General features: G+C 37.1%; 1 protein-coding gene across 1 annotated transcript; it reads left to right on the plus strand.

Annotated features, from left to right (window-relative positions):
- The first annotated feature begins 100616 nt into the window (after nucleotides 1-100616).
- Nucleotides 100617-220093, plus strand: LOC104655534 (adhesion G-protein coupled receptor G6). Its single transcript, XM_030928968.1, is given in 22 exon segments — nucleotides 100617-101272; nucleotides 108757-108857; nucleotides 165647-165988; nucleotides 168253-168876; nucleotides 181216-181284; nucleotides 189547-189632; nucleotides 192214-192266; nucleotides 193185-193247; nucleotides 197298-197440; nucleotides 200169-200280; nucleotides 201673-201737; nucleotides 202287-202494; nucleotides 203457-203628; nucleotides 205345-205485; nucleotides 207806-207925; nucleotides 209498-209543; nucleotides 210916-211022; nucleotides 214602-214729; nucleotides 215427-215695; nucleotides 216910-217006; nucleotides 219789-219849; nucleotides 219851-220093. Coding segments are annotated over 22 exon segments (3252 nt in total). The 5' UTR covers nucleotides 100617-101270.
- The last annotated feature ends 2920 nt before the right edge of the window (nucleotides 220094-223013 follow it).

Below are 223013 nucleotides of genomic sequence, written 5' to 3' on the forward strand. Positions count from 1 at the left end.
AGGAAGAGCATTCCCAACAGGTAAGACAGAAATCAGGTCAGAGGGTAAAAGTGGGAGAAAAGCTGGTGAGGGAGCTAAAAGCTTAGGATCATACAGCTTTTTTGTTAGGGACTTGACTGGGAGCTATATGGAAAGGTTTTCAGCAGAGCGTAGCCTGATGTGACTTGACTTTTGAAATAATCATATTGGCTCCTATGTTGAGAATAGACCATAAGGAGGGTGGTAAGGAAGGAAGCTGGGAGACCAGTTAAAAGAGTATTAACAATAGGCCTGGAGCGGTGGTTAGCACCTGCAATCCTAGCACTTTGGGAGCCGAGGCAGGTGAATCACCTGAGGGCAGGAGTTTGAGACCAGCATGGCCAACCTGGGGAAACCCTGTCTCTAGTAAATATATATGAATATATATATATTTATTAATATATAAATGTATGTATATAAAAATCATATATATTAGCCTGGCATGGTGGCATGCACCTGCAATCCCAGCTACTCAAGAGGCTGAGGCGGAAGAATCGCTTGAACCCAGGAGGCGGAGGTTGCAGTGAGCAGAGATGGCGCCACTGCACTCCAGCCTGGACGATAGAGCGAGACTCCTCAGAAAAAAAAATTACAATAATCAAGGTGAGATGTTACGATGTCTTAGTCCAGGAGTAGCCTTGGGGGTAATAAAATGGGATTGGTTTCTGGCAGCTTTTTTTTTAAGTAGAGCCACAGGATTTCTGTAAACTGGATATGAGGTATGAACATAAAAGAAGGAGTAAAGGTTGACTCCAGATTCACCTGAATGCCTGCAAGGAATAAGTAATCACGTACTGCAGTAGGGAAAGTTGCAGAATTCCTCTCACACTTAGATTGAAGTGCAATGTTTCCAAGTTGTTGTGACCATTCCAAGTGAAATTGATAACAGTGTTTTGTCAATGCGGCAGAGGGAGAAGAAAAAATAAGTTTCTGTTGACAATGATGGCCACAGATATCTCACCAAATCACTGCTGAATGAAGCCACAAGCCAAGAATAGTTCCCATGGTTCACATGGCCGAGGAAGTTTACTGACATCAGGACTACACCAAGAAAAAGACTCCAGTTATGGGTCTTGAAAATTAATATCCTCAGATGTTTGTAGAATTTATATATGACTTGTAATTCTAGAAATCTGAGAATTCTATGTATACATTAAAAGGTTATATGCTGTCTTTTCTAAAGAAACGCCCTAATAGCAGCATTGTACAAATATTTTCAACTCTCAAAGAATAATAGCTAATGGAGTTGATGGGTTTTGGTTATCAGCACTGCTTCCTCTCTTCACCCATTTCTTTCTTTCTTCTTTCTTTTTTTTTTTTTTTTTTTTCTTTAACTTGACTCATTTTGGAACATTTGGATCAGATCTTCTATTTTGGCCCATAAACAAAGCTTCATCAGTAGAAAAGTTAAGACATACAACAACAACAAGAACAAAAAAAAAAAAAAAAAAAAAAAAAAAAAAAAAAAAAAAAAGCAGCAGAAACCTCTGCAGACGCAAACGACTCTGTTTGACAGCTTTGAAGAGAGCAGGGGATCTCCCAACATGGAGGTTGAGATCTGAGAACGGACAGACTGTCTGCTCAAGTGGGTCCCTGACCCCTGAGTAGCCTAACTGGAAGACATCCCCCGCTAGGGGCAAACCGACACCCCACACCTCACACGGTGGAGTACACCCCTGAGAGGAAGCTTCCAAAGTAAGAATCAGACAGGTACACTCGCTGTTCAGCAATATTCTATCTTCTGCAGCCTCTGCTGCTGATACCCAGGCAAACAGGGTCTGGAGTGGACCTCAAGCAATCTCCAACACACCTACAGTTGAGGGTCCTGACTGTTAGAAGGAAAACTGTCAAACAGGAAGGACACCTACACCAAAACCCCATCAGTACGTCACCATCATCAAAGACCAGAGGCAGATAAAACCACAAAGATGGGGAAAAAGCAGGGCAGAAAAGCTGGAAATTCAAAAAATAAGAGCGCATCTCCCCCTGCAAAGGAGCGCAGCTCATCGCCAGCAATGGATCACAGCTGGACAGAGAATGACTTTGACGAGATGAGAGAAGAAGGCTTCAGTCCATCAAACTTCTCAGAGCTAAAGGAGGAATTACGTACTCAGCGCAAAGAAACTAAAACTCTTGAAAAAAGAGTGGAAGAATTGACAGCTAGAATAATTAATGCAGAGAAGGTCATAAACGAACTGACAGAGATGAAAACCACAACACGAGAAATACGTGACAAATGCACAAGCTTCAGTAACCAACTCGATCAACTGGAAGAAAGAGTATCAGTGATTGAGGATCAAATGAATGAAATGAAGCGAGAAGAGAAACCAAAAGAGAAAAGAAAAAAAAGAAATGAACAAACCCTGCAAGAAGTATGGGATTATGTAAAAAGTCCAAATCTACATCTGATTGGGGTGCCTGAAAGTGAGGGGGAAAATGGAACCAAGTTGGAAAACACTCTTCAGGATATAATCCAGGAGAACTTCCCCACCTAGTAGGGCAGGCCAACATTCAAATTCAAGAAATACAGAAAACACCACAAAGATACTCCTCGAGAAGAGCAACTCCAAGACACATAATTGCCAGATTCACCAAAGTTGAAATGAAGGAAAAAAATCTTAAGGGCAGCCAGAGAGAAAGGTGGGTTACCCACAAAGGGAAGCCCATCAGACTAACAGCAGATCTCTTGGCAGAAACTCTACAAGCCAGAAGAGAGTGGGGGCCAATATTCAACATTCTTAAAGAAAAGAATTTTAAACCCAGAATTTCATATCCAGCCAAACTAAGTTTCATCAGTGAAGGAGAAATAAAATCCTTTACAGATAAGCAAATGCTTAGAGATATTGTCACCACCAGGCCTGCCTTACAAGAGACCATGAAGGAAGCACTAAACATAGAAAGGAACAACCGGTCCCAGCCATTGCAAAAACATGCCAAAATGTAAAGACCATTGAGGCTAGGAAGAAACTGCATCAACTAACGAGCAAAATAACCAGTTCATATCATAATGACAGGATCAAGTTAACACATAACAATATTAACCTTAAATGTAAATGGACTAAATGCTCCAATTAAAAGACACAGACTGGAAAACTGGATAAAGAGTCAAGACCCATCAGTCTGCTGTATTCAGGAGACCATCTCATGTGCAGAGACATAGATAGGCTCAAAATAAAGGGATGGAGGAAGATCTACCAAGCAAATGGAGAACAAAAAAAACAGGGGTTGCAATACTAGCCTCTGATAAAACAGACTTTAAACCATCAAAGATCAAAAGAGACAAAGAAGGCCATTACATAATGGTAAAGGGATCAATTCATCAGGAAGAGCTAACTATCCTAAATATATATGCACCCAATACAGGAGCACCCAAATTCATAAAGCAAGTCCTTAGAGACTTACAAAGAGACTTAGACTCCCATACAATAATAATGGGAGACTTCAACACCCCACTGTCAACATTAGACAGATCAACGAGACAGAAAGTTAACAAGGATATCCAGGAATTGAACTCATCTCTGCAGCAAGCAGACCTAATAGACATCTATAGAACTCTCCACCCCAAATCAACAGAATATACATTCTTCTCAGCACCACATCGCACTTATTCCAAAATTGACCACATAATTGGAAGTAAACCACTCCTCAGCAAATGTACAAGAACAGAAATTATAACAAACTGTCTCTCAGACCACAGTGCAATCAAATTAGAACTCAGGGGGGGCGGAGCAAGATGGCCGAATAGGAACAACTCCAGTCTCCAACTCCCAGCGCGAGCGACACAGAAGACCGGTGATTTCTGCATTTTCAACTGAGGTACTGGGGTCATCTCACTAGGGAGTGCCGGACAATCGGTGCTGGTCAGCTGCTGCAGCCTGACCAGCGAGAGCTGAAGCAGGGCGAGGCATCGCCTCACCTGGAAGCGCAAGGGGGAAGGGGATCCGTTTTCCTAGCCAGGGGAACTGAGACACACAACACCTGGAAAATCGGGTAACTCCCACCCCAATACTGCGCTGTAAGCATACAGGCATTCCAGGAGAATATATCCCACACCTGGCCGGGAGGGTCCCACGCCCACGAAGCCTCCCTCACTGCTAACACAGCAGTCTGCCGCGATCTATCCGCAAGGCAGCAGCGAGGCTGGGGGAGGGGCGCCCGCCATTGCTGAGGCTTAAGTAGGTAAACAAAGCCGCTGGGAAGCTCGAACTGGGTGGAGCTCACAGCAGCTCAAGGAAGCCTGCCTGTCTCTGTAGTCTCCACCTCTGGGGACAGCGCACAGCTGAAGACCAACAGGGGAAGTAGCGGGAGCCGGTGCAGACGCGAACGACTCTGTCTGACAGCTTTGGGGAGAGCCGCGGATCTCCCAACGCGGAGGTTGAGATCTGAGAACGGACAGACTGCCTGCTCAGGTGTGTCCCTGACCCCTGAGTAGCCTAGCTGGGAGAAATCCCCCACTAGGGGCAGTCTGACACCCCACACCTCACAGGGTGGAGTACACCCCTGAGAGGACACTTCCAAAGGAAGAATCAGACAGGTACACTCGCTGTTCAGCAATATTCTATCTTCGGCAACCTCTGCTGCTGATACCCAGGCAAACAGGGTCTGGAGTGGACCTCAAGCAATCTCCAACAGACCAACAGAGAGTCCTTCTGACTGTCAGAAGGAAAACTATCAAACAGGAAGGACACCTATACCAAAACCCCATCAGTTCGTCACCACCATCAAAGACCAGAGACAGATAAAACCACAAAGATGGGGAAGAAGCAGGGCAGAAAAGCTGGAAATTCAAAAAATAAGAGCGCATCTCCCCCTGCAAAGGAGCGCAGCCCATCACCAGCAACGGATCAAAGCTGGTCAGAGAATGACTTGGACGAGAGGAGAGAAGAAGGCTTCAGTCCATCAAACTTATCAGAGCTAAAGGAGGAATTACGTACCCAGCGCAAAGAAACTAAAAATCTTGAAAAAAGAGTGGAAGAATTGACAGCTAGACTCATTAATGCAGAGAAGATCATAAACGAAATGACAGAGATGAAAACCATGACACGAGAAATACGTGACAAATGCACAAGCTTCAGTAACCGACTCGATCAACTGGAAGAAAGAGTATCAGCGATTGAAGATCAAATGAATGAAATGAAGCGAGAAGAGAAACCAAAAGAAAAAAGAAGAAAAAGAAATGAGCAAAGCCTGCAAGAAGTATGGGATTACGTAAAAAGACCAAATCTACGTCTGATTGGGGTGCCTGAAAGTGAGGGGGAAAATGGAACCAAGTTGGAAAACACTCTTCAGGATATCATCCAGGAGAACTTCCCCAACCTAGTAGGGCAGGCCAACATTCAAATTCAGGAAATACAGAGAACGCCACAAAGATACTCCTCCAGAAGAGCAACTCCAAGACACATAATTGCCAGATTCACCAAAGTTGAAATGAAGGAAAAAATCTTAAGGGCAGCCAGAGAGAAAGGTCGGGTCACCCACAAAGGGAAGCCCATCAGACTAACAGCAGATCTCTCGGCAGAAACTCTACAAGCCAGAAGAGAGTGGGGGCCAATATTCAACGTTCTTAAAGAAAAGAATTTTAAACCCAGAATTTCATATCCAGCCAAACTAAGTTTCATAAGTGAAGGAGAAATAAAATCCTTTACAGATAAGCAAATGCTTAGAGATTTTGTCACCACCAGGCCTGCCTTACAAGAGACCCTGAAGGAAGCCCTAAACATGGAAAGGAACAACCGGTACCAGCCATCGCAAAAACTTGGCAAAATGTAAAGACCATCGAGGCTAGGAAGAAACTGCATCAACTAACGAGCAAAATAACCAGTTAATATAATGGCAGGATCAAGTTCACACATAACAATATTAACCTTAAATGTTAATGGACTAAATGCTCCAATTAAAAGACACAGACTGGCAAACTGGATAAAGAGTCAAGACCCATCAGTCTGCTGTATTCAGGAGACCCATCTCACATGCAGAGACACACATAGGCTCAAAATAAAGGGATGGAGGAAGATCTACCAAGCAAATGGAGAACAAAAAAAAGCAGGGGTTGCAATCCTAGTCTCTGATAAAACAGACTTTAAACCATCAAAGATCAAAAGAGACAAAGAAGGCCATTACATAATGGTAAAGGGATCAATTCAACAGGAAGAGCTAACTCTCCTAAATATATATGCACCCAATACAGGAGCACCCAGATTCATAAAGCAAGTCCTTAGAGACTTACAAAGAGACTTAGACTCCCATACAATAATAATGGGAGACTTCAACACTCCGCTGTCAACATTAGACAGATCAACGAGACAGAAAGTTAACAAGGATATCCAGGAATTGAACTCATCTCTGCACCAAGCGGACCTAATAGACATCTATAGAACTCTCCACCCCAAATCAACAGAATATACATTCTTCTCAGCACCACATCGCACTTATTCCAAAATTGACCACATAATTGGAAGTAAAGTACTCCTCAGCAAATGTAAAAGAACAGAAATTATAACAAACTGTCTCTCAGACCACAGTGCAATCAAACTAGAACTCAGGACTAAGAAACTCAATCAAAACCGCTCGACTACATGGAAACTGAACAACCTGCTCCTGAATGACTACTGGGTACATAACGAAATGAAAGCGGAAATAAAGATGTTCTTTGAAACCAATGAGAACAAAGATACAACATACCAGAATCTCTGGGACACATTTAAAGCAGTGTGTAGAGGGAAATTTATAGCACTAAATGCCCACAAGAGAAAGCAGGAAAGATCTAAAATTGACACTCTAACATCACAATTAAAAGAACTAGAGAGGCAAGAGCAATCACATTCAAAAGCTAGCAGAAGGCAAGAAATAACAAAGATCAGAGCCGAACTGAAGGAGATAGAGACACAAAAAACCCTCCAAAAAATCAATGAATCCAGGAGTTGGTTTTTTGAAAAGATCAACAAAATTGACAGACCGCTAGCAAGGCTAATAAAGAAAAAAAGAGAGAGGAATCAAATAGATGCAATAAAAAATGATAAAGGGGATATCACCACTGACCCCACAGAAATACAAACTACCATCAGAGAATACTATAAACGCCTCTACGCAAATCAACTAGAAAATCTAGAAGAAATGGATAATTTCCTGGACACTTACACTCTCCCAAGGCTAAACCAGGAAGAAGTTGAATCCCTGAATAGACCAATAGCAGGCTCTGAAATTGAGGCAACAATTAATAGCCTACCCACCAAAAAAAGTCCAGGACCAGATGGATTCACAGCTGAATTCTACCAGAGGTACAAGGAGGAGCTGGTACCATTCCTTCTGAAACTATTCCAATCAATAGAAAAAGAGGGAATCCTCCCTAACTCATTTTATGAGGCCAACATCATCCTGATACCAAAGCCTGGCAGAGACACAACAAAAAAAGAGAATTTTAGACCAATATCCCTGATGAACATTGATGCAAAAATCCTCAATAAAATACTGGCAAACCGGATTCAGCAGCACATCAAAAGCTTATCCACCATGATCAAGTGGGCTTCATCCCTGGGATGCAAGGCTGGTTCAACATTCGCAAATCAATAAACGTAATCCAGCATATAAACAGAACCAAAGACAAGAACCACATGATTGTCTCAATAGATGCAGAAAAGGCTTTTGACAAAATTCAACAGCCCTTCATGCTAAAAACGCTCAATAAATTCGGTATTGATGGAACATACCTCAAAATAATAAGAGCTATTTATGACAAACCCACAGCTAATATCATACTGAATGGGCAAAAACTGGAAAAATTCCCTTTGAAAACTGGCACAAGACAGGGATGCCCTCTCTCACCACTCCTATTCAACATAGTGTTGGAAGTTCTGGCTAGAGCAGTCAGGCAAGAGAAAGAAATCAAGGGTATCCAGTTAGGAAAAGAAGAAGTCAAATTGTCCCTGTTTGCAGATGACATGATTGTATATTTAGAAAACCCCATCGTCTCAGCCCAAAATCTCCTTAAGCTGATAAGCAACTTCAGCAAAGTCTCAGGATACAAAATCAATGTGCAAAAATCACAAGCATTCTTATACACCAGTAACAGACAAGCAGAGAGCCAAATCAGGAATGAACTTCCATTCACAATTGCTTCAAAGAGAATAAAATACCTAGGAATCCAGCTTACAAGGGATGTAAAGGACCTCTTCAAGGAGAACTACAAACCACTGCTCAGTGAAATCAAAGAGGACACAAACAAATGGAAGAACATACCATGCTCATGGATAGGAAGAATCAATATCGTGAAAATGGCCATACTGCCCAAGGTTATTTATAGATTCAATGCCATCCCCATCAAGCTACCAATGACTTTCTTCACAGAATTGGAAAAAACTGCTTTAAAGTTCATATGGAACCAAAAAAGAGCCCGCATTGCCAAGACAATCCTAAGTCAAAAGGACAAAGCTGGAGGCGTCACGCTACCTGACTTCAAACTATACTACAAGGCTACAGTAACCAAAACAGCATGGTACTGGTACCAAAACAGAGATATAGACCAATGGAACAGAACAGAGTCCTCAGAAATAATACCGCACATCTACAGCCATCTGATCTTTGACAAACCTGAGAGAAACAAGAAATGGGGAAAGGATTCCCTATTTAATAAATGGTGCTGGGAAAATTGGCTAGCCATAAGTAGAAAGCTGAAACTGGATCCTTTCCTTACCCCTTATACGAAGATTAATTCAAGATGGATTAGAGACTTAAATGTTAGACCTAATACCATAAAAACCCTAGAAGAAAATCTACGTAGTACCATTCAGGACATAGGCATGGGCAAGGACTTCATGTCTAAAACACCAAAAGCAACGGCAGCAAAAGCCAAAATTGACAAATGGGATCTAATTAAACTAAAGAGCTTTTGCACAGCAAAAGAAACTACCATCAGAGTGAACAGGCAACCTACAGAATGGGAGAAAATTTTTGCAACCTACTCATCTGACAAAGGGCTAATATCCAGAATCTACAAAGAACTCAAACAAATATACGAGAAAAAAACAAACAACCCCATCAAAAAGTGGGGAAAGGATATGAACAGACATTTCTCAAAAGAAGATATTCATACAGCCAACAGACACATGAAAAAATGCTCATCATCACTGGCCATCAGAGAAATGCAAATCAAAACCACAATGAGATACCATCTCACACCAGTTAGAATGGCAATCATTAAGAAGTCAGGAAACAACAGGTGTTGGAGAGGATGTGGAGAAATAGGAACACTTTTACACTGTTGGTGGGATTGTAAACTAGTTCAACCATTATGGAAAACAGTATGGCAATTCCTCAAGGATCTAGAACTAGATGTACCATATGACCCAGCCATCCCACTACTGGGTATATACCCAAAGGATTATAAATTAGTCTACTACAAAGACACATGTACACGTATGTTTATTGCGGCACTATTCACAATAGCAAAGACTTGGAATCAACCCAAATGTCCATCTGTGACAGACTGGATTAAGAAAATGTGGCACATATACACCATGGAATACTATGCAGCCATAAAAAAGGATGAGTTTGCGTCCTTTGTAGGGACATGGATGCAGCTGGAAACCATCATTCTTAGCAAACTATCACAAGAAGAGAAAACCAAACACCGCATGTTCTCACTCATAGGTGGGAACTGAACAATGAGATCACTTGGACTCGGGAAGGGGAACATCACACACTGGGGTCTATCATGGGGAGGGGGGAGGGGGGAGGAGGGAGGGATTGCATTGGGGAGTTATACATGATATAAATGATGAATTGATGGGTGCTGACGAGTTGATGGGTGCAGCACACCAACATGGCATAAGTATACATATGTAACAAACCTGCACGTTATGCACATGTACCCTAGAACTTAAAGTATAATAAAAAAAAAAAAAAAAAAAAAAAAAAAAAAAAAAAAAATTAGAACTCAGGACGAAGAAACTCAGTCAAAACTGCTCAACTACATGGAAACTGAACAACCTGCTCCTGAATGACTACTGGGTACATAAGGAAATGAAGGCAGAAATAAAGATGTTCTTTGAAACCAATGAGAACAAAGATACAACATACCAGAATCTCTGGGACACATTTAAAGCAGTGTGTAGAAGGAAATTTATAGCACTAAATGCCCACAAGAGAAAGCAGGAAAGATCTAAAATGGACACTCTAACATCACAATTAAAAGAACTAGAGAAGCAAGAGCAAACACATTCAAAAGCTAGCAGAAGGCAAGAAATAACTAAGATCAGAGCAGAACTGAAGGAGATAGAGACACAAAAAACCCTCCAAAAAATCAATGAATCCAGGAGTTGGTTTTTTGAAAAGATCAACAAAATTGACAGACTGCTAGCAAGACTAATAAAGAAGAAAAGAGAGAGGAATCAAATAGATGCAATAAAAAATGATAAAGGGGGTATCACCACCGACCCCACAGAATACAAACTACCATCAGAGAATACTATAAACATCTCTATACAAATCAACTAGAAAATCTAGAAGAAATGGATAATTTCCTGGACACTTACACTCTCCCAAGACTAAACCAGGAAGAAGTTGAATCTCTGAATAGACCAATAGCAGGCTCTGAAATTGAGGCAATAATTAATAGCCTACCAACCAAAAACAGTCCAGGACCAGATGGATTCACAGCTGAATTCTACCAGAGGTACAAGGAGGAGCTGGTACCATTCCTTCTGTAACTATTCCAATCAATAGAAAAAGAGGGAATCCTCCCTAACTCATTTTATGAGGCCAACATCGTCCTGATACCAAAGCCTGGCAGAGACACAACAAAAAAAGAGAATTTTAGACCAATATCCCTGGTGAACATCGATGCAAAAATCCTCAATAAAATACTGGCAAACCGGATTCAGCAGCACATCAAAAAGTTTATCCACCATGATCAAGTGGGCTTCATCCCTGGGATGCAAGGCTGGTTCCACATTCGCAAATCAATAAACGTAATCCAGCATATAAACAGAACCACAGTCAAGAACCACATGATTATCTCAATAGATGCAGAAAAGGCTTTTGACAAAATTCAACAGCCCTTCATGCTAAAAACGCTCAATAAATTCGGTATTGATGGAACGTACTTCAAAATAATAAGAGCTATTTATGACAAACCCACAGCCAATATCATACTGAATGGGCAAAACCTGGAAAAATTCCCTTTGAAAACTGGCACAAGACAGGGATGCCCTCTCTCACCACTCCTGTTCAACATAGTGTTGGAAGTTCTGGCTACGGCAATCAGGCAAGAGAAAGAAATCAAGGGTATCCAGTTAGAAAAAGAAGAAATCAAATTGTCCCTGTTTGCAGATGACATGATTGTATATTTAGAAAACCCAATTGTCTCAGCCCAAAACCTCCTTAAGCTGATAAGCAACTTCAGCAAAGTCTCAGGATACAAAATTAATGTGCAAAAATCACAAGCATTCTTATACACCAGTAACAGACAAACAGAGAGCCAAATCATGAATGAACTTCCATTCACAATTGCTTCAAAGAGAATAAAATACCTAGGAATCCAACTTACAAGGGATGTCAAGGACCTCTTCAAGGAGAACTACAAACCACTGCTCAGTGAAATCAAAGAGGACACAAACAAATGGAAGAACATACCATGCTCATGGGTAGGAAGAATCAATATCGTGAAAATGGCCATACTGCCCAAGGTTATTTATAGATTCAATGCCATCCCCATCAAGCTACCAATGAGTTTCTTCACAGAATTGGAAAAAACTGCTTTAAAGTTCATATGGAACCAAAAAAGAGCCTGCATTGCCAAGACAATCCTAAGTCAAAAGGACAAAGCTGGAGGCATCACGCTACCTGACTTCAAACTATACTACAAGGCTACAGTAATCAAAACAGCATGGTACTGGTACCAAAACAGAGATATAGACCAATGGAACAGAACAGTGTCCTCAGAAATAATACCACACACCTACAGCCATCTGATCTTTGACAAACCTGACAAAAACAAGAAATGGGAAAAGGATTCCCTATTTAATAAATGGTGCTGGGAAAATTGGCTAGCCATAAGTAGAAAGCTGAAACTGGATCCTTTCCTTACTCCTTATATGAAAATTAATTCCAGATGGATTAGAGACTTAAATATTAGACCTAATACCATAATAACCCTAGAAGAAATCCTAGGCAATACCATTCAGGACATAGGCATGGGCAAGGACTTCACGTCTAAAACACCAAAAGCATTGGCAGCAAAAGCAAAAATTGACAAATGGGATATGATTAAACTAAAGAGCTTCTGTCCAGCAAAAGAAACTACCATCAGAGTGAACAGGCAACCTACAGAATGGGAGAACATTTTTGCAATCTACTCATCTGACAAAGGGCTAATGTCCAGAACCTACAAAGAACTCAAACAAATTTACAAGAAAAAGCAAACAACCCCATCAAAAAGTGGGCAAAGGATGTGAACAGACATTTCTCAAAAGAAGACATTCATACAGCCAACAGACACATGAAAAAATGCTCATCATCACTGGCCATCAGAGAAATGCAAATCAAAACCACAATGAGATACCATCTCACACCAGTTAGAATGGCAATCATTAAAAAGTCAGGAAACAACAGGTGCTGGAGAGGATGTGGAGAAATAGGAACACTTTTACACTGTTTGTGGGACTGTAAACTAGTTCAACCATTATGGAAAACAGTATGGCGATTCCTGAAGGATCTAGAACTAGAAGTACCATATGACCCAGCCATCCCATTACTGGGTATATACCCAAAGGATTATATATCATGCTGCTATAAAGACACATGCACACGTATGTTTATTGCGGCACTATTCACAATAGCAAAGACTTGGAATCAACCCAAATGTCCATCAGTGATAGACTGGATTAAGAAAATGTGGCACATATACACCATGGAATACTATGCAGCCATAAAAAAGGATGAGTTTGTGTCCTTTGTAGGGACATGGATGCAGCTGGAAACCATCATTCTTAGCAAACTATCGCAAGAACAGAAAACCAAACACCACATGTTCTCACTCATAGGTGGGAACTGAACAATGAGATCACTTGGACTCAGGAAGGGGAACATCACACACCGCAGCCTACCATGGCGGGGGGAGGGGGAGGGATTGCATTCGGAGTTAATACCTGATGTAAATGATGAGTTGATTGGTGCTGACGAGTTGATGGGTGCAGCACACCATCATGGCACAAGTATACGTATGTAACAAACCTGCACGTTATGCATATGTACCCTAGAACTTAAAGTATAATAATAAAAATAAATAAATAAAAATAAAAAAAAGTTAAGACATCCTTCATATGAGAAGTATCCTTCCCTGGTTGGTTTTAGTCTTTGAAGTCTATGTGGAATTCTAAGACTGCAGGCTTGTTCATTGGAGTATACTTAAGTAGGACCAATTCTAAGTAAGCACTAATTCAATAATAATCATAATAGCTAACATTTCAGTGTTTACTAAATGTCAGATACTATTCTAAGTATTTTGCATATATTAATTCATTTAATATTGTCAGTGGTCCTGAGAGGTAGGCTTTATTTCTGTTTCAAGATGAGGAAAGTGAGCCACAGAGTAACAAATTTGCCTAAGGTAACACAGCTAATATTTACTTCTAAGCTCAGACTGCCTGTTTCAGATCATAAGAAGTATCCTCCATATAAGTAAGTCACCTGTTACATTATGAGTACAATGAGACGTTATGAGTTCCACATTATCAAGGTCATTGGACAGTTCCTTTTATTAGTGAGAGGTGTTAGCAGCTAAATTTTTCTATTATCTGGGCCATATGTTCCAAATGACAGTGAGTGCTAGGCAGTGAACAGTGTGTGAACCTGAAAATCTGATTGCACCCTCAATATCTGGAATATACACTGGTTTATGACCTGAAATTGTCTAGACTGCAGCAATCCAAGGGAATAATAAGTAGGATTTGAGTAATGCTACAATGGCGTCATAGGTTATTTTGGAGAAGCTGTTCCACATCATTAGGGAGTCTGGGTTTCCCAGATGTGCCTGTTTTATCCTTTTTATTTTAAATAACATCACTGTCTTTCCTAACTAAAATTCCTTCATCTTCAGGAAATAAGATTAAGGTACGGACTGAAAATATAAAATTAGCAATAATGTTTATTATTAGATATTTCCTCAATTAAATTTCTTCCTGAAAGTCTTAGGCAAAAGCCCCTGTCTCTTACTTCATATATCAAGTTTGGAGGGAAAGACATAATTGCATAGCAGTATTCCATGAATATAACTTAATGGAGATCTGGCTTCAGAATTCCGCAACCTTGGGAAGTCTTGTCAAATATTAAGTCATTCATATGTTCAAAAATATTCATATTTATTGAGCATCTACCATCAAATGTTTAATATGATAATGCCATACTGGAGATTATATATGAGATACAATAATTCTTCCTAAAGAAAGTCAGGGAAAGCTTCACAGATAAGGTTGAGCTGAAGGTTTGGCAGGCAGGGAAACAAGGAGAAGTAAGCAGAGAGAAAAGCACAAGCAATGCCATGGAGGAAAAAAATGTGGGCAATTCAGGGAACTCAAGTAATTTAGTGTTGCTATGCATATGGCCTATGGGGGCCAGAAGTGTAAATGTGTTATGGGTGGGGTGGGGGCGGGGCGGGGAATGTGTTATGACCAAATTGTATCTCTTCAAAATTCACATTTTGAAGCACTGATCTCCAGTGTGACTGTGTTCAGAGATAGGTCCTAAAGGGAGTCAATTAAGGTTACAAGAGATCATAAAGGTGAGGACCTAATCCTAAAGGTCTGCTGTCCTTATAGGAAGAGGAAGAGCCACCGGAGCTGGCTCATTCTGTATGTGTACAGAGAAGAGGCCATGTGAGGACATGGAGAGGCTCGAATATGCTCTTAATCCTATCAGTTTCCTGCTTTAATTCATCCCGTGGAATTGTTTTGTCTTTTCGACCCCTCAGCTATATTATTTATATTGTGATATAGGGGATAATCAGAGTCCCCTGAGAAGGAACAAGGACATTGGATTGTGTATTGTGCTATGCTTATATACTTTCTGTATATAATGCTTTCTGTATAAAACCAGTAATACCCGCAGAAACAACAGTAACTTAGCAAAATTACTATTTACCACTTCACTTTTTATATCACGTAAGTTAAACTTTATTTATTTACATGTGTCTCCCTCATTAGATGCTAAGTTCCTTGATATTTTATACATTTGTGAATTCTTGGTAATTCACATGAAGCCTGATGCATTATAAGTATTCTGAACTGGTGAAATAAATATATGAATGGGCAAAAAATACATATACTAAAATGATCAAATAAAGGTTATGTTCAGAAACCTCTGTTCTGTTATATGGTAGTGTGATTTAAGATTATAATAATTGCATCAGAACGCTCTGAAATCACTTGTTAATCTTACTTATCAAAAACATCCAGTCCATGCCACCCAGCAAGTCTCGATTCTTAATTCAAATGCGTGGTTCTTTTTCTTTTGACACCATGAAGCATGACGTCAGGTATGCTCAGGACATTCTTAGAATCTACACTAGCCAGACGCGGTGGCTCAAGCCTGTAATCCCAGCACTTTGGGAGGCCGAGACGGGCGGATCACGAGGTCAGGAGATCGAGACCATCCTGGCTAACACGGTGAAACCCCGTCTCTACTAAAAAGAACAAAAAGCTAGCCGGGTGAGGTGGCGGCGCCTGTAGTCCCAGCTACTCGGGAGACTGAGGCAGGAGAATGGCGTAAACCCGGGAGGCGGAGCTTGCAGTGAGCTGAGATCAGGCCACTGCACTCCAGCCTGGGCGACAGAGGGAGACTCCGTCTCAAAAAAAAAAAAAAAAAAAAAAAAAGAATCTACACTAATAACATCCTAGTCACAGACATACATGACATTTGTTAGCAGCTTATGTGTTCTTGGTCTGTCTATACTCTGACAGAGATTAACATATTCAAGCTCAATGGAGTGAAGAAGTAGCAAGGTGTATCTTAAAAACAGGGAAAAAATATTTAGACCACAGTGAAAATGGAAAATATTTACAATGTCTGAGGAAATTGTAAGTGGAAAGTTATTTCTCCAGATGAAGGGGAAGTGGAAATTTAAAACGAAAGCCACCGTTGACATATGAACATTTTGGGAAAGTCAGAACTCATTTGATTTTTTTCCCTCAATATTTAATCTTTTCTTCTGCCTACTGGTTCAAAGATAAAAAACTGAAACAAAGGTGTGAAGATGATAAAACCATAGGCACAGGACGCTGCCATTCAGAGGGGTCTGTTCTGAATCAGGAAGCTGGTGTTCTGGTACACTCATTGTGGCAATCTGTTATTTCTACCAGAAAATCGGCCCTTCTGAACCTCCTGTGAGCTTTAGTTTTCCCACAAAAACCATAAGCAGGCAAAACTAGATTTCTATCTTGTGTTGAAGATCTGAAATTCAAGTCTCTGAATAATACTTAGACTTCTGCAAACAAAATTTGGGATGAGGTCTGTGGCCCTTGAAACGCCCACATTTTAACTAGACATAACACGTTTTTAAAACTTAAATCTTGACATTCATCCTATTCTGTGAGTAAATATCCCCTGAACATCTTCTGTTAATATACCAAGAATTCAGTAAATAAATCCCTTTGATCTAAGTTAAATCAAAGATCATAGTAGCAAAAGAACTGCTGTTCCTTTGGGCAGGTAATATTCTTCTGCCAGTGTAAAGATTGTCAATGAGCACAAACCTGAAGAAGGTTTAAGAGCAAAGAGCATTACCAAGGATAAACAGAGTCATTTCATAATGACAAAGTGGCTCAGTCAAGAGAATATAACAATCTTAAAGGTTTATGCGCCTACCCACAGAGGTTTAAAATAGGTGAAGCAAAAGCTAATACAACTTCAAAGAGAAAAATAGATTTTGACACCCTCTCAATAATTGCTGGAACCATTAAAAAATATGACTAGTGCCTTGGATCCAAAATAAATTATCCCTTATGACCCTGAATGACACGGTGTTTTTTTTTTTCTCTTCAGTGAACTCTCTTTGGGGGTGACTCCTATATAGAATGGTATAAAAATGATTCACTCCTGAATGGAGATTTTATTTCTACGCTGATGAAGATTGTAAACAACATGCCTGCCTTTTTTGGTCCTGAATTTAAAGGGAAACACAAGATGTGTTTAGTTATTTACAAACGAGTATATATTCTTGTTGATCCTTTTTTCAATACTGTCTTGAGATACTGTTTGTAAGTATCCCCCATAAGTATTTCCAAAAGTCTGCCAACCAAGCAGTTTAGAAGAATTTATTCCAAGTTCCTATAGCAAAAACTCTGAGATGAATTTATTATTTTCTGGGACCATTTATGAGAAAAATTTCAGCTTTGAAGGTAGAATAGCATACAGAATCCTGTTAAATAGTACATTTGTATATGTCTCTGTATGATATATATCAGATATACACATATGTATCACTAACCCCTCTGAAAATATTGTTTTAATTGTGTGAACAAAAAGCAAAGTAAATCAGAAAATAACTTATTTTCTAATCTCATCTGCCAATGTTGGAGATGACTTTTTGTTCCTGTCATACGAGGTAGTTATGTCTCCACAAAATCACTGCAAATGATTGAACCATTTCTGATGAATGATCTTTGACCTACTGCTTAGACACAGTAGATATTCAATTAATATCAATTCAACACACTTTGGTTAAGTGCAAAGCACTGAGAACATAAAGTTTTCATTGGAGGTGTCTGCCACTCAGGAGCTTAACGTCTATTTAGGGTCACAGATGTGCACAAACATAATTGAAGGCATAGTTTAAATGCCAAAAAGAAGACACATTAATGCATTGCTATTGAAACTTAAATTTTTTTTTTCAAACTGTGGTAACTGCGTCACTACATTTCACTGGGATGACAGCATTTGAGTTGCACGTTACAGAATGAGTAGAATTTCAATAGGTAAAGTGAGATGGGTAATTAAGGTAAAAGGAGGCATAAGAGGAAAAATATGATTGTGGGGAAACAAGTAACTTGTGTCAATAGCAGCAAAATGGCCCTGTTAGTCCTAAGGAGAGGCTGTTTAGTTTATATATCTATTCAATATATCAATGAATGTATTTTTGAAACAAATTACTCCTTGTTTGCATGTTTTACTAATTTGAATTTTAAAGTTTAGCCTACTGCCTTGTCTTAGTCCATTCAGGCTACAACAAAATACCTTAGACTGGGTAATTTATAAACAATACAAATGTACTACTTACAGTTCTGGAGGCTAGGAAGTACAAAATCAAGGCACCAGCAGATTCAGTATCTGGTGAGTGCTCTCTGCTTTATAGACAGTGCCTTCTTGCTGTGTCCCCACATGGCAGAAGGGGTAAACAAGCTCACTCTGGCTTCTTTTATAAGGGCACTAATCCCATTCACGAAGGCTCTGCCCTCATGACTTAAGCACTTCCCAAAAGCCCCTGCCTCTTTTTTTCTTCTTCAACTGTTACTTTAAGTTCAGGGGTACATGAACAAGATGTTCAGATTTGTTACATAGGTGAAAATGTGCCATGGTGGTTTGCTGCCCAAATCATCCCATCATGTAGGTATTAAGCCCAGCATCCATTAGCTATTCTTCCTCATGCACTCTCTATCCCCAGCCTTCCACCATCAGCAGGCCCTAGTGTGTGTTGTCCCCTGCCCCCAATACGTCCATGTGTTCTCATCATTTGGTTCCCACTTATAAGTGAGAACATGTGGTGTTTGGTTTTCTGTTCCTGCATTAGTTTGCTCAGGATAACAGCTTCCAGCTCCATCCATGTCCCTACAAAGGACATGATAGTGTTCTTTTTATGGCTGCATAGTATTCCATGGTGTACATGTAGTATGCTTTCTTTATTCAGTCTATCATTGATGGGCATTTGAGTTGATTCCATGTATTTGCTGTTGTGAATAGTGCTGCAGTGAACATATGCATCCATGTATCTTTATAATAGAATGATTTATATTACTTTTGATATAGACCCAGTAATGGGATTCCTGGGTCAAATGGTATTTCTGGTTCTAGGTCTTTGAGGAATCAACATACTGTCTTCCACAATGGTTGAACTAATTTACACTCCCACTAACAGTGTAAAAGTGTTCCTTTTTCTCCACAGCCTTGTCAGAATCTATTATTTGTTGACTTTATAATAATTGCCATTCTGACTGGCATTAGATGGTATCTCACTATGGCTTTGCATTGCATTTCTCTAATGATCAGTGGTGTTGACCTTTTTTTCATATGTTTGTTGGCAACATGTATGTCTTATTTTGAGAAGTGTCCTGTTCATGTCCTTTGCCCACTTTTAAAGGAGGTTGTCTGGTTTTTCTTGGAAATCTGTTTAAGTTCCTTGTAAACTCTGGATATTAGACCTTTGTCCGATAGATAGAGTGCAAAAATTTTCTCCTATTCTGTAGGTTGTCTGTTCACTCTTTTACTGTGCAGAAACTCTTTAGTTTACTTAGATACCATTTGTCAATTTTTCCTTTTGTTGCAATTGCTTTTGGTGTTTTTGTCATGAAATCTTTGCCTGCAGTTATGTCCTGAATGGTATTTCCTGGGTTTTCTTCTAGGGTTTTTATAGTTTTGGGTTTTATCTTTAAGTCTTTAATCCATCTTGAGTTGATTTTTGTATATGGTGTAACAAAGGAGTCCAGTTTCAATTTTCTGCATGTGACTAGCCAGCACTTCCAGCATCATTTAGTAAAAAGGGAATCCTCTCTCCATTGCTTGTTTTTGTCAACTTTATTGAAGATCAGATGGTTGTAGGAGTGTGGTCTTATTTCTCAGTTCTCTATCCCATTCCATTCGTCTCTGTGTCTGTTCTTGTACCAGTACCATGCTGTTTTGGTCCTGTACCCTTGTAGTAGAGTTTGAAGTCATGTACTATGATGCCTCCAGCTTTGTTCTTTTTGCTTAAGATTGTCTTGGCTATTTAGACTCTTTTTTTGTTTCCATATAATTTTAAAATAGTTTTTTCTAATTCTGCAAAGAATGTCAATGGCAGCTTAACGCGAATAGCATTGAATCTATGAGTTACTTTGGGCAGTATGGCCATTTTCACTATATTGATTCTTCCTATGCATGAGCTAAAAAACATTTCTCCATTTGTTTTTGTCTGTTAGAAGGAAAACTAACAAATAGAAAGGAATAGCATTAACATCAACAAAATGACATCCACACCAAAACCCCATCTGTAGGTCACCAACATCAAAGACCAAAGCTAGATAAAACCACAAAGATGGAGAGAAACCAGAGCAGAAAAGCTGAAAATTCCAAAAAACAGACTGCCTCTTCTCCTCTAAAGGATTGCATCTCCTTACAAACAAGGGAACAAAACTGGATGGAGAATGAGTTTAATGAGTTGACAGAAGTAAGATTCAGAAGGTTGGTAATAACAAACTTCTCTGTGCTAAAGGAGCATGTTATAACCCATCTCAAGGAAGCTAACAACCTTGAAAAAAGGTTAGATGAATAGCTAACTAGAATAAATAGTGTAGAGGAGGCCTCAAACGACCTTATGGAGCTGAAATCACAAGAGCTTTGTGATGCACACACAAGCTTCAATAGCCAATTTGATCAAGTGGAAGAAAGAGGATCGGTGATTGAAGATCAAATTAATGAAATAAAGGGAGAAGACAAGATTAGAGAAAGAAGAGTGAAAGAAAATAACAAAGCCTCCAAGAAATATGGGACTATGTGAAAAGACCAAATACATGTTTGATTGGTGTACTGGAAAGTGATGGAGAGAATGGTACCAAGTTAGAAAACACTCTTCAGGATATTATCCAGGAGAACTTCCCTAACCTAGCAAGGCAGGCTAACATTCAAATTCAAGAAATAAAGAGAACAGATTTTGTCACCACCAGGCCTGCCTTACAAGAGCTCCTGAAGGAAGCACTAAACGTGGAAAGGAACAACTAGTACTAGCAACTGCAAAAACATGACAAATGGTAAAGACCATCGATCCTACGAAGAAACTGCATCAATTAACAGGCAAAATAACCAGCTAACATCATAATGACAGGATCAAATTCAAACATAACAATATTAACCTTAAATGTAAATGGGTTAAATGCCCCCAATTAAAAGACATAGACTGGCAAATTGGATAAAGAGTCAAGACCCATCAATGTGCTGTATTCAGGAGACTCATCTCATGTGCAAAGACGCACATAGGCTCGAAATAAAGGAATGGAGGAAGATCTACCAAGCAAATGGAAAGCAAAAAAAAAACAGGGGTTGCAAACCTAGTCTCCGATAAAACAGACTTTAAACCAACAAAGATCAAAAGAGACAAAGAAGGCCACTACATAATGGTAAAGGAATCAACTCACCAAGAAGAGCTAAGTATCCTAAATATATACGTACCCAATACAGCAGCACCCAGATTCATAAAGCAAGTCCTTAGAGACTTACAAAGAGACTTAGACTCCCACACAACAATAATGGGAGACTTTAACACCCCACGGTCAATATTAGACATATCAATGAGGCAGAAGGTTATTGAGGATATCCAGGACACGAACTCAGCTCTGGACCAAGCAGACCTAATAGACATCTACAGAACTCTACACCCCAAATCAACAGAATATACATTCTTCTCAGTATCACATGACACTTATTCTAAAACTGACCACATAATTGGTAGCAAAACACTCCTCAGCAAATGTAAAAGAACAGAAATCACAAGAAACTGTCTCTCAGACCACAGTACAATCAAATTAGAACTCAGGATTAAGAAACTCACTCAAAACCACACAACTACATGGAAAATGAACAACCTGCTCCTGAATGACTACTGGGTACATAACTTAATGAAGACAGAAATAAAGGTGTTCTTTGAAATCAATGAGAATAAAGACAGAACATACCTGAATCTCTGGGACACATGTAAAGCAGTGTGTAGAGGGAAATTTATAGCACTAAGTGCCCACAGAGGAGGCAGAAAAGATCTAAAATTGACACCCTGACATCACAATGAAAAGAACTAGAGAAGCAAGAGCAAACAAATTCAAAAGCTAGACAAAGGCAAGAAATAACTAAGATCAGACAGAACCGAAGCAGACAGAGATACAGAAAATCCTTCAAAAATCAATGAATCCAGAAGCTGGTTTTTTGAAACAATCAACAAAATAGATAGACTGCTAGTAAGACTAGCAAAGATCAAAAGAGAGAAGAATCAAATAGACACAATACAAAATGATAAAGGGGATATCACCACTGATCCCACAGAAATACAAACTACCATCAGAGAATATTATAAACAACTCTATGAAAACAAACTAGAAAATCAAGAAGAAATGGATAAATTCCTGGACACATACACCCTCCTAAGACTAACCCAGGAAGAAGTTGAATCTCTGAGTAGATCAATAACAGGACCTGAAATTGAGGCAATAATTAAGAGCCTAACAACCAAAAAAAGTACAGGACCAGACGGATTCACAACCAAATTCTACCACAAGTACAAAGAGGGCTGGTACCGTTTCTCCTGAAACTATTCCAATCAATAGAAAAAGACAGAATCCTCCGTATCTCATTTTATGAGGCTAGCATCATCCTGATACCAAAGCCTGGTAGAGACACACACAGAAAAGAGAATTTTAGGCGAATATCCCTGATGAATATTGGTGCAAAAGCTCTCAACAAAATTTTGCCAAACCAAATCCAGCAGCAAATCAAAAAGCTGATCCATCGTGATCAAGTCGGCTTCATCACTGGGGTGCAAGTCTGGTTCAACGTATGCAAATCAATCAATGTAATCCATCACATAAATAGAACCAAAGACAAAAACCACATGATTATCTCAATAGATGCAGAAAAAGCCTTTGACAAAATTCAACAGCCCTTCATGCTAAAAATGCTCAATAAAGTAGGTATTGATGGAACGTACCTCAAAATAATAAGAACTATTTATGACAAACCCACAGGCACTATCATACTGACTGGGCAAAAACTGGAAGCATTATTCCCTCTGAAAACCAGCACAAGACAAGGATGCCCTCTCTCACCACTCCTATTCAACATAGTGTTAGAAGTTCTGGCCAGGGCAATCAGGCACGAGAAAGAAATAAAGGTATTCAATTAGGAAAATAAGAAGTCAAATTGTCCCTGTTTGCAGATGACACGATTGTATATTTAGAAAACCCCATCGTCTCAGCCCAAAATCTACTTAAGCTGATAAGCAGAGTCAGCAAAGTCTCGGGATACAAAATCAATGTGCAAAAATTACAAACATTCCCATATACCAATAATATACAACCAGAGAGCCAAATCATGAGTGAGCTCCCATTCACAATTACTACAAAGAGAATAAAATACCTAGGAATCCAACTTACAAGGGATGTGAAGGACCTCTTCAAGGAGAGCTACAAACCACTGCTCAATGAAATAAACGAGGACACAAACAAACGGAAGAACATTTCACGCTCATGGATAGGAAGAATCAATATCGTGAAAATGGCCATACTGTCCAAGGTAATTTATACATTCAACGCTAACTCCATCAAGCTACCACTGACTTCCTTCACAGAATAGGAAAAAACAACTTTAAAGTTCATAGGGAACCAAAAAGGAACCCGCATAGCCAACACAATTCTAAGCAAAAAGAACAAAGCTGGAGGCATCACACTACCTGACTTCAAACTGTACTACAAGGCTACAGTAACCAAAATACCATGGTACTGGTATCAAAACAGATATATAGACCAATGGAACAGAACAGAGGCCTCAGAAATGACACCACACATCTACAACCATCTGATCTTTGACCATCCTGACAAAAACAAATGGGGAAATGATTCCCTATTTAGTACATGGCGCTGGGAAAACTGGCTAGCCATATGGAGAAAGCTGAAACTGGGTCCCTTCCTTACACCTTATACAAAAATTAACTCAAGATGGATTAAAGACTTAAATGTAAGACCTAACACCAGAAAAACCCTAGAAGAAATCCTAGGCAATACCATTCAGGACATAGGCATGGGCAAAAACTTCATGACTAAAACACCAAAAGCAATGGCAACAAAAGTTGAAATAGACAAATGGGATCTAATTAAACTAAAGAGCTTCTGTACAGCAAACGAAACTATCATCAGAGTGAACAGGCAACCTACAGAATGGGAGAAAATCTTTGCAATCTACCCATCTGACAAAGGGCTAATATCCAGAATCTACAAAGAACTGAAACAAATTTATAAGAAAAAAAAAAAACAAATAACCCCATCAAAAGGTGGGCAAAGGACATAAACAGACACTTCTCAAAAGAAGACATCCGTGCAACCAACAGACATATGAAAAAATGCTCACTATCACTTGTCATCAGAGAAATGCCAATAAAAACCACAATGAGATATCATCTCACACCAGTTAGAATGGTGATCATTAAAAAGTCAGGAAACATCAGATGCTGGAGAGAATGTGGAGAAATGGGAACACTTTTACACTGTTGGTGGGAGTATAAGTTAGTTCAACCATTGTGGAAGACAGTGTGGTGATTCTTCAAGGATATAGAACTAGAAATACCATTTGACCCAGCAATCTCATTACTGGGTATATACCCAAAGGATTATAAATCATGCTACTATAGAGACACATGCACACGTATGTTTATTGCGGCACTATTCACAATAGCAAAAGACTTGGAACTAACCCAAATGTCCATCAATGATAGACTGGATTAAGAAAATGTGGCACATATACACCATGGAACACTATGCAGCTATTTAAAGTATGATTTCATGTCCTTTGCAGGGACATGGATGAAGCTGGAAACCATCATTCTAAGCAAAGTATCACAAGGACAGAAAACCAACCACCATATGTTCTCACTCATAGGTGGGAGGTGAACAACGAGAACACACGGACACAGGGCAGGGAACATCGCACACCGGGGCCTGTCAGGGGGTTGGAGAGTGGGGGAGGGATATCATTAGGAAAAATACTTAATGTAAGTGATGAGTTGATGGGTGCAGCAAACCAACGTGGCACATCATGTATACCTATGTAACAAACCTGCACGTTGTGCACGTGTACCCTAGAACTTAAAGTAAAAAAAAAAAAAAAAAAAAAAAAAAAGAAGAAGAAGCTTTTGGGCTAAGACAATGGGGTTTTCTAGATATAGGACCATGTCATCTGCAAACAAAGATAATTTGACTTCCTCACTTTCTATTTGAATATGCTTTCTTTCTTTCTCTTGCCTAATTGTCCTGACCAGAACTTTCATTATTTTGTTGAATAGGAGTGGTGACAGAGGACATCCTTGTCTTAAGCCAGTTTTCAAGGGGAATAGTTTCAGCTTTTTCCCATTCAGTATGATATTGGCTGTGGGTTTGTCATATATGGCTCTTATTATTTTGAGGTGTTTTCCTTCAATACCTACTTTATTGAGAGTTTTAACATGAAGGGATGCTGGATTTTATTGAAGGCTTTTTCTGCATCTATCAAGATTGTCATGTAGTTTTTGTCTTCACTTCTGTTTATGTGATGAATTACATTTATTGGTTTGTGTACATTGAACCAACTTGCGTCCCAGGGATAAGGCCAACTTGATTGTGGCAAACAAACTTTTAGATGTGCTGCTAGACTCAGCTTGACAGTATTTGGACAAGGATTTTTGCATTGATGTTCATCAAAGATATTGGCCCAAAGTTTTCTTTTTTTGTCATATTTCTGCCAGGTTTTGGTATCAGGATGATGCTGGCATCATAGAATGAGTTATGAAAAAGTCCCTCCTTTTCAATTTTTTGCTCAGAGGATCACTGGTGATTATTGCTGCCATGGTCTGTGCTGTGAATGTTTAGGGTATATCATGAAAATGCTACAGTGCTTGTTAGAAACTTGTGGAAAATTTCACAATATGCTTTCATTTAAAAAGTTTCCAAGGACTTCACCACCTAATCCTGCTTTGATCTAGATGTAAAACTGTTTAACTAGGACTGGAGACAGAGTATCACTCCAAATGAGTCTCTGACAAGAAGGAGCACATATTATTGGAGGCGTGTTTAATTTAGTCACAATTTACCTTCTCAGGAAAGTCTTAGTGTTTAGGCATTTAAATTCTTATACTACTTGGGGAATGTATTAGTCAGGGTTCTCTAGATGGACAAAACTAATAGGATAGATAGATAGATATAAAGGGGAGTTCATTAAGTATTAACTCACATGATCACAAGTTTCCACAATAGGCCATCTGCAAGCTTAAGGAGCAAGGAGAGCCAGTCCGAGTCTCAAAAGTAAAGAACTTGGACTCCCATGTTCGAGGGCAGGAAGCATCCAGCATGGGAGAAAGATGTAGCCTGGGAGGCTAGGCCAGTCTCTCCTTTTCCCTTTTTTCTGCCTACTTTATATTCACTGGCAGCAGATTAGATGGTGCCCACTCAATTAAGGGTGGGTCTGCCTTTCCCAGACCACTGATTCAAATGTTAATCTCCTTTGGCAATGCCCTCACAGACACCCCCAGGACCAATACTTTGTATCCTTCAATCCAATCAAATTGACAGTCAGTATTAACCATCACAGGGAAGATGAATAATCCTGGAAACTTGAATTCAGTACTAATGAAGTATAAAAAGCTTTAGTAATGTTGATGAAGGTGATCTAAACTCTTTGATTCACAAACTCTTAAAGAAGGAAGGAACCTTAAAGATGGTATTATCCAGTCCTTCCATTTTACAAAGGATGGACTTGAGACCCAGGAGAGATGCAGTTATTTACTCAGGATCACACAGCTGGTTGGTGAAAGAGAAAAAAACAAAATACCTCTGACTCTTTTCTTATATCACATTCTGAAGACTATTTCAAAGTGACTCAGCTAGCTAAGCACATTTTGAAATTTGACGTTTTCCCCAAAATATATGTGTAAGTCCAGTGGGGATCATTAATTGATTAGTCAATTCCTTCATAAATATTCACTAATTATTACTCTAAAATGCCCTCAAAACTCCACAAAAGTACAAAGATGTATATCACTTCTGCTCACAGAGCTTCCAATCTCCCTAGAGCAGTAAGAAACAGACAGTAAAATGATACCTAATGTCCCAAGATAAAATGTCAAATTGAGATGTTGTGTAATAACATGTTAAATTGAGACATTGTGTAATAACATGTCAAATCATAGGATAAAATGTCAAATTGAGAAAGAAAACAACAAGGGTGTAGGCTATCACTGTCCTTAAAAATGTCCAAGAAGGCTTTGTAGAGTAAGCAGAGCTTGAAGATATTTGGATTTTCCTGGCATTATGGAAACTCTCACCCTTGCTGTTCAAGATAATTTGCATGACCTGTAGAACAGGGTCTGTACTCTTTTTGCCATTCCCAGGGCAACATCAGTGTTTTAATTCTTGAGGTCTCCTTAGAACAAGAGGTTCTTAACTTGGAAAAGGGTCGATGATCTTGGATAGGATAGGAGAAAAAACCTTATCTTTACTTTTTTATATCTAGCTGAAATTTAGCATTATCTTTCTCTTTCTCTCTCCCTTCCCTTCCCTCTCTTCCCCTCCCCTCCCCATCCTTCCCCTCCCCTCCCCTTCCCTTCCCCCCTTCCCTTCTTTTGAGTTTCACTCTTGTAGCCCAGGCTGGAGTGCAATGGCACGATCTCCGCTCACCACAACTTCCGTCTACCAGGTTCAAGCGATTCTCCCACTTCAGCCTCCCGAGTGGCTGGGATTACAGGCATGCATCACCACACCCACCTAATTTTGTATTTTTAGTAGAGACGGGGTTTCTCCATGTTAGTCAGGCTGGTCTCGAACTCAAACTTCCGATCTCAGGTGATCCGCCCGCCTAGGCCTCCCAAAGTGCTGGGATTATAGGCATGAGCCACCGTGCCTGGCCAAAATATAGCATTTTCTACAATTACGAATATAAACAACAAACCACAGTAATATTAGCAATTTCTGTGACCATCACCAATAGAAATTAATTACAGATATTTTCAAACCTCATTACAGTCATTGCAGAAAAATAATTTATGTTCATCACTGTTTTGAACATATGGACATTGTTAGATCTGTTCTAGATCTTGTTATTTAACGTGATAATAAAGATGAACATTTATTATTATATCAAACATTTGGCTTTTAATATAGTTTTATTACTGATTTCCACATAATTATTTTATCTATAGTTCTACTAGGTAAAACAATGGCCACCAAAGAAGGCTAAACCCTAATCCCCAGTACCTGTGAATATGATCTTATAAATGGCAAAAGAGACTGTACAAATATAATTAAGGTTAAGGAAACCGCTGGGGAGATTCCACCAGGTGGGGAGATTCTACCAGGTGGGGAGATTATACTGAATCACCCAGATGGGCTCATCTAATGTGTTTATAGAAGCAAAGAACCTTTCCAAGCTGTGATCAAAGACGGCTATGGAAATGACTTGATCACCTTTGCAGCCTTTGAAGATGAAAAAAGGGAACCATGAACCAAGGAATGTTGGTGGCCTCGAGAAGCTTAGACAGGCAAGGAAACACAGCCTCCCTTAGATCTTCCAAAAAGGAATGCAGCCTTCTCAACACCTTAATTTTAGTCCAGTGAGACCTCTATCAGACTTCTGACCTCTAGAACTGTAAAACAAATTTGTATTCATTCCCCAAATTTGTGGTATTTTGGTATAGCAGCAGTAGAAAATGAATACTCATTTTTACTTTATTTTACTTTATCCATTTCAAAATATTATTCTAAGAAACTTCACCAGACAAAGCTGCTCAGGCACAAAAAATATATATATAGTTTAAAAAAAAAAAAAAAAAACCCTCCCTAAGTAGTGTATGCAGCTGCCCTTACAAGGAAAACCTTATGTAATTTGACACTGACACCAGTCAATGTCTAGTGGGACCTAAAAGGAAAAACTCTATTTGTTTTCACAATTATGCAGATGCTCCAGTAAAAATTTTTGTAGCAAAATCACAAGTTAAATTCTCACTCAAGCTTGGCTTTTCCCTTGACTTTCTTTTTCAGTGTTTCTTATTTTTTCTGGCTTCCACCATTTCCAAATTTGGATTACATTCATACAGGCAATTCATTCATGCAGGAATGACAGCCAAGGGAAGAGTGTTTTTAATCCTTTTGATTGACATTATTACTTTATGAGCCTTCAAATGAACCCAGCAGTTACTAAAATATCATGCTAGGGAATTGTAGGAAAATGATAACCCAATAAAGAGGGCAAATGGGAAAGGAACCGTGTTTCCCCTTCCCGAGGGTGATTGGGTCTCTGGAGATTTCTTGATTGGAATTCTCAGGATCAATTACTAATCCTGTTATAAAATGTTAATGACAAAACAATTTTTACAATAGTTTTAATTTCCTATCTGTTAAATGTAAATAACACTTTTTGAAGTATCTGACTGACTAAAATTGCTAGTGATATTTAAGTTTTGTCAAGTTCTGGGGAAAGGCCTTATATAATTTAAAAGTGCATTCTTTTTTTTTTTTTTTTTTTTTTGAGACGGAGTCTCGCGCTATCGCCCAGGCTGGAGTGCAGTGGCCGGATCTCAGCTCACTGCAAGCTCCGCCTCCCGGGTTTACGCCATTCTCCTGCCTCAGCCTCCCGAATAGCTGGGACTATAGGCACCCGCCACCTCGCCCGGCTAGTTTTAAAAGTGCATTCTTAACTGTTATTTTAGAGTCTGTCAGTCAGTTAAAAAAAAAAAAAAAAATTATTTGTAATCCAAAAGAATTTTCTTTCCTTGTGAACAACCACAACCATGAAATAACCAAACCTGAGTCTAAGAATTGTTTCTTTCCTTATGAACAATCACAACCATGAAATAACCAAACCTGAGTCTGTCTTTGTCAACAGCAGCCCCGTCTGTCTGCTATTAGGCATAATTTGCAGTATACTTCCCAGAAAAACGTCCACATCTTCTGGTAGCAAGCAGTTTTCTTTAAAGCATGCACTCAGATCTTAAGAGAATAAAAAATTAAAACTGTCGATGCAAACAATGTAAAATTCCAATTTTTTGATCAATTTGCTTTTGAAAATATGCATGAAGGAATATAATCATTCTTTCCCAGGACTAGCTCCTTTGAGTAATCAAAGACAGATGTGCTAAAGATGTCTGTCTCTAGTCTAGGTAGAGAATTACATATAGTGTATAATAAAGTATGATATCTGGATCTTAGACAAAACACAATGCCAAAACTAGAATGTTGCCAGCTTTCCACTGTGCAAGGTCTAATTTAGTTGATAAATCTGCTTTCTATCCTTCATGGATCTCAATGTGTTTTCAGGAATTCAAAAGTAATATTTCTCAGTATTTAGGATATGTAGTCATTGTGGCCTCAAGTACATGAAGTTGTATTAAATGACAACTATTTTAACATGGGAGATTTTAGAATATCTTTTCTTTTTTTTTTTTTTTTTTTTTTTTTTTTTGAGACGGAGTCTCGCTCTGCCGCCCAGGCTGGAGTGCAGTGGCCGGATCTCAGCTCACTGCAAGCTCCGCCTCCCGGGTTTAGGCCATTCTCCTGCCTCAGCCTCCCCAGTAGCTGGGACTACAGGCGGCCGCCACGTCGCCCGGCTAGTTTTTTTGTATTTTTTAGTAGAGTTTTCTCGTATGTGAAAAAAAAGTCGTGACGTTAAAATTCAGTTGAAAAATTCTAAAAATTTAAATTGTGCATCATAGAGTTTTCAATTACTTTTTCATTGAAGCAATTGCATTTCCCCACACCTGAAAAACACACCTCTAACAGTAACCCTCAGCTGAGACCAGCATTTTATTGGTGTTTTCATAAACTAAACAAATCATAAATGCCTGTGCATTGTAGTGATAATTTTTTTTTTTTTTTTTTTTTTTTTTTTTTTTTTTTTTTTTTTTTGAGACAGGGTCTTGCTCTGTCACCCAGACTGGAGTGCAGTAGTGCAATCTCTGCTCACTGCAACCTCCATCTCCCGGGTTCAAGCAATTCTCCTGCCTCAGCCTCCGGAGTAGCTGAGATTACAGCCACCAACCACCATGCCTGGCTAATTTTTGTATTTATAGTAGAGACGGGGTTTCACCATGTTGGCCAGTCTGTTCTCAAACTCCTGACCTCAGATGATCCTCCCGCCTCGGCTTCCCAAAGTGCTGGGATTACAGGTGTGACCCACTGCGCCTGGCCAACAGATAGGTTTTTTAAAAGGCAGAAAATATTTGCTGGTGATGCAAATGGTTTGCAGTTAGTAGATCTGAGTTTTTAAAATTAATTTTAATCTAATAGAGAATGTCTACAATTTCATGCTACTAAAGAAAACCTGTAGAGGTTCACAATACCCAAAGTGGATTATACTACTATAACATATGTACTCCAAAATGCATAATAGCAAAAACACAATATAAGTTTGTTTTTCACTATTATGAAAGTCCCAGGAAGGTATATCTGGTCAGAGGGTGGCTCTCTTGCAGGTGGTGATCAATGAAGCCGGGTTCCTTCTCTCTTGCGGCTCCATCATCACCCAAAGCTGTTTCATCATCCACATCCAGTGGGAGGAATGGGAAAGAGCCCTTGGAGGTGGTATGCTATCTCCTTAAGGCCTTTCCCCGGAGATTGTACTCATCACTTCTACTTCAATTTCATTGGAAAGACAGTCATATGGCTACATCTGGCAGCAGAGGAGGTTGAGAAATGGAGCACAGCCATCTGCCCAGAAATAAAGGGGAGCAGATTGTGAGAAGCTTTGCATGGGGTAATTTCTAATATCCAAATCATTTTAGGTTAATTTTCATGGATATGAATGAGATACACAGCTTCTTAGAAAAACAATTCATTCTCAGGGGAAAAAGAATCCAAAAACCATAGGAAAAAAAGCAAAAAAGTAAAAAATCCCCTCAAGCCCAGAGACAATCACTGTAAACACTTTGTATTATGTATAGAAAACATGGGTATATTTGGATCTATGCAAAAGAGTCAAACTACGCATACCCATTAACCTATGTTTACATTCTCAGGAAGATAGTCTTCCCTCTTTTAATTATGAGATGCAATTAAAATCAAACAAGAAACAAGTAAATTTTAATGGGACATATCTCAAAATAATAAGAGCTATTTGTGACAAACCCACAGCCAATATCATACTAAATGGGCAAAAACTGGAAGCATTTCCTTTGAAAACTGGCACAAGACAGGGATGCCCTTTCTCACCACTCCTATTCAACATAGTGTTAGAAGTTCTGGCCAGGGCAATCAGGCATGAGAAAGAAATAAAGGGTATTCAATCAGGAAAAGAGGAAGTCAAATTGTCCCTGTTTGCAGATGACATGATTGTATATTTAGAAAACCCCATCGTCTCAGCCCAAAATCTCTTAAGCTGATAAGCAACATCAGCAAAGTCTCAGGATAAAAAATCAGTGTGCAAAAATCACAAGCATTCTTATACACCAATAACAGACAAACAGAGAGCCAAATCATGAATGAACTCCCATTCACAATTGCTTCAATGGGAATAAAATACCTAGAAATCTAACTTACAAGGGATGTGCAGGACCTCTTCAAGGAGAACTATAAACCACTGCTCAACGAAATAAAAGAGGACACAAACAAATGGAAGAACATTTCATGGTCATGGATAGGAAGAATCAATATCGTGAAAATGGCCATACTGTCCAAGGTAATTCATAGTTTCAATGAAATCCCCATCAAGCTACCAATGACTTTCTTCACAGAATTGGAAAAAACTACTTTAAAGTTCATATGGAACCAAAAAAGAGCAAACATTGCCAAGACAATCTTAAGCAAAAAGAACAAAGCCGGAGGCACCACGCTACCTGACTTCAAACTATACTGCAAGGCTACAGTAAACAAAATACCATGGTACTGGCACCAAAACAGATATATAGACCAGTGGAACAGAACAGAGCCCACAGAAATAATACCATACATCTACAACCATCTGATCTTTGACAAACCTGACAAAAGCAAGAAATGGGGAAAGGATTCCCTATTTAATAAATGGTGCTGGGAAAACTGGCTAGCCATATGGAGAAAGCTGAAACTGGATCCCTTCCTTACACCTTATACAAAAACTAATTCAAGATGGACTAAAGACTTAAATGTTAGACCTAAAACCATAAAAACCCTAGAAGAAAACCTAGGGAATACCATTCAGGATGTAGGCATGGGCAAGGACTTCATGTCTAAAACATCAAAAGCCATGGCAACAAAAATCAAAACTGACAAATGGGATCTAATTAAACTAAAGATCTTCTGCACAGCAAAATAAACTACAATCAGAGTGAACAGGCAGCCTACAGAATGGGAGAAAATTTTTGCAATCTACTCATCTGACAAAGAGCTAATATCCAGAATCTACAAAGAACTGAAACAAATTTACAAGAAAAAAACAAACAACCCCATCAAAAAGTGGGCAAAGGATATGAACAGACACTTCTCAAAAGGAGACATTATGCAGCCAACAGGCACATGAAGAAATGTTCATCATCACTCGCCATCAGAGAAATGCAAATCAAAACCACAATGAGATACCATCTCACACCAGTTAGAATGGCGATCTTTAAAAAGTCAGGAAACAACAGATATGGAGAAAGGATATGGAGAAATAGAAACACTTTTACACTGTTGGTGGGACTGTAAACTAGTTCAACCATTGTGGAAGACAGTGTGGTCATTCCTCAAGGATCTAGAACTAGAAATACCATTTGACCCAGCCACCCCATTACTGGGTATATACCCAAAGGATTATAAATCATGCTGCTATAAAGACATGTGCACATGTATGTTTATTGCGGCACCATTCACAACAGCAAGGACTTGGAACCAACCCAAATGTCCATCAATGATAGACTGGATTAAGAAAATGTGGCACATATACACCAAGGAATACTATGCAGCCATAAAAAAAGGATGAGTTAATGTCCTTTGTAGGGACATGGATGAAGCTGGAAACCATCATTCTCAGCAAACTATCAAAGGAACAGAAAACCAAACATCGCGTGTTCTCACTCATAGGTGGGAATTGAACAATGAGGACACTTGGACACCAGAAGGGGAACATCGCGCACTGGGGCCTGTTGTGGAGTGGGGGGCTGGGGGACGTATAGCATTAGGAGATATACCTAATGTAAATGATGAGTTAATGGGTGCAGCACACCAACATGGCACATGTATACATATGTAACAAACCTGCACATTGTGCACAAGTACCCTAGGATTTAAAGTATAGTAATTTTAAAAAAGTAAAAAAAAAAAAAAAAAAAAACCCACATATTTTAAAAAGGACATCTTTGTTAAAATAGTATCCATGATGGTATTATTTGGCTAATTTTAATTGGCTATTCTGGACTTTAATGGCTAAAATAATTCAAAGAGTTGTAGGAATCTTGCTCTCTGAATATACTAAATAAAAATAAGGCATCACCTTGCCCCCAAAGGCGTTGGCCTAAAGGGCACTGGGCTTCATGATCAAGGCTCTGTCATCATGAGTCACATGATATTAGCCTCCTGTCTTTCGGTTTTCTTGAGACCCACATCCAGTTAGATCTCTTGTTTTTCTAAAACATTACAACATATTTGTGAAATAAGTCTTCCTCTCTCCCTCTTCAGCTTTCAGTACTAAGTATCCTGGAACAAAGAACTACAGGATGATAACATTGCTTTCAGCCGTATCTATTACATGTGATGCCCTGATTCTGGGACAGGCCCTCTACAAAATGCATGATGTGTTCTTTCATAATCTTATAATAACGCTGGAAGGTAACTGGTTTCTGTTTCCATCAAAGGACATAAAGCCGAAGAAGGTGATTAACTTACCAAGTCCATACACCTAACAAGGTTTAAATCATATCACTGTGACTGCAAAGCCTGAACTTCACTGTTAGGCATCCCTGTGTTCTTGTCACTTGGTGCCATCGATATTTCCTGGGCAGTAAGAGTGTGTCATAGTCCCAGAAACAACTCTGGTTCTTCTAAGATGTAAGATTTAAATTTCTCTAAAAAGTTGCTGTAGCTTAACTATTTAGTTGTTTTGATATGTATGTGTGATGTGCCTTGGGTTAATTTTTTCGAAAAGTTTTTTTTTCTGATTATAGAAATACATTTTTTCATTTTAGAAAGTTAAGAAAGGAGTCGGGTGCAGTGGCTTATGCCTGTAATCCCAGCACTTTGAGAGGCCGAGGCGGGTGGATCCCCTGAGGTCAGGAGTTCGAAACCAGCCTGGCCAACATGGCAAAACCTTGTCTCTACTAAAAATACAAAAATTAGCCAGACCTGGTGGCAGGTGCCTGTAATCCCAGCTACTCGGAAGGCTGAGACAGGAGAGTCGCTTGAATCTGGGAGGCGGAGGTTGTGGTGAAGCAAGATTATGTCATTGCATGCCAGCCTGGGTGACCAGAGCAAAACTCCGTCTCAAAAAAAAAAAAAAAAAAAAAAAAAAAAAAAAAAAAAAAAAGCGAAGAAAGTTAATGAAGGGTAGAAAAAGCTATATAACAAACAGTAAGTATCACTCATAATCTCACTACTCAGAGAGATTCCTTGATGACATCAATGTCCACTCCTCAGACCTAGGGAGGAAGGGCAGGTTAGCCTAACTAATACAGTTCCTGCCTGGTCCTTTACAGAAAATGATTTGTGACATATATCATAAAACATTATGGCAAATACTTTAGCCCAGAGAGTTCAATACTGGGTAGTACTAGTAATCTGAGAGATGTTCAATATCTCTCATTCATATATTCACAATTCTTTAGAATATCTGGCTTAAACTGCACTCTAGTTTGATGGATCTGCCAGGAGTTAGCTGAAAAATTTACCAAACTAGCAGAATCAATTGATTTATCTGAAGAGTGACTTGGAATTGTACATTCGAACATTAGAAAATGTCTACCAAATTTGTGTCTGTGTGTGTGTTTATAGAAGTTAATGGTATGACGTTGAGCTGTTCTTTCAGCGAGTAATTAGTAATCAGGCCCTATTCTTAAGAACATCACGGTTTATGATAGAAAAATTGCATCGCCATTGAAGAAAATAAAGCTTTTTTTTTTTTTTTTTTTTTTTTTTTGAGACGGAGTCTTGCTCTGTCGCCCAGGCTGGAGTGCAGTGGCCTGATCTCAGCTCACTGCAAGCTCCGCCTCCCGGGTTCCCGCCATTCTCCTGCCTCAGCCTCCTGAGTAGCTGGGACTACAGGCGCCCGCCACCACGCCAGGCTAGTACTTTTTAGTAGAGACGGGGTTTCACCGTGTTAGCTAGGATGGTCTCGATCTCCTGACCTCATGATCCGCCCGTCTCGGCCTCCCAAAGTGCTGGGATTACAGGCTTGAGCCACCGCACCCAGCCGAAAATAAAGCTTTTTTATTGCATTGACAAGTTGGCATGTGTCCAACTTATCTAAAAATGGAATCATTTAGATATGTTAGAGGAGAGGTACGCAGGGCTTGTCCAACCTCTTTTCTATGCTTAACATTGAATTTTGATCTGCCAAAAGACTATTTCTTTAATTTCCAGGGCTTTTCTATGCTTAACATTGAATTTTGATCTGCCAAAAGACTATTTCTTTAATTTCCAGGGACAGCAGTAGCATTTTGATACTTTCTGTGAAACATGGTTGTTAAAAGTATGTCTTCTTCCTCTCTCCCAGTGTTAAGTATAACCAGTAATTGCATGCTTGTGTGCATAAACCAATTTCTAATTATGTATTTTAGAGGTTTGACAAATGTTAGTAATGATTCTTTGTGGGAAAAAATAAACAAATGATAAAAATACAGTTCCTGATAGTCCATCACCATAATAAAATCGGGCTCTACAACTTGCTAACCATGTTGTCATTGACAAGTTACTTGGAACCCACACAACTTCCTTGTCCTTACCCACAAAATGGGGGAAATAAGATTACTTGAATAACAAACTGAATACTTGTGAAGCACTTATATGATGTCTAGTGTGGAGTAAAACATAAATGGAAGTGTTTCTGCTTATACTTACAATGATTGATGCATGTGTCCTTATAAGCCTTTTCCATCTCTGGACATTAAAGTTGGTGATAGATCAATAAATGGTGCAAAATATCTTAATCAGTGATTGCGGGAAAAAGTACTGCATCTTCTGAATTTCCTCAACAAGAAGAAAAAGCACAGCAATAATCACTTGTGGAAAAGCGACACCTAAAGTCTGCTTCCTCCTTATTCAAGGTCCCCAGAACTGTAGCATCTTAAGAAAAGGAAGTTAAAATATGAAAGAATGTCTAAAGTGGAAGCATAATTTGTAAAACACAGAGGATTACTTTTTTTGAAAATAGGGAAGGCAAATGCTTCAAACATGTTCCTCTCAAGAAGTCAAAAGAGAATGAATGGATGCCTGCCAAGTGTTCTAGAATAAAGGAGATACACAGGACATGTCTCTGAAATCATGAGATGTATCTTATGATTCATGCTAATGTTATATTCCCGATCTTATTTTTATGTTTGTTACCTTCAAATGTTCTTAAAAATCTCAATGAAAGGGCACTGTGTGTGTTTGAAGGCTTTTTGCCACACTACTGTTTATCAGATGGGAAGCACAAGGGCACAGGAGTTTGTCTACAGTCTACAGACATTATCACTAAGGAATACATTAACATAGGAGAGAAAAGAACCTGTCACCTTGAACAGCAATCAAACAGTCATAATGATAATTTATGGAGTTAATGTGATACTGACAAGTCACTATTAAAATAATCCTTTGGGAAAATTGTTAGATATCTGCTGTAAGGTTTTATTTCAAGGGAACCAGTGACAACCTTCATCTTAGGAAACTAGTTATGTAATGAAAAGAATGAGGATTTTGCAGTTAATGTATTCTAAACCTAGGTCTGCCGTTTACTAGTTAAAGGAAAGTTATATAACTTCTCTGAGTCTCTTCATCTACAAATGGGAGTACCAATAAAGAATTATTTAAAGGATCAGAAATAATGAGTATAAAATGCTTAGCTTGAAGTGGGGTGTGGTGACTCACACCCGTAATCCAAGCACTTTGGGAGACTGAGGCGGGTGTATCACTTGAGGCCAAGAGTTCCAGAGCAGCCTGGCTAACATGGTGAAACCCCGTCTCTACTAAAAACACAAAAATTAGCTGGGCGTGGTGGTGCACACCTGTAGTCCTGGCTACTCGGGAGGCCAAGGCAACAGCATTGCTTGAACCTGGGAGGTGGAGGTTGCAGTGAGCCGAGATCGTGCCACTGCACTCCAGTCTGGGCAACAGAGCTAGACTCCGTATCCAAAATATAAAAGAGTAAAAGAAATGCCTAGCTTGGTTACTGCATATACTGGATGCTCAATATAATATAATTATACTTTATAAGGTTTTAATCATTCATTCATATATTCACTTACTCATTTTGGCAGAATTGTGTGTTGCTGAGACAAGGTGAAAAGTATAGTCTGAATTCCATTCTTGACACACATTGTATTGATATCTACACACAGAAGTTTCTTCAGATGATCAGTAAAGATCCCAGTGTTCACTGGCCACTAAATAACCCAGAGCAGTTTGAGGAATTTATTTTCTACAAAGCAATGAGGTTAGAATTCCAGTAGGTTGTGTGTGCATATAGGTCTATCTCAAACTAGTTATTGAGCTTTCAGTATGAAAAAAAAAAAAAAAAAAGCATCATACTAGCTTACAGAATGAACAGGGCTGGCACAAAATGGAATAAAATTGCTGCTTCTACTGTATAAGGGGCTCACCTCTAAAGGGGATAAAACAGTGAGTATGCAGGAATGCTAGTGTATTTGTTTTTGAAAAATAGAATGAATGTAGGCTCTAGGAATAGATATTCTCAAAGCTTATGAATAAAATGTCAACATAAATGGAACACTTGCTAGAAACATGAAGCCTCCAAATAAAACTCTGCAGTGTCAGCTCCAAAATTGCTATGTGGGGGGAGTCTAAGACCATCTGGGAGGAAGGAGGCCAAACAGACTGCCCTTGAAGCTTTGTTTACCTGTACACAGATTTTACTTGCGGTGGTTGTGGTGGTGAAGGAGATTTGGAGAATGTTTAACCACAAACACTATCCACCACTCCCACCCAGTGTCCCCTTAAAATGTGGATTTTAGAATTGGTTTTATCCTTATATTTGGAAGCTGAAGTTTGTTATTTTAATATATGCTGAGCACCTTATAAGTAAGGCGCCAGGCGAAGACACAGTATCTTTTCCCGGGGGGCATGGGTTCCAGTCTATGGGATAGAGACCTGAAAACAAGAAAGTACAGGATGTCATAAGCGTCTGTCTGGACTTGTTTCTTTCTAACACTCGATAAACTGGGTAGAAATCAAGTTTCTATCCAGAACAGGCAAGGTAGTTTTCACAGAATTGGGGGTGTTGAAATCAACTTTGAAGGAAATCTTTCTCCACAGTACAATTTCTGTAAAAGAAAGCTAAATTTCAAAGCACATGTTCCCTATAAATATTATCTTCACTAGTAAATTTTAAAAATGACTCAAAATTACAAAAACTTTGCACATAACTCTCCTGAAAACCCACAGATTGAAAAAAAATCACTGGTGCTGTTTAACAGTCCACTGAAAGTAAAAGAAAAATACTTTTGCTGATCATAGCTAATTTAGTTAATAAGGGCCCAATGAAAGCTAAACCGTATTTTGTAAAATGCTGAGAATACTGAGTGATTACCATAAGCCAAGATAGCAGTGGGTGATTTACACACATTACATTTATCAGAATTCTACAGAATGCTTCTTATACAAATTTATATGTTAAAGCCCTAAATTATTCTTCCCAATGACAGTTTTCATTTCCAGGATTGCCCTTCCCTTCAGCTACCAACTATCAATCCAAGAGCAGGCCTTAGAAAACAAGGCCCTAAAACATTTAATTTCCTTTTGGTTTTGGTTTTATGTGTGATCACAAATATTTGGCTTAGAATTCATAGCTTCTACTGTGCCTTAAAAGAGTCAAATTCTAATGTGAGTCTCTGTGAAATGTTTTCCAAAGACTTGAAGCTCTCAGTATAATATTGACTAGATAAAGAAAGAAACTTTACAGAAGTATAAATGTGCTTTTCTCCTTTTGCTAAAAAGTAGTTAGTTCAATGGTATTGGGCTGCTAGTAAATAAAAATCAAAGAAAAGGAAAATAAGGAAGAAGTATTTAGTTCAAGAAGAAAATGCTTAATGATATATTGAATAGAACATTTACATCTCGGGTTTAACCAATACCAAATCAAATACATTTCAGATTTCAAGAGATCAAGATCATCCTGGCCAACATGGTGAAACCCCCACTCTACTAAAAATACAAAAATTAGCTGGGTGCGGTGGTGGGCACCAGTAGTCCCAGCTACTGGGGAGGCTGAGGCAGGAGAATCGCTTGAACCCGGGAGGTGGAGCTTGCAGTGAGCCAAGATTGCGCCACTACACTCCAGCCTCGTGACAGAGCAAGACTCCGTCTCAAAAACAAACAAACAAATAAAACAACAACAACAACAACAGCAAAATAAACACCTCAGATCATGTACTGTAATGAACAGAACCATAGGGACTGGGTATCCCAGTCTGCTCACTTTATGGATGAGGCAGCAAATCCAAAGAAGAGAAGAGTCTCCACAGACTGTGCAGCGCGAAGACAAATGCGGGTAGGGCTAGAGTACATTCCACACTCCATTCCATTGCCTTTTCCACTGCACTTGTTTTTCTTTTTGCTGGTGTATGTGGTATTTGTATGCAGAGTTCCCAAGGACCACTCTCAAAATGTATGATGCTGGCTACACCTCTGCATTTTCCTCATTCTATTGTTTTTCTCAAGTATCTCTAAACTTCAATAAAGGTCACTCAAGATTGCAAAAACATGCTGTCATTTCTCTACAGCAGGAATGCCCCTATTCCACTGGATACCAGAAAATTCCGATTTGTAATGACAATAACAAATAATTCATTGTAAAGCCAGGATAAAACATGACCAGAGTTTAGTGGGGGGATGGGCATGCCAACCTTGGGAATGGCTAAGAGTTGATAATGGCATAAGCTCAAAAGAGTATGCTCCCGTTTTTATTAATTGATAGGGGCACACAACTAATAAATAATAAAAGACGACGATTGACCTATTAGTTGCCAAATGCATAAATTCATTTAGTTTTCTGGGTTTTACTTTTTTATTTATAACATTTTGTATAACTAGCTGTCCTCCCCTTTTGAGTTTGTTTTCCCTTGGCTTCCTGGATACTTCATTACCCGTTGTCCCATTTTCCCCACAGATTTCTCCCTTCATCTCTCTCCTTCAGGTGCCTCATCTAGGAACTGCTGAATATTATATTTCCCGGATGCTCTTGTTTTCTACTCTCTCTCTCTCTCTCCTTCTCTGTCCTGATTTCTCTGTGGAACAATAATTTTGCATATTAAACACCCACAGAGAGCTTCCACTATGTATTTCCAAGACTTCTCAAACTTTGTGTGTCAAAAATGAACTCATTTCATGTACAAACGTCACCCTCAAGGAATTGGTGCATAATTCCCCATTTCTTAAGTGCAGGCTGTGCGTAGAGACTTCCTTCCAAAGAGCACAGTAGAATAAAGTTGGGGGGAGTGTAACTTTATGTGGAGAAACCTGACAAACCCTGCCACAGCCTGGTGACCAAGATCAACACCAACAGTGATAAGTCATGATAAGTCATATTGACATATATACCCTTACTATTCTGTGATGAACATGGTACCCTTACTGCCCTGTGATCTCCAGAAACCCTTACCCAGACAAATCATGAGAAAAATGTGAGACAAATTCCAATTGAAGTACTTTCTACAAAATACCTGACCAGTACTCCTCAACACTGACAAGGTCATTGAAAACAAGGAGAGTCTGAAAAACTGTCACAGCTGAGAGGAAACTAAGAAGACATGACAATTAAACATAACCCACTATCTTAGGTGGGATTCTGGAGCAGAAAAAAAGGGATGCTAAATGAAAATTAAGACAATATGAGTAAAGTATGAACTTCAGCCAATTACAATGTATTAATATTGGTTCATTAATTTTATAAGAAATGCACCACACTAATATAAGACTTTAAAAACAAAGGAACTGGGTGTAGGGTATAAGAAAGCTTTCTGTGCTACTATTACTATTTTTCTGTAACTCAAAAACTATTCTAAATTTAAAATTTTATTTTGTTTTTATTATTTATTTATTTATTTATTTATTTATTTATTTATTTATTTATTTATTTTTGAGACGGAGTCTTGCTCTGTCACCCAGGCTGGAGTGCTGTGGCCGGATCTCAGCTCACTGCAAGCTCCGCCTCCCGGCTTCACGCCATTCTCCTGCCTCAGCCTCCCGGGTAGCTGGGACTACAGGCGCTGCCACCTCGCCCAGCTAGTTTTTTTTTTTTTTTTGTAGTTTTTAGTAGAGACGGGGTTTCACCTTGTTAGCCAGGATGGTCTCGATCTCCTGACCTCGTGATCCGCCCGTCTCGGCCTCCCAAAGTGCTGGGATTACAGGCTTGAGCCACGGCGCCCGGCCTTTTTAAAAAATTTATCAGGTTGCCTTCCCAGCCTTTTTTCTCATTTTATGTTCCCTATTTCTGCCCATGTAATTAGGATGGAGCAAGTGGGGCTTTGCCCCAAGGATCCACGTTTATAAGGCACACAGGTGTTAGTGAATGAAGTTTTATTAATTATGGAACTTAACATCTAAGTTAAATTACACATCAATTAAAAAACAGTTAAAATAGGAAACTTCCAGATAGTCCCTATTTTTAACAACAAAAATCTGGGTACCACACCATTAAATACAGAGTTGATTTGAGGCAATCTAGAGTGGAGAGGTCAAAGTGGACCCACTGTGATTCTGATTCAGAAAACTGTAAATTTGTTTCTCTATAACTTAACTGGACTGGCTCATTAGGACCACCTCACAGGGCCTTCTGCCTCTTTTGCTTACCATTTTACATTTATTAGTTTTTCCAATTAAATTCTATACTCATCTCCCTGGTTAAATAAGTGCCTATTGAATACATACACAGTCTTCACCTTTTTCTTCTTTCTACTTGTCTTCTCAGATTTAACGTCTCAAGCAGGCTCAGTGACCAGGCATGAAGTAGCACCTGGTCTGCCACCCTCCCCTGTCCTGGTGGCCTCTGCTGTGGTCTGGATGGACCCATTTGGTCACAAACATGCTGAGCCTGTGTTCATACCATGAGGCACTGCTGAGTTCATCTATTCTCTCAGGTTCTATACTTCTCCTCTGCTGAGCTCCCAGCTGTGGCCTCTAGTGCTGGTGTTCTGCTCACTTTTCAGCCTCTGCTTCCTGATCTCTGGTCTCTTCCAGTTCTCTTACCACATCCACATTACTTCCAGGGCATGCAGAAGCTTCCAGAACTCTTGCACTCCAAATAAAGGCCCTGGAAATCAAGAATAGTATCTCAGGCCCATATACTTAAACCCCTTCTTTAACATTGGCTTAATGTTTAATCATCCACTGCTATATTTCCAGGTTGCTGTGTTGCTCTAGAATGATGCTAAATGCAAGCATTCCTGAAGGGGCCATGCCATAGGAAAGAAGGAGCAAATCCTCTGGCTTTGGGGTTATTCCAAAGCTATTGAGGTTCTTCTACCACTGTGACTGTCATCAATAAGTCCCTCTTCACCTTTGTAAGACAGCAGCAGAGCATGGACTAGACTCCCCAAATTGGTCAGCTTTTGTTCTTGTCTTCATGCTTCATCATGCTCACATGCTTTCTCTGTCCTTGTTCTCATTGTCCTCTCCCACCAGACTCAACTCCTCCCCTTAGACATAGAAAGGACTTTTATTTCCTTTACTTCCCTCATAGGAATTGCTCTCACTTATGTCATAGCCATATCCTTCCCTAATGTGTAGTTATATTAAATCTTCATGCCTTTGGGGAGGCCTAGGAGGGAGAATCATTTGAACCAAGGAATTCAAGACCAGCCTGGGCATCATGGTGAAACCTCACCTTTACAAAAAGTACAAAACTTAGCCAGTTGTGGTGACAGGCACCTGTAAGTGCCAGCTACTTGGGAGGCTAAGGTGGGAAGACTGCTTGAGCAACCTCCACAATAGCAACCTCTGTTGTGGAGGCTGTGCTTTAGTCCTCTGTATATGACTTAATATTCAAAGCCTAGATTTGGAAATTCTGGAAAAACCCATTTAGTGATTATTAAGCCAGAAGCTTAAAATAATAAAAAAAAGAACTTCTTTTGAGATTATCATCTCACCATAGACTTCAAAAATACCTATTTTGAAATTCAAAGCAGAACATTGATTTCTTTGGTCTCGGCAGTGTCTGCCCTCTGCTGCCCTTAGAAATAAGATCAGGCTTAGATCTGAATCTTCATGGCAGAAGGGCTGCCAGAGACAAACCTCCATTACTCAGAGGAATAATGCCATAGGTTATACTTAAGCTATTATTTCAAAATAAATATCTGTATTCTCCTTGGCTCAGATTCCAGCAATGAAGGTGATGGCTTTGGACAGAACTCCCATTGTCCTAGTTACCAAGGCAAGTAACAACGGCGTTTTGTTTAACTGCTTTCTCTGATTTCATATTCAACTAAATATCAAGTATTGTCAATTCCATCACTATACTTTTTCTACCACTTTTCCCTCCTCCCAATTTCCGTTAATTCTCCCCTTACTTCTCACCTAAAAGTCTTTACACCTTCAGTTTATTTCAGAGATTCTTTCTTTAGGTTTGGAACATGCAACTTGGGGTTCTGTAAACCTTAGATCCAATTCTACTTCTACATTTGCTAGTTTGGGAATTTGAGCAAGTTTTTAAACCTATATTTCCTCGCCCTTATAAGGCTATCAGGAGGACAAAATAAGATAATGCATCATGGTGTCTAGTGCAGAGCAAGGCAAATGGTTGCCATTATTATTATTAACTATTATTCTGCTCAAATGTCAAAATGTTTCATACAATCCAAGAAAGAGATCAATGTTAAAGGCAAGGTAGGCTTCAGAAGAGTGTAGCAGTGGGAAAGATCATGCACATGGGTGTCACCGGAAGTACAGAGTGGTAAGAAAACAATTAAATGGAAGCAGACAGGGTCAGGGAGGAAGGCAGAGAAATGTTGAAGAGGTGGACTCAGAATTGGTATTTTATTTCACAGGCATTGAAGAGATGTTTCCTTTATACAACAATGTTGTGCATGTGTAGTGTAAGTGTGTGTGTGTGTGTGTGTGACTCTAAAATTAAAAATAAAAGCCAGAGGTTTGAAAGATAGCAAAAATGAATGGCTCTAACAATTAAACATGCTTATATTTTCTAAATCTGAAGCAAACTTCAGATTTTCTAAAAGAGATAAATCCTTACAGGTGAAAGTTAACTATCAAAATCTCCCCACCCCATTCTATCAACAAAATATTTCATTTAGTTTGTACGTAATGTCTGTTAAATATTTTAATTTTTTAACCTTAATTTTAGCTTTGCAATTAGGCCCTCCTGCCTTCAAATATGTTTACTGTTAATAACAAAAAGGGAGAAAGAGAGACATACGTCAAAACCCAAGAGAAAGAGAGAAAGAAATTACCAGCAGAATGAGATTTGGAAAAAGCCAACGATAAAATCTTAAGGATGAGAGGCATGAAAAGAAAGTATGCTTACGCAGAATGGCAGTAAATGAACGCACATACTTAGAATAAACATTCGATAACTGCCCCACCCTCAGACAACAAATAACCCAAAAAGAGGAATAAGACATACAATTAGTCAAGTAAGAAACTGCATCTCTTTCACATTCAGAAGCAAAAGGCTCCAAGTGAACATGGTTCATTGACAGTCACGTTGGGAAGAATTCAAGACTCAGCTCGTCAGGTGATCAATTGCCAAGCTCTTAGCAGAAAGGAACTGTATCTTATTTACTGTATCAGCTCTGGTTATCAACACATAATTGGCCTTCAGTAAATTTATTGAACTAAACGAAACACCTGAGGGTTAGAGAATATGAACTCTAACCATGGGACTGAGGTGGCTTTGACTCACCAACCTTTGAAAACAGGTCTATATTATCCTCCCTCAGCTAAACGATGCCGTAGAACTGGTTGAGGCGAGTCTTGCATCACTTTACATTCTGTCTGAGGAAAGTTTATGGGCTTTTTCTTTTGTTGGCCCTCCATTGTAAAGAGAATTTATCACAACTTTATTTATTTATTTTTATTATACTTTAAGTTCTAGGGTACATGTGCACAACGTGCAGGTTTGTGACATGTGTATACATGTGCCATGTTGGTGTGCTGCACCCATTAACTCATGGGTTCCAGTTGTTTCCTTCTGCTCAGGTTATCAGGAGTTGCACAAAATGGGCTGGTACTTGGGACACTTTATTGTCCCAAAAGGGTGATATTCAAAGTCTGGTTCTACTAACTCCACTCTCCTTCCTGTAAGACCCTTCCTAAGAGACTGTCAGCTGTTCCGTAAGGAGTTCAGAATTACTAATTATGAGTGACTGAAGAAAATGAGAAAGGTTGAGAATGCTAGGATGGGCAGACTAATAAAAATTTAAAATTTCAAATAATGTTTTGTATCTTTTACCCCATGTCCTCCAGGCTATTAATTAATTACCTGTTTCAGTGTACAAGAAAAATAGGACCTAACTCCTGGTGGATAAGCATCCTTTAAACCTTTATGATGCACTTGAATTACAGCTATTAATAGCAAGCTCATGGAAGAATGAGTAAGACATTCCTACTCATTAAAGTTCTCCCAAATGATACATTCAAAATTTTAAGTTCCTTAAGTGGCTGTAACTTTCCATTAATAGTGAAGAAAGTTTCCTTTTTAAAAATTTTATAGGAAATGGGGTCATCTTCTCTAAAAAAATGGTCAGTTCCTTTGTGACTAATTGTCTAAGGTACTTTTCTCTTTTCTTTTCTTCTCTCCCATTATTGGAGTGGAAGAAGGAGTGTGAGTAGCGTCCTATCCTTTATTTCTAGGCTTCTCCAGGAGATTATGTGGATCGGTGAAGACTAGTAAGGATTCAAAAAATGTGAAGACATAAAAAGTGTTGAAATCATTGTTATTTATATCTTTTTTGCTACTGCTGTTACCTCGCTAATTTCCATTTCACATGTTAACTTTCCATTTTCAGTCAGTGGTTTTCACCTGCTCAAAAGTCTTACTTTCTATCAATGCTCACTGTTAAATATCAGATAAATAACAAAAGTTCTTACATTTACATGGAGGTAAAAATAAAATAGTAAAGAAGGGCCAGGTGCCGTCGCTCACACCTGAATCTCAGCACTTTGGGAGGCCGAGGCAGGCGGATTGCTTGAGGCCAGGAGTTTGAGACCAGCCTGGCCAACATGGTGAAACCCCGTCTCTACTAAAATTATAAAAATTAGCTGGGCATGCCAGTAGTCCCAGCTACGTCAGGAGGCTGAAGCATGAGAATTGTTTGAACCCAGGAGGCAGAGGTTGCAATGAGCCACGATCACAGCACTGTACACCAGCCTGAGCAACAGAGTAATACTCTGTCTCAAAAAATATAATATAATATAATATAATATAATATAATATAATATAATATAATATAATGTAATGTAATGTAATGTAATGTAATATAATATAGAAGGAGGGGGAGAGATCTGCTCCTTGAAGAACTATCAAACACATTTTGGGGATGTCTTCATCCAAGGACAACTCTGATTACCTGAATCTTTCACCAGAAAGATCTAAAGAGAAAACCAAATTTTATTATTTATTTTTTGCAAGTTCTATTTTGGATTCAGGTTTGTGCAGGTTTGTTACATGAGTGTATTGCATGATGCAGAGATTTGGGGTAAAAATGATCCTGTGACCCAGGTAGTGAGCATAATGCCCAATAGTTTTTCAGCCCATGTCCTCCCCCGAGTAATCCTCAGTATCTGTTCTTCCCATCTTTATTTCCATGTGTAATCAACGTTTAGTTCCCACTCATAAGTGAAACATGTAGTATTTGCCTTTCTGTTTTTGCATTAATTTGCTTAGGATAATGGGCTCCAGCTGCATCTATGTCAATGCAAAGGACATAATTTCTTTCTTTTTATGGCTGTTTAGTATTCCATGGTGTATATATACCACCTTTTCTTTACCCAGTCCAGTGTTACTGGGCACCTAGGTTGATTCCATGTCTTTCCTATTGTGAATAGTGCTATGATGAACATGTGAGTGCATGTGTCTTTTGATAGAACTATTTATTTTACTTTGGGTATATACTCAATAATGGGATTGCTGGGGCAAACAGTAGCTCAATTTTAGGGTCTGCAAACCTAGTTTTCTTAGTTTGAAAAGCAGTCATATAATTTTATTATTATTCAGTTTGTAAATCTGGAATCATTTCTCAATAGGATGATAGTGTGTTAAAAAAAAAAGACAAAGAAAATCAGAACATTTAAATTCTAATCTGCTGGGCTCTTAAAAGAGCCTAGTTCAATTTGTTTTGTTTTGCTTTCTCACACAGCTGAGATACCACAGCTTTGTAGCATCTACAAAAGATTATTAAGGTGAACTGCAGAAGTTGTTGATTGGAAAGGAGGACTTTCCAGTTTTATTTTTATTCAGATTCCTGATTGATTAGACTGCAGCACAACCTGGTTGGTCACTGTGTAGGTTGAAGGAATCCTGCAGAGAAAATGAGTAAAAATCAGAGCCCAAACCAAATCCACATGTTTTCTATACACTAATCCCCAGGAGCTTTAAATATATAAAACGTGGAAAAACATAATCAAGTAGCTACAAATTCCATCATAAAAGTTTTCCAGTGGAACTGGGCAATAAGTCCGTTCAAAACAAACCACAACAGGGATTCTTGATGGTGGAAAACATTACAAATAACTTGCAAGCTGGCAAGAAATTACAGCCAATAAGTGTGCTCTAAGAATAGTAGATACCTATAATAAATGATTTCCAAAGGAAATTCCAGCTATTAGAAGAAAGCCAGCAAAAGATTTGGAGATGACTTTAGTTCCAGCATGCTCTGTTTCTCTCCACTGGCTTGTGTTAAAGGGAAGAACTGTTTTTTAATTCCCCATTTCAAGTAGTTGCCATGCTTTAATATAGTCAGAAACCGTACATGTTTCCCCATAATGTAAAAGACAGCCTCATTCTTTAAGAAAAGAATTGCAAACAATTATTACCATTAGCATGTCTAGAGAGGATCATATTTATATATATTGAAAGACACATCCACGGAGTTTATAGATGAAGCCAGGTGGTAGAAATAAGGACTAGTCCTTTAAGAAATATAGGCATTTGGCCGGGTGTGTTGGCTCATGCCTACAATTCCAGCACTTTGGGAGGATGAGGCAGATGGATCACCTGGGGTCAGGAGTTTGAGAGCAGTGTGACCAACATGGCAAAACCTCATCTCTACTAAAAATACAAAAAATTAGCCAGGCGTGGTGGCGGGCACCTGTAATTCCAGCTTCTTGGGAGGCTGAAGCAGGAAAATCGCTTGAACCTGGGAGGTGGAGGCTGTAGTGAGCTGAGATCTCACCACTGCACTCCAGCCTGGGCAACAAGAGTGAAATTCCATCTCAAAAAAAAAAAAAAAAAAAAAAAAAAAAAAAAAAAAAAAGAAAAAGAAAGAAAGAAAGAAAAGAAAAGAAAAAAAAAGAAATATAGGCATACAAGGCATAAACTTGCTTTGATTGCCCACTAACAGGCCCTAGGGATTTGAAGTCAGACAAGACCCTGGCCTTTCCATCAGTGATTATGCCTGAGTGGAGGATGAGGAGAAATACATACATTGTCATGTTACCATATCATTTGTACAATAAAAGAAGTAAGCAAAAAAGCTCCAAGGAGAGAAATCTAAAACATACTGGGAGGCAAATTGCTTAAACTCCTGTGACCTGGATTTTCTCATCTGAAAAACAGAAACAAGGATAACCAAACTGTGGAAATATTGAAAGGATCAGATGAGTCATATTATAATGAAGAATGCTATACAAATGTGATCTATTGTTAATATACTTCTAAAACAGGGGTGTCCAATCTTTTGGCTTCTCTGGTCCACATTGGAAGAATTGTCTTGAACCACACATGAAATACACCAACACTAACAACAGCTGATGAGCTAAAAAAAACAAAAAACAAAAAATCACAAAAAAAACTCTTAATTTAAGAAAGTTTACAAATTTGGCCAGGCATGGTGGCTCATGCCTGTAATCCCAGCATTTTGGGAGGCCGACATGGCAGGATCACAAGGTCAGGAGATCGAGACCATCCTGGCTAACACGGTGAAACCCCTCTCTACTAAAAATACAAAAAATTAGCCGGGGGTGGTGGCAGGCATCTGTAGTCCCAGCTACTAGGGAGGCTGAGGCAGGAGAATGATGTGAACCTGGGAGGCGGAGCTTGCAGTGAGCCGAGATGGCGCCACCTCACTCCAGCCTGGGTGACAGAGTGAGACTCAGTCTCAGAAAAAAGAAAAGGTTTACAAATTTATGTTGGGCAGCATTCAAATCCATCCTGGACTGCATGCAGCCTTTGAGATGTGAGTTGGAGAAGCTTGTTCTAAAATAAAAAGCCTTTAATATGTGCTAAGCACTGTTATTGCTATTTTCATATATAAATCAATCCTCTCAACCACCCTATGAGGTAGATACTATTGTTAATATTTCACAAATGAGGAAACTAAGGCCCAGAAAGATTAGGTAACTTCTGCACAGTTACACAGCTAAGTTTCAAACCCAGGCATCTGGCTCCAAGCAGAGGATTTACATCGAAGCTATTGATGCGTAAGCTTTGGGACTTCTCCTTTGCATGTGCCACACCAAGACTCTAGGTGGGGTCCCAGTAGTGTCTTCATGTGGTCATATGTACTTGTAAAATTTGCAAAAGTAAGACATTTTATCCAATTAGTTCAGAATATTCTCCTTTTTGATTCTAACTTCAGATGCCTCATGTTTCCCCCCTTGCCAGGTAGAGTTAGAGTAAACATGTCATTTTTGAAATACAGCTAAGGGCTAGTTGAGTTGATGTTGATGACACATTCACTTTGGGTTTAGTGAGGTCTCTTTATGCAGCTTGCAGTCACTCCCATTACTGGTTGTTGGGGAGGCCTCACATGCCAGTCAGGGTAGAGACGGAATCCAGAGGGTTTGTCTGACTCTATTGAAAATTCTCCTGACCCTACACTCCTTTCATGTGTTCAGTAATCCATAAACAGTTTTCTTAATTCTTTAACTGAGACATGATAGTCTATCCTCAGCCATCAACAGCATTTGGTACTACAACTCGTCTCCAACCTGGCTTTAACACAGCTTTTTAGTTTATGTCCCCTCTAGATCTCCCTTTACACCATGCTCCAGCCAAAGGGCACTTCTTCCTTTGGTAGGCCATACTCTTTGCTCTTGTTTAGGCTTTTATTAATTTCTTGCTGACATGGCATGAAATCTGACATCAGCAAAGATAACATACACTCCTAATTCACCATAAAAAATATCAGTGTCACATTGGTTAGTGGGCATTAGTATTTAAAATAAGTCACTACACAAGAAAACTTGAAATGGCAGAAAACTTACAGCTTATATATAAAAAAGGAACTACAGTGTTTTTAGATTCAATGAGAATTCTAAAAATACATATGTCATTACTAGTAATGGAGTTTGAAGCTGAAAGTTTTCTAAACTACCAGTAACTATAAATATTGGCTAATAATATTTCCCTCACAATGGTGGAAAGACTGAATTTGCACACTATTCTTGCCAAAATAGTGATATATAAGTTGTTAAAGTTCAGCCACAGTAACTCACACCTGTAATTTCTTTGGGAGGCTGAGGTAAGAAGATTGCTTGAGGTCAGGAGTTCAAGACCAGCCTGGGCAACATAGTGAGACCCTCCCCCCCATCTCTACAAAAAAGAATGTTATGTGCAGCAAAAATTACAGTAGAAGTAGTATAAGGTGTATCAGAGGTTAATAAATGAAATATTTTTTCTGGACTTTCTGATTTGCAGAAAGTCTTTCAAAACTGTTCTTTTGTAACCTTTAATAAATATTTGTTTCATATCTAATTTTTTTCTATCCTTAAAGAGAGTTCCACAAAATGTATAAGATTTAGGCCTGACCAGGTATGGTGGCTCACACCTGTAATCCCAGCACCTTGGGAAGCTAAGTCATGAGGATTGCTTGAACCCTGTGTTCGAGTCCAACCTGGACAGCATAGCAAGACCTCATCTCTACAAAAAATAATTTTAAAAACGAGCTGGGTGTGGTGAACATGTGCCTGTAGTCCCGGTTATTCAGGAGGCTGAGGTGGGAGGATCACTTGAGCCCAGGAAGTCAAAGCTGCAGTGAACCATGACTGCACTACTGCAACATAGCAAGACCCTGTCTCAAAAAAAAAAAAAAAAAAAAAAAAAAATTAGGGCCCAAAAAATATTTGTCTCGTGTTTTTTCCCCTAACCCGTTTCCCCAATCCATTTTCTGTAACCCATTTTTTTCTAACTCAATAGCTTTTGGTTTAAGCTGTTCTGTTAGTTACATACCACTTTGAATGAACATATTGCTTTGTTATATGAATTTTGAGTGGTTGCATTAATGCTTTAAATGAACCAGAGGGTGACAGGAGCACAGACTGGATAGAGTTCTGCTGGGAGTGACCAGGTTTATAGTCCTACCTCTAGCTGTGTGTGTCTTGAATCCTAGTGCCTCTTTCCACTAGGTAAGTAAAGTAGTGCCTTCCACTACATGGTCTGCAGTGATTGTTCTGTGGCTCTGGGTTCTGTGGGCCTCTGATAACTATATGAAAAATATTATCTCTCTTTACTCTGTTATTTTTAGTTTGGCTAATAGGAAATGAATGTGGTTATTGGAACAGCAGAAAGCAAATAACCAATGACTTCTTGCCTTACTGCTTAAATTTGCTTATCACTCTATTACCTGCATCATTGAGGCTTCCTTATCAGTATTGTTAAGTATTAAATATATTGGTAGGAACTCTAACAAAATCAATTGCTGTGAGTTAAAGAAAAGCAAAGGAAGTTTCTGGGGCCAAAGGAGCCCAAGCAAAAATCAGGATGCAATAGTAAACGTGGTTCTGGGAAGTAACAAGTCAGGTTGATGGATTACATTACACCGAAAGCAAAATTATCATCGTCAGAGACCTAGCCATCCCAAGTAACAGCTTAGGTCTGTGGTTCACAATGCCAACTGAATATTAGAATCACCTGGACTTTAAAAATTAAGTGTCCTGCCCTGCTCCCTTCTGAGAGTCTGATTGCGTTTCCCAGGTGATCCTATGTGCAATTAGATCTGACCACCTCTGATCTAGGTGTTATGCTTTCTGGGGCAGTGGAGATGCTGGATGCTTATAAACCTTCTCTTAAACAAAGGCTAATATCAGAGCTGGGTCCATTTAGTAAAAGAATTCAGTTAAATATAGCTCTCCCAGAAGGAAAAGTATTTTAAGCTATTATTAGTCATTTATACTTCAGTGCAACTCTGTTCAATAAATAGAAGTTTCTGTGATGATGAAAATGTTTTATATTTGTGCTGTCTACTTTCTTAGTCCACTAGCCTCACGTGTCCATTGAACACTTGAAATGGGGCTAGAACAACCGAGTGACTGAATTTTAAAATTCGTTTTAACTCATTTAAATTTAAATTGTTGCATGTGGCTAGTGGCTACCATGTTGGTCAGTGCAGTTCCCATGTGAATGGGTAATGAGTAAAGCAATAAAGTAGGGGTTACTGTATGCCTGGGGAGAGGAGTTAGAAGGATGCCTGAGGATGGAAAAAAAAGGGAGTAAATGAGGTCAGGTTCACTGTAAAAACTCCATAGGGCGAGCAGAGGAGAAGCTATAGCAAAATGTGGCTTTGGGAATGCCTATCACTCTTGGTACCACCCCAAAATAATGTTGAACAGGAATTTCTGAGCTGGGGACTTTGGCTCTGATCTGCCCCACCTCTCTTCTACAGACCAGTGACTGACCAAATAGTAAAGCTCACAGAAGCCTTTGCTGCTGGGAACTGTTACTAGGAAAGCAGCAAAGAGAAGTGGAAAGAGTAAGGCGCTGGTGCTTACAAGCCAATAAAAAGTCACCTAGTATCTCGGAATCACTGTTGCTTCATAGCACAAGTGGTAAGATATAAGTGTCTACTCAGTGCCATTCAACACATATTATGTTGCCAGATTGTATCAGGCTATAGATGGAAGCCTCTTGGACCCTAAGAGAACCACTGAAATTATTGGTTATTCCTGTGGAAAGAGCTGATCCCACTTAAATACGACCCCTTCCAGAGGTATTGTGAAAGAACTTCCATAGATTCATGGGTGGTTCAGTGGTAGCATTTTCACCTGCCATGCGGGAGGTCCAGGTTCGTTTCCTGGCCCATCCAACATGTCATCCCATTTTGGCTAGGTGCGGTGGCTCATGCCTATAATCCCAGCACTTTGGGAGGTCAAGGCAAGCAGATCACTTGAGGCCAGGTGTTTGAGATCAGCCTGGACAACATGGTGAAACCCTCTGTCTACTAAAAATTAGCCAGGCCTGGAGGTGCACTCCTGTAGTCCCAGCTACTCATGAGGCTGAAGCATAAGAATCGCTTGAACCTGGGAGGCAGAGGTTGCAGTGAGCCGAGATTGCACCACTGCACTCCAGCCTGGAGGACAGAGTGAGGCTCTGTCTCCAAAAAACAGAGAAAATAGAAGAACTTCCAGGCCGGGCGCGGTGGCTCCTGCCTGTAATCCTAGCACTTTGGGAGGGAGGCCGAGGCGGGTGGATCACGAGGTCAGGAGATCTAGACCATCCTGGCTAACACGGTGAAACCCATTTCTACTAAAAATACAAAAAATTAGCCAGGCGTGGGGGCGGGCCCCTGTAGTCCCAGCTACTCAGGAGGCTGAGGCAGGAGAATGGCGTGAACTCGGGAGGTGGAGCTTGCAGTGAGCAGAGATGGCACCACTGCACTCCAGCCTGGGCGACAGCAGGAGACTCTGTCTCAAAAACAAAACAAAACAAACAAAAAAAAAAAAAACAAAGAATTTCCAGAGACATGAAGAACATGATGTCTGTAGATGTCAAGACTGGAAGGAATTTTCTAAGCATAAATCTTGGTCCTATGATGTTACAGGCCAAAAGAATGAGGCTCATGATCAACTCAGTATACCACTGGAGGCTATATGAGTAAGCAACAAAACTGTTTCTCATAAATGCAGAATGTTGGCAAACTGACAAAACTGCGTCTGCCACCCAAAAGGAATGCTGAGGGCAGTCATGCCCCAAGTGCAGTGTTTCTTGTGATTAGGTACATCTGAAGCCTGTTAGTAACAATACGAACCTGTGATCAATTAAGCAGCTGACCAGCCCTTACCGCTTCCTCCTTGCTCTTGTTACCCAATAAATAGGAGGGGCTGTGGAAGCTCAGGGACTGCCTTTGCTCACTAGAAGTGGGGAGTACTCTTTTTCTTCCCTGGCTCCCCTTCCTTTAAAAGTTTCTTTTGTTTTTTGTTATAATTTCTACGTTTGTCCCTTGGTTCAGTTTGTAATGACAGTCTCAGGCAGTAACAACAGTAACTGCTATAATGATGGTCTCAAGTAGTAACCATGGCAGTCGGCTACACTATGACACAGCCTATGGCAGGCCAGTCAGTAACACTTTGTAGATGGCTACCTACGCTATTAATTCTCATGAACTGTTCTTTGCCTCTAGTCTTTACCCTATTCCATGACTAGGGAGTTGATTGCATCAGTCTCTGCAAAACATTTTTTAAAACTTGACAATAGGCATTGACAATGAGTTTATCTGGTTAAATCATTCCTATTTAAATACCTGGTTAATGATATTTGGGTCTTATATCTACCCCCAAATCAATTTTATATTTTTAATGACACTACAGGTCAATTCCTTTTAAGAAAAATTGGCAAAGAAAATATTCTCATATTTTATTTGGATAATGGTCCCAGAGCACACACATTTTGACAGAGTGAAAAAAGTTCAGAAAAAAACCCACAAGCATAATCAAAACAGAAGGAAAGGTAAAATAAACAATAAGTCTTGGATAGAAGTGAAAGTGTGACCATCTGCAATAGCAAAGAGTATACCTGGCCGTCTTTCACAATTCACCTAAGGAGTTGCTAACAGATCTTGCATGGTGGCTTGAACTCTAGCATACTCCTTCTGATCTTGACCATGCAGCAGTCCTCCTCAGTCTCAATAGCCTCACATTACATGTGTGAGGCCCAGTCCCAAACCAAGGATCTAGAGTCCTTAGGTGCAGCACCCTTCCTACTTACTCTTTCTGATTCCAGAACTCTGACCTCTTCTTCCTCAGCTGAGTAGGGCCACAGTTTTCTTTCTGGTTGCATTCTACCTCTTTGTGCTCTGCTCAGAAAATTTTCTCCAGGCACAGAGCTAGCATGAAGTGGGAGTCATCTCATGAGATTATCTTCTGTTAGGGTGTGAAGGCTTGCACTGTCAATGTCCAAAGTCCACTGTTTGGAAATCATTGCTTCACATATTTTGTCCAGTCTTTTAGCTTTATGTTTCGTACGGGTAAAAGTGAAAGTCATTACTGTTTGATAAGATTTTTAACAAACCATTGCAATGTTTATAAGAGACATCAAAATACAGTGAATACAATAAAGAGATAGAAAATGATAGATTAAAAAAAAGACTACCAAGCAAAGCTATTGAAGCCTTATTAATAAAATATACATTCCAGCAGCATAATGATAAGCAAAAGGATTACTTATATATTGCTAATGGGAAAAGTTTATAGGAAAATATAACAAAGATGAACTTGTATGAGCTTAAAAACATAGCCTCGCTCAGAAAACAAAATATTTAAACACATAGAGAAATTCCATCAGAGTTGGACATTTTAGCCCACCTCTTCTCATAATTAATTGATAAAGTAGATGAATAATTAATTGATATGAACATATATTGTTTGAAAAATATGATTTATAAGCTTTATCTAACGAACAGATGCACAACTCTGCACCCAGCAATTGAGGGTACACATTCTTTAAAAACACACATGGAATATATATAAATATTGAACACTTAATAATTAATAGTAAGTTTTATCAAACAATATAATCATTTATATATATTAATTTAATATATATCAGAATCAAAACCCTCTTCTAGATTATTTTGACTCTAAGAAAAAATTATAATGTACATTAGAAACTAGAGCAAAACAATGATGACCATATTATATTAAAAAATGTAACCTGCAGCTATAAAAGTGTCCATAGAAAAAGGTATAATGTTAAATACTAGCATGAAAAGAAAGGCTGAAAACAATGAGTAATCAAAACTCATAGTTTAGAATCAAAACAACCCCAAATGTAGGAGAAAGAAAATATGACAAGAGAAAAAGAAAGTAAACAAAACAAAATAGATAGAACCAACCAACAAATACAAACCCCAAACATTGTCTACGAAGATGAACAAACCTCTGTTCATTCACATCAAAAGTGATTGATGAAAAGGGGGCATTATATTTAAAACAGAGATTTTTTTAAACACAGAAGACTACATGAATAATTTTATCTTTGATAAATTTTAATACTTAGCACTTAGATAAACCATTTCTTGGAAAAATATTAATTTAACTTTAAAAAACTAAACTTGTATTTTTAAATCCATTTATCGTTAACAAAAGAGAAAGAAAAAGTCCTGAAAAACACCACACAACAATGTTTTTCTTGGCAAATTATATGTAATCTTCAGGTAACATATAATACCTGTCTGAAAAAACTGTTACAGAGGATAAAAATATGGCATAACTCCCTAACTTATATCAAGAAGTTAGGGTGGAGTGGACAAAGAGAATATGAAGTAAAACATTCTAAAGTTCTCATAGGGGTAGGAAGAAAAGTTATAGGAAGAGGATGGTGAAAGTTTTCTAACATTTTTATGATATTGGGATGGCAGAAAAATAAGGAAAAATGAGCATATTAAATGGTAAACTGAAATTTAGGGGGACATGGCTGGGTTATTTTTGATTGATAATGTGAGCAAAGAAAGAAAAGTCAGCCATTGATGAAATGTAAAATTACATCAGAAATTCTAAAACAAGGTAATTAAAAAATATTTTAAAAATACAAATACAAATTTGATCAACCCACAGCAATAATAAGCAATAAAGATATGAGAAAATAATACAAGTAATAAACCTGAAGAAAGAAGGAATACATTAAGAATAATCCAAATCTCATGTTGAAATGTAATCTCTAGTGTTAGAGATGGGGCCCGGTGGGAGGTGTTTGGGTCAAGAGAGTGGATTCTTCATGAATGGCTTGGTGCCATCCGCACAGTAACGAGTTCACCCAAGAGCCAGTTGTTGCTGTTGCTCCCTCTCTCACTCCCGCTCTTGCCATGTGAATGTGTCTGCTCCTCCTTTGCCTTCTGTCATGAGTAAAAGCTCCCTGAGGCCCTTACCAGAAGCAGATGCTGGTGCCACACTTCTTGTACAGCCTGCAGACCTGAGAGCCAATTCAACCTCTTTTCTTTATAAATTACCCCATCTTGAGTATTCTTTTATAGCAATGCTAGAATGGCCTGACACAACCATGTATAAAATATGCATGTCATGTATAAAATGTAATTATAAGCAAAAGGATTACTTATATACTGCTAACAAAAAATTCATAGGAAAAGATAACAAAGCTGAACTTGTGTGTGTTTAAAAACACAGCCCCCAAATGCAAAAAAACAAAATATTTAATTAAACACATAGAGAATTTATAAATAGTGCATTCCATCAGAATTTATCACATGAACAGACATTTCTCAAGAGAAGACATACAAGTGGACAAAAAACATAAAATCAACATCACTAATCATCAGAGAAATGCAAATTAAAACCACAATGAGATATCATCTCACACTGGTCAGAATGGCTATTACTAAAAAGTCAAAAAATAATAGATACTGGTAAGGCTGTGTAGAAAAGGTAATACTTATACACTGCTGGTGGGAAAGCAAACCAGTTCAGCTACTGAGGAAAGCAGTTCAGAGATTTCTCAAAAAACTTGGAACTATTAGGTTGGTGCAAAAGTAATTGAGGGTTTTGCTATGATTTTCAATGGCAAAACATGCAATTACTTTTGCACCAATTTATACTATTCAACCCAGCAATCCCATTACTGAGTGTATATCCAAAAGAAAAGGAATTGTTCTACCAAAAAGACACCTGCACTCACATTTTCATCACAGCACTATTCACAATAGCAAAGACATGGAATCAACATACATACCCATCAGAGGTGGACTGGGTAAAGAAAATGTGCTGTATCTACATCATGGAATACTATACAGCAATAAAAAAGAATAAAATCATATCCTTTGCAACAACATTGATGCAGCTGGAGACCATCATCCTAGGCAAATTAACTCAGGAAGAGAAAACTAAATACCATATATTCTTATTTACAAGTGGGTGCTAAACATTGGGTACTCATGGACAAAGAAGGCAACAATAGATTCTGGGGAATATTAGAGGTGGGAGAAGGAGGCAGACAAGGGTTGACAAACTTCTGGGTACTATAGTCACTTCCTGGGTGATGAGATCAATTGTACTCCAAACCTCAGCATCACACACTATCCATGTAGCAAACCGGCATATGTATCCCCTGAATCTAAAATAAAGGTTGAAATTACAAAAACAAACAAACAAAAAACCAACAAACAACAAACAGGAATACCTGTCATCACACTAAAATTAAATGGACCACATTCAATTCTTCTGTTAGAGAGAGTATTTCAGGTTACATCTTACAGGAAGTCCGCAGAGTTAGGAAACACAGAATCAGCTTATTTTTAAGCAGTATATTAGTTGTATTGTTTTAAGCAGTATATTAGTAAGTTTTTTTTTTTACATAAAAAAAAAAACCTTCCAACACATTTTCAAATGATGCATGTTTGGATTAAAAGTGCTGGCTTTAATTTTGAATATGAACTGTTCAAAAGTTTAGAAACGCAACAAAAGTAATGTATTTATTGTACCTTTTTCAGATTAACAATTAAAATTTGGATGTAAAATTTTAATGAGAATACTTTTGTAAGAAAATCTAGGAGTAGAGAAAATTTTCTTAACCAACACTGAAAATTCAGAATTATATAACAATTTTAAAATTAAAAGCTTCTGCTAGGCACAGTGGCTCAGTGCCTGCAATGAGACTCTTTGAGAGACCAAAGCAGGTGGATCACTTGAGTCCCGAAGTTCCAGACCAGCCTGGGCAATATGGCAAAATCCCATTTTTACAAAAAATTAGCTGGGCATGGTGGCACACACCTGTGGTCACAGCTACTCAGGAGGCTGAGATGGGATCATGCCACTGTACTCTTGTCTGGGTGACATAGCCAGATCCTGTCTCAAAAAAAAAAAAAAAATTAAAAGCGTTTATATAACAAAACTGTTACAAATAAAATCAAGAGGTGATTATAAGGATGGAGAATGTTTGTAATGTGGATGTTAAAGCATTAATGTATACTCATACAAAGAGCTATTAAAATTGACAAGAAAATGACAGCTCAATAGAATATCCAATAGCATAACCTAGGAGTGCATAAACCACAGAGGAGTTAATCTAAATGGGCAAGAAACACTTAAAAGAAATGCTTATTTGAAAAAAAAAAAAAAAAAAAAAAAAAAAAACAGAAAGAACACTTTGTACCCATCAGGCTAGTAAAATTTAACAATGAGCTACAACATCCCATTGTTGTCAAAATGAATATAAAGATTACTTTCATACTTTCAATGTTAACGTGATGTGTTACAACTTCTTGGAAAGCAATCTGGCAAGATACACTAAAATTAAAAATAAGTGTATTCTTGACCTAGCCATCTCTCTTGTGGGACTCTCTTCTAATAAAATATAAGCACTAACATGTAGGAACAGATGTATAAAACTATGGCAACCATGTTTTAGTGGCAAGAAAACAAGCAAAATGTTAATATCCCCTAACAGGGGAGTGGATGAAGAAATTATAGAACACTTACTCTTGTAAACCCTTGTTTATAAAATATTATTCAACCATTAAAAATTATTGCTATATTACTTTAGTTGAAAGTATTTTCATGAGCTACTATTGAGTAGAAAAAAAAGATGCAGAAAATACGTATAACAATATGATCTCATTCTTGTAAAATGATGTTTTTAAAAAATCTTTCTGGCCGGGCGCGGTGCTCAAGCCTGTAATCCCAGCACTTTGGGAGGCCGAGACGGGTGGATCACGAGGTCAGGTGATCGAGACCATGCTGGCTAACACGATGAAACCCTGTCTCTACTAAAAAATACAAAAAAACTAGCTGGGCGTGGTGGCGGGCGCCTGTAGTCCCAGCTACTCGGGAGGCTGAGGCAGGAGAATGGCGTGAACCCGGGAGGCGGAGCTTGCAGTGAGCTGAGATCCGGCCACTGCACTCCAGTCTGGGCGACAGAGCGAGACTCCGTCTAAAAAAAAAAAAAAAAAAAAATCTTTCAGCACATATGTTTATACTATATATATAGAGAGAAAAGAAAGGTTAGTGTCTCAGCTCATGCTTCTAGTCCAAGAGTCTAGTATAGTGACAGCTTGATGTATTACAGATCAGAAGGGTATTACAGCAAAGCATTAGAGATCAGTAGAGAAACGATGAATGTTTAAGAAATCGTTCTGGAATAATTAACTGGGGGAGGTGGAAAAATAAAACTAGATGTGTAGTGCACATCAAATAGACATAAAAATTCTGGAAAAAAAATCAAGACCAAAACTTTAAAACTAAAAGGTGTGGGATTTTTGCACGAACATGGAAAAATTGTTATGCTATTAGGCAAAATATTTGCTTTTAAAAAACAATGACAAAAAGCACAATCCATAAAGGAAAATATTAATTAAAATGGCAATTTTAATTAAAAAGTATGCTTCACAGTGGGGGAAAGGTGCTCCAGATTTGGAGAAGGTATTTGAAAACTTTATACATCCACATTTTTTTTAAAAAGCTACTAAACGTTAATACAAAAATAATTCAACAGAATAATAGGTAAAGGATTTGTATTAGCTAAGGCAATGCTGCCAGCTTCTGTAATAAATAAACCTCCAAATTTGATAATTTAAACTACAGGAACATGAATAAATAAAATGAAATAAGTATTGCCATATATTAATAAAATGATTCATATGTATACTTACATTTTCATCTCTAAATGTATTTGACAAAACCTATAGTTTTAGCCTTAGTGCGAGGTAGCAGTTCTTATTCTGTCAATGAAATATTTACATCACTAACTAAAGGACTTAAGTAACAACTAAGAAATGGTAAATTTGATATCTGAATCCCAGTTTATCTTGCTTCCAATTCTTATTATTAAACACTAAGTAATACTCTCTTAATTTCCTTACCTTTAACATACAAAGGATTAAATAAGAAAGTCACTGGACCGATACATTGCAATTTCTCAAAGTGGGTGATTGTCTTTGTTCTCAGTGGCCAACTTATAGCGATTGTTCTTGCCCAAGGTCTTGATAAAAATGTATAGTGATGGGCTCACTTCTATCTAATATTGTGCTATTAAACAGGAATGACAAGTATGTATATTCAAAGACACCAGTGTGCTATCAAAAATTGTGCTGAAGCTATTTTGTGTGTGTGTCGAGTTCTCAAGTTAATTTTCCTTCCTGAATACTAATAAAAACGTAATATGTGTTTAAAAAGAATTATCATAACATACTAGATGAAAACACTTTCTCTTGTGACTTTAAATGATGGCTGTAAACTCTCCTGTTTAATTGACTGAGAAGACCCATCCCCCATCTTGGTATTCTTCTAACACAAATGTAATCTTGCAAATAATACCCTGTTCTTTTACAAAACACATCTGTAAGTGAGAATAGTTAATAGGGACAAATTAAGATTTTTTAAAAACGATGATCAATAAAATATGACAGAGCAGTCAGAGTCTGATCATTATGAGAAATTTGAAGATTAATAGCACTATTGTCAGTAATAAAAGCCATTTTATTCCTGAAAATTACCATATCAAAAAAGAGACCACCACTCACTGCCTCCTTATAAATTCATAGTTCCATGTAAATAGGAATACAGTAAACTTTGCAAAATTTCAGACTAAGTGAATTTAAATTTTTTAATACAGGACTTCTCAGAGCCTTTATTTTGTTATTCTGATTTATGATTCTTCAAGAGAGGGGTTTACTGCACATGACTATGTGACTCCCCCATTTTATTCAGATTCTCTTATTAGATAAATGTTTCTAGGAATATTGAGGACTTCTGCCCCTGAAAGCTATGTATTTTAATGTCCTGTATTGCCTTCAATTTAGTATATATTTGTTTCTTTATTGAGTTTCTGCTGTGTACCTTGTACTATGTTGAAGGCTGGAGATGTAGTGAAGTTCAAAGTCCGGTTGGAAAGGCAGATATGCAAACAAAGTGTTATATGATAGGCTTAGTTCAAGTTTGGCTCTGGGTTAGGACAGTGGAAGATGAGAAGGAAGAACAAACTATTGTCTCTATAGTGGAGAGTAAAGTTCTTCAATTGCAGGTAGTCAGAGGAGAAGTAAAATTTAGAACTGGTCCCACACCAGACTGAGAGGTAGAGTTTACTTTTAGTGTCTATAATGAGACTGAAACTCTACCTGAGACAAACCTTGATTTCCTTTTCTTTTCTGCAATATCTCTCAAGTGCCTCCCACCTTAGGCCCAAATCCCTACCAGGAACTCATCTAGAACACTCTTCTCTGGAACTCATAAGTCTAACTCTTTGTTTTCAAACTCACTCCTTCAGGGCTGGACATCTCCTGAAACTCTGTTCTTACCCATAGTTGAAGATCTCTTTCCTGAACCCATTAAAAGATGACTTCCTTTAGCTTCTCCAGCAATTTGTTTTCTTATCCCATCTCTCAAAGTCAGACTTTTTCTATCACCAAGAAAACTGTTACTATATCTGATATTCTGATTCTTACTAATGTGTTGATGGGGGTGTGTCAGTTTTAGACCTCAGAGAATCAGATGCCAAAACAGGATTAGAAGTGCAAGAGAGATATTGGGGGAAATGCTTACAAAAGGTTAAGGGAAGACAATAGAAGAGGAGGGGAGTTGGGTCTGCAGTGCAGTTCTGATGCCTGTGGAGGAAAAGGACTGGGTAGGAAGACATGCAGTCAGCAGCACAGCTCTAAGAAGACATCCTCTCATGACAAGTATTAAGTGGTGGTTGTTATTTTCAAAATTACTAGAACTCATGAATATGAGCATAAATGATATGCTTTCATCTATTGTATTTTTTTTTCATAGATGTCGCATCTTTGGTTGGTAGGACCATGTTAGATTGGATCCTGATTCATTCTGATGCAATTATAGTCTTTGATAAATTCATTGCCATCTGATATGATAACAGATTCCAAACTCATTTCATACAATTCCTACCCCAGACCTCAGAATTATACATATCTCTAAGATATGTTTCTTTTAGTGGGAAATATGATTCAGGAACTGGAATCTATTCCTTAAGGATATTGTGGTTATTCCTGATCATTTCTAGGCCTTTTCAGTGGACAGAGCTATAAAATATACATTAATTTTGATACATTCAATGCAAATTCAGAACTGTATTGTTTCTGCTTACCCTAAACTGTCTTACAATTACAGAAGTTTTTCTTTTAACCAATGCCAAGTGTCCTGGTTTTCAAAGACAATGGTGACACTAAAATGTGAGTATTACATAACTGTTCATTTGATTTAGTACACTTGAGTCACAGAACACTCTAGAATAATTACATTAGTACCACTAATAACATAATCGCTGAAAGAACTAAATATTTAGTAGCTCTTTTGTTCTCTGTATACCCCACTGAAACTATACAAATTTCTGTGTTTTAAAATCATAGGAAATAATTCTACTTAGTGTGGTTGTGCCACCAATTGGTACAAAATTGGTTCATTTAAAAATTTATTTTTAATATTTAGAAATTTTTAAAATTTTAAAGTTTTTAAATAATTATGTTAAATAACATGTATGTTTCAAAAAACAAATCTACAAGTAGAAGATATAGTCAAAGAACTGTAGCTCCCGTCCCTGTCCCTTCTACCTGAGTTCCCTTCTTCACGTATTGTTAACTAAAATAAGTAAGATTTATCATTCCTTTGTTCTTTTGGTAATATAATACATTATATTACAAAATATAATAAGATATTATATTACAAAATATACATATTTTATATTACCAAAAGAACAAAGGAAGGATAAACCTTACTTGGTTTACATGCATTTTCTTTTTGATAAATAATAGCATTCTAAACACATTTTATCTTGCTTTTTGGACTTAAATCTTGGAGACCGTCCCATAGTAGTATATATAGATATTCCCCATTCCTTTTTTACATGTCCGTAATATTCTATTGTGGTTTATGTTTTATTCAACCAGCCTCTTGATGACAATTTGAGGTGTTTTCAGTCTTTTACTGTAACAATAGCCCAACCATCTAGATTGTCATACTTGTACAATTTTTCCCAGGGTAATAGGTGAGAAATTGTATCTCAGTAGAGTTTTAATGTGCATGTCTCTTGTGAGAGAGTTCGTGTGTCTTTTTCTATATAAGTAAGAACCATATCCCTTTCTTTTTGTGTGAGCTGTTCATTTTGCTAGCCTATTTTCCTACAGTATCAGTCTTCTCTGTTGCATAAATGAAGCAGGAAAGGGATTGAGAGATACGGAGAAATAAAAAATAAATTGTAATTTGGCTGATGATGATGAATGAATCCCAGAACAGCTTTCTTACTGTGGCTGTAGACATCTATTAGACCACAATTCAAACTTTCAACAACCACAAGAACACTGAATTGTTAGCATGGGTAATTCTCTGAGTCCTAGTGAGGCCTCCAATGCTTCAGTTAAGTGATCTAAGATACAGAGTACCTAAGATTTTGTTCTTACACATATTCCTCTTATTATCTGCTGGCTGAAAGTAGTACTCTATAAGGAATTACTTCCCATCCTTTTTTCAAATAATGGCAAAATAGACAATTAATAGTGTTTATATAGTACACCGAGATAAGCTACTAGTAGTTTGGGGATGTTTATATGAGACTTTCTGAAATTATCTTTACATTACTTAACTATCATAAAAGCCCAAATTATTACAGATGATATTAAAATTTGAATTTGTCTATAACCTCAAAATTACATTTTTTGAATTGGTTAATGAGAAACTTAAGTTTGATTTTGTGAATACATCTTTTTAAAGTTAGTCTGAAATAGCGACATGAAATTCTTAATTTTCCACGAAGAGATACTTTGTTAACAAAATGAAGTGACGAAAATATTGCAACCTCATGTTTTAACCATTCCCAAATTTATAACTTTTGAAACTGTATTCAAAAAATGAATGCCTCTTGCTCTTCTTTCAATAGTAAATGTCATATGAAAATTTCCTAAGATCTGTGGAAACTTAAGTTTGGAGCTACCCCCTGGTGCTGCTACTGCCAGTGCACCTGGCCAAGCTTCCTTAGACCAGCTTACCTCGGTCTATGGGCCTTTTCCTCGGCCATGAACTCTTCCCGTGGCTCCCCTAATGTAGAAACATGATGGGTAAAATGGCATTCTCTGAGACCAGTTGCCCAAGAGGTTGTCCAGGTGGTGGATCATCAATTTGGCTTCCCCAGTCACTTCACTGAAGAGAGGTAGTATTAGATGCGGCTCACAATGCTTATCACCTGCAGCAGTAGCAAGACACACCATTAGACCTTGTGCCACCAGTTACCATCTGAGGAGCTCCAAACATGCCTTCTTTGGTCAGAAATGACCATCCCTAGGGCTCCATCTACCTGACAGCTGAAGGGTCAGGATCTCCTGGCACACAGGTGACCCACACAAGTTGAGAAGAGCTGCTACCGTGCAGTATGAATAAAATGCATTGGTTAGAAATAGCCATTTCTAAATTATTTCCTTACCACTCCTTAGTGGGTTACATAAGGGAAACAAAGGTTTCAAAGGGTTGTTTTTAAATGGAATGTTTGCTAAATTAAAAACAAATTGAGAAGCGACTCTGCTGAAGATTGTATCTTACTCATTTGGGTGGAAATGAGAGTTTTTAGGTAGAAAAAAATTATATATGTGTAAGAACTGTGTTTCCTGGCTTACTTCTCACATTGTCAGAAAACTGTACTTAAGCGACAGGCTATCCCAAAGCACCCTCAGATTCCAAAACTCACCATGGCTTTGCCTAACATTCAATTCACTGCAAACACCTTAGACAAGTGTACAAGTTATAGAGGAAGAACAGGAAACATCATTGATATGGGTTGGCTGTGTCCCTTGAATTCTAGCTCCATAATTCCCATGTGTTGTGGGAGGGACCCGGTGGGAGATAACTGAATCATGAGGGTGATTTCCCCCATACTGTTCTCATGGTAGTGAATAAGACTCACAAGATCTGATGGTTTTATAAAGTTTTTGCTTGGCTCTCATTCTCTCTTGTCTGCTGCCATGCAAGACTTGTCTTTCGCCTTCCACCATGATAGTGAGACCTCCCCAGTCATGGGGAACTGTGAGTCCACTAAACTTTTTTTTCTTTATAAATTACCCAGTCTCAGGCATGTCTTTATTGGCAGCATGAAAATGAACTAATATAATCATCTTACCAAACTTGACTTTCTCTGGCTTATAATAGATATGTTTGCCCATAATGTTATACTCTTTCAAGAAGATATTCTAAATCAACTGGCCTATAGACATCCAAATTCTGTGGTTAAGGACAGCATGACTTATATTTCTTATGTGTTCAGCAGATGTAAAGAATATTGTCAAGATATCTCTCTCTCTCTCTCTCTCTCTCTCTCTCTCTCTGTGTGTGTGTGTGTGTGTGTGTGTGTGTGTGTGTGTGTGTGTGTGTGTGATGAGGAGTCCAATAACATGAGGGAATGATGGGAAGAGAGAAAAAGTAAAGACAGGGAAGAAGCACGGAGAGGGAAAGGATTGGATGACCAGGATAGAGGAATAAATAGAGATAGGTGGTTAAAGATAGAGATTGTTATAGCACAGAAACACCCAAGTTATAAATTATTACCTACTTAACTCCACAAAAATTTAAGTGCCTACTGTATCAGGAGCTGGGATACAATAGTGGACAAAACCAGATAAAACTCCTACCATTTGTAGTTTACATTCTGGCTGATTCTGTGCAGCTGCCAAGACTAGTAAATAACTTTCTTAAAATACATTCAGGAAACATCTCTATTCATAGATAGTACATCTTGAGGGTTTGAAAAGGAACATTCAATTTTTTTTTGTCTTTTTAAAATCTTATTTTCAATTGACAAATTATAATTGCATATATTTGTGGAGTACAATGTAATATTTTGATATAGGTATACATTGTAGATGATAACATCTAGCTAATTAACAAATGCGCTGCCTCACATACTTTATCACTTTTTGAGATGCAAACATTTAAAATCTACTCTCTTAGCAATTTTCAATATAATGCATTATTATTAACTATATCCATTATGCTGTGCAATAGGCCTCAAAAACGTATTCCTTTTATCTAACTACAGCCGTCCCCTGTGACCAACATCCTCCCCTTCCCCGCTCCAGCACCACACCACTTCAGTCTCTGCCATTCTACTCCATTTCTCTGAGCTGAACATTTCTAGATTCTATATATAAATAAGATAATGTAGTATTTGTCTTTCCGTATCTGGCTTATTTCACTTAGCATAATGTCAGCCAGGTTTATTCCTGTTGTTGGAAATGACAGAATTTCCTTTTTAAGGCTGAATAGTATTACATTGTGTACATATAACACATTTACCCATTGATGGACATCTACACTGATTCCATATCTCAGCTACTGTGAAAAACACTTCAATAAACATGGGAGTGCTGACACCTCTTTAACATACTGATTTTAATTCCGTTGGATATATACCCAGGAGTAGGACTGCTGGATTATATGGCAGTTCTATTTTTAGCTTTCTGAGGAACTTCCATACTGTTTTCCATAATGGCTGTACTAATTTACATTCCCACCAACAATGTACTAGGGTTCCCTTCAGTCCACATCCTCACCAACATTTATCTTTGTTTTTAATAACAGTCATTCAAACTGGTGTGTGGCAATACTTACTGTGGTTTTAACTTGCATTTATCTGATGATTAGTCAAAGATATATACAATTTTTATTTTCAATTTTGAGAAATGTAGCAGATAACCAAGTAGTATACAACTGTCTTAATTTCATGATATATAATGATTTTTTAAATGCATAAAACAACACAAGTGGTTTAATGAAAAGTTATAAAAACAAAGTTGTACATTTTGTTACCACTATCTATTTCCATTTATCTATTTTCAATAGGAATTTTGTGAGGTCTGTGTTTTCAGGGAATTCATTTTCAGATTGTAAAATTCCTTCATAGACTATAAAATTATATACAAATGAGTGGTGACAAATTGTATTTTCTATTCCTCATATTTCAGGGAGTTTCTCTACCCTCTTCCTGAGGCCCTGACCCACACCAAGCCAGATCAAACAAAGATGACCATCTTGTCACTCTTTAATAAGTGGAATAATAGACCTGGGGGTCTTGTTGACATAATGAAGTATCAGGGATTATAGGCATGAACCACTGTAACCGGCCCTACTCCCTTTTCTTTCTGCTTCCTAGTGGTGTGCTGCTGCTTCTAGGTCACGAGGCTGGGAGATCAAGACCATCCTGGCCAACATGGTGAAACCCTGTCTCTACTAAAAATACAAAACTTAGCTGGGTGTGGTGGCATGTGCCTGTAGTCCCAACTACTCAGGAGGCTAAGGCACAATAATCGCTTGAACCCAGGAGGCGAAGGTTGCAGTGAGTCAAGATTGCACCACTGCACTCCAGCCTGGCAACAGAGTAAGACTCCATCTTAAAAAAAAAAAAAAAAAAAAAAAGAAAAGGGAGTGGAGTCAGAAACAGATGAGGAGGACACTGTGATGCCCACACAAATGTACTGATTTGCCCCATGCTCTAAACTACAAAAACAAGATTTCTTTCCTGTCCTGGAAGCCATTAAGCACATGCGTGAGGGGCTTCACAAAGATTTATTAACCATTATTATTATTATTATTATTATTATTATTGCTGCTGCTGCTGTTGTTGATATGGTGACAGACTGTAAACATGCCTGTCTTTCACACACCTCCAATGCTAGTAATGCCTGCCATTAGAATTCAGAGCTACTGCTTTCATGTTTCATTATAAAATAACAGTGAGGCCAGCATGGATATCGTATGCAAGTCCACTTTCCCATGCTCATGGGAAGCAGGAGGCAGCAAACCTGTGCCTGTCCAAGGACCATATCCTGGTCTTTTTCTTCCTCCATGGATTCCCAGCAGGTCCCTCGGCTTCCCACTTTCAGATTAGAATAAAACTGTAAGCTGCTGTCTGTTTTAAAATAAGAACTACTCAAGGGCAGTGAACAAAACCATTGAATAAGTGCTATATGCCAGAAGTTTTACTACTCTCATTTAATCCTACCAACAAAACTATATGTTGTTGTTGTTATTATTGAGACAGGGTCTCTCTCGTTCACCTAGACTGCAGCAATCACGGCCCACTGCAATCTCCGCCTCCCAGCCTCAGGCAAGCCTCCCACCTCAGCCTCCCAAGTAGCTGGGACTATAGGCACGAGCCACCACTCCTGGGTAACTTTTTGTATTTTTAGTAGAGACAGGGTTTCGCCATATTACCCAGGCTGTTCTCAAACTCCAGGACTCTGGCAATCTGCCCCCCTAGGCCTCCCAAAGTGCTGGGATTATAGGCATGAGCCACTGTGCCCAGCCCATGTTATTTTTTAGTTACCGTTAGTTTACAGATGAGCAAACAGAGGCTTGGGAAAGTTAAGTAGATTGTACCATATCATATTTGCTAATAAGTAGTAAAAACAGAATCCAGATCTAAATCTACCTAATGTCAGACTATATATTTTGCACTGTATATCATTTCTAGAGCCTGCTGTTATTTCTGTTGGGTGTGGTAGCAAGGCATATGGATTAAAATGCTCCCTTATGAGTCAGACAAGATCTAGGTTTAAAAGCTAGTTTCATCACTTTCCATTAGCGTGATTTTAGCCTACTCACCTGTACAATGGGGATAAGAGCAATATCTACTCATGGAGTAACTCTGAGGATTAAATAATGTCCCTAAAAACTTGGTTCAGTGTGTTATGTAGTAAGCACGATAGCTGAATGAGTCTACTTGGAACAGCATATAACAGCATTTAACTTTCACTGCCAACGGCACTCATCCTGACTTTTTTAAAAAAAGCTCTTTTTTGCTCCTCTCTCTGTTTATAATGTCATAATTTCCCTTGGATGACTCTTTCTCTTCTGGAAAAGATAATTTCCTCATGAATAATAGTCCTGCAAGAACTTGGTGTCTTTCTAATTTTAGCTGTAAGGAAAGGGCATATTTATAGACAGTGATGATAACTCTCCATCTTAATTTTCCGTGGTGAAATTGTATGACCCTTTTCTTCAGACAGACCACCAAAAACATAAAGGCTGTTAGCTATAGGTGTTAATTAAATATGTGTCAGACATCTTTAAAATGTGTATTTCTCTAAAAAACATGGCTCCATCCTGAAAGCAAGGCATGGAAAGAACTCAATTTTTAAATTAGGAACGTGCTTTGGGTGATACCTTTAATTGGCCAAATTCTTCTTTTCTAAATAATTTGGTAATCTTGAATGGATTTGTATGTAATTTCACCTAATCCAGAGATTTTCAATTAGAAATTTCAAAGTTCAGCCCCAAAAATGCCCTGTGGGGGGAACTGATACCCAGACATCATTATTCCCAGTGATACATGGAGATCTGGGGAAGGGAGAAGGTGGCAGCCACATGTTCAGATGATGTGGGAGACAAATAGGTCAAAAGGCTACCTGCAATTCTTTTGCTCTAAAGAGCCGGGACATCTCATTTAAGAAGCTTGTGAGACTTGTATGTTATATTCTAAAGAGCATGTCCTTCCTCCCCGCTGTAAGTGGCAGATCTAAGTCCATAATGTGTATGCTGAACAGATGTTTTATTTGTGTCCCACATGTTCCTAGTAGGCTGCTGGGTGAGTAAGAGGCGAAGAAGAAAGATAAGTGAAAGGCATAAACTCTGCCTTTGGAATTTATACTCCCATTGAATTGAATTAGAATGACCTATCCTTATGCTGAGCTTGTAAGAATTATCCCTCAAGAACAAAAAGTTGGTAGCACTTACTATAAAGTCAAATGCATTTAGACTCTTGGATGATGAAGTGTGGCCATGAGAAATGAATGGGAAATTCATTCACATGGATTTGAAGTCAGTTACCTGGACTTTTAGTGCCAGTTTGTCTCTAATTTTGTAGGTCTTATATTCAATCACTATTAAATCTAACTTTTAATTTCTTTGTTGATAAAGCCTACATTAAATCACCTTTAAGTCTCTTTCAGAAATATGTTTCTACAATTTTAAGTGGAGGTTATAAGAATCAAGGCAACAAAACTGTCTTCAGGAACCACTAAGTGCTCTGCACTATGTCCGCTGGTGTGGAGGAGTGAATGAGGAGTGAGTCATGGATCCTAAGGACAAGGGATTACTTTCTATGGAGGAAACTAAATATGCATCCAGCATGGATATGTGACTATGCAACAAATGAGTTAATGCTCAAACAGGTCCAAGAAAGGTAAGATACACGTGCCTGGGTATATTTATTAATTTTACTCTCTAAGGCACTGGAAAAAAGGCAAAAGACCTGCCAGACCAGACTGACAACTTCTTCTTCCTGATCTGAACCCTTATTTGTTATTATTTTAATCTGTATATAGGTATCTCACATACACACACATTGTGTTTTATGTAATGCGCTTAGTTTGTTACATTAATTTACATTCTAGATGCACTAGGAGAACTAATGCATTCATCAAGGTTCTTCAGTTTCAAGCAATGTAAACAGACTCCGGATAATGTAAGTGAAAAGGGAGTTTTCTGTGAGTTGCTGAGTGAGATCACAGAGTGAAGGGAAAGCACTAGAACCAGCATAAGAAAGTTCAGGAAGCAGCTAGCTCCAAGGATTTCAGTGGCAACAGAACTCTGTTGCTTTTATCAGTCAGTGAGCCATCAGAAGTAGAAGACATTCATTCCAACCATCTTTTCTAACTTTAGGCTCAAGATTCAAAATCCTGGGAGAGAAAAAATCTGATTCGCTTAGCTTTGGCTTTATGCTTACCTTTTAGCCAGTTGAGGGAAGATTCCTCGTTTTTCGGTACTCTAAGACTGCACACAACGGGAGGCGGTAGGAAACTGGGAGATGTAAATTAGATGCTCAAAAGGACAGACAGTATGGATGCTGAATAGTTAACACCAAAAACACCCATTATAGCTAGCTATTGTCAAAAAGCCTGAATTTTTCTTAAAGAGCAATTAATTATCATTGAAGTCTTCTTAAAGGCTGAGTTTGGGTTAATTTCTAATTTATTTTTAAAATTGATATTTTAAAAATATATCTGTGATTTTTAAAAGATTATTTTGGGGGATAAAATAGATGTTCCAGGAATATATAGCATGTTTATTCTTTGGCTATAAGTAACCTTTGACACATCTTTTGAAACTCCAGGAAACAATTATAGCTGTCTAGAGGAAGGCAAAGTTGGAAAGAGCTGTTGATAGTGTCAAGGAGACCAGATTTGTATCTTCATTATGTACTATATGCACAATTTTAGACAAACCCTTTGACTTCTCGGTATCTCAAATTCCTAAATCATAAAGTGGAAATAATCTGTGACGAGTGCACAGTGAGTGGAAAACAACTTAGAACAGTGCCTGGAACACAGAGAATGTTAATTGTGGTGTTGCTGTGATTGAATAGATATGCTATGCGGGTCACAGGACATCTGTAAAATAGAATGTTTTACTTTCTAAGGGACTCAGAAATACTTCTCAGACCAGATGAATAACTTATCTGTTTTAAAATGCTCCATAAAAATCAGGTATTATCATTATTTCCTATTCTTCTTAGGTTGAATTTGCCACTTGAGCCAGGAAATTGTCTCATGATTCCTGATTATTTCTGCTAAAAAAAAAACTTTCTTAATGATAGCACCTTTGCCTATAAATTTATATTTCCTTCCCCCTTTTTTATATGTATTCAATTCCTGTCTTCAATTAATGCCCATCTCATTCCCCTTCTTCTCCATGATGCTTTTCTCAGCCCTGAATAAGGGTTTCTCTTTTCTCAGAATTCCTGCATTATCTTTGCACAGATCACTCATTTTGTCACCTACTTATCCACTATTTTGAAATGTTATTGTTACTTGTTGCTTTATGCATCTGGGACTTGGCTATATTTGGTACCTAATATGTGCCCGGCCCAGTGCCAGATCTTTCAGAGATTTCAAGGATGAGTAACATAGGTCCAGACCTCAAGAAATTTGTAGTCAGGTAGGAAAATGAAGATGAGCACAGCAGAAAGAGAAGGCTTTTGAATGTCTGAATCAGTTTGGGTTGCTCTGACAAAGTGCCATAGACGGTGGCTTATAAAAAACAGAATTCGTTTCTCAGAGTTCTGGAGACTGGAATCCAAAATGAGGGTGCCTGCATGGTTGGGTTCTGGTGAGGATCCTCTTCCAAGTTGCAGATGGCTGTCTTCTGGTTGTATCCTCACATGGCAGAAAGAGGGTGACAGAGCTCTCTGGGGTCTGTTTCATAAGGGCACTAATCTCATTCACCAGCTCTGCACGCTTATGAACTAATTATCTCCCAAAGGCCCAACCTCATAATACCATCACGTTGAGGGTTAAGATTTCAACTTATGAATTTGGGGACAGAACACAAACATTAATTCATTGTGGATAAATTAGGATTTGAGAATTATTTTCCTCATCAAGAAATAATGGTGAAGGCTGGGTAAGGACCAGGCAAGCAGGAAGGACTTTCCAGTCAGAAGGAAGAAAGCACACGAGAACCACATCATTCATCTCTTTCTAGCCTTCCACAGAACGTGGCCTGTGCTACGTACATTGGTGGAGCTTTAATAACTAGCAGTTACATTTCACAGAAAGAAAGAAAGAGATTGAGAAAGAACTATGCTAAAGGAGTCTGAAAACTCAATATTGTTCTGAGTCTTTTTTTTTGGAAAGTAAATCAAGCTTGAATTTGTCTCCAACTGTTTTAGCCAGAGTGTTCATGGAACAGAGATGAGAGTGACCATGGAGATGGTCATTACTTATAATTTATATCCTGCTTCAGAAACTTGGGGACCTCCCTGAGCTAGTCCGTGTAAATTACCAATATGCTATCAACAGCTCTGATGAAAGGCTGTGTTAGTTTGTTCTCATCCTGTTAATGAAGACATACTTAAGACTGGTAATTTACAAAGGCAAGAGGTTTAATGGATTCACTCACAGTTCCACATGACTGGGGAGGCCTCAGAATCATGGCAGAAGGTGAAGGAAGGGTAAAGGGACATCTTACATGGTGGTAGGCAAGACAGCATATGCAGAGAAACTCCCCTTTATAGAACCATCAGATCTGATGAGACTTACTCACTATCAAGAGAACAGAATGGGACCCCCCACCCACCATGATTCAATTACCTGCCATCTGGTCTCTCCCACGACACGTGGGAATTATGGGAGCTACAATTCAAGATGAGATTTGGGTGGGGATACAGCCAAACCATATCAGAGGTTGTATCTTCAGTGGCTCTGGAGTAATTCACAACTTTGATTTCTCTCAGGAACTTCAGAGGTAAGGGGAATCAGAGCTGAGATTTCTTTAACTCAGCAGTGAACACAAGAGACTCAATCCCAGAGAAACAACCATGTCAACAGGGGGCTGTGGATTTCATGTCTTTGTATTTGGGTAGAATTATGCTTGGATGATTATCTTTACCCACGTCATCATTCTTGTTTTTAAAAACAAGTACATTATTCTACTTCCTTTCCTGATTTACAAATTTAGCTCAATGACAATTTATGCTTTCTTCTACCAATTTTTGTTGCTGTTGCTTACATTTCAAGCCAAAGCACTAAAAACTCGTTTTGAGGCTACCTTAAGTTTACTTATTTTTGACGTAGAAGCTCACTGCCCCAAAGGAGTCTTTACATAGTTTTTCCTCTACACATACACAAAGTGTTTTCCACAAGGATCTTTTCAAATTGTTCTGGTTTCCATTGTGACTACTACATTGTACTGTACACCCAAGAGTTCCTTGTTTTTCATGCATAATAAAATTTAAAACCACATATTTCAGCCAATATTTCTCATAGAAACTCCTACCTCAACAGGAGGAAATTAGGTATTCTTTTTGATTTATTAATTGACCATTAGGCATAGGCATTTACATGCATGCAGAGAAACAAGGGCTGTAATGAAGTGCAAGTGTTCAAAGAATAAAGTTTCCTGTAAACAAAATGAAGTGAAACAAAATGCTATTCCAAGAGAAACCCTATTCAGGGAGATTCCAGAGAGCATATCTTTTCAGCCTCAGGCAGAGAAACAGTACAAACATTTCTAGAGAAATTCTGGGCACTTATCAAAATATTCACCTCACTAAAGCAAGAGGGCATTTCAAGGAAAAATTGAATAATGATTTGTACTGCAGGGCTTCCAATTTAATATTCAGGTTTCTCAACAGTCCAAATATCAAGTGTTCCTGACTCACATTTCTATATATCTCTAAGGTATGTAAGTGATATTTTTCTTTGACCAGCATTCACTCAAGACACAATAAGGAGAGCTCTCTCTAGTCATTTTTTTCACATCCTCTTAAAAATTCTTTGGATTCTGTCCTGACATTGGCATGTTGCACAATAATAAAATGCTACTCTCTTCTGATCTTTTTAAAGATGAACAAAAAAGGGGTCATGTTTCAGTTGCCATTCTGTTATTTTTTCTGATTCATACTTTTGGAATGTAGCTATAGATTATGGGTCATTTAAAATCGATAGGCGGAGCTGATTTCCCAGGTGCTGACATGGGCCTTATCCTGAAAATTACCTTTACTACTATTGTAAATTCCTGAAATTCTACCCCGGGTATGTATTAATTGTGTTCCCTACATGTTAAACTACAAATATCCAGGAAAGAAGGTAACTATAATAGCTCTAGTTCTAATGTTTATTTACAACTTTCTCAACTTTTTAGTTGGCAGCCCATTTTGATGAGGGTTAGAGAGAGAACACAAAGCCCATAAGGGAGCCTGTACCTGAGGGAACAGAAAGCCCATGAGATGCCATAAATGAAAGGAGAGAAAAAAAGGAGGGGACTTTCAAGGGAGGTTAAGCATGAAGGGTCACATGTTTACTAGCCAACTTAATGTCACTTTCACCCTAAAGTCTTCCCTGTGTGCTCTAGTAGAAAGCAAGAATGTTTCCTCGTTCCTATTAACCGTGGTAAGATTCAGCACTAATATCAGGATATCCCCACATACTACCTTGCATTGTGGTAGTTTTTACAAATGCTTAATCTCCTGTTTTGTGTAAAAATATATTTTATAAACTTCTCTAATTTTTTTTCCCCTACTTACTCTTAAGCTGGTTTGCCTAAACCTGAAGCAAGTCATTTTATACAGCAGCTAAATCTGGAGTGAAAGGTGAGAGAGGAAAACAAGGACTGACTAGGACTGACTTCCTTCCTGGGACAAATGATGCCCCCCTGAACTATGACCACAGAACACCTTGAGACACACAGAGCCTGCCTTTGGTTACAGGAAAAACATGCTCTAAAAAAAGATAGCAGTACAGCTTAAGCAAATATTCTATGTGGATAGAGTATGTGTTATTTGAATAATAACAGAGCTATTTATATTTGCATAGGTGAGGTCTTTATCCTTACTGCAATATAGCAACATTATGATAATGTTATGATGTCAGGCTTTTGGTTAATTTCACACACACACACACACACACACACACACACACACACACACACACACTCTCTTTTTCTGTCTCAAATAGAAATGTCATCTAAAGCTAATAGAAGTTAAATGATTTCCTTAAAGAACAGAAAGTCCCCTGTGGGAGGCCAAGGTGGGTGGATCACGAGGTCAGGCGTTCGAGACCAGTCTGGCCAACATAGTGAAACCTCGTCTCTACTAAAAATACAAAAAATTAGCCAGGTGTGGTGGTGGGCACCTGTAATCCCAGCTACTCAGGAGGCTGAGGCAGGAGAATCTCTTGAACCCAGAAGGCAGAGGTTGCAGTGAGCCAAGATCATGCCCTGCACTTCAGCTTGGGTGACAGTGTGAGACTCAGTCTCAAAAACAAAAACAAAACAACAACAACAACAACAACAAAAGAACAGAAAGTCCCGGTGGGTGCTGAGAATACTATATCAAGAAAGGAAGAGTTCGGTCACTACACTTTAGTATCATAAATGCCTTACTGATCCTTTTCTAGAAAAGAATGCCTACACTTTGTTCCCAATCTCATTTTGGAATTATTATCCTTCTGTTCATTCAGATACAAACCCCAGAACCACTTAATAGCCTCCTTTATTCCCAGAATCCAAATACCCTCAATTCTACTTTGGCAATGTTAAAAACATTCATTTTCACTGAAAATACCTTAATTCCAGTTTTCTATTCTACACACAAATATTTTAAATATCCAACCATTTCTACAATGTCAGAATTATTTCTCCTTTCAGTTTTGTCAGTTTTGGAAGGTTTGCTATTAGGTGCATATACATTTATAACTGCTGTATCTTCTTGTTGTATTGACCCTTTTAACTTTATGATATGTTTGATGTCTCCTGTAGAAATATTCCTTTGCTGGATGCCCTCTCTCACTACTCCTATTCAACATAGTGTTGGAAGTTCTGGCTAGGGCAATCAGGAAAGGCAAAGAAATAAAGGTATTCAATTAGGAAAAGAGGAACTCAAACTATCTCAGCCCAAAATCTCCTTAAGCTTATAAGCAATTTCAGAAAAGTCTCAGGACACAAAATCAATGTGCAAAAATCACAAGCATTCCTATACACCAATAATAGACAAAGAGTCAAATCATGAGTGAACTCCCATTCACAATTACTACAAAGAGAATAAAATACCTAGGAATCCAACTTACAAGGGATATGAAGATCCTCTTCGAGGAGAACTACAAACCACTGCTCAACAAAATAAAAGAGGACAAAAACAAATGGAAGAACATTCCATGCTCATGGATAGGAACAATCACTATCGTGTGATTCACTAAATGGCCATAGTGCCCAAGGTAACTTATACATTCAATGCCTCCCCATCAAGCTACCACGGACTTTCTTCACAGAATTGGAAAAAATGACTTTAAAGTTCATATGGAACCAAAAAAAAAAAAAAAAAGCATGCATTACCAAGACAATTCTAAGCAAAAAGAACAAAGCTGGAGGCATCATGCTACCTGACTTCAAACTATACTACAAGGCTACAGTAACCAAAACTGCATGGTACTGATACCAAAACAGATATATACACCAATGGAACAGAATATTGGCATTAGAAATAACACCACACATCTACAACCATCTGATCTTTGACCATCCTGACAAAAACAAACAATGGGGAAAGGATTCCCATTTAATAAATGGTGCTGGGAAAACTGGCTAGCCATATGTAGAAAGCTGAAACTGGATCCCTTCCTTACACCATATACAAAAATTAACTTAAGATGGATTAAAGGCTTAAATGTAAGACCTAACACCATAAAAATCCTAGAAGAAAACCTAGGCAATACCATTCAGGACATAGGCATTGGCAAAGACTTCATGACTAAAACACCAAAAGCAACGGCAACAAAAGCCAAAATAGACAAATGGGATCTAACTAACCTAAAGAGCTTCTGCACAGCCAAATAAACCATCATCAGAGTGAACAGGCAACCTACAGAATGGGAGAAAATCTTTGTAATCTACCCATCTGACAAAGGGCTAATATCCAGAATCTACAAAGAACTTAAATTTACAAGTAAAAAACTAACAATTCCATCAAAAAGTGGGCAAAAGATATGAACAGACACTTCTCAAGAGAAGACATTTATGCAGCCAACAGTCATATGAAAGAATGCTCATCATCACTCATCATCAGAGAAATGCAAGTCAAAACCACAATGAAATAGCATCTCATGCCAGTTAGAATGGCAATCATTAAAAAGTCAGGAAACAACAGATGCTGGCAAGGATGTGGAGAAATAGGAACGCTTTTATGCTGTTGGTGGGTGTGTAAATTAGTTCAACCATTGTGGAAGACAATGTGGTGATTTCTCAAGGATCTAGAACTAGAAATACCATTTGATCCAGCAATCTCATTACTGGGAATATACCCAAAGGATTAGAAATCATGCTACTATAAAGACACATGCACATGTTTGTTTATTGTGGCACTATTCACAACAGCAAAGACTTGGAACCAACCCAAATGTCCATCAATGATAGACTGGATTAAGAAAATGTGGCACATATACACCATGGAATACTACGGAATAAAAAAGGGTGAGTTGATGTGTTCGTGTCCTTTGCAGGGACATGGATGAAACTGGAAACCATCATTCTAAGCAAACTATCACAAGGTCAGAAAACCAAACACCACTTGTTCTCACTTATAGGTGGGAGCTGAACAACAAGAACACATGGACACAGGTCAGGGAACATCACACACCAGGGCCTGTCGGGGGTGGGGGGCTGGGGGAGGGATAGCATTAGGAGAAATACCTAATGTAAATGACAAGTTGATGGGTGCAGCAAACCAACATGGGACATGTATACCTATGTAACAAACCTGCACGTTGTGCACATGTACCCTAGAACTTAAAGTATAATAAAAAAAAGAAATATTCCTTTGCTAAAAATTTTGGTCTTACGTTAACATAACAACTCTAGCTTTCTTATGCTTACTTCTAAATTTACGCTGTTTTCTATCCTTTTTCTTTCAACTTTCTAGTGTTTCTGTATTTCATGTGTGTCTCTTTTAGACAGCAGTAGAGTTCTGCTTTTAAATCCAGTTTGGCATTCTTCTGACTTTTATTTTGTGTGTTTAGTCAATTCACATTTAATAAAATTATTTATAGTGTGGGTTTCAAGTCTATCATTTTGCTGTGTTTTTAAATTGGTTTCATTTCAGTTTTGTTCTTCTTCCCTTTCTTTCCTGCTTTCTTTTGTGCTAACCAAATATTTTGCATTATACCATTACAAATCTTGTATTGACATTCTAACATGTCTTTTTGTTTCACTAGTGGTTGCTCTGGGTATTAAACATGCAACTTTAACTTACCAAAATCTACGTAATTACTATTTAACTGCTTCCAGTTCAATATGGAAAATTTTCAACAGTCTAGTTCTGTTTCTCCCTCTTTTCTTTGGAATGTTTTCATCTATATACAATATAATCCCAAGAGTATAGTAGTATAAATTTCACTTTAAATATGCGTATATTTTGTAAGAAGTCAATAAAAAAGGATGTGTCTGTACATATAAAATAACTCATATAGCACACATATCCTTTCTGTTGTTCTTTATTATTTCCTGTATGTCTGAATTATCATATGATGCAGTTTTCCTTAGTTGGAAGAACTATCTATAGCATTTTACATAGTGCAATTCTACACTATTTAATAGCAATTATTTTAATCAAAAATAATTTTAGCATTTTAAGTATTTTAGCTTTAGTTTAGAATAATTTCTCTGACTATAGGTATCTTGAATTATAGGCTTTTTTCTTTCAGTGTTTTAAATATATCATTCCAATATCTTCTATCCTGATGCTAATCATATTATTTGTCATATGTCATATATGCCATATGTAATACGTCATTTTCTGTTGCTGCTTTCTAATTTTCTGATTATTTCTAGTTTTCATTAGTTTGAATTTGATGTGCCTGAGTATGATTTTCTGTTTTCCTTCTACCTGAGTTTCACAAAGATTCTTGTATTTGTAAGTTTATGTTTGTCAACAAATTTAGAAACATCTATTTAATTATTTATTTAATTGTTTTTTTCTCTCATTTATTTCAGTCCTCTCCTTCTCGGACTCTAATTACATGTGTGCTGTACCAGTTGATATTGTTGCAAATCATTTTCATTTTCTTCTATATTTGCTTCCTTTCTATGTATCAGAGGGAATAATTTTTATAGATCTATTTGCAAGCACACTAATTTTTTATATGCCACTTAAAATCTGCAGTTGAATTTATCATCAGGTTTTTCTTTTAGTTATAATTTTTAGATATAGACTTTTCAGTTTTTTATTTTCATTTATTTATTGATATCACTATATGTTTACTCATTAATATGATGTTTATTCTTTAATTATTTGAACAAGGTTTAATTTTTTGAAAATATTTGTAGTACTATTTTGAATTTTATAACTGTTTTTTATTTTTATTTTCTTTTATATTATTTTTTTCTTTTTTTATTATTATTATACTTTAAGTTCTAGGGTACATGTGCATAATGTGCAGGTTTGTTACATATGTATACTTGTGCCATGTTGGTGTGCTGCACCCATCAACTCGTCAGCACCCATCAACTCGTCATCTACATCAGGTATAACTCCCAATGCAATCCCTCCCCCCTACCCCTTCCCCATAATTGGCCCTGGTGTGTGATGTTCCCCTTCCCGATTCCAAGTGATCTCATTGTTCAGTTCCCACCTATGAGTGAGAAGAGAACATGCGGTGTTTGGCTTTCTGTTCTTGAGATAGTTTGCTAAGAATGATGGTTTCCAGCTGCATCCATGTCCCTACAAAGGACACAAACTCATCCTTTTTTATGGCTGCATAGTATTCCATGGTGTATATGTGCCACATTTTCTTAATCCAGTCTATCACTGATGGACATTTGGGTTGATTCCAAGTCTTTGCTATTGTGAATAGTGCCGCAATAAACATACGTGTGCATGTGTCTTTATAGCAGCATGATTTATGATCCTTTGGGTATATACCCAGTGATGGGATGGATGGGTCATATGGTACTTCTAGTTCTAGATCCTTGAGGAATCGCCATACTGTTTTCCATAATGGTTGAACTAGTTTACAGTCCCACCAACAGTGTAAAAGTGTTCCTATTTCTCCACATCCTCTCCAGCACCTATTGTTTCCTGATTTTTAATGATTGCCATTCTAACTGGTGTGAGATGGTATCTCATTGTGGTTTTGATTTGCATTTCTCTGATGGGCAGTGATGATGAGCATTTTTTCATGTGTCTGTTGGCTGTATGAATGTCTTCTTTTGAGAAATGTCTATTCATATCCTTTGCCCACTTTTGGATGAGGTTGTTTGTTTTTTTCTTGTAAATTTGTTTGAGTTCTTTGTAGGTTCTGGATATTAGCCCTTTGTCAGATGAGTAGATTGCAAAAATGTTCTCCCATTCTGTAGGTTGCCTGTTCACTCTGATGGTAGTTTCTTTTGCTGTGCAAAAGCTCTTTAGTTTAATTAGATCCCATTTGTCAATTTTGGCTTTTGCTGCCATTGCTTTTGGTGTTTTAGACGTGAAGTCCTTGCCCATGCCTATGTCCTGAATGGTACTACCTAGGTTTTCTTCTAGGGTTTTTATGGTATTAGGTCTAACATTTAAGTCTCTAATCCATCTTGAATTAATTTTCATATAAGGAGTAAGGAAAGGATCCAGTTTCAGCTTTCTACTTATGGCTAGCCAATTTTCCCAGCACCATTTATTAAATAGGGAATCCTTTCCCCATTTCTTGTTTCTCTCAGGTTTGTCAAAGATCAGATGGCTGTAGATGTGTGGTATTATTTCTGAGGACTCTGTTCTATTCTATTGGTCTATATCTCTGTTTTGGTACCAGTACCATGCTGTTTTGGTTACTGTAGCCTTGTAGTATAGTTTGAAGTCAGGTAGCGTGATGCCTCCAGCTTTGTTCTTTTGACTTAGGATTGTCTTGGCAATGCGGGCTCTTTTTTGGTTCCATATGAACTTTAAAGCAGTTTTTTCCAATTCTGTGAAGAAACTCATTGGTAGCTTGATGGGGATGGCATTGAATCTATAAATAACCTTGGGCAGTATGGCCATTTTCATGATATTGATTCTTCCTATCCATGAGCATGGTATGTTCTTCCATTTGTTTGTGTCCTCTTTGATTTCACTGAGCAGTGGTTTGTAGTTCTCCTTGAAGAGGTCCTTTACATCCCTTGTAAGTTGGATTCTTAGGTATTTAATTCTCTTTGAAGCAATTGTGAATGGAAGTTCATTCATGATTTGGCTCTCTGTCTGTTACTGGTGTATAAGAATGCTTGTGATTTTTGCACATTAATTTTGTATCCTGAGACTTTGCTGAAGTTGCTTATCAACTTAAGGAGATTTGGGGCTGAGACAATGGGGTTTTCTAAATATATAATCATGTCATCTGCAAACAGCGACAATTTGACTTCTTCTTTTCCTAACTGAATACGCTTGATTTCTTTCTCTTGCCTGATTGCCGTAGCCAGAACTTCCAACACTATGTTGAATAGGAGTGGTGAGAGAGGGCATCCCTGTCTTGTGCCAGTTTTCAAAGGGAATTTTTCCAGTTTTTGCCCATTCAGTATGATATTGGCTGTGGGTTTGTCATAAATAGCTCTTATTATTTTGAGGTACGTTCCATTAATACCGAATTTATTGAGCGTTTTTAGCATGAAGGGCTGTTGAATTTTGTCAAAGACCTTTTCTGCATCTATTGAGATAATCATGTGGTTCTTGTCTTTGGTTCTGTTTTTATGCTGGATTATGTTTACTGATTTGCGAATGTTGAACCAGCCTTGCATCCCAGGGATGAAGCCCACTTGATCATGGTGGATAAGCTTTTTGATGTGCTGCTGAATCCGGTTTTCCAGTATTTTATTGAGGATTTTTGCATCGATGTTCATCAGGGATATTGGTCTAAAATTCTCTTTTTTTTGTTGTGTCTCTGCCAGGCTTTGGTATCAGGATGATGTTGGCCTCATAAAATGAGTTAGGGAGGATTCCCTCTTTTTCTATTGATTGGAATAGTTTCAGAAGGAATGGTACCAGCTCCTCCTTGTACCTCTGGTAGAATTCAGCTGTGAATCCATCTGGTCCTGCACTGTTTTTGGTTGGTAGGCTATTAATTATTGCCTCAATTTCAGAGCCTGCTATTGGTCTATTCAGGGATTCAACTTCTTCCTGGTTTAGTCTTGGGAGAGTGTAACTGTCCAGGAAATTATCCATTTCTTCTAGATTTTCTAGTTGATTTGCGTAGAGGTGTTTATAGTATTCTCTGATGGTACTTTGTATTTCTGTGGGATCAGTGGTGATATCCCCTTTATCATTTTTTATTGCGTCTATTTGATTCTTCTCTCTTTTCTTCTTTATTAGTCTTGGTAGCGTTCTGTCAATTTTGTTGATCTTTTCAAAAAACCAACTCCTGGATTCACTGATTTTTGGAGGGTTTTTTGTGTCTCTATCTCCTTCAGGTCTGCTCTGATCTTAGTTATTTCTTGCCTTCTGCTAGCTTTTGAATGTGTTTGCTCTTCCTTCTCTAGTTCTTTCAATTGTGATGTTAGAGTGTCCATTTTAGATCTTTCCAGCTTTCTCTTGTGGGCATTTACTGCTATAAATTTCCTTCTACACACTGCTTTAAATGTGTCCCAGAGAATCTGGTATGTTGTATCTTTGTTCTCATTGGTTTCAAAGAACATCTTTATTTCTGCCTTCATTTTGTTATGTACCCAGTAGTCATTCAGGAGCAGGTTATTCAGTTTCCATGTAGTTGAGCAGTTTTGATTGAGTTTCTTAATCCTGAGTTCTAGTTTGATTGCACTGTCGTCTGAGAGACAGTTTGTTATAATTTCTGTTCTTGTACATTTGCTGAGGAGTGGTTTACTTCCAATTATGTGGTCAATTTTGGAATAAGTGCGATGTGGTGCTGAGAAGAATGTATATTCTGTTGATTTGGGGTGGAGAGTTCTATAGATGTCTATTAGGTCTGCTTGCTGCAGAGATGAGTTCAATTCCTGGATATCCTTGTTAACTTTGTGTGTCGTTGATCTGTCTAATGTTGACAGTGGGGTGTTGAAGTCTCCCATTATTATTGTATGGGAGTCTAAGTCTCTTTGTATGTCTCTAAGGACTTGCTTTATGAATCTGGGTGCTCCTGTATTGGGTGCATATATATTTAGGATAGTTAGCTCTTCCTGTTGCATTGATCCCTTTACCATTATGTAATGGCCTTGTCTCTTTTGATCTTTGATGGTTTAAAGTCTGTTTTATCAGAGACTAGGATTGCAACACCTGCTTTTTTTTTGTTCTCCATTTGCTTGGTAGATCTTCCTCCATCCCTTTTTTTTGAGCTTTTGTATGTCTCTGCATGTGAGATTGGTCTCCTGAATACAGCAGACTGATGGGTCTTGACTCTTTATCCAGTTTGCCAGTCTGTGTCTTTTAATTGGACCATTTAGTCCGTTTACATTTAAGGTTAATATTGTTATGTGTGAACTTGATCCTGCCATTATGATATTAACTGGTTATTTTGCTCGTTAGTTGATGCAGTTTCTTCCTAGCCTCGATGGTCTTTACATTTTGGCATGTTTTTGCAATGGCTGGTAACGGTTGTTCCTTTCCATGTTTAGGGCTTCCTTCATGGTCTCTTGTAAGGCAGGCCTGGTGGTGACAAAATCTCTAAGCATTTGTTTATCTGTAAAGGATTTTATTTCTCCTTCACTGATGAAACTTAGTTTGGCTGGATATGAAATTCTGGGTTGAAAATTCTTTTCTTTAAGAATGTTGAATATTGGCCCCCACTCTCTTCTGGCTTGTAGAGTTTCTGCCGAGAGATCTGCTGTTAGTCTGATGGGCTTCCCTTTGTGGGTAACCCGACCTTTCTCTCTGGCTGCCCTTAAGATTTTTTCCTTCATTTCAACTTTGATGAATCTGGCAATTATGTTGCTTGGAGTTGCTCTTCTCAAGGAGTATCTTTGTGGCGTTCTCTGTATTTCCTGAATTTGAATGTTGGCCTGCCCTACTAGGTTGGGGAAGTTCTCCTGGATGATATCCTGAAGAGTATTTTCCAACTTGGTTCCATTTTCCCCCTCACTTTCAGGCACCCCAGTCAGACGTAGATTTGGTCTTTTTACATAATCCCATACTTCTTGCAGGGTTTGTTCATTTCTTTTTCTTGTTTTTTCTTTTGGTTTCTCTTCTAACTTCATTTAATTCATTTGATCCTCAATCGCTGATACTCTTTCTTCCAGTTGATTGAGTCGGTTACTGAAGCTGGTGCATTTGTCACGTATTTCTCTTGTCATGGTTTTCATCTCTGTCATTTCGTTTATGACCTTCTCTGCATTAAGTATTCTAGCTATCAATTCTTCCACTCTTTTTTCAAGATTTTTAGTTTCTTTGCGCTGGGTACATAATTCCTCCTTTAGCTCTGAGAAGTTTGATGGACTGAAGCCTTCTTCTCTCATCTCGTCAAAGTCATTCTCCATCCAGCTGTGATCCATTGCTGGCAATGAGCTGCGCTCCTTTGCAAGGGGAGATGCGCTCTTATTTTTTGAATTTCCAGCTTTTCTGCCCTGCTTTTTCCCCATCTTTGTGGTTTTATCTGCCTCTGGTCTTTGATGATGGTGACGTACTGATGGGCTTTTGGTGTAGGTGTCCTTCCTGTTTGATAGTTTTCCTTCTAACAGTCAGGACCCTCAGCTGTAGGTCTGTTGGAGATTGCTTGAGGCCCACTCCAGACCCTGTTTGCCTGGGTATCAGCAGCAGAGGCTGCAGAAGATAGAATATTGCTGAACAGCGAGTGTACCTGTCTGATTCTTACTTTGGAAGCTTCCTCTCAGGGGTGTATTCCACCGTGTGAGGTGTGGGGTGTCAGTCTGCCCCTAGTGGGGGATGTCTCCCAGTTAGGCTACTCAGGGGTCAGGGACCCACTTGAGCAGGCCGTCTCTCCCTTCTCAGATCTCAACCTCCGTGTTGGGAGACCCACTGCTCTCTTCAAAGCTGTCAGACAGAGTCGTTTGCAGCTGCAGAGGTTTCTGCTGCTTTTGTTGTTGTTGTTGTTGTTTAGCTGTGCCCTGTCCCCAGAGGTGGAGACTACAGAGACAGGCAGGCTTCCTTGAGCTGCTGTGAGCTCCACCCAGTTCGAGCTTCCCAGTGGCTTTGTTTACCTACTTAAGCCTCAGCAATGGCGGGTGCCCCTCCCCCAGCCTCGCTGCTGCTTTGGTGTTAGATGGCAGACTGCTGTGCTAGCAATGAGGGAGGCTCTGTTGGCATGGGACCCTCCCGGCCAGGTGTGGGATATAATCTCCTGGTGTGCCCATTTGCTTAAAGTGCAGTATTGGGGTGGGAGTTATCCGATTTTCCAGGTGTTGTGTGTCTCAGTTTCCCTGGCTAGGAAAAGGGATTCCCTTCCCCCTTGTGCTTCCCAGGTGAGGCGATTCCTCACCCTGCTTCAGCTCTTGCTGGTTGGGCTGCAGCAGCTGACCAACACCGATTGTCCGGCACTCCCTAGTGAGATGAACCCAGTACCTCAGTTGAAAATGCAGAAATCACTGGTCTTCTGTGTCGCTCGCGCTGGGAGTTGCAGACTGGAGCTGTTCTTATTCGGCCATCTTGCTCTGCCTGAATTTTATAACTGTTATATTTAACTCCCAGTCCCACTTCAAATGAATTTCTCTTGACAGCTTTAATCTTTTTGTAAATTTTTTTGTATGACTTATAAACTTTAGTTGAATCTTAGACACTGTAACCATACTGCAATGTGTTTTCCTCTTCTGGGATTTGTTGAATTTTTGCTAATAGTCTCTAACTTGCCTGAACTCAAACTGTGACACCTATCTCCATGTAGTACATGGTACATATATCTCTGCTCAGTGTTTTGGCTTTTAGTAGCTGGGATTTTATTTCAACTGGCATCTTGTAAGTCTCCATGGCTCACGATAAAAAAAAAATCAATATGACAAAAGGGGTGTGTGTGTGTGTGTGTGCACTCGCACATGCACATGCACATATATCTTTATTTTGCTGGATGAAAATGGACAGTTTTAGAACCATCATACACTGAGAGTTCCTCCACCACACTGACAGGCCAAAGGATTATTTCTGGAAAAGATGCCATGTTGTTACATTTCCTCATTCAGTCCTGCCTCCTCTTCTAAAACACAATGAAGTGGAAGCTCAGGAGCTTCAGATACACCCAGCCTATCCATTCTATTTGATTTAAGCAATAGGTTATTGATTTTGACTTTGGAAGTTTATATTTACTTTCAAGAACTCTGTGTCCTGCCAACTCTGCCTGAGATTTTCTCTCTGTCTTCTCTCTTATAGTTGTCAGGATTTTACTGTACTTGGGGGCCCTTTTAAAATTATGGCTTAACACTTCAACGTTGTATTTCATACTGTCATCAAAGATAGATGACTTAAAAAAAACAACAGAAATCTGAAAACAATTTAAATTACATGGAAGAGTTTCAAATAATGATCAACATTCGCCCAACACTTTGCAATTTTTAAGGCACTGCCCATCTATTATCTAATGTGATCCACACAATAAGTAGAATAGGTGTCACTATAATTGTAATTTTACCAAAATTAAGCTAAATGTTCAAAGTCTTTTAGCAGTTATAACGTTTATTCACAGGATGCGTAAGACAATTCTGCTTTTATGTCCCCAGGGCCCATGTCATACTCCACTCAGCTTAGATTCTTTGGAAATATGGCAAGGGTCCATACTCACTTTGACTTCAAAACCAATGTTTCTTTCATTTATGCTATGCTTCCATAGCTATACTACTGTAGGACTACTAGGGATTACGTCAAAAATGTTAGTTTTAGAAATGTATTTAACAATTCCATCTGAAAGTCCAATCATGAAAATAATGTTTATACTTTTAGATTAAATTCAAATCAGATACAGTTACATATAATTAAATGTCCATAACTCACATTTATATTTATATAGTGTGTAGTTCACCAATTTAAGCAAAAATATTAATTTTAGCATATCATTATTTGGCATATGAACAAGGAAAATATATAGTGTAAATAATTTGAAATTCATAATATAGGGCCAAACAAGAAAACATGCTGTGACTATATTAATACATTGTCTATAAGGTTAGGCAGAAATTCAGGGTTAAGTCTGTTTTGTAGGAAACAAGCTTACCTTATTAGGAAGAAATGTAGACACATAAAAGAATAAGAAATTTGTGGAAACATCATAGTCAAATCTTTATTTTAGTTATAGGCACTAATAACTGTTTTGAAGACAAAAGAATATGACAAAATTAGCTGTAATACTTTTGTTAATATTAATAATTACTATAATTTATTTTATTCCTATTTTTGCCAGGCTGCATAATGGTGGGTGTTTTATGTAGAGTGCCCTTTACTGCTAAGTCTAAAAAGGAGACTTTACTACATTGTTAAAAAACTGCTTAATACATTGAATATTGTCTTTAGATATGAGCACACACAACAAAAATGGATTTTCATTTAGGGATTACCATTTTACTTTCTATGAAATATTAGATAATACCTCTAATTGAGCTCTCTATGTATTAGAACTCAATAAATGTTGAATTGCTAATAATTAAAGAAATTCTAAATTTCTTTATTAATCTAGCTCTGAGTATTTAAAACAAAGAAGTACAGCAAATAATTTTCTATTTTCTTCCAATTTTTACAATGATTTGCTGAAAGGGAAATGTCTCTTTTAAGAGGCAGTAGCCATTTCAAGTATGTTTCATGAATAAATCTACTCTTTATACAACATAACTTTGTATTATGTTAACTGTGTCAGCATGATGAAGAACCCTGAAGACCAGTGTCCAGCAAGAATAGAATAATAATTCTCTTAAACTGTGCTGAATTCAGTTCTCATCCAGAGAGATGGCCTAGGCCTTGAAAACAAGAGGAAAAGTTTATTGTGACTAGATAATCTGGAAAAGTAAGATATTGATTCTGGGGAAACCATAAAAATAATCACGTGCCCGCGGACAGGAGTCTTGTTAAATTTGGCAGAGAATTTCATTTAAATCAATGATCATATATAAAAATAGAAATATGTAAACTAAGAGTGCAACTCCATAGTGGCATTTGGCATTTAAACATTAAGCAATATTAAACTTAACATACTCATGTAGATTGTGATAAAGTAAAACAAAAATCAATTTGTGACATGACAGATGATTTCTTTGATATTGACCATTATTTCTATAATGGGTAATGAGAAGCTGATTATAAAATGTATTAATATAGTACAGAAATAAGAAAAAATATTACAGATAACTTTAAAATACTGATTTAAAATCTTTTAAATGATATTGTTTTAAAAAATATTTCACTGGTTGAATCAGTTTGGATTCTAGGCATCGTTGCCCATGCCCAAAGCACTGCCATTTTCCATGTCAAAATATTTTTTTTCCTGAAACTACCTAACTATTAGCAGCTGTCTGTGTGAGAATAGAGGGAGGATTGTTTTTACTTCACTCAAAGATTAATGATATTTTATAACTTCAAAAGAAGTTTTCAATTCTGGCTTTCATGGCAGGGACCTCCTTCTCGTCTCTTTTTATTTTATTGCCATGTTTTAAAAATAATTATTCATCTTGTGGCATATTAAAATCGTCTACAAAGGTTTTTTTTTTTTTTTTTTGTTAAAAACAAGATTTTGCTTGCTATTAAGTCTGCAGAATTTCACTATTTTCTCTTTCATTTACCAGGTAAGCATTATAATCATTCCAATCTTTTTTTTGCTCAAATATTTAATGCTGGCTAATGGAGATAAGAAAAAGGGTGGGATAGGGGAGGTTGAATTTGTTCTTATTTTTCTTCACCTTGTATTTTTTAGGTTCTCAAAAGAAGATGTAGCAACATTTCAATGATATAAATTAAGTCAGGTAGTAAAATTATTATCCACATCCACAATTCCCTGACTTGCTACCAGAGTTGTAACTAGGCAACAGAACAGTCATAAGCCTACACTTGAAATAAGCATGGCTTCCACCAGTCTGTCCTCTTCCTGATTGCCCCCTTTCACTTCATGTCAAAAGCCTTAGGCTTACTGGTCACTTTTTAATCTTGTGTGTGATTCTTCCAGCAGGACACCCTCAAATTATGAGAATTAAACTTTTTTTTTTTTTTTTTTTTTTTGAGACAGAGTTGCCCAGGCTGGAATGCAATGGCGCGATCTTGGCTCTCTGCAACCTCCACCCCCGGGGTTCAAGCAATTCTCCGGCCTCAGTCTCCTGAGTAGTTGGGATTACAGGTACCCACCAACATGCCTGACTACTTTTTGTATTTCTGTAAAGACGAGGTTTCGCCATGTTGACCAGCTGGTCTTGAACTCCTGACCTCAGGTAATCCACCCTACTTGGCCTCCCAAAGTGCTGGTATTACAGGCATGAGCCAACGCGCCCAGCCGAATTAAACTTACCAAGGATTTCCAACGAATTGTGTAACCACCTGTCCATCCTGCCATGAGGTCACTTTCTTGCTTTATGATTGTATTAGTCCATTTTCACACTGCTATAAAGATACTACCTGAGACTGGGTAGTTAATAAAGAAAGGAGGTTTAATTGACTCACAGTTCCACATGGCTGGGGAGGCATCAGGAAACTTACTAGTCACGGCAGAAGGCGAAGGAGAAGCAAGCATCTTCTTCACAAAGTGGCAGGAGAGAAAAAGCATGCAGGAGAAACTGCCACTTTTAAACCATCAAGGTCTCGTGAGAACTGCCCCACCATCACAAGAACAGCATGGGGGAGACCACCCCATGATATAATCACCTCCCACCAGCTTCCTCCCTCCAAATGTGGGGATTACAATTCAAGATTGGATTTGGGCGGGGACACAGAGCCAAACCATATCAATGATAGATAATCACCATCTTTCAAAGGCCATTCTAGAATAGTATAGTGGGACGCAGCTACTCAGGAGACTGAGGCAGCAGAATCACTTGAACCTGGGAAGCAGAGGTTGCAGTGAGCCGAGAGAGTGCCACTACACTGCACTGCACTGCACAGGCTGAGGTGGGAGGATCTCTTGAGCCCTGGAGGTTGAGGCTGCAGTGAGCCATGATGACGCCACTGTACTCCAGTCTCCGAGGGGACAGAGTGAGACCTGTCTCAAAATAAATAAAATAAAATTCCTTAATAGCATATCATATCACTAAAAATAAAATTCCTTTCTGCACCTTGACTTATAAGACTGCATTATCTGATCCTGTTTGTATGTCTGCTTTCCTATTTTCTCCCCTTTACCCATTATATTTTACCCATACCTACCTTCGTTTCTGCCTCTCAAGCTTATTTTATGTTTTCCTGCCTTAGATTTTTGTAGTAAGTAAATCCCTCTGCCTTGAATGTTTTTCTCCTAAATTTAGGCATAGCTGGCTCCATTTCGTCAACCAGATCTCATCTTAAGATTTTAAGTGTCACCTTCTTGGAGGTACTTTCTATGGGTACTCAACCTAAATTAGCACACTCCATTCTCAGAGTTATTTTTTCCATTATTTTAAATACTTGCCTCTTAGTTTAGATAATAGCTTCACAAATTGCCATTGTATTTCCTTTTCAAGAAAATCAAAATGTGCTCTAATACATCCAAAATCTAAAGTCTACTGTCTCTTCATCTCTATAAATAAATTATTGGTTGCATAGTTCTAAATAAAATAGTGTGCCTACCCTTTTAAATAAATCAATCTTTTCTCCAATTGTAAAAAAAAAAAAAAAAAAAACTCTGATACTAAATTCTGCATCAAGAGCCCTCATATAAAGGATAATTGATTTGGTTTCACAACGTGTTTACTTCTATTCCAGTTTATCATTCTCCCATGGGGAATTTGATTTTGCTTTCTGTCATGCACACATACACACACACATACAATTTCCATTTTCTGCCAAATCCCTGGAAAACTACTTCACTTTGATATTTTAAAAACAGATCACAGAAAACTTGTACAGAATCAACTCAATAAAGCAAAACTATTACTTTCTGTTTGTGCTTGTCTCTTTCTGGCCAGACTTTTCATTGTATATCAACAGTATGTCTGTTGTTCAGCAGTTTTGAAATAATGAAAAGATAAAGTTTCCCACATAAAGTAGATCCTTTTAATTATTTAACTATATTTGACAATTGATTATATATTGCTTTATTTATTCCTTAGATAATAAATATCGTATCAATCAGGATCAGCTAGATTACAGTTAGTAACAACTACATATCTTAGTGGCTTATAGTACTGAAAGCTTATTTGGGGCTCACGCTATATTTCCCCTGTCGGCTGGCTGGAGCAGCCACTCCACATCCTCCTCACTCTGGAATCCAGGCTGGTGAAATCTCCACCACTTATAATATGGCAGGTGGCTGTGTCAGGAGGAAGAAAAGATGACCAATTGTGCACTACCTCCTAACAACTCCTGCCTCAAAATGACACACATCATTTATACTCGTATCTCTTTTGCCAGACCAACTCATTACCATGCCTAACATTCAAAGGAAAGTGAAGAACAATCCTATATGTCCTGAGAAGAAGAATCACCCCAGTGGCAAGCAGCTCCAATAATTCCCACAGCTATATCATGTAGTAATACAAAAAAAAATCATGCATAATTGTATAAATTAACAAGAATCCAGCCAATCGTACTTTGCACAACGTCAGTCATCAAACAGTTTAGATATCTGTTATGAAAGATTGGACTAGATAGAATCAGGTCTCTTCGACTTCATATTTCCACCTCATCATATTTCCATTCTCCTTGAATTAATATTTTTATTGATGCTGCAGTATTCATTATCTCACCCAGTGCTACTGTAATGACTTCCTAACTTCTCTCTTTGCAGAAGTCTTCTTTATTATAGGTCCATTCTGATTAGTTTTCTACAACACTGTTTTAATTCTGTGGCTTCCTTGCCAAAAAGATAAACAAAAACAAAAGACAAACAGCAAAAAGTAAGCTTAACTGGTTCTGCATGTCCTGTAGGATCAAGTCAAGTACCTTAGCCTGACTCTCCAAACCTTCCACAATTTACCATCAATCAGCCATTCTCTCCTCATTGGCCTCTAGAATTCTACCACTGTAGCCAGGGTGTTTGTTCACATTACCACATTTTAAAAAATTTTTCATATTTTCCTAGATTGTTGCTAAAATAGTTCCACTGGTTCAAACTGTCAGTGTAAGTCCAACCTATTCTTCAGAATTAATTAGAATTCCATCTTACCATGAAAGTTCATTCTGCAATCACCAGGAAGTTTGACACTGACTTCAGACAAAATCTTAGAATGTAACGCTTAATTAACAACTTGTATTGTTATATTGTGAGTTGGCTGCATGTGTTAGAATATCTCAGACTTACCAAGTCCAAAACTGAACTCTTGAGTTTTCTCTCCAAAACTGTTTCCCTCCCCGTCTCCTCCAACTCTGTGATTAAAAACTCCACTCAGTTGCCTAAGTGAAATATTTCAGGGTATTCTTTGTTTCTGCTTTTTCTTATACTCAATATCTAATTATAAGCAAATCACCTTCAAAATATCCCATACTCAATTACTTCTCATCACTTCCTTTTTCACCACTATAGTTGATATGATACATTATTCTCTCTTACCTGGATTATGCAACAGCCAGCTAAATAGTCTCCTTGTTCTTACTTTTAAACTACCTAGAGTCTATCTTCCACATATGTCAGATCATGGTCTCATCTACTCAGAAACTTCCAGTGACTTCTGTAGGGAGAGAGATTAAAACCTTTTTTTTTTTTTTTTTAACCTTCTTAGGTTCAGTGGCTTGGGCCTGTGAATTACACTTCAAAAAGACAGATCAACAGGAAAAAAGAACCCCAGAATTTATTTATGCATGCAATATACATATATATAGAAGAACTCAATGATGGGTAACTCAAAGGTGTGATTAGAATTTGGAACTTATATACCATCTTAACAAAGAAAGATAAGTTTGTGGAGAACTGACAAAACAAAGGAAAAGGAAACTAGGCTTCCAGGGACAGTAAATTGAGGGAAGGTAAATATATAAAGGGAAACTAATGGAAGATAAGGGTTATTTTAGTAAGGTTTGTTTGTGCAGACCAATGTTGGTGCTGACATTCCAACTCCAGTAACAATGGTTGTTTTCCTCTTCGTGGTATGAGAGAAGGAAGGAAGAACACCTTCACAAAGTGACATTCACGTCCTGCTTTTAGGCAAATCAGGGGAGGACAAAGAGCCTTTTCTGTGTTTGTTGCTTCCTAATTGCCTTCAGCTCAAAATAATCATTATGCCAATGTAACATATCATGGGGTGGCATATTTTGATCCCCTTCACTAGTTTATCTTACAAAGCCTGTTCTATTGCTCACAAGGTACATAACTTGGTCTACTACATTCTCTTACAAAGAGAAAATGAGAAGCTATCTCTCTTCTATCATGTTAGAAAAGAGGTTGGGTGGGGGAGGGGCAGTTTGTGAGATCAGGGAGTTGAGTGGTTTCCAAGAGAAGCTGTGTACCCTGACCCTCAGACAGAGGCCCAGGAAGCAGGCAAGGCCACAAAGAGAGAAGGGCTGCTTGGAGGCGGCCAGGCTGATGAAGACTGATAGGCCATTAAGAGAATGAAGAAAGAGCCTGAAAGAGACTCACTTACCAGACTGACATCCTATGTGGACCAATGGCCAGCGACCAAAAAGGTTGATATTTACTGATACAAGTAAGTCAAAGACCACATTTTTTCTACCCTCTCTGCTGAAGAAAGCAAGAAACTTGATGAAACAGGAGGACATGGACTGATTAAGGCAGAATGAAACATAAACACGGAAATTTCCAAGTGGGTTGAATTATTTACAAATATATATTAATCTACTTGATTTGTAGAATAAAATTTATATACTCCCTGGCACACAGAAGGTCAATTTATTATAGTTACTATTCCTGCTATATTTTATTTTATGTGTATGTCCATCTCTTTTTGGTTAATCTGATGCTTAACTGTATGTGTCAACTTTGCTTGGCCATGGTGTTCAGATATTTGGTCAAACATTATTTTGCATATGTCTGTGAAGGTGTTTCTTGGATGAGATTAACATCTGAATCACTGGACTTTGCATAATGTCCTCTAGGTTCATTCATGTTGTCATAAATGACAGACTTTGTGTTGCTGAAACAATTTTTTGCTGATCAAAAAGTCAACACCAACTTTTATTTACATAAGAGTAATATCCAGTTCAAGAATGGTAAGGATCTCACTGTCATCAGGGCTGAGGTTTGAAATCCACTTTGAGTACACTGCAAAGAGGGCTGATGTTGACTCACATACAGATAGGAAAGGGCGAGTCACATGTGTGGTGAGGAGCCAGACACTGAATGGTTAAAATAACTAGGGCTGTCAAAACTGAATGAAGGAAGGCTCAACAGAGAGATGACAGCTGTTTTCAGATATTTGAAAGGCTTATTGTGGATGACAGAATGTGCTTGTTCTGAATGGGAGCTGAAAGCATGAATGTTTGATTCAATCCACAGAAAGAGGAAGCTTCTCACAGTTGAGTGTGCATCAATGTTAAGGGATTCAAACAGATGTTCAATATTCATTTTGTCTGGAATGTTGTCAGAAGATTCCTGTATGTAGAGGAATGTGGTCTTGGCACTTTTCAGTTTAGGATAATGATAATAGGGTGGGCAGAGACAACTAATATTAGCAAACTTCAGGAAATATGCTGAGTGCTTCATGTCATTAGAATGTCTAATGACATCAGAATGTCTCACTGAATCTGCCTAACAGCTGTATGAGTTAAACATTATAAGTATTATTATTCTTATTTTACAAATCAAGCTTACTTTACATAGCAAACTGCCAGAGTTCACAATGCTGAGAAATTGTAGGGGCAAGTTGAGAATCCACATCTATTGCATTAAAAGACTACATACTTTCCACCATACACTCCATTTCCCTAACATGCTTTTTCAAAAGAAAGGAACAAATTCTTAGTTTGAGGACTAAACTGCCAAAATATACAGATTTTATTAACAAACTGACCGATGACAGGCACTGATTCATTGAAATATTTTAGCTATGATTCTGATAATGTATTCATTTCAATGCATAAAATTATGAACATTTTAACATATAATAATATCACATGTGAAAACTACTGTCTTCTTGATGTATGTCCATCTTTTTTTGGTTAATGTGATGGTTAATTTTTTTATGTGTTAACTTGGCTTGGCCACGGTGTCCAGATTTGGCCAAGCGTTATTCTGTATGTGTCTGTGATGGTGTTTCTTGGATGAGATTAACATTTGAATCAGTGGGCCTTGTATAAAGTCCTCTAGGTCCATCCACGTGTCACAAACAACAGAATTTCTATCTTAAAGGTCGAACGGCATTCTGTTGTGTATATATTCCATGTTTTCTTTATCCATTCATCCACTGATGGACAGAAAGAGAAAAAGCAAATGATCCCACTTATATGTGGAATTTGAAACAAACTCATAAGAGTAGAGAATACAATCGTGGTTACCAGAGGCGAGAGGGTGAGGTGGGGTGGAATGGTGAAATGTTGGTCAAAGGATACAAAGTTTTTCAGTTAGAAGGAATAAGTTTTTGAAATCTATTTCACAGCATTGTGAATATAGATAATAATGCCTTGCATATTTCAAAATTGATAAATTTCAAATGTTCTTATCACAAAAATGATAGACATGTTAATTAGCTTGATATAATCATTCCACATGGAATGTCAAAATATAAAAATATCACATTGTATCCCACAAATATATACAATTATAATCTATCAAAGACAAAAATAATTGTCAAAAAGAAAATCAGAATAAAAACTATTTAAAAAAATCAGGGGACTATGTACAAAGAAGATTATCCTCCTTTCTGTAGGTAAGCCTCATCCAAGCGGTTGAAGGCCTTAATAGAACAAAGACTGATCAACCCTAAGCAAGAAGGAATTTTGCCAGACTGCATTTGGATTTGGACTATAACTCTTCCCTGAATCTCCAGGCTGCCTGACTGTAAATTTTGCACTTGTACCTCCACAATACCTTAAAACTAAAATATGTCAATCTATGTACATACACACATCTAACTGGCTCTGTTTTTCTGGAGAACACTGAATAATGCAGTTATTTATATTTCTTTTCTTTTTTTGAGACAGAGTCTAGTTCTTTTGCCCAGGCTGGAGTTCAGTGGTGCAACCTCAGCTCACTGCAACCTCCACCTTCCAGGTTCAAGTGATTCTTCTGCCTCAGCAAAAGTAGCTGGGATTACAGGTGTGTGCCACCATGGCTAATTTTTTTTTTTTTTTTCAGTAGAGATGAGGTTGCACCATGTTGGCCAAACTGGTCTTAAACTCCTGACTTCAACTGATCCACCTCAGCTTCCCAAAGTGCTGGGATTACAGGCATGAGTCACCATGCCTGGCAGTTATTTATATTTATTTGCTCTTATATTTCCAGGTTTCTTCTATCTTTAAAATTCTATGACTGGAATAAATACATATGTGAACTTGGAAGTAGATCTTTCCCTGTCAAGCCTTCAGATTGGACCACAGCCTTAGTCACCACTCTAATTGTAGCCTCCTGAGAGATATTGAGCTAAGGCACATCCACGTTCTTGACCCACAAAACTGAAATACATGTTGCTTTTAAAAAATTCCATGAGTGGCACTTAAATTTCTTTGGGACTATATCATTTAATAGAGACTGACTCAAAAGGGGAGTCTGGGAACCTGATCTTAGCCCCTGGTCACCTCTAGCTGGTGTGCACAGACCTCAGATCTTGTCAGTCTTATTTCCCTATCTGTTAATGTGAGAGAGTTGGGCAGAAGAACTTAACTTCCCTTAAATGCTACAACTCAACGTCTCTATTAATCATACTGTTTATTCATCAAAATGAATACTGATAAAAATGACAAGTAGAACACACCCTAGATGTTCAGGCCTCTGGAATTGGTGGCAGCGTTCCAGCTTCCTTTCTGCCTGTAACTGTGAGTAAGTCCTGCTTTACCTCTTCCCCACCCCCGCACCCACCAACAGTTCTCTATCATAAGCTAATCAGCGTTAAATAATTGTTAGGGCACTTCTGTGCGTGGCCCGTGCATGTGCCAGTGTGTACACCGTGCAAGCTGGGCTGTTAGGGTTCTGGATGTGCATACAGTCCTGGCACCGGAAGGTTTGCCTCTAGCATTTTGTGGACTAACTCTGGCAGTACACAATGGGAAGAAAACCTCTTTCCAAGTGTAAGCCCTTCTCGTTTCTCATTCCCAAGGAGGTGTGTCCAGATCCCTTTGCCAGACAGCTACTAAATTTACAGGAGCACTGGAGAGCAGGCAGCTAACTTTCCCCAACGAGCAGCTAGATTTACATTGGCAAATCAATCCCTCTCAATAGAATGTTATGTGACCATCTTCCCAGCCCCCTGTTAACATTCCTTCATTTTTTCGAGCAAGCGAACTAGTGAGAAAACACAGAAAAGTAAAGAAAGTGGCAGAAAAGTGAAGCAAAGCAACCACCCGGGAGCGTGGCGGGGGGCCCGCGCGGGGACTCGGGTGGACTGCAAACGCTGGGGAGATGCCACAGGAGCGCCTGCCTTCCTAGTTTCTCCTTTCTCTCCTTGAGGGTCTCCCCGGTTCAGCGCTCCCAGCCTTCTGGCGACCTCCAGGTCCGCCCTGTCCCCTCCCCGCTCAGCCGGCTCTGCGTCCATCGCCCACCCCACGCCTACCCGCCGCCACTCTCCCTTCGCCACTCGCTTCGAGAGCGCCTGTCCCGCCCCGCGGGGCGACTTCTCCCTTTCGGCCCTGAGGTTCAGGATCCTGGGTGGGGCAGCTGCGTCTCCGAGACAGCCCCAGCCGCAGAGCGCCCAGACCCCGGCCGCCGGAGTCGAGTCAGAAGTCCACGCCGCCAGCTCCGCCGCCGCACCTGAGCCCCGGCTCCGGTCACGCCGCTGCGCCGGAAGCGCGGGCGGAGCGCACGGGCCGGGGGAGAGTAGCCTGCGCCCACGAGGGGGACCCAAGTCCCCAAGGTGGTGACCGAGTCCCGCCTCCCGCTAGCAGGGGCGAGGACCTCCGACGCGCACCCCTCCGCCCACGCACCCTGCCCGGCCGGATCTCCTCAGCACCAGCCCCACGCACACCCGACTTCCTCAGCTTCTAGCCCTCACCCTGCCAACTTCCCTGCGAGGAGGAACCTGCCGCCAGCCTGCTTTCTCGCCCACAGGCCCTGCGCTGAACGCCGCTGCGCCCAGGGTTCACCTTACGCCGTCTGGAAAGCCCATGAACTCTCCAGAAACAGCATAAAGGAGGGTCCCGCCGCGGGTTCCCTCTGGGTGGAGCAGCGGCAGCAGAGCTGGGGAAGTGGTGGAGGATGATCTTGCGACCGAAGGGGACCTCGGCGCAGTAATGTCAACATGTAAGTCCCACCTTTCAGCTCGGAATTCCTTCACTCTTTTATCTCTGTCCACCCTCTGACGCCCCCTCCCCGACCACTCCACCCGCAAGAGAAATGATTTTGTAAAGACTTCAACTGCACGGAGGGAATAAACTAGTTTTGGCTTCAGTTTGTCCCTCGAGGCACTGAGGAGTAGGACTATTGCCAAGTGGAGTTGTGACACGTGTGTGTGGCTTCCCCCTCCCAGCGAGGTAAACCTCACATTTGGGCGGTGTAAAGCCTAATAAAAAGGGCAGGGCTTCAAGAATGGGGAAAGCGTGTTTTCAATTCAAATTAAACAAGGAGTAACAGGCACCGCTCCTCGGTCCAGGGGCCTGGCCCTGCCAAGAAGGCGCTCTCCGGGATCAACACCTGGGGTCTTGGAAGGTACTGGTATGCCGAGAGAATGTTGACTTTACACATTGTCACCATTGACTGTAGAAGTTATTCTTGGATCTTTGGGGTGTTTGAATTTTTTTTAAGGTGCGCAGAAAATGTTTTCAGTGTGCTTTGGAGATTAAGAAGTAATTAAGGGTTATGCCACGTTACGTGATAGGATCTGAGGGGACTTCCATAGACTTATGGGGGCGGGGAAAATTGGGGCATTGAAACAGAAACTTGAAAGGTTTTGCTTCCATAGAATTGTCATCCTAATGGTGAGGTGGCTCAGAGCGACCCCATAAAAGGGTCGCCAGGCACCGTCTGGCCTTCCAGAATGGGAAAAGGAAGATTGTACTCAAAAGGGCCAAGCTTATTTTTGTGGCCAAATAAGAAGTTTCTTTTTCTTGTAATAGGTAATTTTCCTTCTGGCGTTTTACTTAATCTTGGGCGGACACCGTGACAGACGTTTTATCCCCTTCCACTAACTCTCGTACAACAATTTCTAGAACTTGGTACTTAACCCTCCTTCCCCCAGCTCCTGGAACTTACATGAATTTACTCTTTCAGTTCAGTACATAGGGAAAGACCTGCCCCCTAGGTCCTATTTTTCCAGACTTTCCTGCACTTTCCATTACCTACTTCCCCACTCCCCAAACACACATTTTTAAAATAGGAGAAAGGATAGTGCCCACAAGCATAGCATTCAGTAACTCTGTTTCTAGTACTGTGAGATGTAATCAGAAATGAACCACGTATTTTTACTAAAACAGCATGTGAAATAATTCCATACCTGGGAGTTTTAAAGTTTCCTTTATGCCAGTGGAATCGGCAAGGTATAACTTGAAAAAAATTATTTTGGGATACAGCCAGCATTTTCATATAAGACTTGTTCTCATATACAGGCTACACATTTTGAAGTAATATGAGCTTGTTTTCAGCTTCAGTTTTTCTTGAAAATATACTCGGGATTTTGACAGCAGATATTTGCCCAGGTTTTTTCAGCTTTCCTAAGTATTTAGATCTTATGAGATAAAAAGCATATTACACATAAAAGTATAAATACCTGTTTTTAAAATAAAAGATGTTAAGCTTATCAACAGGTTATGTAAAAATTTCCTGATCATGAAATTAAGTTATATAGTCCACTTGAATTCTTCGTGATTAAAAAATCATGTCATTATTGGCCCCATTTGTTTAATCATTCCCGTTCCTCCTTACCTGCCTCCCCACCAGCCCCTTCTGTACACAAACACACACACACACACACACACACAATTCTTTTCTGAACCATATGAGAACAAGTTGTATACATAAGGGCTTAAGAGTTTAATTTTTCAATGGAAATTTTAAAGATATTTCTAACTTCAAATATAGTTGCCAAAAAGTACGGAGATCCAGTATACCTTTGACCCAGTTCCCCCAGGGTCATTATAGGGTAAAAACGTGAATATGAAATCACATAGAAAATAGGGCTTGATACCTGGATTTGAGATTCTTTATTGAGCTATTTTGACTGAAAGTTTCCATTTTTTACCAGATGGTAAGTATGTTTTTTTCCATTTTGCTGTTTACGATTCATATGGAGTGGTTTAGGATGGTCTGATTCTTTTTAGGTATTGGTTTGTTAGAATATATGGAAAGAATTACCAATCTTTCCAAGATTGATATTCTTACTATCTTGTTGAGAAATGTTAAAATGGGGAACATAAGCTATATTATGCTTTAAATTTTAATAGATTCAAGTACAGAAACTACTTAACGTGTGTTTTCTGCCTCCTCCTTGTGGAGAAAGTGTATTTGTATATTGTTACAGTCAAGTTCTTAAATTATAGACTTTACGAATATATTTGGGAGTTGTAGAGACTGCATATTTTTCATACCCTAAGAAATTTAGTAGATGTAGCAAGACTTGCGTTAATTCGTCTCAAGCTGCATGAAGCTACTGTTCCATTTATGGCTTATATAAATTATATGACATTGTGCTTTTTCAATATGAATGGTGAATAAAGCTATTGTCTCTTGGTTTATGGGAAATATTAGAAGCCTGTAGTTTTGTAGCCTAACTGGACACATGACTCTGATGTCTGGAAATAATGATTTGAAAGAAAGTTAGTTTACATATTAAAAATAAACTAATGACCGCTTTTTAAAATGTGACCATTTTTCTAACGGCCTATATATCTTACAGAGTTTACATTTCTGATGGGATGATTAAAAGTTTCTACAGTCTATTTAGAATTTAGACTAAATAGAAAAGACTTTGTTCAATGTTTGTGGTATGCATGGGCAAAAACTGTTATCTTTCAATTTTCATTTCTAATTGGATGAGATTATTATCTACATTGGATGATGTTAAGATGCAATCTAGTTGACTGGGGTGGTACTGTATCAAGGATATATTGATTAAAAAATGTGGCTACCTGAGTGTCATCTTACTTTCCTTTATAAGCATTACTTGAAATGGAATTATCTGTAATGCCTTAAAAAAAGCTTCAAGATTAATTTATTTAGAGCAGAGCAAATATGACAAAAGTTGAACATATTTAAAATAAGAGTGGTTAAAAAATCACAAATCAATGAGGAAAATATTTACATTTGTAATAGAAAACTATACAAATGACTTGAACGTGACAATCCAAACGAAATTCAAATGAGACACAACTTCTTCTATCAAAGTGACAATGATTAAAGCAATAATACTCAATAGTGAAGAGAGAGCCGTGACATGAAAACAGTGATATGTTTCAATGTAAATGTGTATGTATTTAACTCTTGTAGAAATCATTTTAAATCTACAGGAAGTTTTCAAGAATAAAAGTAATGCGAAGAAAGAACACACCTCTATACCTTTTACCCAGAATCACCTATTCTAATTATTGGCCCCATTTGTTTAATCATTCCCGTTCCTCCTTACCTGCCTCCCCACCAGCCCCTCCTGTACACACACACACACACACACACACACACACACACACACAAAATTTTTTTCTGAACCATCTGAGAACAAGTTGTATACATAAGGGCTTAAGAGTTAATTTTTCAATTGAAATTTTAAAGGTATTTCTAACTTCAAATATAGTTGCCAAAAAGTATGGAGATCCAGTATACATTTGACCCAGTTTCCCCAGTGGTAGCATTTGGAAAACCTATAGTACAATGTTAAAACCAGTATATTGATACAATTTACTTCTCTTTTTCAGATTTCCCAAGTTTCACGTGTGCTCATTCTTGTGTACCTATGTGTGTAATTCTTAGGGCTGAGTTTTACTCTCACCTCTGGTATAAGCCAGTTATACATGTTACTGTTCAAATAAAGTTTAAGATTTGTGCAGGGTTGAAGAATAAATCAGCCTTTTTGAAGTGGAGGTACACCCAACTTAATAAAGGGACTTAAATCGAGTTAATAGAATAGCACTTTTTTTTTTTTTTAATACATTACTTTGGCTCAGGAACATGATCTTTAACTAAAAAAAGAAATACGATTATGAGCAGACTTGAATAAACCAAATTACTGTTCTTTTCACTCTGGAAGAATTAAGGTATTTTCTCTGCCACTCCCCAGTCCCTTTTATGAAAAGATTTGCCATAGAAACAGGGATGGGATATGGCGAAAGCAGTTAATTCTGACAATTGCCGTTATTGGTTGCATTAGTGTCATATCAATTTCTCCGCTAATATCAAAATTTCTTCACTAATTTCTCTTTAAATTGTGACTTTTGGGGAAACCAGTAGGAGTAGAGAGATGGAAAATGGTAGGTTTTTAAGATTATTTCGGTGATCCATTTGGATAAAATAATGCGTACAAGGAATCATATCCACATTTAAAGCAATTCTGTAGAAGGGTTACATTCTAAAGCTTCCTGAAACAGGACTCAAGCAAATTGTATTTTGTAGCTTATGTAGATTGAAAAGGGGAACAAGTTTGCAACAGAGGTAGTGTGGTTCTCAAGAAGGATGCTAGGTTGGAAGCCAAGTGGCAAAAATGATGTTTTAACTCTGACACCACTGATCATATGATCTTGGGCAAGTAATTTAGTATCTTAGTTTTTCACCTGTAAGATGATAGATTTTTTTGCATAATCTTTAGATTCTTCCAGATATAGGAGTCTATGACTCTGTCTTTTACTTAAAAAATGTTCCTGCTGTCTTCAATAGAACTTTAAGACCACAATCAAAATGATATGAGTGTACTTGTGTGTGTGTGTGTGTGTGTGTGTGTTTTTCCTCATAGTTCATATTTAGAACCTTAGTAACCCTGTTCAGGATTTTCCATTCTTGGGAGATAGTTATTTAAATCTCAGGGGTGTATCTTTGCTAAGTGATCCCCTGAGAAAACACATAGTACTTTCCTTCCTCTGTTCTATTCTTAATTTATTTGTTTATCTTCTTCAGTAAACTGTAAAGTGGATGAAAGTTTGCCTGTCCTATGGTTTGTTTAGTTACAAGTGCTTGCCTTGTTGGGTTTCTTTTCTGTCTGAAGTGATAGAATCTGGACACATGGAATGCCTTAAGCCGTGGTCATCATTTGCAACTGATAGGATTGCAGGCAGCTTGGATAAGACAGCTTCAGAATTGAATACGGAATCCCTAAATGCTGAAACCTTTTATAGCGAAGAAGTTGCCTGAGCGCATAAATAATGTTTTGTGGCGAAACTAATGAGCAGGAGTCTATGAGTATTATTTAGAGATTATATGAATCTAAGAGCCATTATTTACATGTTGATAAAAGATAATTGTCATATATCAAAAAGTGTAAGAAGATGGGAATTCTCTTGAGCTGATACATCCTTCTGTTAATATCGGTAAGGGTGACAGCCAGGTTTGACTGGTCTGTCTCTTTATTTTTCTGGACCCAAGTTTCCTTTTTCTTGTGAAATGAGAAGATTCAGTTAGACTTCAGCATTGGTCCTTCTAGCTCTAAATTTCTTTGAATATATAATTGTACTTTTGTTTTAAAAGCATACTCATTCATCCAGCATCAGTAGGAAACAGGCCTATTCTTCCAAATAAGTGAACTTTCTATGGGACGGAAGTTTGTCACCTACTGTTTTAAAAGCCCTTACAGATTACCCTGTACTGTTATTTCAAGTTCTTTTTGGTGGGTAATATCCTATTTACAGAAGAAAAGACTAAGGGTTTAAGTACTTGCCCTACAAACCACACAATTTATAGAGGCACCAGGAGGTAAGTTGGTGCTGTTCGAGAGTCTACATCCGTTATTATAATTACTAATTTCTTACTTACTAAAACATACTTCTCATTAGCAGTGCTTCTTTTAATCTCAAATATTTTGGATGGATGGATTTGAAAACATACTTGCGAACAACAGATACTCTTCAAATCTTAACCTTTTCCTAGTTTCAAATTTTCCTAGTTTAGAATTTCCATCAGGAGACCTGCATGATTCTAGAACTTCTAGTTTGGTGAATAATAAAACGTGGCATGAGTTTCAGACACTACTTAACATTTCTGTATTCATTAGCAGACATGAATAACCAATTTCATTTCAGTCCCCAGGTGATCTCAGAAGTGACCATAAAGTCAATTGATTGGTCTTGGCATATGAGATTAATCTTGTTTATTCTTGATTGAATCTTTTCCTTTGATTTCACTATGGACAGAATAACAGCACTTGAAGGAGAATATCTGGAATGATAGGAATAATAATAATAATAATAATAATAATAATAATAATAGCTGATATTTATTGAGTACTTGCTGAGTGTCATGAACTGTTCTTGCAAGGTGTCGTGTTATGTAATCATCTCAGTAACACTGTGGACTAGGTTTATTGCTGTTCCTTATTTTACAGGTGAGAAATAGGAGGCACAAGGCATCAAGCAATTTCCCAAGGGTTGCAGCATAGTTCATAAGTAGCAAACCAGATCTGTCTCACTCTAAGCTTGTTCTCTTGGCCATGAGATGGAGATGGCCTCTTAAAGATTAAAAAATGCAGGCTTGAGGCAAGTGCAGGAGTCCTTTGATGTCTAATTTTGCTCATTTGAGTATTTCTCTTTCTGCTTTTCTGTTTAGTATTACACATTTTACCCAGGTAAGCAAACTTTAGGCTTTAGATATTACTGTGACCCTAAAGTATCTTTTTAGTTGCTCCTCGATAAAATGAGTCTCAGTTATTACTTACAGGCAAAGTAACTCTCCCTCAGGGGATTTTCAGGTCTCCTGGAGATTTCTGGCTACTGCTTGCTTACCTTTCTGCCTCCCAACTCTTCTGCTCACCAGTCTGCTTATGGTCCCTTTTGATGACTAACATTTTTAATTTCTTCCTTCTTTGCTGTTTTTTTTTTTTTTGATGGTGCTGATTCAATGAACTGTATTATACCATTTTTTTTGAGACAATATAATATGAATGTTCCTTTCTAAATCATTATTAAATGTAATTTTCAGAATTAAATGAGTCTGTTGTGCAGAAGGATTGTTGAGTTTTCAAAGCACCACCTCTCCATCTAATGTCATTTACTACTTTCTATAATACCTGGTGTTTAATAGCCATTTAAAAACATTGATAGCTATTTTATATATAAAGACTTTACCTTTTTTGGAATACTAATGCTTCAATGTATCACTTTAGGGGATAGAACAGAGCTTAGGCAATTTGATTTTATGTTAAATATTTCCATTTGTAAAGCAGCAGACATTAAGGAAAACACACCCTTACAGTCTAAATTTCTGGGAGATTATAAGGAAGGTTAATAGAAACATCCTTCTTCTACCCAGATGAGCATGAGTCTGGTGAGGCTGAAGCTAAAATTGCTTTACTTTTTAATAAGTAATTTTTTTGAATTGTCTGACTACCCATCCTTATGCAGAAATCACCTATTATGTATATTTTGATAAGGAAAGTGCTGCCATGTGGCAAATAAAATGCATGGATTTATTTTCTTTTGCTAATTAGCTTGAAGGAAGTCATTAGGTCATCGTCATCTTTTAAGTTGCTCCACTATTTGGAAGCAAGGCTGAAAAAGGTTTATTTTCCAGTCCATGCTGGAAACCTATACTATTACTTTATTTGTCGTAATGCTTTACTGAATGTTGAATGTCCTAATTGCCATTTTCTTTCTTTGCAGGATGTTTCGCTCAGATCGAATGTGGAGCTGCCATTGGAAATGGAAGCCCAGTCTTCTCCTGTTTTTATTTGCTTTATATATCATGTGTCTTCCTCACTCAGGTAAGACTCTTTCTCTTTCACACCTCGAGTTTAATCATGATGACATTGTCTGCAGCATAAGCATGCTACTTATTTACATTGCCTTACTTTTACTTGCTGCCTTTTTTTTTTTTTCCTGTTTCTATCCTTATAGGGCAGTTTTTTTTCTGTTTATGATTTGTCTATCCTCTTTGAAATTTGTGTGAATACTATTTCTTTGATCATTGTTTTATTTTCTAATGAGTTTATTTCTTTAATCTTTGCTGTCTTTTATTTATTTACTTAGCCCATATTGAGTGATGAGATAACTACATAAATGGCATTTAAAAAGTGCTAGCTGTTTCTTCTACTGTTGAGTAAATATACTGTACTTCTCTTTTCAAGTTTTCATATAGTTATTTATGGAAAGTACAGACTTTGCTAGTTTCATTCATCCTCATTTTATTAGCATGTTGCAATATGAATTAGGAATTGGAACTTAAGTTTTTAGACTATGCAGTTTAATTTACTTGATATGAAAAAGTTAATTTTAATTACAGCATTTCTGGAATTAAAGTGTCTATTTTTTCTAATTACATTTTTTTGAACTTTGAAATAAGATCTTGTTGACTGCTGAAAAAACTAAATTTTCTGTAAACAGCACATTTTATGAATAAGCCAATTAGAGGCTGAGGAATGTGAATGATGTTTCTTCATTTTCTGGTTTTGTCACTGAACTGAGCAAATTTATTTAAGTCCATTCTATTTTACTCTTTGTATTCTCCTGGTGTATGTATTAGGCTTATTATGTTTTCCTTTAGAATAAAGCTAAAATGTCAATTAAGAAAATCATAATTCTTGAAGTCTTATGTATTTATTACTTGGAATTTAATCAAGATTTATTAATTTCATATTTATAATGTATCTATATTATCATAAATAATACATTTTAAACATCATGGAAATAGATTATCTGCTAAAATTGCTTATTCATTCATCAATAAATTAAACTTGTATTGAGATGTGAAAACTTTTTTTTCTAAGCCTCCATGTGTTTTAAGAGTTTCAGTTACTTACTTGGAAAATTCCTGGCACGCACTTAATGGCTTCAAAACAGAACAGCTCTTTCAGTGAATTTTGTGTGTATTTGTTAGAATTTTATTGTAAAGCCATCCTTTTCCTTATTACTGTCATTATTAGAGGAAACACACTTGTAAACAGATTGAAAAATTAAAGATATATTAGATGTTATGATGTACAGTGTTGAACTACTTTCAAAAGTGATTAAGAACAAATTACATGATATGAGATAAATTATGAGATTAACATTATTGGTTGAAGTCTGTTTACTTTCATTTATGTTAGGTCACGTATTTGTATAATTTTAAGGCTTCTTGAGACCACAGCACCTCCAATTTGGACTTTTAGATGTCAACATTTTAATTAATATATGCCCATTCTTGAATTTTAATCATTCGAGTAAATGAAGCATGTCTCTTTAGGGTAAAGAAAGGGAATCAACTTGTCTGGGACCAGGCTGAGGGAGGAGAATCACCTGGGGTACAAAATTTAAGGAGACACTCATTCCCAAGGTCACCAGAATCAAAGTACTTACACTTGTTAAGTTACTCTCTCACATGAGCTTTTCTTATTTATTTGTTATTTCCTGCATTATTAAACTTTTTTTGTGTATCAGATAAGGTTTTGTGACAGATAGTTTTCTGTGTTCACTTTTGAGGCCAGAACATTTTGTATTAATACCTATATCACTCTAATAATGACTCACTTAAAATGCTGCCACTTCACAGGTAAGTGTCTGAATTCACAAACACTCTTTAGAGGATATTATTGGCATTTTAATAGAAAATTTTTGCCTCATAAGATGACTGAGCATGGGTGCCTTATAATGAATTCCCAAGCCATTTAAAATAATGCAAATTACAACTTTGGATATATCTGATATTTAAAATCTTTTTTTGCATAAATCAAAGTGTAATACTGCTATGTTTTTGAAGACTAGTGCTCAACTGACGTTATATCCTTGTTTACACCTTCGTTGACTAATTTTTGCTTCTCTGGATAACCCCTAGATGATCTCAAGTGGCTTTAAGTGACATCTTGACGCCAGCGTCCGCTAAATCTGTATTGTCCATCCTGGCCCCTTCCTGGCCCCTAGAGCCATCTCTTGAGGTGCTGATCCTCATCTACCCTTGGATTTATAATAGGCCTTAAACTTCAAATGTGCGAACAGGACTCCTAGTTCCTATCTCCTATCCTCAAATCTACTTCTCTTTTAATCTTTAAAATTCCTCCTTCTATCCTCCTATTCTCTACCACTCTCACTATTTTGTAGACACACTGGCCTTTCTATTCCTTGTCTATGCCTTCCTAGTCTCCTCTTCTCCCTCACCTCGTTCTTTTTGACACTCAGATCTCAGTTTAATTATTACCACCTCACATAATCCTTCCCTATCCCTCAATTCAAAGGAGCTCCACTGGATCATATCATATTCTTAGTGATAATCTGCATAGATTTTGGTTGTTGTCTTGTTTGTTAATTTTTTGTTAATTTGACTGTGATAGCTAGGTTAGGAGATTGGCAGATCTCTTTTGGTTGTTACGATTGACACTTAGATCAGATGATTAAAATTGGAATCTTATGGTTTGATTCCAATAACACCCATAGTTTAATTCTTATAATAGAATTGCAGTATGAAGTTTGCTAGTAGGTAAGTTAACATTTGTATTTCATGGGACACTTAAAAAAGAAATATGTGAATTTTGTACACTTCTGGATTTTCAAAAGTAGTGTGGAAAAATGGCTCACTGTGTCTTGACAAGTGATGATTATAACCTTTAATAAGAACTACAATAAAATAACAATTTAGAATACTTACACTCGTGCCATAGAAGTATGCCTTAAAACAATAAAATGTGATTTATTTTTACCCACTATCTTGACACCATTTAGAAAAGCTGACAACATCCAATTTAATCAAAATTGTTGGGAAAAGAGTGTACACTGACACTGTTGACTCTTTTGGGAGAGTAGGTAACACATAAAAATATTAAGAATGTGTACATTGGTATGTCACTCTCACATGTAGGCATATACCCTATAAAATAAAAAACATAAATATGTAGAGAAATCTGTATCACTATGTTAACTAGTATTGTAATAGCAAACCAGAAAAGACATTGTTCACCAAAAGGGGGATGGTTATGTGCATTATTTTACATTTGTTCCGTCGAATACTGTGCAGTGCCTCAAAACAATGTGGTCATACTGCCTATTGGCTTGGAAGGCTATTCATGATAATAATGTTAAGTTTAAAAGCAAATTATAATCAGGCACTGTGGCTCACACCTGTAATCCTAGTACTTAAGGAGGCAGAAGTGGGAAGATGGCTTGAGCCCAGAAGTTTATGTTGTAGAATAATGTAAAATTATCTTAGATTTGTAATAGCTTGCATTACAAACCTGGATGTATTATGTATCTATGTTTATATAAGACTTTGTAAACATGTTAACAAAACATGGAATGATACTTATCAGGCTTCAAAAATGGGTTATCTCAGAGGCACAGTTTGGAGAAACAGGAGGGATGACGATGGAACTTCATACACCTCTGAATTTTTTTGCATTCTTACAATGATCAGGTATTTAGTAATCTGAAAAAAAAGATGAATTTTTTTAAAAGGCACATAAAAATGATCAGAGAGGCGTAGAAGTGTATGAATATTTAAATTTTGTTAGTTACTTAACTGTTTCTCTGGCTCTTTCTTCACGTAATAGGAATCTCTAAAAGGAGTTCCAGATAATAACTTGTTTTTTGTGACCTAACACTCCGTGACTCTGAAGATAAATGATGATATTTCAAGCAGACAGAGGGTCATGGATTCAGGTAGAGTGGGAAACAGCCAAGAGCCAATACATTTCGAAGCAACCAGGAGCCTGTTTCCACACAGATCATCTTAGTCATGAGCAGTGTGGGAGGAGCCTCCCTTCTCTCCTGAAAATCAATGATATCAGCAGATCATTTCAAAGCACAGGTTATTCTGATATCTATGAGACATCAACAGCTGCAAGGGGAAATGTTTCTGAAAGTAAAATCTGGCCTGAATTGTGTATGTTCTAGCCCAGGGCACAACATAGTTCTGGAAGGCAGGTGATGGTGTAAAAAGAATCTTGTGCTTTTTTGTTTGTTTATGTGTTAATTTTTCTTATGATCATAAATGAACAATTATTATTTAGTATCAATTACATTGCAGTCTGTATTTAAGAGTTAAACCAAAGTTTGGTCAAAGGACTTTCAGATGTCTAGAAAAATAATCCTTTTATGAATGTGCATTTTTAAAAAAAAATTAGTATTGTGTATTGAAAATTACTAAGTAATTACTAAGTGTATCTTAAAGATCAAAAATAAGGCTCTAATTGTACAGACCATTTTGCATATAATGATAAATGTGTGTATGTGTGTTTCACTCAGAATCAAAATGCTCCAAATTACTGTCTGAAGACCTCAGATTAGAGTCAATGTGAGTGAATAAAGTCTAGAAAGTTTTATACAGATATTTCCTTAAGGCAACTTTCTAGATAATTTTCTTCATACACCTTTGGATGGCCTGAATTCGATGTTGTTAGATATGAAATCATACATTGAGGGGCCATAAAGCCAATTACATAAATGTAGAATGGAAAGGACCTGCCTTGTCACCACAGTGACAATTTCAAGCGACCCAGCAGTGTGATGGGACCATTAATGAAACTGACACCACTTAAGTGATATTAGGAAGAGGGAATGTCAAGAGTCCTACTTTTTATTGGTTAGATCACGCTTATCTCCAGGCATGGTTGTCATAATGTAGAGAGGGTTGGTGAACAGAGAATATTTAGACCAGGCATACCAGCATACTGATGAGTCTCAAGCTATCTGAGGAATTTTTGGAGCAGTCCCTGTCAATACTGAGTGAGTGAAACCTCTTTAGAGGTGGGCTGGGACTGTGGACTCCTTTTGTGTCAGCCACAACATTCTTGCTTTCATGTATCAATTTGTTTACTTTTTAAGTACAAATTTTGTTGCATTGTTGCATTAAAAATGGATGTAGAGAAATGGCACATTTACTTTAATAAAGTCAGTAGGAATAAGATACCGGCCTTTAGATATCTGGAGAGTGGTCATCTGGAAGCGATAACAGACTTCTACGTATCTCAAAGAGGAACTAGGACCAGTGTGTTAATGCTGTAAGAACCAAATGACTCTCTTAGTAATTAATTGTCCAAAGATAAACCTAGCTGTCCTTCAGATTCCCCTATCACTAGTAATTGGGACATGAAGGAATCTCAGGATTGAGGAATTTGTACTAGAAACCTTGAAGACCTCACTAGCCTACAGTCCAATCATGGAGTGTGTGTGTGTGTATGTGTGTGTGTGTGGTGTGTTATACAGTCTGTTTTGTTCTGTGCACATAGTTGTAATTGTTTTACCTGTAAAGTTTCTTCTGTGTGCTTCCAATTTTAGCAGGTACTTTTAATAATGAACTAGACCTAGAGCTTGGGCAGGTAACTTTCTTCGACAAGATAAACCTGGGGAGCTCTAGACTTTAATAGGGACATACCAACTCTGAGACTTTGGCAGGCACAAAATTGTCTACCACTTTTAAATTCTTTTTAATTCTCTAAGGAGTTTTCTTTTTATTTTCAGCAAGTAGAATATGTGCTTTTTGGCACTGTTCTTACTATTCTTTCTTCTTTGGCATTGTTCGTACTTGCAATATCATAGTATTCAGTAAGTAAAGAAGATGAAAAAAAAAAATAAAACAGAGTGGAGGAGAATCAAAGACAAACCCCAATATATTCCAGATATGAGCAAACATACTTTATAGGGTGGGGCAGCATGGGGAAGAAGGTTTTGAGGTTAGATGAGAAAAATGTATTAATCCCACAATGAGCATCAAGTCACATAAACATCCTTTCCCCTCCATTGAACTAAGATGATTAAACACCTGAAGAGAAAGCAGGGTTCCTTTGGGAGGCTGAGGCGGTGGGCGGATCACGAGGTCAGAAGTTCAAAACCAGCCTGGCCAACACAGTGAAACCTCGACTCTACTAAAAACACAAATATTAGCCTGGTGTGGTGGTGCGTGCCTGTAATCCCAGCTACTCGGGAGGCTGAGGCAGGAGAATCACTTGAACCTAGGAGGCGAAGGTTGCAGTGAGCCGAGATCATGCCCTGGGCAACTACGTCAATAAATAAATAAATAAATAAATAAATAAATAAATAAATAAATAAATAAAGCAAGCAAGGTTCTTGGGCAGCACATGGATGGTGGCTATCACCAGTTCAGGTTAACCTTCTTAACCATCTCCTACAGAAAAAACTCTCAGAGGGGAATAGAGTATCCCAGTGGGGAATATGTGGTTATCATATTTCTACGGTTACGACTATTATCTTGATTTCTTAAAATCATTAAAAATATTAGTAATCTTTTGAATGAGATTTTTCTCCGCAAAATGGTTTGAATTATTAGATATTTCATGTCAACGTATCTTGATTTTTAGTCATTCCTAGATTAACTTCATCTTAAACTTGTGGTTTAGAAATGATATGCTTTTGTAAAACAATTACATAATTTTCTGCAATAAATTATTATGAGTCAAAAAAGATGCCTTCCTCTACTACATTCTCCTCCAAGTTTGGTGCTGCTAGTTTAGATAAAAGAGAAAAAGTTCTTGTACTAGAGCTCAGAAGATGGATTGTGTCAACCCATTTAAAAATCAGGATCTTTCCTATAATAACTGCAAAATTACACTAGTCACTATTATTGGTTTGGTCAAAACTACAAGAATGAGAAAATGCTCATAATTTTGCAAAGAGAAGGATCTTTTTAGAAGAATCCTTACCTGGCCAAAACTTTATCAAACAGTATTATTGAAGTAAAATACAGATCTGGAGAAAAAAATACTCTGGCAATATTAATCACTGCTTTTATACACATTCACAGTTCCTTTCTTCTGTCCTTCATTTATTTGTTTTATGCCTTAAATACATGTCCAGAAATATGACATTATGTACAATTGATACTGTTCCCTATGAGTATAAGGAACAGTTTAGCTGTATCACTGGCCTTATTGAATAGAGTTTTAAGGCAGAGTTTCTGATCACAGTGATTTCAGTGGCTGCAGTAACAGTGCTCTAAGGAGGAAAAGCTAGACTTTTAGAGATAATTTACCTCACATTGGTTTTAATTTTAGAGAAAATGAGCTCCAAGTATGCACTGAGGTTGTGGAAATGTAGCTTCTCACCTTTTCCAGAATTCCCCTAATCAGATTGTGTACACCAGTTGTCTCCTGGTTGGCTCATCAGAGGTCAATATTAGTATTTTATTTGGACTGCTAATCTCATCTCTCTTTAGAATGGTAACCTGAAAATCTATTACTTGTAGGCAGCTCAAGACCACAAACATTTTTGTTTCAATACTGCTGATAACCTAATGTTTCACCAACAATAGGGTTTGTGGTTTTTCTCAGAGACTTTGCTAAGTTGATACAGGACGTTTCCTTCCAGTTTGGCAAGCATCCTTGATGCTTTAGTTGGTGTTTGGTTAGGACTCTTATTACTTCTCATCATCTGACTGGCTTCCATGTCCCACACACATGAGTTAGAGAGGTCTGCCTCTTTTATTGACCTTTTGGAAGAAAGTTCTCTTCTAATTTTAAGCCATTTCTGATATTTAAGGTAGTGTCTACTTGCAAACATGATACTACTGATTGTGACACCATGGAAGACGGATTCAGTAAATGTGTAGCTAATGAATTGAATTGCTTTCCAAGCTCTCTTGCCAGAGCTTGGATTTCCCTTAGCTAGTTGTGTCTAACTTATCAGAGAGTTAGGTATTCTTAATCAGAGTCTCCTCATTTCTCCACCGTTATTAAAGTATGTTCAACATTTGTGAGAGCATTATAGTACTTAAAGAAGTTACAGAGAACATAGAGTTAATATTGCTGTTCTTAGACTCATTTAAACACTAAAGGCTATGTCATAGTACTATATATGAGCGGTGTGTGTGTATTTGGGTGTGTGTGTGTGTATATATATATACTCATATATATACATATATATATTTAGGCTCATTTCAAAGTCCTAGTTATGCAAAGCAAAATCATTGCCTTTAATGTTAAGCAGTTTTAGTGTTATTGGGGAGACTAACATGAGAAAAAAAAAATAGGATGCAGTGTGATGTGCGATTTAGTAGAATTATAGTCATAATATCAAGAGATAACAGAAGAGGTCTCAGAAAAGTTCTCATGGATAGATAATGTTAAAACTGTCTTCTGATAACAACAGAAAGGGAGAAGATGGAGAATGGGTCTGAAAATGGAGAAGGGGGATCTAGGCAGAGAAAGGAGCAGGGACAAGGACAAATGCACAAATGCATTATAAATGACTTTGTAGAAGCACACGTATTTCTCATTACTAGAATAAAGGGTCTCTGCAGAAGAAGGTAGGGAATGAGGCTAGATGGGGAAGTGGGAGACCAGACGAGGATGTCAAGTGAGGGCCAATGCTGACAAAGCTGAATGAGGACTTGCAGCCCAGCAGGGGAGATAGACATGTCCCCACTAGCTACAGTTCTGTAAGTAAAATGTGTGCATTTGCAGATGAAGATGAATGCTGAAGGGCACAGAGGTTGAGAGCTTTCCTAGGGTGGTAGTTAGGGTACTCAATGAAAAAATTGTTTTTTGTTTGTTGAATCTGCAGTTTTATGATTTTTCTCAGTCATACTGTTGTGCCTTAGAAATGGCAGCCTTAGTTTCCTCATTGGTGAACAGCCCTGACACACATATTGAAAACCTGGAGATGGTAATAGCACTTCAGGCACCCTGGATGCCTTCTGCTTCTTGCTCAAATGCATATTTAGTTGTGACCGAGGGTTGGTGAATCTAGATAAGAAATACCTTCTTTGTCTTTATAACTATTGCCTTTGAGGCTTTCATCTCCACTGGGTATATTGTAAGAACTCCTAAGTAAACTCCCTAGGTCCAAAGTAAATTGGACAAAAATCTCCTTTTTCATAGTAAGTCTGGCTTAGGGTGAAATTGCATGACAGAATGAGATGACTGATGATTTAAAATTTAGTCTATTTTTTTTTTTTTTTTTTTTTTTTTTTTTGAGACGGAGTCTCGCTCTGTCTCCCAGGCTGGAGTGCAGTGGCCGGATCTCAGCTCACGGCAAGCTCCGCCTCCCGGGTTTACGCCATTCTCCTGCCTCAGCCTCCCAAGTAGCTGGGATTACAGGCGCCCGCCACCTCGCCCGGCTAGTTTTTTTTTTTGTATTTTTTAGTAGAGACGGGCAACCTACTCATCTGACAAAGGGCTAATATCCAGAATCTACAAAGAACTCAAACAAATATACGAGAAAAAAACAAACAACCCCATCAAAAAGTGGGGAAAGGATATGAACAGACATTTCTCAAAAGAAGATATTCATATAGCCAACAGACACATGAAAAAATGCTCATCATCACTCGCCATCAGAGAAATGCAAATCAAAACCACAATGAGATACCATCTCACACCAGTTAGAATGGCAATCATTAAGAAGTCAGGAAACAACAGGTGTTGGAGAGGATGTGGAGAAATAGGAACACTTTTACACTGTTGGTGGGATTGTAAACTAGTTCAACCATTATGGAAAACAGTATGGCAATTCCTCAAGGATCTAGAACTAGATGTACCATATGACCCAGCCATCCCACTACTGGGTATATACCCAAAGGATTATAAATTAGTCTACTACAAAGACACATGTACACGTATGTTTATTGCGGCACTATTCACAATAGCAAAGACTTGGAATCAACCCAAATGTCCATCTGTGACAGACTGGATTAAGAAAATGTGGCACATATACACCATGGAATACTATGCAGCCATAAAAAAGGATGAGTTTGCGTCCTTTGTAGGGACATGGATGCAGCTGGAAACCATCATTCTTAGCAAACTATCACAAGAACAGAAAACCAAACACCGCATGTTCTCACTCATAGGTGGGAACTGAACAATGAGATCACTTGGACTCGGGAAGGGGAACATCACGCACTGGGGCCTATCATGGGGAGGGGGGAGGGGGGAGGAGGGAGGGATTGCATTGGGGAGTTATACATGATATAAATGATGAATTGATGGGTGCTGACGAGTTGATGGGTGCAGCACACCAACATGGCATAAGTATACATATGTAACAAACCTGCACGTTATGCACATGTACCCTAGAACTTAAAGTATAATAAAAAAAAAAAAATTTAGTCTAATGACATTCAACTTTTGAGAGCCCATCTTTTTTACATGAAGCTTTTCATATTCTTCAAATTGTTCCTTTAGGTGCCTCTGACTTCTGGGCAACTAATATGACTTTTTTTGTCATTTAAATCAGATTTACCACCTGATTTGCCTAGTTCATTTCCCATTCCTATTTCTTTCTTTTGAATACGTTTCAATTTTCCCATCATAACTTAAATTTTTCCATAAGACAGTTATTAGGATATTTACTTTAAAGCAGTTGGTTCAAGTGAAACAGAGAGAAAGACTTATCTTTATTCTCTGTCCATTATGTGTGCCTGACATTACTTTACCACAGCCTTTATCTTTATCATAATTATGTTTGAAAGCATCTTGAATTGGGAACTTTGGGCTAATTTAAGTTTCAAACTCCCAACTGTGGGAAGTAGAGATTTTGTATAAAATATAAACATTTAGTGCTGTAAGTAACAACTTATTTTTTTGGTCAGAAAAAGATGTAGTTCATTAGACTTTGTTAAAATAGGTTAAAAGTATATTTTACCTTTTAGGGCAGAATACATAAACTAAACCAGTTCGTTCATGTGGAAGTAAAAAAAGTAGATTTGAAATATAATAATAAAAATGAACATATGTAATTTTCTTTTCCCCATACTTAAAGGAGAGCTTTTCATATTTTAAAAGTAAGACTACAGTCTTACTTTTTAAGACTATGCCTTGTAAGCATCAGTAGTACTTTCCACATGGTACCTTAGAAGTATTTTAATTTTTAGTAATCTTAGAAATAAAATCAGAAAATATATTGTGGGTTATTTCAGGTTAAAAATAAAGTATTATTTGAGAGAAAAATGTGCCTTTGAGAAAATACATTACAAATTTATGTTGGATTTGATTTAAACTCGAACAGCACACACCAAGCATTAAAGCCCTTTTTGATGCAACTAATTATGGGAGTGAAAATAGTTGCTTTTGCTATCAATAGCACTGCTAACTTGACTCTGAGTAACTTAATCAGTAACATGAATTAAAATGCTGACTCTGAAATGAAATTTTGCAAAAATGTTCCTTTACAGTCAGAGATATCTTTTCAATGTGTAGTGAGGCTTTGTTCCTTGTGAGCTGTAGTAGGAAGATACAGTTAGTACACATGGTGAAAACTGCATGCCTAAACTTTTAGCTTGTGTTTCTTTATTTTTTTTTTATTTTTATTTTTTTTTGAGACGGAGTCTTGCTCTGCCACCCAGGCTGGAGTGCAGTGGCCGGATCTCAGCTCACTGCAAGCTCCGCCTCCCAGGTTTACGCCATTCTCCTGCCTCAGCCTCCCAAGTAGCTGGGACTACAGGCGCCCGCCTCGTCGCCCGGCTAGTTTTTTGTATTTTTAAGTAGAGACAGGGTTTCACCGTATTAGCCAGGATGGTCTCGATCTCCTGACCTCGTGATCCGCCTGTCTCGGCCTCCCAAAGTGCTGGGATTACAGGCTTGAGCCACCGCGCCCGGCCGCTTGTGTTTCTATTAATAGCAAAATCAGGCAGAGGATGGTCAACAGACATTAAATTGGATGGTTGGTTTCTATTTTTCTGGTTTCATAGCCCAGATATAACTTGATGAAAAATTAGCTTCAGTACTTGCATATTCAATGCATAAGTGTGGTACAGCTTTATTTGAAATATACCATTAAGTTGAAAAAGGATACTGTGAATTAATTTCTTATTTTGTAGTCATCCCTTTCTATAAATATATATTAGAGCAGTAAGACATTTCCAAAAGCTGATAAATTCTGTATCTATCACACTTTTTAAACCATTTGACCAGTAGATGCCTATGTGTAACAACACATAGAGATTCTCATCAAAAAAATAGTTATAATAATTAAATATCAAAGACAAATATCCACCAAAAAAGAATTAGATAATTATGGAACATTTACATTATGAAAGGTCTGCATAACCATAACTTAATTTTTTGAAATGTTTAGTGAAATGGGATAAAGATAAAAATGTAATTGAGAAAAGCAGGGCATAAAACTGAGTAGTGTTTTTCAAACAATAGTCTGAACTAAATAAAAAAAAGGCAAGATAGCAATCTCCATGCTTTTAAGATTCACATATTTCCTTTTTCATTATATCCTTATGTTTCCAAAAATGAGCATGCATATATATATATATATACACACACACACACATATATATATATACACTATGATTTAATAATTGTATTATTGGGTATTTATCCAAAAGAAATGAAAATATCCACAAAAAGATTTACACAGGAATTTTATAACACTATTATTTATAATAGCCATAAAGTGGAAAAGAAAAATCCAAATGTCTATCAACATGTAAATACATAAACAGATTTTGGTATATTCTTAATATAGAATATTACTCAGCAAAAAAGGAATGAACTACCAGTGTATGCAAAAATATTAATAGGAATCTCTAAAACATGTTGAACAAAGAGGGACATAGAGTACGTACTCTATGATTTTGTTTATGTGGAATTATGGAATAGGCACAACTAAGTTATAATGATAAAAACCAGAACACTGGTGGCCTCTAGGGAGCAACAGACTGGAAGGAGATATGGTAAGATTCTCTGTGTTGATGGAAGTTTCAAATTTTGATTTGAATATAATTACACAGAGGTATACGTTTATCAAAACTCATTGAACAGCTTAGTTAAATCTGTGCATTTTTTTTCTACGTAAATTATACCTCTATTAGAACAGCGTCATCCAATTAAAATATACAGGTAATAGTTTTAGGACAGAATTAACATAATTTCACTGGCCCCAAAACGATCAGGATTTTACTATCTATATCGAGAATTAAGTGCCAGCTTTCTAAAACACAACTTTTAGTGGTTTGTCCTCATTTCACAAATGCCTGCTCTTGGTGAAAAACTCCACAAATCTTTATAAATTTCATTTCCCAGCAAATATAAAGCATGAACCAGAAAGTACATTTCAATCAAACACTTGAAAATACTGACCTAGAGTAGCTCCGCACCTGGTGAATGGCCTCTGAGAGGGTTATTTGTTCTGCCCTGGTTACTGACTTGAGAGGTTACATGAGTGAGTAGTGAGTTGAAAGCATCAGTCAAGACAGTCTCATTTCTGAAGAAGCACCTGCTATATCTGTACCCTTGGATAAATGTCATTTTTTTTTTTTTTTTTTTTGCCTGTGAAGCGTGTAATGAGAATGGGGCTATTGATGGAAGCAAAATAATAGGACCCATAATCATCAACTGTTAATGTTAAGATCCCAGATGACTTGTGGGTTATACAAACACATCTTATGAAAGTGAGAATATATCCTTATTAGATGGGATAATTTGAAGAAGTACGATATATAATTCAGTAAATCCAAAGGGTGAAAAGTGGTATAATTTTGAACTTCAGTACGCATTACAGAAAGGTGAGGCTCAATCTTTATGTCTTAAAATCTGTTCTCATTCCTTAGTTTATATGTTTAAATTAGAGCTGATTTAGCAGATATTTTGCTATGCAGGACCTGTGTTAACCGTTACATAGCCCTGTGCCACAAAACAATTGAGGTCGATGACAGTCCACATAGATGACAGTGGTCTCATAAGATTAGTTATGCATTGCTTAGCGACAAAGGTATGTTTTCAGAAATGCATCATTAGGTGATTTCATCACTGTGCAAACATCATAGAGTGTACTTACACAGACCTAAATGTTATGGCCTTCTACACAGATGGTATAGCCTGTTGCTTCTAGGCTATAAACCTGTTTAACAGGTACTGAATACTGTAGGGAATTGTAACATAATAGTAAGTATTTGTGTATCTGAATGTGCCTGGGAAAGGTACAATAAAAATGCAGAATTATATTATTATGGGCCCACCATCATATATATGGTCTGTCATTGACTGAAATGTTGTTATGCAGTACATGGCTGTATAATGGAGCAGCCCTATACAGGTGTACCATATTTTATCTTTTATATCACCGTATTTTTTATTGCTGGCTGATTATGAGAGCTTCTCATGGACCTCTGTAGCGATCTGAGCTCTTCTTCAACCTAACTGCTTTTTCCTGTCTTCAGTGTGTTAATATCACTACTTGTCTTCCTCCAGACTTCTTTGAGATCTAATTCATTACTAAATATGAGAACATCTCTTGTCTAACTGTATTTTTTTGAATGTCCTTTATTCTAATGCAGACCTTATTGCCTCTTGCCTCAGCTTCTGTAAAACAGAAAAACTGATTTTGTTGCCTTCTGTCTTCCTCTGCAATCTAGCAATAAAGCACTTTCCTATAAACATTTCTTTAAGTGTAATTTTAATTTGCACAGGGACTTAGGAGAGCTTTCAGTTGCTGATGTCAGCATTGCCTTTGTTGATTGGCATTGAAGTTCCTTCACCATGTATCCTCAACCAATATTTTCTAAACTATTTCCACTACTTCCTTACACATAATCTAAGAAATAAACAAGCTGAAAACATTGTTTCCTCTGACATTCCACAAACTTCCCTACCTCCACACCATTTATTCAACCTAAATCTCCATTCTCCTTCATTGCTACCTAATAAAGTGCTTTGCCATCTCATGACCTGTCTCAAATGCCTCTTCATGTAGGCAGCATTTAAAATAGGGATAGAATGATAGGTAGTTTTGTGGTCTTAATTATCATGTGTGTGTATACCCAAGTGACAACTTGTTGGATAGCATTTTAATGGTGGAAATGGAGTAGCAAAGCATTTTCTAAATCTCCAAGTTTCCTCCATCTCTCATTTGGATTTCTGTAACCATTCATACTTATTCTATGTCTTGTTGCCGTATTGTGTTTTATGATTATTAATATGTTTCTATTTTTCCGTTATTAGTGCCTACAGGTAGGGAGTATATCTTCTTTATTTTTGTATTCTGCACAAAACTAAGAGAGTATAGGTACTGCAATAGGAATGAAGTAAAGCCCATTATTTGAAGGAAGACATTTGTAATTAAGGCAGTACGTCCACTCTACAGTTTGATGTGAAGGGCAGAGAAACTATGTTGTAAACAAACAGAACGAGGCACAACCATGCATTTTTAGTTACATTGGGAGCATGTTTACTTGGATTATTTACAGTGCTAGAAATACTTGTAGATCATTCTGCATTCCAGGCATTTTGTCTCTTGCTGTTTACCTAAAAAGTACAGGATTTAAGAAAACCTTCCCAAGCAGTTGGTAACATAAGAACTTTGGACTGACAGACAATATGTCTAAAAGACCATGAAGTTTACTTCTTCCTGTCTTTTCTTGACCCAATAATCCCTGTGATAGGTTTGTGCTCCAGCATAGCCCTCCACTGTAATCACCTTCCTCTCGGTTCCCATAGGAGAGAAGTGCTAGAGCTTCCACCCAGCTCCACCTTCCTATTCTTTACATCTCCCACGAGGCTTGTAGCTTAGAAGAATCTTGGGCTGAGGCACCACGGTATTAACTGGATTTAGGATTAATTTTGTTTTAGCTATGTTATGAGTTGGCCTGAGATTTTAACTGAATTTGATAATGTTATTTCCGTGGGAAAAAGAATTCTAAAATCCAAACAACCAATTTGGAGCTTATTTTTTGCAACATAATGAATTGTATGTTTTGGATTTTTGACATTTGGAAGACCAAATATTTCTACATTTATTGTATCTGTGCCCTGTTTTTAAAATCAAAATACCTGTAACCATAGCTGTATTCAATGAATTATTTAGAAACATGATATAGTTTCAAACTTTTCCTAATTTATCTGATATGCTTCTCATTTAAGTGAATATTTGTAGACTTTTTTAAAAAAGGAGTTATCTTATAATTAGTGGATTTATTATACTAAAATTAAATGTAGGTGTTTAATTTTTAAAAATAGTCCCTGCTGTAATCATCCAGGAAGATAATGTACTTTTGATTAATTACTAAGAGGTTTACCTAAGAATATAATTTAGTAGCAAATGCTTGACACATGAAGATATTCATTTAAAACTATGTAAGGTAGAAAAAACAAAAACCCTAAAATCTCAATAATACAGAATAATTTTATGAATTATGGCAAAATGACTATAATTATAATGTAGAAATACATATAGATTTAGTATAACAAAATATTAATACTAAATACTATGTTTGCAAAATATGCATGCATATAAAAAACTAGTAGATAGTATGCAGATACTAACATAGGGATAAGAGAGTTAATAATAGTTTTATTTTTTTCAAAATATGTCTTCAAAATAATTCTACTTGACTTTAAACAGGTTGTTTCTAGAATAATTAATGTACACAGATTTAAAGTGGGATACATCAAAACAAATTCAAAACTTTATTGTTTCTCTGCATGTCCTCCCAGCAAAAAAAAAAAAAGAGAGAGATTTTTCTTAGTAAGTGATTTCCAGTTGTGTTTCCCTTTCCTTTCTGCAAAATTGTGAATTTTCAAAACTCCCATACAAAAAGAAATGGTAACAAAAAATGAACTTTAGAAAGATATTTGGCATATCTCGTTGGACCTAATTATTTACAGTATACAATGTGATCATGAGTTTTCGGATCCACTTGACTTTTTTTGTTTCTGTTTTTGGTCTTGAATATGGTTCAAGATGAGTGTCACACTGAATACCAACTCCTTGTACAGAACAGAGTTTTGTTCTTATGTACCCCTTGACTATTCACTGTTCTTTTAAAAATTAATAGTGTGAGAACAAACTCATTCTATGAGACTGAGATCATTTGTTATCAAAACTCTATTATTAGGTGGAGACAGATAAATCATGGCTGAGGAGATCACAGAAGCATCTGTGGAAAGAGTCATGCAGTCATGTTAAGTGAAGGTTAAGGGGGTGTATATGTGTGTGTAGGGGCGTGAGTGATTAGTTGGCTGTGAACCCCTTTTGTAGACTTGTGGGATTTATATTTGCATACATTTGCTTTTTATTTGAAAATCTTTTTAAGAATCCCTTTTAGATTAATTGACACAGATCATTCTTTCAGAAACTGATGACATCCAGAAAAAGTTTAGTACATTATTTAATGATTTAGTACCAAACCGTGGGTATTGTGAAAGTACCTGAGATAATTTCTCATCTTGGTCTGATTATAAAAGACTAGTATCCCATCTTACTCCAGTACTTTGTTTGGATATGTATGCTTTATTAATTAAGTTGTTTTTAAATGTAATGCAGTTGTCAATGGGGTAATATGACTTTTCTAAAAATATTTCAATTTTTAAAGCCTCATAAAGAATGAGGCAAATGAACCATAGATTTAACTTAGTAATAGGCAAAAAGATAAAAAGAAGAATTCATTTAAAAAAATAAGTCTGTAGCTCTCCTTGAAGAGGTCCTTTACATCCCTTGTAAGTTGGATTCCTAGGTATTTTATTCTCTTTGAAGCAATTGTGAATGGAAGTTCATTCATGATTTGGCTCTCTGTTTGTCTGTTACTGGTGTATAAGAATGCTTGTGATTTTTGCACATTAATTTTGTATCCTGAGACTTTGCTGAAGTTGCTTATCAGCTTAAGGAGATTTTGGGCTGAGACAATGGGGTTTTCTAAATATACAATCATGTCATCTGCAAACAGGGACAATTTGACTTCTTCTTTTCCTAACTGAATACCCTTGATTTCTTTCTCTTGCCTGATTGCCCTAGCCAGAACTTCCAACACTACGTTGAATAGGAGTGGTGAGAGAGGGCATCCCTGTCTTGTGCCAGTTTTCAAAGGGAATTTTTCCAGTTTTTGCCCATTCAGTATGATATTCAGTGAAATAAAAGAGGACACAAACAAATGGAAGAACATACCATGCTCATGGGTAGGAAGAATCAATATCATGAAAATGGCCATACTGCCCAAGGTTATTTATAGATTCAGTGCCATCCCCATCAAGCTACCAATGAGTTTCTTCACAGAATTGGAAAAAACTGCTTTAAAGTTCATGTGGAACCAAAAAAGAGCCCACATTGCCAAGACAATCCTAAGTCAAAAGGACAAAGCTGGAGGTGTTACGCTACCTGACTTCAAACTATACTACAAGGCTACAGTAACCAAAACAGCGTGGTACTGATACCAAAACAGAGATCTAGACCAATGGAACAGAACAGAGTCCTCAGAAATAATACCACACATCTACAGCCATCTGATCTTTGACAAACCTGAGAGAAACAAGAAATGGGGAAAGGATTCCCTATTTAATAAATGGTGCTGGGAAAATTGGCTAGCCATAAGTAGAAAGCTGAAACTGGATCCTTTCCTTACTCCTTATACGAAGATTAATTCAAGATGGATTAGAGACTTAAATGCTAGACCTAATACCATAAAAAACCTAGAAGAAAACCTAGGTAATGCCATTCAGAACATGGGCATGGGCAAGGACTTCATGTCTAAAACACCAAAAGCAATGGCAGCAAAAGCAAAAATTGACAAATGGGATCTAATTAAACTAAAGAGCTTCTGCACAGCAAAAGAAACTACCATCAGAGTGAACAGGCAACCTACAGAATGGGAGAACATTTTTGCAATCTACTCATCTGACAAAGGGCTAATATCCAGAATCTACAAAGAACTCAAACAAATATACAAGAAAAAAAACAAACAACCCCATCAAAAAGTGGGCAAAGGATATGAATAGACATTTCTCAAAAGAAGACATTCATACAGCCAACAGACACATGAAAAAATGCTCATCATCACTGGCCATCAGAGAAATGCAAATCAAAACCACAATGAGATACCATCTCACACCAGTTAGAATGGCAATCATTAAAAAGTCAGGAAACAACAGGTGCTGGAGAGGATGTGGAGAAATAAGAACACTTTTACACTGTTGGTGGGATTGTAAACTAGTTCAACCATTATGGAAAACAGTATGGCGATTCCTCAAGGATCTAGAACTAGATGTACCATGTGACCCAGCCATCCCACTGCTGGGTATATACCCAAAGGATTATAAATCATGCTGCTATAAAGACACATGCACACGTATGTTTATTGCGGCACTATTCACAATAGCAAAGACTTGGAATCAACCCAAATGTCCATCAGTGACAGACTGGATTAAGAAAATGTGGCACATATACACCATGGAATACTATGCAGCCATAAAAAAGGATGAGTTTGCGTCCTTTGTAGGGACATGGATGCAGCTGGAAACCATCATTCTTAGCAAACTATCACAAGAACAGAAAACCAAACACCGCATGTTCTCACTCATAGGTGGGAACTGAACAATGAGATCACTTGGACTCGGGAAGGGGAACATCACACACCGGGGCCTATCATGGGGAGCGGGGAGGGGGGAGGGATTGCATTGAGAGTTTTACATGATATAAATGATGAATTGATGGGTGCTGATGAGTTGATGGGTGCAGCACACCAACATGGCACAAGTATACATATGTAACAAACCTGCACGTTATGCACATGTACCCTAGAACTTAAAGTATAATAAAAAAATTTAAAAAATAAAATAAAATAAAATAAAATAAAATAAATAAGTATTTGGGAACTAGGAGGAACTGGAAGTACCATAACAGCAACTTTCTGTGTAAACTGGAAAATCCTGTCATTCAAATTTAACACATGGAGTTCACCATTTATATTAGGAAATGTTTCGGAACACAGTGTGAAAATCAGCTGTAGCAAGAAACAGATCTTAATTAATACAGACATAGAGTAAACCTCTGAGGCTGTTATTCAATACAGTTAGAGGATAAGCTATATAAGCTACTAGATATTTAAAGGAAATGTGTATTTTCATTTCCACAATTGTGTAACACCAGAACTCTTCCTCCTGCACCTGTTGACTTCTTACCCATCATCATTCTATTTCCCTTTCTCTGCAGGAGTATTATATAACCAATCTTTATTCATCCTATTTGGGAATTCAGTTATTTCTATAAAGGATAAGCTCTTTATCAGTTTTTTTCACTGAATTTCCTTCCATTTACTCCTCTACTTTTTTTCAAATCTTTTGAGTTAAAATATGCCTCCATGACTCATTGTAATGATCAGTAATCATAAACTAGTGTTAACGCTTAATTTTCTTGAAAGAAAACAATCCTACATTTTGAGGTTAAATCAAATTTGATCAAAATCTCAATAATGTTACTTTATTTTGCATATTGTTTCTTTGTGTATAATTTTTTTTCAGTTCATTAGATTCTTACAATTTCTCAAAAGGCAAAAGAATTATTTTTCCTGTGTTACAGATATGGAGACAAAAGTTAGGAATACTTAAGTGCCAGCCCTATAGGAAAACAGAAACAAAACAAAACAGAATGCAGTTCTTCGGACTCTTAGTCCTTAGTCATAGTTTTTTCCATTATGTTCGAGGTAAACCTCCAAAGGACCCACCAATATCAAGCAAAGGCTATGGAAGTTTATACCTCCTTACGTGCTTATCCTTTTGTTTTGTTTAGTTTTGTTTTTTTGAGACAAAGTCTTGCTATGTTATGCAGGCTGAAATGCAGTGGCATGATTTCAGCTCGCTGCAACCTCTGCCCACTGGGCTTAAGCCCTCCTCCCACCTTCAGCCTCCTGAGTAGCTGGAACTATAGGTACACATCTCCGTGCCCAGCTAATTTTTGTGTACTTTGTAGAGATGGTGTTTCACCATGTTGCTCAGGCTTGTTTGGATCCCCTGAGCTCAAGTGATCCTCCCATGTTGGCTTCCCAAAGTGCTGGAATTACAGGCATGAGCCCCTGGACTGACCTGCTTATCCTTTTCTGATTACATTTTTTTCATCTTGATAGCCAGGAGTGAGGTTGTGTTTTTTAAATCTAATTACAGTTCAGTAATTGTACTCAACAAAATTTCTTCTGTTATGTTTCAATTATAAGTATTGCCAGAGAGTTTTATACCAGTGGTTTTTCAAGTGAAGTCTGGTCTTGGGACCAACAGTAGAGTATCACCAGGAAATGCCATAGAAATGCAAATTCTTGGGCATCATTACAGACCTACTGAGTCAGAAAGTCTGGGGTAGCACTCCTTGACTTTTGTTTGCCCAAGCGCTCCAGGTGATTTTGATGTTAGCTAAAATTGGAGAACCACTGTTTTAAACTCTTAATTGATGAAACTGACATTGAGGTTAATTGTAGTTTAATTTTTGTCCTGAGCTACCTAAAAAGCCTGTCCAGCATTTATAATACTTTTCTTACTTATGTCCACATCCCCACATTTGCTCCCTGAAATGGTAGCAGAGTATAATGGTTCAGTGTGTGGGCTCTGAAGATGAACTGTAAGTTGGAATACTGGTGTTATTACTTACACTTCATATGGGCCCTGGAAAAGTTACTTCTTTGTGAAATGCAGTCATGGACTTCCTACCTCCTAAGGTCTTTGTGATAATTAAACAAGTAAAATGTTAGCTGTAGTTGTTATTATTCAGCACAGTTATTTGCACAGTGAATCATGAATTATTGTTTTGAAAAATAATATTTTGAGTTTCAACCAAGGACTTTAAAAATGAACTTTTGGGGAGACAATCAATTTGGAAGAGTTTCCAGGGTAATATATAATCTTCATGGCTCATTAGCCATATTTTTTCCTTTCTGAGTGTTGTTTGCAATTTCATTTTAATAATTTATTAATAACTAAAAGTAGCTATAAAGAAGACATTTATGCCAAAATATTTGAAGGTTTTTTTCATTTTTTTCTAATATTTTCACTTTTGAAAGGGAAGAAAATAATTGTATAAGCATCAGCCATCTTCTGCAGCCTTTTGCATTTACTTTACTTTATGAGATCATCACAGTCCGTACTAAAACAAAAATTGTCACAACGTGAATTTAATATAAACTAGCATTTCCTCCTTCCCTTAATGAATAATCATTGAATGTAGAAAAAGCTCCCATCATTGAATCATGTTTGTGATCAACACAAAGGATAAATGAAAGGACCTTAGAGTGGTGAATAGGTGTTCCTGCCCTGAGGGTTTCTTTTTCGTTTAAACATTGATGTACAAATACTTCAGTAGCTAATTCATTCTTGGTTACTCCTTAAGATATCTTATTCCTCTCTAAGTTTTTCTAATTGCAGTGCAATGACAACAGTCACATATCTGCCACTTATCATAGGAAGGGAGTAGAAAAGGAGACTGGGAAAAGACAGTTGTGTAAAGGTGAGATACGTGAGCACTGATGAACTTCACTCTCCACTGCAGCCCATACGTAGCTTGCAGCTGTGTGCTTCTTTATTTTAGTTTCTACTAAGCTCTGGCAAGGAAAACAACATGTTCTGCTGGAAGAAATTTTTCATTTGCCCCTGCAAATTTTTGTAAAGGGGGAAGTTAAGAATTAGGTGGTATTTGGTTTTCTGTTCCTGTGTTAGTTTACTAAGGATAATGGCCTCCAGTTTCATCCATGTCCCTCCAAAGGACATGATCTCATTCTTTTTAATGGCTGCATCAGATCAGGAAAAATAACTAATGGGCTTAATGCCTGGGTGATGAAATAATCTGTACAACAAACCCCCGTGACCCAAATTTACCTGTGTAACAAACCTGCACATGTACTCCTGAACTTAAAAGTTAAAAAAAAAAAAAGTGGAAAAAAAATTAAGTGGTGAAAACATTTTTTTCTTGATGATATTCTCAGCCAAACAGGATTATGCAAGCCAGAAAGATGTGGGAGTAAATATGGCAATGCCATTCATTAATCATGAAAACCATATTAAGGAAAGGGCTTCCCCTAACCCTCAATGTAATATACTAGGTCACCAAATCCATTTTTAGATTCAGAGATTTCTGCTCTCTGTTCAGAATCAAGAAACAGATGATGTATTACAGTTTTGATACTTTGCCTTTCCCTTCAGGAAAAGGAATAAAATATGCTTGAGAAGAAGATGGATTTGATTTACTATCACCTTGTAGTATGGAATGCATTTAGTGGGCTGAAAGTTGCAAATACTTTATATATCTTTTCTCCTGGGAGGAGGAATTTACAACTTACTCTTTCCATTTTCAAAACCAGAGTATAAAAACATGCTCTTTCTACCTTGAAAAACCAATTTTCAATTTATTATCCATCAGAGGAACTATAGCCAATATTTTTAGCATATATAATTCTTGCCCATGTAAAAAAATTCAGAACTGTTTCTTTAAAAAAAAGCTTTTTAAGCTTCATTTATATAACTGGACTTGATGAACAGTTTTTCTGTGGGAGCTCAGAAGCAAAACTTGTGTTTGCCTGAAGTCACTGATGGGGCCCAGGGAAGGCAAAACTCCTTTGGAGTTGAGGTCAGACATGGCTGTATGTGACAGGGACAGTCTATAGAATACAGCAGGGTATTTAGTGGAAAAGAGTTAAAAAAAAACAAACAAACAAACAAAAAAAAACTATCAAACAAGTGTTTTTCAGTTGTCCTGGACTTTTTAGTGTTTCCCCACTAAGATCTAACCTTTGCCATCTGTATGCTTTTAGTTCTGAGAAGATATACTGCCTCTTTTTCTTCACTGCCCCTCCCCACTGAATCTTATGGCTCCTTTAAAGTGTGTAGTTCAAAGAAAAGCCACAGTGAAAAGAACTGTGTCTTTTTAGGCCTAGTGAGACATGTCCTGCAGCCTATGGGCTTTGTGTGAGGCTTTCTGTGATCTCATCTTGCAGAGTCAGAAATGAAAAGAGATTCTTCTGTTCTGTGTCTGTTGGTATAATCATCGTGCTGTATGACGAAAATGCAGTGGAAATCCAGCAATGACATGACCCTCTGAAAAGGATGCTTTAAAAAGCTTTTTAGAAATGTTGTTAACTTGATCTCATTTTGCTTTCCTTGATGAAAATAGTCCTGAAATGCAGTGTTTTTACAGAATGTAGATCTAGATTGTTACATTTTTTTAAAGCAAAAATATTGATTACTATTGGCAGGGTTAATGGAATAGAATAGTTAATGAAAACTATTGCCTTCTGTGTTTTCTTCTTTTTTTTTTTTTTTTTTTTTGTAAATGGTCTTTTTTTTTTTTTTTTTTTTTAGTGTACTTGGACTAAGTAGGAAAATATGTGTCACTGGCACCCTGTCACTCCCCTCATTAACTAATCATTTTCATTCACAGCTTTTGGAATTTGGCATGTTTTCATGTTAACATTTTGTCTAGTCATTAGGCCATCTTTTACTGAGATGCAAATAAATGTTATCTGTATTTTTATTAATTTGGTACCATATTGGTATTTTGCAGTAGTAATAGCTTTATAATGGGACAATTAAATAAATATCTTTAGGTTTTTAGTGTAATATACTGTTACATCTAAAATACATATCATTGATACTTCAGAAAAAGAGAAACCATATATAAATGTAGGAATGGCTCACAATTCTTCTTAAACTTGATGGAATGGGATTTAAGATCACAATATGGGTGGCTGCCCCTTGTCGATTACTGTGAAACAACTATACATATGTAATATATAATAGGTTCTCTTTGTTGTGAAATATTTGGATACTGAATGTTTGCAGCAGAGAGACTGACTGACCACATAGTGATGAGTAGGTAGAAAGTCCTAGCATATTAGTGACACCTCTTCTAATTTAATTCACAAAGAAACTTAAGCATATTTATGTATTAGGTGTCTTTACATAGACATTGTAATTTTTATTTTTAATTATTAAAGTAAATTTTGTAAATTTCTGGCTTGAGACCTCAGTTGACTCTCTGTTCTCCACTAAATTAGAATTTTTTAACTAGCATGTTTTTTGCTTTTTTTTGAATGTGTGAAGGAAGTCTGGGTTAAGCAGAGTTGACATTCTGCTGGCTTAGATAATGAGCCACCTCATTTCAAGGCAGTTTCTCTAGGAAATTATTTCCTTTTCTTATGAATCTTGCATGGAGCTTGGATGTCATGTGGACATAAAACATTATTACTTACCATGTCAAAAATGATAGCTTTTGCAAGAGAGACAAAATATAGTAGATTGTGTTTATCTTTTAGACATCTATTGTTTATCTTTGGGATTTTAATTTAGTGAGAATAGCCTTCAGCCTTCATCCTCCCAAGCAACAAGTAAAGGACCATAATATGGGCTGAAGGATCATGGCAGTAAGAACGAGCCAATAGGAGTTCTTGAATCTTACGGGTAAGGGCTTCTGTCAGATGCCTGGAAAGTTAAGCACATGGAAGTGCTAGTGTGCAGTTTAGTTATCATCCTAGCCTAAGTACGCTAGGAAATATACTGAGTATAAAAATAGCTTGGCAATTACTGACTGAGAATTATTTGAACTGTTGCAAAAGCTAGAGTGGAGATGGTCACAGGTTTCCATTATTCAAATGGTAATGAGTGTGGAAAAGTATAATCCTGTCATGTGCCTTACATTTCAGAGCAAAGAGAATATATGATGCAAGTCTTGACTGAGACAGTGTTAAATTATTTTCTTGCTTGAATTTGTCGGTCAGTGAGTCAGTTTGATTTGTCAATCAAACTACGCTAGGATACAGAATGGTGGACCCAGATGGTTAGAAAAAGAGCACTGTCTGTATGATGACTCCTTTGTTTTAACTCATCACCAAGCATATTTGTTGGTTTTTCAGGGTTATATCCCCTCTGACCCTTTGTACTATTTCCCTAAGAGTTTACATATAACATTAGGATCACAAGGTATGGAAGACCTGGACTATCAGCTTGTTTGTCTTCTTGATATTAGTGTGTGGTATAGTGAAGACTGAATGTTGCAGTCAGGCAGACTGGAGATGTAATCTCACCTTCATCAGTTAAAAAACTTTTTATTATTATTTTAGTAGATATGAGGTCTCACTGTGTTGTCCATGCTAGGCTGCAACTCCTGGGCTCGAGCAGTCCTTCTGCCTTGGCCACCCAAAATGGTGGGATTACAGGCATGAGTCACCATGCCCGGCCACCTTCGTCACTTTTGAGCTTCAAGCTCTGGGAATTTGGAAATATTACTTAGTGTTCTTATCTTTTCAAGATGGGATCAATAATACCTATGTCACACTTTGGTGAGGCTGAAACAATACAATAGATATCCATGTCCCTGGTACATTGTAGTTTATTATTGTTGAGAGATGAGGAAATTGAATCACAGAGAAGTTAATTGATTTGTCCATCATCACATTAGCACTAAGTGGTGGGGAAGGACTTCAATTCCAGCCTTCTGTCTCTAATCCTATGGCTTGTCCACACTGTCATTGCTCTTAATTTAAATATATTTTGACAAATAAAATCTTTTATCTTTTAGGGTTGGTATGTGGTGTAAATTGCCACTAATAAATGGTATCAGATTTTTGTCTGAAGGAAGAAAGTGAGTTTTCCAACAAATGAATGGATATGGCATCTGTTCTATGATAGTTTCAAGATGTTCCCAAGGTTTACCCCAAGATATGAATGTTCAACTTGAAATTCTAGAAATATGATCATTAAAGGAAATACAAAGGCCTTAGACAAAAGATGGAAGAAATAATTCAGGAAGGAAGCTAAAAAGGATAACATTTCACATAAAAGGGAATCAAAACAGTGTTTGGCTAAAGGAAAAGGTGGTGAGGAGAAGAGACGGAAAAACAAAACTACTCCACATTGCCAGATATATTACACTTGTTAACACTAGGGAATCCAGTCTGTCTATACCATTCTATGCCCCCTAAAACCATGAAGTGGATTTGCAAACAGTAACAGATCGTAGAAGTGCAGTTACCTAACTCTCCACAAATAGCAGAAGCCCAAGCGCCTGTAGAGTTAGAGCTGGGAGTTATGCGTAAAAGCTACAGGAAGTATGTGTTGGCCCAGAATAAGGAAGAACTTTCTGACAATAAGAGTTGCCAACAATGGAATGGCCTATTCCCCAAAGCAATGAGCTTCCTCTCACTGGAGAGTCAGGTAGCTGCTAGAAGATTGGCAGGGGTGCAATCAAGGGACTCTAGCATGAGGTCAGAGTTTGAATCAGGTGAACCTGAAGGTCCCTTACCAAGATTTTGTGATTCTACGACTGTTTTGGTTACACCTTTTTTTTCTTTCACACTCAGTTTTACTGTGTTTCATAAGTGTCTTTTAATAAACAGAAGATAGTACTTAGGCTTATGAAATAAGATGAACTGTGACAATCCTTTTAAAACAGTAATCAAATGAAATTGAATTATAATTAACATCATTTGATTTATAATTTTGTAATCCCATAATAATCTAAAAGAAGTATAATTCCTACTTTCATCTGATATGTAACTGAAACATTTTAATTATTTTTTTCTGAGTCAAATAGTAATGCCTGTACGTCTTCTAGTCATTCATTTACCACCATCAAGCCCCTCATCTGCCCCACACACGTACTTGGAAACAACCAAAATGTAAATTGACTTTTCTTTCAATAGCTAACTCATTATTCCAAAAATTTATCAAATTTCCTTACCTACACAAACACATTCCACATTTTTCTGGATGCGATTATGCTGTATTAATTATCTAAATTAATGTAAGAATTTTTAAATCTTTATACTCTTAAAACTTCATATCCAGGATAGTTATCAATTTTTAACCTGTCTTTCACAGTAGTTGTACAGATCTCAGGTGTTAACTTAAATATTTATATACATTAATAATCATCTTTAATTTTTGAGTCAGGGATCCTATGGAGAATCTGATGTTAGCTATGCACAAGAATTCATAATCAGTTCTCACGGGTCAATATACTGCTTAGAGCAGTTGCAAGAACAAGCCAGGAGGAGAATCCCTTCTTTACTGTCAAATATCCACTGGCGCATAACAAAAATATGAATGCCTTCAGAAAAGCTGCAGACCAGCAAATAGTAGAAATTGGCATGTAGCACTGGAATTAAAGATTTGATTTAGGAAATATCAAACGTACTTCCATCAGGGCTAATGTCAGAGCTTTCTGGAAACTACACTAAAATTTGAACCCTCCTTCCCCTCCCAAATGTCAAGAATGAGTACTGATGTAAACTTAGGCCATTTCTTTTTCATTCCTTCTGCTTTGCTTGAGTATCTGGATTTGACATTATATGTTGTTACTAGCATTGTCTTATTTTAAAAAGCATGATCCTTTTGTATCAAAGACTGGGTTCATGCAGTGCTCTGTTACACTTGACAATGATGAGCAGGACTTCTTTAAGACTAGCCGTACTCATAGGACGTTTTGACCTCAAGGATTATTATATGCTTTACTAAAAGTACAGAATAAAAAACACTCTGAAATTACCTTCTAAGGCTTTTCATTGCAACTCTTTATACTTAATGGCAGATAATTGGTTTTGGATTGCCTTACATCATGGAAACTTCAAAAAACAGGTGATTTTTTTCTTTTATTCTAGTGTTTTGCTCTTTAACGTAATAGGATAAGTATTTTTTTCTGTGTTCCATTATCATACATGTGTATTGCAGGTGTGGTTGGCATTGGAAATTTTGGCTGCTGATAGGCAAAAAAACCTTCAAATATTAGATGCAGAAATTAGACAGTGCTAAGCCACCCCCTGTTTAATAAAGTTAACTTCTCTTTTGTCATATTACTGACAAATGTTGCACATTAACAGTAGCTTATATGCACAGTGAAACCAGACTCTCTCTCCTGAGAGTAATTCTACATCTGTGGAAAGGGGAGCATTGGAAGTGGGAGTTAGTTGTACAAGTGTTGCTATGCTGACTTAACAACTGCTGCAAGTTATTTTGCAAGAAAGACAAGGTGAAATGCACATGTATTAAGAATAAATGTCCGTTTATAGCAATTTTTACATTACCAAATATTTATCGTTTATCTAATAGGTACAAGTCTTGAATAACATTATTCAAGACTTGTTATTCAAGGTTATTTGTGGTCATGAATAAACTTACTCAATTCCCAGTGTGTGAATTTAGCTCACTATATAAGGTTGTAATGGTAATAAGGTTACTTGTAAGAATTTAGAAGGGCTCATATGTACACATAGCTATATAAGGTTACACTGCATGTAATCATAAGTATATACATATACATTGTTGTAAATCCATGTAGCAAAAACTTGGCTGTGCTAAGAAAAAAATTCAAAGGAGTATGTCCTTTTACTTTAAGAATCAAATGAAGAGATAAAGAGATTTCCATTCTCTGCCTATTCTGAAGCCTTTGAATAGTACATTTTTCTGAGAGCGACATTCTTGTCCCCCCACATCATTCCAAGTATAAGCAGAGAAATCTTTAACTCTTAATCATTGAAGTTGCCGAGTCTAATAAGGGGGCGGCTTTTACAAACTTAGAAAATGTATTTGAAGTCTGTATAGTATATGTTTTTGTTGTTAAGATGTTTGAGGATACTATCATAGTTAAATGTGTAGAGTACTGCCCTGTTACATCATTTTCTCTGGTTGTGTTGGACTTCAAATTACAGGATTTCTTAGGTTGTGGCATTTTTCATGTGTATAGAAAATAATAGTCTCAAAATGCAGGAGTAGGAATTGGTTCAGGAAGCCATGTGGGAAGATGTCTTTTTTTTTTTTCTTTTTAATTAAAAGGATTGTCATATGAGAGTAAGCATCTTGTTAGTGGATATTTATGAATGAAAGTGATCTTCAGAATCGAAAATTACATAGCCTAGAGTTGATTTCTGAATTTCAGAGTAATTAATGATGTCTCTAGGGTGTGATGGGTATCAGTAAATGAAGTTGTTAAGAGAAGAGGTTCTGGAGCTGGACTCCTTCAGTTTGAATCCTGTTCTACCACCTCCAAGCTTTGTGACTTTTGGCAGTTACTTAATTCTCTTTAAGCCTCGGCTTTATTAACTGTTCACTTGGGTTATTAGTAACTTCTGCTTCACTGGGATTCCTAGCATATTGTAAGTATATATATGAATGGAGACCTCATTGGAGAGCAAGATTCTAATGATAGTTGTGCCTTTGAGTCACTAACTATGCAGACTTGGACAGGTTGTACCCCATTTTTACCTCTCCTTCTAAATTGTAAAATTAGACAGTCTATATGCTCTCTAATTCTGTACCAATTAAAATTCCATAATTCTATGAGTATTTTACCAATGAGTACCAATTTTGTTTTTTAAAAAACTTGGATCATTCTGAAACTTGAGTGATTGAAATGCCTCCCAAACTGTTTTATTTTCTGAATGTAAAAAGCAGACCCTTAAGTCAGTCTCATGCCTAGAAGGCTTGCCACTTAGGGTTAATCTAGAAGACAGTTTTTTGGTGAAGTTTACCTCTTAAGATGCCCATCGTTTCAGCATTAGCAACTGAACTGGTTAGAAGAGCCTGCTGCTACAAGGATCTGTGTGCACAGAGGGAATAAAACGGAGTGGACAGCTAGCAAGGGAGCGGGATTATTGGAGAGATACAGCAAATGGAAAGAGGCAAGTGTAACTGAGTGGAAAAAAAATTATACAGAGAGAGTGGAGAAAATTGTTGAAAGGAAAACATAGGAAACTTTATCTCAGTGATTTATTCCAAGAATTAAATTCCAGAGAAGATGCATTTCCACAATGCTTTCTCAGTCCATACTTAGGCTGTGCTGCGGTGATGATGATTATTAAAAATGAGAAAATTGTAATATCCTGAAGAATCAAACAAAAGTTAAATGGTTTTTATTGTTCCATGGAATACAGTATATTCTTTGAAATGAATTTTAGGAGATAAGATTCCTACCATTAACTTAAAGAAAAGATTACGAAATCCCTAATTTCCTGAGCATTCTTATTGATACTTTACTGTCTAAATAAAGCATGTGGAAGTTTTCATAGTTAACTGGTTGTTTCAGTTGTGTTTTACCCAGATCAAAATTTGTAAGCCACGAGGCTAACAGTAGCATTCCAATGCTCTCTTGTGACCTTTTTAAAATTTTGCTAACCTTATAAGACATTTAAAAAATTATCAAAAGCACATAACGAAGCCAATCACACAGTTGAAAAATGACTGAAATCCATTTCATTTGTAATCATCTGGCATAGATTATTACTTCTGTAGGTAGATATGTATTTAGCTACTTAGAGGAGGAAAACTGATGGAAAATATTTTATTTTATATATTTTTAAATATATTTTAATAAGTAAAATGCTAAGAATAGAGATGAAATTTTGACCTCTGATTTACTCATGTTATTATTACTTTTGTATAAATTTCAACATGACTTGCAGATATACACGAATGGATTCTTAATATAAAACTGGGTAAAAGTTTTGTAAAACTTTTATATAGGGTAAAAATTTTTAATAAAAGTTTTATGAAACTATATGGGGTATATAAATATAAGCTTATAAAAATGTATTCTCTGCATTCTCTGCAAAATCAGATATGTGCTTTTGACAATATATAAAATATATTTCCTGCTTTTCCTGTTTTTTGTTTAATAATTTTCATGTTACCTAAGTAAGTGCCTATGCATTTTTCATATTCATGACAAACTTAAACAGTATTTACTTGGTTAGGACAAAGAGACTACTTGGAAATAAGAAAATAACATATCTTAAAAAAAATTCAATAACCAAAGATGACAAAGCATCAGTAAGCAAATAAATAATAAATTCTACTTTTTACAGTAATATTCAGAAAAAAATTATATATATTTTTAATAATAATGAGCAGGGATATCAACATCTTTCACTAAAGACCTATCTTTACTCTTTTAAAAAAACATGTATTTTTCTCAGATCTCATTTAGTGAAATTGTTCTAAGAAACATAAAACAATAAACAGTATTTAGGGATACATCTTTTTATTAAATCTACATTCAGGTTTTTCTTGAGATAAAATATAGTTTTACAGTTATACATTTTAAATTACATATTTTAACATTAGGACAATAAATAGGTAATAGTAATATTTTAATTACCATCGCAAAAAAGAGCAAGAGTCAAATTGAAAAATAGATTAGTTTCCAAGAATAACACTAAATCGTCCATGATTTTAGATTAACCAAATCCAAAGCCAATTCAATAACTTATTTCAACGTGGTACAAAAAGTCAAGTGTGTGAATTCTCTAGCAAAAGAAAAAAATTCAAAAGTGGGAATTCCTCAATTTATATTCTCCTGGATTGAAACATTAAGACTTAGAATACTCCATAGTATCTCATTTGGTGTACTTCACTAGTGCTTGAAGTTCACAACACTGAATTCCTGTTTCTTAAGCTTATCTAAATGCTAAATGAAATGTATGAAATATCTTCCTGTTAAACAATAGTTACAGTTCCTACTGGATTTTCTTTTGGTTGGAAGACCGAAATATAGTGCTCAGAGAGAAGTCAGAAAGATCCAGTTCACGTACTAATACATGACTTATTATTCCTGATTTATTACTCTGTGAAATGTGAAAAAAATCCTTCCCTAGATGGTGTCACTGATTCTTTTGTTTCCAAAATATTAGCGATAAGAAAAATATTACATGAGCTCAAAATTGTAAAACAAATACTTACTTGAGAAAACAATGTCTAACAATGTGATGTTCAATATAAACAAGCTTTTCTTTATGCTATAATTGTGTAGTAAAAAGGTTTTTGAAATGATTTGTTAATGCAGTCTGAGTATTTGACATGAGTCGTAGCACATCACACAGAGCTGTTCTAGATCACGTCTACTTTTTTGTAAATGTTCATAAGAAAATGTCTAGCCTTAAAGAGTGTGCAAATTAACTTGGCATTTCCTTGCAAACATATTTTAAAGAAAAGAGTGTGGATGAACATTTAAAGGCTTTTGATTTCTAGGATTTAAGGGAGGGAAATTCCTAAGACCAGGCAATATAACTTTTATAATTATCTCATTAAATGATGTTTTTTCTTAAGAAATCTGATATCAGGTGATACAATAATATGTACTTCTTTCTCCAAAAATTTTTCATAAAATAGCAGGCTTCCTTAAAACTGTAGGGAGAAAGCTTCTGCTTCTATTCTATTTGAGGCAATAATTGGTAGGTAAGAGTTTATGGAAAGGATATGCAGAGGAGATACAAGACACAGCTTTTAACATTTCTAACATACTCATATTCAGTATGAGTCTACAATTGTGGCTATCAAGTTGTTTTGTGATAAAGTAGATGACCACAGGGAAGTTTGAAAAATCTCCTCAGATGTTGGGAATATTAGGAAATAAACTGAGTCTACTGCCACTTCAAATACAGAGTAATTCCAAATACCTGAGGCTACAACATAGGATGAGAGGAATGGAACATAAGGGAATTAAGATTCCAACCAGCCCAATAAAAGTCAGAGTTGTCGGTCATTCAATAATTGGATTGTAAAATATTGCTGCCTGTGAAAGTCAAAAGAGATATGAGGAATATTTATTTTGTATTTTCAAGTTTTACATGACTAAAACATTTTCTACAGAGTGGTAAAAGGGTAAAGAAATATGTGCTACAGATTCATTGATGAATTAATAACATTTTTGATACAAACATGTAATTGTCTCTAATCTTTTTTAGTTTTCAATTAGGAAATAGCCTAGGGGAAAGTATAAGTAACTTGAAAACATATCGTAATATCTTTGGCAGTCGTAGTCAAGGCTATTCTGCTTATACTTGTTGGCTGATCACTATAAACATTGTCTACATGATGAAAATACTAACCCAAAGTTTGTAAATGTAAAATTAAACACTATATTAAACCTCTTATTTTTTGTTCAGAAGTTCTTTTCACATCATGATCAATTGTGTTTGAATTCAAAATAGTCTTTCTGGTTTACATGTCAGTGAAACACATGAATTTTTAGTGGGTGTTCCTGACATCCAAAAGGGAAAGGAACAGAATATCATAAATATTGGGTTCCTCCTCCCCCTAACAGCATGTAATGAATATACCCTGCAAGATGTTTTTTATGATTCATGTAAATTTATGATCAAATAATTCAGTCAACTAAAAATATATTTTTCCAGTGACAGCATGGCTATTTGTCTGAGGCAAAAGTATAACCAGTTGAAAAGGAAAGTTTTGTTTCCTTTATTACATGGTTAAATTTGACTATTTCAGTAATCAAACTTTTAACCACTAGCTAGACTTTAATTTGTGGCAAAATCGGTTTCTAGTAATCTATTAAATTAGTTTGTTGTTATACTTTAGATTTGTATTAACACAAAGAATGTAAAGTTATTTTAAGGAAAAGACATTAGTGGATGACTTTGATTTGAAAGTTTGCATTTTTAAGGGTTGTTTGAGGTCTCTTCCTTATGTTCACTTTAGTAATCTCACTTTAATTCCTGTGAAGGAAAATCCCTGCTGTGTCTTCAGGGATGGGTTAGGATAGTGGGCTGCCTTTAGGAAGGCTGATAAATCCTTCCTGAGACACCTTACTGAAGGTATTCCTAACCTCCTGAATTGGTCTAAGCATCAGTCTTGGAAGCTCAGAAGCTTGACTTTGAACCCACTGTAAGAGTAGATCCATCTCTTAAAAATAGATTCATCCATAATGGTTGAACTAATTTACACCAACAGTGTAAAAGCATTCCTATTTCTCCACATCCTCTCCAGCATCTGTCATTTCCTAACTTTTTAATGATTGCCCTTCTAACTGGCATGAGATGGTATCTCATTGTGGTTTTGATTTGCATTCTCTAATGACCAGTCATGATGAGCTTTTTTTCATACGTTTTTTGGTAGCATAAATGTCTTCTTTTGAGAAGTATCTGTTCATATCTTTTGCCCACTTTTTGATGGAGTTGTTTGTTTTTTTCTTGTAAATTTTTCTGGGTATATACCCGAAAGATTATAAATCATTCTACTCTAAAGACACATGCACATGTATGTTCATTGCAGTACTGTTCACAATAGCAAAGATATGGAACCAACCCAAATGCCCATCAATGATAGAATGGATAAAGGAAACATGGCACATGTACACCGTGGAATACTATGCAGTCATATAAAAGAACGAGTCCATGTCCTTTGCAGGGACATGGATGAAGCTGGAAACCGTCATTCTCAGCAAACTAACACAGGAACAGAAAACCAAACATCCCATGCTCTCTCATAAGTGGGACTTGAACAATGAGAACACATGGACATAGGGGAACATCACACACTGGGGCCTGTTGGGGATGGGAGGCTAGGGGAGGGATACTATTAGGAGAAATACCTAATGTGGTTAATGGGTGCAGCAAACAACCATGGCACATGTATACCTATGTAACAAACTTGCACCTTCTGCACATGTATCCTAGAACTTAAAGTATATATTTTTTAAAAAGCCATTTTTTAGTCAAGTAAAAAAAAGATTCATCTAAATTAATATAATGTATTTGTTTGTTTATATATGTATGGATGTATTTATGAATTCTTAGGGCTAGGGACAGGCACTATACTAGGCTTTGAAGATACAGTAGTAAGTCATTGTCACTATCCAAGAGGGAACAGAGATGTTGAACAAGTGAAAGTTTACTTACAGTCGGAGCTGATATTCAGTTGTTTTTAGTTGTTTGCCATCCACATCAGCATCTACTCTGATCGATCAGAGCCCTAAATATTACCATAGTTTTTATATCACTGTATTGGGATTATCTCTCTACTTGGGAAACCAAATTTTAATGTCAATTTGTTGATATATAATGAGTAATATTTCAGAGGAACCAGAAGAGTAGATAATCCACCTATGTAGAAAACCAAACAATGATCTGAGTGTGAATTAGAAGACTGAGATCAATCCAGTGTTTAATCTTATCAAACCAAATGAGGTTTATGTATCTATCTGATGAGAGGCTTGATCTTATCAGTGGCACAAGGATTCTGAGTCATTTGCTGGGATTTTTCTAGTTGGCCCAGTACGGTACTTGGGTGGATATTACTATTGAGCTCTTCTTAGACTTCCCTTTTACTATACTTGGTGAATGTCTCTACATTCAGTCTGATAGCAGTCAAGTCTTACTCTTCTCAGATTGTTTGTCTAAGATGACTATGTCTTTTGGTCTCAATGCAAAAGAGTTAGCATTTAACACTTTAAAGAACAATCTGATTTCTAAGTTCTTAAGAAATAATTCATCATAGCTCCCCAGGACTGACAAGAGTTTCTATTTGAATAAAATAACTAAATATTCTTTGGATTTCTATGTTAGTTATTTTTTATATTCTGGATGAAACTACTATGTTTATTCTGGCCAACAGATTTAAAATCTAAACATAAAGGTTTATTTTTCATAAATATGTTTTGAATTTGACCTTCACAGGGAACATTTTAAGTATCGTAATCAATGAGGTTTCAGGTACCTCTTTACAGAGAGCTACTGTGATTATGTTTTTGTGGTTGGATTTTTCTGAACCCATTAGCTGCATGGTAATGGGGTGGTGGAATTAAGGTTTTGAGAATCATCATGCCACCCGTTTACCAGAAGTCAATAAAAAACAAACATGAGTGATAGGTTTATGTTCCAGTACAGTATATTTCTAAAATGGTGTTTGTTAATCCCTCCAGAGAATACATCAAAGGGAATATGAAACTCCAACTTTGATCAACTGAGCCTTCTTAAAATTAGACTCAGCATCAAATGTTAAAAGATCAGATGGAAGAGGCAAGATTTAGATATAAGCATGAGATAGGTCATTTATCCAGAGGGAATAATGTGTATATTTATATTGGTAAAACTAGGATATCAGAAAAATGTTGTTTTCTAATTTCCTACATTTTTCAAAAGTACCCCTCCTCTGTTCATTCCTGATGTCATTTGTAAATATCTGCTGCTTCAATGTGAATACAGAGTGGACTTCAGTAACCAACTTCTTCCATGTGCTTCAAAAATATTCATGGATCATGAGCAAAGCAATATTTGAACATGAGGGGTGGTTTTTAAAATATATTTAGACTTCATAGAAAAGAAAAAAGTGGTTTACTAAAATGTATGTTAAGTCTTGAGAATGTAGGAAATTTCGTTTGTCAGCAATCTACTTTGATTTGTATTCTACAATGAATTAATGAATTTCTACTTGATTAGGTTTATCTGGAAAGTTCTGCATTCCAAATATGTTAAGAAAACATGGTGATCTTTAGTCATCTTTGGCTTTTTGAATTGATTGGTATTTGATAAAAATGTAATTATTAATTTCTTTCAATACAAACTTTTTTTATTGGTCTTATGGGAATACAAGCACAGTTGGGCCTGAAGCAGGTTCTAAACTGAAGGAAGCTAAACCTTGTTTCGAAGTTACAATGCCATCGCATTTTAAAGTATTAATGCTGAGATATTAAGTAAGTGATCCAATCTAGTTAGGTGGTGAGTGGAACCAGAACTTACATCTTTTTCTCACTTCAGTGCTGTTTTCACCATATCACTGCAGTTTGAATAGACATTTCTTTATGAGCATCCTCAATGTCTCTTGTTTCAATCAAACATAAGACAATGAAATAACCAGATGTTGCAGATCAGGTTCATGGAACACCAGATTCTGAGATAGAGATTAGAATGCAGGGGGTTGATCAGCGACTAATCTTGGACCAACACCTCTGTGGAAAGTGAAGGAAGAATGGAGCAGAGGAAGAAGTTGGCCTGTAGCACAGTCCCAACAGCAGCCTCAGCAGATACTACAGTCCCCCATGTAGCTGAAATGTCCCACATAGTTGCTTAGACTGGCACAAGGAGACTGGGCCTTATCCCCTACTTTGAGCAATCACTGGATGGAAGCTACCTGGGAAGGAGTCGTAACTAGGTGAGGTATCTCTCTTCAGTCTTCCAGTAGTCTGAGGGAAACTCAGCAGAGTACTGTCACTGGCTGTCAGTCTCAGCAGCAGAGAGAATGAGTACAGTCTCTAAAAGGGACCTGGCCAGAGCTCGACAGCATCTACTACAACACCATTATTGAATGACTACATGATGTTGGCTATTGCATAAGTCACTCTATATAGGGTTTCACTAATCCATACAGTAACCACACACACACACACAAAGGTGCATGATATCTAAGAATAAATGATTTAGAGAGGTCGAATAACTTGTCCAAGGTTACATAAAAATGGCAAGTCTGTCTGACTAAAAAGCTCATGTTCTTTGGGAGGCCAAGATGGGCGGATCACGAGGTCAGGAGATCGAGACCATCCTGGCTAACACGGTGAAACCCCATCTCTACTAAAAAATACAAAAAAAAAAAGCTAGTCGGGCGAGGTGGCGGGCGTCTGTAGTCCCAGCTACTCGGGAGGCTGAGGCAGGAGAATGGCGTAAACCTGGGAGGCGGAGCTTGCAGTGAGCTGAGATCCGGCCACTGCACTCCAGCCCCGGCGACAGAGCGAGACTCCGTCTCAAAAAAAAAAAAAAAAAAAAAAAATGTTCTTTTCATAAAGCTGTCCTTTAGGTAGCATAAATGGTAGAGGGTGGATTATCTGAACTCTGTGGTTCCTCAAAATCCTTTGATTCTAGAGAAAATTTAAATATTGTGTTAATAAATACTGTTACCACCAGTACTACCAGCACTAGGGATAGATTTACCATTAAATGATTATTAAACCAAGTTAGATAGCATCCCTGACTTTTGAGAAGCTTACAGACTAGATTGCATAAGCAAGGTAATTTTTAAAAATGATACACAGAAATCTGAGTTTTTTCATCAATAACGTAATACCACCTACTTTGTAAGATGGTTATAAGAATTTATATGTGGAACGATAATAGCACATGGTTTGAGACATCTTCAGCACTTGAAAACTTACTTTCTATGTTTATATTCAGTACAAGCATAGAGATATTAAAGAATATTTGTATTTATCATAGTTGGGAAAAATAATTTTCATTTTGATTTTAATTAACGGTGTCCTCTTGGGCAAGTCAATTGGTATCTCTGGCCCTTGCCTTTTACATTTTATTTTATTTTTTATTTTTTATTTTTTTTTGAGACAGAGTCTCGCTCTGTTGCACAGGCTGGAGTGCAGTGGCTGGATCTCAGCTCACTGCAAGCTCCGCCTCCCGGGTTTACGCCATTCTCCTGCCTCAGCCTCCCGAGTAGCTGGGACTACAGGTGCCCACCACCACGCCCAGCTAGTTTTTCTGTGTTGTTTTAGTAGAGTCGGGGTTTCACCGTGTTAGCCAGGATGTTCTGGATCTCCTGACCTCGTGATCCACCCGTCTCTGCCTCCCAAAGTGCTGGGATTACAGGCTTGAGCCACCGCGCCCGGCCGGCTTTTACATTTTAAAAATGAAGTGCACAAGGTGGATGAATTATAAGGTTTATACCAGCAGTAATATTCTACTAAGTGCTATTGACAATAGAGATCCAGGTGGTTCAAGATGAAACAACTCACAAACTCAGCAACTGGTCTTAGTACATGATGCACCTGTGTGAGGAAGTTTATAGCACTCCGCTGTGGCTTCCTGTCTTTCCTAAAGAAATCCATTTCCTCTTTAATATTTATAATGTGTGCCTTATGCAAAGTATGTGCTGAATAAATATAAAGTGACTAGAGTGAGACAAGGGTATTATATGAAATAAAATATATTCTCATCCTCAAGTGGAATTCAGTTTAACTTTTATCATGATCAGTGGGAAGAGGGAGAAAGCAAATTGATCAGTTCTTCTACCATAGAAAAATCTTGATTATTAAAAAACAGGTATCACTTATGGTCATACTGACCAAAAGCAATTTATAGATTCAAAGCTATTCCTATCAAATAACCAACATCATTTTTTCACAAAATTTAAAAAAAATTCTAAAATCCATACAGAACCAAATAAGAGCCTGCATCACTAAAGCAATCCTAAGCAAAAAGAACAAAGTGGGGGCATCACACTACCAGACTATCAAACTATACTACAAGGCTACAGTAACCAAACCAGCATGGTACTGCACTAAAACAGACTAATAGAACAGGACAGAGAACCCTGAAATAAAGCCACACACCTACAACCACCTGATCTTCGACAAAGTTGACAATAATAAGCAATGGAGAAAAGACTCCCCGTTCAATAAATGGTGCTGGGATAACTGGCTGACCATACGCAGTAGATTGAAATTGAACCTCTTCATTACACCATATACAAAAATCAACATAAGGTAGATTAAATATTAAATGTAAAACCCAAAATTATAAAAACCCTGCAAGACAACCTAGGACATTCCATTCTGGTCATTGGCCTTTGCAGAGACTTTATGACCAAGTCCCAAAAACAACTGTAGTGAAAACAAAAATTCAGAAGTAGGACCTGATTAGTGAGCTTCTGCACAGCAAATGAAACTATCAGCAGAATAAACAGCCTACAGGAAGAAGAAAATATCCACTGTGCATCCAACAAAGGTCAAATATCCAGGATCTCTAAGGAACTTGAACAGATCGGCAAGCAAAAAACAACCCCATTAATACTCATCACTAATCATTAGAGAAATGCAAATCAAAACTACAGTGAAATACCATCTCACACCAGTCATAATGGCCATTATTAAAAAGTCAAAAAACAACAGATGCTAGTGAGTTTGCAGAGAAAGGTGAACACTTGTACGCTGCTGTCAGAAATGTCACGCACTGGGGCCTATCATGGGGAGGGGGGAGTGGGGAGGAGGGAGGGATTGCATTGGGGAGTTATACATGATATAAAAGATGAATTGATGGGTGCTGACGAGTTGATGGGTGCAGCACACCAACATGGCATAAGTATACATATGTAACAAACCTGCACGTTATGCACATGTACCCTAGAACTTAAAGTATAATAAAAAAAAAAAAAAAAAAAAGAAATGTAAATTAGGTTAGCCACTGTGGAAAACAGTGTGGAGATTTTTTAGTGAACTTAAAACAGAACTACCATTCGACCCACCAATCCCACTATTGAGTATATACCCAAAGGTAAATAAATCATTCTACCAAAAAGACACTTGCACATGTATGTTCATTGCAGCACTATTCATGATAGCAAAGACATGGCGTCAACCACGATGCCCATCAGTGGTGGACTAGATAAAGAAAATGTGGTCCATGTACACTATGGAATACTACGCAGCCATAGAAAGAATAAAATCATTTCCTTTGCAGCAACATGGTTGTAGCTGGAGACCATTATCCTAAGTGAACTAATGTAGATACAGAAAACCAAAAATAACACATGTTCTCACTTATAAGTGGGAGCTTGAATCGAATACACATGGACATAAAGATGGCAACAGTGGACACTGGGAACTGCTTAAGTGGGGAGGATGGAAGGAGGGCGTGGGTCCGAAGGCTACCTCTTGGGTACTATGCTCCCTATGTTGGTGACTATTTGTACCCCAAGCCTTAGCAGCACACAATTTTTCACTGTAACAAACCATGGGGACCCTCTGAACTTAAAAGTGGAAAAAATTATCTTGTAACATTAACAGATACATTTGTATAAGTATATATGTTGGATATTGTATGTATTTTGAAATATACATGTCAAGTAGACATGCTGCCTGACCCCAGGGAAATTGTGTGAACATATATGTGCATCCAAAAAGCATATACATTATGTATATGCATGTAATAGTTCTCCCCTTTTTTCACTTTCTAAAAAACTTATCTCTTATGAATTCGTAGTGCTTAAGAAAAAAAATATCTGACAAGGAAAATAAGCAATAAAATTAGATGAAGAGTGCCAAGGAAAGCAGTCCTAAATTTCAGAGGGCATGCCACAAGGTATTCAGATCTCCTCCCTCTCCTTTCTCTCTCTCCACCAAAAACAAACCCAAGCCTTTCCCCGATGTGAGATGAAGGAAATCTATAACTTTGTGTATTGGCATTATACAGTGTCACAGTATGAACTCAAGATAAGTGGGTCATCTTGGAGATACACACTTGCTGTTTTTTCTTTTCTCTCTACTTCCATTTTTATTGGATAATCCCCAAAGAATCAAAGAGGAAACAGATAGCTAAAGGCTCCCACCCAAGTTGTGGGCCCCCACCCAAGCTAAAGGCTCCCACCCAGACTATTTATTTTATTTAAAATAAAATAAATTTTATTTTACTTCTTTGCATTCTTTATCACCAATTGCTACAGGACATCTAGAGGAAAAGGTGACAGTTTAATCTCCCATGATGTTATTCTAATTATGTTTAACAAGATGCCAATCATCTTGCAATGGTTTAATCATGATTTATATCAAACATTCTTAGTGTAAGATGTCTCCCTCCCAGTCTTTCCCTAAAATCTTGCATCAAATCAATTGAGACTTGACATTATCTTTTCTTTTTTAAAAAGTTTCTTTTTTGTTTTTTTTTTTTTTTTAAATCCAACAAAGACAGCAAAAGGATTACTATATTAATATTATTTGGATGTTGTATAAAGTGGGTTAGAATTTGATGTACTTTTTAAATTAAAATTTGCCATTAAAATTTGCCTCAATTAATAGTTTTGTTTAAAAAGTTGATCTAACTTAATGAGATTTTATGTTTGTTTTTATATTTCTGAAAAGAGTATGCCCCAATAGGAGGATTTCCACATCTTCTTACATAGCTTTTACATCACTAAAAGCTGTATAAAAGCATCAAACTTTGAATTGAAAGGCTGCACCTAAAAATGATGTCATGAAGCAAATGGGTAGAACTAGATAGGATATAGTGCTGTCTTTGTCTTTTGCTTCAGCAGCCCAAATCTAATTGTTGAATAATGTGCTTTAGAGGACAGTAGTCTCTTTCAAACTGAAACATTACAGAAAGTTCCACCCAGGCAATGTGCTATTTCTAGTCAAGTATACGGAGACTTTACATGCAGAGAGCAGCTATAAAGATGTTGGGATAGGAGCAACTTAGATACCAGTTCAAATAGAAACTTAGACTTGTGTCCAAAATAGCTTTATATGAATTATAGATGTTTAGTGTTCAGCCCTCCTATAAGCAGATATTTAAATATAATAAACATAAATGATTTTTAGATTTTGCTCTTCTCATTTTCTTCTATTAAAAAAACCTTGGTGAAACCCCATCTCTACTAAAAATATAAAATTAGCTGGGCATGGTGGCGCGTGCCTGTAATCTCGGCTACTCAGGAGGCTGAGGCAGGAGAATCACTTGAACGAACTTGGGAGGCAGAGGTTGCAGTGAGCCAAGATCGTGCCATTGTGCTCTAGCCTGGGTGACAGAGCGGGTCTCCATCTCAAAACAAAACAAAACAAAACAAAAAACAAAAAACTTTGCTTTGTCTGAGTTGATAATGGCCAAATATGATCCTCAGTTTGTCAGTTATACATTAATAAGTCTTACATGAAATCACTTCATACATTCTCTTTTGTGTTTTGGCCAGGAGTTTAGCCTGAATTTTAAATTCAGTGTGATACCTATATTTCTTACTGGTTATTTGTATAAGACAAATAGTAATCAAGGAAGTTCATCTGCATTGTTTGCTTTTGAATTATGACGTAGCTTTATAGAAAAGAAATCTGTGAAACGTCGTAAAATGATATCCCTAAAAGGGCCATATTAGAGAAAAAATGTTTTTGACAATTTAAAAGCTATTCCTTTCAGATAAAGTTGCATATATGTAAACTATTAACATTAATTTACAAGCAAATATTAAGTTTTATTAAAATTTTTTGGCTCATTTTGCATAGTGGAACTAACAGTTCATCTACTTAGAAGCTGTACCACATTGACTAGATGGCCCTTCAGTAAAATGCCTGATGCCTTTTTCACCCTAAAACCTAAAAGTCTGGTGATTATATTATAGGGAGAAGACAGTCATTTTGATTTCTTTGAATAGAGATTCAACTCGAATTGTCTCAGTGAATAACTTGTAGAATGATCTATTATCCAAACATCTCCTATTTATTTTAATTATTAACCAAAAACCTGGGGTTTCTCATCTTTTCCTGGTTAAGATTTGATGGCAAAATGGCACATAGTCTTCCCATTAGATTCTCTTCTCTGGAGGAGAAATATATTTGTATCTAAAACTTTGTATTTATATTGAATTTCTAAATTGGCTTTTTTTTTTTTTAATTTCCCTTTCAATTTTTCTGCAAGATGGACCTCCCTATGTAATTTCAGTAATCACCAGGACTCAGTCTTCCCAGCCATCAGTGTTATTTTCATGGAGAGTGGGAATACTATACTGTGTTATAGTTTAGGGTTATAATAATAATATACCTATTATTATTTCAAAATGACTTTCCATAGAACATTCCTACTTGATATTCTAAATGGAATCATGGAAGGAATCTATGTGTTAAAATAATATTTCTCTTTCTCTCAAATACCACTACAAAGCTAAATGGTAATCAGGATCATAGAAGCAATTTTGCAGAGATTTTGAATGATCATTCAACTCCCCCACGATAGTGAGTGGAACAGACAAATGCAGCTGAGCGTGCCTCTGCTCTCCAGCGACAGGGAGTGAGGTTTGCCACCATGCAAATCTCTGGGGGCACTGACAAGCTTCTATTTTTAGGTCTGTGTCTCCTATTGGAAACATGCTGCACTGTGTGCTCTGTAGACCACCCAACCCACCCACTTTTTGTGGTTTGGCCTTCTGTAAGGCTTGCCTGCAGGTGTGACCTTACTCACCCACCTAGAACAAGCTACTCTGCCATTTTTCTGAAGTTTAAAAATATGACTGGCTAAAAGAAGACGGTAAGCAAGTCGATTTTTATACTGTCCTGGAAAGTTATAATTATAAAGTTTGGTGAACTTCGTGAACTTTTTGAAGCATGTTTTTGCTGCAAACTTGTGATTGATGTGGAGGCCCCTTGGGGCATAGGTAAAGCAGTTGAAATATAGGAAGTTGAGTGAGCTGTCTCTTGTACATAACCTACCAGAGGCTTTATGAGGTTAGTGTGTACATTGCCTCACCCCCAGTCCAGTGCAATTTGAAATTAGATAAACATTTTGGCAATGGTGTGGCAAACCGAAATTCAACCTTGCTTTTCAATAGTTCTATTAACTTTATAAAAGTAATAAGCTATTTTTTGTAAAGTAAGCTGTTAGGCATCAAGAGCACACTAAAGCAGCTATATTAAGTAGAAAGGAGGTGATTTTTTTTCCTGATGTAACCACACTCTAAATCTTCACAATCTGTCAAAACTTGCTCTATAATTCTAAGCCAGCAATATTCAAAATAGCACAATAAGTACTGTTAGCAAGATGTGGAAATTTTCTTGAGCAGTAGGAATGTACCCCAGAAGTCAGGATGTTTGCTCACCATTAGCTCTACTTGCATGCAACCTGTATTGGCTGTCCCTTAGGGACTCAGACTTATGGCTCCAAAGCGGACAAATGAACACAAAGTCTCATGAACACTCAAAAAGAGCTTCTTGCTTCATAACCCTGTTAACTATACAGGGTACTCCCTTCCTTAGTGAAGCATCATATGTCTTCATAACTTCCTTGGAAACTTCTTTGTAGTAAAGGGAAAAATTGAGGCTCTGTTATGTGTCAGAACCTGAATCCGCCACCCATAGTAGAACTTTAGAGCCAAAAGAGATTTTTTTTTCTTTTTTTTCAGATCATGTGGAATTTAGAACCTTAGGGGCTAGTGACTAGCTCAAGGTCACATGGTTTGTTAAATGGAGGAGCCAAGACCAGAAGCCACTGTGATCTCACTTCTAACATAGCCAGATAACCACATAAGCATGAATTACTTCCAGAGGAAGGTGATTTAGTCTGTCTTCTCTTATCTGGCACAAAGTAATCACTATCTAGATGTTAGTTGTTGTTAGAGTTATTTTTATTATTTTTATTTCCCTCCCTCTCCAGATGTTACTGTGTTTCACAAGAATATATATATATATTTTTTTTTCTTTTTCTTTTTTTGAGACGGAGTCTCGCTCTGTCGCCCAGGCTGGAGTGCAGTGGCCGGTTCTCAGCTCACTGCAAGCTCCGCCTCCCGGGTTTATGCCATTCTCCTGCCTCAGCCTCTGAGTAGCTGGGACTACAGGCGCCTGCCACCTCGCCCGGGTAGTTTTTTGTATTTTTTAGTAGAGATGGGGTTTCACCGTGTTAGCCAGGATGGTCTCGATCTCCTGACCTCGTGATCCGCCCGTCTCGGCCTCCCAAAGTGCTGGGATTACAGGCTTGAGCCACCGCGCCCGGCCACAACAATATGTTTTAAGGGTTTATGTGGCTTGTATTCAAATTTTAAAGTAAAGATCTTGTGTAAGTTTAGGTCTGGGGAAGATCTCGAGAGAGCTTCTAGTTTAGCTTCATAATAACATTGTCCTTCCCACAATGATTTTTTCCACAATAATAAAAAATCTTTTTTTAGCTAGGTCTTGTGATTTTAGCTAGAAGATAGTTTGAACAGAAGAAAACTTTTTAAAGTTCATTTTCAGAGTTTGCTGAAAAATTATCTGCTTCTCTTTCCCTCTCTCTCTCTCATTCAAGCAGACATAATCCCCTGACACATTATACTTGAGATCTATATAAAAAGTTAACATTTTATAAATACTTTGAAAACTAATTCCAGTGATGAATTAATTTGAAGCCTTAGATAGATCATATTTAAACAAGCTGTTCATGTAAAAATGGAAATTTTTTGAAAAAAAATTATTTAAAAAGATCTGTATTATGGAATTTTTACATCAGCTCTTATTACTAAGATGTTTACATAAAAGTGTTCCATAAAGGGGGAAAATTATGCCGGTTGCACCTATAATTTGCTTTGCTCCAAACCTTGGCTGTTTAAACTGCTTCCATTTATGTGCACAAACCCGAATGAGTTTTTTTTATGCCCTCAAATTAAAGGCCCATTTGGAAAACTTGAGCTAACAAGCACACTTATCCTGCCACTAACCATCTTTTTCCCAATATATTCTTCCAACTATTGGGAAGGTAAGTTCATAAACCCAAAATGTGCTCTAGCTACTAATTTCAGGTCCTTCACCTGCACCACATAACATGGAATAAATAGGAAGCAATAACCCTCTGGTGACCATATGTAAAGATATCTAAAAGAAAACTGAACATGAAAGGAAGTAGGGGCTCAGTAAGTTAGACTAATGAATGAACAAACCAAAGTATGGCTAAACGTGCTTTGCCATTTAATAACCACAGTCACAACAACACTGAAAACTAATATTATTTGAGCATCTTACTGTGAGTCATGTATGGTCCCAGTACTTTATATAGATATCTCATTGGCTACATTCATGTGCTCAAGAAGTTAATTATGTGCTGTTTAACCAGTAATGACATCATTGCCTTCATGGGTATTAGAACTATAATTAGCTTTTATGAGGCTAAGACAATCTCTACTTATGTTGGTAGTATTTAGCAATATTTTTCTGATTAATGCCAACATAAACCTGTTCCACCCTGCAATACTGCCTAGGTAATCCATATGGAAAGATTTTCTGTAACAGTCTCAAGTGAGGTGAACATTAAGTGAATGTGTGTCTTTTAAGTTTCCCTAGTCTTTCTTTAGGTGTAATAGGTAAGATCAAAATGAGACAAATCTTTGATGAACATTAGAATAGTCACTTTGCTGCTTTTCTGTCTTATCATCAGCAGTTAGGCTCACTTCAATGAATTCCTTCCTTATAGAATAAATCTGCCTTGCCACTGTGACTGCTGTGTTCTTTCCACAAACTGTCAGTATAGCTTGCTAGCTTTTGTCTTTCTTCTTGTCATTTGTAGGTTCTTGGAATTGGGCTACAGTGATTCTTACAAGGATCTTTGTTCACTGGTAGTTTTGTGTTGTTTATGTGTAAAGGAGCAAGTCTTTAAAAAGAATCTGTGACTGGACCTGGTGGCTCACGCCTGTAGTCCCAGCACTTTGGGAGGCCGAGGAGGGCGGATCATGAGGTCAGAAGTTTGAGACCAGCCTGACCAACATGGTGAAACCCCATCTCTGCTAAAAATACAAAAATTAGCTGGGCGTGGTGGCATATGCCTGTAGTCCTAACTACTCGGGAGGCTGAGGCAGGAGAATCGTTTGAACCCAGAAGGCAGAGATTGCAGCAGTGAGCCGAGATCCCATAAGCCTGGGTGACAGAGTGAGACTCTGTCTCAAAAAAAAAAAAAAAAAGTGTCTGTGCTGGCCTGTGCAGTGGCTCATGCCTGCATACCTGTAATCCCAGCACTTTGGGAGGCTGAGGTGGGAGCATCACTTGAGTCCAAGAGTTTGAGAGCAACCTGGGCAGCATTATGAGATCCCATCTCTACAATTAAAAAAAAAAAAAAAAAAAGCTGGGCATGGTGGTGCATGCATGTGGTCCTAGCTACTTAGGAGACTGAGGTGGGAGGACTGCTTGAGCCCAGAAGGTTGAGGCTTCAGTGAGCCATGATTGCACCAGTGCACTCCAGCCTGGGAGACAGAGCAAGACCATATATATATATATATATATATATATGTGCTAAACACAAATCCAGTTATTTTACTTTTGCCACATTAAAACCTTTTTAGTTTTCCTATTGCTGTTAGTATAATTTTTCATTTTCTCTAGCATGGCTTGCAAAATCCTGCAAAATCTTATCTCTGCCTACTTTGTCTTTATCTCTTATTTCTCTCCACTTTACACACAATGCTCCAGCTGAACTAAATCTTAAGTTACTTGAACCATCTATGCTCTCTTGTACCTGATGACCTCACTGCCTGGAACACTCTTTTCTATTTTGTCTCTATCTTCCCCCTTCACTTGGCTCACTCCCAAGCTGCATATTTATGTCTCAGTGTCTTGCTGATTTGGTTAGAAATGGTACTGTTTCCATGAAGCCTAATCCCAGACTATAGTATGGCACTCGTCTGCTCTATCAGAGCACCTGTTCTATCAAGAACACCTGTTCTATCAGAGCAGTTATCACATTGTATTATCACGATCTACTTATTTATCTGCATTTCCAATAATCCATAAATTCTGTAAAGTCAGAGATTATATGTTGTGCATGACTGTATTCCCAGAACCTAGCACAGTCCAGGCACATAAATGTTTTATAAGTATTAAGTGCAGGGATGTGGGGAGATGAGAAGAGATAAGTTAGGAAGAGTGAGCAGGGCTAATAAGGAGTGAGTGCTGTGTATGTCAGTCAAGGGGCTTGTCTTGTTGGATCCCAGAGAAGATTTGGAGTTAGAGAAAACTTACCTTCATACTTGGATATTGATAGATCTTTCTGGTAGTGATGTGAAGGATGAGTTAATTGCAGGTGACAAGAGTATTGACAAGGAGACCAAACTTTTATCCAAGAGAGAAAGGATGAGAACCTTAAACAACAAGACCTTAAACTATTGGAATGAGATGAGGAGATTTAACAACTGTGAATAAAACAAATGTCATAGCCTTTGGCAAATTATTTGAGACGGTGTGGGAGAAGGAAGAGAGAAGGGATGTTCAGAGCCCTAGTTTGGATGATGTTCATGCTGCTAACAGTTATGAGGAGGATACAAACATTATTTGAGGAATGATGTTTGGACTGATGGCTCTGTGGGATATCCAAGTGGAGATATTGAGTAGGTATTTGCAAAGCTAGGATATGGTGCTCAGTAGCACATGTATGGGATCAACATTTAGGTATAATAAGGCTTTTGTTCAGATGAGATTAGCCAGAAGGAATGAGCATATATAAAGAAAAGCTGAACATAGAGGAGAGCTCTATTAGAGTACTGGCTTGAGGCACACTTGGTTGCAATGAACAGAAATCAACTAAAATTAAGTAAAGTAGTAGGGTAGTAGGTGTAATAAGAATTATTGTCATATAATTCAAGGACAGGCCACAAGAAACAGCTCCTACCCTTCATTACCGGATGTGGAATGGCTGGAATTAAAGCCCCTCTGTTTCTCAAAGGTCTGGTGTTCTCTCATCTCTGTGCTCTACATTTTCTTTTCATTTATTTATTTATTTAATTTTTATTGAGACACAGTGTGATCTCAGCTCACTGAAACCTCCACCTCCTGGGTTCAAGCAATTCTTCTGCTTCAGCCTCCTGAGTAGTTGGGGTTATAGGAGTGTGCCACCAGGCCTGGCTAATTTTTGTATTTTTAGTAGAGATGGAGTTTCACCATGTTAACCAGGCTGGTCTTGAACTGATCCCGTGATTCACCTCAGCCTCCCAAAGTGTCGGGATTACAGGCGTGAGTCTCCACACCCAGCCTCTACATTTTCTCTCTTACCCTTTCCTCTGTCAGCCCCTCAGCTTCCTATATTTCCAAGTGGTCAAGGCAGCTGCTACCTTTGAATTTCTATAATGTCATCGTTCTTTTTTTTGTCATTCTCTGGATAAATTGTGTGTGTCTCTAACTTGAAATTCTCAGAGAAAGACAGCATTGGGGTGATTAGCAAAGCCCATAGTTTGGTTCCCTTCAGGTCAGGGGTTTACTCCTTGGACCAAGTAGTACGAAGATGACAGCAAGAACTGTGAGAGGAGACAGATCCTCTTGGGAGAAGTTGTACCTATGAAGATTGAGTAGCTTCTGTAGTAAACTGTTATTTAAAGCAATACTTCTCAGAGTTTAACATGCTTATTAATTATCTGAGAATTTTGTTTAAATGCATATTTTTTTTTAGTAGGTCTGGGTGATTCTGCATGTCAACAAGCTCTCAGGTGATGCCGACGCTGCTTGTCTGAGGTCCTCTGGCCAAACAGAAAGGATTGTAAAGCCAAAGGTAGCAGAGGCAGTGCTTGGAGAGGGCTGAGAGGGCAGGAGAGAAATGAGGAGAATGGAGAATTTGTGGGTAAGAGACTGTCCAGAAGCAGCGTGTGCTCGGAGGCATCCAATGCTGGAGAGGGTGAGCAAAATAAAAATGGAAGCTGCTTTAGTATAAACACTGTGTGAAATTTTGTAAGTTCTTATCAGCTGAGTCCAAAGGCCTATGAATTCACCAGCAAGAAGGTCCACACCTGGATTAATCCAAAGTTGGGAGTTTGCAGGAAGAGAATAAGGAACTTGAATGGATATGTTAACCAGGAGGTAGATTTGGTGATAGACCATGCAGTTTATGTTGTTTCAAATTATTCAGTGCCTTTAGATTTTTTTTTTTTTAAAGCTGGAAAAGACTCAACCATTGCTTGAGAGAGAATAGTTACCCATGAAAATATGTGTGGGTGTGTGTACATATGCATACCCATGTGCTTGTGTGTCTAATCCTCTTGCAAGTGATGTATATCTACATAACAGGCTGACTCTGGAATGATTTACAACAGTTCACTTGTTTGGATCTTCAGAAAGTATTATCTTTTGTAGTCAGACATGGAATGTTCTCTTGCCAACGTGATTATGGAAAGACAGAACTCAAAGTTTAAACATTAACAGGATTACAGAAGAAAGAGATGTGTTTGAGTGTGTGGTGCATGTGGGTATCTTCGGAAATTCAAAAAATTGCCAGTCTTAATGGTGCCTCATCAAGGAAACTTCAGTTCAACATCTTGTTAATTTTCTAGTAATGTCAAACTTAATTGAACTGATTCAAGTAAGCCGGTACCCTTTGGAACTCATGCTTAAAGTCGTTGAAGTAGCTTCTTATTCAGGGTGTTTCCAAAGAACGTTTTGGGGTTGACCCATTACAGAGGGAAATGGAACAATTATCTGGTTGACTCAGGAAACCATTGTTTTAGGAGGAGTGGGTGAATGAACTGGTATTCTGGCATGGCTGTCAGAAGTTCTGGTAGGGGACTGGAATGACCAATGTAACCGTGCTTTAAGAAAGACCCTCCTCAAGTGTGGAAATGCTATTTTTGAATGCAGAGCTTGAGGAGGAGTGGTGAGGGTGGTGGGGATGCTTGCCAAGTCTGTCACATTAACAGAATCACAGATGTCACAGCCAGATTGCCTTGGATTCCATGCCATCTTAAAAAATATGGATAGTGGTCTGAAATCACTTAAAATAGCTAACTTTGATGAAGTCATCCATTTCTGCATATTATCAATCATGTAATACATGCCAGCATCTAAAATGTTACTGATGTTTTACATTTCAGTGGTGTTACATCTGATAGCAATTTACTTAGATCTGGAGAAATGGTATGTGGCTATCCTGGCTCTTTACTGACTTAGGTATTAGAACTGATTCTAGAATTGTTAGTTGCTGGCCCTTAGGTTTAATCTTTAGAAGCCACCAAGACTGCTAAATATTTTAAATGTTTTTAATCAACAAATGAGCTTTTCATGTGTGAGAACTCAGTATATCCTCATGGATAATTCAAATAATGACTGAATAAATGCAGAACAAGCAGGCGACTTAAGCTAAATTTTCTGGAGATAATTTTCACTGGCCAGGTTTTTCTACAGGCTCATTAGCTGCAGTTTTATGTATGTTCAAATAAAGATCAAGGTTTACTTAAATGAATTAATTTTGTTCACCATTTAACGCAGTCTAGAAAAAGCAATTATTCAGTACCATCAACATATTTGTGTTGAAAGAAGCTAAAATTAATCTCCATTTTGATTTGTCTCTTGGGATCTAAAATTCTTGTTTTAAAGAGATTTTAAAGAATTGGCATTTGGATTTTATAAAGAAGTACTTGTGGCAAAGGTAGTATAAGAATCCAAGTCTGAGATATTTAAAATAACCTCACAAGGTAACGGTTATTAAATCTATGTCAAAATGTTATATATCAATTGAATTAGGCTTTGACATGACTGGAAGATTTTTCATTATAGATTAGAGTTTCATTGAAAAATAAACTTTTGTAAATATACACACAAGTAAATTACTGCTAAATACTTGTAAGCATAGGCAAGAACTGAGGGTGGAATTTGGTTTGTTGTTTGTTTGGATTACTTGAAAACCTTGCTTTTATAAATTATCTGTAAGAATATGTTACCATATCTGTCTTTGGATTTGGATTCTTATACTACCTTTGCCACAAGTACTTCTTTATAAAATCCAAATGCCTATTCTTTAAAATCTCTTTAAAACAAGAATTTTAGATTGAGCCAGATGCTTTGAACTGGGTAGCTTTTAGCGTATGTGTTAATCCTGATTTTACCAATACCTCATTTAGTGGCTACTTCAGTAACCATCTAATTAGGTAGCCCTGACTCTTACGAGAGAGCAAAGTAATTACTTACTAAGCTAGCTCATAGTGTAGGAATCAGTTAGCAGTGATATTTGACTACTACAAATTGGAAAATTCAAAGCACTATATTTCATACTTCCTAATACTTTTTATTAAAATGTTTCCAAATGAGTTTCTTAAAATATGTTTATTTTAGGGCTATGAAACTATTAAGAAATTGTCCGTTTAAAAAATGTCTTTTAAAGAAGTACTTGAGCTCACCATTTTGGTCTGTGTTTTTTGTTTAAGTGTGGCAACTTTTTTTTTTCCTAGAAAGACACTAGGCTTACATTCAGAAGGGCTGGTTTGAATTTTGGTGCTGCTATCTATTAGATATGTGACTTTGTGCAAGTTATCCAATCTATATTAGCCTCATTTGTTTCCTCTAAAGATAGAGGTGGTAATAGTTCTCAGGGTTATTATAATGTTAAATGAGTTATATGTGAAAGCTTGTTATTGTGAATTGCTCTATGAGTATAATGAAGAGGATGATATTGTGTCTAGTTTAATTGATATTTCATCTATTTAAGACAATTATTATTTAGTAGCACTATCTCTAAATGCTGTCTAGGCACTGAAGGTAAGAATCATATAGAAGAATGTATCAAACGTTCTTCTGAATTCATGTTATGAGTGTCATCTTTATCTTGTTTCTATCCCTCTGAGTGCCTAAGGAAAAAAGAGATTCTACTAAGGTGGTGTCCTATTTTACCTCTCTTAAATTTTTAATGCACTGATTTTGTGTTATAGTAATTATTAATAATAGCCGACACTTAACTAGTGCTAACTATGTCCCAGGTACAGCTTCCAGGACTTTCTAATATTAATCCATGTTATCCTCCTGGTAACTCTGGGAAGTGGTTGCTATTATCACCACCAGTGTAAAGGTGGAGAAACTGAGGCACAGATAAATTAACTTGTTAAAGATTACACAGTCAGTGTTGTCAGTCAAATTTAACTTTCTTATACCCTTGGGCAGGCATGGTGGCTCAGGCCTGTAATTTCAGTACTTCCAGAAGCCAAGGTGGGAGGACTGCTTGAGCCCAGTATTTTGAGGCTGCAGCGAGGGCCACTACAATCCAGCCTGGCTGACAGAGAGATACCCCATGTCTAAAAGATAATAATGATAATAAATTTTCTTAAACCCTTTCTTCAGCTTGTAGGGAAGAATTTGGCAAAGATAATATATACGATAAAGGAAGTCATGCACATTACTTGGGTCTTGGATATAAAAGATGGCATCTTATCTTGGAAAAATGATGCTGCCTATCTGCATGTTGAGATGACAGAGATTGTTGCTTATTTTCCTTTATATTTTTATTTTTAATCTCCAATGTCTATAACTGGATAAATTATTGTTGATTTACTAGGGTTACTTCCCTCTCCTGAGCCCAAGGCAAAATAACAGTCCTAGCCATCTCAGTCCTGTGTTGTGAGTGATGTAATTGGAAGAAACAGCCCAACACCCCACCTGAAGAGATGTTCCAGAGCACATGTACTCTATTTTCTTTTCAGACTTAGAATTTGACTTGGTTATACTGCATGGAGTCTTTCTTTAATTTAGACATGGTTCCCTTCATTTAAGCTACTCATTTGTTCATAAATTTAGCAAATTTTATTGAAGAACTCCTATGTGCCAGGGGTGCTGTGCAGTGCTGGAGAGTAGAATGGCAAATATGACAGTCACACACCCTCTGCTTGTTGAGTTTACAAAGTAGTGAAAGAAGATTGACAATAAGAAAATCATATCACAAATGGAAGTAACAGAAGTCCTCTGAATAGCGCTACAAAGCAGAGGAACATGATGCTCCAGGGATGGATAAGAGAAGGCATTTGGCAGACACTTGAGGATCATCGTTTGTTTTCCATAGTCTGTCTTTGGTCTCGTACAAGATGTCAGAGACTTAAGGAGGAAGAGCAGGAGGAGGGCAAGTTAAAAAGAATGGATGGGGATAGAGTTGGCATATTGAAACATTGAGTAATACAAAGTGGCCACAGAGAAAAAGAAAAACCTCACTTGAGCTGTGTAAAACATCGAATTAGTCCTTGAATATATCACTTTGTCATAGAAGAATAGTAATATTTGTAGTAACTACCATTTTTCAAGAAGTGTTACTGCATATGCATTCTAGTCAACTCAGTAAAAGAGGGAGGGATATAATAAATTTAGTTATTTTCATTAGTATGTTTAAAGTATTTTATTGTTTGAAAGTTTATATTTCCATTTAATGGCAGTTTATCCAGTATTTTGGATAAATGAGATCACTGCCTTCATTTATATAAATATGTCAAAGCAATGTGCATATTAGTTGCAAAAGCATCTCTGGACAGGAAGATGGTAGACCTTGGTTTCTGATTCCAACTGGTGGATAAATAATAATTGAGAACAACCTAACTGTTCACATTAGTGAAAATGGGATAATAGCATTTCCCCTGTCTACCTCAGAAGGGGTTTTCTTTACATATTTCATTCAATTAATATTTTTTGTGAACCTTATACTGAGAACAAATAGTGATGAGCAAAGGAGACATGATCTTAGATCTTATAGGACTTACATTCCACGGGAAAAACCAATATTTATTTACAATGGGTCTTAATTTTTCCATTCCTGTGACCTGCGGTGCTATTCTCTAGTGTGCTCATGGCATGCTCCCTCACTTCATTCAGTTGGGTCTCTCCTCAAATGTCACCTCTTTGGAGAACCACCATCTCTAATATTCATTTCAGTCTCTCCTTATCCTTTGCTTTACTTTTCTTCCCCACCTTTATCTCTCATTATACTTGTAGTTACCTTTAGGTCCAACACTGAAGTATAATAATCCTTTATCCAACCGGGCATAGTGGTGCACACCTGTAATCTCAGCTACTCGGGAGGCTGAGGCACTAGAATTGCTTGAACCTGGGAGAGAGAGGTTGCAGTGAGCCAGAATCATGCCACTTCCCTCCAGTCTGGGCAACAGAGCAAGACTGTCTCAAAAACAAACAAAAAGATTCCTTTATAGAGAGACTTTGTCTTTCCTGCTCATTGATATTGATATATATTATTTAGAATAGTGCATGGCACATAATAGACTCACAATAAATATTTACCAAATGAATGAGTAAATGAGATGAGCCCACAAGCATATAATTACCAACTGTGACAAACAAATGGGGTAAGTGAATGTATTTTCAAAACTATCAGTAATCCATGTTTGCAAGGTGATGCTATTTATTTGAATTTCAGAAAAAAAAATACAGTCTGCCAGAAGATAGCTTATTTTTTTTTGTATTTGTAGCTTTCTATTAAATTATTTATTTTCTAAGAGTTTCTCTTCCTTTATATCCATGATTTGTAATACTGAACACTATCTTTATGGTTCTGTAACCCCCGCCATCCCAGTTCAATTACTGTATGGAGTAGAGATTCTTAATCTGGGTCAGTGAACCTTTGTGAAAGTCACTGTTGCCTTCTGAGGCCTCATTGTACTCCTTGAAATTGTGTGTAACATGTGTGACCCCTGCTCATTTTACTGGAGAGAGTTCCTATAACTGTCAGATTCTCAGATTGTATAACCTCCCAAGTTTAAGAATCATTGCATTAAAATTTTTTATTTCCCTTTTACTTTTTGTTGCTCTATTGATGGTTCTTTTCCTCCTCAAGAAGGTTTCATTTTCCATTTATATTTTATGATTGTATGGTGGTATTTTTAAATATTTACTGCTCGATTGTCCCCAGTGTGTGGTATTCTCAGTTTATTATATGCATCTGAACCCAGACCTTCTCTCTGTCTTTCTTTTGTCTGGCCAGCAGTGTGGGGATGTGCCAACTGCCGAGTGGTTTTGTCCAACCCTTCTGGGACCTTTACTTCTCCATGCTACCCTAACGACTACCCGAACAGCCAGGCTTGCATGTGGACGCTCCGAGCCCCCACCGGTTATATCATTCAGATAACATTTAACGACTTCGATATTGAAGAAGCTCCCAATTGCATTTATGACTCATTATCCCTTGATAATGGAGAGAGCCAGACTAAATTTTGTGGAGCAACTGCCAAAGGCCTATCATTTAACTCAAGTGCGAATGAGATGCATGTGTCCTTTTCAAGTGACTTTAGCATCCAGAAGAAAGGTTTCAATGCCAGCTACATCAGAGGTATGTAAACCAAAGGCAACGCCAACCTTCTGCTTTTGTTTAACATGTTCTGCAGTAAACACAAGGACCAGGAGACAGAGTTATGCTCTTTTATGTGAATGTGAATGATTAGGATTGGGATTTAAGAGCAAGAAGTTGTTAATATTCTCTGAGCATTCTTGTTAGCAAAATATAATTACCAGATCCAAAATCTAGTTACAGGAGAGTTTAATTCTTTTATATTGTTTATATGCAGAACATTTAAAGGCTGCTTGGAAGACACTGTAGATATTCCACTGCTAATAATTAAAACCTGTAATTCTAACATCTCTCCACTGAAAATTTAAAACATCCCTTTTAGAAATCATTTCATTTTGGGTTTTATGATGTTGTCCTTTTAAGGAACTATGGTATGGAACAAATACAGAAAATGAACAGTAAATTTTTAACAAGCTAGTAACAGTTTAAGCTAATAAATAACACAGCTTGAGGAAAGCCCCCTGAAAATGGCTAACTGAAGGAAATAAGGCATATTTTTATTAAATATGTTTTCTATATTCTGGCACAACATGACATTTAAATAATCTTTCTCTCTAAAACCTGTGTTTCCCTAAAGAAACTCAAGCTTCGATATGATGAGACTTATACTGTTTTTTCTGTGCTTTCTAAGTAAAAACAAACAGAAAGGTACAACTATAAAAATGACTATTATGATTTATACTTTTTTTTCTTCTGAACTTTCTAAGTAAAAACAGAAAGGTACAACTATGAAAATGACTGACCCTCACTATTATAAGTTGTGTTTTCTGATTGTGGAGTTATTTATTTATGTTTGCCATGGTTAAAACACACATGCTTAAATTTTTCAAAATGTTTTAAATTTTTCAAAATAATATTTTAAAAATGATAAAATATAGGACATTGGAAAACAAAAAAAAGAAGCAAAGTAGAATTATCTGTACAAATGCCACCCAGCCATAACCACTAATAAAATGTTGATGGAGACATTTATTTCTAGGCTTTTAATTTTAACAATGCATGTAGAATAGTGGTTCATATTGTTTAAGTGTCTCTTTGCATAAGTGGACCTATAAACTTCTTTATATTTAAAAAGTAGACTAAAGTCCATGATTCCTTTAAATTCTATCATAGATTTTTACTAGAATAGTTATACTAAAATGATGTTTTATTACAGAACTATTCTTGATGTACTGAATATTAAAATATATTCAAACTGTTATTCATATGAAACCAGTATTAAAAAGTATTTTTGAGGAGAAATACTTCTTTCTCAAATTAGTCTCACAATGGCTATGATATTAGCATAGGGCTACATCTATTGGTATTATTTAGTAATTTTGCATGTATCATAGAAGGATTAGGTGAATACATTTTTATTTTGAATTTATTGCACCTCTATTATAATAATAGTACTCGCCACTTATTGCTGTGGTACTGGCACTGCTCTATGCTTTGGACATATTAACTTATTTAATTCTTATTGACCATATATGTAGTAGGTGCCGTTGTTGCCCATTTTACAAATAAGACAAAGGTAGAGAGAGATGAAGTAACGTACCCAGGGTCACATGGCCAGTACGCAGAAGAGCTGGAGTAGGAAACTCCATGGTCTACCCTTTACTACTCAAAAACTAGCTTATATGTCTGGATACCTTAAATTTCCACTTTGTTTGACTTTTCACTTAGACTCCCTCTCCTTAATAGAATTAGTTTTGTATTTGTTCCTAAAACATCCTGATGATGGCAGAAAAAATAGGAGGATATAGAGTATCTGAAAGGGAGATGGCAGTACAGGAATGTTTGGGAAGAGTGAAAAGTAATCATTAATGAAAATAAGAACTATTATTTGTGTTTAGAAATCATTTGAAAAATAGTTTTTTTGAAAATCTTAATGTATAAACAAAGCCTTCCTGAAACCAGTTATTTCCTTAATTAGGTAGTTGGGGTTTTTAAATTGTTAATTTCTCAGTTTCAGGATTAAAAAATACTTATCAACTTTGCTGGCTGTAACTCAAAAGTTTAGGTGTGAGAGATCCAATCATGACTAGACATGAAATGAGTAGAATTTCTTACTACTATTGCTGATATCAGACAACTGGTAATGGGTTGGTGACAGAAGATGGATGAGTAAGAGGGGAGGGATGGGGCAAATGGTAGGTAAAAAGCTAACTAGTAGGAAGCAGTGGAGGGCTTGATGTTTTGCATCACATTAGTCTGTGCTCTGAAGTTAACAGGTTTATCTTTCCTATTATGTTTTGTCCTAGTTGCTGTGTCCTTAAGGAATCAAAAGGTCATTTTACCCCAGACATCAGATGCTTACCAGGTATCTGTTGCAAAAAGTGTCTCCATTCCAGAGCTCAGTGCTTTCACACTCTGCTTTGAGGCAACCAAAGTTGGCCATGAAGACAATGATTGGACAGCTTTCTCCTACTCAAATGCATCCTTCACACAATTGCTCAGTTTTGGAAAGGCCAAGAGTGGTTACTTTCTATCCATTTCTGATTCAAAATGTTTGCTGAACAATGCATTACCTGTCAAGGAAAAAGAAGACATTTTTGCAGAAAGCTTTGAGCAGCTCTGCCTTGTTTGGAATAATTCTTTGGGCTCTATTGGTGTAAATTTCAAAAGAAACTATGAAACAGTTCCATGTGATTCTACCATTAGTAAAGTTATTCCTGGGAATGGGAAATTGTTGTTGGGCTCCAATCAAAATGAAATTGTCTCTCTAAAAGGGGACATTTATAACTTTCGACTTTGGAATTTTACCATGAATGCCAAAATCCTCTCCAATCTCAGCTGTAACATGAAAGGGAATGTAGTCGACTGGCAAAATGACTTCTGGAATATCCCAAACCTAGCTCTGAAAGCTGAAAGCAACCTAAGCTGTGGTGAGTTTGTACCTTATTCCCTTTTTTTTTTCTTTTTTTAGGATTATTCTATGAATATGATTGTCAATAAGGAATTATACATACACACATGTACGTGTATATATATTCCCACATATAGATACATATGTTGTCATTAAAAAACTCTTTTAAGTTTTAAAATGTCTCCTGCTCAGCTCTTATAGCACCCATTTGATTATAAGCCATGCATGATCCATCAAGACATTTGGTTTAACCATTCTTAAGTTTTCCCCATGTCATAAAATATCACAGAGTTTATCACTAATATAACAGTTATAATTGTAGAGTCTCAAATAGAAATGTTAACACTAGGCTTGAAACAAAAGAAATTAATAAGTAAGTTATTGTTATTTTTTTTTGAGACAGCATCTCACTGTGTTGCCCAGGCTGGAGTGCGGTGGGGTGATCTTGGCTCACTGCAAACTCTACCTCCTGGGTTCAAGCAATTCTCATGCCTCAGCTTCCCAGGTCTCTGGGACCACAGGTGTGCGCCACCATGCCCGGCTAATTTTTGTATTTATTTTTAGTAGAGAGGGGGTTTCATCATGTTGGCTCGGCTGGTCTTGAACTCCTAACTTCAAGTGGTCCACCCACCTCAGTCTCCCAGAATGCTGGGATTACAGGTGTGAGCCACCCTGCCTGGCCAGTTACTGTTTTTTGTTTGTTTGTTTGTTTTGTTTTGTTTGAGACAGAGTCTCACTATGCTGCCCAGGCTGGAGTGCAGTGGTGTGAGATCTCAGCTCACTGCAAGCTCCACCTCCCAGGTTCACACCATTCTCCTGCCTCACACCATTCTCCTGCCTCAGCCTCCCAAGTAGCTGGGACTACAGGTGCCCACCACCACGCCTGGCTAATTTTTTGTATTTTTAGTAGAGATCAGATTTCACTGTGTTAGCCAGGATGGTCTCGAATCTCCTGACCTCATGATCCACCCGCCTTGGCCTCCCAAAGTGTTGGGATTACAGGCGTGAGCCACCAAGTCTGGCCCAGTTACTGTTTTTAATCACAAAGGTGATACAGTAATAAACTGATCTTTATCATCCTGGAATTAAATTTCAATTGGATGACTTAAATAAACAACCATCACCTAAGAATACTATTTACTCAGCCAGTATTAAATATCAAAACTGTCCATTTTATAGAAAATCTTAATAATCAGAAATTATCCATTTTTTCTTTGAACATTTTTCTCCATTTTTTAAAAATGAGGATTTATAGTTTGTTGCAAATACTGTGTTGTCTCTAGTTCTTCATGAGACTGTAAATGTGCTATTATTAGAAGTAGCTAAATGCAGAATATTTTGAGAAATAATTCTGTGTGATAAAAATTGTATTAAAATAGATCTGCACCTAATATTCTCCATTGACATAAGCTAATTCTGGAAGCTCTTATTTTATTATAGGACTGATTCAAACACAAAAAGTAGAAGTTTCATTATCAACTTTAAATATCATATGACTAAAACTAAGACAGTGATAATGTATACATTTTAGTCACAGACATAACTCTCAATTAAAAAGGAGAAGAAGGAGCCTAGTATTCAAAAGTAATTTATGTGTGACTTTGTTCTTGTAAAAAAATTTCATTGGAACACAGCCATGCTCATTAGTTTATATATTGTCTTTGTCTGCCTCTGTGCTACAATGGCTGTGTTAATTGATTGTGATCAATATAGTATAGCCTGCCCTCCCCTCCTAATTTCCCCTCCTAAAATGTTTACAATCTAGCCCTTTAGGAGAACATTTGCCAACCCCTGAAACTAGTCTAAAGAACTATGAGAGTCCACTTTGCTGAACCACATACTTTGGACAGCACTAGAAAATACCTGCTAGATCTCCTCAGCCAGGGAAAACAAACCAATCGCCCACAGGCTAGTTTAGCCCTAAGACATGGGTGATGGTGGTAGCATTTATTTGTTCCTATACATTTACATTTGTTTCACATAGTGCTTTTAATTGATGAATTATTTCCAATATTAAAAAATTAGATTTCACATAAAAATGAAGTTTTGGATTTTTCTGGTAAATATAATACACTAGGCTACTATATCTGCATTGCCAACACAGCTGGAGCCAGATGGTGGCTGCTGCTTTCCAAGGGGCTTCCCAGTTTACTTCAGCCCTTAGCAAACCCTTATTCTTCCCACTCCAGCCCCTTTTTGTCTTTAGATTGCATTCTGGCCCTGATAGGCATTTAAGTGGGAATGCTGATTTATGCCACTCCCTTTATACGGGCCAGGAAACTGAAGCTTAGAGAAAATAAGTGGCAGAGGCAGTGGTGGGCTCCAACACGTGTCTTCTATCTCCATGTCTAGTATTTATGTCTGGGAATACTCATTTAAAAAATTATTTTAAATTATTTTAATTGATAAAAACTATATGTGTTTATGGTGTACAACATATTTTAATATAGGTATATATTGTGGAATGGCTAATTTGAGCTAATTAACTTTCATTATTATCTCATGTACTTATTTGTAGACAGAACATGTAAAATCTCTCAGCAAGTTTTAAATATACAATCATTGTTATTAACAGTAGTCATCATGTTGTACAATAGATTTCTTGAATGTATTTCTCCAGGCTAACTGAAATTTTCCATCCTTTGACCCATACATTCTCAACTCCTGTGCCCTGTCCACCCCCTGTGCCCCTGGAAACCACTCTTCTATTCTTTGCTTTTATGAGTTCAACCTTTTTAGATTCCACATTTAAGTAAGATCATGCATTTCTCATAATTTCTTAAACTCTGTCTTCGAGACGCCTTTCCCAAGCCTTAAGATTATCAGAGTGCATCAAGTACATACTCATGTACCTTAGTCATCTATAAGTTTTCAAAGTAATTTTGTCAAAAGGGTAGCGTGAACTTACAGAGTCAATATATTTGAGTCTTTTTAACTTTTATAGTGATCTTCTTGCCATTCCAAGATGACGTTAAGCACTCACATTCCAGACATTCAGATGTCCTGGACTGTGTTTCAGGAGAAATGATGGGAGAGGGAATTTCCTGCTGCTTAATCATCAGCTTTGGGAGTTGAAGAACCCAAGTCACTCATTAACTGACAGGAAATACCTGTAACAGAGATTATATCAAGGCTTGTTAGCTAAGCAAATCTTTCATAAGTGTACCCTGTTAACATTTTAACCTTTCATTTTTTTTTCCAGAAAATGAAAGCATCTTGCTGTTTGTGGTTATAATTTCCAACAAGCTAATGATCAGTACAGTAACCAATGGGAGAATAGAAATTTATTTCTAGCATTCCATTGAATAGACAATGTCTGCTCAATATGAGTTTTTATTTCAGGATTAATTTGTGATGGAAAAATAAATAGATTTTGCAAAGGTATATTGCTAAATAAATTTTAATTTGAAAGTAACATAGTAGAATTGAACTGACTCAATTCAACATTAAAATGTCCTGTCATTTGTTTCACATATTAAACATCCTACCCTTAATAAAATTGATATATTAGTAAATATTCTAACAATTTTAGAATATGACTTTGTTTTCCTATACTTTTCTAAAAAATATTTGGGAAATGTACCTTAATTAGGAAAGTTTCAGCAGATTTTTAAAAACATGGTTAAACCTGTCAATCCTTTTAAAAACAAAATGCTTTATTTTGCAATAAATCTTCTTCTTTTTATAGCATCTTCATTTTTCTTAGAATAATTTTATTAAACCCATTCAGTTTTATGACTCTCATGGATAGGTAAATTTTTAGTGGACTCTTTAATTATAGGTGCAATTATTTATTTACCTGTGTGATGATTCAAGTTTAGATACTGGCTAATGTCTGTCAATTTTCACAAAGAACAGACAGTGCCTTCTCTACTAGTTTTATTTATTTTACTGATTACTACTCTTTCCTGAGGGAGTGGTACAGTATAATGCAATGAATAGTCTAAGTTCAAACAAATTACATTTATTTTAACAAGCATTTATTAGGCACTTCCATGGATTAGCTACTGTGGATGTAGAGATAAGACACACTTTATAAGTACTTTATTGTTATTCTTTTCTGAAGTTTCTGGATTTGTACTTACTTTTGTTTCCCTCTCTAGGATTTTTTACAGAGTTTACTAAGGTTTCATCAACTCTTGGATTTTTACCCTTTCATAATCATTACAGTTCTGTTCTTCATAGCCTTAAATTCATAGCCTTCACAGCCTTCAATTCATTATTGGTTCTTCCCTTGCACTTCTAACGAATGATTGAATGTGATATTTTTGGATAACTAAATCATTTTTAAATAATAAAATTAAGATAAATCACTTTATCTTTACAAAGGACTTTATACTTTGAGGATGCCCAAACTCTTTATGAACATAGATGACTAAATTTCACTTTAAATATATTTATTCATGGACAGTTGAGAAATTCATCTTAGTTAACAACTGCCAAGAAAAAAATGAAAAGAATTACTGTTTTTTTTTTTTTTTTTTTTTTTTTTTTCCTGTTATTGCAACTTATTGTGAGGGTTTGCTCTTCGGTTATTTGGAGTATTATTAAGTAGATATGAGAGGAGCAGTGGACTATACATCAGTCTTTTTTACCACAACTTGTGTAAATATTAATATATAGTGACTCCTTTCAGTAGCATAATTTGGAAAGAACAACAGATAGAGAAGAAGGATTAACAGCTTTAGAGCTTTTCCTCAACTACCTGTTTTCAGTGATTACATTTTTTTTCAAAAAAATTTGGCTCTAAATTTTGCTGTTAATGTTATAGAACTTGGCTTCTTAGCTCAGCTAAAACCCAGGTTCTTGTCACATAACCAGGAAAATTTAGGCACGCGTACACATTGAGGGGTGAGTAGAGCAGGACTTCATTGGGCAAAAAGGAAAAACAAAACAAAAAACCACAACAACAAAAAGCTCAGCAAAGTGAGACGGAGGCCTACTAATAGGCCCTCCACCTCACTGATTGATTGCCAGGTCCTCACAGGAGCTGGAGAGAGCAGGCTCCTCCCCTGCATAAGGCACAAATTCTCCGTGGCTCCACCTACCTCCCACAGTGCGCAAGTCGGGCCCTAGTCCGCTGTGGGCAGGTTCAGGCAAGGCCTCGGCAGGTTTCCTCATCTGCACAAAAGTATCTGATGTAAACACTTGTGGGGTGGGTGGGAGATTCTCTGGGGACCCCTTTTTATCTGCCTAGGCATTTGGCTGTCTCATTAATATTAAGTAAATATCTGAAAACACCTTTCTGGTAGCCTCAAAAATCAGGAAACACATACAGATCATATTCTAAAACCAATTTGTTGATGATAAACATATCACTATCCAGGAGAGTGGATTGTTTGTTCTTCCTTAACAACCTCCTGATGCATAAATCCATCAGCCAAAGAAAATTGATTGTGATATTGACTTTTTATGCAGATGTGCTGAAAATAGAACTGGGTAGAAATAAAGTTTGTGCATACTTTTGATATTTCATGTTTTTGTTTATTTTGGTGTGTTTGTAATGCAAGTTTTCATTTATCAATTTAATTTCCTTTTAATTAAATTAGTCACATGTATTTATACCATTTTTACTTAAAAACATTCCAGTTTGATTTTTATTGTCATTTTGGGTCATATTAAAATAGTGTTTATTGAGTATTTAAAGCAGTCAATTTGCTAAACTAGAAGTTCCCCAGAAGGAACAGCTAACTAAAATATTGAGAAGTAAATGTTGCAGTTTCCCATAAAAGAATGCTGCATATTGAAATTTATACTTGTTACTGTGCAATGAAACTGAGGAAATGTTCAAGAAAATTGTTAAATATCTTGCTCTAAATCATAGCTCTTCTGATATTCTTTTCTTATTTTTACCTCTAAGCTCTTTAACCTACTAGTGGGAATGTAGTTTGCCTAAAAACTGCTTTCCCACAACACTGAGCCCTTATCTCCCTTTGTCTTCCAGAGATATTGTATCAGTGCCAGAAGTGGCCTAAGGAGCCCTTGACTGCCAACATTGTGTGTAATATGAGAACTACAGGAACTCCCTCCAGGGTCTCCTCTGTTGCATGCTACAGAGGCTGAGATTTCATTAGGCTCTGAACTTTAAAGGCTTTTTAGTTTGCGGAAGTCCCTTACAAAATATAAGTACCTACAAAAGGGAGGTCCTACAAAAATTGGGCTTATAGTAAATGTGATGCAAGGGAATAATGGGCAAAAAGCATTCAAGACAAAATTCCACCTCAGTCCTGCCTTAACTTCTGCCTCCTCAAATATTCTTTTTCCATGGTGCATTTGCTTAAGTTTTCAGTCTTTAAAACACCCCCTTCCTCTCTCTGCTTCCTTTCACAGCCAAGCTTCCTCTTCTTGCATTCACTCGTCAGACCTTGGCAGTCTAGATTTCATCATTCCCACACAACTCAAACTATTTTCTATAGAGGTACTACCAAAATCCAATGCAAAGTTAAAGTTCTTCTCATTCTTTATCACTCTTGGCCTTTCTGGTATTCTCGATATTGCCACACCCTGCATTAAACTTTCTTCTCTTAAATTCTGTAAAACCACCTCTCTAAAAGTTTTACCTTTTTAAGTCTATAGCTCTTTTTCTTATATCTGATGCTTAAATATAGAAATATCTGTGGTTCCATCCTGTTTCCTTCTCCAATCTGCAATCTATCTCCAGTGATCCCAAACACTCTATAGCTTTTGATGAGTATTTCCTGGCTACACCTCTTACAAAAACACGTTTGCATCTAGGTGTCACACAGGCACCTCAGTTTCCGTTACTGTACTTGGTGTTTACCCCACCTAAGTCTGCTCTTCTTCTATTATTTCCCATCTCCTTTTATTAGATAGACATGTACCAGTTTCTCAAGTTGGAAATTAGCAAAACGTCCTCTATTCTTCCTTTTTTCCCGTCTTTAATTAGTTCTACATGTTATGCATTCTGTCTTTAAATTTCTTGTATCTGTATCTATCTCTGTCAATCCTTTTTACTCATGATATCAAGGCTGAATTATTAGTAGTATTCCTGCTTCTATTTCCCTTCTTTTGGTTGTAGAACCTAAATGACTGATTTGTTTTTCTAAGACCAGCCGAGCGGGCACAAAAGAACCAGCGACCAGGCAAGAGTAGGAGCAAAACTGCAAATTTATTTTTGATCACCTAGCTTCAGGGGAAGAAGGTGGGTAGGGAGAGGTCTGTCGGCCTCCGGCAAAGGAGGCCGACAGAGTCCCCCGGTGGGGCTCTCGGGCGGGGTTCCTGATGCAGTCCCGACATCCCGACAGGAGTGGGGCTGGGAAGTCCACGTGTGGCATCCGTCCAGAGCGGCTTTTCTAGGAGTGGGAGGGCAATAGGCGGGGCACGGGCGTGTCGGGGGTGTTCCGCAGGTGCGACCAGGTAAATCTTAGTCTCTTCGGATTGACGTCACCTGGCGCATGCCCAGTTGGTCTGTACCTTCCTGGGCGCCAGCTGCATTTTTGCACGTGCGGGAAAAGTTGGTGATGAAGAACCCGGAAGTGCGCCATCTTGCCTCCGTTCGTCCAAACAGTCCAACCTTTTATTGATAATAGTGATAAGGGGGCGCCATGGTCTGTCTGGCTACTTCCTGCTGTTAAGGGGCGTTGTTAAGGTCGGGGCCTATAGTTGGTATTTGGACGTACGGATGAAGAATAAAATAAGGCACAGTATTAGTATAGGAATGAGGAATGGAAGCATTTGTTGGAATATGGGCAAAACTCAGAAGGATAGTCCTGGCAAGGCTGGGGAGTATGAGATAGTTAAGAAAATTTAGTAAGTGTGAGGCGAGTGGGGGAAAGTTGAACTGATTTCTCGGCCTAGTAAGGGGGTAGGGCATGAGGGTATAATGAGGAACAAATGTGCAAAGTAGTTGTTGGCCAGGCAGCAATTAAGGAGTGGAGTTTTTGTGGAGTGGATGGCTTTCTGCTTACTCCTACTACGGAGATATTGGATGGAAGGCTAGGTCCAGAGAAGGATGGCAAAACAGAATAGGTAGCCTCGCTGTTGATTAAAAAAAAAATTAATTGTCTTACCCGCTACCAGGAGAGTTACCCATGGCTTGGTGAGGGTGATGGGGGTCCCCGAGTCTCGGCACCTTCAGTTGTCATCGTCCAGATGTAGGAGCTGGAAGGAGCTCCCAGGATCCTGGGAAAGGGGGTCACGTGGAGACGCAGCACCTTTTCTCAGGGGGGGGCAATCAGACTTCCAGCGTCCTCCCTGCTAGCAAGCAGGGCAGGGGGTTGCTGGTGGACGAGGGTTAGGACATTCACTGGCCCAATGTCCTGACGCCTTGCACTTATAGCAAGGCTGCGTTGGGGCTCGGGGACCTTGTGGACACCTGTTGGCATAGTGTCCTGCCTTGCCGCACTTATAGCAGGCTCCTTTTGTAGCCTTGCAGTCTGCGGAGTGTGTGCTGTCTGGCCTGGGGTTACGACTAGGCTGTAAAGCCGCTGCTAGGAGCTGTGCCTCAGCCGTCTCCTCTCTGGAGTTACAGACCTTAAAGGCTAATTTAACTAGGTCTTGTATTGGTGCCTGAGGACCATCCTCTACCTTTTGAAGTTTTTACGAATGTCAGGAGCTGATTGAGAAATGAAATAAGACGCCAAAATGGTGGCCCCTGTGGGGGAGGCCAGATCTAACCAGGTATATTGGGTTAGAACCTCAGTCAGCCTATTTAAGAATGCGGCTGGATTTTCTCCTGGATTTTGAACTAAATTCCTTTATGTATATGGTAGGATTAGCTGAGAAATCACCTAAACGCTTCTCAATTTTGGAAAGATCGGCCAGTGAAAAAGGGACATGTACTCTGACTACCCCCTCCACCCCAGCTACCTCTCGCAAAGGTGCTAACACTGTAGGAGGGTGTGGGGCAGGGCACTTAGAGCGGGTGTGTGCAGAGAAAGGGGACCCTAGATGGCCGGCTGAGGACACGGAAGGGGGCACGGGTGCGAGCGGGCTACTAGTCAATGAGGAGCAAGGAGGAGGAGTCTGGGCAGGAAGGGAGGGGGTGGAGAAGGCAGGGAGAGAAGGAGGAGTATAGGGCAGATTGGGACCAGAGCGTAAGGCCCAAAAGCCTTGTATGTAATTAATTTCGGACCACTTGCCTAGCCGCTGGCAGAAATTGCTGAGGTTGATCATGCCACAGTGGAAAGGAAAATTAACTGCTTCCTCCTAAGGTCTTGTTTGAGCTGTAAGGTTTTTAAATTGGCTAGGAGGCACCCTAAGGGGGTGCTCTTTGGAAATTTGGACTGGGGGTTTCCCATTTTTTTCCTCTTTACTTACACAATGGACACAATGGAAATGGAAGTGGATCTCTGCCTGGCTTCAAAGCATCCTTTGGAACCAGCAGAGACAGACTGGAGGCTCATGGAGCCAAAGTGGAGATTACCTTCAGGCGGACGTCTCCATCCTGAACGGGTCTCCCGAGCCACTTGGTGGCTCAAAAGTGGACCTCGGACCAGCGCAGGATTTTTGGCCGAGGGAGGTAAAGAGGAGACAAGGGCACTTACCCCAGAGAGGCCGTGAGAGTGAGGGAAGTGGGTATCAGGTTCTGGTCCGTCTGCAGCCTGGGAGCAGGAGGAGGTTCCTCAATCCTTAGAGGCCTGAGGAGGTGTCTCCTCCCGGGTCTTCGGCACCAACTGATTTGTTTTTCTAAGACCACCAGAGCGGGCACAAAAGAACCAGCAAGCAGGCAAGGGTAGGAGCAAAACTCCAAATTTATTTTGGTCACCTAGCTTCAGGGGAAGAAGGTGGGTAGGAAGAGGTCTGTCGGCCTCCGGCAAAGGAGGCCGGCAGAGTCCCCTGGTGGGGCTCTCGGGCGGGGTTCCTGATGCAGTCCCAACATCCCGACAGGAGTGGGGCTGGGAAGTCCGTGCATAGCGTCCGTCCGGAGCGGCTTTTCTAGGAGTGGGAGGGCAATAGGCAGGGCACGGGCATGTCGGGGGGCGTTCCGCAGGTGCGACCAGGTAAATCTTAGTCTCTTCGGATTGACATCACCTGGCGCATGCCCGGTTGGTCTGCACCTTCCCGGGCGCCGGCTGCATTTTCACGCACGCGGGAAAAGTTGGTGATGAAGAACCCGGAAGTGCGCCATCTTGCCTCCGTTTGTCCAAACAATGACTATTTTCAAATGAAATATAGTTTTCTTGCCTACCTCCCCCTCATTTTCTCTCCCTGCCTTTAAGAAAGAGTTCACAATGTTAGCAATTCACCTGGTGAACCCAAAATATCTGACGCAGGTTTCAATTAGTTTAGAAAGTTTATTTTTCCGAAGTTAAGGACACACCCGTGACACAGCCTCAGGGGGTCCTGATGACATGTGCCCAAGATGGTCAGGGGACAGCTTGCTTTTCTATGTTTTAGGGACACAATACATCAACCAATCCATGTAAGATTTACATTGATTCAATCTGGAGAAGGGCGGGACAACTCCAAGTAGTGGGAAGGGGGCTTCCAGGTCATAGATAGATTTAAAATTTTTCTGATTGACAATTGATTGAAAGAGTTATTATCAGTAGAAAGGAATATCTGGGTTAAATAAAGGGTTGTGGATACCAAGATTTTATCATGCAGATGAAGCCTTCAGGTAGCAGACTTCACAGAGGATAGATTGTAAATGTTTCTTATCAGACTTAGGGTCTGTGTAGATGTTAATGCTGGAGGGGTGTAATGAGGTATGTACAACCCTCTCTTCCATCATGGCCTCAACTCAATTTTCAGATTAACTCAGAAGGATATTGGCCAAGAGGAGGAGTCCATTCAGATGGTTGTGGGGGCACCCTAGAAGTTCATTTTTTGTTTACAGCCTTGAGTGCCCACCACTCAAGGTTCCAGTGTGTGGGATTAACCACTGGAAGAAAGACGGAGGGTTCTAGTGTTCATGGTATTGATATTTTCCAAAGCCTTACAGCAGTTATCCATTGTTTATATATCTGATCATCCTTGTCAATTTTTACTTTACTTTAGCAATGCCCAGTGACTTCGTGCACAGACCATTTCAGTGCCTCCTTGGTATTTGTTTTAGAAATTCTGTCTGCCAGTAAAATACCCATCTCTACTCTCTTACTCCTGGCTCTCAGGCTCCTGTGCCCTATGGGCCGCCTTCTTTGAAATTGATTTGTGTTCACTTTTCTTACCAAGCTGCTGTCACATCCTCCTTTGGGTCACTGCCACCTTCGGAGCACTTCCCTGATAGCACTTAGAACTGTGACGCCATCTCCCTTTCATGTCTCCCTGAGAGCAGCGACTTAAAGCATCATTCTGGTCTCTGTCCCTCACATAATGTAGGCAATAAGTAAATGTTTGTTAAAGGAATGTGTAAAGGTCTGTGACAAGAGCTGCTTGCCAGTCAGTGTCATATCATAGCCTGCCTATAAGATCAGGCCTTTCTAAAGTATCAGGATTCCTTCCTTGGGCCAAGTGCCGCAAGGTATCAAGGATGAAGAAATCATGCCTCTGGAGGTACTGTTAAACTGTTAGGTTATTTTCTGCTTATGCATACTGTTTACCTCGTTACTTTTGTTAGCTCGTGCAGGAGCTGTGCCCTCACATTCCCACAGGAAAGTTTTGAAATGTTTATTAGAATAAAATCACTATTACATAAATGTCCCTTAAAATTAAATATATTGTGCACATTATATATATGTATATATATGTATGTGTATACACATACATACATATATATTGTATTTTTTTGTGTGTTTTTGATACAATATACTTTGTTTTAAGTATAGCCAATGTTTCTCAAGACTCAAGCTGTTGGAAAAAGTCTGTTTATTGTCAGAGGGATATTTAGTGCAACAGTGAAAATCTACAAAAAAAATCAGCTCAAAACTTGTCCTGCTGAGAATGAGTTAGGAAAAGCTTGAAATAAAAAGATGCAGAGACTGAATTGAAGTCACAAAAATGTATTTCTGGAATTACAAATAACATCTGCTAGGATGTATGAACCAAAACTGTGCATTTTATGGGTAATTCATAATATCTAACTTCACTTTTGAAACTTATTCTTGATGTTTGTATTATTTTATTTGTATGAATTCCTACCCAAATTCTTAAAATGTTTTATACAAAAAAGTCCTGAACTTTTTGTACAAACTTTAACGGGCAATGGCACTGCTTTTCTTTTGATGTGTGATGACTGATAAATTGAGTTAAAGATTTCAAGGACAATTTCAATACTTTGGTTTTATGTTTGAGAAAATTAAGGCACAGTGACCTTAAGATACTTTCTTGACATCAAAGAATTACTGGTGGACTCTTCTAGGGCTGCTTCTATTAACCGTATGATTCATGATTTTTTTTCTGGGTAATATCACTAAATCATAAATCAAACTTACATATTCTCTTTGTGTTGATCAAGGTTCCTACCTGATCCCGCTCCCGGCAGCAGAACTGGCCAGCTGTGCAGACCTGGGGACCCTCTGTCAAGGTAGGGAGCCCACAGTGTGCTTCAGAATCTCTTTGCTTCCTACTTGCAATTTTGGATAATGTAGTTGTCATTGTTTTGATTTTTATCTGATTTTTCACTTGGAAAGCCAGAAAACAGCAAAACAGAAGAATTTCTGCATGTGTTTTAGTTGTGTGGGTGCACAGTACGTACGGCGTGGAGAAAGAATGCTTTCACACCATGGGTAACCACAATTCCACAAAGCTCTGAGTTTAAAAATGTGAATTTATATCCTATTAAACATGGATTGGTTTCATTTTTCCCCGATGTCTTCTCAAGAATATACTGGACTTGCAAAAAGTCCAGTGTAAATACGGTGTACAATACTTTGAAGAAGTATTCATGTCTGTAAAACAAAGAGGGAAATTAATTTGAATATTCAGTTAACTTGAAGATAAGGCCGTGAGACAATTTATGATGACAAGATAACTTAAATCTTAAGATTAAAATAGTTATAGTAAAGTAATGTTAATATAACTGTGCTAATTACTATGATGCTTACTATATCGTGGTCAGTATTTCAGTCATATATTATGTACTAAATAGCTGCATGCTAAATAATACATAAAGTTATACAAGTTTTAAAATAATAATACAAATATTTTGCTTTATTTTATCATTGCTCCTCCTAATTACCCATGACTCTTTTCATCTATTCTACTAAATACTTCTATAATGAAGTAGCATGTTCTATGTACCACATTAAGAATCACAGCCATGCCTTTTGTAAAGGCTGGATCTCTTATTAAGAAGATTGTAGCACAAAGGTGACAGTGGTTAGAAGTGAGATTGAAGAAGTAGAAACCTAAGCTCTCTTCTGTGGTTCCAGTGTGAGAGTAGGGCAGGCAGGAGGTAGGGTGGGGTGTAACTTATTATTATCTTTGTTTTCCTTTTGGAGACGTAATTTCTTTGATATTATTATTAATCAACACCCTATGAAAATTAAGTCATCAAGTAGTTTTTTTCCCCATGATCTCTGTCTAGTTTTCAAATTGTTATATGAAATTTAAAAAATCTGTAATTCTGTTTAGTTCAAGATCTAAAGTTTAAAAAAAGTTATTTTTATTTTTAAAATTATTCTCACCTGAGATATCTGACATAATACTTTGAAAATGTCTCCCTTATAAAGCTTGCCCTATGAAATACTTTTTATTCATCAGTGTTTAGTAAACTTGTTGAAATCTTTAAATGATTAACTTAGTCTATGCATTTCATTTGTCTTTTTCTTTACATTCATCTTAAGAAGAAGTACATTTGTCTTCTGAGATTTTATTTCTCTAGTCTCAATGTTATTAGACAAACTTAGTTTAGATAACTTTCAAGCTGCAGATCTGTACAGGCTGCTTTCTATAACTTCTGACAGACTCAGGAAACTGAGTTCTAGAAGGGTTTAGTGTTTCACTGTGTGATTGCCAGCTTGTTAATGGAGACCTAGGTCTAGAATCTAGAATCTAAATGTCCTTTCTCTCGTCACTTTGTGCTTGCTCCAGACCCTTGTGTATTATAGCATCAAAGGCCATGTGTACTGATTCTTAATGTGCCATAGGAAGCATTGCTTCATCTTATACATTACAACCTTGGAGTCTATTGTATTTCAAAATGGTTTCCATTCTTCCCCTGTAAATTTTAATGCATTAATTATAAATTGCTTGTCCAAATTAACTGTCATGTGCTCTTTGCAAAATTACGTCTTTCTCATCTTTATTACCAGCTACTGTAAACTCTCCTAGTACTACACCACCCACTGTCAGCACTAACATGCCTGTTACTAACAGAATCACTAAACAAAGGAATGGTAAGAAATCATTACCTTTTATATTTTTAGTATGTCTAACATAAAAAAATTGTATTCTAAGGAGGGAAATATGTATTATTCCAACAAAGTTTCTGTTATTGGAGTCAATTGGTACATTTGTAGGACTAGTAAAATTAATAAAGATCACTTAACTCTGTTGAGTTCATTCTTATGACCAGTGGAATGAGTACATTTCCAGTACTCCTCTTTTGCGTTTTTAGCTAAAATTTTTTTCAAAAGAAGTTTTAGGGGAAAAAGCATTTAATTAGAAGGTATTAATGTACATCATAATAGAGATCAGAGAAAAACGTATTTCCATGGTATTTTGTCAGATTATTTTCTGCAGGAAACAAGTTTTAAAGAATTTTACAAATTTCAAAAAACTAAGTAATTGTAATAATTTGATTTCTCACTTAAGTGAACTTTATGTTCATATATTTGTGACATTTAAATCAATTTTCATAGTAATACTTTGCTTTCTGTTTTTATTTGCTGAAGAATAATAGATTGTGATTATATATCAACTAAATCAAATCAATTTTTGAATGACAACAATTAAAGTCACTTCAAATACTTCTTGCTTTTTTCTCCAAATATACTTTTCTATTATTTATAATTTGCAAATACAGCAGTGTATGGTAAGAAATAAACAGAGGAAAAGTCAGGTGAATAGAGTTCTTTAAGCTGTTCCTAGATGAACAACATACATGGCCTTTTGGTAATTCACAGTGAGCGATTTCAGTTTCTTCTAATAAAAGAGAAATTCCAATCAGGTGACCATACCATTGCTTTGAATACAGTAATATTCTCAAATATGAAGCATTAGAAACAAAGAAATTTTCTAAACTGCAGTCATTTAGCTTATGAGGCCAAGACGTCTGTAACATATCACCAGGGACCCAAAACCCTGAGAAAGGAAACCCACATAGTTCATTTTTTCTTGGCTTCAGAGGTTACATTAATTTCCTCTCTAAGACATTTATATTGGAACTATGGAATATTTTACATGAAACGTAGATACAAATTTCATTAGGGTTATAAAGGCATCGATTCAGGGAGTGTTTATGGTTATTCTGGTAGTTACACCAGGGAGATTTATGACGGAGCAAAAATTCCAACAACCCCCAAGAAAGCAACAGCAGCTGAAATTTCCAGTGCATATTTCACATGGACTCTAGCCAGTAGATGGGAATATTATAATTCTAACTAAGTATTTCACTCTTTGTATGAACATACAAAGAGCCTCTGTGGTATTCTCCCTCCAGGATTGACACATCCTCTACTGCCCAAGAACTTTTATACCGTACTTCAGAGTCCTTGACTTGGTGGAGTGGAGCTGTATTCACTCAATCATGTCATTTCTGACATTCTTGAAGAAAGCCTTGTTTAGGCCATCTCTCTGCGTCATAACCTTCATTGGAGTTTTAACAAAGCAAGCAAATGTTAGAATCAGTTAAAATGTTCTGCTTAACCATATTAATGAAAAAAATCTAATTCAGATAATTCTTAATCAAAATGTCATCTTAGCATTTAAAAATATTCGGGTCATTATATGACAGAAATATTCTCAAAATTGTGTGTCAAATTTGTGTACCATCTTAACAATTTTTTTACCGTTTCTCTGAATCACATATACTATTTAATATGATTTTTTTCCTAAATTGACTCACTTTTTAACTTAAACATTTGTGTTTACTTGGGAAAATCTATTTCACGACTGTAAAGTGAAAACAGTCCTACTTGTTATAATACAGATATAAAAAGTGAATATAAATATAATGTAAACAATGTTTTAATGTTCTCCCTGTATCCTATTACCTTCTCACATCTTAGAGCGTGAAGCCTTCATTATCTTTTTAAGAAGGAAGACTAACAAAGTATTAGAGACAGACTATAATTAAGATTTTTTATTTGATGTAATCAAATTTGAAATAATTGAAAAGAGAATTACTTTTTCACCTTACGAATAAATGCTATTTAATGTCGTGTCCTGGATTATCATCACTGATATAATATTAACAATTTCTTATTCTTTGGGAAACAGAGAATAAACATTCTCAGGCTTGCTTTCTGATATATTAGAGAATTCTATTTTATTTACTGTAAGAAAGATTGGCACAACTGTCAATTATCTAATTTGTCCAGTCCTTTTAACTCTTGGCTATCAGAATTTTACTGAGTCAATCAATAACAATATTGCATTGTTGGGAGAGGAGAGGGATTGAGTTTATTTGATAATAGGATATATTTATCATAGTATATCAATAGAATTTGTTTTCCTGGTTTTTGTGAAATGTTCCTATTTTTCTGTGTAAAGTTATTTTTGTTGTTTGCAGTAGGACTTTTATCTGATACCTCAAATTACACTAAGTCCTCATTAATGTCATTGATAGGTTCTTAGAAACTGTGACTTTGAGCAAAATAACATGTAATGAAACCAATCTTACCGTAGGCTGATTGATATAAACAAGAGTTAAGTTCCTACAGCTTTTTTCTGGTCACAGAAACATCACCAAACTTCCAAATAAAGACTGAAACCCTTCTGGCTACAGAGCGAGACTCCATCTCAAAAAAAAAAGACTGAAACCCTTCTAATATTTAACATTGTAGTTAATATGAGCTGTACATACATTTAAGAAAGATTAGTGAAAACAAGTAAGATAATTGATTGACCAAATTTGGGTGAGCCAGTGAGTGACTGCAGACTTAGTGGCGGTGGTGGGTTAAATCAAGAAACAAATGTTTGCGCAATGAAAATTGCGAGGAGCACCTCCTGCCACCAAGCAGTTCCAAAACAATCACCAATATGGGGGTTCTCTGAGTGCTTTCATACTATATCATTTATTGTTATGCTTTTATATGATTATCTTATACTTTTTGAATTTTTGTTTTACACTAATTTATAGCCATTCATTCATTGACTTTCCAACCTGCTTATTCTGTGCAGTTCAGGGTGGCGGGTAGCTAGAGCCATCTGGGCAGCTCAGGGCTTCAGGCAGAAATTAGCCCTGGCCAGGACGCCATCCCATGGCAGGGCACACACACACACCTACACCTACTCACACTGGGACCGTGTAGACAGGCCAGTGAATCCAAGGTACACAGCTTTGGGATGTGGGAAGACACTGGAGGACCTGGAGAAACCCCATGCAGACAAGGGGAGAACATGCAGACGCTACACAGACGGGGGACCTGGCCAGGAATTGACTCTTCTCCTCATCAACTTTGTAATGAAACTCCATTGAATGAAATGATGTTACTCAGGGACCTGCTGTGTACACTAAGAAAGTCTTTAAAACTACTTTTCACAAATAGATATTTCAGGATGTGGATAATCGGGGGATTCCCACAAATAATGACCTTTTATATGTTTTCCATTACATTCCCAAGAAAAGCTCTTGAACTAATTATTATTCCACTCCAAATCGTATCTTCTCTGCTTCAAACATCACTCTAGTGCTACTGAATAGTAAACTTTTTGTGAGGTTGTCACAAGCAACCCAAGTAAGGAATTAACTCCATTAGTCTGTATTATTGTTCTAAAAACCTAGTTTACAAGTAAGTACAGATTGTAGCACTGCTTCCAGTTTCTCACATATGTTTAGCTATTTAAATAACAAATTCCTCCTAAGATCATTTGAATGGATCCATTACTCTGCTTTTTATGCCATATATCTTAAAGAAATTGTGTGTTTAGGAACTGCAGGATGCCAGTCGTATTGTAAATGCCACTGTCATAGTAGAATTCCCTCATCACTAGTTCAAAGAAATAACCAGGTATCTAGATTAGCATTTGGTTTATATTTTAACGTCTGTTTTTTCAAATATGTATTTAGGCCTATCATTTCAAACCTGTACTTTACATCCTTGAATATCGCATAGATTAGAGCAATGTCATTTCTGTATTCTCCAAGAAACTCTGAAAAAAAGTGTAAGAAGGTAAAAAATGGAAAGATTAATTGGAGAGAGACCTACAAAAAATAATGTTGTTTTGATGACCACATTGGTAACCACAGGCAGTGATTTCTGCTTGAAGTTCTACATGCTGAAAGAAGTATCTAAATGGAAAATGGATATATTCTTAAATCATTTTCCCCATTAATGTATATAATAAAATCTTTGGGCCTAGATGTCATTATTAGGATAGTACATACATATTTTGAAGTCTCTGGAACACATGAAGATTTGTGAATAGCTTTTAAAACACCATGAGTGGTGTTAACATTTGTAAGAGAAGACAACTTTACTGCTATGGTAACATGGAAAATCCTGCATAAGTGTGTCTTAATTATGCATTTCCTCCAATTGCAATGTGGAAGCCAATTATTTTGCTCTAGTCCAAACCCTTCTCACCAGCCCTTCAGTGAACATATTTTTTTATGTTGCTTTGACAGTTCACTCTTGAACTTTTCTCATGGTTACTTATTGACTGCATTATTCAAAAATTTTAAATAAATGTAACAAGTGGACTGGGACAGGGAACAATATTTAAAGAAAACATCTTAAATATTTGGATGCTTTCTAAAAAATGCAGAAATGTCAGTGATTTTTAGAATTTTGCAGTATTTTCCTAAGAGGGAACAAATACTACTCTTATAACAAAAGCATGCTTTAGGTTTCCATCTAGTGGTAGCTTTTCAGATACTCTGCTAGCATTGATAATACAGATGCTCCTCCACTTGCAATGGGGTTTGCATTCCTATAAACCCATTGTAAGCTGAAAATACTGGAAAATATCAAAAGTCAAAAATGCATTTAATACACCCAACTTGCTGAACATCATAGCTTGCTGAACCCACCTTAAACATGTTCAGAACACTTACCTTAGCCTACAGCTGGGCAAAATCATGTAACACAGTCTATTTTATAATAAAGTGTTGAATATCTCTTGTACTTTATTGAATACTAAACTCGAAAAATGAAATGGACATATGGGTACTAGAAGTACAGTTTCTACTGAATGCCTTTTGTTTTCCTACCATCATAAAGTTGAGTGCTGATGAACTGTAAGTAGGGAACCTTTTGTATAGTCACAGAATATTACCAGGATCCTGAAATAACTGTTTGACCCTCACAATTTGAATTTCCTCCCAATCATTCAGAACATCTGTGATTTGATACGATGAGATCTACAGTGTAAAAGTTATCTTTATATGTATTATTATGTTTTATATGTTCCTCCAAGTATTTTTCATTCAGAACATTTTTTTAAAGGAATGTAAAAGTCAAGATCATTAAAATACTCGAAGAATTTTAGAAGTCAAAATAAATAGTCTGCATAAATTAAATTCGCCTGTGCTTGGACTTGTGCCAGTTTTATATATTTATATTACTACATCCAGGGGCAGCAATTTATATTATTTAGCACAAGACTCTGACACTTACTGGAAAGACATTCCTTTGGTAGTGGGACTGGAATTTGCATTTTGGTAGCTTTGGAAATTCCCAGAGGCTTTTACATTTTTTTTTCTACTGCCTCCCCACAAGTTTTACTCTTTTCTTCAACATTGCTATAATTATATATTTCTATATTTGTGTGCCTATTTTACTTAAGACTTACCTAAACATAAGCATGAAGAAAGATAATCAACAATGGAGATTCAAAAATTGTTCTTCTCTCTATAACCTACCATATTTTAAAAGGGTATTTTTCTCACTAGCTACTTTGACTAAAGCACCCATTTACAGCTCTTCAGCAAACCCTTGCTGGTGAGTTTGATTTCTATTTTTAAAAATCAGTTTACTTTAAAGATTTTCCCCAACCCAAAAGACAGAATTTTCTTTCCAATAAGGTTTTCTTTTTAAAATGAATTAGTTCAATGAAAATTCTGCCTGCAAATATTATTTATTTTTTTTCCTCTACTTTGCTATAAATGAGCATATTTAAGAAATTTTGATGAAAAGTCTGGTGAAATGCCGCCTGATAGTTTAATAGAAGTGCTTTATTAAGCAGGGGAAAGAGAGGAAAAGGAGAGGAATTAGAGCAGTAAGTATGTGTATGCCTGTTCTACTTTTTCAAGTTAATTCCTCCACATGATCTCATTCAAGTTTTCACATCCCAAACTCTTTATCATTCCTTATAATGCACAGAAAGCGTAATGCCTTGTTATCAGAAGTCAAATTGTACATGAATACAGTTAACACATTACAGACAGTAGATATCAGAAATCTATAAAATTTAAAAATATGAAGAAACATATACAAGTAATAAGAGTAAGCTAATTGATAACTACTTCTAAGAAGTTGGAAGGTCAAAAAGCTTAACATCAAAATATTTCATATTTGTTTTACCTATGTAGAAGGTGTTTTTTTAACTTACATTGTAAATTATGTGATTATGAATAAAACTATATGATTATATGACTTACATGATCATAACTTTAAATTGTTTGATAATTATATAACTACAAAAATGCAATTAATGGACTAATCCTATTTCCAATGGGCAGATGGAATTATCTATAGAATATCCGTAGTGATTCAAAACATCCTTCGTCACCCTGAGGTAAAAGTACAGAGCAAGGTGGCAGAATGGGTAAGTGAGCTTGTAACTTTTCTTTTTTAAAAAAATTCTTTAACTTCTGGGAATCTGGAAAAGACTGGTTAACTGAATCCACAAATTATACTGAAACACAGATGGTATTCATTAGAAATACGTAAGTAGATATGTAAGTTGTTGTCTTTATGCATAGGAAGAGAAGTACATTTGAATAAAGGATAAGAACTGAGCCTAGTAGAATATCAGTGTCTTAAATAAGAAAAGTATTGCACAAATCGAAATAGATTTTGGTGGTAACAGTTATCTTTATTTCCTATTAGATCCATATATTTTCTACTATATTTTTAAACAGATTCTTTTAAAAAATTGTTTGAATGTTTGGTCAAAACCAACAAGTATGAAAAAATGCATTATGAAAGTCTTCCACCCATCCTTGCTGCTCATCTGCGTGGAACCAACCCAATAACCAACAGCAAATAGGAAATCACTGTTAGTTTTCTCTGCTTTTTCCAGATATCTTGGTGCACATGAAAGAAAATTAAACTATAGATTCTTACTTTTTTTTTTACACTAAAAGTAGTATACTTTACATACCATTCTATACCGTACTTATTGTTGCCAGATTTGCAACATTAGAGAACTTTATGGGTTTTTTTTGTTTTGAAAAAACAATGCATACTATTTCATTATGTGGCTGTTCAATCATTTATTTAGCAGATCTTCTGTTGATGGACAGTTAGACTGTAATTTAACCAGTATTCTATTGATAAACATTTTGTAGTTTTCAATTTAAAAAATTTAACGTTTTATTTTCTTCTTTTTCTTACAAATACAACACATGGATTTTTTCATTTTCTTCTTCACAATAACAATCTCAAAAATTTTATTTTCCATAGGTTTCTATTCTATTATTTCATTTCCTACCTACAGCATACTATGAGACTTCATACTTCTTTTTATATATAATGCTGTTACAGTTCAAACATTTTTTTTGAATTGAGTCACTATACATTCTGAAATAAGAAAAATGGGTTTTCATATATATTTGGTGTTTGATAAATGTGTCTTTGGTAGCAAAAGAAATTTTACACATTGAGAGGAAGTGGTAGCTACACACACACACACACACACACACACACACACACACACACACACATCTATATATATTTGAAAAATAACTGATAGAAAACAGTCTTCATTTTAAAGACAGTACTCTTTAAAAAAAAGTTGTCCATAGGTAACAATAGTAGTTAATTAACTCTGTTACAAAATTGGTGAGAAAGGTGAAATTCTCTATTGAAATAAAAGAAAAATACTACTGTTGATTTTTGGGAATGCCACATTGAGATTAGTAACTCATTCAAACAGTAGGAGATATGTTTAACCTCTCAATGGAGAAAGCAGGCTGCAGAAAGAGTATATTCTTTCTGTGTATCCCATTTTCTTTCCAGCGTTGTTCTTTTTGTTTGAAGTCAGAATGATTTCAGAAGATAAAATTCTTTATTTTCATTCTCAAGTAAGCTACTGTTAGCTTATTTGTGCAAATTACGAGTAATGTTATTATTCTGAAATTAGTATTCATTAGAAAGTTTGTGCTAGATAAGGTATAAGCTTACGTTTATATTTACTTCATGCATGGTTTTCAACATAGCTTTATTTTCATCTGCAGCTAAACTTTACTAGACATTTTTGTTTAAAATGCAAGATACCAAAGCAGATACTTGATAACAGAGAAAATATAAATGGTGTACCTGTTTCAAATTACTATTTACAATTTTAAAATAATTTAACACGTTTTTTGCCAGCATTCCCTAAAACTTACATTCAGTTTTAGAAGTGCTTAAAAGAAAGGCTATATGAAACAAATGTGTATATGAAACAAGGCCTAAATCACCCTTCGGAGATGACATGCAAATTGGAGGCTCTCGTGTCAGTGAGGGAATCCTGTTTTGCAATTGTATGGGAAACTGCATCATGGAAGTTTCTTTATATTGGAGGAATCCATTGCTTCATTAAAAATTCTTATGCTGAGACCATAAAGACTGCTAAATAACCACATAATAAATACATAGTTCCAATAGTATTGAACTTATTTTATTTTTACATTTATATTGTTAATTTATAATTTTTCTTATTACTAATATTGTGAGATGGTAATTACTAGAAAAATGTTTTAGCGTACCTCAGTGTTTGTTGAATGAAGAATAGAGAAGGTATTTATTGTGCAAATCTTCTTTAATACGAGGGCTAGAGAGGAAATGATAGTTTTCCAAACAGACTTAGGTTCCAATCTGGCATCTGCTACTGCTTACTTGGATGATCTTGGGCAAACCATTTCTTCTCTGTGAAAGCTCAGTTTCTTTATATATAAGACTGTGGGGTATGTGGGGATAATACCTATTGCATTGGTTGTTGTGAGGATTGAAAGGAATAACATTTATCAAATTCTTGGTATACAATGATCCATTAACTGTTACCTTTACCTTTCACTCCTCCAACTCTTCAGGATTTTCCCAGAGCCTTATCTCAGTAGCAACTTATGTTTTAGGCAGAAACTTGATTTAGATATATTTTTAAGGTTTTATCAAAACTCATCCTTTTCCATTGTGTTTTCCAGCTCAATTCAACCTTCGAAAATTGGAACTACACGGTTTATGTCATTAATATCAGGTAAGACAGAATAAATAATTTGATAAATTAAAAATAGTGTCTAATTTAATGCTACTATTTGTCTCTCTGATTGTACCAAAATATACATACAAATACAGCTACCATATGCATAATCTTTCTAAAACAACTATTATAGTTCATTGCACAAAAAACCTCAATGCTGTAGTGATGGTTTTAAAATGTTTTGATCATGCATTCCAGTTGATTTATATTTGTTTTAAATGAAAAGTGTGTTGTGTGTTTGTGTAGCTGAATCAGTATATGTTATAATGTGTCAAAAATTAAAATTGGATAATTAAATAAAAATAGAAGTTGTTAGTCTCTTCTCACACCCTGGTGGATCACCTAGAGCACCCCCTGGGTTGTGTGTACCCATTTCAAGACCACTTTTTTTTCCAGATCTAATCCCGTACATCGACAGTCTGATTGCAACCTAACTTTTCGAAATTATCCTTCACTGCATTTATATTTAGTTCCTCCACTAATCTTCAGCAATTTGCATTGTCCATATACCCTCCTGTGTACCTTGTTTTCACAGTTCTATACCTGAACTAGTTTTCTAAAGTGTATGTCATGACCCCTAAACATATATTCTGTGAAGATAACAGATTTAATAACACAGAAAAGGGGTCAAATCGTCATATAAGTTCAGGAAGTGTGTTATTATACAAACTGAAGCAGATTTTTTATCAGAATGTCTCAATTTCTTTAGTGTGATAATATGAATTGTGAATCTTCAAAACAGAGCAAAGCACACAGTTGCCTAGCTTTATGAAAGAAGTTAGAACCTCAGGACACACATTTGGAAATATTGGCTTAGAATTCCCATTCTGTCTCTTTATTTCAGGTCCCCAAATTTTATTGTTAATGATGCAGTTGGTGAGGTGGATTAATGAATATATGTATTTGTGTTTTTAGTTTTCACCTGAGTGGTGGAGAGGACAAGATTAAAGTCAAGAGAAGCGTTGAGAATGAGCCAAGGTAACAGGACAAAGTCTTATAAAGAGTGTAACATTCTTTCTCTTGCTCACTACTTTATCTGGTAGAGAAATGAAAACAATTAGGTGGGAAAGAAAATCTTAATCACATAGCACAGTTATTTCTTTAGCACTACTGTACACTACTTTTTTCTTGTAGTTAAAACTGTAATATAATAGACTGGGTAGTAATGTATATCTGATGAAAAATAATTGAGAAATAGGGCATTTAAAATGAATGGATTATTATTTTTAGTATTTCCAGTTTATTTATGATAACTCATTGCCTCTTACTTGAAATTGCAAAGGTACCTTCAAAGAAAATAGCTTTAAATAAAAATGTTTATATATGATAACATCTAATAATATGGATAATAGATGCCAAAATGTTTTCAGCATTTAAAGGTATTAGCTAATTTTCTGAAGTCCCCATTTTAAAATTTATATCAGGATCATGCTTTAATCATGCAGGTAATTTGATTGATATGTCCAGCATATATGACCAGTTGGCATGTAAGGACCAACTGTTGAGAGTACTGTAAAACAAAAGAAAACCCCTAAACTTCCAAATGGAATACATTGAGTTGTATTTAGGTTATTCAGGTCATGTATTGCATCTCTGTAGATTTTTTTTTCTTGAGACAGAGTCTCACTTTGTCACCCAGGCTGGAGTGCAGTGGTATGACTATCACTCACTGCAGCCTTGAACTGGGCTCAAATGATCCTCCTGCCTCAGCCACCTGAGTAGCTGGGACTACATACATGTGCTACCATGCCTGGCTAATTTTTAAAATACTATTTTTGTAGAGACTGGGTCTCGCTGTGTTGCTCAGGCTCATCACAAACTCCTGGCCTCAAGTTATCCTCCTGTCTTAGCCCCCCAGAGTGCTGGGATTACATGTACAGGCATGAGATATTATATCTGGCCTCCATAGAATTTTTAAAAAATTTGTTGTAAAGCAAAAGTTTCTATAAGTCTTGCTGGATCTCAATAGACTGAATTGATATTAATGGATATACAGCCCTGATGATGGAGCCTGCTTCTTTTCAGGTGATATCTTCTTACTATGAGAAGATAAAATTTCATATGAGAATTGACCAGAGAGCTTTTTTTTTCTTTTCAATTCAACACTAGAGAAACAAATGTTTTGAAAGTTATATTGAAAGATGTCATTTTTATATACATATTAAATGGACTGGATTGAGTCATCTGATTAGGGAACCTTGTTTTTATTTTCTGGTATTTTTTCTTTATGATATGAAAACGCAGTTGTATATTTCAGTACTGTATTCTTGAAGGTGACTCAACTCTTCTCCACTATTTAACCAAATAATTTTTTTCAATCCTTTCTGTTAGGTCATATTGCATCTTCAGTAATGGATCCAGCAGCAATCAGGATCCCTTTGCTGGACACTTTGTGTAGCACTTGGGACAGCCCTGGATTTGGTAGATATAGCCAGTGGTATACCTTCTTCAGGCAGTCAACATTCGCTTTTTAGTTTACTTACTGTGGTTCTTCTGCTGCCTGGTGATACTAAAGTCAGCCATCGTTAGTACATGTCAGCACCTCAGAAACTCTTCTTGAAGGACATTTAAATTCATGGGATTTCAGTTTCCTGGTCTGTCAAAGCAATGAGTAATTTTACAGAAAATTATAGGGAGAATGAACTGAAACAGTGTATATAGCAAAATCCACATATTTAGGGGTTTTTTTGGTATGAGCTCTTGTCATTATTTAATATTTATGTTCATAGCCTTTCTTGCCTCTCTTTTTTCTATTCTCTATGGCTCTTACCCTCATTGATGAGGCTTTATAGTCTCAGTTTTTCTCAAAACCACACTCTACTACTTTTACACACATTCTTTTTTAAAAAAACCTTTTCCTTTCAATTTGATTGTATCACTTAACACAGACCGTAGCTTCAGATAATGCTGTCATACTCTATTGCCTAGACAGACAGGAAACCAAAGCCACAGAGAGGTTTTGTTTGTTTGTTTGTTTGTTTTTTGTTTTTTGTTTTTTTTTCCAAATAAAGAATGGCTGATAGTAACAACAGATAGAATGTGACTTTGTAGAACCATAAAATAGTTTCAGTTTTCAGGATGAGAGAGGAAAACACACAGATAAGACCTGTGAAAATGTATGGCTCTTCCTGACTTCTTGGGTTTGGGTATTCAATATCACCCACAATACTTTGGGCTAATTATGTTCTCAGTATTCAAGACAAGTAAAAGGTCACTTTCCCAGCCGTAAGTTCTCACCAGCTGGAGTGGTGAAGCTTGTCTTCAAACAATGATTTAATCAAGGGATACTTTTTCAAGAGCCATTTTAAAAATTGTTAAGCTATCATAGTCACATCTATATTCACAGCTATCATTATAGTCATTATGTTTGCCTTATCCTGAAATATGGCTTACATATGAATGGTAAGCAGTAGATCATTTTAGAGAGAGCTTTTCAGAGTTAATTATGAGAAGAGTAGAGCACCTTTTCCTTGAGATTAGCACAGATATTTAGGAAAGAAAACCGGAGCTATTCTTTAATTTCATCTAGCCTTGAATAACAAATATTTCACATATTCCTTCTTATTTTTTAACACCACAAATGAATTACTACTATAACAAATACTTATTAATATTCATAGTTTCATAAATAAAATATGCCACTGCCTCTCCACTGGACATTCCATAGCTAGTTTAACAACAATATTACCACTTTGTCTTTGGTATGTGGACAGTAACTGATCTCAATAATATAACATCTTATATTATTCATTTCTCCTCTGAATATGAAGAAGAAACAAATTTTTTTGTGAATCTAGAGCCTTCACATATAAGCAAAAGAAATTCTCCTCTACCTGACAAAATAATGTTTTTACTTTTACCTCAGTGTTAAATTAATAGTTTTGTTTTCTGCTTTTGACTATAGCTGTGATTGTAGTTGAACAGAAAATTATATTACTTTAAATTATAGAACCAAAAGTTTCTAACAGGGCTTTGGAGATACATTTCTTTACTTCCCATAGAGGTATTTCCTTTTTAAAGACCTTCAAGGTCAACCATTCTATAACCTTCTAAAGTAATATGCTGGGCAATCACAGAGTCGATTTTGATTATTTATTTTGTGAAACTTTTTACCATACAAAGTACTTGCAAATGCTTCATGGAGATAGAAAATTATTTCTTGCTATTCTGAAGAGATTGTACCACATTCATAAATAGTAACACCCTTTATAGTGTTAGTAATTAGAAATAGTTTTTTTTTTTTGTTTGTTTGTTTTTTGTTTTTTTGTTTTTTTGATTTTTGAGACGGAGTCTCGCTCTGTCGCTGAGGCTGGAGTGCAATGGCACGATCTCGGCTCACTGCAAGCTCTGCCTCCTAGGTTCACGGCTTTCTCCTCCCTCAGCCTCCCGAGTAGCTGGGACTACAGGCTCCCACCACCACGCCTGGCTAATTTTTTTTTTTTTTTTTTTTTTTTTGTAGTTTTAATAGAGATGGGGCTTCACCGTGTTAGCTAGGATGGTCTCGATCTCCTGACCTCGTGATCCGCCCGCCTCGGCCTCCCAAAGTGCTGGGATTACAGGCATGAGCCACCACACCCGGCCGAAATAGTTAATTTCTAATAGTTAGAAATAGTAATTTCAAAAGACAAATGGTCAGTTGAAATCATAGTTTTTAAAAAAAAAACGTTAATTTGGGGCCACAAAGAAAAAAATATAGAATTAACCACAGGAATGCTGTTTTCTTGTGTTTATGCTTTAACTAGTGACTAATATATTACTATCAATATTAAATATTAAAATATTTCTGAAAAGAAATGGAGTTATATGACAGAATTATACATGCAGTAACCTATGGAATCTATTAATATTGGAATATTTTTAACATTATAATTTACACAGCAGCAGAGAAAGTCTGTGAGCACCTTGGCTAATCTCTTCAGTCTCAACAGGTGATGGTCATCCCTCTATATCCAAATATTCTGTTTCTACTACCAAATGACAACCAACCAATCAACAACAACAACAGTTATATCTGAAATGTTTCCCTAGGTTGGTGCTTTGGGCCCTTCTAGTTTACAATGCTACCAATAATACTAATTTAGAAGGAAAAATCATTCAGCAGAAGCTCCTAAAAAATAATGAGTCCTTGGATGAAGGCTTGAGGCTACATACAGTGAATGTGAGACAACTGGGTAAGTGACTAATTTTTTATAATATACATTTTATACAACTATATATTCAGGTTTACTTGAAACAACAGAAATTTTCTTTATATGCTATTTATTTTTGTACATTTTTTTCTGATGATGAAGTTCATCACAAATGAGTGACATAGCAGAAAAAAAAATTCAGCTCAGTATCTGTGAATCCAAGGGAATGAAGGAGGTAGATGAAAGTTCATATTTTACTTTAGGGACATATTTTGAAAATACTAACAATATGAACAAAATGCCAGAATGATCTTGATCATCATTGTTGTCCACTTTAGGAATAAAAAGTGTGTAAATGTGGATGTGGGAACTCTAATGAGATACATCTTATAGAAGGAGATTTCCTGTTATAAAACATCTCCTGCTGGGCATGGTGGCTCATGCCTATAATCCCAGCACTTTGGGAGGCCAAGGTGGGAGAATCACTTGAGCCCACGAATTCGAGACTAGCCTGGGCTACATAGGGAGACTGTCTCTATGAAAGATTAAAAAATTAGTTGGGTGTTGTGCTGTGCACTTGTAATCTCTGCTACTAGGCGGGCCTGAGACAGGAGGACTACTTGAGCTTGGGAGGTCAAGGCTGCAGTGAGCCATGTTCATGCCACTACACTCCAGCCTGGGCAACAGAATAAGACCTTATCTCAAAAAAATACCAAACAGAAAATATCTCCTTCTCTCATGTTCCCTGTCTCTATTAGTAATACCACTGTCTTCACAGGACTAGGTCAGGAATCTGAGGGTTCTGTTGGACCTAGAATCAAGTCTCTCCTAGAAATCGTTCACATCCCAAGCTCTAACCACACATGACATGGCTTGTACTTCCACAAAGAGGCTGTGCTCCTTTGTATGCCCTTTTTCTATCTTTGCACACTGTTCTCCACTCCCACCGTCAACCTCATTATCACCTATGTATTTTTAAAGATAGCTCCTAAGTCACCTCTTCTATAGAAACTTTTCTGAAATCAAGTATAGACATCACTGCCTTTGAGCCTCTACTTCATGCTGTCCAGGTGCCTAGAGCATCATACAGACTAGATATATTTATGTTCATATATATATATTTCATATATAATGTTCGTATATATAGTTCATATATATGTATTGTTACATTTTGTAGACAATAATCGCTTACTTAAGAACATGTTTTCTTTTTTCTTTAACTCTTACTTTCCACATATTCCCAGAACCCAGCACATCCCCTGGAACTTGAACACTTGTTGAATAAATGAATGAATAAGTCTGCATGAGAATATTTTAGGAAATCAAATGTTCACAAATATGGATAACAAAAAGCAGTTGTTTTAATGTTATTCTATGATTACAATTATACTGTGATTAGGTACTTTAGTAGAGATCAAAAGAAAAGAAAACTTTGACCCTTTGCCTTCTCTACACTCAGGAGGTTGAATTGAGGGAGGCATGTTCCTCAGCCTTGAAGAGGGCGATTGCGACCAAGGCCAGAATCACAGTGTAGTAAAGAGGCAGGCATCTCCACTTCTGTGAGGAGCTACCCATCTCTATTGGGTGGATGTACACAGTTACAAAGAACTCATAGAGATGGATGAGTGCAAATAATACTAATAATACTAATCATGACAGTAAACCATTTCTGAGTCTCTTTGGGAAAATACTTCTTAACAAATGGGGCTTTTTGGAGGGAGGGAGAATGCAACCTGCTACCCTTTCATGTATAGGAGTCTTCACAAAGAAGCAACCTGACAAATGGTAGTTTATCTATGACTGGAGAACACTAGGAGGACCAGCACCATCTGTATCCTCATAGGCTGGGAAAGCCCAGCACCACTCTCTCCATATATATACCTAGACATTTAATTTATACCATTTAATTTAAATTATCCATTTTATTGTTTTTCTGCAAGTGAGTCTGTGGATAAGTGCTTCTACCAATGGAAAAATAAAAAGCTAAAACCTAACAGTTTTAAAGCTTACAGTATACATGGGAAAGTTATTTGAATTTTCAGTTGGTGATGACAGTACTTGTTCCCAGAAAACTGATATAACTTGCCAATGTTCACTGCTGAAATACAAGAGTTTATTGTTGCTGTTGATGTATTGCTGTTACTTTGATATTCTTTAAAATATAAAATCTGAATCATTGATGTCATGAGGCTTACTTAGAGAGTTGTCAAACCAAAAGTCAGATGATTTGAGGATACAGAAATCCGAGAGTTTGTTGGTTTGCAGGTGACTTCCTGTGGCCCCCTTAGCTTCCAGGCAGGAGAGGCTATCAGAGCACCTGGAACATTTTCTATAAAATAGCCACACAACTCAAAGGTGACATTATCGAGTCATCATTTATAGGCTTTCCCCTTTGAAAAAAATCAAATTACATTTTGAATTTTTCAAGATTGTTTTCCTTCTCTATAGGGTTTATTTCTTTGAATAAAACTAGTATCTGCAAATGATTAGAATGATAATGTATGTTTCATGTATATACTTAAATAAATGTGTTTTTTACTAATGGTTTTGTCTGATGTAATGGTTTTGTATTTGAAGTGTATTAAATGTTAATATTTTTTCTAACTTTTATTTTTTTTTCAAATTCTGAAGATAAGCAGTAATATTTTGGTATTACATTAAAGAAATACCTAATTAACAGCATTGTCATTTTGCTTTCATCTTGCATCTCTAACCTCTAACTTTAAAAAATAGGTGAATATTTCTCATGCTGGTTCTTATGTTCATATAGGTCACTGTCTTGCTGTGGAGGAACCCAAAGGCTACTACTGGCCATCTATCCAACCTTCTGAATACATTCTTCCTTGTCCAGACAAGCCTGACTTTTCTGCTTCGCGGATATGGTAATATTTTCACTGACTCTTGCAGCAAAGCTCCACGTTATCAGCCTTCCCAGGGTTATACGTGCAGCACGGTAGTTCTCAGGCATTATATGATTGCAAAGAAGGGCAGGAATCTCTGTGTATGCCTATATCATTCACTCCTGGGGAATAAAGATAACATAAGTGGATGACTCAGAAAGGCAGTGTTTTCCTCCCAGCCACATGCTAATCAAGCCGTCTCACAGAAAAACTGAAGAATTTAGAAGCCAGCGGGTAGCACCAGAGCAAAGTACCTTGTTTGTGGATGAACCTAGCCTAGCCTTGGAATATGCATCTGGAAATCCAAAACTTTTTAGCTATTTGGACTGATTATTGTTGGAATGGGGAGAAGAGGCAAAGAGGAAATGAAGACAAGATCCAGATTGGGATAGTCTACTGATGGAAACTGTCAGGGTATAGATTTTCTCTACGTGTTTAACAGAAACCTCAGAGACAAGATAATTGCAGAGATTCATGGAATAGCAAGTTAAATCCATTTCTCCACCCACCTCACTCCCAATTAGAATTTTCTGGGGGGAAATTCAGGAATGGAAACTGCCTAAGCATACATACTTTGCATACTGTAAATACTGCTGGGTTTGACACTTTGTAGGGAGAAAAGAAGGGGACTTTAGAGATGTATGGACTTGAGTGAAATGTGGCTCCATCTCTTCCTGGTTGTGAGAACTTGGAAAATTCATTGATTTATCAAATTCCATTTAATCTTCTGTAAGATGTGGTTTATAATCTGCTTTGCAGAGTTATGTGAACTCAAAATCAGATTTTACCTGTAAAGTTCTTAAAGCAGTACTTGACCAGCGTATCCTAGGTTAGGATATTGCTGGTATATTGTTCCTATGTTGCGTGCTACTGATTTTTTCCCCATAAGAATTTTTAGCATGGAATTTATTTCAATGCATTATAGTTTTATTTTCAAAGGAAACTTACCTAGAAATCAAGGCAAATCCCAAAAGTTATTAACTAATTTTTTCAGTTCTAATATCATTTATAGGAAAACAGGAAAAGAAAACTTGTAGAAGGAAATAGTACAAATGAAGAAACAAACTGGGGTGAGAGAGGAGAGAATAAGGAAGGGTGAGAAGAATGAGGTGGAGAAATGGAAAGAATTTGAGAACATTGTATAGATAGGGTGGTAAACAGAAATAGGCTAGAGAGACAGAACGTAGACACGTAAACAGGTCCAGAGATAAAAAGAGAATTAAAATGGAAACAGTGAGAAGCTCAGTGTCTTAAAGGGAAGCTTAGCCATTGATCATATTGTAATAAATGTATACATCATGTAAAAATCCCTTTAAACAGTACAAAATAATATCAGTTATATCAAATATTTAAAATACCTATTTTGTTCCATAGTTATTACAATGCTACCAACCCAACGGTAACCTACTGGGGACCTCCTGATATCTCCAACTGTTCAAGTAAGTGAGCAATTTTCCTTTATTTCTCAAGGACAAAATGACATGACTTCAGGCTTCATGGTTTTCGTTGTCTTCAGGAATATTCTTGTGCTATGTGATACTGTTTTCATATTAAAAGGCAAATGATTATTTCACTTAAGACAGAAAATACTTTTTGCTCTCATTTTAACTTTCTGTTCTGTAGGGGATTAAAAATAGGAAAATCTAGAGAAGACAAAACTAATATATAAATTGATATTTGTATCAATGTTTTGTAGTTTGCATTAATTTTAAAGAGCAAATTACCCTTATTCAGTGATTCTGGGGATGTTTCTCTTAGAACTTTGTGTGTTCATCCCTCCAAGTTATTTGTATCTTACTAAAGAGAGAAGTTAGTCTCTGCATAGAAAGAAATATTATTGCCTTGTGAATATGGGGATGAGGTATACACAGGAAAATCTCACTTCCTTGCTTCAACTGTAAAGTGAAATGTTACACTCTACTTTGGATTCCTGGAAATGCTCCAAATATCTTAAAACTTAGTGTTGTTTTCTTCTGCCTTTGTTTTAGAAGCAAATGAAGTTGCTAACCAGATTTTAAATTTAACTGCTGATGGGCAGAACTTAACCTCAGCCAATATTACCAACATTGTGGAACAGGTCAAAAGAATTGTGAATAAAGAAGAAAACATTGATATAACACTTGGCTCAACTCTAATGAATATATTTTCTAATATCTTAAGCAGTTCAGACAGTGACTTGCTTGAGTCTTCTTCTGAGTAAGTATTTTTTTTTCTGGAGAGTAAATTTTATTGGATAATGATATTACATGATTTCTCACCTATCTGAATACTTCGTGCCCAGATTTTAGAATTCAAATCTCTGCCAGATGTATTGATAGTCATTCATAGTTAAGCAAGGTCATTCACAATGTGAACTTAAAAGTTCTGTATGGTCTTTTTTTGAGAAATACAATTTACAATATACATAGCCCTAGAAAGCACAAGCAGTCTTTCATTTTTTATTTGAAAATTCTAAATTTAGTTTAAAAATTCTAAAATTCTAAATTTAGTTGACCAGTAGAGTTATGCATAACTGGTCATTGTAACTCCACTATACTGTGAACTATGCCATTGACAGCCACAGCCACATGATTGTTGGACTTCTGAAATGAACACGCTGGGGCAGATGAAAATGTACCTGTATTTATATGATTCAATTTGTATTTAATTGCTTCACTTAATGTATAATATTAAAATATTTAATGTTTTTCTCTTTCTTCCCTTCTACATTTCTCTGAAGAAAATTTTATATTTGTTAAAAATGTATTTTCTAACAATCTACATAACAATATAAACTTTTTTTAGTGTCTTGCAGTTCACAAAACACTTTTATCGCATTATTTCCTTTGATTGTTGATAAGCCGTTAAGGTAGGGAGGATGCTTTTTTATGTGAGAAAAGAGAGACCAAAACAAATGAAAAACAGTATTTGTTCAGGATGATTTAATTGTTGATTTTCTTTAAAGCAGATATTTCTCTTGAGGATTTATCCATCCCTGTGATTCCATGTTTTAACAGATATCACTATGGACTGGGGTAATTTTATGGGTGTTCATGTTAAGATCAGAAAATCTGAACACAACTTTATTTTGTTTGTATTTTGCCATGCAGCAAAACATGTTTGTTTAAGAATCTAAAATATCGTATTACTTAATAGTGGTATTTTTGTCATTTCTTTAGAGCTTTAAAAACAATTGATGAATTGGCCTTCAAGATAGACCTAAATAGCACATCACATGTGAATATTACAACTCGGAACTTGGCTCTTGGCGTGTCATCCCTGTTACCAGGGACAAATGCAATTTCAAATTTTAGCATTGGTCTTCCAAGCAATAATGAATCATATTTCCAGGTAATGAGCCAGTGGTTTCTTTCATTTTAATTAATTACTTAGACATATAAAAACTTGCTGATCACTTAGCAGTTGCTGCTTCCAAGAGGTCTTGGTCCATGAAGTGGCAAGCAGGTCTGAATGTTGGCTAAGTTTAACTAGAGCAGTAGCCATAAGGTATTGTGGGAGCTCAGAGTGAGTATACTTTCATAATCTGGGTGACAGGGGAGGTCAGTTTACCTTCTACAAGAGGGGTTACTGGAGCTAAGCATGAGTAGGGGCCACCATACTTGGGGTGAGCATCAGTTCAGTTAGAGGAAAGAGCTTTAAGGGCCCCAAGGTGAAAAGAAGCATGGTACATTCTCTTTGCCAGTGGTTCTGAAACTGAACATTAGAATCTTCTGGAGAATGCTGGGTGTGGTCTCTTATGCCTATAATCCCAGCACTTTGGGAGGCCTAGGTGGGTGGATCACTTGAGGCCAGGGGTTCGAGACCAGCCTGGCCAACATGATAAACCCTGTTTCTACTAAAAATACCAAAAAAAAGTTAGCCAGGCATGGTGGTGCATGCCTGTAGTCCCAGCTATTTGGGAGACTGAGGCACGAGAATCACTTGAACCTGGGAGATGGAGGTTGCAGTGAGTATGATCATGCCACTTCCCGCCAGCCTGGGCGACAGAGCAGGACTCTGTCTCAATAGAAAAAAAAAAAAAAAAAGAATCTTCTGGAGGACTGGAGGACTTGTTAAAACAGATTTCTGAGACCTACTCCAGGAGTTTCTGATTTAGTAGGTTCTGGTTAGGCCCACCAAATTTGCACTTTTAACAAGTTCCTTAGACATTGCTGGTCTAAATATCACACTCTGAGAACATGTGATGTAGAAGTCTGAGATAGCAGGTGACAGTACGGCTGGACACATACGCTGGGGCTAGATTAATGGAGAACCTTTTCAACATGTTCAAGCAATGCATAAGCAAAGAATTTTCAAGTTCCTACTACATGCCAGACACTGTTAGCCACCAGAGCAAACAAAATTAATGAAGCATTGTCCTTGACCTGGGAGAGTATAGTATGTGAAGCGCAATCTATCTTTTAACTGTGGAGATAGAACAAACTGAAAATATAAAAAGCCTGAAATCAGGATACAGGCAAGACCTTTTTTCTCCATTAGATTACAGGCTCTTTTGGGTAATTCTCTTTCACATTTTAAGAGTAAAACTCAGTCAACTTCAGTCTTATTCCAAGACAATTTGCAAGAAAGCTTTCTTTGGCCTTGTGCTATGGTTTCAGGAAAAATGCTATCTGAGAGTGTTCATAAAATTTTAATGCAGTCTGAAATAAACAAGTTAACTTCAGTCTCTTTCTCTCTCTCCCTCGCCCCTTCCTCCCATAGTTATTATCTTTCACTATGTGTTTTGAGAAAACCTCAAAATCTGCTGCTGGTAAATCTAATTCTTATACTTGAAAATGTTGACTGATTTGTAGATTTCTTCCTATGTCTTAATTAAAATCAGTGCATTTTCTCCTTTGACACACTTGTAAAACCCAAATGAGATCTACAGCTCTGTCTGTAGGGGTTTATCCAGGAGTTGCAGTGACTACTGTAGATACAAAGGGAAGTCCTGGTACTGGCTAATTTGAACTTGCAATTGTTCACTCTCCTAACTATGCATGTGGAATAAAGTTATTACCATTTAATTATGATTACTTGACCAATATATCTCTGTGTGTGTGACAGATGGATTTTGAGAGTGGACAAGTGGATCCACTGGCGTCTGTAATTTTGCCTCCAAACTTACTTGAGAATTTAAGTCAAGAAGATTCTGTATTAGTCAGAAGAGCACAGTTTACTTTCTTCAACAAAACTGGACTTTTCCAGGTAAGCACATTCATTAAATTATTATTTTTCAATTGCAAATGAAGTATCTTTGCTCAAAGGAGAAAAACAAAAGTTTAGATTCCTTTGAAATATATCAGAAGGTTTAGAAAAATTTACTGCATTTTCAAAAATGAAAATTTTTAATGTAATTGTTGAAATATTTTATTTCAGATAATATGCTTATTAACAAGTTGTATGTACTTCAATTTTTAAAATAATTCAAGTATTAGGCTAAGGCTTGCATTAAACAATTAGAAATTGAATTAGTGAAGACTGTTAATTATTACTTTCATTAAATATTTTATGCTTTCCAATCATTTAGGCCTTTAGAGTTAAAGAAATTGCACACCAAAGGAAAGGTTTTTTTTTTTCTTTAATTCAGCAGGAAGCACTGTTTACATAATGAGCAGCATTCTTGGCTTTAATCAGTTTTCCCATTAGTATTTCAAGTGACCTTTGGTCTTTACACATCCGCAGAGTAGGATGGCATTGTGCTAAGCACATATTATCATTTTTATTGGCATCATTTCTAGATTCTAGAAGGCCCACTGCCAGCAAACACTGGTGACCTCTGTTTGCCTTTACAAGTACAACCTGATCAAGAGCAGTTTTGCTGGACCCTTTTTAAAAAATAAAACATATCTATTAAATTCAAGATATCATTGCATATTGAACAATGTGACTTATATAAAAGAAAATAGCAAGTCTCAAGGCCAGAGAATTGTTTGTAATAGATCTGCCTTTATATATCATATGTAGAGGAACAGCCAAGTAGAGATATAGTCAAGGAAAAGAATACCATGGAATCCTTGACAGTAATTAATTCCAAAATTTAAAAATTTTATCAACAAATGTTTTAGGAACCAGCTCTATACAAATTTTGTGACTTACATGAATGCAATTTATATATTTTATATAAAAACGTGTAATTTATCCTGAAGGATTTAATAGCTATAAACATATACAACTGCAGTTTTAAAAATTATGGAATTTAAAGTGTATGACAATGTTACCTTAAAACTAGTATAAAAATGCAGTAGGTGTCACAAAGTGTGAATGGTACAGAAAGGGGGTCCAGTGCAGGGGTGAGGTTTAGCCCTGCACTCTTAAATTTGCAACTCTTAGATTTGCAAGGATCTGTCATTGTTTTGAGTCATCTCCACATCATTGTTTCCTTCTCCTTTGATATTTCCCTACCAAAGTTGTTATTAGGAAGCATATCTGGCCAGGTGCAGTGGCTCATGCCTGTAATCCTAGTGCTTTGGGAGGCTGAGGAGGGAGGATTGCTTGAGCCCAAGAGTTCAAGACCAATCAAGCCAACATAGTGAGACCCGTCTCTAAGAAAACAAAAAAAAAAAAAAAAAAAGGGAAGCGTATGTTCAGTTTCTAAAGTTAATTTACTAGAGAATGAAAAAACTTTAAAGGTTCTGTGGTGCTCCCCTATCATAGAGGGCAAGGTACGATGGTGTTGTTTTGTGTTTTACTGAAAGGCTGAGTATCACTATTTAATAGCTGAGTTTAATAGTGACCACCACACAAAATTAGTAAAAAGCTATATTCTGAATGCTGAATTTTATTTAGAATTTATCCTGTGATTATTCCAAAACAACTGATTTGTAAGCTGTGATATAAAGAGAAATTCAGGAGATTTGACAAGAAATACAAGGGAAAGAAAAAAATAGAGATGAACTTGCTGAATAGAATGCTTATTGGTCCATACCATTTTATGGGACAGATTTGATTTCCTGACAGCCTTATTCCTTAGTGAAACCCGCAGATGCTGGCAAGGAAACAATGAGAGAAGAAGGTAGATGTCCTGGATGGGACTTGAATCCAGTATTACTTTTAGATATAAGTTAGTAAACATGTCAAGCTGTTGGCATGGATGTGAAAGATGTATTGCTTTTTATTTTTCACACCATATTTTCTTTATACTTCTCTGAAAGAAAACAGCATCTATTTTCTAGAGTAGGGAAATGATCTAATTGTTTCACAGCGTTTTATGAGTTTATATTATTTAAGAGTCTGCATTGTTTCAGATGTTAACTGGCTGACATCAGTCACCACAATCAAGAATGTAGTTTCATGAACTCAGTCTTACAATATTGGCTCCCAGCATTCCCTCAATGTATTTATTATAATAAGGGAAGTAGCAAACCTCCTTCAGGAAAGCCAGCAACTTGATGTGATAAACAGGATGTTCTAGAACTGAAGATCTTAAGTGTAAAACTTGCTGACAGTTTGCTTATTTTGGAGCACCAAACTAAAATAAAAGTGTGTACTTCTGACTGATACACGCGATTTTTTTTTTCTTTAAAAGGATGTAGGACCCCAAAGAAAAACCTTAGTGAGTTATGTGATGGCGTGCAGTATTGGAAACATTACTATCCAGAATCTGAAGGATCCTGTTCAAATAAAAATCAAACATACAAGAACTCAGGTAAGAAAATGCTCCCAATAGGATTTGGACAGAGGTGGACTATTTAAGATACTAATGGGGCCTTTTTTTCTACATGTTAAAAAGTAACTGACCCTTTTTTATGGAATAGGACCCAGTTTTCCATAAAGAGAGAACAGCTGGTCAGGTAGTGCTTTAAAGTCACAGTAAATTGAAGCAGCTGGAGAAGTTAGTTTTATCTAGGACTCAATAATCAGAAAGAGAAGGGAAGTGAAGAGAAGAGCTTCTTTTTTTAAGATACAACATATATTGCTTCAAATAAATTAGATGCAAATGTAGTTGCACAATTCTGCCAATAGAGGTATTGGTTGTTTCTTTGTATTTCTGTGTATGAAAGAAACAGGGGAGGATGGACTTATGTTTTGAGAGATTGGCAGTTGTTTAGTCTTTGCAAATGTTGCTTTTCTTGTTGCTTCATTACCCTTGTCATCTGTTTGTTTCATAAAATTAGATGGAAGTTCTGTATTGTCCCAGATGGCCCAAGAACAGGTTTTTCTCACTTTTCTAAAGGGCCCTCATCATGATTCTGCCATGTATTAGATAGGCAGGAAGGCAGGCCGGAAATGAGTGTGCTGAGGATTGAAAGCCAAATCACCTAAGATCTAGCCTCCTATGTCACGAACCGTCTTAGACTTCTGTGTTCAACACTTTGGCCTCCTTTGTTTCAGCCCCTTCATTCATGAAGGAAGATTTTTAAAAATTGTGCAACATACATAATATAAAATGTATCATCTTAATCATTTTTAAGTGTACAGTTCGATAGCATTGTGTTCACATTGTTATGCAACCGTGACCACTATCCATCTCCCCAGCTGAAACTCTTCTCCCATTAAATACCCATTCCCTCTTCTCTCCTTTCAATAGCACGTGGCAATCACCATCCTACTTTCTGTCTCTTAATTTCACTACTCTAAATACCTCATATAAGTGGAAACATATAGTGTTTGTCCTTTGTGACTAGCTTATTTCATGGCATAGTGTCTTCAAGGTTTATCCATGTTGTAGCATCTGTCAGAATTGACTTCCTTTTTAAGGCTGAAGAGTATTTCATTGTATGTATATACCAGAGTTTGTTTATCTATTTCTCCATCGATAGACGCTTGGGTTGCTTCTACTTTTTGGCTCTTGTGAATAATGCTACTGTGAGCATGAGTCTACGGGTATCTCATCGAGTCCTTGTTTTCAATTTGTTTATGTAAATACCCAGACATAAAGGAGAATTTTGAAGATGATGTGAAATTGTAGTGTCAAGAGCTTTTCCAAATGCTGAGAATGAGAGTAGAATCAATATATTTAATGAATGGGACATTTGTAGTAACCTACAGATAAATGAGTAGTTAGTGTGATTCCTTATGAGGTTAAAGTTGATTTTTGCTTGAATTCTCTATGGGAGAGAAGAAGATCCTCCTAAATTGCCTGATGTTTTTAGGTTGAATTGGCATGTTAATACTAATCTATTTCTTTGTGAAACCCTTTGTGTTTTTATTTTTTTGCCATATTTAAATCATGGCATTTTAAACACAATTTCACGTATTTATTCTTATGTTAATATAGGAAGTGCATCATCCCATCTGTGCCTTCTGGGATCTGAACAAAAACAGTAAGTTTTAAAATACTAGTTGTCTTAATATAGATAACAACTGAATTTTAAACATTGTTAGACACCCCCATTTCCTTTAATTCCACCCCAAACCAGAGTGAGTCACAATGTAAGTGTAAATGGCAAATTAGTTGCAAAGTTAGTTTAGGTAGCTTGGAAAGTCAGTTCTAATTTCCGTAACTTTTTAGTCATTGCAAGAAGAAATAAGCAGACTTCACTGTGTTTTCTTTCATTTTTTCAGTTGAACAGCCTCTTTAACATCAGTTATTTGTAAAATACAGCATACAATTTTATTGCTACTTTTGACAAAAGTGTACGTGCACTTAATCTCATTCTTCTAAGACACATTTGAGGAGATTATTTGATATGTGTAAGGCAGACAATTTAAAATCCAGCTTCCAGAACTTCAGTTATGAGGGAGGTGAGAAGCTGACTAAAGGAATGTAAATATAGAAATGGTTATAATGGATATGTATTACTTGAAAGAGATGAACAGCCTGCAGCATTAGATTTGACAGTCAAGAAAGGAAGACAAAATTAAGGGATGAATCAATCAGTAGGCATAAGGTGTTGAAATCTCTTTGAAAGGAAGTACAAATAAAGAAGGCTCTTCTGTTTGTCCCCTTGTGAGGATTATTGTGGCCAGATTCATTCTGATATCAATGCAGGCTGCTTTGCTGATGCAAACAGCCTGAAAAGGGTGAAAACTTTTTTTGATAGTCCTACAGGTGTTTTTTGGTGGAGGGGTTTAGTTGCATAATTTTGAGAAGATCTTTACTCATTTGCATAGTTAAAAGTATCACTTTATATCTTAAAATCTTTTTTAAATAAAAGGATTCAGTACATTGACAATATGTGTTGCTCATATTCCGTTTTATACCATAAAAGTAAGATAAGGTGGGTTCAAGCCATTTACTATCAGTTACCACCAGTAATGATTGCTGTGTACATAAATAGCACATTCTAAGAAAGCAAACCTTCTTTGTTATTATGTCTTCACGAAAATGTAGATTACCCCTCAGGAAAAAATCGTTGGTTCATAGTGTGTAATGTATTCGAAGAGGAGTATTCTTTTTATGGAAGTTTGTTTTAAAATATGTTAAAAATTAAACTTGAATCAAACATTTGTGGAACCCTCGAGTTTGAACCCACTGATTAGATCACCTGTAACTGCCAACCCAGAACTAACATTTGATGATTCTAGGAATCCAAATTATTCTAAGCATTGAAAGCTTTCATAATGGTATCCATTTTACAGATAAACTTTATATGGCAGAAGAGACTGAGGCAAATTTCTCTATAGAAGGTCTCATCCATTATAGAGAAGACACTGACCTGTTGTTTTCACACTGTTTGTTGATTCCTTCAACAGAAAGTTTTGGAGGATGGAACACGTCAGGATGTGTTGCACACAGAGATTCAGATGCAAGTGAGACGGTCTGTCTGTGTAACCACTTCACACATTTTGGAGTTCTGATGGTAAGGGGGGGATTTCTAAGCTCATTTTGACATGCTATAACTATGGATGGCATACTCCTTTTTGTATGTATTTTTAGATTATGTATTTTGGGAATTATTTCCTGATTAGTTTTCATCTGTACCATGAATCTTAATTCTTAATAAAGAATCTAATTAGCAAAGATCACATATTTAAAATACGTGAAAGTAATTAGAGAAAAGAACTTTCTCCCTTTTTTTATCCTGTAGCATTAACAGTGATGATAAATAATCTCAGAAACATGAAAATCCCCATGAAACTTTTTAATTAAGAGAGAAACAGTATCAAGGAGATGGACAGGGAGACAAGTTGGGGAGGGAGAGAAGGTTAAAGAAGAAAATACTGGGTATTACTAACATGGAAGGGAATTGTGAATAGTGTGATCAAAAAAAAATTTTCGTATGTTATCACTCACTCAATGTATTTGAACGTTACTTTGTACCTGGTACTGCACCACGTGATCTCCCTCATAGAGACTGCAGTTTGTTAGGGCAGACTAGTGACTAGGGTTAGAATGGAGACTTCAGAGCTGCAAGAGAGATGATGGTTATGATGTTTCTGTCACTCTTAGGCCTCTATATCATTCTTTCCTTCCTTCTTCCATTCTCCTGTTTTATCTTATTAGCTAGCTTGCCATACAGTTTTAAACAAAAATTAGATTGCATCATTGTATTTTTCTTATCTCACCAAATTTTAAGATGCACCATACATCCAGTGACTTGTTTGAACTCATCCATAGATTTATTCCTTTACCTTTTATCCGGTATACTTGTGATTTTGCGGACACTTTTCTGGTCTCTAAGGTACACTCTGGGTTGTAGCATAGCCTTTATTTCTGTATGGTTTTCATAAAGGGACCAAACCACATTTGTTTTTTTAATAGGAGATAGGAGTAATGTGAGCTGAGGCAACAAAGCTTTTCAAATTAGAATCACAGACGTCAGGTTTTGTTTATTCCCGCCTTTAAATCTTGCACCCTTCTTCCTGTGGGGACTGGGAGGAAGCTGTGAGGATCTGTGGGATGTAGTATTTGGCTCATGAATCTACTCAGCCTATGTAAATGGCCACTGTCATGGCAACCTTTCTAGTTGTAATTTTCCTGACAATCAAGTACATAAATGCTCTGTAGAATAAGAACAAGTCATTTAAAAAAAAGTGATGAATCATAAAAGATACCTTTTTAACTATCTAAATACAAATATTTTGCTTTTGCTGCCAAAGCATGAAAATGAACAATTAACTGTTGCATGTTTTCCTTAAGTAATTATAAAAGAAAGTTCCATTTCCTTCCATGTTCTCTTTTCTGCAAAAGTGATAGCAGACATTCTTTCAAAGACCACTTATTTTTCATGATCACTCATTCAGCTATGTAAGCTTTAGCTTAATTCATTTAAATATTTCAACTGTGTGCATGTTGTAAGTCTAATATTAAATAGATAACCGTAACAAAATTTAGTCTTCAGAGATGATTTTTATGCAGCCAGAGTTTGCCTGCCCATGACTTCACATGGCCAGCTCCTTCATAAGGAGCTAAATTGTATTATGCTTCTAAATTGCTTCTAAATTGTATTATGAGTTTGTAATTACGTATTTTTTTTCTGCTGCCATTTGATTGAATGGTTAATTTTATGTATATGTATATATATGAAGATAAGCATTGTTCATGCTATCTTTCCATTTTCCACCTTGTCTGTTTTTGTAATATTAAAAATTGCTGGTAGAGAATCTTTTCACAATGTAACCTTTTTAGTATTGTTCTCTTATCTTTTCAGTTTTTCCAGACCAGCAAGATTTTGTTAAGAGTTTTTCCTGACTTAAAAACTCTTTATTCACTTGTATAAGATACTCCCAGAGTCTGCATTGTCCCATGACACATTCACCAATTCACCATATGAGATGCTAAAACAGTGCACCTCATACCTATAATTATATCTTCTGATCTACAAATATTTTCAGAATTTAATGTCTTCTGCTACAGTTCTTTGTACTAAAACTGGCTTTCATGAAGATTAGTACATTTTCATATTGGCTATATCATAAAAGTTTTCATATTTTCATTCTCTAAAAGAACAAAACAACATGAAATTGTGTATAAATCTGTATCAATAAACAGCCTTATTTAGTTTCTATTTGAAATTCTGGATTTAACTGTGATTTGCAAGTCATAGGTTTTTCAAGGATTTGTGACACATCACTTGGCAATCTCTCAAAACCATGATTCATCTCTCTGGGCTAATGAATCATTGGTTGAGGTAGCCTATCTGTGAGTCAAGTGGCACTGACTCAAACCCCATCCCATGTACCTTGGATGTCCCGTGTTCTCCCAGTATTTTAAGGGATTCCTGGGATAAGAAGATAGGGGAAGCCCCCTCAGACTCTGAGCCTTTGCTTCTGCTGAATTCCATCACTTTGTGCATTGCTTGATGTCGCAGAGATACTGTACCTGTTCTTTACTGCATCAGTGAAACCTGAGACTAACCCACATTTCTGTCTCTCTCTCTCTCTCTCTCTCTCACACACACACACACACAACTTAAGGCCTGTGTGTGAGTAGCAGATTTTATTGGCATTTCGATGAAAATTAAAGACAATTCACATATAGAAGGAAAAATCATAAACATTTTCTCCATAATTTAAAACGTAAAAGTTTACACTAGATATTCAATACATCCCTTCTCTAAGAACACTCCATTTTTGAACATCTATATAATGGAGGTACCTTTCTCCTCCAACCAGAATTGAGTGATTGGTCTTACCTCAAGATTTATTCCTATCCCAATCCCCCATTTAAGGAGGAAAAGAAAGATTTTCCTACCAAGTCCAGACTTTGTAAGTCTCCCTTAGCGCATTGAAATTAATACTTTATATGAATACACTGGAAAGTATTTACTTCTTTCCACTCCACAACAGCTCTGAACAATTTAAATTATATCCTTTCAGTACTATAGGAATAAAAAAATCTGTGGCCCTCAAAACTCTTAGTGGCATCTCATTTATGAAAATAAAGACTGTCCCACCTCATACATACCAAGCATTGAAATGACCAGGATTAGGAGCCTCTGCACTACCCATAGAGCATGGCAGTCATAGCACTAGCAAAGCCTCTGGCTGAGCTACTTGCTACCTGGCAAGGAACCTAAAGGCTTGAGGGTTTGGCCGTATAGACTACCAGGGTCTCCATTTGAACTGGTGCCCCAAGCCCTGCAATTGTTAGGAATAGGCCTGATGGTTTATTATGCAAGGCAACCGTCTCCTCTCCAGTTTCTGTTGACAGTGCTGGTGGTTTTGATCTTCAGGTTATACCGGTATGCAAAAAGCTTGGGAAAGAAGGTAATGATGAAAAACAATGTGTAACCGCTTACAGAAGTAATGCTTCTTTTTTTTCTTTTGTTTATTGATTGAAAATAATATAATAAATGGAAATTTTAAGATTGATTTACACTGTTGGTTTTAGTCACTGAAAGTAAGCTGCTCTAATGTTAACAGTGAACTTTCTGGTGAAACAGAACCATTCTCATGAGAAGAGAGATTCTTACAGCTGCTTCCCATGTTTTATGTAGGACCTTCCAAGAAGTGCCTCACAGTTAGATGCAAGAAACACTAAAATCCTCACTTTCATCAGCTATATTGGGTGTGGAATATCTGCTATTTTTTCAGCAGCAACTCTCCTGACATATGTTGCTTTTGAGTAAGTATTTTTTTAATCTGCCAAACCCTTTGCTAACTGTTCCAAATGTGAATAAGAAAATTGCCTCGGCTTTGAAAAACATTTATACACTGTAGGGTGGTTCAATGCTAATGTTCATGTTTCTCATAAAATATATTATGCAACATGAATTTTCCAGCTATAGAATTTTAATTTATAATTACTGTATTTCTGTTTAAAAAATGCATTCGAATCTGTTAGAAATTATTAACATTTAAGTAAGTAAAAATTATATAAGGTGCTTTCTGTATTGTAAAACATGAAAACATTTGTTTTATAATCTTATAAAATTAGTCCTGAAACAATTTTTTTCAGATCCTTAACTCATTAGAAATCAAGAAGGTTCAAATAATTTAGGGAAATTATTTTTTAATAAAAATGTCATTCTTATAACTGTAGAATTTTTCCTGGATTAAAAAAAAATTCTGTTGAAACCCAACTGGGAATTGTATAAACAATTGGAAATAATTTTGAAGTAAATTAATATTTTTAAAGTCTTTATAACTTGCCAAATACTCATAAATATCCTTAGCCCCTCCTTTTAGCAGAACCACATCAGAAAGGTGGTGCTACCTATCTTATTGCAGGGTTGTGTAAGATATGAATTTATACAGGTCTGTGCTTAAAAGATTGATATACAGTATTAGTTCTGTCATAGATTCCTTTTTTCATTTTTTAGGAAATTGCGAAGGGATTATCCCTCCAAAATCTTGATGAACCTGAGTGCAGCCCTGCTGTTCCTGAATCTCCTCTTCCTCCTAGATGGCTGGATCACCTCCTTCAATGTGGATGGACTTTGCATTGCTGTTGCAGCTCTGTTGCATTTCTTCCTTCTGGCAACCTTTACCTGGATGGGGCTAGAAGCAATTCACATGTACATTGCTCTAGTTAAAGTATTTAACACTTACATTCACCGATACATTCTAAAATTCTGCATCATTGGCTGGGGTAAGCCTCTTCAATTTTTTTTGGCTTTGTTTTTCCCTCATGAAATTGCCAGATTCTCATAGGAAAAATTCTTATTTAAAAAAAATAGCACCATTAAGAGGAACCTCAAAATTGTGAATGCCATGGATTAGCTATACATAGCCTAAGGAAGGGACATCTTCACAACTTTATTTTTTAAAACTCATCAACAGCACTCACTATATACACGAGTAAAGGAAAAGCCCTCACTCCTGAGTCACCACAAACTTATTTCCTGAGCCCAGAGCCAGCCCACCCAAGTCTGAAGAAGCAGCTGGCAGACAGTGGTGTCTTTCCCATGATACTTTAAAATACAAAGGCCAGCTCAGACGGCTAGTTACACTCATCCCCAGACACATGCCTATGTCTTGGAAACCAGAGAAAGAATGTTATTCTTGCATGTGCAGCCAGAATACTTACAGGATTATTGCCTTGAACTTTTTGTAATAACATGAGTCCTCAGTCAGACATAGGTGGTTGAATTAACCTGTCTGAGATCTTCTGTTGTGCTCCTTTGTTTTTGCAGGTTTCATATTGAGTCAGGCATTTTAGAGCTTTCTCACAGGTCTGTTTCAGATGGAAATATAAAAGTGAGAGATATTTTGAAGACCTATTTTGAAGACCTTCAAAACCACCTCAGGAGGCAATAAGCGCACTCTTGGGAGACCTGGGATGCCTGCCATAGACTTTCCCCACTGAAATATACATGGAAATACTTAATCTCTGGAGAGAGAAGGCTACAAAGACTTTATAACCCCTTGCTTTTCCTCCACTTTTCCTAAAGAGTTTTCTTTACATAGAAGGAGGCAGAATAGGCTGTCATGACCTTGTCTGCCTAAACTCTGCCAGTCTAACAAGGCTTAATTAATGAAACCACTTTCACTAGTGCTAGATTTGATACAAATCAGGTTCTGGTTTTCTAGTGAGTCCCACTAAGCAAACAGAATTTTATTTAAATATCTGTCATTTAAGAGTAGGTTTGGATTGTTGCCAGTTAGAGTTGGACATTGAACCCCAAGGAGGGGATTATGTTGTTAACCAAGTTGCCATTTCTAAGAAGTTTGAATCTGGGATATGGAATGTTGACTTGCTTGCATTTCTCTTCTTTTCACCTCTCTTCTTTACATTTCATTAGCAGTCTTATGAAGCAGTTTCAGATGCTTCAAAGAGTTTGTGTCATGGTGTTTTTCTAACAGGTTTGCCTGCCTTAGTGGTGTCAATTGTTCTAGCAAGCAGAAACAAAAATGAAGTCTATGGAAAAGAAAGTTACGGGAAAGAAAAAGGTGATGAATTGTAAGTAATAAAAACTTTTCTCTCTCTCTCTCTCTCTGCCTGTCTGTCTCACTGTGTCTGTCTTCTGTCTTACTCTCTTTCTCTGCCTGTCCTTCTGTCTGTTGGTCTGTCTCTCTCTCTCTCTCTCTCTCTCTCTCTCTCTCTCCCCCTGTCTGTCTCTCTCTCTCTCTCTCTCTCCCCCGTCTGTGTCTCTCTCTCTCTCTCTCTCTCTGTATCTCACTGTCTCTCTCTGTCTGTCTCAAAAAAAAAAGGGAGAGATACAGGCATGCATACATGTATACATACATACATACATATATACATACATAGAAACAATCAAAAATTAAAATAAAATAAAATAAATAACTAAAAAAAAAAAAACAACTTTTTGTGATGAGTAGATATCCTTTGTTTCCTGAAATTTAGCATTAGTTAATTTCCATGGCAATAACAGGGCTTTCATTTTAAAAGGTTAATGTTTATTCGCATGACTGCCGAAGTCTCTGCTACACCACAGATTAATTCAGTTGAATGCCCTGAAATGTTTGAGACACTTTTTCGTATTAACATTGTACTCTGTCATATGGAAGAATTGAGAAAATACCTAAGACACTGTTTTTTTAGCCTCGGAAGACCCATTCTATTTCAGAAGATTTCATAACATTCTCACCTCCTCAAACCCACCCACATCTTCAAGAGAGTTAAATAGTAGTATCAGACAGAGAGTGAATGATGCAATGCCAATGGGAATGTTATGTAGAAATTTAGAGAATGGAGAGATCAGCAAGTTGTTAAAGAATTTTGAGATCATTGAGATTATGATTTTTGTATTGTTCAGTTTGGGCAGTTACTGCTCTCATATTTTATTAATCCACCATGGGTACTCAAATATATGTTGATTGAAAAAATTACCGAATGAATAAAGAGCCTATTTCTGAAATGAGACCCACAGTGCCACGTATCTGTGCACATTTCATGGATGGATAACATTTACAACAGCTGGGCGCAGTGGCTCACCCCTATAATCCCAGCACTTTAGGAGGCCAACCTGGGTGGATCACATGAGGTCAGAAGTTCGAGACCAGCCTGGCCAACATGGCAAATCCCATCTTTACTAAAAATACAAAAATTAACTGGGCATGGTGTTACACACCTGTAATCCCAGCTACTACTCGGGAGGCTAAAGCAGGAGAATCATTTGAATCTGGGAGGCAAAAGTTGCAGTGAACTGAGATCATGCCATGCACTCCAGCCTGGGTGACAGAGTGAGATTCCATCTTAAAAACAAACAAACCCACTTACATCACTTATCCAATCTCTGTCCCATTCCTCCACAGTCTTCCCTTCTCATATATTTGTAAAGTGGCACTCGAAAGACCCCACAAGAACTAGGGAAAAATAATGGGGTTAGGTCAGGAATTCCAGAATTTTAGAAGAACTTCTATGTGTAAAAGAAACGTTAGCTCTAGGGACAATCTGTATTGTTTCAGGGACATTTATAACAACATACATTAAAAGTAGAAATCAATAAATAATTTCTAAATAAGAGAATTTAGAAGTATGTTCATCAACTCATTCAGAACTTTAAAGTACCATTTAGTAAACTGCTATACCATTAGGAAATTTCATTTGTTGATAATTTACTGTATGCAAGAATCATGTTAGTTTCTAGAATTCAAAGATGTGCAGGACAGCTTTTGCCTTGTGGAGATTATGTTCCAACGTGGAAGACATGGCCCAGAATAATAACCATTTGTGCTAGAACTTCAAGATGAATTACTAGAATTTCAAGATGAATATAATTGCTTTAAATCATTTATCCAATTTTCGAAGTGTCTTAAGAATTTCCATAGACTTGATTAGGCACTAGGACATCTGCAAATTGTATTATTTGACAACTTTGCATATAGTACAGTTTTAAAATTTCTTTCATCTACTATCCAGTCTATATATTCTAAGTATCAAGTATCTTCTTCTCCATATCACTGGGATGTTTTGTAATCATTGTAAGCTATGTAATTGTGCATGACAAGCATCTGTATATTAATCTCAATTATAATAAGGTCTTGCCTCACCTACAGCAATGATATTAATAGTAATTATTTTACCACAGTAACAAACTCACAACTAGTTGTGACTTAAGTGAGTAGTTTACTCTGCACATGACAAGAAACACGGTGGTGGCAATCACTGGTATTGATTTTGTGGCTAAAAATGTCAGGGCCAACAACTCTGCAGGTGGCTTGACCACTCTGTCATTGGACAGAAGATGCTGGCTGCAGCTCCATAGCTCACTTGCACGTTTGAAGCAGGAAGAAGGAATAAGGGCCTTGCCAGTTGAGTCTACCAGTAATAGCTCTCCCAAAAATCCTTTGGCAGACTTCTACTTCCATATCACTTTATAAAACGATGTCATACAGCCACTCCTTAAATACAAAGGAGACCAAAAATGAGTTTTAAATTTCCCATTCTTAGTGTACAGGCACCCAAGAGAAAAGGAGGTTAGACATGGCTTGGAGCAAGTCAACCAAGGTGTTTTCATATCAATTCAGAATTCAGGAAGCCACCTTGTCTTCTTTGTAATACTGGCTTACCTAGATAGTAAGACAATGGCCATCCAAAAACAAATGAACAAAAGACCTATGAAGAGATTGAATAAGAAACTGAGGTCCAAGGAAGTAAAGTGACTTTCTAAAGGCATTTGAGAGGAAAATCTGCAGTAGCCCAAACTAAGCTGAGAAAAGTCTTAGGTAAACAGGACATGGTAATACATCTTTTTACTTTCTCATTTTTTCTTTCTAAGCTGTTGGATTCAGGATCCAGTCATATTTTATGTGACCTGTGCTGGATATTTTGGAGTCATGTTTTTTTCTGAACATTGCCATGTTCATTGTGGTAATGGTGCAGATCTGTGGGAGGAATGGCAAGAGAAGCAACCGGACCCTGAGAGAAGAAGTGTTAAGGAACCTGCGCAGTGTGGTTAGCTTGACCTTTCTGTTGGGCATGACGTGGGGTTTTGCATTCTTTGCCTGGGGCCCCTTAAATATCCCCTTCATGTACCTCTTCTCCATCTTCAATTCATTACAAGGTAAGATAAATTATACATGAATAGTCTCTGCTTTCTAATTTTGTCATATTAGCAAGCAGCTTCACTTTTGGGCAGATGCCATGTTAGTTTCTGTGTCACTATTTCAAGTGCTGAATATAGTTCCAGGTGCAGTGTGGTCACTTGTTAAAAGGGTCTTGAATAGATAAATGAGGTAGAATGTTAGTTCTGCCTTTTTATCAGTGATATATCCCAAGCACCTAGAACACTGTACCTGGCAGACAGTAGGTACTCCATAAATGCATATTATTTCATGAATGAATATGGAGCAAGGGAAGTATCTAGCTGAGAACTGAACAGGGAGTTTAAAGGGATGCACAGACAAGTTTACCTTCTTCACAGTTTTGCTGAATGTTGGTACTCTTTATAGATCCTTGTCCCCTGTAGATTTACCGTTGATGGCCAGAAGAAATTTTAGAGTCTATGTAAGAACAGTAGCAGTTCACCTTGATTTTTGGTTCCTTTGATTTCAGAATAAATACCAATACTGTAGTTTAGAAACTTTTATCTTTTATGATATATGTTGAACTTTTCACAGTTAGTTCAACAATTCAACAAACATTTGTCAATGATCTGCTTTGCATAAAAATACTGGGCTTCCTTCAAAGAGCTTGCAGTCATACGTCTTATTCCATAATACATACCATAGTGTACTCTATAATAAATTTAACTTTTAAGCTTAAGTGAATATAAATTGTCTTTTAGATCATTAAATGGCATTCTTTAAGATTTTGTGAATATACCCTGTACTGTTGATGAAATGCCTTAATGTGCAGAAGCACTATGAGGCCAACACTCCAAAAGAAATTAGAATGCTTGGAATGTTTCTGAGTAGAGCAGTGCAAATGGCTTGACTGAAGCTATTGGTCTTGCAGTTGTAGATGTCTGGGGAAGAAATTGCTGAATATATCTGAGCTGGGGTGGAAGCAGATTTGTATTACTCACCAAATGAGGTGCCAAGGTGGGTACTTCCCTGCAGATGTGTTTTAAGAAAGTCTGTACTTACCTGCAGGGGAGAGTTGGTTACTGCGTATCTCCCATACTCTTCCACTCTCCTGTGAAGTGCAAAAAATAATTGTTACATGGTAGGTGCTTAATGACTGGTGAATTAATGGATTGCTAGATGGTGAAAGAGACTTTGAGGATGGCCTAATCCAATCTGAGATGCCTCTGGCATAAATATGTATTAACTAGTTCAGCAAATTTTATTCAGGTTCATTGTCTTATAGCAAAGGAAATATGCAGACTCGCTATCTTTAGTCAATAGAATAATAAGCCTCAAGTGCAACTCCAAAAATTGGAAAATGAGTATGTAGCATATAAATACATCTTTATTGGGATCTAGCTCTAAAAAGTAAGTATTCCTCTGTTTACTCTCTTCTATAATATACAACATAAAAGTGCCTAAATAAATATTGACAAAAATATCCATTAACATTAGAAATTCCATGGTTTTATATTTCAGGATTGTACATAAAAGGCACATTGATCTGCCAGCCCAACCTTGGTTTTGCTTTTAGAATTTCCTGGCAGTTTCAGTAACCTTCAACAGCTATAGTTTGTCTGTTCAGCTCTGTTTCCATTAATGAGAATTGGGATGTTTTATTTTTCCCAGCATGGGTCCCCTGTCAGGAGGGAAAAAATGTTGTAAACCATCATCAACTCAGTGTTCTTCATAAATCATTGACTTTTAAGACTAATTTTAAACCATATAAATTCAGAACAGATTTCAACACATTTAATTATATTAAAACACCTCCCAGAAAGAAAATTTAAATTAAAAGGCAATGATGCAGAGCACAGAGTCTACCAACAATTGCTTGCTACCCAGGCTTGTGCCAAAACTTCTTAGGATACTATGGAAATGTACTTAATGGTTTTTATTGTTGAGTCATTTTCAGAACCTTCCAAGAGAGCCTTTGTTGTTAGAAGTATATACTTTGTTAAAAGAAGCTTGTAGAATTCAGACAGCTTAAAGAAATGATTCAGTGAATGCAAAATGAACTCAGTAAGGAGGCAAACTACATTTTATCTAATTTTTTCTCTTTTTGATATTTGTCGTTCCAGCAAAAATCATGATGTGGTCCCCTCTACCTCATGGAATTTAATATTCTAGTATGGGAGACAGGTTAATTAAATATATTGCTCTATAAAAATTACCATGTGACATTGAGAACATTTTACAAAAAAACATGATATCTAAGCTGCAATCAGGAGGATCGATAGGAATTAACTAGGTGAAAGATGAGAGTAAGAGTAGGAAAGAAGAATATTTGAGATACTGGGCATTTCATGTGCAAAAAATTTGCTGTAGTTGGTGATGACAATGTATATTCAATGTATATTCAAGGTATTAAAAGGAAATTCATACATCCTGAGAACACCAAAAGGGCAGGATAGTGACAAAGCAGAGAGGCACAACAGAGAGGCAAGGACTAGACCAGGAGGCTCTGTATTTCAATCTTTACAAACATAATAGGAAGTCTTTGAAAGGTGGAGTGACATGTGGGGTGACATGATTCGATGTGCACTTTGTAAAGATAAAGCTGGACATAATGTAGTGAATGGGTTAGAGTTGCCCAGTAGTGTCTGTAGGCAGAGCAGTTAGGAGGAGACTCTCATAATGTTTGGGGAATAGGTGGTCCAGTATTTTAGACTGTGGTGGGGATGGGAGAGCTAGAGAGATGTGCACAGAGCCAAGGGAAATTTAGGAAGCATGCTGCTACAAAATACTCATCATTGATTTGCTCATTAAACTCTTATTTTTCTAGAATGATTAGAGTAAGGAGTCTTCTTGTTAATACAATATTATAGTTAATGGATGCCTGTCATAATATTTAACAATGGCTAAAGCTTTAGAATGCAGAGCAACATCCTGAAAGCTAAAACTATGCTAAACATATTTTAGTCCCTCTTAGATTT

Source organism: Rhinopithecus roxellana, chromosome 4 (assembly GCF_007565055.1).
Source record: "Rhinopithecus roxellana isolate Shanxi Qingling chromosome 4, ASM756505v1, whole genome shotgun sequence".
Classification (NCBI taxonomy): Eukaryota; Metazoa; Chordata; class Mammalia; order Primates; family Cercopithecidae; genus Rhinopithecus; species Rhinopithecus roxellana.